General features: G+C 37.3%; 19 protein-coding genes and 2 long non-coding RNA genes across 33 annotated transcripts; 12 read left to right on the top strand and 9 right to left on the bottom strand.

Annotated features, from left to right (window-relative positions):
• Positions 1-816: 816 nt before the first annotated feature.
• LOC120491497 (uncharacterized) lies at positions 817-4,557 on the bottom strand. Of its 2 annotated transcripts, XR_016169531.1 has the most exons (7): positions 4,463-4,552; positions 4,257-4,338; positions 3,026-4,161; positions 2,699-2,781; positions 2,141-2,232; positions 1,875-1,961; positions 817-1,327 (listed from the first exon to the last, which is right to left on the bottom strand). XR_016169531.1 is itself a non-coding variant. In XM_089134304.1 (6 exons), exons 1-2 carry the CDS (start codon positions 4,393-4,395, stop codon positions 3,719-3,721), a joined length of 582 nt encoding a protein of 193 aa, XP_088990430.1. In that variant the 5' UTR covers positions 4,396-4,557; the 3' UTR covers positions 817-1,327; positions 1,875-1,961; positions 2,141-2,232; positions 2,699-2,781; positions 3,026-3,718. The 2 variants fall into 2 exon arrangements, 1 of the variants encoding a protein (XP_088990430.1); XM_089134304.1 differs by having other exon boundaries at positions 4,257-4,557.
• A 6,797-nt stretch (positions 4,558-11,354) lies between these two features.
• tspo (translocator protein) lies at positions 11,355-13,248 on the top strand. 2 transcript variants are annotated; one of them, XM_039689397.2, is made up of 4 exons: positions 11,355-11,560; positions 12,135-12,308; positions 12,463-12,601; positions 12,762-13,248. In XM_039689397.2, the coding sequence occupies exons 2-4, from the start codon at positions 12,136-12,138 to the stop codon at positions 12,936-12,938; spliced, it is 489 nt and encodes a 162-aa protein (XP_039545331.1). In that variant the 5' UTR covers positions 11,355-11,560; position 12,135; the 3' UTR covers positions 12,939-13,248. The 2 variants fall into 2 exon arrangements, with proteins under 2 accessions (XP_039545331.1, XP_039545332.1); XM_039689398.2 differs by having other exon boundaries at positions 12,122-12,308.
• A 588-nt stretch (positions 13,249-13,836) lies between these two features.
• uqcc2 (ubiquinol-cytochrome c reductase complex assembly factor 2) lies at positions 13,837-15,582 on the bottom strand. The gene is made up of 4 exons (XM_039689400.2): positions 15,395-15,582; positions 15,014-15,088; positions 14,729-14,798; positions 13,837-14,210 (listed from the first exon to the last, which is right to left on the bottom strand). The coding sequence occupies exons 1-4, from the start codon at positions 15,530-15,532 to the stop codon at positions 14,104-14,106; spliced, it is 390 nt and encodes a 129-aa protein (XP_039545334.1). The 5' UTR covers positions 15,533-15,582; the 3' UTR covers positions 13,837-14,103.
• An 88-nt stretch (positions 15,583-15,670) lies between these two features.
• tomm6 (translocase of outer mitochondrial membrane 6 homolog (yeast)) lies at positions 15,671-16,416 on the top strand. 3 transcript variants are annotated; one of them, XM_089134301.1, is made up of 3 exons: positions 15,671-15,890; positions 16,029-16,153; positions 16,259-16,416. In XM_089134301.1, the coding sequence occupies exons 1-2, from the start codon at positions 15,796-15,798 to the stop codon at positions 16,123-16,125; spliced, it is 192 nt and encodes a 63-aa protein (XP_088990427.1). In that variant the 5' UTR covers positions 15,671-15,795; the 3' UTR covers positions 16,126-16,153; positions 16,259-16,416. The 3 variants fall into 3 exon arrangements, with proteins under 3 accessions (XP_088990427.1, XP_088990428.1, XP_088990426.1); XM_089134302.1 differs by having other exon boundaries at positions 16,029-16,159; positions 16,260-16,416; XM_089134300.1 differs by having other exon boundaries at positions 15,672-15,890; positions 16,029-16,150.
• LOC120491491 (rho guanine nucleotide exchange factor 5) lies at positions 16,407-21,047 on the bottom strand. The gene is made up of 12 exons (XM_039689380.2): positions 20,780-21,047; positions 20,331-20,486; positions 20,135-20,211; positions 19,597-19,853; positions 19,322-19,482; positions 18,548-18,700; positions 18,313-18,442; positions 18,139-18,213; positions 17,783-17,875; positions 17,551-17,705; positions 17,303-17,464; positions 16,407-16,611 (listed from the first exon to the last, which is right to left on the bottom strand). Exons 1-12 carry the CDS (start codon positions 20,917-20,919, stop codon positions 16,569-16,571), a joined length of 1,602 nt encoding a protein of 533 aa, XP_039545314.2. The 5' UTR covers positions 20,920-21,047; the 3' UTR covers positions 16,407-16,568.
• A 478-nt stretch (positions 21,048-21,525) lies between these two features.
• Positions 21,526-29,587, bottom strand: ddi2 (DNA-damage inducible protein 2). The gene is made up of 9 exons (XM_039689364.2): positions 29,207-29,587; positions 28,492-28,618; positions 28,107-28,406; positions 27,899-28,025; positions 27,663-27,790; positions 26,660-26,788; positions 26,454-26,557; positions 25,830-26,022; positions 21,526-24,202 (listed from the first exon to the last, which is right to left on the bottom strand). The coding sequence occupies exons 1-9, from the start codon at positions 29,342-29,344 to the stop codon at positions 22,656-22,658; spliced, it is 2,793 nt and encodes a 930-aa protein (XP_039545298.1). The 5' UTR covers positions 29,345-29,587; the 3' UTR covers positions 21,526-22,655.
• A 911-nt stretch (positions 29,588-30,498) lies between these two features.
• Positions 30,499-42,339, bottom strand: prkcda (protein kinase C, delta a). Its single transcript, XM_039689374.2, has 18 exons — positions 42,092-42,339; positions 37,875-38,006; positions 37,100-37,299; positions 36,946-37,012; positions 35,213-35,372; positions 35,100-35,131; positions 34,799-34,884; positions 34,592-34,721; positions 34,140-34,240; positions 33,946-34,042; positions 33,735-33,865; positions 33,339-33,512; positions 32,439-32,530; positions 32,266-32,328; positions 32,012-32,150; positions 31,735-31,923; positions 31,517-31,645; positions 30,499-31,428 (listed from the first exon to the last, which is right to left on the bottom strand). The coding sequence occupies exons 2-18, from the start codon at positions 37,981-37,983 to the stop codon at positions 31,270-31,272; spliced, it is 2,058 nt and encodes a 685-aa protein (XP_039545308.1). The 5' UTR covers positions 37,984-38,006; positions 42,092-42,339; the 3' UTR covers positions 30,499-31,269.
• A 5,257-nt stretch (positions 42,340-47,596) lies between these two features.
• On the bottom strand, positions 47,597-61,877 carry fgd5b (FYVE, RhoGEF and PH domain containing 5b). Of its 3 annotated transcripts, XM_089134297.1 has the most exons (22): positions 61,662-61,877; positions 58,252-60,562; positions 56,678-56,783; positions 56,538-56,596; positions 56,393-56,423; positions 56,144-56,250; positions 55,911-56,031; positions 55,603-55,681; positions 55,447-55,497; positions 54,691-54,749; positions 54,484-54,555; positions 54,320-54,388; positions 53,165-53,248; positions 52,027-52,106; positions 51,850-51,943; positions 51,616-51,753; positions 51,141-51,243; positions 50,936-51,045; positions 49,737-49,859; positions 49,508-49,650; positions 49,369-49,397; positions 47,597-48,913 (listed from the first exon to the last, which is right to left on the bottom strand). In XM_089134297.1, the coding sequence occupies exons 1-21, from the start codon at positions 61,669-61,671 to the stop codon at positions 49,382-49,384; spliced, it is 3,966 nt and encodes a 1,321-aa protein (XP_088990423.1). In that variant the 5' UTR covers positions 61,672-61,877; the 3' UTR covers positions 47,597-48,913; positions 49,369-49,381. The 3 variants fall into 3 exon arrangements, with proteins under 3 accessions (XP_088990423.1, XP_039545289.2, XP_039545291.2); XM_039689355.2 differs by lacking the exon at positions 49,369-49,397; XM_039689357.2 differs by lacking the exon at positions 49,369-49,397 and having other exon boundaries at positions 51,616-51,690.
• Positions 61,878-64,101: 2,224 nt separating this feature from the next.
• LOC120491501 (uncharacterized) lies at positions 64,102-65,595 on the bottom strand. The gene is made up of 3 exons (XM_039689392.2): positions 65,379-65,595; positions 64,682-64,896; positions 64,102-64,583 (listed from the first exon to the last, which is right to left on the bottom strand). The coding sequence occupies exons 2-3, from the start codon at positions 64,890-64,892 to the stop codon at positions 64,264-64,266; spliced, it is 531 nt and encodes a 176-aa protein (XP_039545326.2). The 5' UTR covers positions 64,893-64,896; positions 65,379-65,595; the 3' UTR covers positions 64,102-64,263.
• Positions 65,596-65,615: 20 nt separating this feature from the next.
• Positions 65,616-71,564, top strand: crbn (cereblon). Its single transcript, XM_039689385.2, has 11 exons — positions 65,616-65,772; positions 66,251-66,360; positions 66,600-66,802; positions 66,977-67,135; positions 67,235-67,391; positions 68,343-68,405; positions 68,700-68,784; positions 68,875-68,990; positions 69,117-69,181; positions 70,124-70,255; positions 70,357-71,564. Exons 1-11 carry the CDS (start codon positions 65,700-65,702, stop codon positions 70,532-70,534), a joined length of 1,341 nt encoding a protein of 446 aa, XP_039545319.1. The 5' UTR covers positions 65,616-65,699; the 3' UTR covers positions 70,535-71,564.
• Positions 71,565-71,821: 257 nt separating this feature from the next.
• On the top strand, positions 71,822-74,094 carry vhl (von Hippel-Lindau tumor suppressor). Its single transcript, XM_039689393.2, has 3 exons — positions 71,822-72,338; positions 73,171-73,293; positions 73,494-74,094. Exons 1-3 carry the CDS (start codon positions 72,143-72,145, stop codon positions 73,685-73,687), a joined length of 513 nt encoding a protein of 170 aa, XP_039545327.1. The 5' UTR covers positions 71,822-72,142; the 3' UTR covers positions 73,688-74,094.
• Positions 74,095-74,958: 864 nt separating this feature from the next.
• tatdn2 (TatD DNase domain containing 2) lies at positions 74,959-80,080 on the top strand. Of its 3 annotated transcripts, none has more exons than XM_039689371.2 (7): positions 74,959-75,091; positions 75,690-76,009; positions 76,152-76,493; positions 76,781-77,743; positions 77,834-77,961; positions 79,119-79,302; positions 79,399-80,080. In XM_039689371.2, the coding sequence occupies exons 2-7, from the start codon at positions 75,701-75,703 to the stop codon at positions 79,537-79,539; spliced, it is 2,067 nt and encodes a 688-aa protein (XP_039545305.2). In that variant the 5' UTR covers positions 74,959-75,091; positions 75,690-75,700; the 3' UTR covers positions 79,540-80,080. The 3 variants fall into 3 exon arrangements, with proteins under 3 accessions (XP_039545305.2, XP_039545306.2, XP_039545307.2); XM_039689372.2 differs by lacking the exon at positions 74,959-75,091 and adding an exon at positions 75,099-75,220; XM_039689373.2 differs by lacking the exon at positions 74,959-75,091 and adding an exon at positions 75,129-75,316.
• Positions 80,081-80,210: 130 nt separating this feature from the next.
• On the bottom strand, positions 80,211-81,267 carry ghrl (ghrelin/obestatin prepropeptide). Of its 2 annotated transcripts, none has more exons than XM_039689391.2 (5): positions 81,124-81,267; positions 80,913-81,027; positions 80,693-80,773; positions 80,503-80,611; positions 80,211-80,350 (listed from the first exon to the last, which is right to left on the bottom strand). In XM_039689391.2, the coding sequence occupies exons 2-5, from the start codon at positions 81,024-81,026 to the stop codon at positions 80,343-80,345; spliced, it is 312 nt and encodes a 103-aa protein (XP_039545325.2). In that variant the 5' UTR covers position 81,027; positions 81,124-81,267; the 3' UTR covers positions 80,211-80,342. The 2 variants fall into 2 exon arrangements, with proteins under 2 accessions (XP_039545325.2, XP_039545324.1); XM_039689390.2 differs by having other exon boundaries at positions 80,913-81,051; positions 81,124-81,142.
• Positions 81,268-81,878: 611 nt separating this feature from the next.
• Positions 81,879-86,310, top strand: ccdc174 (coiled-coil domain containing 174). Its single transcript, XM_039689383.2, has 12 exons — positions 81,879-82,035; positions 82,245-82,349; positions 82,437-82,537; positions 82,625-82,683; positions 82,805-82,958; positions 83,062-83,157; positions 83,249-83,385; positions 83,500-83,594; positions 84,494-84,623; positions 84,755-84,895; positions 84,998-85,984; positions 86,068-86,310. The coding sequence occupies exons 1-11, from the start codon at positions 81,994-81,996 to the stop codon at positions 85,303-85,305; spliced, it is 1,368 nt and encodes a 455-aa protein (XP_039545317.2). The 5' UTR covers positions 81,879-81,993; the 3' UTR covers positions 85,306-85,984; positions 86,068-86,310.
• LOC120491496 (sorting nexin-5) lies at positions 86,074-91,524 on the top strand. The gene is made up of 14 exons (XM_039689387.2): positions 86,074-86,108; positions 86,598-86,705; positions 86,781-86,888; positions 87,490-87,559; positions 88,025-88,152; positions 88,637-88,720; positions 88,889-88,963; positions 89,060-89,090; positions 89,169-89,253; positions 89,370-89,409; positions 89,503-89,589; positions 90,816-90,905; positions 91,030-91,095; positions 91,254-91,524. Exons 1-14 carry the CDS (start codon positions 86,106-86,108, stop codon positions 91,395-91,397), a joined length of 1,119 nt encoding a protein of 372 aa, XP_039545321.1. The 5' UTR covers positions 86,074-86,105; the 3' UTR covers positions 91,398-91,524.
• A 1,738-nt stretch (positions 91,525-93,262) lies between these two features.
• On the bottom strand, positions 93,263-126,233 carry slc4a8 (solute carrier family 4 member 8). Of its 2 annotated transcripts, none has more exons than XM_039689363.2 (25): positions 125,956-126,233; positions 108,908-108,989; positions 108,634-108,795; positions 107,944-108,079; positions 106,347-106,507; positions 104,794-104,982; positions 102,941-103,029; positions 101,216-101,373; positions 101,043-101,130; positions 100,748-100,894; positions 100,561-100,661; positions 100,166-100,340; positions 99,912-100,045; positions 99,280-99,525; positions 98,975-99,080; positions 98,345-98,506; positions 98,138-98,251; positions 96,431-96,592; positions 96,081-96,332; positions 95,905-95,973; positions 95,643-95,816; positions 95,183-95,311; positions 94,575-94,684; positions 94,275-94,383; positions 93,263-93,915 (listed from the first exon to the last, which is right to left on the bottom strand). In XM_039689363.2, the coding sequence occupies exons 1-25, from the start codon at positions 125,998-126,000 to the stop codon at positions 93,904-93,906; spliced, it is 3,312 nt and encodes a 1,103-aa protein (XP_039545297.2). In that variant the 5' UTR covers positions 126,001-126,233; the 3' UTR covers positions 93,263-93,903. The 2 variants fall into 2 exon arrangements, with proteins under 2 accessions (XP_039545297.2, XP_039545296.2); XM_039689362.2 differs by having other exon boundaries at positions 94,575-94,687; positions 125,956-126,232.
• On the top strand, positions 113,524-117,487 carry LOC148978111 (uncharacterized). Its single transcript, XR_016169530.1, has 4 exons — positions 113,524-113,634; positions 114,064-114,151; positions 114,288-114,382; positions 115,578-117,487. It is a non-coding gene; the product is annotated as an uncharacterized LOC148978111 (long non-coding RNA).
• LOC148978110 (uncharacterized) lies at positions 123,188-124,860 on the top strand. The gene is made up of 4 exons (XR_016169529.1): positions 123,188-123,492; positions 123,658-123,729; positions 123,936-124,146; positions 124,340-124,860. It is a non-coding gene; the product is annotated as an uncharacterized LOC148978110 (long non-coding RNA).
• A 1,060-nt stretch (positions 126,234-127,293) lies between the features above and the next one.
• On the top strand, positions 127,294-135,311 carry ttll3 (tubulin tyrosine ligase-like family, member 3). Its single transcript, XM_089134618.1, has 12 exons — positions 127,294-127,316; positions 129,251-129,374; positions 129,514-129,679; positions 130,644-130,699; positions 130,814-130,942; positions 131,041-131,155; positions 131,419-131,529; positions 131,597-131,789; positions 132,437-132,585; positions 132,656-132,899; positions 133,782-134,217; positions 134,631-135,311. The coding sequence occupies exons 1-12, from the start codon at positions 127,294-127,296 to the stop codon at positions 135,234-135,236; spliced, it is 2,352 nt and encodes a 783-aa protein (XP_088990744.1). The 3' UTR covers positions 135,237-135,311.
• Positions 135,312-142,316: 7,005 nt separating this feature from the next.
• Positions 142,317-204,891, top strand: col7a1 (collagen, type VII, alpha 1). Its single transcript, XM_089134294.1, has 119 exons — positions 142,317-142,632; positions 148,106-148,187; positions 150,149-150,329; positions 151,568-151,724; positions 152,187-152,280; positions 153,282-153,440; positions 153,613-153,770; positions 154,109-154,238; positions 154,953-155,072; positions 156,140-156,295; positions 156,937-157,056; positions 157,269-157,418; positions 158,020-158,136; positions 158,638-158,784; positions 159,196-159,321; positions 159,473-159,619; positions 160,379-160,498; positions 160,620-160,886; positions 160,973-161,116; positions 162,351-162,476; positions 162,724-162,870; positions 163,076-163,201; positions 163,286-163,432; positions 163,518-163,637; positions 163,745-163,894; positions 165,747-165,883; positions 166,064-166,190; positions 166,510-166,653; positions 166,773-166,948; positions 167,148-167,177; positions 167,326-167,352; positions 167,473-167,517; positions 167,655-167,756; positions 167,855-167,917; positions 168,140-168,175; positions 168,260-168,313; positions 168,392-168,463; positions 168,584-168,697; positions 169,619-169,645; positions 170,278-170,331; positions 170,479-170,550; positions 170,687-170,746; positions 170,814-170,849; positions 170,959-171,003; positions 171,207-171,242; positions 171,349-171,393; positions 171,486-171,521; positions 171,615-171,650; positions 171,750-171,785; positions 172,006-172,077; positions 173,405-173,464; positions 174,566-174,601; positions 174,704-174,784; positions 175,282-175,317; positions 175,411-175,455; positions 175,544-175,615; positions 176,464-176,508; positions 176,601-176,636; positions 176,735-176,776; positions 176,861-176,941; positions 177,021-177,056; positions 177,351-177,386; positions 179,388-179,468; positions 179,568-179,603; positions 179,746-179,817; positions 179,930-179,974; positions 181,708-181,743; positions 181,828-181,863; positions 182,523-182,627; positions 182,747-182,812; positions 183,039-183,074; positions 183,190-183,225; positions 183,335-183,373; positions 183,458-183,493; positions 183,575-183,694; positions 183,935-184,144; positions 184,252-184,287; positions 184,663-184,707; positions 184,791-184,904; positions 185,007-185,078; positions 185,172-185,216; positions 186,033-186,068; positions 187,294-187,329; positions 187,405-187,449; positions 187,590-187,622; positions 187,753-187,815; positions 188,140-188,175; positions 189,556-189,636; positions 189,774-189,842; positions 189,954-189,989; positions 191,449-191,508; positions 191,712-191,756; positions 191,836-191,871; positions 191,980-192,075; positions 192,264-192,389; positions 192,542-192,613; positions 192,702-192,737; positions 193,700-193,759; positions 193,848-193,892; positions 194,251-194,286; positions 194,434-194,469; positions 194,795-194,851; positions 195,112-195,183; positions 195,319-195,390; positions 195,778-195,813; positions 195,916-195,996; positions 196,591-196,644; positions 196,727-196,780; positions 196,867-196,929; positions 197,738-197,800; positions 197,901-198,017; positions 198,583-198,660; positions 198,743-198,796; positions 198,939-198,987; positions 200,335-200,749; positions 201,604-201,735; positions 201,810-201,872; positions 203,490-203,663; positions 203,815-204,891. Exons 2-115 carry the CDS (start codon positions 148,115-148,117, stop codon positions 200,352-200,354), a joined length of 8,889 nt encoding a protein of 2,962 aa, XP_088990420.1. The 5' UTR covers positions 142,317-142,632; positions 148,106-148,114; the 3' UTR covers positions 200,355-200,749; positions 201,604-201,735; positions 201,810-201,872; positions 203,490-203,663; positions 203,815-204,891.
• Positions 204,892-205,581: 690 nt separating this feature from the next.
• LOC120474391 (G protein-coupled receptor 22) lies at positions 205,582-216,883 on the top strand. 3 transcript variants are annotated; one of them, XR_005621773.2, is made up of 3 exons: positions 205,582-205,895; positions 210,808-212,877; positions 212,917-216,883. XR_005621773.2 is itself a non-coding variant. In XM_039664616.2 (3 exons), exon 3 carries the CDS (start codon positions 210,916-210,918, stop codon positions 212,491-212,493), a length of 1,578 nt encoding a protein of 525 aa, XP_039520550.2. In that variant the 5' UTR covers positions 205,599-205,895; positions 210,569-210,651; positions 210,808-210,915; the 3' UTR covers positions 212,494-216,883. The 3 variants fall into 3 exon arrangements, 2 of the variants coding, with proteins under 2 accessions (XP_039520549.2, XP_039520550.2); XM_039664616.2 differs by adding an exon at positions 210,569-210,651 and having other exon boundaries at positions 205,599-205,895; positions 210,808-216,883; XM_039664615.2 differs by having other exon boundaries at positions 210,808-216,883.
• Positions 216,884-217,834: the final 951 nt, after the last annotated feature.

The raw sequence follows: 217,834 nt of genomic DNA, 5'->3' as shown, positions 1-217,834 counted from the left end.
TCACATAAGAAGTACTCAACTATTTATATTGCACCATGAATGCACAGGAAACAGTTTTCTAAAATATATTTTAAAAATTGATATTTATTTTGAATAACTTGTTTTTGTTTTTTGGTGGGTGGGTGGGTCTCTATACAACCCACACAAAAGATACATTTTCATTCAAAAGGTTCAGTGTCTGAACTTTTTAAAAATATATCAGATTCTCAGATATTTTGTGTTAAATTTTAAATAATTAATCATTATTTTCAGAAATGTTTTCAAAAATATTTAATACAAACTTTTAATATATATATATATATATATATATATATATATATATATATATACACACACACACACACACAAATATTGTCATATTTTTGAACAAGTAATTGTTTTTTTAACAAATAATTGTTTTTTTTAAACGGAAAGGTCTTTTCAGAAAGCATTTTCTGACATTTAAAAAATATACAGTATATATACTGTTTATATATATATATATATATTTAATTCCAGGCCTACTTTCTAAATAAATAATATAGTTTATAATATATATATATATATATATATACAATGTATTATTTATTTATTAATTTAGAAAGCAGGCCTGGACCTCATATTATTTAAAAAATAAATAAATAAATAAAAAGCTCTACCGCGTTACATGTTGGAGCGCTGCCCACAAGGCTGCTGTTTACAATATATCATTATTACTTGTATAGTAATAATATATTAAATTAATAATATAATATATTATTACATTCTAGCTAATTCATAAAATACTTTTAACAAATGAGACCTTATTGTAGTGTTTATTAAATGTGGTATGCTACACTTTGATTTTCATCTAGCTCATTTTATATTGAATATACAAAATCCACAGATGCTGTGAAGGGATTGCTGCAAATTTTACAGTAACTTACTGGCAGCTGGATGCCAGTAAGTTACTGTAAAATGTTTTACAGAATCATTACTGTATTTTCAATTACAGTATACTGTACCTTTACTGTATTTACAGTATACTGTACCATTTACACTATTTTGTCTAGTTACCTTATTGTCATTTACAGTATTAGTATTGATTTTTTTTTTACGTTTACCCCAACCCCAAAAATTACAACTCATGAACATATGTCCTTAAATATTCTTTTTAATATATTATATCTTTTTAATAAAATATTCTTTTTAATATGTAATATTAAGGGAATAGCATATCGCCGGCGTTGAGTCGTCTCTTCACAGGCGTTGGTCTTCTCATCACAGGCGTTAGGGCCTCCGAATCCCCGTGAAAGGCTGGATACAAAAGGCTGACGAACGCCATTTTTCTCGCGTCCCGAGATAACAGCTGAAAGGCAGATGGGAAATAATTAGCATAGCTGATGTTTATAATGATTTCCATTGCACGGGAGTAGGTGTTAGAAAACCACAATCTCACAAACTCTCCGCAACCCAACCATACGCGCCGACCCATTTTTCTAAAAGGCTGTCGAGCCCCAGTGGTGCGTTAAGCAGTTTCAGTGGCAAACGGTTCCGTATGGCATAACAGAGGAATAAAAGGTAAGCATTATGTGAATGCTTGACTAAAGAGATGCGTCTTTAGTCTAGTTTTAAACTGTGTCAGCGAGTCAGAGCCTCGGACCGTATCGGGAAGGCTATTCCAGAGTTTTGGAGCTAAATGCGAGAACGCCCTCCCTCCTTTAGTGGACTTAGATATCCTAGGAATGACCAGAAGCCTTGAATTTAATAACTTATAACTAACAACAACGACAGGAAGGGTAAAGATGATGTAAGATATGATGTTGTATGGTGTTTATAGTTTTTAAATAAATTAAACAACGTTTAAAATATTAGTTAGCAAGATTTTGCTATATTGATAATGGTATATTGCTAACCCTTTCCTCCTCCTCCTCAAACGTCAACCTGTTCTGTGTATCAGTGGAGAGCGTCAGCAGTGATGTACAGTCCGGAAGGAATGGCTTCTGCAAATTCAAAATAAAGAACAGAAATGGATGGATGATTATTTAAAAGCACTTTAATTCTGCTGCCTGGTAAATCTGTTTTCTCCTCTTCCGTTGGTTTCATCAACAGTTACACAATTATGTTTGCCTGTTAAACTAACGCATACTTCAGCTAATTTAGTTGATGTTATCTTACTCACCTGTAGATGTCATCATCACCATTACGATGGCTCTCACAAGAAAAGACTCCAAAACACACCTCCGACATTGCAGACATGATTCAGGCCACAAACTTAAAAGTAAAGCAGAAGATGTAATTAACAATGGTGTCGCTTAAAGTTTACTTAAAAAAATACAATTATGTCACAATTTACTCAGCCTCAACTTGTTCATAACCTGTAATTTATTTATTGTGCTTTATACAAAAGAAGATATTTAAAAAAAAACATGAGTAACCAAACAAGATATATCCATAGTATTTTTTATTATTATTATAGAAGTCAATGGGGATCAGCAAACTGTTCCATTATCAACATTATTCAAAATATCTTCTTTTGTGTTCAGAAGAAAGAACTTTTTTTTTTTGAGGTGCACTATTCCTTTAACCTATTTTATCATGCTAGCTCACTGTTAACGTTGCTACATCTGGCTAACTAGCTAAGTTGTGATACATAGGGGAAGGGAAATACATATGTTATTATTTTTCTCTGTTTAATAAGTTTACTTCGGCTTATTTAAGTTAGGTGAAGTCAACCTACCAGTTGATGTTATGACGGCAATGAAAAGGCTCCAACACACACCTCCATCGTTGCAGACTGCAGACATTATACAGATCACAAACCTGAAAATAAATCCAAATTTGAAAATCTTGTTTAAAAAACCCACTTAAGGGTTTCGTCTATCGCACTTTACCTCAGTATTTCACATTAGTTCGTTGCGGTTAAATTAATGTATAGCCTAACGGACGACTCCGCCTGGCGAGCTTTCGTTAAAGAGGCAGAGATACACACAAACGTTATTGTTATTGTTTTAACTAAAGAATATTTTGGATAATATAGGTGAGCTTAGCTTATACTAGAACTTACCAGTTAATATTATCACCGTGACGGAGATCCTATTCAAATATTGTTCAAATTACAGAAACCAGTTACATCGCTTTAATCGTAAAAAGCAGTGCTTTCGTCGAAGAAGATGTAATGAAAAAGATCTTCAACACTCTCAAAAGAGTCCAGGCGAGGCTTTGAATGTGGAGGCTCAGAGAGCTCAAAATCCTCATGCATCTCAAAACGTTCGGCAGCAGCAGGTGAGAACTCATTGCCAGAGTAAATAGCCCTCTTTCTCTTTCTTGAGCCTGTGAAATAAGACAGAAGTTCCTCAGAACCAGTGGCTGCAGCTTCCATGACGCCAGGGCTGAGAGACATCTCGTGCTTGTCCTCTCCCTGCTCTGTGACGGCAGCAATCTCTGTCTGTCCATAGTATTGATCTACAGAGAGGCCTGATGTGTCAGAAATATTCTCATTTGCATGACGGGAAGGTGTCAAGAAATTAAAATCCTCAAAAAGGTCCGTCGTATCATATGGCATGAAGGAGGAGGGATTCTTTATTTTGATGCTGTCATCAGCTCTGTTTGTCCCATCCACATCACTGCCATGACAAAGAGAGAGAACATCTTTAACACAAGAGTCCAGGCGAGGCTTTAAATGTGGAGGCTCAGAGAGCTCAAAATCATCATGCATCTCAAAACATTCGGCAGCAGCAGGTGAGAACTCATTGCCAGGTTAAATAGCCCTCTTTCTCTTTCTTGAGCCTGTGAAATAAAACAGAAGTTCCTCAGAACCAGTGGCTGCAGCTTCCATGACGCCAGGGCTGAGAGACATCTCGTGCTTGTCCTCTCCCTGCTCTGTGACGGCAGCAATCTCTGTCTGTCCATAGTATTCATCTACAGAGAGGCCTGATGTGTCAGAAATATTCCCATTTGCATGACGGGAAGGTGTCAAGAAATTAAAATCCTCAAAAAGGTCCGTCGTATCATATGGCACGAAGGAGGAGGGATTCTTTATGTTGATGCTGTCATCAGCTCTGTTTGTCCCATCCACATCACTGCCAAGATTCTTCACCCCATCCTTTAAGCTGGCAGGCCAGAAGGCTGGTGGAAGGTTGTAAACACCGACAAATTTCAATGGACCAAGCTCCTTAAGATTTGAAGGATCCCAGATCAAATCTTAACATAAAAAAACAACAACATATAAATATCTCTATCACCTCTGTACTGATAAACTGCAACAATGGTTTGATATTAATGTTATGGGAAATTACTTTCGGGTCTGATAACACCACAAAGGGTCTCAATTGCATCAGATCTTGGAAGGGCGATAGATTCCACCTCATCTCTGCAATCCTGGTGTGGGTAAGGAGGAGGTGGATATGGAGGTATCGTGAAGTCATTTTGGGTCATGGGGGGTCCTTAAAAATGACACAATGTAATTTAATGTAACAAGCAAAAATATTTAAATCAGATTTACCTGATGTTGTATAAAGAAATAGTATTAAAAATATCATTATGATCATAATTCATGTAAAATGTATTGCATTTAAAAAAAATCGTCAAAAATAGCTGGTTTAAAGGTTATGCTCGATAATTTGTTTAATCAACCGCTTTAAGTGTTGTTAAGGATGTTCTCTTACCAGTATTCAGGCCTATTTGAGGTGGTGGAATGTAAGAAGACTGGGACCAGTCATAGGAATTCATTGAAAAGTACATAGTCTCAAAAACTGCTCTCGTAAGTCAAATGTGTTCAACTGAGATTGTTAGCAGCAAAATAAGCCCTCAGTACTTTCACCTGCTGTTAGAATGTATAAAAGAAGCATTCCTAACAATTGTATTTATGATGTCATTGTGGCTCTATAATTCCTGCAGTCAGTGGCAGGAGATTAAATTATGTACAGTTAAATACAACCAAAGAAAATGCAGTTGCACAATTTACAGATATATAAAAAATAAAAGGAATACATTTTTGCAGCCATCATTGCCAAAATTAACTGTCACCCCCCTTTTTTGCATAGACTTGAAAATAAACTATCCAAACATAAATGGTTGTAATTCAAGAATACTTTGGAATATTAATTTAAGTTTGGTCTTGTTTTAAAGAAGACACGTAGCATTGTATTGTAGTAGACGTGAAAGTTAATGAAATTCTGAAAGAGAAATAGAAAATAAGTTTTAGAAATTTGTTTAGGCCTATGAAAATGTAGTAATATATATTTTAAATGAAATATTTATTTTACAAAACATGTTTTACTCTAAAACGGCCAGAAAATCAAAGCAAAAAATCTGAACTAGTTGTGTTCCAAATGTTAGGTTGAAAAAAAAAAGCTTTTTAGTAAGATTTTATATGGGCGCAGTACCAAACTTTTCACTATGACGTCCAAGCTTACTGACCATATAAGGGTGCCTCCATTTCCATGGCTTGAGTGATCTGCTGAACCATACATTTCCATAATTTTCATACAATTTATGAAGTAGAAAAAAAACAATTTGATTTATGACTATACACTTCATAAACATGAGTCACAAAAGCACCTGGTTGTTTCCACCAACAATACAGCAATAATAAAAGCAATGCATATCATACTGCAATAGGCCTACAAATTTAGCAATGTAGCAGACAAATTCTCCATTCCTACCTGTCATGATATTGAGACGTCAACTTGATGATGAACTCAGTCTGCCTTTATTCACATGCGCAGTATACAAAACAGAAACTCGCAGACGTTTTTAGCCCGCCCCCGTTGCCCAGCAACCTGGACCCTTAAACTAACAGTCTATCACAACTTGTACAAATATCACCACATCTCCCCTCTTTAAAGTACTACTACCTCAGTATTATAATTTCCTGGAACAAAGAAAGAGGCAGATTATTTACAACACAATTATGTAAGATGTGGAACAATCTCAAGTGTTTACAACAACCAATCTCTTTAACGTACCCTGTCAATAAACAAAACATGTTATAGCATTCATTAATTCCAATTTTCCTCCTGTATTGAGCTTACAGTATGCTATACGAATTAACATGCAAGAAAACTCTCTACATCCACATTATCACCAGCATCAGAATGGTAATTATTACCTAACCCAACACATAATCCTGAAACTTTGCAGGCTGCTTTACTTCTCTGCCAGCAAGGGTTCTTTTACAGGTGGGTGTATGTGGTTTGGGACTAGACCCATTCTCAGAGTTTGTGTATAAATCAGTCTCGAGAGAGGGTCCATCAGTTACTTCACTGTGCCCATGTACAATCTGTCTATCAGGTTTTTCAGGTGTTTCAGGTATCTCCGGAACACTCTGGATATGTCTCCGGTTCCGACGAGAGATTGTACCTTCCTTTGTTCGTACAATGTATGACCTCGGTTCGGGAGCTTTTGCGACGACTGTCGCCGATGTTTTCCATCCCTTTTCTCCATCCAACTTGACTTTGACACTTTGTCCTTGATGCAAATCAGGTAAACTACGTGCTGAGTAGCGCCGGTTGTAGAAGTACTGATACGCCTGCTTGGTTTGTTTATCCTTCCGTCTGACTTGTTCATAGTCAATTGGACTTGGTAGCAGGTTCTTTGGTAGCATCGGAACTGTTGTTCTGATCTGACGTCCAATCATAAGTTGAGCTGGGCTCAGTCCAGTAGCACTGCTGGGAGTAGAACGATAGCTCATCAGAGCCAGCTGTGGATCTGGCTGTCTGAGCATCCGCTTTGCAATAGCAACACTCCTTTCAGCGGCACCGTTAGCCTGCGGATAATGAGGACTGGAAGTAGTGTGAGTGAAATTGTATGTCGCTTTAAACTCTGCAAACTCAGTGGCTGTGAATTGAGTAGCATTGTCTGTCACAAGTTCATATGGGATCCCCCATCGAACAAACATGTTTTTCAGATGTGTGATTACCTGCTGGCTTGTGATGGCTTGTAGTTGAGCTATCTCAATATCACGAGAATAATAGTCCACGACTATTAGGTATTTCTTGCCATTGAGTTCACAGATATCAGCCGCAATCTTTTGCCATGGACCCCTGGGAAGGGAGGTGACCATCAGAGGCTCTCTCTTTTGCGTGGGCTTGTTGACTTGGCAAAACTCACACGTCTCGACTACTTTTGTGATGTTCTTGCCAATTCCAGGCCACCATACAGACATGTTAGCTCTTTCCCTACATTTAGTAAGACCTTGATGGCCTGTGTGAAGCTGCTGTAACACCTCTTGTCTCTGTGAGTCTGGAATCACTATTCTGTCTTTATACAACAAAAGTCCACCAATCTCTGAGAGTTGAGCTCTGACAGTGTGAAACTCGTGGAGTGAGTGTGACAGTTGAGACATCTGACTGGGCCAGCCTTGGTGAATGTACTTCCGAACTGACTGAAGATCTAAATCCTCCAGCGTGGCTTTCCGTATGGCACTTAACCTGTCTTCACTTATAGGCATAGTAGACAGTACTGCCTGTACATACGCCTTGACGTCATCCTCTGTGTCAGACTCGCCCTGATGTGTCAATGGGTTTCGTGACAGAGTGTCGGCCACCACGAGCTGTTTGCCTGGCACATGCACTGCTTTGGCATTAAATCTCATCAGACGCATTAGTAGTCGCTGACATCTTACGGGAGCTTTGTCAATATCATATGCATTTATCAAGGGCACAAGAGGTTTATGGTCAGTCTGAAGTTCGAATGTATCCATGCCTTGTAGGTATCGAGAGAACCGCTCACATGCCCACACTCCAGCCAGGCACTCTTTCTCGATTTGAGAGTAGCGTCGCTCTGTCTCTGTTAATGTTCTTGAACAGAAAGCTATAGGACGTAGTCTGTTCTCATGCTCCTGCAGCAGGGCAGCTCCAAGGCCATAGCTGCTTGCGTCCGCACTGACCACTGTGGTTCTGTTGGCATCATAGAATGCTAGTGCTGGAGCTGTAGTCAACAAGCTTTTGACCTTCTTGAACGCCTGTGTCTGAGCCTCACCCCAGACCCATTCTGTGTCACTTTTCAGTAGCTCCGTCATTGGATAAAGAATTGACGAAAGAGCCGGAACGAATTTGCCCAGGTAATTAATCATCCCCAATACCTGTCGCAGTTCAGTCACATTCTTTGGGCTGGGAAGCTCAGTTATGGCCCTCACTTTATTTGTATCAATCCGGATTCCATCCTTTCCGATGACATGTCCAAAGTACTGGATCTCAGATTTTCCGAAGTGGCACTTATCTTTATTCAACTTTAGACCAGAATCTCTGATGGTCTTTAAAACTGCCTTGAGATTCTGATCATGTTCCTCTTTATTTCTGCCGAACACCAATATATCGTCCATCACAACTACAGTGCCGGCATGGTCTTTAAGGAGAGTGCTCATTTCTCTCTGAAATATCTCCGGAGCTGAAGTGATTCCGAAGGGTAGTCTCTGAAAACAGAAGCGGCCCACTGGGGTGAGGAAGGTGGTGAGTTTCCTACAGCTTGGGTCCAATGGTATCTGCCAAAACCCACTAGAAGCATCTAACGTAGAGAATACACATGCCCCAGACAGTTGTGGTGCGATGTCCTCAAGAGTGGGCAGAATAAATCTCTCACGCTTTACTGCTTCGTTTAATCTCTTAAGATCGACGCAAATTCTCACTTTGCCGTTCTTCTTCACCACCGGTACCATAGGTGCACACCAGTCTGTCGCTTCCGTCACTTCTGTTGTGATCCCTGACCGGAGCATCCGCTGCAACTCTTCTTCCACTTTTGGCAGTAATGGAAAAGGAACTCGACGAGGGGTAGAAAGGCTGTATGGTTTGGCGTCGTGTCTGAGCTCAATTTTGATTGGTTCACAATTTAAAAGTCCAAAGTCTCCGAAAACATCATCCTCAGTATTAATGAAGTCAACCCTGCTCACCAGTTTCATTTCACAGGCAGTTTTACGGCTAAGGAGATTATTAGTATATGGACCTTTAACGACATATGTCCAAAACTTGACTTGTTGTCCATTTCGTTCTGTACAGGCTAAAAATCTGCCAATACAGTCCAGTTTGCCACCCGGACTCCTGATGTCTGCCAGTGCTTTAGTAAGTTGTGGGCGACTAGGTAGGTTCAGAAATGTTTGCTCAGACATAACTGTGATATCCGCACCCGTATCAATCTTGAACTTTACTGTAGCACCATTCATTGGAAGGTTCACATGCCACTCGTCCTCGTTAGCACTATCAGATACAGAACCCAGAAACCACCTGTTGTTTGATTCGACTTCGTATCCGTCACTGGTCACTTCTTTAACAGTCTTTGTTTTACAAGCAATCTCGAAATGACCTGTTTTATTACACTTGCGACATCGTTTCCCGTAGGCGGGACAAGCCCCGCGGTCATGAACACGTGCACATCTTGAACAGGCCACATTGCCACTGTCTTCTCTTTGTTTCTTATCAGAATTCCTGTATTTACCTCCCGTATGTTTCTTGAATTGTTTTGTGTGCTTAAACTTGTGCCCCACTTCACTTACATCGCATGCATTTCGCATATCAGCACTTTGCATTTTAATCAATTCCGACTGGCGAGCGATCTGTATGGCCTTCTCGAGCGTTAAATCTGGCTCTAACTGCAGCTTCTCAGACACGTCGCTATCCGCTATTCCAATCACGATGCGATCGCGAATCTGCTCATCTTTAATGGCTCCAAAATCACAAAACTCTGCCAGCTCATAAAGACTCCTGACAAATGCTTCCACGCTTTCACCACTTCGTTGATTTCTTTTATGGAAACAAGCGCGGTCATGAATCAAATTGCGTTTGGGCACGAAATGGTCATCAAACTTTTTAACTACTGCATCGTAGTACTGATTTTCCTCCTCAGCAGTAAATGTAAACGTGCTGAATATAGGTTCTGCCTGTTTGCCCATTGCATAAATTAATGAATTCACCTGCACATCACCATCTTCCTTGTCGAGTTTCGTTGCAATCCTGAACCGCGCGAAGCGCTGCCTCCACGCCGGCCAACTTGCTGGCTGTGCGAAATCAAAGGATTCCGGTGCGTTAAACTTCGACATTTTCCTTCCGTTCTCCTTCGCAGATCAGAGGAGTGCGTGAAGATCTTTCAATTCTGACACCATGTCATGATATTGAGACGTCAACTTGATGATGAACTCAGTCTGCCTTTATTCACATGCGCAGTATACAAAACAGAAACTCGCAGACGTTTTTAGCCCGCCCCCGTTGCCCAGCAACCTGGACCCTTAAACTAACAGTCTATCACAACTTGTACAAATATCACCACACTACCCTTCTTATACTGTCTATGTTCCTACCATCTCATTAGCTCCAGAGTCGTCTCCAAGCACGTTGTTGTTGGTCAAAGTCGTCTTTGTCAGCGACGAAACTTTAAACCACTTCTTAGCATAAGCTTTGCAGTAGGCCTACAAAACCGCCAGAATTTGATTCTCGGATCTCATGCACTGCACAGCTGCGCAAAGGAATTACGTATAAACAATACTGTATGCTTAACTAAATAAATTGCATGGTTTATATAATTTCTTTATCCTTAAACATAAACTGCATATTGTAATTTGAAGAAATAAAAATACTAACACAAAAATAACAAATTGAAAGGTCTGCTGCAGAATGTGAATAATTAACGTAGGTCTTTGCAAGGTTTGGGTGCTGTTTTGGGATGTTTTAACAGTCATTCATGAAAACAATTATATTTCAAGTTACGTTCTGTGTAATAATGCGTTGAATAATGAATTTCTAAATCATTTCTGAAGATAATGTTCTTATTGTAGAGCTTACCGTTCCTGTGAGAAGTTCTGCAGAAATGATAATCTCTAATTGGTAATTGCTAATATAAATATTAACATGTAGTGTCAAGCTGATTGAACGGTGGGTGGAACAATGAGATGGTGCTCACTGCGGAACATGAAATCCACGGGGAGGAGTCGGATCCAGATCCAACTCCTCCCACCTTACATACACCTAAACCTAACCAACTCCGCCCCCTGATCCCTAAACCCACCCCTAATCCCTAAACCCAACCCTAATCCTACCCATCTCCACCCCTTGGATCGTGATCCGACTCCTCCCCGTGGATCTCATGTTCTGCATTGAGGTGCTACTGGAAACAATGGGTCATTTGGGGGGGCACTGCCCCCCCCCCATCCCCCCCGGCGACGGCCTGTGTTAATTGACGAATGTCGTCGTTTTTGATTTGGCACCTCTTTCAGGCTACTTGATATCTATGCTTGATATTCGACACATTAGAAGCTAATTTTCATTTGTATCTACAGTGGTTTGAAAAAAAAAAAAAAAACTGCCATCTGATTCAGCGCACTGAGCGCAGCGCCGCGCCGCGTTGATCTTCTTGAACACACACCACTCATCCCTGTCTATGTATGCACTCTTCTGAGGGATTGTTTCACAACACGAGGGAGCGGCAGATATGTGACTCTCTCTAGTGGTCAAGTAGCATTGTTTCGACACGAGAGCAGAAGCATATTTCTTCTTGCACGCCCACTGTGTGTCACACAAAGTTATATCATGATTTCAAGATCATTCCGGTCATAGAAGGCCACCGAGACTTCTCTCGTCCTCGCATAACATCGAGCAGCTCTTCGACCTGTCAGGTAAAAACAACAGCGCTGTTATTTATTACAACCATGAGTTCAACACGCAACTGCTTTACTCCGGTTGGGCGTTTAAATATGTAAAAAAAAAAAATTCCATCTGTAGCGCGCTTGAAATCATGTTCTGCCGAGCGCGTGACATTTTGTGACAAAGCCATGCTAAATTTGCATGAAAGAAGAATGTCTATATTAATATTCGACACAGTAACTTAGTAGTCATAGGCTTCGTGCGTGGGGTCGCTCCCATAGCAGGACAAACTGACCTGGCATGAACCAAATTTACCTCATGTTTGACAGGACTATATATTAATTACTATATATATATATATATATATATATATATATATATATATATATATATTGCATCAAGCTTTGTTGTGTGATTGCATATTTTGAAGGCTGGTGTCCTTATTTTACTACCCTAAGCTACTGTTGGCCTCCTGACTCACATGCTGTGGAGATAAGCTGTCAGACTCGTTTTACAGACAAGGACGTGCAGAGCAATTAGACTAAACTATGTGTATGTACAGAGGCAATTGCTTAGAAATCTTAATTTGCCAGTTTGCATTGAAAGGATGTGGATTCCTATGCTGAGTTTGACTGCCCTGCCACACGTTGGTGGGATATTTGGAGGTCTCATCACACGGAAAGAGGTCAAGACCTGGTACACCACACTCAATAAACCCTCATGGAGGCCACCTAATGCTGCCTTTCCAGTGGTGTGGACCACTCTCTACACTGGCATGGGGTAAGTTCAAACAGAGGCCACTTATTGTTTCTATCAGTTATGCATTTAAAAGCTTTGAAGGAAGTTGAAGTCAAGTTTAAAAGTTAATAAGTAACTAAAGAAACCTCCAGATGGTGTGATTATGGTGGTAATGTTTTTTTTTTTTTTTTTTAAGGTACGGTTCATACCTTGTGTGGAAAGAGCTTGGAGGCTTCAGCCAGGATGCAGTGGTGCCACTGGGGCTCTATGGGTTGCAGTTGGCACTTAATTGGGCCTGGACTCCCATCTTCTTTGGAGCACACAAAATTAAACTGGTGAGACATTACTCTGGTTCAAAAATCATATTGTTTAGTTAAACTACTTTAAAGGAAATCTAGGACCAGTTTCTCTGCATATGAGATAGTGTCAGATTTTTTAAGACATGCTTGACTGAATCTCTATACTACAGTTGTTTTGTTGCTTTTTCATATATAGGCGATGATTGAGATAGTGATGCTGAGTGGCACAGTGGCAGCCACAATGGTGTCTTGGTATCCCATCAGCCGCACTGCAACACTGCTCATGGTACCATACATGGCCTGGCTCTGCCTAGCTACCTGCCTCAACTACTGCATTTGGAGAGACAATCCAGATCCCAAGAAAGACGACTAAAGAAGGCAATAAAAACTAACACGACTGACTAGAAAACTACTTTATTTTGCTTGTTGGCCATTTGAAGTTACTATTTAATAATGAATTTTTTTATTTTTTAACTTTACTTTCTCGTTTATAATATCAGAAAAGTCGGCATGTCTTAATTATAAGCGCAGGAAAGGCTATAAAATGAGAATGTTCTAATGCTTCCAAATTTTTTTCACTTAAGTTCAGCATTTTACACAGATCAGTTTATAGGTTCTTCCAAATTAAAATGTTTGTTTGTCTTGCCTATTTTTATAAATAAAAAAATGTTTTAACAACTCTGCTTCGTGAAAGGAAATTCAGTTACAGCATCGATTTCATTTCAAACACCAAGGTCTGGGCACAGGGTGGTGGTCAGGCAGGGTTGGTTTTTATCATCTATCTTTTATGAACATATTTTCCCATGGCGTGGTGGACCATTTTATCACTATCTGCCAGAAAATTCCCCAGTGTGCAATCCACTTTGTTATTTCACTTATACGTGCAACTTTCTATTAGTAAACTGCTGTAATTTTATCCTAATCCTAAATTACAAATTGCACAAATTTTGTTCACAATTTACAAATTCACATTAAATGATGCTGGCTTGTTAAAATGGAAATTACAGTTTTACTTTAGATTTTAAGGAATAAATATATAACCCCAAATTATGTTAAGAGAAGTAATAAAGAAAGACTGACTTCTGATTTTTTTTTTCTTTTCTTTTTTTTGAGTGAACCTCCCTTAACCCCCCATAACTACGTATGCAAAACAGGATTCAACCATCTAGAAAAACAAAAAACAAAACATAGTCTTAAGTTTAAGTTAAACTTTAAAGAATGTACATAATTCAACATGGCTTTTATCCAGTGGAATCATAAAACATACTGGGTTGTTTCACAGTAAATACAAAAAATATTTATTTGCATTATGGATTCAAGAGAAATAATACGCAAGTAATAATCTATGAAACTGAATGTTGTTTTTCCTGAATGATCACATTTCTCTAACTTTAATAAAGCTCTCCAAATAAACCATCCGTCTGTTTACTTCCATGTTCCATCAACATGAAGAGAGCTACAGTTGTTAGAAGTGAAGATTTAAATACACTCCTTGTTTTATTTGAATAGGTGCAAAGAAAATCTGTACAGTATGATGATTATTTTTCAGTTTTTTCAGGGGGTCCATCTTCAGGTTTAGAGGAGAAGCGCTCTGTTAGTGTCTTCCACAATCCCTTCTTTACCTCATCTGCTTGCTGCATGTTTCCTTCAAAAGACAAAATAAACAAGCTAGTAATACAAATTACCTTTTAAATTCTAGTACACATAAAAATGACAGCTAATGAACCATCAATTTTACATAAAATGTAAAGGTGACATACAACCTGCTCTCATAGTGAAAATTCACAATACAATGCAACAATAACAAAATGTTTCCTCCCTAACTAATATATATAAATATACTACATTGTTGTCTCTTCACTAGATTATGAGATGCTACATGACACTGAATGTCAAAACAGACTAGTACTTTACATTTAAGATTTAAAGAAATCTGTATATACACACTACTCAAAAGTTTGGGGTCAGTAAGATTTTTTTAACAATATGGACACATTAAATTAATTAAAAGTCAAGTGACATTAAAGACTTTTACATTGACTTCCTAAAGAATCCACTGTTTTAAAGATAATTTCTGGAGGATCAGGTGACACTGAAGAAAGACTGGAGTAATGATGCAGAAAAATCAACTTTACCATCATAGGATTAAGTTTACATTCTCACCTGTTGCCAATAGTATTCGGCACTCTTCCACTGTCACGCCTGTAAAACTTGTATCTTTTGCTCGTGGAAACTGAAAACAAACAGACAAACATATTATGATGTTGTCAAACTAAGGTTTGTGTCAATCAAATCAACTAAATGAAAGACATTCTACAAAAAATGTGAGGAAAGATGGGACAATACATATTGCAGTCTCCACAGCTATAATAATAATTAAAATAGATTAAATCTGATTATGTAAATATAAACTTGGATCTAGAAAATCTTTTAAGAAATTCCACTCACCTTTTCTTTGTACACATTACTGTTGATGCGGGCCAGACTTTCATACAGCTGATCACATTTCTCTGGGTCTGAAATCTAAATTGAAACAAGACAACATAGGCAATGTTGGTATAAGATATTTCTATTGTAGTTTAAACAGTATTTTTTTTTTACAAGAAAAAAACATACGAGCTAGAGAAAATAAACATTCAGGAACATTTTACAGAAAGAACTCATCTAACATATCCTAAATAACATGTTAGCGACTGTCTAACAGTTAATGGACGCGAGAATACCTCTGCGCATATTATGAAAGATGACATTTGACTTGTCTTGAAACTGGCAAGGTCTGCAACAAGGGTAAATAGTGCAGTAATTCACTTAGTAAATCCCCTAACGTACCTGTGTATTTTCGCCTTCTCGGAAAGCACTAGCGACTCTTTGGCGTAAAAATGTTCCTAAATCTCGCCCTTTTTTTGATTCGTCCTTTGGCCATTCCTCGCATAGCTTTAGAAATCGACGGTATCTGGTGGCAGACATGTTTTACGTACAGGAGTTGTAGGTGGTGGTGTTTCACCACTGCACTACTGTGTTGAAAACTGTAAGCCGCGGAGGGTCAAATAAAATGGCGTTTCAAAATTGATGCCATATAGAACAAATTGCCCGTCTCTAAATACGGTTTGTCCCAGTTGAGATTCCGTAGTCCATCCTGTTAACCTCGTGGTTTGCCGTAGAAATCTCAAGGTAATTTCAAAGACCCTCTGCTCGGCTAATACTAAAAGAATCATTTAGCACCGAATAAAATGAGCGGAAAGAAAGCCGATGGGAAATCGGGCGGCGTCATGGGCTGGATAAGCACAGCTTGCCATTTTGCAGCGGACAGAAATGACTTTAGAAGGTTTGTTATTATTGTTGTAAATGATGTGACAAACAGTAATGTTACCGTTCAACTCCTATAGCCGAAGTAATGTTCAAATGTATTCTTTTAAATATCCTGCCAGCATCTGTAGTGATCCCACTTGTTTCATTGTTACAGGAATCTCCTTGTAAACCTGGGTTTATTTGCTGCGGGTGTTTGGGTCGCAAGAAACCTCTCAGATTTCGACCTAATGTCTCCTCAGCCAATTACGTAGCTCCCGATCAACAACTACAAAAAAAAAAAAAAAGGTATTTTAGGTGAAACAGCAAAAAACAACTTGAAAGCATTGTTCCACCTTTCCAAAACATATCCGAGACTTAACTCCTTGATTTTCTCTTCTCAAAATAGGTGGTGTTGAAATGGAAGAACATTTTCTACAGTGGGTCTTGTTGAACAAGCCCATTCGACACTTAAGGGAATAAATCCCAGCAACTGGATGATTACAATTGAAGATTTCTTGTGTATTTTCTGTGTTTTGTTGAAATAAAGCTCACGTTGAACAGTTGCCTACAGCAGTTTATTCATGAATACATCAAATATACATAATTTTGGAACAATATTCAAGAAAATTTAAAAAATCCAATAAAATTTATATTTTAAAGCACTTAATGCATAGTTTGATACCCTTTTATGTAACATTTCCACACTTGCAATCCCTTATTTTGAAGACAGAACTTTGATCCAGGTCTCTTTTTCTGACCTGAGGAGACACAAGTATTACTGTTTTAGATATTACCTTACACAAGAATTATGTCACAAGAAAAAGTGCTCAAGAACACAAACATAGGGGTTGGACAAAGAAACTGTGTTTGAGGTTTCACGTCTATATCTTCACTGATTTTACATTCTACCAGTAAGAGCAGAGTGTGAATTAGACGTATAGTTCAATAGAGGAACTCAAATGGTTGTTGTGCATCTTGCTGGCTCATCTGTGACCAGGACAGCAAGTCTTTGTAGTGCATTGAAAGCTATGGCATACAGGGTAATGTCAGCATATCACCACCTAGGACAAACCACATCTCGCATCAACAGGAGTAACTGTTGATGCAAGAGGAAGCTGTATGAAAAGGATGTTTAGGTACCAACCTGAATCAAAATACTTTGAGCCACTTGGGAGTCAAATATTCCTATTCCAAAAAATAATTTAATTCACCAGCATCAAATAGTGACATGGCCACTAATCTGGAAGAATGGCTCAAAATCCCTCAGGCCACTGTTAAGGACTTGTCTCTGGCATTCCCAAGACGAATTGAATTTTGGCAGAAAAAGGAGGCCCTACACCATATTAATCAATTATTTTCTTCATCTAAAACCAGGAATTTCAGTTTCACCGTCCAACCCCCATACTTGTAGTCTTGGCAATGGATTACATATTGTATAGTGAAAGTTACCGTGTGTGTGCAGCCAATATGAGGACGCTGGAAGACCTGTTGTGGTTCTTAGGCAGATGGAGCAGGAGGGACTCAGCAGGTAGTCCCAAAATTGTTTTGATTTCCTCAACACGCACATTATCAGGAAATAGTGCATGGTCCTGCACAACAAACCTGGGTCCACTGAGTGGAGTGTAAAATAACAATAACATTGGCTATCAAAACTTTAACATAAAACAAGCTTACAAAAACATTTCACCAGATCATACCTTCTAACAGACAGGAGCAAAAGATCATTGAAGAGATGAATGTATACATCTTTGTGAGAGACTACAGAGACTTTGTTATCGCCACCAACAATTTTTAGTTGCTTCAAAGTTCCCTCTTGAATCAAATGACGCCCTCTCTTGATTAATGGAATGGACTGATAGAGAACAGAAGAAAACAGGTTTAAAGATAACAGCAGAAAAAACAAATTACATGTACGTTAAGATTTTATACCTTGACATTTCCAAAATCCACTAACTTGTCCAGACAAACAAGCAGCTCTGTCCTCTTCATTTGTTCGACACTTCTGTCACACTCCTCCACTATCTACACAAACAGATTTATGAAATTACAAATGCATTCATTTATAAAGTAACAGATGAATTGCATCTAATTATGAAAGCTTGTTTTTGCCATGGAATAAAAAAGGAAAAAGGTAATTGTGACTTGCACAATTGTTTCATATAATTTTTTTAATGTTGTGGCAGAAACAGGTTTCCATACAGCATCTAATGTTGATATCCAAGATAATTTGTATATAAAGATATCAGGGGCATTTATGATTTTGAAAGCAAAGCATGACAGCCTACCTTACGTACAGCTTTAATGGCTTCAGTCAAATTAGAGACGTTAAGATAAACACCTTTAGTTCGCTTGAGAATGTTCTAAAACAAAACACAAACAATTCATGTTCACAAAAAGATGTTAATAGTATTTTCTCTGAAGAGTCAACACTTCCTGGCTTGTATAAAAGGAAAGCCAACCTCAAGTAAGAGTGTCATCCGTGTGATCCTCTGAAAAGGAAGAATCAAGAAAGATTTGAGCGTCTGTCTCTGGCACTGTGGATCTTTCTCTAGTTTCTTCAGGATCAATGCAAATTTCCTGTTGCTCTGCCTGGTGGGAAGTGAAAAATGGTAATTAGAACAAAACCATACCAAAGCTATAAGATTAAATTGAATGATGTGTTCAATATGGAATAAACATAAAAATGGAACAAACAGCAGCTGAGTGATGATGGCCTCCTGGTACATCATGTTGGTGATATACGGCACATAGACTTGTTGGAAGTCTCGCTGGTGATTTAAAACAATATCACCAACCCGTGACATCACCACATCCTGCCTGAGATGGGACTCCAGGTCCTGCAGAATCCTAAATAAACCCAAATAATATAATATTGCATTATGATTTTATATATACACACAAGGCTGCATTTGATCAAACACAGTGAAAAAAAAAAGAAAAAAGGGCAAAGTATTTCCCCATTTTAAATTAAAAAAAAAATGTGATGGCAAATCAGAATTTTCAGCAGCCATTATATTACAAATACAGCAAAAACAATACTGTGAAATAATATTACAATTTAAAATTGTAATTATCATTAATTTTGAAAACAGTTATGCTGCTTAATAGTTTTGTGGAAACCTGCTTTGAATTTAGGGTTTTTCCATTGAATAGAAAGTTTAAAAGAACAGAAATTTGAAATAGAAACCTTTTGTAACATTATAAAATGTATTTGCTGTCACTTTAAACCAATTTAATATAGCCTTGCTGAATAAAAGTATTAATAAAAAAAAAAAACTTTTAATGGTAGTGCATGTAAATCGTTAGATTAATATACTATTAAATAAACATTTTCACATAATACTTGTAATTTTTTATCATTAGATATTTAGAAATTCATATTTTGGCAATCAGTGAGATCAAGTGAAGAAAGCATAATGTATCTTTCATATACATAATTGTATTGTATATCCAAGCATGTATTCTCACCGTTGACTGACTCGGCAGACGTCCTTTAGGTTGGAGAACAGAACATGATGCTGCACACGGGAGAGGATCTGTTTAAGTTCTGCTGAGCACTGATACACATTCAGAGCTACCACCAGACTCTTCTGATACGAGGCCTCAGACACAATCAGCTCAAACATGGCCTAACCCGAAATCACAAAACAGAGGGATGAGTAGTGTAACTTTACAGTAGACATCAGACCAAGGTCACATTTCACAAGCATGCAGCAGTCTTGTAGGTATCCTGCAATATACACCTCCTGAAGCTGGATCTCCTGCGCACTGAGGGACTTCAGCAGAGACTCAACTTGTGGTAACTCCTGCCACAGAGCGTATGGCTTAGCATGTAGTCCTGGTGGACTCAACACAGAGGTTGGGCTTAAAGGAGGAGGAGTTTTCAGACCATGAAGACGCACCGATGACACCAATTCTGAAAGTCCTGCGTGCTGTGCCTGTGCTCGGTGTAAATCCTTCTTCACAGACTTCATCCAATACTCCTGATATAAAGGGACAGCTAGGAAAACAAAATTGGAACATATGAAAGCAATATTTGGTGCTACCATCTGTATTTGGTAAATAAATTCATATCATATTGTGTAACAAAAATGTTTTTGTTTTTTGTTTTACATGACCCCAACCATCCATTCTCATACACTCATTACAGTAAAGTGAAAATCTTACAACTTTTCTTTAAGCAAAATATTTTTGTGTGTGTGTTTTTTGATGTTTGGATGAAATGAGACCCAGCTACAGCATCTGGTTGACAGTTTTTGCAAGATTCATCAATAAACTTACAACTGTTGATGTACTTGGATTCAAACTTGGCAACATACGTTTCCTCTTGTTGTGCATTGACTTCAGTTGCATCTGCCCTGAAATGAGAAGAATGCTTAAATGCTTAATTGCTTTGGTTTTGAGCAAAGGCGGATGTAAAGACAGAAATCGACAGTTTGTTAATACTCGATGCCTGAATTATCATTTAGTTTGTTACCTTTTCACCTCATCCTCCTCACAGTTCATGTCAGATGATTCAAGATTGGAGCTCTTCGAAGAAAAAAGGGATGAAATGGGCAGAGAAAACCCCATTAAGTTCCTTAACTGTGAGGTTCCAATAGATCTAAGAGCTTCAGACAACCCTTGAGATGCACTAAGGAAAAGAGATCAAAATGAAAAAGAGCTAAAAAATTAAACACCATCCTGGCACCATCTGAAGCTTTTAAAAAAAAGATTATTGCGAGGTAGGAAGCTAATAGAAAACTAAACATCAGGTAAGGATAAGAATAATTATGATATTAGGTCATATCAGAACAACAGAAGTTGCGTTTCCATTACCCTTCAATTTGTGCAAATTGAAATTGCGAAATGAAAATACGCTCAATGGAAAGACGTCAATAGTATAACATACGTACTTCAGAGTAAAAATGCATTTTAATTACATACGAGTAAAGTTCAACAGATGGTTCACAGTCCTCCACATATAGGCCTATGAGTTGTTCATCCAGCCCGGGACGAGCATCTTCTGTTAGGCCAACATCATCTCTGTCGGCCCAAATACTCTCATTCTCCATGACATGAGCCATTTAAGGTAATGTTTCTCACAGTTTTATGCGTAGTATTAAATTTGAATTTAAACTTCGCAATAAAATACCTCTTTTACCCGCAGATACTCATACACCACTGGAGTACTTTCCAAACCACAGGATTAAGATCTGTCTGGGTCTAATTGACTCAGAAGAGTGTCCTCACCTGTCCAATTTCCCACAACCAATTTTGCTGCGTTTGATTGGGCGAATAAGATTAGCCTACTTTATCATTGGCTGAACCTAAAGAAACAATAAAGAAAATGTAATGCCGTGTCTCAGTGTCATGACAGCTAATGAAATAATGACAACAAGATTTTCATGATCATCTCATTATAATGAAATAGTGCAAATAAAAACTTAATGTTCCTAATAACATGCTTTATTTTCTGAATAAAATAGTAAAATTTCTTTTCTAATTTATATTACGGTTTTAAGGTCAGATTTAACCAAAACACTTCAATGTGAGAATCAATGTGTGTAAAATGTAAGCAGTTTATGCTAGTATTATGCTTAGTCTTTTTTTTTTTTTGTCAAATGTCATGATTTCTGTCAAATAATTATTGCACTCAAATCATACAAAAAAACACAACTTCACACTTGAAATATAAGAATCACTTTTTCCTTTTATTTGGTTTTTAAACTGTATACAAGATGAAACTGAGTTTCTGAAATAGAATGAACACAATTGATATATGACCCAGAGATTACAAAAATAACAAGAGGGTAGACATGACAAAAGATCATAGACAGCTGGAGAGGGCACATCAGGACTTTACACTAAAATCTGTTTAGACAAGGGACAACAAATAAGAGAATAAAACAGACATCCCAACAAAATGTAGTGGTTGCTGCCCTGACGGCATATTGGGGTGGGGGGGGGGGGGGTTACTCTTCCTGTAGAACACTTTGTCAGCACCAACTTTGTCCTGTCAATTTCATTTTAATGGAAAATACAATATAAAACAAAACCACAACATCATGAATTTCATCAAAAGAAATACTACCGATAATAGACTGACAATATTCTTCAAGGATGGACTATGAACACAAAAGGTTATGGTATTTAAATCTACAATATAATTTCAAAAGGCAACCTATAGAAAACATGTCAAGTTATACAGGATTGGCAACTATCAAATAAAATGGTTATTAAAGAGAAAACCTCAGCTTGAACATTATCAGCAATTCAAATTGGGAAAAGGACTGAAATTGGTGCTTTGCTGTTTACCATCTGTTCTGATCATATTAAAACAAAATAAATTTAGTAAGATGCTCCAGAAGATTCTGTGTAATGTCAGTAAACATCAGGCACATAAATCAATTTTGACATCTAAAACCATGCAGGTGTTGAAAGATAGGAAACAGGTCTATTTCTGCCACATTCATTTCATTACAGATCCCCACCACATTATGTAAACTATTCATATTCCTGTAAATTGTCTGACAGTTTATCAAATTTATTCAAACCAAACCAATAAAATCAACAATCTGTTACGAACTATTGAGGCAACATGCAAAACTTTAAAAAGACTGCACAGACTTTATCGTTCTGTTGAAAGTGAAATATGGCCAGCTTCTCGCATATCTGTTTTTAAACATTATGTATGCTGGCAAAGTAAAGAGCCAGAATAAGACCATCAAGTACAAGACAATGAGGACTGCTAAAGGAAAACCACAGGATGAAAAAGGCTCATATGTTGACTGACGGCATCCCTACAAAGTTGATTTAGAGTCTAAGTGGGCACAGTGATCTTTCTTGCAAGCAGCACCAATAAGGCAAGCTCCACGCTTCCTTGAGCCTGTTCCAGTGCCTCAGCGGCTTCACGAGCGGAGAACCCTGATGCCTGGATCCTCTGAATGTGCTCTAATGGAAACTGTCCAATCGAGGCCTGTGGTGCAATTTGGTTGGAGTCTCCAAGAAAAAGAGGATCCGCCTCAGTCGCTTGAGTTTGTAGGGATGGCCCTTGACTGGAACTGGTTGATATGCCAGCTGCAACAGAAAGGGGGCGCTGCTGAGACAGGTCAGCTGATGTGTCAATGCCTGAGGGGTTTTCGTCCACAATGTCCTGCACTTGCTGGCCCTCAGGGAGCTCAAGATCTCCCTGGGAAGAATCAGTCACCAGCCCAGAACCTTCCTCAATAACAAGGGCACAATTTCTTTCAGCTGCATAAGGGTGCTGAATCGTTTGTTCCACTATGGGATCTACCAGAGTAGACGCTTGGTTCTCTGTGTGCCTTGGATTGCCCGGTTCATCTAGAGTATCCCTCGCTGATTGAGAAGTAAATTCAGCTTTGGCAACACTTTCCTCCTTGTCCTTTGTTGTGGCAGTATTAGAGGATATGTCAATAGTTGGGTTCAGAGTGGCTTGGTTTCTTGCAGCATGATCCTGGTCCACTTCATCAACACATTGTCTTGACGTTGTAGCATTAGGGTCAGAAAGAGGATTCATTCCAGAAACTGTTGGCCAGCTGCTGGACATCAGAAGATTATGGAGCTCCTTAAGAGCTTGAGCCAATGAAGGGATGTTATCCAACTCCGGCTGGTCTCTTTCACAGGGTATTACACTCTTTTCAGTGTCTGAATTGACAGAAGTAGTGGCTGGTTCAGCAGGACAGGGTTCAAGGCTCAAATCTGGAACAGGCATGCACTGTGGTTGGGCCCCTGAAACATCTTCAATCACGCTACCTTGGTCTCTCTGGAACTGATCAGGAAAGTCATGGCCAGTTTCTGGTTTTGCATTGGAAGAAACATCCATGTCCATTTCCTGATCCAGTGTTAGAGTCTGAGAGCCTGGGCTAAAAGGAATAAAGGGAGATTCTGCTGCTACAGTCCCAGAGAAAGTGATATTCTTCCCCAAAACCGTGTCCATCGCACTGCCGGAATCTCCTGAAATGATGTCGCCAGTCACTTTATTGTCCTCGGGCACAGTACTAGAGAATGGTTCCTGAGAGGGAAGAGTTCTTGGGAGGGGAGCATCTGCATCCGTATCCGTCTGTAAGCAAGATGATGTTGAATCGGCCAGTCCTTGGGACTGAGATCTGAAGGTGTCATCAGAGGGATCTGGAGAGGGTTCACCAACTTTTAATGGCTGAAGTGGAGAGGATTCAATCGATGTGGGAATTTCAATTTGGGACGCTCCCTGGTTTATAGAGGCTGGGGCAGATTTGGAACGATCTAGGGTGAGACTGTGGGGATGACTTGAGGTTGACGATGTTGTGGGTTGCTTGAGAGGTTTAAATGGCAGGGATTGTGGTGAGGTAGTATTTCCATCTTCAATATCTGAGAGAGAAACAGTAACCGATGAACTTGTAAGTCTATATACAGTATAGTTGATATAAAACCAAGCAAATTCAGCAAACACTGCAAACCATGCAAAACAGTTAGCATCATAGAAAGGAAAAGTTTAACTTATTTCAAGAAATTACTCACAAAATGAAGGCCGTTCCAAAGCGTACCAATGTATATATTGTGTCTAATATTTACTGGGTCAAATATTGTATTAGGCTAATTCAATATTCCCTTTGTGACTGTAGTACCTGGTAGGTAGAGCCCTCTCCAGCTGTCTGTCCACATGACATCAGTTCTGTCCTGCTCATAGTTAGGGCACACAAACACCACACATTTCATGCAATAAGAGGCAAACAATTAGCAAAAACACATCCAGAGAAAAGGAGAGAAAAGAGGCATGCTCTTATCAATCACATAAGCTACACAAGGTGGTGTTCAACTCACATTATTCAAGGGTAATCTGTAAACATGAACTTCATCAACATGAACATGAATTACAGTGTTTGCTAGTATAAGAAGCACATTTTTTATCCTATATAGTGACATTCTTCATGTTAAAACTGAAGAATACATTCTGAAGAGCCAATGTCCTAACATAAAGTCATGTTTCCTCAGTATTCCTCAATATTGTTAAATATTACAACAATTAAAAAAACTAAACATGATCCTTAAGAAATCATTCTAATTTGCTGATTTGATGATAAAGAAACATTTTTATTATCATCATCAATATTAAAAACAGTTGTGCTATTTTTGTGGTAGTTTTGTGAACTTTTTTCAGAATTCTTAGATGCATAGAAAGTTCAACAGAGCAGCTTGAAATTCTCCCTTTCGATTAATTGCCCTTGCAAAATCAAAAACTATTGATTTCTTAAAAAAAAAAAAAGAACACCACCTTGTGAACTGGGTGAGTGGTTCTGTACTGCAACCAAGATAAATAAACTGCAAAAAAATTTTTTGTAAAATTCTTCTGATTCCTAAACAAGGAAATTACTTTTAATTCAACAATAAACCCCCGATAACTATTCATTCCTTGTGTTAAAATCGAATGCTGCCTTAGTGTGTAATTGGAATTAAATACAGAGATTAGACAGGTTTCCTAGTAAAAAATTGGACTCAAGTCATATTTACCACTGGGATACCAAAGTTCCAGAGCTGGGCAGGTCATAAACTTTAAACAAGGGGTGGGGAGAACAATTTCTGCTGTGACAGGTAATCTTTTTTAGTTTTTTACACAACAACTAAATAGTCTTATCTTGTTGTTAACATAGTGCATATTACATATATGAATACTCATTTGAAGCTTATTGTGTCTTATACACGGCGAGAAATTTTTGAAACAAGATAGCGCGGTGAATGTTTATATGTTTGTCAATGAATGGGACGCTGAATAGTATTTTGGCTTTGATAAGATTTTCCAAATAAACAGGTAAAAATAAACCTGACGTCCTCCATGATTCCCGTTCTTTCCGACAACAAAGCGGTTGAATGCGTCAAGCTCGTAATCACGACTTGAGAAGTACGGCATTTCTGATAGCACATTAAGGCAGCATAAATCTAGCTTTTATTCCAACCTATTAGCCATGCAATCTCTTGGTCTACATATCATGCATCTCACCGCTGTCCTGTACAGATCTTTGTATTGCCTCTGCCAGTTCTTGATCTGCAATCTCCTCAGGCCGGGTATCCTCTCGTCCCTCTGGTCCATATGCCAGCCGGGCACACTCGGGCAACTCTGCCTCAGGTAGAAAACGTGTCTCTGTACCCGTCGTCCCAATCAGGAGAACATTTTTCTTCAGATCTATGGAGCACTGGATGGGAGAAAATCAAGTTATAAGAAATAGAATGGCGCTAAGTAGAAGAGGACAGGCATTACAAGCTCAAGTAATGAAAACAAATACTTCTTCTGGTGATCTACTCTAAAACAGAACTTAACATAAAATTATATTTAATATTAATATTATGATTTATATACTATTATAGAAAAAAAAAATAGCTAACAAGCTATTCAGGCTATATTTGTAAGATTAAGTGAGATATAAAATATTTTCCTGAGTACACAGCCTGACAATAGCATGCAGACAAAGTAACCTCATTTGCTAAACTCTATGCGTCTATGGAATATGGGAAAATCCTCATGTTAGTTTCAATCCATTAAAGCAACATTAATGGCAAGTTAAACAAATTCCATTACTGGAAATAGATCACTTTATTGGCTATGAATCAAAGTTCCCTAGCAGACCTGGTGTCTCTTCAGCATGTCAAGGCCTAGCAGCATATCCATGGGCTGATCTTCCAAAATAGAGAAAGAGCAAGGCAGGAAATCTCCTTCGATCTGCACCTGGGCTGGGTGTAAAATACATATTTTATATATTATAATAAGTATAATAAGAAGAAAGTGTTGGAGGATATGCATATTAAAGGAGCAGGTCTAAATAAATGCCATACTTAAATGAACTCGGCCAATAATTTTTTGAGTGCCAACCCCTTTGGCAATGCCTGCCCAGCGTCTGTCCACTAGACGCATGATATTACATCGCTCTGCACATGCTTGGCTCATAATCGTCATCTGAGCTCCTAAAGAAGGATTAGAAAACATTAGTACATAATGTATAACGGATAAATCTCAAGTGTTAAAAGGATTCCCCAAACAAGTATATGAATGAAGCTCATCACTGAATATAGGATCCCAAAGAACGATTTAGATAAGATAATGTTAAGGAAGACATTACTTTAAAGCTGCAGTCCATAGCTTTTTTTTGGGTTAAAAATTATCCAAAATACATATTTGAGAAAATACATAACCAGCCGGTGTTCAAAACTACGTTTGCCTTAACTCGATTTAAAGCGGTAAGCTTTTAATGTTTTTAAGTTCAGTGGTACTGGTGGATTTCTGCAGGAAATTCGAGCATGTCTTTGCGTCATTACGTCACATCTGTACACATAAAGCCTTTTCTCACAGCACTTGATATAATTAAACTTATCAGTTTGACAGCGGATCCAGAAAGGTTGAAACGACAATCACCAGAGAAAACAAGAGATTTAGTCACGCAATGCAGTGATAAGCAATTTTTAGATTTAATCAGCGTGGCTTATTGCAATGTCAGAACAAAAGTGGATTTTAATTACTAGTTCAGATGACATTTCTCGGTCAAAATGATTATGTTGGTCATACTTCCAAAAATAATAATCTGTGATTCTAAATGCCAGTATCCACACCGGCACAGTGACTGACAGCCTCACACTCTCCTCAAACATTGTGTTCATCCGCGCTGTGCCGTGTCGCTGTGCACTCACGTGATGTTAATAATTTCGTGAATGACTGCAATTGCAAATTTCAAACAGGGATGGCGACAAAGAGGAAAAACTGCAGACTGCAACTTTAAGCAAAATATAACAATGCATTCAACAATATCCTATTGAGAAGATATATTAAAATACGATTGACTACCTGAGTCAACAAATGCCTTTACTGGGTGTCCATTGACTTTGCAGTTGATGTACAGCATGACCACCTGGCCAAAACTCTCAGGTGCTTCTTCCATTGCAATTGTCATATTCTCCTCAATGTTGTGCTGTCTGGAAATGTAAAATAATGTCATGCATTCTTTTATTTAATTTTTTTATGATCCATGTGCCATAGACCATGTTTTTGCTGTGCATATAATCTCACCCCTTATTTGTTACCTGATTTCTTCCTCAATCCTGGCCTGAGCATCCAAGTCAAAAGGATCTGCAGTCAGCAGTTTGATTCTCTCCTGCTCTCTCCGCGCTCGGTCCTGTTGCTGCTCCAATAGCACCTTGGTGAAGCGCTCTGAAAAAGGGAAGAACACTTATTCTGTCACTGGGAATAAAACATTCAATCATCCATTTAGGTCCCATCATCTTTATTTACCAAGGTCTCCACTCAGTAGAGCCTCAGCAAGTGGAGGGTTTCGCTCCTTCAGCAACGAAAGCTCATGTGGATTTGCCAGCAACATGTCACGTAGCAAGGCGGGGTTGTCCAATCCCTGGGGAGAAAGGGCTGAGCCAGAAACTGAGCCAGAGCCAGAGCCTGATCCTGCGCCTGATCCTGGAGTGGTGGCTTGGGGCGGCCGTGATTGGGTGGCACTGGGGCGCTGGGGATGGTGCTGTCTGTTTTGGCCTGAGGACGTCCCAGGAACAGCAATGGAACTGAAATCGATGCGAGGCAGACCTAAGACATTAAGATTAATTATGAGTAATGCCATGACAAGCTCACATAAAGCCATTAAAAAGCAGATCTAGTTATGCTAGTTTACCTGGAACTGAGGGTTGTTGTCCTAATAACCTCTCTGCTTGTCTTAACACTAGCACATCTCCATCCTTCAGCCCATAGTTCCCTAGGGCTCGGGTGGGATCTTGTAACGGTTGCTCTGCGTATGAGATCTAGAGAGCAAAGGTTGCGTAATTTTATCCAATATGTTAAAACACAGCACATCCTCTTTTTGTCAAAAAAAATCTATTAAATCACTGTACATTTCAAAATAATTCTTAAAAATGCCAACCTCACAGAAATAAATTACTTAGTTTTTAAAGTTTTTTAACAAACGGGTTAGCTACAGTTTCAGTTCATGCACCATTTAATGGGAGCAAGTTACAAGCAAAGTTTCCCTTTCACTTTTCAAATCGAAAGATTTATCTGCTACCCCATGTTACCCAACACAACACACCCATGTCAAATAAAGACTCGTCCGTGTTATGTGTTTTAACAGCACAGAAGTCTGGTTCCCTGACAGGATTAATCTTCACCGACCAAAATACGTTTCCTTGAAATAGTTAAGTTAAGCTTTGCTAGATATTCGTCATTAGCGCCACTATGGTCTGTTAATCTTTCCAGATTTTTTTTTTTTTTCTGGATGTGTTGACATAGGCTCAGTATGCTATTAATAGCATGGACCTGGCACTAATTTGTTTAGTCAGGTCGCTTAGCATAGTAGCTAACTAACTGTTGCAACACTTTTGGAAGATGTTTACCTGAATCTCTCCGGCTGGTATTCCCGATTCAAGTTCGCAAAGAGCCAAAAAATCCCTGAGTTCAAGCTCCGGGGACACTTCCAGAGCGAAAGTGGTTTCCGAGCGGTCTCTCGGTGCACAAAACACGGTGAGCAGCATTGCGCACGGGGTCAGACCCGGTTACTGCTTCTCTCTCGCTGTCAGAAACTGCCGTTATTTCTGGGTTTTGCTACAGAAAACGTGACGACGTCTGTCCTGTTAAAACGTTGTGTAAAATCTAGTTTTGAAAAAGTTAAGCATATGGAGAAACATCTGAACAAGCCAACACAATTCGCTCATAAAGAATTCGTTCACTTCCTTTTCACACAGCTCTCTAGCCACTGCCGTAAACCGATTACGTGTGTCGTAGCTAGCTTACTGAGACAGGAAGTCAGAAACAACAAAGAATGTATGTTGTCTTCTCTGTCTATGGTTCTTCTGTAATCTTTGGAAACAACTACAACTGTCTATGGAAACGACACACATCAAAACAATGCAATTTGATATGATAAATTAATAGAATATTTGAATGAATGAATAAATTTAATTCAATTTATTAAATTAAATAAACTAATACCATTAATTAAAGCGAATAACCCGAATATAAATAAAGTAAATTAATAAAATAATTAAAATACATGTTTAAGTAATTAAATTGTAGTGTATACAGATTCTACTAGTTTGTCCAATGTGTCTTCAGACTTTTATATCACCGTTACATGCATGCATACTTTTTTATTTCGAGATCCGATTAAGCAACTGTACTAATAACACACAAAGTACATAAAATACATTAATATCCCTACAAAATATTCTAGTAAGTGTACCACAAACCCTGTACTGTAGAGGGCGCTACGGCATAACTCAATTGGATAGTTTTCATAGCAGTTTTAATTAATATGTGAAAATTCAATTAACAGTTTTTATAATTATGAGGAATGAATGACTGTCAAATATAAAGGTAAGGGTACTTTGAGGATAAAACTGTGACACTGACGTATTGACACTATTGCCCTCACAAATAGGCTAGTGTTCAAGAGAAAAAAGCTTTTAAAAACAAAAGAAACTCGTTTCTAGATCACTAGAAAAGGAAATTTGACCACGTGAGCCTCTCTGTGAAAAAGATCATAAACGTTTTTCCACTAATTTTTTCACAAAAATGATTATACCTGTATGATTTATTTTGTTATGGTTTTTTTTAGAACATTAGGCTACTATAAAGGTGATACAAAAAAGTAAACATACCTATAAATATAAATCACAATCCAAGGAAGTTTATTCACCATTAAAATGTTTATTAGACCATGTTAAGTGTCTCACAAGACAGAATCATGTACTGAATTTGATCATGTGGTCTCTTAATGAGTGGATCTTATAAAAACAGCTTAAATGCAACAATATACACACTAAAATACACAAACGGACGACACTATTAGAGCTAAGATAGCTATGTTTCTGTACCAGATATACAAATGTCCTCATTAAAACACAATATATTAATTTAACACTTACAAAGCACATATTCAACATGTTCTGGTCAATCCTTTGTGCAAACAATTAATACACACACATTCACCGAACAGACACAGATCATTCCAGAAATTTACAAGGTAATCATGAATATAGCATGCACATATTGATTTAAACAATACTTGTATATAATCTCTGACCTATTTTGTTTTTGTACACTTCTTTAAATTGCTCTTCTCCCTAACAGAACACACTCCCTGCATTCAACTGTCAACTTTGTACTAACCCAGTTAGTACTAACCTAAGTTATTTTTAGACATCCTAAGTTTGTAAGGACACGGTTAAAATTGCATTTAGATTGGGAATGAGATTGAAATGTATATTAGTTTATAAAAGGCTCCATTCGAAGCTCACTGACAACCTGTCTTGTCTTACAAGATTAGAGTTAAGATATTTTAAAGGAAGAGTTGGGAGAGTGCTCATGGTTGGTTTGGTTAGAGCAATAAACTGGCTCAATACTATGATCACATGAACATAACAGATTTTTTTTTCTTTTTGACCACATTATAAATGGGTCACTTTTGTAAAAGATGCTCCATTTTTGGATTAATGAATGAGAAGCCAGCAAAAGCGTTCTGGTCCATGGAATCGATCAGGCCTTTCTCGCAGTGTGAGAGACGAGGTTTCTCACTCAAAAACTCTCGGTCGAAGTTACTGCAGTCATTTGGAGATTTCTGCAATTAGACAAAACCAGAAAAAAAAAAATCAGCAAATACAGAAAGACAAAAAAGAAGACAAACAGATATGGGAGGGAAAACATACCACTTTTGGTTTGAAGGGGGGCTCAACTTCTTTATTTTCTAGAGCAGGCCAGTTGACAGTCTTGAAAAATTGGTGGCCTCGTATATTACCCACAATCCCTAAACGGCGTGACGGGTCGCGGTCAAACAGCTGTGTGCAGGCGTAAAAAAAAAAAGATAAAGTGTAATTGCAGAAATTTGATTTGTGCTGTTTTTAATTGAGTATGTGTGCATGCATACCCTTTCTAGCATCTCTCTAGTATCCACTGTGATCCAGCGGGGATAATGAGGTGTGTCCATTCGGATCGATTCAAACAGCTCGTCCTCGTCGTCACCGTGAAATGGAGATTGACCAATCAACATTTCATACACGAGCACGCCAAATGACCACCAGTCTACCGAGAATGAGTACTGCTGACCCAGCAGAATCTGTGATTTACCACACACAAACACATGAAGTCAGGACCAGGACATTGTTGTTCTGAGAGTGAACCAGCATCAAAAGTGCATTTTATACCTCAGGAGCGATATAATCTGGAGTTCCACAAAAGGTTGTGGCCCGATTGTCCCCAAACACGTTTTCCTTACACATTCCAAAATCAGCAATTTTTATGTGACCGTCTCCATCCAACATCACATTATCCAGCTTGAGATCCCTGACAAAAGGTAAAAAATGATCACTGAAACCAGTCCTATGAATTGTTTCTGAGGTGAAATGGGGAAGTAATGTGTAATTAATACATCAACACAGTGGTGTAATTTTGTCTGTACCTGTAAATAATGCCTTTGGAATGGAGAAACTGCAGGCCACACACTATTTCAGCTGCATAGAACCTGGTAAGAGACATCAGATCAATACAATAGCATGCTCACTAAATCAAGCTCACCAATATTTTACATTATAGAAACTATTGTTATTTTGCACGCATATACACATGACATACGTGGTTCTGTACAGATCAAATCGCCCCTTTTCCTGTATATGAAACATCAGGTCTCCTCCATTCAGATACTCCATCACAAAGAATAAGTGCTCCTGTTAGAGATAAACAAATACAAATAAAATATTTATAGCTAGCAAATAATAATTTGTGCATGACATTTTATATTAACTTATTGTTTGGTACTATCACTTTAAGATTTAGACACCCTGCAGACCTAGAGTAATTGTGGTTAGGTTTATAAATTGAAATTGGGTGATGTCCTTAAATTTAGTTTTATGCGGTATAGATGGCTTTTACAGCCACTTACTTAGGAAATCTGATAAAACGATAATTGGTCAGTCCTTGTTTATTGAGTTTAAGACCAATGTGTAGTTGTATTTAACTTTGAAACAACATCCATGTTGTCTTAATGTAAAGATTTTAGCTGCCTGACTATAAATAAAATCTATAGACCATTTTGCAAGATGTAAACAAAACTGGTCCAGAAGCACTTCCTGTTTCAGTTTTTTAACACTAAATAAAAGCTGGGATAAAATACAACCAACAGAACATGTAAAACTGAATCAAAAAGTTAAACAAACATCTTTAAGATTTTTTCTTTACATGTGAAATAAAGAAAACGGTTACAAACTGAAACAGGAAGTGTTTCTGGACCAGTGTTGTTTACATCTTGCAAAATGGTCTATAGGAAAGGGAGGCATCCAAATAATAATAACGTCTAGTCAAAATGCCCTTATTTTAATGAGAAAATTGAATTTAAAATGAAAAATTCATTGGAATTTATTTTTTAAATTTTAATGTACTAAATGTGACAGGCATAATTGCATACATTTCAAGTCTTTGTGTAACTAATTTGTGATTGGGTTTTTTTTTTTGTCGGTAAATGTTTCTTTGGTGTACCTTGGTCTGAAAAGTGGAGTAGAGGTGGGTAAGAAACGGATTGTCCCAGGCGAGAGCCAGCACTCGTTTTTCTACCATGGTGCACTCCACGTCATCATCCATCAACACCACATCCTTCTTCAGTGCTTTCACCGCAAACCATTCACCAGAGCCCTTTAGCTCAGCCAAAAGCACCTGATAACAGAAAGATGATGAACATGGGTTTGTGTGAGGAACCTTGAGCATGACTGTATGTAGCAGCAAACTAAAACTTAGAAAAGGCAAAAGGCTAAGTCAGGGAGCTTCCCACATAATCCCGTGCCCCTCCACCACAACAACATAACATAAGCAAAACGCATTACCTTCATGTCTTCTACACTGTATGAATGTGTGTGGGAAAGAGAAATTTTATGTTACCTTGCCAAAGCTTCCCTTGCCCAGGACTTTATGGAAAATGAAATGCTCAGCAGTGATACGTGTTTGGTGGGTGAATCGAGAGGGGGGGCGAGGACTCAAACCCTCCCATAGACGACCATAAGGAGCCCCATCTGCAACATAGCTTTTCTGATAAACTGAAATCATCCTTTTTATTGTTATAATGACCACCATTTAAATCAAGCACTCTCACCATTAACATCAGATCCTGGACTTTTGTTAAAATCCTGGTAAACAGCAACATCCTGTGAGTTGCTCTGCGAGTTGCTTTCAGGTCGCTTGGTGGATTTCTACACAAATATACACAACTTTATTTCAGTACTTTAATGCTGTTAATTTAATATTGAGGGCCTCATAACAAGGGCATGTGCAAAAATTGATATATACAACTGAGACTTGAGTAAGAGCCTCTGCCAGTAGTTTCTGGTTGATGCCACACAAATTAGCCACTTTAGTCTGGCACTTATGATGGACATTCATGGAACAATCTGAAAAAGAAGAGACAATTGCAAACATATAATCAGAGTCCAAAATGAAGACTAGCCAAACACCAAATAACAAAAATAAGTACATAGAGTTTACAGTTTACATAGAGTTTCAGACCATTGAGCTAGTAACTATTTTTAGGTGTTTCTAAAAATATATTTATATATTAAAATGGTTTAAACCACAAAATAAAACACCAAAATGTGTTGCAAGTTAAATCAAAAAGGGAATTAATTATATTCATTTTCATAGTTTTATGTTGATAAAAATTGGCAGTAAATCAGCAGGTTTGGCAAACAGTTAATGTAGGGGGCCTTATAATAATACATATACTGTTCACATGGTATACTCACCCTCACATTTGAGGCCCTGTTTGACAAGACCCCACAGCAGACTGCCGCAATGGTCACAAAAGGTGGGACTCATGTAGTTGTTGTTCTTAAAGCGATGTGGCATGTCAATCTTAAAACGCTCCTTCTGAAACTGTAGACACAAACTTTAAATAATCCTATCACAATAAAATAAAAAGAAATAAATAAATAACGCAATACAGCACATACCATGGTGTCTCGACTATTGGTTGCAGTGCCTGTGCACCTTCCAATAATTTTATCAATACACTTCTTGTGAATGGCAGCATTGCATTCTGGTGGAGAAAAACATTATTTTTTAGGTGGGCTCAGGAACTAAGACAAGTTTTCCGAGTGTTCACACAGTATTCCTTAATTCTGGCTAATACAATAACATTTTGAGCAAAGGGAAGCAATCCAATCAAGTATTTCCCCTTTTACGATACAATCTTACTAAAGCAAGTCTGTATGTGAGCAAGTATTTAGGATAATGGGGGAAAAATATACTCACGTCTGCACTTGTAACCTTGCTTGTTGAGACCCCTGGGAGTAAAAGACAAAATTATAAGTATGTCTGAATTAAATAAACTTCTAATGTCTTTTAACTGAACATTCAGGACTGACCAAACGAAATCTCTACAGACAGAGCAGAAGGTGGGCTGTCTGAAGAAGGTGGCGATGAACTCATGGTTTTTGATGAAGTGAATCTTAGCCTGTTTAATAGCTCCACGACGACGAGTGAGAGTTGGTGCCTCGTCCTCTGTCACTACTGACTGATGACTCTCTGAGAGTGAAAGAGAAAACAAAACAAAACAGGATAGAAGCAGAATAAAACTGAAGACATGAAACTTTTTAACAGGAACTTTTTAACAGTAAATGGATGAGATTGTTATGTCCTCCTGAAAGCAATTAATTATAATTTTAATTAATATATATTAAATATTATGCTTTTTTATTCTACTTTTAAAATTCCTTCATTTTTTTCCATTCAGTTTTGGAATGGAACATTCAGAAAAAAGTTTAAATTGTAATAATATTTCACAAGATTACAGCCTTTAACTAAATATATATTTAAAAAATGGGTAAGTATAAGAGACTTTCTATCAAAAACATTTAAAAAATGTATTACAGGCCACAAACTTTCAAACAGTAGTGCACATAATTTTGTGCATCCCTACACATCATATCAAACAACTTGAAAATCTACAGTGGCACACTTTGTATTCTAAAACACAATATAAGAGGACCAATGGACAGAATGTTTGAAGAAGACAGAGGAATGCAGGGAAGATCTGTTGTGACATGTTCAGCAGATACATTCCACTGGACAGAACTTTAAAAGAAGGCCAAATGGATTCACACACACACACACGATCAGATAGGCATGACCCCTCCCAACGCCAATGGCAATAGGTTAGATTCAAGCAGGGCTGTGTTTAAGTCCAATTTTTTGTCCCCTTCCCTCGCTAATTTCTATCCATCTTGTTCACTCGGATATACATCACTGCTTACGCAGCGCGAGTGCCCACTACTGGAGAAACCCTTGAAATATATTTAAATAGAACACCCTAAGCCCTTGATCACTTTGAATCTGCTATGGAGCCGTTTTATTTTTTTTTTTACATTTTTTTCCTTATGAATAATACACTAATAATTAAAAAATTAAATTTGACTATATATATTAAATATAAAATATTTAAAAAATACACAAACGGAAATTACGGAAAAAAATTAAACTAGAGCCGTGTTTTAAAGTCATCTTAAGGTAGCTACAAGTATTAAATGTGGTTAAATGTCTAAATTACTCCCATATCAAACAATAGAGTTGTGTGGGGTGGGGGTAAATTAAGCATGACCTGCTGTGACGTCACAATCGTGTTGCATTGTGGTCTATGGATCTGCCTGAAGTACATGTAGAGTAGAACCGCTCCCTCAGTCAAAATCAAGGGGTCGAGGGTCTGTCCAAATATACTTCCTTGCCCACTTGAATGGCGGAGGGGATTCCCCCGAGGGGAAGTGCATAGGGAAGTTTGCAAATGTGTGTCTAAAAGTGGACTTAAACATAGCCCAGGGCTTTAAATGGAAAAAAAAAATACACTGAGAAGGAGTTCAAGGGTGGCACTGAGGTGAAAAGCCCCGTCTCAATACTGCCCCATAACTCAGGGTCACGGTGGATGTATTAAACTGCTTGAGCATAATAAGAATAGCTTGCTTTAAATCTAGCCATTTTCATAAAAAGAGCATTTCTATGAGAGCACCAATCCAGTCTCAAGTTAATGATTCTTTATGTTCTTATTTGAAAATGCAATTCATATTGTATTTAGTTTGAGAAGAGAGATTGAGTGCTTATGCCTTACCTGTATCTAAATCATCCAAAAAGAACTGTGCAGACATCATAACTTTCCCCGAAGGCTGCAAATCAACCTGAAAATGAAGCGAGACTTTATAACATTACCTGAGAAAATGCAAATATTGACACTACATTGACAATGCATAGACATAACCACATACCCAAAATTCTGCACGTCCGTTTGCCTTCTTGCATCTTTCTGCCAACACGGACACACCCACAGTAACATCTGCCAAAGGTTCTTCTGCAGTTCTCATGAGTAGTATTTGTATCACACGTCCCTCATAAATATGTGCATCAAAATTGGATCGCCAAGCAGGATACATGGTGGGCTTCTTCTGGATCAATGTTTTTCCTCGTTCTTAAAAGGAAAAGGGGATATTTTTGTGATCCAGCATAAACCATTGGAAAAATGTTTGGAATTAAATACTAGTATACTTCACAGTAAAGTTAAAATATTTTTAAAAAGTATGTGTGAAGCAGTACGCAAAAGGCAGCAATAAAATTATTAAAAAATAAAATAAAATTTCCATTCATACTGTAGTATGACCATTACATTGCATTGTTAAATTAAAGAAAGTAGCTTCTTTTTTTTCTTTTTTTTTAAATAAGTGCAAAATATTTTCTAGCTAGTTTTGAAATTATAAATTATTATTAATGAAATTATATTCAAAATTGCTTTCAGTCACATGGAAATGTAGGTCAAGTCAGGGTTAATTGCATTTTGGGAAACATTATTTTGTGCTTCGTTCTAAACTACTCATTTGGCAGAGTGAAATACTAATTCAGTTCTATGCAGATGGAGGATTTACATGTTGTTCCATGTACACAGAGTATACTTCAAAAACAAAACAAGAAGCATGGCAATATGCCATTTCAAACATAGCAATGCACTTGAAATCCCCATTACACACACGCATGCACACATTTACTCACCAGTGCTGAGAGCTTCCTTCATTTTGACGGCACAGAATGGTGCCACAGCCATTGGCGGGAATGTGCCAAGATCATAGGCATTAAATGCTATTCTCAGGAAAGGGGCCATGGCAGCAACTCCTCAGCCACAGCCTAAAAAAAAGACAAAGACAACCAAAATTCTTATGATTTTAATAAAAATGAAATATATCAGCATTACTGCATATAGGAATACAGAAATCAAATCCAAAATATTACTTCATTATCTTCATTAGATCATTATGTTGTAATTATATTTAGTCATAAACAGGAGGCTATACATTGTTTTTGCTAGCACATGTCCCTGCAGAGGAAATTGTTTAGTCTCATTATTAGGGATCTTGGTGTTAATTACTCTGTTCAATCTATTGTTCTCTTAGTAGTTTCATAATACTTTGTTATGTTACTTAAGTTCTGTTATCAATTCGCATCAAAAATATTTAGTCGTCCACTCTCTTTCTGATCTTTAGCATTAATCGGGCCATTTTTTCTGCTGCCCCTTTAAGGCTTCTATGCAGGCATTCATCAGAAGGTGTTTTAGGAATAAATATGAAGTTTACTATATCAACATGTATTCTCTGAGAATCTGACATACTGTGTGTATCAAAGTCTATTTCAAAATGTTTCAATTTCATTTGATATGAAACATTGTGTGTTTTTGTCTGTGTGTAAAACTGTGGTTAACCTAAAAAGTCATTGGTCCAACAAATAGCTACTAACAAGTTTATGAGATCTGTATTTACTCAAGTGCTTTAAATCCAATCCAATAAATATGATTAAATAAACATATTTAATTGCAAATTATAGCTTTTTGCCAAGGCTTCTTTAGTTTAATTCTCATGCGGCAAGACCATGTAGAGAAAGGGCTCCTGGTAATCTATCTGTAACACGGTTATCCCTTATACTATTACATTATCTTGCTTTATTGTGCATCAAAACATTTGGAACATGACCCAGATGAGGTTTATAGGTTATGGTAATAACTGAGACTAAAATTGATTGGTTGTGTAATGTCAGGACTCCACCCACTTCTATCGAAAGCCAATGACATGAGTCAGGCTGTGACTGCAACATAGAAGCTTATAACAAACTTGCCGCTTGTTCACTGGACTTTAGACCGTATTACTACAGAGTGTGTAAGAATAAGAAAGACAGTGCTTTAGTTTAATTATGAAGCGTACGTGATGAAACATGTCAGAAACCAGCACAGAACGTTCAAACAAGTTGCAGCATCTCAATCTAAAAAAACTCAATCTGTGTGTGTGTGTTAGCGAATCAGTTGTGCGGAAGCCTGTGTCGATAACATAAGCTAGCAGCACAGTACAAAATCAATTCTGAAACAATCCGACACGTCAGTCTCTCCGATTCACACACACACACATTTTGAATACTGTTAATGCCTGATTCTTCAGCTAAAAAAAAAAAAATACTACAAGAGCCTGAGCAACAAGTCTGCTCAGTGTATGCATAAGTGTGTAAATGAAAGCGATATAGAGAGGGAGAGAGATAGTGAGGGTAGGATGATGGGTAGGCAAACGTGGTTAACAGGCTCCATGTGCTTTTTAGGGCCCGACCGATAAAGGATTTTGAAGGCTGATACCGATACAAATATTTTTGGGTTTTAAAATCCGATATTCTGATATATCGGCCGATATTTTTTTTATTAAATATTGTTGGATTTCACACACACGTGTAAAAGAAAAGCTAACTTTTCTGCACAAGATACGTTTGATACTTTTTCTCTATCTCAATGTTCACCCCTCGCAAGTACAGTATAACTTACATTTTACAATGCAGTGACTGTAACTAGAGATATGCGAGTTATAAATACAGTAATCATTACTTTATTTAGGCAGAAAAAGTTCATTGTGGTTTCCAAACTCATTAATGTTAACGTTAGCGGTCTTCCACTGATGATAGTGGCATTAGCTAGCTTTGTGGTTAGCTAGTCTATGATGAGCATAATTTAGCAATAGATAACATCATACTGCAAATTGTGAAACATACATTTTCAATATAACAGGCCAAGGAGAGATGATTGAAGCGTGTTTTGTCCGTTTTTATTTTATTTTTAAATATTCATTTATCGGCCATTATAACTGCCGATACCGATATTTTGGAAAATGCCTATTATCGGCCGATAATATCGACCGGCCGATATATCGGTCTGGCTCTAGTGCTTTTCTGAAAATAATTTACACATAACATAGTTAAAATGAGTATTTAGAGAGTGTTTGTACTCATAAACCTTATGACAAGCCATAACAGGAGCTGAAACTATTGTCAGGGTGTTAGAAGTGTGTTCGTGTGTACAAGGCTTTGTTAGGCATCCATCACCAGTACTAATTCAACAAACTACTAATCCTATAAGTAGGCCTATTAAACATAAAGGGATAGTCCACCCAGAAAAAAAATAATTTACTCACCCTCGTGTTGTTCCAAACATGCATGACTGTACAATATTTTTGCAGAACACTAAAGAAGATATTTTGAAGTATGTTGGTAGCAAAACAGTCAATTTCAATGAAACTGAAACTGCTTGGAAACTGTCTAAATGCCGCAAGTTGGATCTGGATCAAACTATAATTTGCACTACATTCTGTTCAAAATAAATAAAAAGAAACCTAGCATTGGGGATTTGTTGCTTTTTCCAGTTATACCGAACTGGTGTCGAACCATGAAACCAAAACCGAGGAAACATTACGTAAGAACTGTGTATATATAATACATATATATATATATGTGTGTGTGTGTGTGTGTGTGTGTGTGTGTGTGTATTTGACCCCCCCCCCCAACCCCCCAAAAAACCTCTCTGAGCCTCCCCTTCCCCTCCCGAAGGCCATTGTGTAATTCAACCCTGCCAGTAAACCACCCAGAACACCATAGTACCCATACTGAAATCAGAAGACCTTAGCAACCGCATAGCAGAAATCATGTTGCACATTAAGTAAAGCGTAATGAAACCTCTTCTTTCACAGAACATCTGATGAAAATATCAATGCATTACCAAAATCACTGTAACTAGTTAAAGTGCATGAAATACTGTACATAATCTAAGAATGTACTTCAAATAATCGTTCTTGCTGATTTCTGGAGTCTTTATGTTAATTTAGTTAATGTCGACAGGAGTAGCAGGTTTCATCACTTAGCCTATGTCCGGAGTCATACACACACACCATTTAATATACGGGACAGGAAGGAACTATCGACACCCATGAACAGAATGAAAGAGTAGTATGGTGTAAACTGTTCAACCACAGCAGGATGTGTGTGTCTCCACTGCGAACAGTTATCACGTCATCACATGCAAGTGTAGGGATACAGTAATATTAAAGGAAATATAGCAGAGTTAAAATCTGTCCACAAATCACACACAACAACTAAAACACCTTCCATTAACAGTAAAAAAACATTAACTAAAAACAGTAACAACCATTTCAAATCCCACTATGCCCCAACACACACACTTAGTCATCTCAACTAGAGCCACGCTCCATCTCTGTTTTGTATATTAGATCAATAATCATTGATATTTTGAAGAGGAGCGTGTCAGTGGCATTAGACCCTCAATGTCACCAATTGGGGGTATTTATGGACTATGAATAAGAGAAATGTGGCAATTCACTAATAATAAAATATGTTACTAAGTTTCTGCAACAAACTATCTAATGACAGAAGGCTAGTCTACATTGCAGGAGCGAACAGCATTTTAGGATATCAACAGCTCGTAGCCTAACTAGCCTGTAATATACAGTTAAAATGCTCTCTAGGTAGGTCACTAGGTTGAGACACAACCTTTATTGCCTTTTCAAATACGTAGAGTTGTTGTATAGCAACACAAAGTGCGGAAAAAAACGATTATGTCAAGGTCCAGTAGACAGCAGCACACAGTGTTGTGTGAAACTGCGGTTTGAACTGCGCCCTTTTCATTTCATTCTGATAGACCAAATATATGTTTAAAGTTTTTTGAGAAACATAATGCCATAAAAAACATTGAAGAGAGGGATTGAGATGTGATGTATATCTGCAAAACACACAGACTGCCTCTCGCGCGGCGCTCGAATCAGTTCAGCGCATCAGTCGGAAAAAAACAGCGAAGAAAATGAACCAAATACTCAAAAATGCAATATTACAAAAGTTCAGACACGACAAAGCAATATTCGGTCAAAAAACCCAAGAAGTGATGTGTAACTTCTTACCTTTCCTCTGGAAGAAACGGACTTTTCTGTAAGGCGCCTGCTTTCTTCGATGACAGAGTCGTTTCGTTTGAGGAAGTACAAATCGTGGAGTTCTGAGTAAAGTGGGGCGGAGTGACGTTGCACAGGTGCTCTCTTTCTTTACGCGATCCCTCTTCTGGCTCACGCGCTCTCTTAGATGCCTGTATAATAAACCATTGCACTGAACAGAGAGCACAGGTACGTTTGTAGAGTCTGTATCAGTACGGCCAGTGTGTTTGATTACAGTGACCTCTTTGCGAAGTGCTCATGCACTGGCGGTGTACCTTTAGATGACCCACTATAGATTGTATGCGTATGGCAAGCCATTTAAACATTTATTCTTTTCATTTATTTCTAGCAGGGCCGCCGCCCCCTAACCATCATTGACACTGAGGGGGACAATATTTGATTTTCTTGTTGTCGATGCTGTTCTTAAATTATGTACTACTCTCAGTGTTGTCAGGATGACTAGGCCTACAAGTTTTAAAAGTAATTTTTTTAGGATAGTCTGCTTCAGCTTTCTAACAGGCCTCGCCAATGTCAAAATGATTAAGATGTCCAGTCAAATAATGATAATATTTCCTGTTTACAAGATAATTACTATTAATAATTACTAATATTAGACAATAATATAAGACATATTAGACATTTTAAAATCCAAGCCAAGTTTATTTACATAGCACACTTCATACACAATTCAAAGTGCTTTACAGAAAAGGAATTAAAATAAGCATAAAACAATCATGCATGAGAAATTAAAAAAACAACAATCGTACTTTTAACATATTTTATCATATTTAATCATAAAATAAAAATATTTTATTGTTATAAACATAACAGTAAATTATAATTTTTTATTTATTCCCTTTAAATTCTTATTTTTTTTAAATTCCTTTAAAACTGCAGTCCGTAGCTTTTTTTTGGGGTTAAAAATGCTCCAAAATACATATTTGAGAAAATACATAATCAGCCAGTGTTCAAAACTATCTGCATGCCTTAGCTCGATTCAATGCGGTAAGCTTGTAATAATGTTTTTAATTCCAGTGGAACTGGTGGATTTCCGCGGGAGATTCGAGCATGTCTTTGCGTCATTACGTCATTGCAAACTGCTATTTAAAAAAATTAACTTAACTGCTTCAAAATTTGCATTTTGCTGTGGGTGTATGTAAACAGGTTTTATTTTTACATGTAAATCAATACTCCCATTATAAAACCTCTATAGGAAAATCTCGAAGGAACAATGACGAATTAGTCTTCTGGCTTCTGACGTCATATCTGCCTAAATAAAACTAAGTAGGCCCGGCAACATAAAAATAGATGCTAGTTGTTTAAATACATTTATAATAGCTTGCCACATACGCCGACATCATGTCCACAGACACAAGTGCAAAGAGAAGCAGTAATGCGTTGGCTGCTGATTTATAGATAGTTTACTCAGAGGCATTGAGATGAGGAACAGACCATGCATCTGGTTTCTATATGTGTCCATGGAATAATACTGAAAGTTAGGATAAATGTGGATATGAAGGACAAAATGTGAACATCTACATCCTTCTCTCTCTCTGTGTGTGTGTGTGTGTGCTTGTAGTCTTGTCCTGCTTTCCTCCTCTTGGTCTGCAGTGCTGTGGAGTGTATGTCCTAGATTTAAGTGTGTGGGTGAGAATTAAAAAAAGCCAAGAAACAACAGTATGTTGCAGAGCATTTGTGTGTATCTGGTGCAGAATTGGAGGTGGTGAAGGGGCTGTTTTGCCACACCCTGGCTGATCTACACAGATAAATGAAAATTTTTATGTGTGAAATTACCACATAGCAACAAAATATATTTAATCATGTGTCTTTGTTATCTTTGCTTGTGAAAAGAACATTAAACAGCCTAACATAGTACATGGATGAATTCGTTTTAGTATACGGGCGCTTTAGAGAGAGGTTTACATTGCATAAACTTTGCATCTGACTCTCTCTCTCTCTCTCTCTCTCTCTCTCTCTCTCTCTCTCTCTCTCTCTCTCTCTCTCTCTCTCTCTCTCTCTCTCTCTCCCTCTCTCTCTCTCTCTCTCTCTCTATCACACACGCACACACACACGTTCTCTATAAACAGATAAGTGATGCCTTATATGTCAGTTTCCAGTAAAACAGAAGCCACATGCCTTCCTCTTCTACCAAAGAGAGTATTTTACAAAGTACTTGTAACATTTTTGGTGAAATTACGCATGAATGTTATATAAACAAACATATAAATGAATATATATATATATATATATATATATATATATATATATATATATATATATATATATATATATTATCTGTTGTCAGAGAAATAGAGGGATCTTTTCCTCCACCTCTCTTTACGCCGGTGCAATGCAGAGGAACATACAGCACTAAAAAGACCCAAAAGTGTCATGACAATGTCACTGTGACACTGCAACACAATCATACACTCACACGCACATTTTCTTTGTCTCTGTGATAGCAATCCGTCTAAATTCTCATCTTTGTTGCTTCTTCTTGGGTGAGCGTGATTTGTACTTGAATAACATCCCATTACTAGCTTCTTTTAGGTAAAGTTTAATGACAAAATTAACTGGAAAATAGTAACATGGTCAAAAAAAAAATATCACTCCAATATTGCATCACACAAAAAAACTAACAGTCATTGCCGGAAATGACATCATTGTCAATATAAAATATTATACATATAAAATTGTTTGCTCATAATTATTTACCAATTGCTTAATGCACACAATAATTTATCCCACATCTGAAACATATGCTCTTACAGCCTCTCAATCAGACTTTCTTGGTCTAGATATGAAAGACTAAAACTGGTATTCTGCAATATGTCTATTTGACCATTACGTCCATGATGATCTATCTTTAACCTATTTTATGACCTGAAACAATAAAACTGTTTATAATTTACAATGCACACAACTGTTTACCTTTAAAATGTAAGGTACACTCATGGGCCAATCCAACAATGGCTTATTAGTTGTCTTTTAATGGTCTTAACCATTATAATCAACTGTTGTTCATGGTTCAAGCAGTTCATGAGTGAAAAATGCCTCCCAGTTCATTTGAGTTTAATGTGAGACCAAATATTCACAATATAGGGTTTTCTGAGACAGCAATGGCTTTTAAGTTGTGCATTTACTTAAAATTGTCTAATTTCCTGACCATAAATTTTCGGTTTCGAAGACAATTGCTTAGTGTTTAGCCATTTTGGGTGTGGCCCTTTTTTTGCTTGGGAGTGTACAAGAGAGCCTTCACTATGCCAATGTAGGCAAATTAAGTCGACTTTGTTTAATTATAGGTCTCTCAGTGAGAAAGGTGAAGTGGGTCGGGCCATACAGCAGTCTAATTGTGTTTTGATTAACGGTAATTATCACACACACACATATCACAGTAATGTTATTCAATGTAATTCAGTGCAGTCAACTTAGAAGACGTTAGCTGTGTGGAAGCACCATCCCCTCAAATTGGAGTGAGTGAGTAGTCCACTACTAGGTAAAGGTTCCAAGCTTTATCACCCTTAATCATTTTTGTCTTTAACAAGGTGTATAATTTCTTTCGGTGTCTTTCTTTCTAATTTGTTTTAATGAAATTTCTTATAAATGCATGCTGGTTCAACGAGACCTTTAAATTATGAAATCAAAATTGACTTTATTTTCAGTCTTAATAATGGGTTTGTAATCTTGTAAGTTCTCCTCTGAAACGACTTTCCTTTTCGGCTTTTGTCATCAAGCCCCTCCCCCTGACAGACCACGCCCAACTGCCCAACACGCCCTACTTTTCACAATCTAATAAGTTGTCAATGTATAACATCTTTCAAAAGTCCTGTTTTCTTGTTCAATCTTGTTTCAAAAAAAGTACAAATTTATTTTATGCTGACAACACCTGGAGCTAGAAGATCCAACCACACCCTAACCCTACCCATAACTCATCCCTCGAACCCATTAGATCCACAGATTTAGAGCTGGACTAGGTCAAGCTCAACCCATGACGCCTATAGAAAGGAGGAGCTGGATGTTATTTGGCTCTGCACAGTGAGTGCCATTTGGTGCTCTTTCTTTCATCTAAACAAGCAACCTTGGATCCAACTTGGGTGGGTCCATCCATCTAATGTGCAATGCAATTAAAAAACCTTGCTAACTGCTATGCAGGACACATTTATTTGAAATAATGAGGAGTTTTTGCACTCTCCTTTATAATTTCTTATTATGTAGATAATAATAATAATTTGTTACATTATAGGGCTTTTTCTGGGACCTCACATTTGGAAGGGGGGAATCTCCTCAACCACCACAAGATGCATAGTATCCAATAAGCAGGAACAATGATTCATTGATGGAAGATTTTGCATGTGAGTGTAGGCATCATATATTGTTAGCTGAAGTAATGCACTTGGTTACAAACATTACAATCATAAACCTGATTAAAGTGGAACATTATATACATATACTGACTGTATATGTTCCACTTCTCTATATAAGGGAAGTGAAGTGACATGAAGGCCAAGTATGGTAACCCATACTCAGAATTTGTCCTCTGCATTTAACCCAAGTTAGTGCACACACATACAGAGGGCATGCCATTCACTGCGGCGCCCGGAAAGCAATTGGTTACTTGCTTAACCGGCACCTCAGTATAGTTTCCTGCCAGTATTGAGAATTGAACCTGCAACCTTCGAGTTACAAGTCTGACTCTCTAAGCCCCAACTTTGTTACACATGCACATTTTTATACATAACATACACATATATTATATTACACATGCACACAGTCTTACCGTATATCCTTTTAATACTTTCAGAAAAGAAAAAAAGGGACAAGGAAGGGCTTGAGATTTTCGTGACTTGGAAAAAGAATACAAAAGAGAGAGGAAGGTAAAATGATGAATGTGTCTCTTATTTAGGACAAGGTGTCCGTAACTTTCAGGTACTCCAGAAAACACTCTCACTCCGTTCTGGGTCACATTGTCTCCTGGGGACGTGGAAGCAGGGCATCGTTACCCCTCCCTTTTTCTTCATATCCCTCACACACAGTCTCAAACTGTAATACACTCTTTAATTACTGAGTTGAAAATACTTAATCACAGAATCACATCTCTCTAATTCACTCTGTGGACTCAACCTGGTTGTCATTAAAAATAAAACACAGAGGGGTCCTAATAAAAGTTATAGAGCTAAACACAAACTTTTGGTTCCTCCTAAAGTTCCTCATCTGAATTAGAATGATTTGCATAGTAAAAAAAACTACACAAAAATATTTGAATAGAATATAACGCAACTCATTTAGGAAATCATACATAGCAATGACTACCATATTGTTAAGAATATTTCAGCATAGGTCGACCCTATAGAGGTTATATGTATTGTATGCATAACCACATTATGGAAGCAAATGTTCACAGACAAAAGGAGGAAAAGAAAAAAAATCTGAAGTTGGGGCACTAGTGAGGTTTGAGAACTCAATGTGAACACAATGCACTACACTCAAAAAATGTTTATTCAAATGATAAAATTACAGTTAATCCATCTGACAAACTACCTGTGCATTCCTCATAAATACATCAAGCCCTCATACTGAAGATGGCAAAACATGACATTCCAAGTGAACAAAATGGCAAATTGGACAAAAGGTAATTCAACATTGCATCCTTATCAAGTGCAACAAGAATTCCAGCTCTGTTGCATGCTAGATACTAACTATCGGTCCAAAATTACTCCCACTGAGTGTCTGTAGACACCATTGTCCAAAAGACTGACTGAACATAAGATGCTTAAATTCACACCAGTTCCCATCTATAGAAATTGTCCTAATAGATTTTAATAATCTGGGATATTACATAATACATATCATTGTACACTGTTCAATTTCTCATTAATGCAATTATCTAATCAACCAATTACATGGCAGTTGCTTCAATGCATTTAGGGGAGTGGTCCTGGTCAAGACAATCTCCTGAACTCCAAACTGAATGTCAGGATGGGAAAGAAAGGTGATTTAAGCAATTTTGAGCATGGCATGGTTGTTGGTGCCAGACGGGCCGGTCTGAGTATTTCATAATCTGCTCAATCACTGGGATTTTCACACACAACCATTTCTAGGGTTTACAAAGAATGGTGTGAAAAGGAAAAAAACATCCAGTATGCAGCAGTCCTGTGGGCGAAAATGCCTTGTTGATGCTTGAGGTCAGAGGAGTCGACTGATTCAATCTGATTTCAGAACTTTGAAATAACCACTCGTTACAACCGAGGTATGCAGCAAAGCATTTGTGAAGTCACAACACGCACAACCTTGAGGTGGATGGGCTACAACAGCAGAAGACCCCACCGGGTACCACTCATCTCCACTACAAATAGGAAAAACACAGTACTAGTATGGTTTTCCTAATAATCCTTTATGTGAGTGTATAATGAAACTGTTGGTTAAGTTAAGCAACATATCACTAGTTTTCATCTAGATATTCTCATCTAGAAGACAGCTGGAAGTGCTACTGTGCGCCTTTTATAGTGTGTCCACAGCTCAACGAGGTCTTTGGAAGAAGCATTTGGCACAAAATAAATGTCTGAGTGTGAGCATTTTGTTCCCTTGGCATTCCAAAAATACATGTGTTGCGTCACGTTGGCGTAGGGATGGCTGATTGCGCTCCCAGTCACACTGGGTAGTGATTTTTGAATATGACGTGCAAATGCATTGCTCTTGAATGATCAATAGCAGATTTAATTGCTGATATGAGAAGACGAAAACAACGAGGATGAGTGTTGCTACAGAACTGTAGCTTCTTCCATGGCGTTGACCCACCTAGAACAGAACAGAATGTTCACATTATATAGGCCAGTAGTAGAACCTAACATGTATGTTATATTTTTTGTATAATGTTTTAGAAAGAAGTCTCTTATGCTAAACAAGGCTGCATTAATTTGATCAAAAATACAGTAAAAACAGTAATACTGTGAAATATTATTACAATTTAACAGTACTGTTTTTTATTTCAATGTATATATTAAAATGTATTTTATTCCTGTCATGGCAAAGCTGATTTTTCAGCATCATTACTCCAGTCTTCAGTCACATGATCCTTCAGAAATCATTCTATTGTGCTGATTTGCTGCTCAAGAAACATTTCGTATTATCAATGTTAAAAGCAGTTGAGCTGCTTAATATTTTTGTGGAAACCATGATATACTGTATATATTTGTTAAGTTCAAAAAACAGCATTTATTTAAAATAGAATTCTTCTGTAACAATATACATACCGTTACTGTCCCTTTAAATCAATTTAATCCTGAAGAAAAGTATTAATTTCTTTTAAACTCCAAACATTTTGAATGTTTTTATACATCATATACATTTTTATATAAATGTACTGTGAATGTAAAGGTGATGTGTTTTTACCTCAGCGCAGTGTTACTGTCCTGGGCTCTGAAAGTATAGAAGAGAGTACTTTTGTGGTACAGCTGAAACATGCTGCTTTCCCCTTCAACCTCCGGCCTCACAGAGAAACCCAGCAGGGGAAGGGTCTCACATGCGACCCTCTCCTTATATATGAGAAAAAGACACAGGGAGAGATTAGAAACTGCATGTTGCAAGTTAATGTGTGCAAACACGTGACAGTGTGCATTACCTCAGGCTGTGGATATGTATAGAGAACTTTATCTTTTAGGAGGAACCACAGGCTTCTCCAACTTCTCTTGCTGTTCTTGCACCTTTGCAGCGTTCCACTCATCATGCCCTCAGACCCTGTCACCTACGACACATGATAATACATTAATGATTCATAGTTCACCCCAAATTCAAAGGAAAATAAACAAAAAATTTAAAAAACATTTATTTAAAAAAAAAAAATATTATTAAATATTATTAAAATTAAATGTATTATTTTATTACATAATTTATTTAATATAAATTTAAATGTACTCATTTAATAAATAAATAACAAAGTTTAAGTTTATAAGCTCAAATGCTCACCTTGCTCTGTTCCGTGATGCACGTTCGTGACTCTCCTGTTCGAACTCGTTCATCATAATGAATGAATCTTTTTCCGAGTCAATTCGTTCTTTCGTTGGTTGAATGAACCAAACGCCTCGAAAAAAGATTTGTTCATTTTGATGAACGAGTTCAAACAAGATAGTCACAAACGTGCATCACAGAACAGAGCAAGGCGAGTATTTGAGCTTATAAAACTTAAATTTTGTTATTTATTTATTAAATGAGCGATCGTTTCGCTTGATAAGACCCTTATTCATCGTCTGGAATCGTTTAAAGCCTTTTGAACAGTATGCACTGAAAGTGTCTTTTGGACTTTGAACCATTTGGTTCCCAGTGAAGTCCATTATATGGAGAAAAACCCTACAATGTTTTCATCAAAAACCTTAATTTCTTTTCGACTGAAGAAAGAATGACATGGACATCTTGGATGACATGGGAGTGAGTAAATTATCAGCAAAAGTCTTTTTAAAAGTGAGCTACTCCTTTAAAGGGTGTATTTATTTATGAGAGTCATCTGCAAGAGCTGCAAGGAAAAGGGTCATAAGTGCAAATCCATTTTTATAGCACTAATACTCCTTCGGCTCCAAACTCAAGAAGGACTGCTTTAAATATGTTCTTAGCAGACACTCTCTTATTAAAGTGACTTACTACATGACAAATGACTACTAGAGCATCATAACCATGCATTTATACAGTAGATGTGAAAAATGTCTTATAATCAAACAATTTTGATGTATTATGTTAGATCAGTGTGAAAAAATGATCTACCGAGAGTGCAAACAAATATTTAGATAGTATTTCGATATAGATATGAATCCAGAGGTTATGAGATACCTGGTTGAAAGATAAATGGCCTTTGCGGCTCTTCCATAGACTTGAAGGATGAATGTTTTGGAAGACAGCAGAGAGCGGTCGACTGGAGCTCTCCGTTATTGCGGCAACATCTTTCAAACAGATGGACACACATATGAGAGTCGAGCATAACTAGGTTTAATTGATAAAACTATTTGAAATGAAATCAAAGATATTGTGGTTGTACCATTCTTACGCAGTTCAGTGTAACAATAATCGCACACTTTGGCACGTCTGTTCTTCATATATTTCAGGGGGAATTTGTTCCTGCAACAATCTCTGCAAACAACCTACAAGTAAGATAAGATAAGAAATAGAATTAACAGAGCGTACTCTATTGAAATATGGGTTACACTTTATTTCACGTCCACTTTAGACATTCTACTAACTTTAAGTAACATTGCAATCACATGTCAATTAACTCTCATTAGAGTATTAGTAGACTGTCTGTTTGATATCTGCTGACACTTTATTTTGATGCTATTGACTATAAGTAACTTTGCAACTACATGTCAACTTATACTTACCCTAACTGTCTAGTAGAGTCTAATAATACTCTAATGACTAGTTTTTGACATGTAGCTGCAAAGTTACTTATAGTTTTTTAGAATGTTTAAAGTGGACAAATGGAAATTAGTATGTTTCTCTGTATGCATTTGTACCTTGCCACAGGCATGGCAGTGATGTCGTCTGTTTGTGAGGCTGAAATGTGTGGGACAGTTCATGCAAACAGTCACCTGGGAAACAGACAACAGGAGAGGAGCGTTCTCACCGAGACACATCTCTGGACCCTCCACTAACTATAACACAAGACAAATTCAAAACAGAAGACAAAATGTCAACTCTTTCAGGCTTCACGTTGACATTTTATCATACTGTCTGTAAAGCTTCCTAACCTCAAAACAGTCCACTAGGTCTCCTGATGCTGGGCCAAGATCCACCAATGTCCGATTCAGTGTCACAAACCAACTGTCCCGTTCGATGCAGGAGCTGCACACGGGAACACATGCATCAGTCATGCTGACCACATACACATGCATGCTTGGGTGAGTGAGTGCATTTATGTCACTTGCCTGGCAGATAAAGTGATGCTTATATCATTCACTTCTATCTTCAGTGCACTCTGAGCATTCTCTATAGGTGGCTTGCTGACCTGAAAGACAAGAGGTTTAATAATTACAATTCACTCCCTCTCTGTGTTCAGACAATTTATGGAGCTCAAAAGGAAAAATAAATTGGAATTAAGATTTTATAAGAGGAAAGGCCAAAATGAGAGAAGGAAAATAATAAATAAACAAATAAAGTCTATATAGGAATATTTTTTTAAACTTTTTTAAACATAAGAAAAGCAAACTAGAATATGATGAAGAGAACAATCTGCCATGCTTTATGGATTTTTATGCATTTTTCCTCATTATTTTAGTTCTGTATTCTCATCTTGTTCTCTATTAAGCCTTTTAGATCTTTACATTCTTCTACTAGTTATACTTGTCACATTCCCAGCTCAAAGATGATGAAGGCAGTATTTCCCAATAAGAGCTAGATTTATTCAACACAATGACATAAAACAGTGTGCTACACCCAAACATTACCAGACAACAACTGAATGAAAAGGAGGAACCTAAATACACAGTGGTGATGAGACAATGACAAACAGATGTGATGATTAATGAGTGTCCGTGATGACTAACGATTGGTAGGAAACTAGGAACAATGGAAACATAGGAAACAGGTGACTGACGAATGCAAACTAAAAGTCCACGAAAACGAAATTTATTAATATTTTGAATAAGCTTTTATTTTTCACTTTTGTTTGTTTTTATTTAATTGTATGTGAAGTTTTAGTAATTTTGTCATTTTATTAATTTTTAAAACTATTTCTATTTAGCTTTTTTTATTTATATTTCAGTTTTACTCTAGTAATTGTATTAATCCTATTTTGCTTCAGTTAGTTGCCAAGGCAACATTTCCAATTGTCACCAAGTTTTAATCTAGCAAGTTCAAGTTTTTGTTCTATAATATTTATTTTTAATTTTTTTTCAATTTGTGAAAATTATTTTTAATAGTTAAAAATAACAACACTTATATGGTTATAATCAGTATATTGTAAAAATGCTGCATTAGTGTTATGCCTATGAAAAAAAAAAGATTTCCAAGAACCATTATGCATTATTGAACTGTATAAATTTCCATGAATGTGGTCATTCCTACCTCCATCCCTGCCAATGGTAATCTGTTGATGAGTCTGAATTTGCAATCTTGCTGAGGATATGTGTAAAGCATTATGTCATTCATCTGAAAATGTAAAATTTTAAGGCTTAGAAATACATAACTTACACAACATACATGTAACATACAAGCACAAATAATTACTTGATCATTTTGTTATTTGCACACCACAACAGTTAATATGAGTGGGTCGCAGTAACAAATTTTCACCACAAGGGAGCACTATGAGGTCCGTTTTGACCACAGGTTGCTTTGCTGCAGTCAGTGACTAACACAAGCAGCAGCTGGGTTTAGACAAGCTTTCAAGGTATGATAACATAGTAATCTAGAACAAATTCAAACGTGCATTCAACTTTTGATATTACAAAGCAAATAATCACTGACTAGAATACTTCTCTGTGTAATAGAACCATTTGTCATTAATTACTCGGTCTGACGCCATTTTATTCTTTCCAACAAATCATGTGCACAGGATTATGAAGAAAACAACTATACTGCTAAACAACCAAATTTCATCTTTGGACAGGATTCTTACCATCAGATATTGTCTGATAAGGAAGCATATTTTGTCTTCTGAAATGTTAATCAATGGTGCATAAGAAACTACGATATGCCACAGACTGTCTCCTCCATCAAGTAATAAAACATGAAGGATATTCGAGCTCAGCACTCTGGGGGCCAGATGCCCGTCTCATGGCACAACTGTCCGTCTGGCTTTAAACTCTAGAGTCTTTCTGACAGCCCATCTCACATCCATCCTGTCACCCTCGGTTCTGTTATCTTAAAAGATCGCTCTGTCCCCGTTCCCACAGACTTATTCTGGGGTGAGAGCAGCCCGGCAAAAACAATAGCACATGTAGACATAAACACACACAGAACAACATCCTGCCAGGAAGCTCAAAAAACAAGTAAAACAGCTCACAAACACAAAGGAGAGATACTAGAGACTATGTAGAAAGAAAGCAACCATGTGTCTTGTGTGCTCAACACTCACAAACTCATCTCAGCAAACAAAAGTGATATATAAAACCAAATGACAGAGAAGATTTTCAGTTGTGGTTTCAAAAATATTTGTATAATGGATAATCAAATTGCAAAAGTATTGAGCGTAAAAGCACATCAAATCGGCTCTCGTACCAAGAAAAGGTGACGTGGCTGCTTGCACTTTCTGCTGACCTTCATCAGGGTGCCCTCTTTCACAAACACCTACGGCAAAGATACGGAAACAATTTCATTAACTAAATCTGACAGGATAAGAGGTATAAGGTGTTATGTGATCAGTAAGCCATTGAATTTCTCACTCTCCCAGGCTGAAGGAGATCTGTCAAACCCAGAACGCTGTGTTCAATGTGGACCAAACGCAGGAGATCTGCCTGACAGAGAAAAAAAAAACAAGGTAAATTCCGTTACATGTCACAATGGTGTCATATACACATTCGGCCTTGGTTCCACACACATATAACCTTGTAGACTCTACAGGCACATTAGGCCAACACACACATACTCACTCCATTCTTAAGGCTGTCATTGGCGTGATAAGCGACATCTGAGACCACAACCAAAGCATCTGAGGGGCAAGAGAGTAATAGCATCTTAAGATTTTATATTTTAATACATTGGCATTTTCAACATTTAAAAATATTGTATATTATTGTATTATATTAATACACACACACATTTATGTTAGATGTGATTAATGTGATTAGAGCTGGAGATTCCATATGCAATATATACCGGTATTGTAAATGGAATTTTAGACATGATTGATGATCAGTTAGATCAATTAATATATTGCAAATATTTTAATGACCTATATTCAATAATTATGAATAATAATATAATATATAAAAATACTGTAGTTTCTAAAACTGTATATGCAATAATTACACAATCAATATAAAAATGTTAAAATAAATTTATATTAAGCATGGTACGTCACACTGCAGAACACCTCCTTCTCTTTTAGCAGCACCTAAATAAATGATTATCATATATAAATAATGCAGAAAGGCTTGTTTAAGAGGATTAATGAAAATGCACGATGGGGTCAAAGGTCATTTGCCTTTTGTGAAACTATCTTGAAGATCTGAGATTTGTGGTTGCTTAAGTAAATCAATAATACACACTGAGAGATAAGACCAAAGGTTTCCATTTCAATTACAAACATGCCAAGATAAGAATCAAACATCAATTTCTGAAAATTGATGAAAACTAAATTAGGAAAAAAAAGTGGCTTCCTAAGTAAATTGAGTAATGTATTTTACCTTGTGTATTTGCAAACTCTCTGCTGTCTGGTGAGAGGTTATTTAGGTAGTCTGTTAGAAAAAAACAAACAAATTTAAAGTAATATGAAACATAAAATTAATAAAGAAGAACATGAGACTTAACATCTTTAACAAACAAACATATTTAGACGTCACCTGTTAGCAACATACGGTACTGTAGGATACGCACAATGACCTGCAGGAACTGCTTTTTCAGGGTCACTGCATCTAGAAGCTGAGATATAAAGCACACGTTAAGTATTGTAATATTAAAAAAATAAGCAAATACCTGCCATCCGAGTAATTAAGCACAATAAGTAGACATTCACATAGCATACAGTACAAAACACACAGTACAGTTTGAACAGCTACACTAAACAATTATGGCTGGTGGATGCATATGCCTAATAATAAACATATATTTGATTCTTTTAGTGTTGTCAATCAATGAAAAAAATCCTTACTGTGCTTTGTATGTGTTCCAGATAATTCAATTTGTCATCATAATGACTGATGTAAGAAGAGAAAATGGAAAACTCTGTCTTCTTTGCCAGGATGATTTCAGCAATACCTTGATTCTGATCCCTGATGAATGGAGTGAAATGGGAAACAGATGAAATGATGACAGATGATCATAATTTGGGGATGATAACAGTTGAAGGTAGTATATGCGCATGCTTTTGTGAGAGCGTCTTACCATTCTTTTAAGCAGGTCTCCAGTAAAGTGTGGATATTTTTGTGGAGAGTACAAATATCAGGTACCTCTGTCCACACTGTCATCAGCCTCTCATCGGCTTCAAGTGACTATTAAAGGAAGGGTATTTCAGTATTTTGAAGATGCACACTATCATTATTTATCTAATTTTTCATAATCACATCAACATATTTCCACCTAAAAACCCCAGGCAAACATACAACGTCATTAATGAAAATATGAATGACTCACCTCACAGAGAAGTTGTAAAGTCTTAACATGCCTTGAATGAAGAAAAAAGAGGCATGTTGGTAATAATATTTTATTTCTATTCAATTGTTTTTCAATTATGAAAATAATTTGAGAATACACTTGAGATGTTGTTTTCATGACTTACTGGGCCTCACTATCCAGAAGCTCTTTGGCACAATAGAAAGCCCTGGAGCAGTTGACAGTCTGAAAAAAAAAGACAGCTGAGTTTCAATAAGTTGTAACAAATGCATGCAAGACACATAGAAACACTAATAATAAGCTCACCAGTTTGTCAGATGTCTTTGTCTTTTTCTCTTGAGAACTAGTTACACCAACAGAAACACCCACTGTTCCATCTGGCCTCACATTAGGAGAACAGAAAGTGTAGAGGCTAAATAACAGAAAAGGTAAAATCAGAACACATAAGTCAAAAAGTGTTTAAAAAAATATGGACAATAAACTTTACTGACAAAAACATAATCATAAAAAGTGGTACTCTACTTATCCTACGCAAGACTTTGAGTACTTATAACTACAATTTTAATAATAAATTGTAATGTGTACAAACTAAAAGATTTATTCATTCACATGAAGTAAAAAACAAAACAAGAATGTACAGGTTATTGTGGACACTGTCAGCATAGTCTCTATGACTGTAAAAATGAAGAGGTAAGATCTGATGTCATACTAAAGGTCTTAAATGAACACTTGTCACTTGATGTCATGATTCTTAGATAAGGTAAATAATCCTGAAAATATATCCAAAGATTTGCTTAATTATTGTATCTTTTGTAATTAGCTTTTGTAATATAATCGGTTCAGTTAAAAACATACATTAAGGGGGTTGCAAATATGTCTAGTACATTTAGAAATATATAAATATTTACTATCATCAGATTACCAAAAGATTAAAAGTAGTTCACTTTTGAAAAACTTGTGCTGATAATTTACTCACCCCCATGTCATCCAAGTTGTCCATGTCACTCTTTCTTCAGTCGAAAAGAAATTAAGGTTTTTGATGAAAACATTCCTGCATTTTTCTCCATATAATGGACTTCATTGGGAACCAAACGGTTTAAGGTCCAAAAGACACTTTCAGTGCAAACTGCAAACTGTTCAAAGGGCTTTAAACGATTCCAGACGATGAATAAGGGTCTTATCAAGTGAAACGATCGCTCATTTAATAAATAAATAACAAAGTTTAAGTTTTATAAGCTCAAATGCTCGCCTTGCTCTGTTCTGTGACGTACGTTTGTGACTCTCCTGTTCGAACTCGTTCATCAAAATGAATGAATCTTTTTCCGAGTCATTTGGTTCATTCAACGAACGAAATGAACAAACTGACTTGGAAAAAGATTTGTTAATTTTGACCTTATAAAACTTAAACTTTGTTATTTTTTTAAATGAGCTATCATTTCGCTTGATAGCTGATAGACTATTTCATTGTCTGGAATAGTTTAAAGCCCTTTGAACAGTTTGCACTGAAAGTGTCTTTTGGACCTTAAACCATTTGGTTCCCAGTGAAGTCCATTATATGGAGAAAAATGCTGGAATGTTTTCATCAAAAACCTTAATTTCTTTCCTACTGAAGAAAGAAAGACATGGACATCTTGGATGACATGGGGTTTAGTAAATTATCAGCAAAAGTTTTTTGAAAAGTGAACTAATCCTTTAACATGTTAATTCGCCTTAGTTTTCAATATGTTAAATAACACATTGCTTATGATCCCAACAAGGTCTGTCTAGTTCCTCAAAACTGTTTTTTTTTTATTTCACAACTGTATTGAAATGAATCCTGAGCCTCATATTAATAATATAAAATATAATTAAACACCATATTAATATATAAACAATTGTACCTATCTGTCTCTTGCTCAGATGACTGACTTTTGCTCTGGAAGCCTGACAGACTGCTCATATCCACATAGCCATCCGTATCATTGGTTGAACTCTGATTTCGTTGACTCTGAATGACTGGTTTCAGGAGGCGAATCTGCACATTCTCATAGTGAGAAGCAGCGGTTTGAACGTTCTCGTATTCCGATGAATCGGTATTGGGAGATGAAAAAGATCGAGGTTTGGAAAGGGGAAGAGGCTCAAAGAGGGAGCCTGGCTCAATAGAAATGCTGCTAGAAGTCAAATCATTATTAAGAGTGAAGTTTAGTCCTTGTTTTTGTCTACTTTTTTGGAAGAGATAGGAAGAAGGGGACACAGGTGGTGTGCAATCGGGAGCGTTCTGCAACTCCAGGCTGCCCATGTTATGCCTGATAAAATCCAAGCGTTTGCATGACACTTGTGGACTTGACTCAGACGAGGACCTGGAGGAGATCGAGCTGTTATCCATCACACTTTTCCGATCGGATTTCCTAAGGAACCGTAGCGGCAGAAGGTATCGTTTAAACCCGAAATCAGGCTTCTTGCAAGAAGCGGAGATTTCGTTCGGGAGGGATGGAGAACTTTTTCTGATTGGCCGCTTTGTGATGGATGCGAGTTCAAAAGGGGGTGGAATATCCACTCTTGTAACTTTAGCTAAGTTTGAGGAGAGGGTGCCTTGTGAAAGACACCCTAATGAACCAGTCAATGCAGGCCTACTATCTTCAAGGAAACACGGATCCGTATAGAAGGAGCGTGGGTGTAGCAAAAGTCGCCCATTTCCTGGTGCAGGGCTAGCCATTAGGTCAACTCTTTTGCTGGGGGTTTCCACCGATATAGAGCGAGTCATAAAGTACTTCCTGTTCTGAAGAAAGCCTTTGGCTTGGACCTTTGGCTCGGTCTCTTCATACACGTGATCTACTGTGAGTTCTTTTCCTTCAGATATACTCAAGTGGTCACTTGCAACTCCTTTTTCTTCACCAATGCTCTCTTCATCTTGATTTTGTTGTAAATTTTGGCCTTGAGTTTCAGGTTGCTGTTGACCAAGCGAGAGGGTGCTGATGACCTCAAGATTTAATGAGGCAGACATGGCTTCATCATGATCAGCCACATATTTGCTAAAATAGTTTTGATTTGCATCTGGTACATCATCATCTGAGATAGCATCAGAGCCTGAAACAATAAATGGCTGAGAAGAAGAAGAAGCCTGATCGGACTCAAGGAGATTTACATCTCCACTGTTTGATGAGAGACAGTCTGGAGACTCAGTAGAAGCACTTTTGACTGACAAATAATTGTTTCCCTTTTTCTCCATTTTCTCTTTTTCCACCTGCATTTCATCGTCCTCTTCCTCAATGGAAGTTGAAGACAAATCAGAGCTGTTCAATCCATCCTCAATGGTAAGCATCATAATATCTCCATTGATGTTGTCCTCTGTCTCTGTTTTTTCAAGAGGCTCTGTTTGTTCAAAGAGATCACACTCAGAGAGTCCATCTTTGTCAGCTAACGCCTCACCTGCATCACAAATATCAGGGAACATCCCATCTATGTCTTCTTCAAGTGAAAACATGCATGGGATTATATCATCAGGGCAAAATCCTTCAATGAAAGTCCTACTGGTGCATATGTTGTCGTACAGTATTCTGTCTCTGTCTGTTATGCATCCATAAACTTTATTAGAAGCCATATGAACATCACTGGAACTTTCATGTGATGTTGATACACCATTTTTAGTCAGTCCCCATGCTATCTTCCCTATGTCTTCTACTTTTATCTGCTCTACAACATTATCACCCACTTCTCTTTTACTGGATGAATCAGAGAGAAGGTCCATTGACTCTTCTTCATCCTCTGATTTAAATGTCTCACTTTCTTCTAAACCTTCCACCAAATCTAAATCTATTCCCTGTGCTAACTCATCGCCGCATCCTAACTCATCCCCCTGTTCCAGAATAGCATCCGGTTTTGCCTCATCTGTTTGTACTGTCTTTTCCGTACAATTTTTTCTCTCTGTCTTCCTCTCTTGTGACCCCTCCTGTTTCAGTACTATTTTTCTATGCATTTCCATAATACGCCCTCTTGAATTAGGAGGACTTAGATGTTTGTTGGTGTGGAGTGGAAAGTGCATGTGGAAGTTTGAACTGAGCTGATGCTGGAGATATTTTCTAGGTTTGGATGCAATTTTTGGTTTTGGTTCTTGATTGGCACAGTACTCTTCAGGAATGGGTGGTTGACATTGCATCTCGAAAAGAGGGTCAGCCTGGAAGTGTTTGGGGTCCAGGGGGTGCTCTTGAAACTCTAAAACACATTGTGTAATAAGTAAATATTAATATTTACTAAAACATTGCTGGAAAGTAACACTGCAAACATTGTAACAATTCAGGGCAGTTCCTTCTGCTTTATGCATTAAGATATGGGCACAAAATTTAGAATAAGATGTAGAGTAAAAATACAAAAAAAAAATAGAAATTCAGAAATTCACTTTTCTATATAAAATTGATTGTATGATATGCACACAATTGTATTGACATATTATAAGGTGTTAATTTGTATTTTATATTTTTCATACACTTTTATTATGCATTCAGTGTTCATTTACTTATTTTTAAAATGTTTAGGTATGTATGTATGTATATATATATATATATATATATATATATATATATATATATATATATATATATTAAAGTGAATTGATGAATACAGTTTGATGTAAAATTAATGACTCCAACAAATGTGAGTCTTGAAGCTGACTTCTGCTGATGAAACTGCAAAACTATGTTCAGTAAAACTTTCTTTAATTTTTTATAATTCTGACTGCAGGTCTTGATTCTTAATATTCTTAATATTCTTAACTGTTAACTTTATATATATATATATATATATATATATATATATATATATATATATATATATATATATATATATATATATACACACAAAGAGTAAAATAATAAAAATAAATAATTTAAGTTTGCACTGTGTTTTAAATATAATTTTAACTACAGATTTTAAATATAAGTTTCACTTTCAAACACAGTTTATAGAGTGGAAATTGTATGTATAATTACTTCCATTTTGCCCAAATTGTCCATATCTTATGAAACATTCTCATAAATATAAAAATATTAATATATTAAGACAAAAACAGTCCTGGCATTTTGGATTAGCAAATACCCTATTGTAATTTACACGTGTTCTACTTGAGTATTTACCAATAGCCTAATTAAATATCTAACCAGTCAGATCAACTGTAAATTATCGAAAGGAGAGCTACAATAAACTTGATAATATTTCACATACTTTCAGACATTTCCCACAGACACATATTCCTCGTTTCCTAAATTACCATAGCCTACTACTTGTTTTTGGTTACAGAATCGTGTTAAAAACTCACCACCGGTCATTGTCGAACATCATCTATCCGAGCCGAGGCACGGCAAAACGGGTCAAATCCATTTGAAAACAATGAAATCGTAATCCTATGAGAATTTACCCTGGATTATAACACGAGATTATATCACATCCACTGCGTTCTCTGCGTTTTGCGGTAAAGCAGTGCAGGACAGTGCTCACAGCACGAGCGCGCGTGCACACACACACACACACACACATACACTCACGGTCGAGACTTGCCTTGACTTCCTGAGGAAAGGGCGTCAAGACAAAAAGAAAACATAAATAGTTTTTGAATAAGGAAAATGGTATTTTTATAGGCTATAGCTATATCTTTAATATGCATACATAGGCCTATAGAGTTTGTAGAAATATGAGAAGCACACAGATCTGAGGAAGGAAAACAAATATTTGTCTCACAACAAATAATGAGTATAAAACATAAAATTACCTAAAATAAATGCATTATATAGAGAAATGTGCTTTGTTCAAAGTTAACTGAGGGCAATATATGGCGGCTTCAAAGGTTTGCATTGCAGGAGGAACCTCTCTTATCCTGCATTTAATCTTCCTTATGGCAATATGTCGAGTATAAATGAGCATATTACCACTTTAGGGGATTGAATTTGTCCCTAGTCATTTTGTTCCTAGCAAGCATTCATGATGCCCCCTCAAAAAACAAAAAAAAAAACAAAAAACCTGCAGAGGATTATAGATTAGATTCTCTCATGTAAAGCTCTTATGATAATATCAGTCACAGGTTAAATCCAAATAGTTCAAATGTCAGTTGTTCAGATGGCTAAAGTAAAGCTTTAAAAAAAAGAAAAATAATCATCAGTTTTTAGCTGATAACTTCAAATGTACTGAACTGGCCCATGAGTTGATACAGGAGTAAAACATGCATCTGTTATTTTTGCATGTATGATTAATAGTAGGAAGTCTTTTCTATAGGCCTAAATAAGGCCATGACCTTTTCCCAACATCTCTACAGAAATATGCTTCCTTCCTCAAACGTCTTTAGCCTGAGTTCAGGCTGGGGTAGTGTGAGCAGGTCTGGAGATGAGACAATTGAAGAGTTTTTCAAAAAAACTTTAAACCTAGGACTTGTACCTAACTTTACTTATGTATTTATTTACTCTAATGTTATTTGTGTACAAATTTTATTTAGGTGTCCTTTCTGTAAAACATTTTTGTTGGTTTATTTAGATAGGCATATAATGAATTTTAATCTTTATTGCAGGATTGAATATTTTACCTGTTCCAGATTGTTGGGACACCATGACAATAAAAGTGTCACAAACTTGGGATAAACAAAAAAAAAGAAAAAAAGAAAAAAAGAAAAGAAAGTGTATTACTTTGTGTTAAGAGTTGCATGTACAACATAACTGGATCACATCATGCACGACACACTCATATCTCATCATATTCATATCTCCATGTTACTTTTGGAATCGCAATGGCAACTGAACAAAGGTGGACAGCATTATTGATATCTTCTTCTCCTCTCCACTCACTGCCCACATAAATAAATAAGGTTATAAGGCAAATTTCTTATCCTTGATTCATAGCACACTCAAAAAGGCTCAATACCTTCAGACACAATAGTTAGTCACAACCTGAGTGTATGATTCTGGTGTTTTCACTCACATTGCAGTCAAATAAAATGCTGAAAAATGAAGAAGATCTCAGCAGTTCGCTAACAGCAAGTAAGCAGTTAGTGAACCTGCTGTAGTAAAATATTAAGCACAGGCACTACAATCATATAAACATACACATAAAGATGGTGGGGACAAACACACTAACACGAAATCACTGTTCATCGTTTGAACAAAGAAGGGAAAAAACACCCTGAACACTCCACCCTTTCCAGTTCAAGCAGGAAATGCTGAGCATGATTTAAAGTAGGTTAAGTGTTCATCAAGGATTCTGTTTTATCTGAGCATCAGTCCTTTTGATCATACATTTGCATGTGTTCAGTTTTCATTGCAAATGTACTAGTCCCTGTTGATTTGTGTTGATGCAAGATATCACAGGTATATTTATTTAATGCGACTAGAGCATTATATTTCATGACAGCAATGATATAACACACACAAAAAAGTTAAGGAAATGAGATCATCTGTTAAGGAAGGATGAATTTGCAGATGAATCTTAACAGAGCTTAGGTAAAGCTTTATTGGGTTAAAAAGCCCATATATATGTATATATGTATATATATATATATATATAAAATCGTGGTGATAAAAAGAGTAGCATACAATGTTTATGAACTTACATTTCATGCAGGTAGAAACCCTGAAGGTCACTATCTTTGGAAAGTACCATTTTTAGAAGCAGTTTAACATTTTTTTTTTTTAAAGAAAAAAATCATAAGGTTAAAGTAACCTTTTTATTGGTCAGCCCTCAAAGGTCAGATCGCTAGGACACAATAAGACATGATAAGTTTTTTTTTAAAGTTTATTTAAAGCTTTATTTAATAAGAAAGATAATTGTGCAGAAGTAATTTAAAATCAATTTGAATATATATATATATATATATATATATATATATAATTAATACACATAAATATACAAACAAATAAAGAATAAACAAACCCTGGAAATCAAAGCATGTTGAAAAGATCACTGAGGAGGACTGTTTCATCATCATCATCCTCAGGCCCAAAATTAAAACTCCATCCTTCATAAGCAGGTTGTTCACCCATAAAAAAGTCACCATCCAACCGGAGCGTATGAAGTAGCTCCTCTAGACTAAAATGCTGAAAACCCCTTTTACTATGAAACACTTCTTTATTGATGAAAGGTTCCGTGTCCTCATTCTGATCTTTCTTGAACTTTCTCTCTCTGTCCTGATCAGGGTTAGTTAGATAGTCCATTTGATCATAGACTCGCCTCCTCTCTTTGTCAGACAGCACCTCATAGGCTAAAGGGGAAAAAATGGAACAAAATGATTAATAAAATACTTTAGTTTGGTAGTGAATAAATGTATTTTAGGATGTACACTTGTGCACCCACACACACCCTGAGCAATGTGTGTGAAGGTCTGCTGTGCATTTGGGTGTTGGCTCTTATCAGGATGGTGTTTAAGGGCCAGCTTGTGAAATGCTTTCTTGATCTCCCTTGAAGATGCAGAGCGAGGAACTCCAAGAACTGAGTAATAATCACTCACACAAATACAGGTACACACACATAACAGAAGCACCAAGCATAAATGCTCTGCTGACGACATCATTCACCTGAAGATCAAATGAGAATAATAAACCATTAAACCTACACATATAGGCCAACTATTCAAACATCAAACCTCAAAACATATTTAATGTACTAGCAGAAAATAAACATCTGGCATCTGTTAACAAATTATGCCAAGTATTTAAGCCATTTTTTCATCATAAGTAACGTAGCGTTTATTTTCCATAAACGCAATTGCTTTTAACTTTCTTTTTTTAAACCAATCCATTCATCAAGGTGTCCTAGCAGAGCAATCACAGGTGTAGTTCATCACATTAACTATGGACATGCTCGATGCTCCACTAAATTTGAAAACCAGAAAGTAGCTTATTGTTTGAAGTTTTGCTAGTATTGGTAGCCTGGTGTCCGCGCGCACACACAATTATAATACAATATACAATGAAATTCACACTTTTCTAGTGTCCAAAAACTCTTAGGCCCACTAAGGTTTCATAAGAAAGAAATTCATAAATTTCAGCAAACTTACCAAAGTAGGCCAATTATTAATACACCCAGAGCATTCCCTGAAAATTAAGTTACTTAATCACGATCAATAAACGCAGACTTTTCTTCGTGAACGAATTGTTTTATATGGATCTTTAAGTGTGAATCATTACAAAAGATTTGATTCATTCGGATGATTCCAAAGATTCATTATGCCACTAACATCCATTGATTCGATTCATTCGGATGATTCCAAAGATTCATTATGCCACTAACATCCATTCACGTGAGGGCGCTGTGTTTTTGCCCGCATGTCTCTTCACGGTAGTGCTTCTTCTTGAGAGCGGATTGTAAACACACGGCTATGGCTGCTGAGAGGGGCGGAGGCGACAACGACGTTAACGACGAAATGGGGAACCAACTACAGCTCCTGCCAGGTACGAAATGCTATTTGTGTCCTATTAAACACGGAGTTATATCAGAGTCGAAACCATGACATCTTAATGTCCTCCTCAAAACTTGAAGGGAGATCTTTACAGCAGTCGCCGTGCATGACAGCTGACAGGTTTTCTTTACTGAAACTGAAAGTGTCTGCGTACACCTGTTATTTAGATTAGAACACACAGTATTTGCACTTGTGTACACGTTTAGGAGCTGTAGCAAAATGAATGCAACAATATTTTGAAGTCAAGTGTTGTACGTATGTACCTAGATGAGATGAGAGAGACTATGTATTTAGATGAGATGTTTACTTTTTGCTTAAGTACTGACTTCATGTGTGCAAGTTGTCCTCAGATGACTCATTGTAATGTAGTAGTTGACAAAATGAAAGTAGAAGTAATAAGTGGAAGTGGAGTAAATAATAAGAGGAATTATATTCCACTTCTAATCTTTTTTTATTTATTTTTTTGATAGAAAATGAAGAGGAAGAGGAGGATATCATGGAGACCGAGGATCGAGATGGTGAGGATGCAGAAAAGCCAAGTATTATAAACTTTGACACAAGTCTGCCAACTTCACACGCTGTGAGTGTCATCTATCATCAGTACTTTTAAACACTAATAAGATTAAAATCATTTTCAGGATATAGCTCTTTCACTCATTTGAATTCATTAGCGTGCACGTTGATATTAAATAAGTAATTTATGGATCCATTTTTGCTGTAAAAGAAATCTCAATTTATAGAAATAATGTAACTACAAGTCATCAATAGTTTTTTATTTTATTTTGCATGTTCGTCTTCATTTGTGTGTGCATTGTGAAGTATCTGGGCTTAGACATGGAGGAGTTTCACGGCCGTACCCTGCATGATGAGGACAGTGTGCAGAATCTGCCAGTTCTTCCCCACGTCGCTCTCATTCTGATCCCAGGTCAGACGCTGCCCTTGCAGCTTTTTCGACCACAGGAGGTCAGCATGTTCCGCAACCTCATAAGCCAAGACCGCACGTTTGCCGTGCTTGCACAAAGGTATTAACAGACACAATATGTAGAATAATAACTCCACATTAATGATCACGTACCTTTGATTCCTCTTCAAAGACATTATTTAAGCAGGTTGCAGTAGAGGGTTTGCAGGTGTATTGATATTTCTTACATTTAGACATGTATGTCATAGTTTGACCAGGTTTCTATTTCTCTCAGTCCTGATGGGAGTGGAGCAGAGATAAAGGCAGAGTTTGGGACGACGGCAGAGATCTATGCATTTCGTGAGGAACAGGAGTACGGCATCGAGACAGTGAAGATCAAAGCTATTGGACGGCAACGCTTCAGAGTGCATGAAATTCGCACACAAGCAGATGGGTAGGGATATTCACATGCTTTCAGTGGGTACAACACTATTTTATATTGAATTCAGTTATGTAATGATAAAAACTTTTTTTTTAACTATATATTTCGTAGGATTCGTCAGGCAAAAGTACAGATTTTATCGGAAAGGATTCTGCCAGACCCTTTATGTGCACTGCAATTCCTGCCCTGCTTGCAAACCAGCACTCCACAGACCAAATGCTCACAAACAACACCACAGCAGGACCGGTGCAGCCAGACCTACAGACAGGTAACTGACATACAGATAAATGCACATCACTTTAGACCACTTTAGGAAACATCCAAGGGGGTCACAGGATGAAATGTATAATATTGTAAGTAAATTGCTGTTGTAGTTGTTATTATATTAAAACATCTAACTATTATTAATGCACTAAAGATCTAACTTAATTAACCCTAAAACTGTATTCTGGACAAATGTGGGCAAAATAGTTTTGATTTATTTAAAAAAAATATTTCCCTTGATCTGAGCGGTACAAGACTTGGCTACTTTTCCTAAGTTTGCCTCCTGAACACACACACTTTTTTTTGACTCAATTCTACAATGTTAAGTGGGTAAAAAAAAACCCTCCTTAATCTTGTATTTGGGTCAAAAATGGGCACCCATAGAAATGAATGGGAAAAACTGTAATTTAGAGCATTCTAAAATAAGCAAAGTCTTCAAAAGGTGACTTCATCTTTAGGTATTAGCTCTAAGAACTTATTGGAATGAGATTTTAATGTACTTAAAAAAAAATAATAAAACTTAAAAATTAGCATAATTTACATAGAAAATATGGTACATTTTGAAGTAAATAAATTCAAAAATACCCCCAAAATAAAAAAAACCCCACCATAAATGGATAGACAAAACTTTATCGAAGACATTGATATAACATTTATAATAAATAAAAATTAGGATCATACCCGAGTCCTCTGTGCCCACATTTGTCCACAATTACAGGATTAAGGGCTATAAAGTCAATATGGTTTGAGGGCTATAATGCTAAAAAACATACACTCAAGATTAAAACTGAAATATCCCCCCCCCCCCCCCCCCAATAACTACTTTTTTAAAGAACATAGTTTATATATATATATATATATATATAATTGGACTAGTTATTCTACTTTATCAATGTTTTGCCATTACTTTTACACATAACTTACATGTCATTTTCCATCTCACTTTCTTTCATAGAAGAAACTCCATTGTGCTGGTATGACCTCATGGCCTCCCTGGGTGTATGCCCTATATGACTCTGTGAGTTTGATCTCTTATTATCAATTTGATTATATCATAAACAATATATTTTGCACCATACATTATAAAGTCATAAAGGGGCAGTTTTTTTTTTTTACCATTTTACCTCTTTGAAATTAGAGAGACCTTATTTACTCATTGTAAATATTATTTAACTTTTATTCTTATTATTTATTTAGATTGTAAATACATTGATCCGTTTCTAAAAGGTACAATCTCAGCAAACTATCATCATCATTTAGATATTATTGACAACATTTTAGCACTGATGGTTATGTTTGTGTTTCTCTCCAGAAAACTCTCATGAGCAGAGTAAAGAAACAACTCCATGAATGGGATGAAAACCTCAATGACGAGTCCCTGCCTACAAATCCCACAGGTACACACTGAGAATGAACACACAGACACTTTCAGGCTCACACACACAGTCAAGTAGTTAAAAATGGTCTCTCTCTCTCTCTCTCTGCAGATTTCTCATACAGGGTGGCCGCATGTCTACCAATAGATGATGCTCTACGACTTCAGCTACTGAAGATTGGCAGTGCCATCCAGAGACTGCGCTGTGAGTTGGACATCATGGACAGGGTGTGTATGTGTATAGTTGCCTTTGTCTATTAATCTTCATATTCGTCTATTTGTCTAGGAGTTTGTTTTATTTATTGTAAAATGCAGGAAAAGATCATGTTCATATTTGTTCTTGTCTCTTTACAGTGCACCTCTCTCTGCTGTAAACAGTGTCAGGAGACAGAGATAACCAGCAAGAATGAGATCTTCAGGTTAGACAATTACTTTTTTTTTTTTTTAATGGTGAGAACTTAATTTGATAATGTAGTTATATTATTTGGCAATTGAGGAGAATTAAAGGGAAAGATTACTAAAAATATATATTTTATCATCAAGGCACCAAAGCCACATCAAGCACCAATGAGGAAAATAAAGCACCCTAAAAGTTTCATGAAAGTGGTAGTATAAATTTCTTTCATTAAAAAACAAACAAACAAACAAACATTTAGACATTTTTCATCTTCTGGTGAAAAAACTGACTTCTCTCTGGTGCAGAAGTTGCAACACAGAAGTTGCAACCAACTTCTATGTTGTGACATATTTCCAAGTAAAACAGAATATTGATTAGAGGGCGGGGTTTTACTTTAGCGCACCTCTTCTCCATCCCTCGCTCATAGCAGACTGATGGTTGGAGGGGAATGGTTAAGGATATTCAATCAAATCCATCAAACTGACGTCATCAGAGAAGCAACGCCATTCCAGATCGGAAGCAAATTTGTAGATTTTGATTTGTATTATTATAGACAAACAAATTATTTTTAATTATTCATCACAAGACTATCAAAGTAAATAAGGTCAATTTTTTTTTCATGATGACTTTGAACCCTGCACCCTTCTTACAATTGACCGCAAGCTCACAGTCAGATCTGCCTCCATCAAATCTACAACTGATGGATAGAACCAAGTCCTCTCCCTACATTTTTTTTATTCGAATGCACATTAAACATTGAAGAAACAATGTGTCGCTCCTGTTTTATTGCAACTTTAATATTCAAAGTCATTTGAAGCCATATGATAGCTTTAGTTGGGGAAAAGATCAAAGTTTACATTGTAAAGTCATTATGAGGCTTGAGGCTTATCAAATGATGAGGGTGATCTTCTCCTTTAAGATAGAGATGAAAACAGTTACTGATGCAACACTCCTCTGTCTTTAGTCTGTCTCTGTATGGGCCAATGGCAGCATATGTGAATCCGCATGGTTATGTTCATGAGACACTTACGGTCTACAAGGCCAACAACCTCAACTTGATTGGACGGCCTTCCACACTGCATAGTTGGTTTCCAGGGTGAGATTTAATGCTTTTGTTTTTGATTAACACATTATTGCTTTTGATTATACACATTGTTTGGCATTGTCACATAACATTCGATGCATTTCTTTTCTTAGGTATGCGTGGACAATTGCTCAGTGCAGAACCTGCGGCTCTCACATGGGCTGGAAGTTCTCAGCAGTAAAAAAGGACCTGAGTCCACCTCGATTCTGGGGTTTGACTCGTTCTGCCCTGTTACCGACAATCCCACAAGGCGAGGAGGGTGTCAAGGGGTCACGCTTGCTGTGCCTGTGATGTGATCCGACGATTACTTGTGACCTTTAACCCAAGAGCTCATAAGCATATGCTCCCCGAGGGGTCTCCTCTATCACCCCAAAAACATGAGACTCCAAACCACACCTAGAGAGAGAGAAAGAGAGAGAGAAAGTGTGTTTGTGAGTTTATATGTGTAGATGTGTGCATGAACAGGGAGAGGAATGAAAAAGGGGACAGTGATCCATAAGATACAGAAGTAGAAAGAAAAACAGAATTTAAGTTGTTGCCTTCACACACCTTGTGCTGTGTAAATTACAGGCTGACACGTGCAATATCATACCGTATTAGTTCTTTAAGATTACAGTCTGTTGTAATGCACTTAATTTACAGTCTAAGCAGTCTTCATCATTACTACTAGATGACAGTTGATGATCTTTAAGCAAGATCTTGTTTGGATGTTCATGAAATAAGTACTGTGTTAAAATAGGGACAAATCTCTTACACCATCTCATTTAGTCTGACAAAAAGTCTTTCATGGCCTCATTTATTGACATAATCAATCATGTAGAATACATCTAAGCTTCAAAACAAGATCTAAACTGCTTAAAATGAAATAATTCTCCACATGCTTGGCACACAACACCTGGCTAAAATTGTCAGATTGTGAAGAATAAAGGAAATATCAGGGAGTTACCCTTTATGTTATTCTCAAAAACTATTTTGTATTTCTCAGTTTTTTTTTTCTGTTTTACCTTTTCCTTTGTCATTTGATTATGTGGAGACCATTAAATTAAATGATAGTTTGATGTATATTTTGAAAAGCCAAAAACATGTGTGTGTCCAGAATGAAAATAGCGTTGGACAAACTATTCTCCTCTGATAACGTCCTAAAAATGTAAATATTCTGTTCACATGTTCATTAAATGGATATACAGACAATCGGCACACACATGGATATTCTACACCAGTTACATACAAAAACACTGACTTGCATATCTGTAATGTTCAATACGTAACATACTGTTCAGTTCAAATAAATTCTCACCAATAAACCACATCTGAAAAGTCAGTGTGTTTCATTTTTAAGGAAATTTTGGTAACACTACAAAACATTTATAGTATGACACTCCAAACAGAGCCATAGTTTGAACACATTTGTAGACAAAATCCAAATCAGTAAATAATTCTATTCTGTTGAAATTATTATTTTTAGCGTTCTGCTGAAATAGCCAACTTGGGTCTTTTTTTTAAAGAGAAGTATACAGTATAACGTAATAATTTAGTATTTCATTAATGCGTCATGTTTTCATTTCTGATGACCAAGCCACTAGAGGGAGGTGTTGTTATGCTGTCGCGTGCTTTCTTCTTCACTGGCTCTCAACGTTATTACGCAACAACAACAAACGTCAAGCTGTAGATGGGTGTCTGGTAGTCACGTACACGTTCTCTTTCTATTCTTTAAACAGATGCTTGATGTTCTGAGCCAATTAAAGTGAACTTTATCGTATCTAGTTAGTGTATTTTTCTGTTTGCTTAGCCTTTAAGAGAGAACTAGCGCTTTAGGTGTAACTTACTCCGTAGTTTACTTAGCGAAGCTGTTATTTGTAGATTTGTGTTGGTCCGGTCCTGTCCTGTCCTGTCCTGTCGATGCCTCAGGAATCTCAGGAGGGGCAGCAACCGCTGCCGCTGGTCAGATCTCTGGTTAGCCGGATACCGGCCTACGTGTTGTTCTGTAACAACAGCCCGCGCGTGGTGAAGCCCGTCTGGATCAACTTCCGAGGGGAGCCGCAGCCATACGTAGATATACAACCGTACACCGGTCGAAGAATGACAACTTATGTGGGTTCGTCAAATTATCTTTGAATTACGTTCAAGATAAATTGGTAAAATTGCAGTGTGAGGCGTTCAGCTTGTTCAGGTTTATTTTAATCATGTTACGTACACCTTAAGAAGTAAAAACGTATGTCGTTCCATGAACAAAAACAGCATTGTTTTGCACCAGGCAAACCAAACTGTTCAGTCTTTAGGTTGATTGAAACTGCTTGAAAAATGAACTTTGACCCCGAGTGTTAGTGACTCGAAACCTTTGACATCTTGTTTAGACTTTTTGCAAATGGAGAGGCTGCTCACTGCTGACGTCCAGCTCCCCCTTTCTGGACGTAATGGGACCCTACCCTATCCCTAAACCCAGAGGTGGAGCTTGGGGAAGGTCAGGCTTCCTCCATTATGTCCAGAGATATTGTCAACACAATGTACATTATGTCCACCCTATTTGGATGTAATTTGTCCAACATGGGTGGAGGTAGGTTCAACCAAACCCTAACTTTAACCATGACTCTACCCTCCACCTATTAGATCAATGGAGAGGGAGCTGAATGTCATTATGCTCTGCAGTGAGCACCATTTGCATTGCAGAGCCAAATGGGTGAAGCTTGACCAAGTCCAGCTCCACCTCAGTGGGTCTAAGGGGTGGAGTTTAACTTAATTTATGCTTGGGCATAAGTTTAGGTTAAGGGTGTGATTGAACCTTCTAGCTCCTCAGGCAGCCTCTTGTTTTTTAACTTCGTCATGGCAATAAAATGAATAATCTCAAAGATATTGTCTCTGTGCCTTAAAGGGTTAAGTAGTGCAATAATCTATTTGAATAAAGCTGTCTGTATTTCTGTTTACTTCAGGACATCCGTGGATGTTTCGGGATGCAGAGACTGACGATCCAATGGTAGTCAATAGTAAAGAGATGTACTTGCCAGCCTCCGTTGAAAATGGACAAGTCTCAATTGCGCACATCACATTGCCTGGTAAACATATTTCACAATCTTACACTAATATATTGAGTAACTGTGATAACTGTATTTCTAGGCATGGCATAAATAAGAACACTTGATATTATTTTCATTGTAAAAGAAAAAAAAAACTGGAACCACACACACACAATTATAGAATCATTAATCAGACTGTGAATCTGAAATTGACTTTGCACTTAATATTTCTTTACCAGTGTTGACCTTGCGAGATCGCTGTCTGCAAGTTGTGAGGCGTTTGGTGCGCAGAGAAGATATCTGTCGGCTGGAGATCGCCCGCTGCCTACAAGATGACCTTGCTCAGAGACCCAGCATCCACGCAGATCTACGACGCGTCAGCCAGCGAGTGGAACAGAAGTTACTGGAGAACAGAGAACAGCAAAACAGATGAAAACATTAACTGTAAAGCGTTAACTGTACGAGGACATTTTTACTGAGCAGACCTGTGCACCAGCACCATATACAACAGACAATGTAGTCTGACACTGTAAAATACAAACCTGAGATCAGGCGGAATATTTTCTTAAGCAAATGGATGCTTTAAACATGCATCAAGCAATGCATTCAGGTCATTTAGGATTTAATGAGTGGCACTGATTTGAGAGCCCACAGAAAGAACTTTAGAAAATGCAGATTTTGTGTGATTGTCTGTGTAGTAGACCTTGCAATAGTTCTTGTATACTTTTACTCTGTTACCAATAACTTTATACTTGCAAAATGTTCTTTGTAAATAAATAAATATTAAATATTTGTAATTATATGTAACTTTCTAATTAAATCTAATGACTCTTGCATCAAGCCAGCATTCATAGATCTATCTATCTGTAAAAATATACATACAAGTGTTTAACAAATTAATTAGACCATCTGTCATAAAGGGAAAACACAAATAGCCTAGGAATATGTCCAAAACTTGTTTAAAACTTTTCTTTTTGTCATTAGGCAAATAGCAAACTGAAACAGATAGTCTTTATTAACACATAACAAAAAAACAAAAAAGAATATTTCCTATGGCCTTGATAGCAGCTTCCATTGTTGCTGGCATTGTTTTTATGTAAAGTACTTTGGAAAAAAAATCACAACTACTATACAATGTATTAATTACTTACAATATTTGTTGGTCAAAACAATGGTTTGATGTTTCTGTATATTTATTTATATTAACTCTTTGTGCTTTATCGCTTTTAAACATATATATATATATATATATATATATATATATATATATATATATATATATATATATACCAACAAATAATGAATAAATTGTATAAACTTGTAGCATTTAAAATCCTTGATATTTAGTTACAAAGCACTTAATCATCTCACCCCATAGTCTGGTGCATGTTGCGAGGAAGATCAACATGATTTCAGCCAAATGGTTTTCAGCGAACTGGATCTTTTCTTCTTCTTTTGGGCATTGTGGGCAATAACCATAGTAATACGTCAAAAATGTTCAACGGTTTAAAAAAAAAATTGAATTCCTGTGTCCGCCCTTACAGAAAATTGCGTTTCAGTAATAAACCCACAATATTACCTCTAAAGTTTCTAGAAAATTATAATATTGCATTTAACCTTAATTCTGTAGGTCAAATTAAATGTTCGTTTTCATATTCCTTCAAAGTCTACACACATGCTTGAAATGCACACTCCATACTTGGTAAGTAACTGTTCATCACGCATGCTATCCAGGGTCCAGTACGGTGAGGACCGTTGACAGCAGTGAGCAGTGTTTCACATCGCTAATTACTTACGCACGTGATCCACCTGAACTTTCATCCGCATAGGCCTTAAGGTTTGTGATAATAAGTTTGATGTTGCTTTGACAGAATCGGGTTTAATCTAGACTATTACACGCTTTCAAACTATTTTCCGTTCTTGTTATCGCCGTTATGTGCACTGACGCTTGGGGTCACAGTTTTAGGTCAGGCATGATGAGGTTTCTGCTAATTACTAGCATCTGTAGTTAACTAATAGCTTTTTAAATAAACCTTGTTAACGCGTTTTACAGTGTACACAGGTTTGTGCTTTTATTTAATAATGTATAGAAATAAATATATTGTATGAAAGATCCGTCGATGTTTCTAACCTTTTGGCTAACCTAACGTTACAGAAAATGCGTGTCTGCTGCCCATTACGCTTTTAAAGATACGTGTATTGAATTAAATTATTTAAGGGAGTAAATGTAACTCCCCGTTACTTCAGTGAGTCTCAAATGTCATTGTAACTGCATTGCTTGCTGGACTGCATCTCCACTTTGAATTTACAGTGTTTTGGTTTGTTTTTAGTTTTGGACCTGGAAGTGTTCAAACACTCAAAATTGGTTTGGAAACAGCTGCACCTGTTTATGGTTCTAATTTTAACCCATGTATACATTTTCTTTCTTTCTTAAGATCCTAGTACGATGAACCGCAAAAGGGAAAAGGTGACATTGACATGGCTGAATAAGTCGATCAACTCCCCCAGAAAGCTCATGAAGAACAGTGTGGGTGTGGCACTGCCCACATGCTGGGATGGAGATGATGAGTGTAGTGCTATGAGCGAGGCTGGCTCTCCTGGCCTGAACATATCTACTGGGTCAGCTGGACTGGGCGACGTTGAAAACATGCATCTTACCACTCCAAAGCACTCTACTGTACGAAGTACACCTAAATCACGCTTAAAATTGACTGGACCTCACCGAGCACTTCGGAAAAAAAACAGTCCCATTGAGGTGAGTAACTAAGTTTTTTTTTTTTTAATGTTTCTATGTAACTAAGTAAGTAGTAGTATTAAGTGTGTATTTAAAAATGGCATGTATTTGAGTGGATTTCCATTGATTTGTGTATTTATTTATTTTTTGGTGAGGCATTTAGGACACTGTTAAAAGGCAACAGTCTTCTGTTGAGACTTCACCTCCCTCTTCTGAGAAAAAACACAGGAGTCCAGAGGATGGATGGAAAGTAATTTACCTCAAGGCGCTGAATGATGCAGTTGGGAATGCAGAGAAAAAGTCATCATTTGGTGGGCCTAAAAGTCTATTTCCGAAGAAAACCCCAGACAAACCTGGGAAGGCAGAGGAGGAGGAAAACGTTTGCTGCTCATTCAGTGAGAAGAGTGAACCACTTTCTCTGTTCACGACTAAGGATGGTGGGCCTCCCCCGCTGGAGATCATTGAGACAGAAGATGAAGGGGAAGAAATAAAGCTAGACACCAGGGTAATGGATTCTACTACTTTTTTGGGATAGGTGGGGGGAGAATGTATCATGGTTTCATCAAGAAACTTGAATATTGATGATTTAGGACCAAATTCAGCATATTAGATTGATTTCTGAAGAATCATGTGACGTTAGAGACTGATTCAGCTTTAGAAAATTCAGCTTTGCATCACAGGAATGATTACATTTCTAAAAATATAGCAAAATAGAACATTTTTAAAATGTAAATTTCATGTTTATTCTGGACTATTTTAAAGAATTGATACTGACTTTGTCTCTATGCACAGAGTGTGATCCTAAAGCGGCCAGAATCGCCGGATTGGTCGGATGTTGAGGACCTGGGCCAGGTTGAAGTTTTCTCGCAGGATGAGTCCTTTGAGCCAAAGGGGCAACAAACAAAGCTTGAAAGGGATTGTAAGCTTGTGGACTTCAGTGACACTCCTCCACCATTGGAACACAACCCTTACTCCGCATCACCAGCTGTTTTAATACCTTCAACATTCTCACAAGCCCTTAGGAAATTTGAATCTCAAGGGGCTGAGACTACCCCAACTATCCCAGCCAGGGATGCGGAGCTGTGGTCAGAGCATCCACCTCGAACTACAGCCTCTGACCTCACAACCCCCAAGAACTATTCATGCTGTATGTCAGTTAGGCGGTCCCTCAACATCAGCAGCTCTACTCTGGCCGATCCGTTGATCCCGATCCTCTGGCCGAACACCTACACATCTGAAAGCTGGCATTACTCTCCTCAGACTACACGCAGGACTTCAGAATCGAATTACGCATCCTCACGGATGTTTCTGGCTGCTGACAGTGAGACCCGCAGGGTGTCGGTTGGCTCGGAGCCTCTTTGGTTGTCAGATTTGACCTACTCAAATGCAGATTCTGCAGGATTTATTGACACGCACTGTCACCTTGACATGCTCTATGGGAAGTTGGGTTTCCAGGGAAGCTTTCAAAGGTTTCAGCGCAAGTATGCAAGTAGTTTCCCTTTGGAGTTTAGGGGCTGCATCGCAGATTTCTGCAACCCACGAATCACAGAGAAAGAGGCCATCTGGGAGGGGCTACTGGCAGAGGAGAAAGTGTGGGGTGCATTTGGTTGCCACCCACATTTTGCCAAAGAGTATAACCACACTCATGAGCAAAGCATCATGCGAGCTATGCGTCACCCTAAGGCCATAGCGTTTGGAGAGATCGGTTTGGATTACTCGCACAAGAATTCCACAGACTCAAGGAAACAGAAAGAGGTATGGCAGACTGGATGATTACGTCCAAATGTTTTAAGCATGTACTTGAGAGCGTCAAAAGAACATAATTTCTGCCTTTTTCCTGTCAAGGTGTTTGAACGGCAGTTGCAGTTGGGCATCACTCTCGGGAAGCCTCTAGTCATACATTGCCGTGATGCCGATGATGATTTGCTGGAAATTATGAAGAAGTGTGTCCCCAGGGATTACAAAATACACAGGTCAGTTCTCATAAAACAAACACTCGGGCTAGTTTTTTTTTATGTTGGTCCTTAGGGAAAAAAAAGTTATCTATTCAAAATAAAAACTCATGACTCATATTTCACTCTAACATTAAACTAAAGTAATAATTTGTATTTGGAATTAAGCAATGAAGCATGTTTTAAGGAGCATTGATATTTATTTTATGTATTTATTTTTGAAATATTTACAATATTTGATTTTTTCCTATTTTTAAGTCATTCTGTCCATACAGGATCCTTTTTTTTGTATTTTTCTTTTTTCTATCATATATAATCTTTTATATATATATATATATATATATATATATATATATATATTCTGCTTTATTTTCTCTTATATTATTTAGATAAGATTATCATTTATAAAATAGAATATCTTATATTTTGAGGTGAAATTACATTATATTGTGAGATTTTATTGTGCCTACATTAATATTAGTTCAGTGTTGCCAATTTAGCACCAATAAAAACTGACTAGCAACAAATCTAGCAAATTATTTATTTTGCTTTATTTTTGGCTGCTGGTTAACATTTATTTGCTTTCCATTGATTAAAAGTATGTAAATGAGAACGGTTTTATTGGACATTCGGCCATAGATGTATAAACACATGCCTCATTAGCTGCTATTTCTATGGGCTGCTATACGCAAGCGTCGATCAAAACACCGGTCTGTGAACACTCGAGAGCAAGTTGACTGCCCCTGCAAATGTACTTACAGTAGAGTATAAATATCTAAATCTGCAATAGACCTCAGCAGATGATTTTTTCTAAACTAATAATACACAAATACGAAGGCATCAGCTAACAAGACATTAAAAAGTATAAAAACCTGTAATATTGAGTTATATGATGCAATTTTGCGTCATCATTGATTCGCACTGTGAGTGACAACACGCTGACCGTTCCAAGATGGCGGGTGGCCTGGAACGGTCGAATGTTGCATCTATGTACACACACATCTATGCATTTGGCTATATACTATATTAAAACGCGGTATGTGAGCATGGATTAGGAGAGAAAGCTTATTATGTCATTAACGACTGTTTGAGCAGGATTTTTCTACTGTCCATTTGAAATATTTGGCAGCACTGGTCAGAGTTTATAGTCTACTAACCTTTGTTCATATGTTTGTTAGACACTGTTTCACCAACAGCTACTCTGTGATTGAGCCGTTCCTAAGTGAATTCCCTAACCTGTTTGTGGGTTTCACTGGACTGGTGACGTACCAACGTGCTATGGATGTTCGAGACGCTGTGAAACAAATCCCACTCAACAGAATCCTACTGGAGACAGATGCACCGTATTTCCTACCCAGACAGGTATCAGTGCTAGTTACTAAGCACACATTGTTTGATTCCACTAACACATATGTGTATGACTTGTCTATATATTCACCTCTTTTTCTCATTCTGTAGGTGCCCAAGTCCGTATGCAGGTTTGCTCACCCTGGTATGGGCATACACACGCTGCGTGAGATTAGTGTGCTAAAAGAAGAGCTGCTAACCACAGTGCTGCAAACAGTACGGCAGAACACTAGACACGTATACGGACTGTGATTGGAAACGCTACTTATTTTATCAACTGAAGTCCTTCAAAATCTTAGTCCTGCTAGCAGTTTAGGCTTGCATCTTTGGCATATTCTTTCTTTTTTTTTAAAAAAACCTTTTCCTTGTGTTTACATAACAATGTCTTCAAGAATTGATATTCCAATGTACTATAGTGTGTGTTGAGTGTATGAGCATTGCTGCTTCGGTTTCCTACCGTGTTAAAGGGAATTTCACATCAGTTAAAACCGTTAGCAATGATACATTTTAATATCTCTTCAGTTTTGTTTTAAAATTTGTTCTCTGTTCTCAGGTTTCTTTGGCTGTGTGTTTGCATGCATGCTTACAAGTTATGTATGCTTTTGAGACATAAGTGGCATAAAATGCCATCTTGTGTTTTCCCATATATTAGAAACCAGTCATTTTCACGTGAAAATTTATGTAAAAAGAAAATGTGAAACAAATGTGAAAAACCACAACAAATAGCTTTTACCAAGTTGTTGGTTTTATATAAATGTAACTTTTGTTTAAATAAATGTATATGCAACATGAATGGGTGCATGAAAGTATTATTTTTTTTTTTTTTGAGAAAGACAGGGCTGCTTTTCATTTTGTGACTGCAGGATTTATGTAACACAAACATGACCCTGAAACCCAACACTTGAGAGTGAGCAAAGAAAATAGAAACCATAGTCCGAAGGTTATTTCTTTGTCATCCTTTATTTTGTCAAATCAATGTGTTCGAATTTGATTTAAACTGTAAATCATTTTTATGATTTATCAGGAGTTGATTTTTGTAGGATTTGTAGATCTTGTCAGAATTCTGAAACAAATAAGAACATACATTTAGCGTGTTAGTTTGAAGAACACTAAAACTATTCAAATACAATGGTGTCTTGAAGAATTTTCTGTCAGAAAGCACTTTTAGTTAAATCTAGGACTTTTTCTGGAAAATTTTCCTTTTGTTTGGCTCACCAAATGGAGAATCACTAAGAAGATTCACAAGAACCTTTTGCAGGACAGGACCGTATTTCTCATATTCTGCTTCACTCAGAGACACAGACAGTTGGAACGGAGCGCTCATCTAAACGGATAGTGAGAACAAAGTATGACTACAGAAGTAACTCATTGAAATCATATTTAAATGTGCACTTGCTGGTTTTACCATAAACTGATCATCCTCTTTAATCACTGGGATCTCTGACTCGGCAGCATCTCTTCTGCCCACCCGTGGTGGCCTTCGACCCTTGAAAGTGGAGACACACAACATATCTGATGCCAGACTTCAATTGATGTAAACTTGACCAACTTCATTTTTTAAATTGAGTGCCTACAAATGGTTAACTCCAAACAAACTCAGACATATCCGCTAGACACATGCTCACCTGTGGTTTCTGATCAGGACTGAGGAAGCTGGTGCCGCCTCTTACAGATTCCAAACATAAGGAAAGAGCACATAAGAGCAGAAATATGTGGCTGGCACGACTGCGTAGAGGCATCCTGGGAAAGTCACTCGGTTTAGTTCTGTTTTATGACAACTAGCTTAATGACCACTTTAAAAGTAAAATGATTTTATATAAAATCAATCAAACCCACCTTCTGTAATGATCAAACTGCTTCAGTAGGTCTGCACACACAGATCTGCTTCTCACTTTTATAATAGCCTTTGGTTAACAATTAGCATTAAAATCTACAAATGAAACTGTGAAAAACAAACAGAACTAAAAATCCCTGATTGTTATATTATGTGAATGTGTAACAAATATTTACCTTAAGGTGATATGAATATGATAACAGATGATGACAAATAAAGTAATATGGTGATGTGGCTGCTGTGTCAATAGGTGTTACTAGACCACTGAACTATTTCCTTAGCAGGTTAATACAGACCTGGCAATTCCTCTGTAACTGGAGCAAATATTGGGTACAAACATGCATTTTCAAGTGGACTCACCTTTGTACATGGTTCGCAGCATATTCTTCCAACAACATGATCTATGTAGGTTTTTGTGGCAATTAAAAAACAAATTTTACACGTATTTTTATGGGTCTGAATAACATTCATTTTATTTTTATCAATAATAATAAATAATGTAGCATAAAGTGACACTTTTATGGAGAATATCAGTTTATGGGCCATTACTTTGCCAGTCAGGCTGGGATACTAACCAGCTACCACCTGTTCGACCATCTTAAACTCGCTAATCCAGCTTTCCCAACTTCGTCTGGTTTCTTTTTTTATATTTCGTTGCGTAACGCCTATGTTGGATATTTAACATGGCAGAAACGTATAAACATGTTTTATTTACGCCATAAAAATGGAAAACTGGTTTTAAAATATTGTTGTAGTTTGACCTTCGAGACGGCAGATGGCAGGCTACATTTATTCTTTTCAGCATTTTTTGACACTGTTGTGCTCTCTGGATGTCATTGCTTACCTGCTATATCACCTAATCAACAGTTAACATGGATAAAAAGAAGAAACCATACACTGTTACAGCGTCATCGGTGAATAATAATATCTTATCTCTTTTTGAACAAGACACTTCCCACAATTTTAGTTTTGTTTGTGTGTTATGTTATAGTTAGCTTAGCATCACAGCTGACAGCAGCAGACTTGCATTGTGCATCTTTACCTGCTTTTTAAACTGGGAATGCTGGACCGATCCTAAAATATTTTGTACAACGTATAAGTTACTTTTCAATGTACATTTCAGCTGGTTGATTTGAAAGCGGAATTATATCGGAAGCAGGAGAAATTTAAGCACGACAGACTTGGCCAAGATGCAGGAGCAGCACAGAAGTCCAAGACAAAAATAAAAGTAAGACACGAGCAGTTCATATTAGATGATATCATTCAATAATTATAAGCCTGTTGTAATTGTAATTGTGTGTTTATGTGCTCACAGAAGCCCAATATCTGGACTAAACAAAATGAAGGAGTCAATGTACGAGCCGAGAGAGACGTTCAGCAAACGGTTGAGGAAGAAAACACACTGGACAAATCCAGGTGAATACTAGACTCTTTTTTTGCAGGTATTCATAGTCCAGTAAAACATTATTCTGATTCTTTATATCCTCTTCGTCAATTATGCAGGCAAAAATTGGAGGAAAAGGCTCGTCTTTATGAACAAATGACAAAAGGAGATTTCCCAGGTATATGCTTGTTGTTGACCATCCCAAATTCAAGCATTTCACTTCTTGAATAATTTTTAACACTGCTTTGGGTGTTTTGTAAATGAACTAATATAGAAGTTGACAATTGTTTTATATTTAGATGAGGAGACTGAAAGTCTTTTTCTGGTGGACTTCACCCAGAAGATCATCAACCAGAGGAATGAACCACAGACATACACTACACGGGACCGAGATGGAGAGGACTCTGATGTGAACGTCCCTATTCCAGACCCACAGAATGCAAATGAAGAATGGTACGGTGTGTTTATAAATATATTTTGAACCTGATTACGAGGCAATATGATTTGAACTCAACTACGGATTGTCTTAATTGCTCTCTCTCTCTCTCTCTTGCAGGGTGGACTATGTTGATGCATTAGGACGTTCTCGAAGATGTTTGAGGAAAGACCTACCTGGTTTTCAGAAAATGGATCAAGATCTCCAGAACAAGAGGTATGTTTATTGTTCTTACCTTTGCTATGTTTTTTTATTTTTATCTAATTGCCATTGGTTGTGCTCCATATTTATCTATTATTATGTACAGGGTGACTGGCACTGACAGGACGCTGTTATCTGATGACATGAGGAGAGAAATGCAGCGAGAGCAGTGGGAGAAAGAGGAAGAGGAGCAGATGAAGAGACCTGTTGGACCCATTCACTATGAAAATATCAAAGAGCAAGGTGAAGGACAGGAGTGATCTCTAGACACACCGAAACCTGTCTAATGCGTTGAAAACGCCTTTAAGTAGTGCTTCTTTGAGAGTGTCTCACATGAGTGTTTTGTGTCTGTTTCAGAGGCCAGAGAGCTGGGTGTTGGGTATTTTGCTTTTGACCAGGATGAGGACCGACGTAGAAAACAGAGAGAAACTCTAGACATGCTGAGAGATCAGGTCAGAACAACAATTAAATGAGTCACAAACTCTTTTCCAAAATGCATTGAGACTTGAGGTGCACTGATATGAAAATTCTGGCTGATGCTGATACGCTCGTTAAATATTGTGATCCATATTATTATTATTATTGACCATTAAAAATGGCTTGATATTTCTATACCATTTTGTATATACTATTAGCCTGGGAAAACCCAGACAACTTCCAACAAATTTAGATTTGCTCTGAAAGTTAGTCATTCAAGCCCATTTCCAATCCGTCGAAATCGCGGCTCCAATCAAAAATGTTGGGGCGGGCTTTACACGATGTTGACAGCGCTGGGATTTTGAAGCAGATTTTGTTGCGGACATTACAAAGATGGACGCCGCCGTCGAACATCACTCGCTCGAATCAGCTATCGCGTCTGTTTTAAGCGATTTGAACGTTTCCTTTTTGTTAAAAACCGAGCAAAGAACAACACTCGGCCGCCGCTCTACATACGTCATCTCCTTCATCGCTCTGATTAGTTTTAGGTCTACCCGCGACGTCCGTTGGTGACGCCCCTCTGGAAATGATTCGTCTATGACGCTTTGCCAGACCATAACTCAGTTACAACTGAGAATGGTCTGGTTTTAACCAGGCTAATATAGTATATAAATAGGGTAAATCACTAAAAACTAATAATAATAAAAATTAAATACAAGTGAATATTGGCATCACAGTAGTATATAATTGATAAAATGAAAGACAGTTAATTGAGTTATATTGTTATTGTTATTAAAGATTAACACTATATTTTTAAACGGTGTGCTTGGCTTCTATACTATTGGCTGTGATTGAAACGGTCTTCTTCAGCTTCTCTACTATTGACTGCATTGTAAATTATTTAGGTTTACAAACTAGTTTATTTTCTCTGCAGACCACAGAACAGCGCAGCAAACGTGAGCAACTGAAGGATAAGCGGAAATCCCTTCTTGAAGCTCGACTCGCTAAAGTGAGGATGAGAAGGCTAAAGAAAAGCAAGCTGGAGCCAGGGGATGAAGAAGATGGTGCGTTGCTGATTATTTAACTAGTCTTTATATGCTTTAAAACATATTTAACTTGTATCTGTATGTTTGGTGGTGGTTATTTCTAAAGGTTGTGAGGATGTTTTTGGATCATGTCTGATGTTCCCTTGTAGCTCCTGCCGCTGATGGTGCTGAGAATGATGAAGATGAAATTGGACCCCTTGCAAAATTGCCGAAAGTGGAAGTGCAGATTCAGGAAAGAAAAGACACCAAACCTGGCGTTCCATATGTAAGGGAGTGGGACAGAGGCAAAGGTACATGACCTGACACACAAATGCACGGCAGATCCCTTTCTTTTCATTTGCTCCAGTGTTTACATTTGCTGTTTTTAAGAAAATGCAACTTTCCTTTTCCAGAGTTCTCCTGGGGTCAGTGGACCAGTCTTCGTCGAGAGGAGCGAGACTCCGATTTTGCTCCTCCCTCTGCTTATTTCGCCGATGACAGATGGGCCAATCACAACAGAGCAACAGACAAAGGGCAGGCTAAAGGAAAACCTGCCTTCAAGTGGTCTGAATCCCAAAGGGCCACCGAAAGAGACACAGAGAACATATCTACCCCTAGTCATCCTTCTGACATGCCCACATATGCACAACCTTCTCAACCACAGACTGCACAAACACAGAGTCTGGATGACCTGTTGTCGTTCTACAAACACTCTACGTGAACAAGTCAGAAAATCACTTAGGAAATTATAGGAAATGGCAGGCTTCATCAAGCCTGGTGCATTATGTCAGTCTTAAGCTGGAGGTACATTTAGACTTTATGTAAAATGTAACTGATTTGCAAAATTAGAATAAAGATTGACCAGATTTTTGTATGTTCTTTGTTCATCTTTTATTCCATCTCTATCTTTCTATAGTCTCAGTTTCAACCCCTTTTTTTAACCATAATTCATTTTGCCATCAATTCTGTCACCAGGTTGTAAATGTATATATAAATAACTTTTGTCAAGAAAAAACATTGATTTAACCAAAGCTACTGTTCTCTTCATCAGTTTTCTTGTTCTTAATGATTGCGAAGTGTCCTTCTACTTTGTGTTTGTCACCATCTTTTTCTTATGTTTTTATGCATACTATGAAAACTGCAGTCATGTGCAACTCATAAACTTTGCCCAGTGTAACTCTTCTTAGTTACTCAGTAGCCTATAATGAGTGTGCTTTACAAGTAACTAAGTTTGAGTGTATTCCATGTCATTTGAAAGAGGACACTAAAAAACTATATATTGGATAAAAATTCACATACAACCAAATTGCTGGACCATAGTGACCTTTGATCTAAAGGATATCCTGTCTCCGCAAAAATGTGCGTGTGAGCATTTTGTATCAACTGGAGAGAGAGGAAGGGTAAGAAAGTAGAGGTGACAAAGAGAGGACCTTAAAAAGGGTTTATGTGGAAGATTGAGAGAAGAATTTGTTGTTTTTTGAAGATTAAACCATAGTAGGAAACCTGTTTAATTCCAGTGAGATGGTAAGTAACCATTTCAAGTTGTGATTATCACATGACATAGTAACATGCTGTTCAACCATCTGCTGTTTGTAGACAATTTGTTAATACTAATGAATGCTTTAAATATCATGAAATGTAGTTTTTGTAGCATTTATTAATCTTGTTTCATATATAATTATCACATTATTATATAAAATGATTAATAAAATGAATGTATACATTCTATTGTTCATTGTTGGTTCATTCATAATCTAATTATTGTTAAACATGCATTACTGTAAGTAGATATTGTTCATTAGTTCATGATGCCTAATACAATGGTTTATGTTACTGAATTGATTGAACCTATAGTAGTAAAAAAAAAATATATATATATATAGGCTACTGGAATATTATTATTAGCTCAAGAGATTTTAGCACTTTTAAGTTTATTATAATAGTCACAATTGATTTCAAGCATTGATTTCAATTCTTGTACTGTGCAAATGAATGACTCTGTGAGTGTTTTAGGAAGGTTCAAGTGCAGAATCAGCACTAAGTGTAAGTGCGAACAGCATCAGAATCACTGATTTGACTCAGGATGGAGAAGTTATGACGTTTGCCATTACTTCCCAGAAAGTAAGATGCATAAAACAAGTTCTAAATATGTTTTGTGGAATGCTATAAACATCAATACTTAATGTTTTCCCTCAGTTGAACAGCAGTGCAGGGGTGTGTGTTTTTCGGACACATGAGGACTTTGAATGGCTTCAACAGAGTCTTTTCTCACAGGAAAATATTCCTGGGCTTCAGGGAATTATAGTGAGTCAATTCTCTAATCGCTATGCTCATTCCGTGTCAAATCAACCAAATTTTCAAAGCTTCCCTTGACTGATTTTGTTGATGTTTTTTTTCTGAAGAGAGACAAACCTTAATTGTGATGAAAGCCAATGTATGAAATACCATGAATGCATATCAACTGAGTAATGAACTATTTTGTAGAGGAGGGTCAAAATGTCGATTTTTCACCTGAGATTTGGAGTCAAACTGACTTTAGAAAGATGGCAGCATTTTGCACACCTAATTTGTTTTCAGCAGATTCTGCCATCTTTCCAGTCATGTTTGTCATTTTGATCCGCTTCTACAAAATAGTGGACTCAAAAAGTCGAAATCATATTTTGGTTGTCATCACTATTTGCTAATAATGCTAATTCTGGGTATGGATTACAATTCTTGGCCTTCATGTCACTTTACTTTATGTTAGTCTTTCTTCAGAGAAAATATGAACAAAATAAAACATTGAGCCAGGGATCTCTGATTGAGTTGGAATGACCCTACAGGTATTTGCCTATTAATTGTCACGCTAAAACCACAAGATCTATGAATGGGGAAACACTTACATGAGATGATTTTATACCCACAGTTTCCGCCTTTGCCCCCTAAAGCCCTTCCATTGCAGTCAAACATGCAGACCAAAGCACTCAAACAACTTGGTATGTATTATTTGAAAATGCACAGGCAGTGTGTGTGTGTGTGTGTGTGTGTGTGTGTGTGTGTGTGTGTGTGTGTGTGTGTGTGTGTGTGTGTGTGTGTGTGTCAGTCAGTCACCTTCATAGTGCTTTTAATAATATGGACATGTTTCAAAGCAGCTTTACTATAATAGGAAATTAAAGTTACATAGATTTTTTTGGCTGTACAGCAGCTCTAGAATAAAGTAATTGTCCAGCTGAAGTTAGTTCTCATCGATTCACTTCCATTGCAAAGATCATTAGTTATTAACTTAGGGGCCACTTACACGACACCGTTGTTACAGAAAACCCGGCCGCTAATTCGCAGAACAGAGCCTGGTGGCTCGAGAACCATTATTTATATATTTATTGTGTGTGTGTGTGTGTGGATCCCAATGATTTGATACTTTGTTTCTAATGTAACATTTATGTTTTTCTTTATGTGTTCAGGATTCCTGGCTCTAGGAAAAGATTGGCAGGGTTATTGTAAGGCTTTGGAGTTTTATCTCCAGCAGGTGGCAACACACCCAACTCTCTGCAAGTGCAAAGCACTGGACAGCTTTCTTAATAACTCTGAGGTTTACTATAAACACACACACACACACACACACACACACACACACACACACACACACACACACACACACACACACAGTGACTGTGATTTTTCATGAATCTGTATCACAGCCATTGATTGATAATACAATGGAACTGACCAGGCTAACCTGTCTTGCTGAGGTTCCCAGCTAAAACTGAAGGTAGTAGTTGTGTTTTAGAACATGGTATCTTGTAAAGTGTCATTTAGATGGTTGAGCTGTACTATCAGCTGGGTGGAGACCTGGTCACCTATATTGGAACAAAGCTACTATATGCTCTAAAAAGCAGTCTGACCGGTTCAGGCTTGCATGATCTGGTTTGTTTTTCAGCTGTGTTCTTGACCAGCTTCCTCAGCCACCTAAACCTAAGACTAGCTTTTACCCAAACTAGCTATCAGTTTTAGGAAAGATGTCAAAATCTTTGTTGATAATCTGACTTTTGTCATTGCATGTGTTGTTTGACTAGTCTCCTGGAAAACAGAGAGGCAGGAGAGGAATCTTTAATCGCCTTAGTCAGGCTGTGGAGGAGATGAGGAAGGAAAGTCATAAGGTATTTGTGTAAAAGTTTGTTGTTCATTTGAGTGATTTATGCAGGTGTTCATCCCATCCACCTCTGGGAAAGTCAACACTGTGTAGTCATATGATATATGACTGACAATATAAACTTAATAGATATATGAATGTGATTTATATAATTTGTAAAATGTTATATCCCCAGGATGTGGACAACTTCTTTCAGAACGAGAGAAATAAAAACACAAATATTGCCACTTTGTCAAAGGTTGCCACAGAGGTACACTATTTAAGCTGTTTTTCAGTTTTTATCTGGCCAGTGCACTGTTAGTCATTTTATAATTCAATGTGCAATATTGTGTTCTTCTCTCAATAGAAATTAATCGATGTTGTGATGACAGAGCAAAGTAAGTCACTGCTAGAAGTTTTCACACATCATTTAGAAACACAGTAGGCTTATTTATATCAGTGTTTGTGTTTTACAGAGCTTGCTTTGGCCTGTGGACATTTCTCCACATCTCTTCATCTTTGTGTGAATCAGGACGATGCAGCTGCTGTAGCTTTCTCCAAGTTAGAAATTTTACTTAATAAAATGACCTCTTGTTTCAGCATTAATGTGCATGCTTAAGTGAATGTTGGTTATTATGAGAGGATAATCAGTTTATTCAGATGTTGTGTTTCTTTAGGGTTTGTTTGAAGCTGTCTGATATTATTGAGGCAGTAAAGGTAAGTGCACTTTGTCATTCCTTTATGTATTTTTATATAAAAAAATATTGAATTCTAAAATTTGATTTTTTAAATTTTTTATTTTAACTTTAGCAAAACTTTGAGAAAGTTGCCAGTAACAACCTAAGCACTCTTGGTTTGGGTCTGGACCTGGAGTCTCGCTACCAAGAGGCAGAGAAAGTATGTTTTATAAAATGCCTAAGCATGACTTTGATTTTTATGCGTGATATTGCTTTTATGCAATAGTAACTAACCTTTTAGATACAGTATTACCAGTGACTTTGTCTTTTTTTGCTGTGCAACAAAAGAAAAGCTCTAAACAAAGACACTGCAGGATTACTGTTGCGTTTTTCATTCCTGGATGATGTTCATTCCTGAACTTTCAGACAGTGTCAGTAAAAAAATCCCCACCATAATGCCCAAGTCACAGACAGATTTGCCTATTTTAATTTTAATTTAGTATTTATTCATTTATTTTTCAGTTATTTATTTCAGTTTATTTTAGGTTACTGTCATGAGTTGGAAGGATGAACCCAATTGCAGACAGCAAGTAACTCAAAATAAGGTTTTATTAATGACGAAAACAGAAAACAAAACCCACGATGGGGCAAAACAAGAACAGGTAGCAAACACTAAACTAAGACTCCGATAATAAACTCACAGACAAGACTAGATACACACTTCTTACAATATGATCAACAGAGAACTTACAGCTAGACTCACACGAGGTTTGACAAGGTAAGGAAGACAATGTACCGACACAGGACAGCAAACACAAGAGGATTAAATAGGGAGAAACTAATGAGGGAAACAGCTGACACTAACAGGGCAATAATGACTAAACAAGGATAACAAGGGGGCGGGGTTATGAGACAAGACAACGCAAGCACACAGCCCAAACAAATGGCCATGTGCTTACACAGAAAACATGGTTCTGCCATGATCCTGCCACAAGACTAGGAAAAATAAGCGATGTGATGGCAGAATCATGACAGTTACATCAAGTTAAACTAAATGATAATGAGACTTGTTGCCGTACTATTTGTTTTTTTCTTCAGTTAACGTTTATTTTCTCAAGTAACAAATGTTTTTAATGTTTTAGTTTTAGTTAACTATAATAACAGACTAAAAGATTGTCTGGAAAACGCAGGCAAGTGGAGTGATACAGTGAAAAGTCTTTGTGCTGCTTGAGTCAAGACTGTATATCTGATCTCCTAGTCTCAACCAATCAAATTTTAGGGCTGGAACTATTTGTTTAAAAAACTCATGTCAGTATTTAAACATAAGCCCCAAAACATTAATTCGGTCAAGTGTGTTCAAACTCCTCCATATATATGTTGTGTTGAATGCAGGTTTGTATTAAATGTAATGAAATCTAACCCAAGGCTGCTGTCTATTTCTAACAGGAGATGCTCTTCAGAAGAACCTGTAAACTGATAGAGCTGGAAAATGTTAAGAAGACTACAGAAAAAGCCAAGGCCAATAAGAGAGAAGTGGTATGTTTTTAATGTGTATCTTTCATATATTTCTCTGTCCACATACACACGTCCACACTAAAAGTGTTCACATCATATTTAACTGGGAAATTCAGATGAAGTCTCTCTGTGTCTGATACTGTAGATGGAAGCGTTTCAAAAAGCTGTTGAGAAAGAGTTTAACCTGATTTCATCTGTGGCTAAAGAAGAGGTAAATGCTGTGACTAATGTTAAACCCACCTGCTAAATGTATTACACTGGAAACCTGACTGACATGACTTCTGATTCTTCATTTTAAAGTAATGTTAATTGCACATTGTACATTTATAGAGGGTATATATGTATTTATTGGACTAATGTATGTTGTAGATTGAGCGCTTTCATAGCTCCCGAGTGAATGTGATGAAGAACTTCCTGATTGGCTGGTGTGAACAGCAGCTCAACACAGCGAAAGAGTGTGCTGAACTCTACTCTCAGCATCTTGAAGCTTGCAGAAACATGTATTCAGAATGAATGAAACAAACAGGTGATAGATCATAAGAATATTTTTGGTAAGACTGCTAAAAATAGAAAATATATAATGAAATGATAAAAGTGCAATGTAAATTCGGTTAATTCTCATCTTTTTGAAAAAAAGAAACTGTCCTCTTTAATCTGATTGTGGCCTACATAATGGTTTTCAGCTTTTAATGCTGAAAAGTCATCTAACTTTAACTTCCATTTCCACAATTCAAAGTTAGACTATAGATTCAGAAGTGAACTTTGTCTTATGTAAGCTTGCAGTAAAGCAATAAAACCCATGATTGTTTCTACTTCGCAAACATGGTCAATTCTGAGGTGATGGTTTAATAATACAGCTCAAAAAGAAACATTTATAATGAGTTGCTGTTTGTAAAATAGTAAGAACCATGAGCACGTTATTAAGGTAGAAAAAGTTTATTCCAGCTGGGAGACCCGTGGACATGGCAAATTATTTTCTGTCATCAAAAAATCAACACTAGCATTAAGCCGCCTCTTGTTAAGTCTGGGAGGCCATCTGTCTTTCCATTCATCAGGAACCAACTTCCAGTCCACTGCTATTAAAACATTATCAAATTAATTTCGGAGATCATATTTGAAATATCTTCTAATAATTTCTGGTTTTGTGCTGCATTGTTAAATCCATAAATATTAATTAGAATGAAATATATATATATATATATATATATATATATATATATATACTATAATTTTTTAGTACTACCATCAACCAGTGACCACTTCTATCAGCTTGGTGAACGATGACTTCCCCAGGACATTTGTTAAAACATATGCCACTCCTCCAGAATGGTTAGACCCATGGCTGAAAAAAATATTTACTATATATATTTACACACACACACACACACAAAAAAAAAAAAAACACGTACACAACTGTTAACAGGTTCATTTTGTTCATAAAATCTCAAATTTATTGGAATGAAAGACATTCTCTTTGAGCACATCCCAGCATTAACATGTGAAGAGTTCAGATGCAAAAGCCTCTAAATGCCATTTGAAATTTTCTTCTTTAATGATGATTTTTATCAAACTTGTATATTTAAGTTCAGTCATTTCACTTAAATAACAATTAATAGGTAATTATCATTGCCATTTAAGTGAAATTACTGAACTTAAATATACAAGTTTGATAAAAATCATCATTAAAGGAGAAAATTTCAAATGGCATTTAGAGGCTTTTGCATCTGAACTCTTCATGTACAATCAAGTCAACGAGAACATTTCCGTGAACAAAAAAGCCATGGAGGGGACCAAAAAAAGAAAGAAGATAATTTAGTAATTCAATGTCAAGCTGGGAAATTTCTTCATTCCTCGACATTCCAAAGATGAGTTTACATTCTGAATTAATATATCGACCTTCTACTATCATCTGAAGGCAAAGTACAGCTGTAACCCATTCATATTAACAGCTAGTGTCTTCCTGTACCTGCTCAACTAATTTTATTAAAATACATTTATATAAAAAAAGAAAATTCTTTACTTAAAATAACTATCACACTGTTATACTCTATATAATAATAACTCCATTTAAAATATAAAATCATATCAGTATATCTACACAAAGTGCAACTGTAAATAAAGTGTTATTTCACTGAGGTCAAAAACATAAACATATTTTTACCTCTTTCAGTGCAGAAACTACTTGTGGGTGTTTTAAAAGTGCGGGGAGGTAGTCTAAGGAGATGGCTTATTACTGGGATTTATGACCAGAAAGGGTATTCAAATGAGTCCAGTTTACACTCAACATGGTGCCTCAAATGACTGGTGAGGTTTCAGACTTTGAAATGGTGGTAAAAACACTTACTTCATACTGTACTTATCCATTAGTATCCCTGGTGATCTAACCACATAGAAGCCTTTTATTGCTCAATATTACAATATAACAATACAACACGCTCAATAAAAATAGACAAGTCTGTCTATATACTGGATAAGAACTGATTTGGTTCATATAGGTCTAATGTAACTGATGGCTATTTATACTGGCACAAAAATAGATCAAACTGAGGTTATTATTCTGATCAGCCATTTGGCTTAAACATACATACTTATTGTGGATGTTTAGACGATGAACAAAGCACACATATCCAGTAATATTTACAGCAAGTATTATACTTAAAATGAGAACATTTAAACAACTCTATTATTCAAAACTGAGAACCAGACAATTACAAAAATGTTAAATAAAAATACATGTACACTACAGCACAGCACAGCACAGAGACCTATATGTATGCTAAAGCTCAGCTAAAACTTAAAAACAACCTGGATTCGGTAGGAGAATATGTTGCACATATGCACAAACACACACTGACACACCAATATCTCACACAGCTATACATAAACAGTCTGAGAAACAGTGGAAAGGAGTCAACTAATATCTGTGTGTTTTTAGCACATGGCCGCTTTTCAGCACAAGTCAGCTGAATTTCAAACAACTGATGCCAAGAATGTAATTTCTTCTTTCTGTGGGGTTACTTCACGGAACCTCCTGTGTCGAGAAAAACACACAGATAAAGAAACATGAAATCACCAAACAAAACTTCTCAGCAGTTTAAAAGCCATTTTGTTGTCTAATAATCATCTCGCTACCAGCATTAGAGAGGTCATATTATGCCCTTTTACAAAGTTTTGATTTTGTTTTATGGGGCGGGAATCAAGACTCAAGACTATAATCGAGGAGCTTCAGCTTGCTCACTGATACAGAGAATAACATAACATTACGCACTTAATAAAGTTGGAAAAAAAGCATAATAGGTCCTCTTTAACATAGAAAAGTATTAGACACAAGGGTAAGAAAGGAAATTCAAGGAGCCAACACTTAAAAGGATGGAAAGAGAGCGTTCTTGCCTTTTTATGTGTACTTGAACGCTGTGTGTCCTTGTGATTGGAATTGAGGGATTTCCACACAGTGGTTTTAGACATTTCATGAGATATGTTAATATCAGAGGGATCGTTCCTGGACAACAGGTGGACACAGTTGAGGAGAGGGCAGGAGAAGGGCACAAAGGGAAAGGTGAGTGTTTGTAAGTACACATTCACAGTGGACATTGTGGTGTCTAAGCTCATTTTACATGAGTCTGACTGTTGGACCAAGGGTTTGCGATAAGCCACAGTGTTTGCATAGAGCTTCTGATAGCAGTTTGTTACCTGGGGTCTGGTGTTTTAGGTGAGTGTAGAGGTTTGCTCTCCAATGGGATCTGCACTGTGTCTTTGTCTTCTAATTTCTCAGAGTCATCCACCAGCATCTCCTGTGATTCCTGCTACTCATAAACACATACATGCAGCCTCCTTCGTTGTATATGACAAACCACAATGCAAGGTTGGGTTGATGTATTAGTTTCAGTATCAGTTTACATGCATAATTTGTTTGAAAGATCATGTTAGGGTTGTTCAGGGTGGAGCCCTAACATACAACTCCATGGTGTACTGCTAATTTAATATTTTATGAATATAATAATGATTTAATAGTATGTGGAACTATAATTAAGTGAAAAATAAACATTTCAAATAGTAGTGCGTCATGATTTTGCGTCTTTTTTAATTTAATTTTATTATGTTGCTTTAACTTTATTAAGTTTTTAAAGTGCATCACTTTGGCAAACGTTAAATGTTACATTTTCTGCCCATAAAGAAATTTACAACAATGCACATTACTGCATAGTTTAGAAAGTAGTGTTTCCAGGGTGGATTTAAAAAAAAAAAAAGATTGTTTGGATACCATTTGCTATAATAAACTCTGCATATGATTCACAAACCTCCTCTGCCTTTTTGGAATCATCATCCAGCTTCTTCTTACTCTCAGGCATCAGATCATCAAGGTAACTAAGCTCCCGATTGGAAAAGAAACAGTCCAGCAGCTTACGGATGAACACTAATGCCAGCACCTGCAGGAAATAAACACACTTATGCCACTGTTATACTTTATTACACCCATAGTTTTTAAATCAACCTCCATCACTGTTCCTGTGGCTAAAACAGTTGAGCATTGCACTATTAACACAAAGGTCATGGGTTTGATTCCCAGGCAATGCATGAACTGATAAAATGTACTGTATTTTTCAAAAGCTTTGGATAAAAGTATCTGTCAAACTAATATATATGATTATTTCACACCAGAAAAACTCCAAAAAAGCGATGTTTTATTCTAGTATTGAATTGTTAAGAAAGTTTTAACCTCCTTAACATTAAAAGTATGTACTTTGTTTTGGGACGTACCATCATAGGGAAGACGATTGCGGCAGGGGAAGTTTTGATGACCCAGAGCAGCACAAGGCAGGTAAGTTGGGTTAAAGTGAACAGGTGGACTTTCCTCAGAGGAACGTGACGTAGATAAATAAAGTCTGGCTGGTGCTTCGCTGGCATGCCAAACAACTTCAGACGGTCAAAGAACTGAGCAAGAAAGGGCGGAGAAAGATGACAAGTAACTGACAAGTCACTGTGTACATGTCTATGTTTAGTGTCAGATGAATGTCTCTACCTGAATGCCTTTCAGAGATGATGCGCCCATATAAAGAAAAACACCATAGAGAACTGGCATGGGAATGAACTGTAAAACACAAAGCAGTCCTTTAAGATATTTTGTAATCTAATGCATTAAGTATGCCTAATTTAAGTAGGCCACATATTATATGTAACTAGATTTTGTGCGATTACCTGTAATGCCCCAGTCATGAACACAGAGCAGCCCATCAGAAGGAAAATGACCAGCCCAGTAAGCCTTTGCTCTCTAATACCCAGAAATCGAGGTTGCTCCCCAGGGGCGGAGCTTTCAGACTCCAGCTTCAGGCTGTTGACGTGGGAAATTGACAGGACAGTTGCTGCGACAAACCAGGGCAACCCCATTATAGAACATACAGCTAACATCACTCCAACCATCAGAAGATCCAAATGGTACCCGCAGCCTTTCTGTGAAGAGGAAATAGAGCAGATACTGATCACACACACATATGATCAGTAGAGAGACACACAACCTCTGTAAAGGCTATTTTAAAAAATATGCATACTACAAGTTTGTGCTCCTTGCGGTTTATTATGACGGCGGTGATCTGTTGGTCCATGAAGATGAGGATGGTGCAGAGAAGAGCTGGTATTGAGGCAGCCAACACAGTCCACCATGGGTTTCGCCCAATGGGGTTTATTAGCCAACCCCGGTCATCACGTGTGGGCTGTAAACACAAGGAGAAATGTAACAAAATAGCACTGTAATCATACTTTCTCCATTTTTATTTAAGTGTATTACTGATCCTTTTTAATGTGAGGAAAACTAAAAAAAACTGCACTGTGAATTAGAGTTTCATATATTTTTCATCTTTTATAGTATTACCTAAGAAACTAACACATGTTCAGAAGCTATTTCTTCCTTCTTTATTGTCCAGGGTCACATGATCCTTACAAAATCATTCTAAAATGCTGAGTGATTTGTCACAAAGTAGATGTTACGATTCCTGTTTTGGGACTCTTATTTTGATATGCCTCCCATTGTTCCTGTGTTTGCCTTGTTTCCTTAGCTACCTGGTTTGTTTTCTTGGTTACCCTTGTTTCTTGCCATAATGATTAATTACCATAACCTGTCCCTTGTTAGCTCCTTGATAGCTTGAAGCTTGTGCATGGTGTTTCCTCTGTTCTTTGTCTGGTGTTGTCCTTTGTGGCTGTATTGTGAGCTTAGTTTTCAGGTCTGTTTTTTACCTGCGAAGGACAGAAGTCCTTCCTGTGTGGAGTTTGCATGTTTTCCCTGTGCAGCGCATGTATCTGGATTAGCTTGGGGTATAAAGTCAATTCCATGACTCAGCATTGTCTTAATCTGTCACTGCAGGGGTGCCACTCTAATCTAATCATATGAACAAATGTTCCTATAAACAAAACACGAACAAATTGGACCAAACAGGACTGTTGTGGATTATGACTGGACAGAAAAGAACTGACTGAAGACTGAAGCAGTGCATTCATCACTAAGGTAAGCTTTGAATTTAAAAGCTTTCAAAACAGAGCTGTTAGAAAGAACTAGAGACCTCAAAGCATTCAGGAGAGCTTCTTCTCTTTACTGCCCCGCACAGATATTTCCTTTTGGGTACCAATTATACCTGGTACCAATTTCATTAGCAGCTATTTTGGTTTATTTGTCCAATTTATGTTTTATTATAGGTTAGAGCTTGCAATAATATTTGATTTGAGATTTTAATTATGATAGAACAGGCTTCACATATAAAAATATAAGCAAATGAGCAAAAGTTATAGTAAAAATTATATAGTAAAATTATGTTTCAGTTTTTCGGTTTAATTTAATTATTAAATTATTCAATGAGCACAATTTAATTGTAATTGGCTTAGCATTTTATTTATTTTTTATTAGGATTAAAATAAATATATCTCAAATATGTATGGATTTATTGTGTATAATATTATGAACACTTTACTTCAATCCAGTATATAAATATTATTTCTGAAATAGTAGCAACTGCAAAGATTTTCAAGTAAAAGTGATGCTGGATGGCATTTTGGAAATTATATTAAAAGTCCTTTCTGAAGAGCATGGATATTCCACCAGGGGGCAGAAGACATGTACTGTCCTACATAGTACACCAGTATTTTTAATCATAGTATTTAAAGCCTTAGAAAGCCATTTACCACATTTAATACATACAGTGTTATAGGGCTAAATATGCAAACACCAGTGTGTGTGTTTGGGTGCACATTTGATTATTGATTCCTACCTTGAATTTGCTGGGCACTTGTAATTTTTGGGATGGAACTCCAATGAGATAATCAAGCAGGACCATGAGAACAATGGTGAGGAACACAGCAAAATCACTGATCACTGACCGTACCTACATCACAAAAACAAATTAATACACACTTTGCATTTATTGTATACAAAATATATGCATATATGTTTGAGAATACAAGTATTTCAGCCTCACCCGTGTTGGGAAGTATCTGCTAGTCTTGAAGTCTTTCAGGAAGCTAGACAGGAAAACGGTACCGAAAAACAAGATGACTGACCAGAAGAGAACATCAGGGGTGTAGGGACCATGGTGTCCACACGCCGATCCAATAAACTGCCCCTGGAGGTCTAAACACTCCTACTCACAAACACACACACAAAGTTTGGCTCATATTTAACTGAACTGGCAGCCCAGACGCTGACTCAGTTGTGAAAATAGGATTAGCACTAAATGTGATCTGTGTGAGACTACACTGTGAAAAAACATTGCACTGCAGTAATGGGACGTGAATTGAATAACAGGACTCCTCCAACTGTATAATGTGTGTCATAAGGTGTTCTTTCATAACATGATGATGTAAGATGATGTACATGACAATGTGAGAAGTTAAAAGTGACATTTAAAGGAATATTTTGTCTTGTTAAAGCTGCAGTCCAGCATCTCTGTTCGAAATCTGCAATTGCAGTCATTCGCGGAATTATCAACTTAACGTGAGTTGTACTTCAACACCCTCGACATGGCATAGTAAGGTAAGACCATGTAAGAATGTTCAATTTTCAGTAGTTTGACTAGACTGTTTGTAAGGATTGTGGGAGGTTGAAGTACCGTTACAGTGAGGTTGCTCCATGGCACTGCAGAGGCTGTGACGTTCCTCTGATTCCACAGTTCTAGTGTTTTATTACTGGGATTATCAGGTTCTGCACACCTACAACTGATGGCATACAATGTGTTAAAATGTGTGTTCATAAACAGTCTTTCCAGTCTTAATTTCTCATTGATGTCTAGAAGAATAACTTATTCTCCTTACTTGCATATTAATTATTAACATCTAAGAACACAAAATTAGAAAGCCAGGATATATCCAGAGATCCAACTTGCATGTGTCTGCATATATGAGTTTATATACTTACTAGGCCAGTGTTAGTTTGTCCAGATTGCCATGTCTGTTGATCGGGTACAGTTCTCCAAGATGGAAAAGTTTCTCGAGTGCTTCATAAATAAAGATAATGCAGATGAGCGAAGCAAACGCTTCCTCTGTAAAACGTGTGATGTAACAGACCAAGGAGCTGGCATCTGTTGCAACAAGAATCAGACACAAGAAAGCTGTCCACAGACCAATACAAGTACGAAGGGACAGGTACGAGAGGTCGAAGTCTCTACAGGGACAGAAACAGGCAGGACAGAGACAATAGAGAGGGTTAAGATAAATGAATACTAAATTGATACAGAAGATATATTGTAAATATATATTCTACATCCCCTTAAATTAACTGTATGTTTTTAAAAGAAAATTATTATTAGATTATAATATAATAATACAATATTGTAATATTAATAATAATAATAATCACAATAATCATTAATACTATATAATTTCAAAATTATTAATGAAATAATATATAATACATATAATATAGAAATTATATTAACAAATGTATTAAAATCACAATAACCAATTAAAAAAATTTCTGGATAAGAAAGTGAATGATTAGTTAATTATTAAATATGTTTATTTTTAATACTTGGTCTGGCCTGTACTGACTTGCAGAACTTGAAGAGAATCTTTTCAAACACAAGGACCGGTCCAGTGCTTCCCAGTATAGTTAGCGGCTGCCCAGCAAACAGAGAGTATGCTACTCCAGTCATAGACGCCCCTAACAGAGACTCAATCGCACTCTGACACACACACACACACACACACACGACTGCTGTGTTTTGCATTATAAACATATTTTTTTACATGACTTTGCCTAATAGACCACACAGAAACAAAACTGTCCGTGTTTGCATACTTACAATGCGTCCCTCTGTAGCCTCTCCCAGAAGCCCTCCAAACGTGATAACAGGTGACATGCAGGCACAGTATAGAAACAGAAAAGAGGCTACACACTGCAAACTCAGACCATCTTTATAATCACTCAGATAAAATGGAGCTTTTCTCTTCACATCCAGAATCAGTCCTCCAAACAGCCTACAGATAGAGTAAAGAGGAGAGAAACATATGTCCACAAATGTATATTGTTTCCATACTGAACCAGTAGCATTTCTATTCATTAAATGTTGTTAATTCAATGTTTATAAAGCAGTTTCTCCTCATAGGGACTGTTGGCAGCTCCCCGCCAGCAATGTAGATGATTTCTGGTTTTAGGATATCTGGTTCCCAAAATGTATTTAAATCCTGACCCACACACCTTCCAGTTCTCTGTAGTTCTAGTCCATGGTGTTCCCCATGCTGCTCTTCCTCAACGGGAACCACTGTTCCGTTCGGCACTCCTGGCATCTTTCTTTTCTCCTATTCAGAAAGAGAAATACAGTAGATGCATTATAACAAACAATCAATCACTTAAGCATCACTTTAAAAAGTGTGTTTTTCCACACCTGTGATGGGACACTTTTAGGAGGTTCTATGCGTATAGCAGGGTCCCATTCTCCTGGAGGCAAAACTGTCACTTGATCCAGAAACTCATCAATACCAGCCAACAAATCATTCTTGTCTTTGGCCTTGTATGCAACATCATGGAAAATCTAAATGATATAAGAAAGAAATATATTAAATTGAAAATAAGAATGTAAAAGTTCTTCTGAAAACGTAAGGACGTGGGGTTAATGCATTAATATCCAATGAGAAAATGCTATGACTACTGAAACACTGTATGTCTAGTTCTGCATTGACCTCATCGGTCATGATGGTGGCCATAGAGCGACCGATCTCATGGTACTGCTGGGCTTTTCCATCTGGACCGAGCAAAATGAACAAGAATCTGCAGAGTAAAGAATGATTTTGATCATTCTGTTACAATGGATTTATCAGCTCCATGCATGCATTTGCAAACAAACAGCTTATACCTAGTGGGAATGGGAACTTCAGTAAGCCCTGTGAGCAGTACAGCAGGAGACAGGCGAACAAATGCAATGATGGATCTCTCTAAAAAGTCCAGCTCTCCAACCAGCACATTAGAAGCTTCAGCTCCAGTTGGGATCTTTTTCATGAAATGTGTGTCAACCTACGGAAAGAGAATCATAGCAGTGTTATTTTTGTGTTGTTTATAGTAGGCAAGGCAATGCAAGTTTATTTATATAGCACATTTCATACACAATGGTAATTCAAAGTGCAGTTTCCATAGAAGAAATTAAAATAATCAAAAGAAATCAGAATAATTAAAACAGTTTAGAATAAAAAATAAAATGTACAGTACAGTAACAGTCGGACGAACAGTGGCACAATGCTCCCTTAGTAAATGCAAAGCTAAATAGATGTGTTTTGAGTTTGGATTTGAATGTGATTACTATAGGTACCACCTGATCTCCTGTGGAAGCTGGTTCCAGCTGCGGCTGGCATAATAGCTAAAGGCGGACTCTCCATGCTTAGAGTTAACCCTTGGTATTTCTAGCTGATGTGATCCTAATGATCCGAGTGATCTGTTAGATTTATATTCAGTGAGCATATCTGCAATATATTGAGGTCCTAGCCCATTGAATGATTTATATACCAGTAGTAATACTTTAAAATCAATAGTACGTATTAATATTTTGAATTAGCTTTTACTTTCATTTATTTATTTTCAGTAGTCATTCACATATTTTTGTTTACGCTGTAGTAATTTTCTTTTCCATTTTACTAGTATTTTAGCTTTAACTTATTTTTTTTATTTCAGTTTGATTCATTTAGCACTTCAAATTAAACATACTTTATTTCTAATATAATTGTCAGGGCAAAAGTGTTTTAGCCTTTATTGAGATTTTTCTTTATTGCAACCACACTACGTGTTAGAGCGCTGCCCATACCATAAGGTTATCAACTCCAACATTTATGTTTTACATGTAAAATTTTAACTTTATTTAATTTATTATATATAAATAAATCATATAGAAGTCGTATTAGTGGCTATTCCAGTCACAAATAGCTGTTCGTTTCAGTCAGGGTGATAGATAAGAAGAACAGCAGGTTTGTAATCTGATTGGGGCAGCATCTCAGCCATCCTCACTATCACTCTTAATGTCTAACATCTGGCTCATTACAGTTCACTTCCTTTTTCCTGATCAGTAGCATAACATTACACAAACAATGCGTAGTACCTCCAAGGCTCACCAGATGGCAGTGTTTGTGTTTACGTGTGGGTGCATTTGTCCCAGAGGTTCTTGGTAATGGTGCATAGCCTGCCTCCAGTGGGCAATCAAAAATATAAACAGAAATAAACAGATTGAACCTGTTTGTTTTAATGGGTTGTCTAGCACTTGCATTATCTTTCCTCTCATTTCTTATATTATTTCTTTGTTCACTGGACCATTTCACAAATTATCAATTTTCCTAGATCTGTTTTCTCTGAAAACAGGATGCAGGACAGGTTTTTGCATAATTGGTTTTTTTTCTGTTTGTGTATATGATTTGTGGCTTAATTTCTGGGGGTAAATATAATGCCATAGAATGAGGGCATAGAATGCTCTGTCTGAATTTGCAATTGAGTACATTTTTATTCCCACAAACGTGAATATCTCTTATTTGGTATTTTTTATTTGTAGTTTGATAAAAATTAATATTCCAAATTAGTCTTGATGTTATGGTTCAAGCACCTTGGTGAGATCCATCTGGCCATTGTCCGGTGCTGCACTATTCTTTACATCTGGGTTTGTCGGTGGAGGCTGAGGAGAGGTGGCAGGACCTGAGAGATTCAATAAAATATGATTAATATCTTATGTCCACAGCATCCTAAAATACAGCACATGAATCAGTTATGCATTATTTCCCATTGGATGCCAATAAATGTGTTTAGAGTAATCTAAAATTAAAAAGGGAAATTTATAGTTCTGAAATAGGTAATAAATGGATAAAATAAAATATTTGAAAGTATAACAATAGACTTTAAATATTAGGTGTTAGTATGAGACTGAGATGGTAGAATCACTTATTGACCAAGTTATTTCCACTCTTTCATTTCCAATCATGAGCATGTAAACAGAGTCAACCAATTCATTTTCATAATACACACAAGGATACCACACAGGATGTCATTAAAGCACCAGAAGTATTTCCGACCTCAAAATAATGGTTTAAATGAGGACATTCTGTTTACAGAATAATTCGTAAAATAAAATAAAAAAATTGCTTTGCATTTCTCCTGTGGTATCTTTCAGAACAATAGCCCAACTGACATTCTATGCAAATGCATTATATGTTGAATTGCACTACTTGAAAACAACATTATAATCTTGTTCACGGTAGAGAAAGATGCATGTACTGTAAACTACACAGGAACAGTAACCGTGAAGACACTGAATTTAACATAACAGCCGTCATAATAATGACGATAAAATATTCACAAATACACTTAAATTGCTGTAAATGAGTTTTTATGAATGAATGGCTCGCTCTAACTGTTGCTCTGGATTTTCGTCAACAACAAGCGCTTGCACCTCCAGCTGGTGAGGTCAATTAACAGCAGATGGAAATTATGCTCGGTAATGCTTTTCCTGCAGTTCCTGGATGTCAACGTTAAATTTACTGTCGAATTTGAACCACTGAATTTGTGAAAGTGAATTTGCAAAGCGAAATAAAATGGAAACAAAAATCGACTGTTGAATATTATAGGTTGTATTTTTAAACAGTTTGAATATTTTGGAAGTGAAATGTTAAAGGTGAGTATGGATTATTGAAATTTTAAAAATGTGTTTGAATTGAAATATTCACAACTTAAATATTTAACCATGCTGAATTCAGCCCATAAAATGCAAGCCCTGAAAATACAAAGCATTAAAATGCAAGCATGGTTCATGTTTTTTTCAAGTAGTGCTATTCAACAGCCTTTTTTTGTTTCAAAAATATTGGAATTATTTACTTCCATATTAGCATTACTGTAAAACACACCTTTTGCAAAATCAGAATTTTGTAGACAAACTGATTTTTAGTGGATATTGTCACAGACATGTTACGCGTCAGGTGAGCTCAGGTGTGTTAGTGGTTCCATCTGCAAGGTCCAATTGTATGGCAAGAACTGTTTTATCTAGAGCATCATCTGCTTGGAATAAACTGGATTTAAGAACAAGGCATATATCAAACATATATAATTTTAAGAAGACTCTAAAACAGATTACAATTAATAGTATTACATCAGTTAATTTGTGACTGTCTATATGTACTGATATTATCAAATGCTGTATGAGTGTGCATATGTGGATAAATGTGTACATGCGGTAATGTTATATTTATGTATGTTATATTTGTGTATTTTAATTGTATATAAGTTTTAGTACGCTTATGGGCCCCAGGAAGACTAGCAACCACATTGTGGAAGCTAATGGGGATCCAAATAAATAAAAAAAAAAAAAAAAGAATGATTTAATTCTGTCCACAGAGCTTAAGGTTAAGGTTGTGTTTAACCAAAAATATTCCTTTATTATGCACATGTAAAATGTGCAGTTCAGCTCACCCGTTTTATCCATAGAGTGAGGTTCACTATGTCTCCTGCCAGAGTCGGTGAGGGATTTGACCATAGGCAGCAGGTTGTTCCTCTTTTTGTCATTCTGGTGATGATGTCTCTTCAGAAGTGCCTCTCGAACCTTCATTCTTACACTGTCATCCAGTTCATGAGCTGCCTCCTGATGGTCAAGCACCAAATCTACACACAACAAATTATACATACAGACGAGAACACAAATGTACATCAGACAATGTATATACAGAACAATATTGAATAATTTAAAGTGACAATGTCTTGTTTTGCAAGATTACACTGTATGGTGATTATGATCAACCTACTTAGGACTGAAAATGTTGTATTCCAGCATGCTAAATATTGCAGTACTTTCCCTACACATTCACTCTCACATTCTCTTGTTCTCTGAAACATCCCACAATTCCAGTTGGAGCTGATGCAGCATTGTTAATCTGCATAACTCGCTCCTTTCCTCCACTCCAACCTTTACAGCATAATTAAATTATCAGGCTCTCCCTGTCCTTCTCTTTCTCTGGCATTAATCTTGTTCCTAACACTGCTGCAACATTGATCAAAACAGTCATGCCTCAATGAGACACAGGTTACATTATCAGTATGCTAAACTTAAATAGCCAATGTATGAATTAGGTATTCAAACTTTGATGTTCATTTAAGGGCTGCTAACAGCCATGCCTCGTTTATCAAACTAAGTACCTATGGGTTTTATGAGTGTTTGCGTTTGTCTATCACCAACATGAGTGGGAGTGTGAGGTTGCAGTATGTGTGAAGTTACAGGTGGGCCTAATATACTGCAGGACACACACACACTTGTCACGCTGTTGTACTTTTCCTCAGTAAAAATCTGTACTGAATAAATATAACCTTGTCAGGCTCAATCAGATTGTGATCAGACTGTTAAAGAGGACATATTATGATTTTCTACATTTTCAACTTTCTTTAGTATGTTGCTGTTTGAGCATGAAAAAGGTCTACAAAGTTACAAAGCACCAAGTCACTCCAAAGATCAGTGAGCATTTCTGAATTCCCTGAAACGCCTTGAGTCTTGAGTTTTCTTCTGTACATGTCACAATATTCCGTATTTAAATAATTCCTGTCGAATGCATACACAAAAAAGGGGTAGAGCCTGTTTGAGTTGCCTTAGTGGTGTGTTTTCGCCATGTCCAAGAGATGCTGTTATGGTAAGGGATGTCACAATTTCAAAACACGCTCGAAGTGGTTGGCCAATCACAACATTGGTCCAGCTGACCAATCAAAGCGCTTCATAGAGACAGAGCGTTACTGACAGATTGGGAAGAGAGGTGCTGCAACAATGCAAATATGTGAAAAATAATGTTTTTGAACATCCAAGCCTTTAAAGTTATTCTAAAAGATCCCAAAAACAAAATCAAAACTTTGCAAAAGGGCATAATATGACATCTTTAAGCAAATAATTTAAGCAAAAAAAAAGGTGTAATGTGTTATATGTTAAAATTCGTCTTTTCTGAGTTTAATGTGCAAAGCGCTATACCCAATGATTTCTGACTGACCTGCAATTTCCTCGATGCAGTTGGCCTTCATGTCCAATAGGACAGTTCCATTTATGATGCAGCTTCGTAACTCAAACAGGCTATGGAGAGAGAGTGTAGCTACGTACGGCTTACTCCATCTCTCCCCGCCATCTTCCACATCCTCCTCAAATTTTAGCCACCTGAGAAGATTGAAAACCCCTGAGTTGACCTACATTTTGGCACTGAATATCCTGTTGCAGGATAGGAAATGCGTTGACATTAAAGTTCACCTCAAAAAAACAAACAAACAAACAAAACATTTACTTATTTAAGAACATACTTTTTAACCAAAATTGTTTGTCTTGTGCTGGTCGGCGACGTGCCATTATGTCATCACGTTGGAAACAACAAACTTTTTTTTTAAATAATAATAAATTAAAACAAAGATGTCCGACGATTTTGAAGTTGGTGGAGAAAACGAGAGAAAATGAGATGGAATTTTTCGCCCTTCCCTGCCTTTTTGAACCGGAGTACACAGACAAATAACTTAGATAGATGACGTGAAGCGTGAGGTCCCCGACGTTCCTGGTGCATCGCAGACCAACACAAGACGAACAATTGTTGTTAAAAAGTATAAAAATGTTTATTTTTTTTTAGAAAATGACCGATCGTTTCGCTAGATAAGATCCTATTCCTCAGCTGGGAACATTCAGAGCCCTTTGAAACTGCATTGATTTGGACTTAAAAATGTTGGTTGCGCTTGAAGTCCATTGTGTGGAGAAAAATCATGAAATGTTTTGCTCAAACTTAATTTCTTTTCCAGTGAATAAAGAAAGACACAAACTAAAGGGCTGTATTGAGATTGAGTCCCGCCGGGTCCCAAATCTCGCGGGAGTGGAACTTTGCTATGGGCGGCTAAAAAAAAAACAAAAAAACTGCGGGATCGGGAGGTAGCCTAGCGACATAATGGAGATGTCAATGAATGATGTAGAAAAGAACCTCAAACGAGGTATTTACAGCACAAAGCCTAATATAAGCAAGGTAAATCTGACATTTATGTGTGTTTTGTCTTTCTGTGTTTTCCAAGGCCAGCTGCTTTCAGACATGCTTTCTGCACATTTACTCCAGGACAAATAATAAAGCCTATGATGGAATACTTCAATAGCTAAAATCAAAGTAACGTTACTTGAAGTCTAAAGAAATGCGCGGTAGCCTACGCGTTTTAGATGTCCCTGAAAGCCTAGCCAGGCTACTATTCAGCTTCTTAATCAGTGCGTCAGAATACATGCAGGCCATGGAAACCAAACAAACAATCCCAATCACTTTAATAGCAATACAAATACATGTTTTTTTCCCTGCGGGACGGGAGAAGACTCAAAATCAATGTATCTCTATTATTGTGCGGGATTAAATTCTCAGAGTTTCGCGGGTGCGGGCGGGAGTGGACATACTGTACAAATTGCGGGAGAGCGTAACACATAGGTTGCAATAGGTGGTAATGGTCAGAATTTGGGCGGGTGGGAGCAGGATGAAGAAAACAGTCCCGCGCAGGGCTCTTGGATGGCATTTGGGTGAGTAAATTATCAGGAAATGTTCATTTTGAGGTGAACTAATCCTTTAAGATACATTTTCTTACCTAGCAGTTTCCTTCCACTCCGCATCTTTGCCACCTTTAACACAGATTTCGTCAAGTTCTGTAAAGAGCTCATGTGCCACATGTTCCTCATCCTCTTCAGTGCCCAAAATAAACTGAACCCTCTGGGATGGAGTATCTAAAAAAGAGAGATAGGAAGAATGAGAGACACAGACAGACAAGAGTTTATTTGTAAAACCTTTTCATTTTCACTGTGAGAAAGGAAACAGAGGCAGGAAGCACAGTAAACAAAAGTCTCATTAGAGTAATTTTCAATGTTTGTTATCATAAATATAAGTTCATCCTTTTGGAATTAAAGGGCTCAAGGAAATAATGCTGAGAGGAAGTAGGGTAAGCAGGGTAATGAACATTTTTATGATACAGTTGCAACCCTGTGCTTTGGAAAGATTAATTTTATTTAACCTTAACTATCCGTCGATCTGTTTCTTAGTTTTGTGGATTTTCAGAGACTCTCTCTGCAGGTTACATTGTTATGCCAGTAGGTGGTGACAAATGAATGTGAGTGAGTCATCTGAATCATTCACTCAACCGACTCGTTCAAAACATTGATTCATTCAGGAACATATAATTCATTTTGGATCCAGGATTTAATTCTCCAGATTCACCTTCCTGTGAATCAACCTACAAGTGATTGCTTGACTTATTTGTTACCCAAGCTGTTGTTGCTCTCACCGTGTGATGCTAAGGTACTTTCTGTGTTCCCGTCTTCCTGAGCTACGCTTTCAGCTCTCATTTTCTCAGATCTCCTGCGGTGTTTGGAGCTGTGTGGCCGGTGATGACGGTGAGACTCCCTGCCCATGGGCATCCGCACACCCACAAACAAAGTCCTGTGACCTGAGAAAAGAGATAGAGGGATGATTTTTTTTCCCGGTTAATATTAGGGTATTGAGCTGTGAGCTATATCACATGAATAACTGAATGTGTGTGTGTGTGGTTATCTACAAACCCTCTAGCTCTTCTTTCTCATAATGGATATTCAGAACTGAGCTGGTGCCACCATGGTCCACCACAGCTTCCTCATCAGGCCTCTGAAAGACACATGATTACTTAGTTAAATGAGTGTGTAAAGAAGTACAGTACCATAGACTTCCTAAGACAATTATTCTTATTATTTTTTTCATTAAAAACAGTAGGCCTATTGTTTATTTGTGTTTTTTCTATTTGGGGATGTCACACAAACATCATTGTCAGGACTTCCCATCTGCTGTTTATATACATTTTAATCCCCTCAACCTTTTGCTCACAGAAGCATTTCATTTTCACAAATTAATTAGTATATTATTTACTATGTATTCTTAATTTTAGGTTTTAGTTCCATGAGGTCTTCTTGTCAATTGTTGGGATGTGGTGGAACAGGAGCTTCATGCCCTGGATGTGCATCCCACAAATCTCCATCAACTGCAAGATGCTATCCTATCAATATGGGCCAACATTTCTAAAGAATGCTTTCAGCACCTTGTTGAATCAATGCCACATAGAATTAAGGCAGTTCTGAAGGCTAAAGGGGGTCAAACAGTATTAGTATGGTGTTCTGTTCCTAATAATCCTTTAGGTGAGTGTAAACTTCTATGCATATACACCTACAGTATAAACACTCGCACATACATATAAACCCGATGCAAGCATACACATTCATAAAACACTCGCGCATACATACAAAATAAAACGTGGATGCATCCTTTAGTTGTGTACAGTATATGTTAGTGCGGTTTTGGCGGTTGTAGAGTTATAATGACGGTGTTCAAATACATAACATTAGACTAACGTTAGCCAGCGTATAGTGTCATGATTCAGTACTCTAGTATTTATTTGAGATACATTATGTTTTTTTATTAATCGAGCAGCAGAAAAATATACTGCAAACCACGTCACCAAAGTCTAGGATATAGGTATAGTCATATTAGCCATCCAGAGTGGAATTTTTTTTTTTGCATAGGAAGTTGAAAAGGGAGATCGGTTAAAGATTAATTTAATAGGAATTTAAATTTAGTTGGAGACCACGGAATGAATGTTTTATACTGTTAAAACTCACTTGGAGGCTGTCTAACACGGTATTCATAGACGGGCCAGGTGTAAAGAATAGTATCGTCTGCATATAGATGTATCAAATATCACCTGCGGTAAATAATATCGGGCCGAGAATTAAACCTTGTGGCACCCCCATCGAGACAACCAGCAGGCTAGATAGCAAGCCCTCTGATTTAACACACTGAAATCTGTCTGTAAAATAATTAGTGAACCATGCGAGGCAGTGATTTGAGAGACCAAAAAGTCAAAAAGCTAGATACATATTACAAGATCCTGTGCCACTTATGAAGACATCCAAAATAGATGCTCACTGGCACAGTTAATGAAATAAATTCATATAAATAAACTTGCCTATATAAGCATATCATCTTGCCTGACTTTGCGATTACCTGTGCCCAGTACCTCCAAACGAGGCCACTTTTATTTATTAGGCTTCCTATTATTCACTTCCTTCTTTACATTTGTGTGTGAGCGTGTGAGATATATCCCACTGGGATGCGGCTATCTTTCCATGACAGAGATGATTCATCAATGTGTTTTCATGTTTTCAGGAACACAAGCCTATAATTCAAATAAATCCATCTGAACATTTTGTGCTTAAAAAAAGGGCAAATCAGAAGGTGCAAATATTCTCACGGACTAAACAGTGCAGTACAATAATAATAATAGATTCAAGTGAAAGGATTCCTCAAGTGAACCCATTTGCTTTAAAATGATGAGAGCATTACTTGTTGTTGACTGGCAAATGTTGCTCGGTTCTGTTTTAGCTTGAGGCTTATATATGTTTAATCTGTGTGGTATTGATTGACAGTGATGTGTGGATCAGCATTTAGGTCATTCATTACATTGTGTGTCACAACAAAAGCACCAGTAGCTTTCCATTTTAGAGAATCCGTCTTGTTTCCAACATCCCAACAAATATATAATTTTCTACTCTCATCTTATCAAGGTCCTCCAGAACTGTAATTATTACAGGCTTAAGAACAATTGCATAAAATGATGGAAGTTTCTTAGCTTCCCTAATCCCACTGTGATTTTAATATTTAACATGCATTTCCAGGTAATATATGTTGAATATGTGACATGAATATACCTCACTTCTGATGTAGGCTACATAACCACCAAAGACATTTGTCTGATTAGGATTACATACATTTAAATGTATGTAATCCTAATCATGCTTAAATTACATTCTTAAACAGAGGGAAGTCATAAAATGTCTCATTCAGACTGCCATGTTGCCCTTGTCATGAATCATTTGAGTCGTTATTGTCATTAAAACACTTGCCCAGGGGACAGGATAAAATAGAGATGGAGCTAATCATCTGAACGTATTAATTATTTTCTGTGCTCATCTGTGCTACTGTTTTCCTCCTCCTCTCTCAATCTCTCCTTGTCTTTCTCCCTTTATTGGTTTGACATGAGCATATACCCTAATCAAAATAATAACAGAACACTTGAGCTGACTAGACTGCTCCTGTGTCACCTAGTTACCTGTCTGTGTACAGCATGTGTGTAACTCACAAAGAGATTTTCCACTGGTAAAATGACCTCTTCTTACCTCTCCTTATCACCAGGCAACACTTATTCAGTCCCTGGTCAAAGACACACACACAAAAAGTGTCTGTACTTTATGGAAACCTTGATTGCGACTTTATTTCTCTTCAATCTTGCAATAGTAAACTATGAAAATAGTTGCGAGACAGAAAGTCAGAAATGATTTTCTTGTCATTTTTATAGCCCACAATGTGACTTTTTTATTTCTCATTTTGGGGCCAGTAAATTATACTTTTACTCAGCAAGGATGCATTTAATTGATAATCACTTTAAAGAGACTTAAAATGTTACAAAATATTAAATGCTGTTCTTTTTATCTCTCTATTCATCAACAATCCTGAATTTTTTTAAATCACATTTTCCACAAAAACAGTAAGCATCGCAACTGTTTTCAACATTGATAATAATAAGAAATGTTTCTTGAGCAGCAAATCAGCATAATATAATTCTTTCTGAAGGATCATGTGACTCTGAAGACTGGAGTAATGATGCTGAAAATTCAGCTTTGCCATGTAGAAATATTCAGATTTGCCATGTTTTCTGCTATAGAAAATTAGGTAATATTTTTATTTGTAATATTATTATTTGACAATATTACGTTTTTTACTGTATTTTTGATCAAATAAATGAAGCCTTGTGAGCATATGAGATTTTTTTTTAAATAATTTAAAACTCTTTCTGAAACCAAACTTTTGAACTGCAGTATATCTTTATTTCTCACAGTGTGACTACATCCCTACACCCTTTTGACTTCGAAGGTCACATGGGCCATTTTTTTTTGCCCTTCCTCCTCCTCCTCCTCCTCCTCCTCCTAACTCGTTCTCCAGCACATTGCTTTGACAGTTATCTTAGTAATCTTGACACAGACCACAACCTCTGCCACTACCAGATGCTCTCGTCTGCCTGAACAGATACACTGACACATGCACAACCCATAAAATCATTTCTTCTGAGTGAGGGGTAGAGTGTATGTTATTGATTACTTTTAATTTTTCAATAAACCACTAAAAGTATACTTTTGAGAGGGATGATCAACCCTGCAGTATGAGCAACTCATACTAACGAGCATGTGGTTGGAGTGAGAGATTTGCTGTAGCACTTGTTCCTCTGGGCAGAATGACTCATTCATAAGTCAAAGCCATCTCAACCTTCCTATCACAATAATATTTTGTATGGCATGTTGATCAGGGGCATATTTTAAAAAAAAAGGTAGTTTATGTGTGGTTGCGTATAACAAAATGTGCATTTGTATTACCTTGTGTGACAAGTTTTTGTGTTTTTCATTCAAAATACACAAGATTTTGCACATAAGCCTTGAAATCTAGACGCATTCTCTCATTCTCATTCTTCCGTCACACCGTTTTTTTTTTGTGCTGATAATAATGCCAGTGGTGCCAATAATGCCAGTTTAAAACTCATCAGCTATGGAATCAGGGTTGGTGACTTTATGTGGTCTTCTGCTTCATGGCTGAGGTCCTACACTGTAAAAAGTAATTGCTGATTCTACTTAAGAAAAACTAGTGAATTTAACTTACTTTAGAAACTTAGTTGATTTAACTTGATTACACTGTGTACTGTGAACTTTTAGGTGGATGCAATAGTCAAACTAAACAAATCTAGTACATTGTACTTAAGATTGGTAAGTGTATTGTACTAAAGGCATTTTCACACTGTTGCAAATTTCTGGAGCACAGAATTTGGATAGTAATAATAATAATAATAGTGAAATTAACAACATTTTTAGTAAATACCATACAATTAGTTTGAAAATAGTTAATAGGTTAATATATAGTTAATAGGTTCTAAATCTTTTTTTCCTGCACGCTTAAAAAAATAACTGGGAAGATAAAAAGCAAGCCCATCGGCTGCTACTTCACAGTCCTTTATATTTTTAGTTACAAAGCTTTATATATTTACTTTGGTTATTAAGTTTCAGCATAAGACGAAACAACTCGGTTATTTTTTTTTCAACTCGCGCATGCGCATTTGCGCAATTGGACGGTTGAACTTGAGGAAGACGTCCAGACGAGACGAGATCGACGAGGGACTTCAGCTCGTGTTCGGGAATGGATGCGGCAGCAAAACTAGGTATGCTAGCCTCTTGAACAACTATTTATCAACTTTAATGTCATTGTATAGCTTAAAAACAGAATTTATTTTGCTCATTGTGCAGTAAGAGGAAAAGACACACTGAAGTAACGTTAGTTTTATGTCGAATGAGACCAGTTGAGACAAGCGGCATAAATTACTAGATTAAAAAACGATTTTTACTGAACACGTGTTTTATATTAGTTACAGTTTGTATGCTGTGTTAATCGTTTAAGTTTGGGGTTTATCTAAAATGTAAAAACCCTGGCTGTGCGGCCTAGATAACTTAGCAGCTAACGTAACTTTCCTTCTTTCTAGAAAGTTCAATGCTCACGTGTCGTTCAAATGAAAATTAATTACATGACGCATTAATTAAGAAGTGTAACTAACAAGCAGTTATTACCTTATTTTGTCTTTATTTTGTGACAGATTCGCTCAACGTTTCATCAATAAATTCAAGGCTAAATCTGGAGATATTGGCTCCAAACTTAAGATTCTGCAGCAGATTCAAAATGACGTAAGCTCATCGACATATTATCACAATTAACGTTATGTCTCGATTGCAAAACATATGTTGCTTTTACTGTTGTTTTTTGCTCTGACATTTTGCTAGTATCGAGTGCTATTCAATATACATTTTTATAACTTTGCAGAAATCTAATATCAATGCGGAACGAACATCGTTCTTCATCATGGCCTACCACTACTTTTCGAGGAGGACCACAATGATTTTTACAAGACATCTTTTGTAAGTATTTTCATCACTGATGTGATTCTTGTTTAACAGTCTAACTGTTCTTCAAACAGTTGATATCTGGCAAGAAGAAAGGCATGAAAAACTGTCAGGACAGTGAAACAAAGTAAGGGTTGGAGAAAAGAAAGTGAAAGATAAATTAAGAGTTTAGAAGAAAAAAGACAGTTAGAAGATACATTTTATATTAGTTTTAATTTATATAACCGGCCATCAGTTTTATTTGTCTTTTCATGCAGTGGTTTGATGAATGTTTTTCCCCCTGGATTCACTGCTGTGTCCTCTTTGAAAAGGCCTTTACATTTAGACACAAAGGGTTATTAATTTAGTTTCATATTTTAATGACTATGTGCTCTTAAAGGGATAGATCACCCAAAATGAAATGATGTTGTTATTTACTCACTCTTATGTTATTGCAAACCTGTTTGAGCTTCTTTCTTATATTGAACACAAAATAATATATTTTGAAGAAGTTCGGTAATCAAACAGTTGAGATTAGCCATTGAGTTCCATAGTTTTTTTTTCCCACTATGGAAGTCAATGGCTATTCTCAACAGTCTGGTTACCAACATTCATCAAAATATCTTCTTTTCAGTTCAGCAGATGAAAAAAAAACCTCATACAGGTTTATAACAACTTGAGGGTGAGTAAATTAAGACAAGATTTTAATTTTTGAGTGGACTATCCCTTTATAGTAACACTCCACCATTTTGTTCCACATTAAACTATGTTATTCCCTTAACAAAGACGAGTTGATGAATACCTCTCTATGAATACCTCTCTCGTCTCAGTGCCTGCACTCAATCGCTCTGGTGCATGGAGAAACATTGTTAGCACTTAGCTTAGCCCAGTTCATTCATTAGGATGCAAATTGAGATGAAGTTAGAAGTGACCAAACACCGCCATATTTTATTTTGTGTCGCCATACTTGGCCGTGTAACCACATTTGAATAGAGAAAATGTGGAGAGGTTTGGTCGCTTCTCTGTTTAAATAAACTGGGCTAAGCTAAGTGTTAAAGTGTCTCTGCACGCCAGAGCCATTGAGTGCACGCACTGAGACGACAGAGGTATGTATGAACTCGTCTTAGTAAAGAGAGTAACATAGTTTAATATGAAAAAATAGTGGAGTGTTCCGTTAAAATATGTCTTGTTCTATTACCTAATTTTTGTTATATGCTATTCCCATTTTTAGGACTGTGATGACAATGAAGATATTTCCAACATTGAAATGTATTCTGACAGTGATTACCGAATCGTCTGCAACCGCTGCCATACCCTACTCCCTGCATCTTGATGCCACAACAACGGCAATTATTCTGGAAGGTACAGTGGTTGTGGATGATCTTGAAAATCTTCCACAAGCAATGAGCTGCCTTTAAAGGAACACTCCACCATTTTTTTTACATTAAACTATTTTATTCCCTTAACTAAGACAAGTTGTTACATACCTCTCTCGTTTCAGTGCGTCGTACACTTAATTTCTCTGACGTGCAGCGAAACTTTGATAGCCCTTAACTAGCCCTGTTCATTCATTAGGATCCAAGCAGTGAAGCTACCAAACACCTCCACATTTTCCCTGTTTAAATACAGCTACACGAGTAGTTATACGACCAAGTATGGTGACAAAATAAAATGTGCCGCTTTTCTAAGCGTGTAAAGTGGAGAACTACAATGTATGGCGGAATAGCACTTGAGAGCGCTTCGACTTGGCACAGTAATATCATCACTACTGATGATGAGAGGATTTTTTTAGGAATGATGATATTACTGCGCCAAGTCGAAGTGCTCTCAAGTGCTATTCCGCCATACATTATAGTTATCCATTTTACACTGGTGTAATCATACACCATTCTCGGTCATGTAATTACTTACCAACGTGTAACTGTATTTAAATAGGGAAAACGTGGAGGTGTTTGGTCGCTTCTAACTTCATCTCTTTTTGGATCCTAATGAATAAACTGTGCTAAGCTAAGTGCTATCAATGTGTCGCTAAAGCGATTGAGTGCACGCACTGAGACGTGAGAGGTATGTATCAACTCGTCTTTGTGAGGAAATAACATAGTTTAAAGGGATAGTTCACTTTGAAATTAATTTTTGATATGTTTTATCTTACCTCAAGGGCATCCAAGATGTAGGTGTCTTTGTTTCCACAGTATTTTCAATTTTTACATTTTTCGGTCAAACCTTTCTTGTCTGTCAGTCATACAATGGATGTTTAGGGGGTCCACGTCAAAAAGCATGCACAGAGAAGTCAAAATTAAACATGATTTAATGACTTGTAAATGTAAGTACACATTGATGGCCTAAGACAAGAAACGAGCGGTTTGTGAGAAAACTAACAGTATTTATATCGTTTTTACCTCTTGTTAACAGCCATGTTCAACTGATCTGGATCAGATGTCCAACTGAACCGAACTGAACCATGTCCAACGTTCCGCTGAAAGTGATCTCGCGCGCGTCTAAGTCACTCATTGTTTACACGGAGATTTCGGAAGTTTTACCTTTCACTGTGAAGATCTAAACATATTTAGATATACAGGAAATCGCAATAAAAAATGATTTCGATATATCTAAATATGTTTAGTGAACGGTAAATCTCTGTGTAAACAATGCGTGACGTAGACGCGCGAGATCACTTCTTGCAGAACGTTGGACATGGTTCAATACGGTTCAGTTGGACATCTGATCCGGATCAGCTGGACATGGCTGTTAACAAGAGGTAAAAACGATATAAATACTGTTCGTTTCCTCACACAAACCGCTCGTTTCGTGTCTTAGGCCATCAATGTGTACTTACATTTACGAGTCATTAAATCATGTTTAATTTTGACTTCTCTGTGCATGCTCTTTGTGGTGGTGACCATAGACCTGCATTATGTGACTGACAGACAAGAACGCTTTGACCTAAAAATATCAAAATTGAAACCACTGCGGAAACAAAGACTCCTACATCTTGGATGCCCTTGAAGTAAGATACAACATATCAAAAATTAATTTCAAAGTGAACTATCCCCTTAATATGAAATAAAACAGTGGAGTGTTCATTTAAGAGAACTCTAAAGAAAATTGTTCAGTACTGTTTTATAGATACTTCACTGTTTTTCAATTGTTGAAAAGAAAAAAAATCCTTATTTAAAAGGATGTTACTTGTTTGGTTTTGGAATAGTTTTATAAGAAGAGAATTTTAAAGAGAACTGTAGTAGGAAAGGAATTCTGTACCAAACTGTGTGACTTGCATGCTCTGCTTTCAACCACTTTGTAAAGATGTTAAAAACAAAGAAACATTGTTTTTATTGTCTTTAGTACTTTGTTTTTTTTCTTGAGTGCATTATGTGCTTTATTTCTAAAATGTTGTTGGCGGGCCAGTAATGTTTTAACATATTGTTGTTGAACAAATAAACATTCTAGTGGTTTGCCAAATGTGTTGTCTTTCTTTGTATTCTCAACTCAGAATTTTGAGTACAATTTGCTTGAGAAATTTAAGGCAATCAGTTTCCACACATTCCTCTAGTAAGTAGAACAAGCAGACATGTTAAATTAACTGTTTTGTGTAAGTTCTGCTTACAAATCTCAACTTAAATCTGTAAGTTGCCTTAACTTGAGATTATTAAGTTACCTGTACTCAAGTTTTATGGTAACCTCTACAAATACACAAGTTAACTCTACAAAGAAGTAGAGAGTAGTATCAACTCAAAAATGATGACCTAATTTGCTTGAAAATTTTGAGGCAATCAGTTTCCACAGCTTTTCCTAGTAAAGTCAACTTATTACTTTTTACAGTGTAAACACTTTGTCTCTGCAATAATACCACTTACAGTTGCCAGTGGAATATCTGGCAGGGGAGAAATTTCATGAACTGACTTTTTGAAAAGGTGGCATTCTGTCACAGTACTATGCTTTAATTTACTGAGCTTTTCCCTATTTCCTTACATATCCCTTTACACTAACCCTTACACTACCCCTGAACCTACCCATCACAGAAAAGTTTCTGCATTTTTACATTTAAAAATAAATCTCTTTCTGTATGATTTACAAGCTTGTTTACTCATGAGGACGGTGGGGAGCTCAATTTAGGTCCCCACGGTGACACAAGTCACCATGAGTCAGTGTGCATTCAGGTTGAAGTCCCCACCAGAATATAAAACAAGCGCACACACAAACACACACAGTATATATATTTTTTTCACAGTTGTACATTAGGTGTATTTTATCTTTGCAAAATGGACACTGTACACACACATGCTGTAATTGCAGTCATTCACAGAATTATTAACATTATGTGAGTTGTACTTTGACACGGCACAGCATGGATGAACACAATGTTTGAGGAGAGTGTGCAGCTGTAAGTCACCGTGTCGGTGTGGATACTGGCATTCAGAATCACAGATTATTCTTTTTGGAAATATGACCAACATTTTAACCGGAAAATGTCCTCTGAACTAGTAAAAAACATCCACTTTTGTTCTGGTTCAGACATTGCAGTAAAACGCACTGATTAAATCTAACAATAGCTTATCATATCACGCAAAACCGTGCAAATTATACTTTGTTCTCAAATTGTTAATGTTTACAACGTCAGCATTGCGTGACTACATTTTGTCCTTCCGATGATATGTATCCTTGTTTTCGCATGGGTCCGGTTGCAGTCTCTTTTTGTCACTCCCAAGTCCGAACGAATTCTTTTCCATTTTACAATGGGTGAATATTCAGTTGTCACTGATGGTGGTCGTTTGAACCTTTCTGGATCCGCCATCAAGTTGATAAGTTTAATTAAATCAAGTGTTGTGAGAAAAGGCTATAAATCTCCACCTCCAGCATCTTCACACTCAATATAGCCTACTAGCCGAGACTCCTTCTTTATGTGTACAGATGTGACGTAATGAAAAAGACATGCTCGAATTTCAAGTGGAAATCCACTAGTACCACTAGAATTAAAAAACATTATAACCGCTTTGAATCGAGCTAAGGCAAGCATATAGTTTTGAACACTGGCTGGTTATGTATTTTTTTAAAAATGTATTTTGGATAATTTTTTAACCCAAAAAAAGCTACGTACTTCAGCTTTAAGTATGAAGATAACATTTTTTTTGTTATTTAGCTTATTAGTTAGTGCTATTAGCTAGTGTTTAAATCTGTTTTAAAACTTTTCATGATAAATCTTTGAAACAAAATGATCTTTTAAATGATTTTTATAAATATTGCAGGATCATAGATATAGAAATAGTAGTTCTCTAGAAAAATAACTGGTGTTTGAAAAGAAATCTGGAAAGTTTCAGGCTGCAATTAATGTAAGGGACATATTGAGCCAAGTCAGATGTGTGGGGAAAAAGGCAGACAGTTCTGAATGGTTTGCCCACATTCACTCTCTGTACTTAGAGTGTCTGTATAAACACACGTTTTTTCAACAAATGGAAAAACTATTGATTGGTTTCTCTGACAAAGGGAGGCTTTTCACATGCTCTTTCTCTGAACAGTCACTATCCACTGGATGATAAAATTTTCCCATATTGAAAAGTTCCTTTGGGTATACTCCATTCTCATAATTTTATTTTAAATAATATTTTTCCCTTTTTGTCAGTTGTTATGAATCTTCTAAACGGAAAAGATCACCCAAAAATGAAAGTGTTATCAAACTAATTCATATGACTTGTGTGCTACTGTAAACCTAAGTCTCTAAGTCTTTTAAGTTGTTATTCGCTTAAAATCTTGACGCTCTAACTTTCCTCGCCACATTCATGAGAGAAGCAGCAATGTCAGATTTATCAACAAATGTTCTTTTGAGCCAGATTGATCAATGAATCAGTTGATCTGTTCAGAAATTTGCTGATGAAGTGAATTGATCCAGTTAGTTGACTCAATCCAGCTGTAGTTGTTAATAACCCACTTGAAAGGGAAATCAATCAGCGAATGACTGTTATGTCTGTTCGTTGCACACATAAAGCCATTGTATGTATTCAGAAGAATTAGAATAGAGTACACAAGTCATATGGGTGACTTTTATGATACTTTTGCATCATTTAAAAAAAAGCTCAAGTGCACATTATGTTTGTTGTAATTGTAGACCTATGTACAAGTGTGACTAATACATTCACTTTAATGGATTATGAAGAACACCTGTTCAATTTCTCATTAATGCAATTATCTAATCAACCAATCACATGGCAGTTGCTTCAATGCATTTAGGGGTGTGGTCCTGGTCAAGACAATCTCCTAAACTCCAAACTGAATGTCAGAATGGGAAAGAAAGGTGATTTAAGCAATTTTGAGCGTGGCATGGTTGTTGGTGCCAGACGGGCCAGTATGAGTATTTCACAATCTGCTCAGTTACTGGGATTTTCACGCACAACCATTTCTAGGGTTTACAAAGAATGGTGTGTAAAGGGAAAAACATCCAGTATGCAGCAGTCCTGTGGGCGAAAATGCCTTGTTGATGATAGAGGTCAGAGGAGTCGACTGATTCAATCTGATATAGTGCAACTTTGACTGAAATAACCACTCGTTACAACCGAGGTATGCAGCAAAGCATTTGTGAAGCCACAACACGCACAACCTTGAGGTGGATGGGCTACAACAGCAGAAGACCCCACCGGGTACCACTCATCTCAATTACAAATAGGAAAAAGAGGCTACCATTTGCAAGAGCTCACCAAAATTGGACAGTTGAAGACTGGAAAAATGTTGCCTGGTCTGATGTGTCTCGACATTCAGATGGTAGAGTCAAAATATGGCGTAAACAGAATGCGAAGATGGATCCATCATGCCTTGTTACCACTGTGCAGGCTGGTGGTGGTGGTGTAATGGTGTGGGGGATGTTTTCTTGGCACACTTCATGCCCCTTAGTGCCAATTGGGCATCGTTTAAGTGCCATGGCCTACCTGAGCATTGTTTCTGACCATGTCCATCCCTTTATGGCCACCATGTACCCATCCTCTGATGGCTACTTTCAGCAGGATAATGCACCATGTCACAAAGCTCAAATCATTTCAAATTTGTTTTTTGAACATGACAATGAGTTCATTGTACTAAAATGGCCCACACAGTCACCAGATCTCAACCCAATAGAGCGTCTTTGGGATGTGGTGGAACGGGAGCTTCATGCCCTGGATGTTCATCCCACAAATCTCCATCAACTGCAAGATGCTATCCTATCAATATGGGCCAACATTTCTGAAGAATGCTTTTAGCACCTTGTTGAATCAATGCCACGTAGAATTAAGGCAGTTCTGAAGGTGAAAGGGGGTCAAATACAGTATTTGTATTGTTTCCTAATAAACCTTTAGGTGAATGTATATTACGGTATTCATCCGGTATTTTTTTTTTTTTCTTTTTTTTGTTCCACAGATGAAATAAAGTCAGACGGGTTTGGAACAACATGAGGGTGAGTAAAATCTGAATTTTTATTTATGGGTGAATTAATCCTTTCATATTTAATGACAGTTAGCAGTAGGCCTACTCAAAAGTTCAGGTTTCCTCCTGACATGTCAAATGGTGAGCTACAAGCATCTCACTCGGCATTCAGCTTTAGTTTGGCGCTGAATAACTGCACCAATAACATTGTTGCTGAGAGAGAGAGAGAGAGAGAGAGAGAGAGAGAGAGAGAGAGAGAGAGAGAGAGAGAGAGAGAGAGAGAGAGAGAGAGAGAGGATGGCGTCAAGGTCATTTGAGGGTAACGGGGTACACTGAAAGTAAGAGCGCCCCAAAGAAAGCCATATTTTGCACAATAATCTTAGATTCAAACTTATCAAATGCTGAAAGCTTTAATTTCTCAATCAATTTACGATGCTATACGCGCACTCTCTTGATGCATTACCCAGATAGCAACAAAGTCTGGGCCGAGTCTGGCTTATATTCGGCACTTCTGGCTTAATTCTGGCACTGTTTTTTTCACACTCTTGTGTCAAACAATACTAGGCTAAGCTCTGGCTGGAGTCTGGCTAACCAAAAGAAACAAATCAAATTGTATCTGTTTGGCTAAGCTTTGGCTTGAGTTCGGTCTGCCAGAATAAGGACATTTTTGGCTGAGATCTGGTTGGGTTTTGGTTGGCTGAGCAAATAACAGACCTCATGAAAGTGCTGTACTGTAAAATAGCCGTGTAAGATGTGGTGTTAAATTGGTTCATATTTTAGACATAATTATAATGCAACCTCATAAATAGGGTTAATTTTGTTAAAAATAATAAAATGAAATAAGTTTGTTATAGACCTAGTTAAAAATACATATAGATATGTATGCAAATAGTTCTCTTTTACACAGGCAGGTTTTAAGGAAAGAAGCCTTGATTATTCTATTGGCAAGATTATTTTAATGGGGGGGGGGGGGTTAAGGAGGTGATAATGTGCAGATTGCAGAATGGAAAAAAAAAAGATGTTTGCAAAATGACTGAAGACAAATGGTTCAGTCTGCAGCATAGACAAAAGATTGAATGGAACTGAAAGAGTAGGCTACTTTGTGGTTATCCAAATGGTAATCAATATGCCACACACACACACACACACACACACACACACACACACAAAAATTCACTTTTTGGGGAATTTATTAGGTAGCCTACAGATGTACTACAAAAACCCATGGTTAAACTATGATTTTTTGAAGCAAAAACCACCCATGCTTTGAGTTTTCACAATTCCTCAATAAAAAAATTATATAATCTCCATAAAATAGCCTATACATAGCCTATTGTAAGTATTTGGAGAATAAACATTTATGTTCTCCACGTAAACCATTGAAATCGGTTAAATAAAACGTGGTTCTGTTTTTAAAAATCTCCGGGAAACTGGCGTGTTTTTAGAGCAGTGTGAGCAAACCACGCGGCAGTCGATGCGACGTCTGTGGCTGCTGATACAATCTGGTTTGCAATGCATCATGGAAATTGTAGTTGATTTACATGTACAGTGTTAAATCCGCTTTGCAAAAAGACTACTTTTCCCAGAATGCACCCAGTGACACCATCCCGCCTACCAGAGGATCCGGAAGTTGCGTAGCAGCTATTCAGCAACTCAACGCAGTCGCGGTGAAATTCAAATAACTAAGTTAGTTGTTCTAACTTCGACATTCACGCTGTGTTGGTTTTATCTTTTGAAGTTTTAATAGCTACATGATCAAGGTAAGTTTATAGTTTTTCACTATCTTAACACGTGGATTTTAATCTATAGCGCATTACTAGATACGATTTTTGGGGGGTTTGTGTGGTTGGATTTTATTTGTTTTTATGTTGGAGAGGAAATAGAATTGATGTTTGAATTCTGTTTTTCATTGAAAATTAACATAGTGAAGAACATCGGAAGCTGCTTCTTGCTGAACAACAGCTGATCTTTCTGAGGCCACCAAAACGGAAAATAAAGTAAGATTGACTATTTTTTAACGTTAATTCATTAACATAGACCTTTCTTACAGGTCCTTATATATTTGTGCAGTTTAACACATTATAATGCACATTTCTTTTTGAATTGCAAAAAGGGAATTTGTCACTGAATAGTCTTTACATGACCATACCACACTTTCTTAATCAAATTTAGTAATCATTAAAAAAATGTACCTTTCCTAAAGATGAAACAGGCGACTAATGGATGAAAATGACCCCGATGAGGAGGCTACTGCAGCCATGGCAAGTAGAGAAGTTCACAAGACCTCACAGAACATCGCAGGCAACAGGATTTAACTTTACAGTCTCACAGACAGGCAATACAGTCACCATGGCATCATGAAACACCCAGACCACAGAGAAAAAGCCTCTCAAGTGATGACCGATTCATAAGATGTAAGATTTCATTTAGTACTTTTAATAAGATGTAAGATTTCATTTAGTATTTTTCATCATATATTCACTGTTAGTGTAAGGATACTATAGCATGTGTCATAGCAGTGGTGGTGTGGCATGCATGACACATTTACACTTTTGCTTTACTGTTTGTATGAATTTAATGTATTGCTTGGTTTCTGTTGCTTTTTAGTACGGTGGCTGAGAGGTCTCAACATTCTGCAACAGAAGAAAATGGATGCAAACAGAAAAAAAACCCTGTAAAATAAGAACATCTTTATCACATGTGCTAAAACACAACCAAATACATAAATGCTCTCCAAATGTCCGGCCAACAAATATCTACTCGACAATGGTGTTCATTGTTTTATTTTTATTATTATTTATTGTTTGCATTGTATTTGCAGCATGTGTGTTGTGAAACTGATGTCTTGACTTGCTGGTGTTTTTCTTGTTTGCATGTTTTCTTCTGTTGCAGGACTTTGAGATCTCTCGGCCAACATATTTTTGTTAATTTTTGTATCTCATTATTTAAGAATGCCACATACACATTTTGTTACATTTTAATTTATTGCTGTCTTTTTATTATTCTTGTAATGTGAATTATAGTTATATTTTGTTTTGTCTTACTCTAGTATTGGCTTGTATTTTGTTGTTTATCCTTTTATCTGGCTGAGATTGTCTTCCCTTCTCAATAAAATATTGTTCTTTGCATTTCTGTAGTGTCATTTTTTTTATTATACCTTGTTTTACACAGGAATAATTTCTGGTTCAGTTTTGGGGACTCTGGTATAATATTGGCCCAGTTATGGCTGTTTTCTGCAGCTTCTGGATAAGATGTGGCTGAGTTCTGGCCTAAAGGTGGTGGCAGTTTGGCTTTTGTCTGGCTGACATATGGGGAGTACGGCGTTGTTTTGGCCCAGTTCTGGGTAATATCTGGGTACACTGCAAAGCTCTGGGCGAGTTTTGGTTTGCTCACGGCTTTGATCTGGTTGACTTACGGCAAACAGCACTTGGGCCAACCTTGGCCCGTAATTCCATGCGGTATGTGGGCCAAAATCGCAGCCGAAATTAAGCCAGATCCGGCCCAAGGCCAATTTGCTATCTGGGTAGGATAATGGATTGTAAATTATACATTATGTGCTATTTCTATCCTGCGCTCCCCTACTCAAACCATTACAAAAAGGCAGTGCGGATCCCTCCGCAAGAACGCCCATCAGCCTTCCCCAAGACAAGCTCAAAGTCGATGACGCGGATAATAAACGAATGATGAGAGCTGTCCCTGGCAATACTGCAGCACGTGCCTGTAACGCTGCAATAATACACATCCACGCGCGGAGCACAATCGGGTAATATCGCGCATACTAGTCTGTTGAAATCACATACATGTAAGAAAGAACGGTCTGCTTTTAAAGGGATGCATACACCGATAGTGCAGCGTCGATAAGATATTTGTGGCAATGAGGGCGACAAGGAACACACAGTACTATTGATCCCTGCACTAATGGAGCGCCCGGATGTGTTTGGCTATTCCATTTAAGATCAAAACGCAATCTTATATTTGATTTAGCTATAACATAATAGGCTTTAGTGAGATACACAACAGAACATTGCAGATACAGCAGATGCCGTATTCTAAGTTAGCCTACTGGAGGAATAAACCAAATAAATAGACATGCAACAAACTTAATTAGCGGCTATTTCTATCCTGCGCTATTACTGAACCCATGACAAAATGACAGAGCGGACCCTATGGAAGAACGCCCATCAGCCTTCCCCCAAGACATTCTTATTAAATAATTGAACTACCTGATAGCTCAGCATGGTCTCCTGGTCGCTGTTTTCGGCAGGCATGGTTAACTCCGTTTTAAAGCAGAGTCGATTGCAGCTTCCACAGAAAGAATACAACGACGCGGCTCAGATTAACAGTTCCTGTTGAGAAACTCCAGATCGATTCATGCATATATATAAGATTAGAGACATTAAGTAGCCTATTCTTGATCCCGTCTGAAACACGTTGAGAGATAGCCTATACACGCACTCGTCCTGTGTACACTTGCTGCTGTTGTTAGGCGCGCGCTCTCCAGGACTTGGAAAGAGGTACAGACCGTGACAGCATCATATGTCATCCAGCCAATCAGAGAGCTCGAACTGGGACTGTTGCTGAAGCTGAATTCGATTGATGCGGTTTTGCACCTACAGAAAAAGCGCCAGAAATAGTTTATGAGTGTACTAATAAATGTACAATTTATGAGGGCGAAAATTAAATGTGACAATATCTCAAGCGAAGTCGTATCGTGCTACAGAAGACATTTTGCTACAGGTTTTAGAGAAAAATCATTATAGTGTCTGTAGGAAGGCTGCAGGCCCCGACCAGGTCTCTGCTGCCAATGTCGTATTTGCTACTGTCATTTTTAGTTGGTCTCTTAGACTAAGTCCCAGCGTGTTTTAAATTTAATTTCCAATTTGCATTTCGGGAGAACAGGTCTGTTGAAGATGCTGTTTCTCTTTGCACCCATACCATTCTGCAACTTTTGGAAGGGACAGCTACGCACGGGTATTGATTGATTTCAGTTCTGCACTGACATTGTGCTACAGGTTTTAGAGAAAAAATCATTATTTAGTGTCTGTAGGAAGGCTGCAGGCCCGACTAGGTCTCTGCTGCCAATGTCGTATTAGCTACTGACATTTTTAGTTGGTCTTTTAGACTATGTAAAGTCCTAGCGTGTTTTAAATTTAATTTCCAATTTGCATTTCGGGAGAACAGGACTGTTGAAGATGCTGTTTCTCTTTGCACCCATACCATTCTGCAACTTTTGGAAGGGACAGATACGCACGGGTACTATTGATTGATTTCAGTTCTGCATTTCATAATATTATACCAAAGAGACTGTGTGACAAAACTTCTGGGGTTGGGTGTTAAGGAGTCCATGTACAGTAACTGAATTTTTTACAGACAGATCTCAAGTGATTAAAGTTTATAACCTCTTGTCAAAACCAGTGTCCACCAGCATTGGTGCACCACAAGGGTGTGTTCTGTCTCCCCTTTTCTTTTTTTCTTTTTATACCAATGACTGTCTTTCTCGCATGATTCAGTCAGGATTTTTAAATTTGCTACCACTGTGGTGGGCCTCGTTACCAATGACGATGAATCGGCTTACAGAAAACAAGTATCCTTGCTGGCTGAGTGATGCTTAATTAACAACCTGTCCCTTAACATCTCCAAAACCAAGGAGATGATTGTTGATTTTGTCCATCAAGGACAAAACAGTGAAAGTTTTAGGTTCCTTGGGACCATCATATCCTCCAGTCTTAAATGTGACACCAATCTCAGCCAGATTGTCAGCGACTTTTCTTTTTAAGACAATTTAAGAAATGTAAAGTGTCCAAGGTGTCTAATTCCCTTTTAATCCTTTTACCATCAGGTAGAAAGCTAAGAAGCATCAGATCCAGAACCACCCGTTTTTCACTTACCCACAGGCTCTGAGGTCCCTCAATTCACACCAATAATCGTTATCTGCTCTGCTTTCATAATTATCTGCTTTAATAAGTCCTTCTCATCACCAAATGCATTAGCATTTTATCTGATTTATTTATTTATTTGATTATTTATTTATACTTACTCATTGATAGCAACAGTATTTGTATTCTGATTTTGTTTTGTTTTTATTGTTTATGTCATGTCTGATGATGTGTTGTTATTTTTGTCCATACTGTCTTGTACTGAGTGAGCCAAATCACTAAAATGAATTCCAGGCAATTTGCATCGTTTTGGCAAGTAGTAAAGACTTGATTTGACTCTATTTAAAATAGCCTACATTTCAAATTAAACACAGGTTTTATTTTTGTGTTAAGTGTCATCCACTAGGCTACTCACTGTAATTCCATTTTGTTCAGGGATTTTTCACTACAAATATACAGTTAGTATTTGTACTATTTTATACTATAAATACTATAGTATTTTTTTCCATAACAGAAGTCAATGGGGCCCATCGACTGTTTGGTTTCCCATATTCTTCAAAATATCTTTGTGTGTTCAGCAGAAGAAAGAAATTCATACAGCTTTGCAACAACTTGAGGGTGAGTAAATGATTTTTGGGTGAACTATTCCTTTAACATTTCTTTTAGCTAGATAGCGTACATTGACATCTAGTGGCTACTACTAGTACAGATAATAGTCTGCCTTTAGCCTATTCCAAATGGATAGGTTATTAGAAATCACAAACAGTCATAATACAAAACATTATTATTTTAGAGACACGCAGTGTCTATAAAAATAGTTTGGTCATACAGTAAACATGCATAATAATAAATAGCGGTGTGCATATCACTGTGTGTTATCTTTGGCCAAGCTAAATCACGAAAAAAAAAATGGTGTGACGCTTTAATAATGAATCTTTCATGGAACATTTCATAAATAATTCAAGTACCTTTCAAAGCGATAATAGTATACAAGTGTCCATAGATATTTATTTTACAAAAGACTAATGTTTCCAATAAATGCTTTTGAACTTCTTAGAATCCTGCAAAATATGAATATCGGTTTCGGCTGAACTGTTTTCAGCATTGATGACAATAATAAACATTTCTTGAGTAAAAAATCTGCATATTAGAATCATTCCTGAAGGGTAGCTTTGCTATCACAGGAATAAATGATAAATTTAAAATATAGGCTCTATTATAGTAGCTAGAGAACAGTTATTTGAACAATATTTCACAATATTATAGTTTTTACTGTATTTTTTATCATGGGTGTGGGAGTATAAGATACTTCTTTTAAAAATCTCACAGAACTTAAACCTTTGAACGGTAGTGTACATCAGTGAGGCATTCTCATAGGCACAATGGTTTTTATATTAGATATTTAAAACCCTACACCTCCCACAAACAAAGACTATTGTCTTAGATTAAAATCAAAATATGATTTGGCAAAATTACGAGTCTTTCATATGAGGACCACTTCAGATATTGTCACAATGTGGAATTCAGTCTATTATGTGAAGGTATTTTGAAAAATTGCCCCACACAACTATAGCCAAAACTACACACACTATAGGTCGACCTTGTTATTTTTTATTTTTTTTTGTGTAGCAGTTTTGTAAAGCATTTCCGTGTATGTCACAGTGCCACCCTTGGAGGGAAAAGTTCGCTGTAATTATCTAAATCTGCCTCTGATTAATGGGGACCGACTGAGGACAGCTAAGACTCTAGTGGACAAAGCCATAAAGGTTAGACTTCTAAAATCTCAAAGAATCTTTATAGATGTAGTGCACTCAATAACTGCAAAGGATCTTTAATCATTAATAATAATGATGACATTGAGATTTCAATGAACACACAGTGACGACTGTACTTATTCTGCTGTAGGAAAAGAAAGTGTTCACGGTGCATGGCCCATATCCGGTAATCCGCGCGGGCCTACGCGCAAGAGGATGGGTGGAGCGCCGACTACCACGGCCCTCATTCCTACAACCCCGTCGACATGATCTTGAAACTGAAGCCACAGATGAGGGTGACAGCAGTGATGATGATGGTGAGAGTATCTGACAGAACAAAGATGAGATCCTTTCCATCACACGAATCTCCCTAGACACACGACAAGGCTTGTTGGTTTCTGTGTGCACTGGTTTACTTAGGGGACAAAATAGTCCCCAGATGTTAAATCTGTCAAAGCTTCTGCTGGGCATACCAGCAGATGTTTTAAAAGTTAAAAATGATTAATAAAGACAGTATTTTTTTTTTAAATAAATAAAATAGAATACACAGCTATATCCTACTACTAATATATCCACTGTCTGGTGCCCACATCAGCAAATCAGTTAGGACCTTTGTTTCTACATCCCTGGAAGTAATTATTATTAAAAAAGGTCATGGTATCCTCCTCAAATAGATCATTTGGTAGACTATTGTTCAAGTTTGGGGTCTGTTAGATTTTTTTAGGATGGACACTTTCAGGCAGTTTAATTGTAGATTTATAATTAAAAAATATATTTCTCCTTTAAATAACTTTATATCAGCAAATCAGCATATTATACTTTGATTTCTGAAGGATCATGTGACGTACATAATACTGAGTAATGATGCTGAAAATTCAGCTTTGCCATTACAGGAATAAATTAAAGTTCATAAAACAGTTCATTTAATATTTGACATTATTAAAATTAGTACTGTATTTTTGATCAAATAAAATAAATGCAGTCTTAATTAGCATAAGAGACTTTTTTCAAAACAGTTTTAAAAAAGTTTTATCGACCCTTAACTTTTTGAATGGTAATGTAAGTGTGTGTGTGTGTGTGTGTAATTATATACTGTAAATTTAATGCTTGGAGCATCCTATGTGACTGTGTTTAGTTAATGACCCACTGTAATTTAAAGCTTTATATGATGGTTTGAGTTGCTACTTGACACCACTCATTCCAACACACAGATGTCTGTGAGTGATCATTCTTTCAGTCCCTTGCCTACTGTCACACCACCTTCTCTGTTTCTTGATACAGACTTGGTAGAGGAGGGAGAAAGGGACGATGAAGCAGATGATCTGTACGACCTAATGGTGTGTATAGAAACCGTAGAATTCCATTTCAGTGACAGTTGCCATAGCAGCTGGGTCTTTGAATGCGACTTATGGACAGTCTCTGATCCTCTGATTTTTTTTTTTATCCCCTAGTCACGGTTGGTTCGCAATGAGACCCCATATTTCTACTGGACAACAAAGAGGGATTCAATCGACTGCCGGTCTTTACGTAAAGATCAGATGACCAATCATTATGCAAAGGCGGGATCTTTTACAACCAAGGTTCATTGTAAACTTGACATTTCCAAACTAAAATTCCTCCACGCAACAACTCTTTCTCTTTCTCATTACCGATTGTTTCATAACTATGTCTTTTTCAGGTTGGTTTGTGTGTGAATTTGAGAAATCTGCAGTGGTTTGATGAAGCAGACCCTGATACATTCTTCCCACGCTGCTACAGACTGGGGGCGGAGGATGAGAAACATGCTTTTATTGGTCAGTACACACTTAATCTGGAAAATACTGTGTCCTTGCTGTGTTTTTCCCTATTTGCATGCTGGTTTCTTTTCCTTTAACAGATAATTCTTTCCCCCCAATGTACTGTAATTTACACCACATTAACAGTCTCCCTGGGGTAAACTGGTGTTAGGTGTTGCTAACACACACAGTTGTGAACTATGATCTCTGTTACAGTTCACGGGTCGCCCCAACCTGCAATATTTGCGTTGCCACACCATTTTTTTTCTTTTTCTTTACAGACGACTTTAGACGCACTGCATGCACAAGTCTATTGCTGTATGTTTTGGAGAAGTATGGAGGGGATTCAGAGTGGGAGAGAATAGGCGAGGTTCATGATGCTAAATCTCGTGGTATGACACACACTAACACACACATTCGAACTCACACACAGATTCACACATCTTCCCTCATTTGTAGGTCTGAGCAAGCGGCGTAAACAGCACACCAATCAGAGGGTTGGAACCTCGTTAATTGACAATGCATTGCATGTATGTCAGGAGTATCTGAACAGTTTAGAACACTGTGACATAGACGTCACTTTGGAAACAACCCCTACCCTCTCGGAGCAACAGTGGAAGGTGTTTCTTCAGAATTATTACTTAGTTATTCAGTGAGTATAGTTTTGTATTATTATTTATCATATGTCTAAAATTGCATAAAAGAGTAATATCATGAATGAAACAGTTCTTGATATTTTTAAAGAGAGTTAAATGTACTTACCTAGTAAACATCTCTAAGTTTCGGGGCCGAACATTTTATTATGTAAATCACCTTATGAAAATAAACAGCATTACAAACTAATGCAACTTTCTAACATTAGAGTAATTAAAGAATATTTACACACATTTACAATGGTGTTTAGCAACTTGGACTGCCCAATCATGGTAAAGTAATAAAGATAGAATAAGTAGAATAGATATTATTATTCCTGAACGTCAGAACTTTTAGACCTGATATCAAACTTGCAACCAGTGAGTAATAATAAAATAAAATAATACAAATAAATAAATAAATATAATCTAATATTATTAGGGGTCTTGGGGAAATAAATAAAAAAGTAAAAACGATTTTTTTCATGAAAGATTTTGTCATCTATAATAATAATACGTTTTCTGTTCCCTTTTTTTTCCTCGAATGGCTCTGATACATTTTTTGTATTATTTCCATCACCTACACTAAGTTTATCTGTGGAATAGTGAAGATGCATAATAGTAAGTAAAGAGAAAGCTTTATTGCAATGTTTCTTTTCCTTTGCAGTGAAGGACTGACGATAGAGGGATGTGAAGAATATGTGGAGCGTTGTAAGTGCATGCTGGAGCAGATGCGTCAAGTTTGCCCTCAGATAGAGACTGATGGACTCAGCAACATCTGGATCATTAAACCTGGGGCCAAGTCACGAGGCAGAGGTAATTTTGTGAAGGTCAATGGTGTAAAGGATATCGCAAAACTGTTTAATTCACTCTTGAACTATTCTAGGTATAATGTGCATGAACAAGCTGGATGAGATGTTGAGTTTAGTAGATGGAGACCACTGCATCATGACGGACAGTAAATGGGTGGTGCAGAAGTACTTGGAGCGGCCCCTCCTCGTGCATGACACTAAGTTTGATGTTAGGCAGTGGTTCCTGGTCACAGACTGGAACCCTCTCACTGTGTGGTTCTACCGTGAGAGCTACCTCCGTTTTTCTACGCAACCTTACTCCACTCATACATTGGACAGGTGAGAAAACAACAACAAAAATTCTGTCATCGTTTACACACCCCTATATTGTTTCAAACTTGTATGAGTTTCTTCTGTGAAGCTCACGAAAAAGATATATAAATCAACTATTAAATCTAGCATTAATAAGGCAAGTCACCATCAGTCAGGATTTGGCCCACTATATAATATCAAACATGCCTGAGCAAATTGCAGAGGATATGAAGAAGGGTCCGCAATGTAAATATTGACTCTTGGCATATATTAAATGTTTTGCCAATAAAAGTCTTTAAAAATTTTTAAAATACTGAAGAAGCAAACTTTGCATGACACAATATTTGTCTCTTTTGGCCACGGCTGATGTGAACTAACATTAACAAATGGAAATGGATAGTTTCAGTCCTTGATTCTGATTGGTTGAGCCGTGTTCGCCATTGTAAATGACTCAACAAACATACACCTGTGACCTCATTACATTAGTATTACTGCGCAACTGCCATTTGTGATTCTTTGTTGCTGCATGCGTTGCTTAGCAAATTCTTTGGAACTACATTGCTTGGCGGAGGAATACATGTATTATAATGTTATATTTTTGGTTGCTGGTGTTTAATTTATTAATAAAATGTTAAAATTAGTATTTTTATGAAGTAATCATTTTATAAAAACAACAACCCTTAGCTGTTCTAAATCCACTGTAAAACATGGCTTCGCAGGGCTTATTGCTTATTTAGTGCTTCCAATGTTTTTGTCCACGCAGTTAAAGTCAAGAAGTCCCATGTGAGTTGAGGATGAGTAAATGATGAGAGAATTTTACCTTTTCACAATTCCTTTAAGATGGATTTTTCTACTGTCTTTCTAGGCTTCAACTAATCTTTTTTCCCCCCTGTACTTTAACACCTTCAGCTCTGTACATCTTTGCAACAACTCCATTCAGAAGCATTTTCAGCCAAGCCCAGATCGCAATCCTTCTCTACCCGCAGAGTCCATGTGGTCGTGTTCGCAGTTCCGCTCCTGGTTGGCTGCTTCGGGCCGTGGTGGTCTGTGGGAAGGGGTGGTGGTTCCAGGTATGCAGAAGGCTGTTATCCAAACTCTCTTGACTGCACAGGACAGTGTGGAACCTCGCAAAGCCAGTTTTGAGCTTTATGGAGCTGACTTTATGCTGGGAAATGATTTACGACCTTGGCTGTTGGAGATCAATGCCAGCCCCACCATGGCACCCTCCACAAGAGTCACAGCTCGACTCTGCCCCGCTGTACAGGAAGACACTTTGCGGGTGGTGCTGGATCGACGCTGTGACCGCAACTCTCACACTGGTGGCTTCCAGCTCATATATAAACAGGTACACACAAAGAGCCATATGGGAGAATCTGGCAAGATAGGTCTGGATTACCCAACCAAATAAGAAAATAAAACATGCATTCTACTGATCAAAAGCGTAGGGTGCTAAGATTTTTAAATGTTTTTGAAATAAGTATCAAAGCTCACCAAGGCTGCTTTTATTTGATTAAAAATACAGTACAGTAAAATTGTGAAGTGTTTTTTCACGATAATTTTTTTTCTTCTATTTTAATTTATTCTAAAATGTAATTATATATATATATATATATATACTGTATATATATGTTACAATAATGAGAATGAGGTTCTGTATAAAATGTAATTGTTCTGAAAATGTCATAGAAAATCTAAATGTTTTTGGGTCCTAAGAACTAATTTTATTTTTATTTGTATTGTTTTTTTTTATGTTTTCAGGCACCAGTAGAAGTTCCTCAGTATGTGGGAGTGAATCTTCTTGTAGAGGGGACTTCAATCAGACGACCCCGTGCCCCTATTTACAAACCTCTCATTCAGTCTCACCTTGAGCCGCTATCAAAATCCACCAGTCACAAGCCTTCACTCATTAACAGCCATTGCACTTCTGGCAAGGAGAATCAGTCACAGGGGGTAAAAAAGGCCTGGCCTACACTCTCCTCCCGTAAAGTCACACCGGAGCAGTCTTTAATCTTTCACCCTAAACTGAGGAAACGTCCCCACAGACTAGTCTTACCTTCAAACTGTTGTGTTCTTCCCAACCCATCTGAACTTCATCCACAAAAGCTCTCAGACACTCTAGCCCAGCCCGATCACCCTCACACACACAGGACACGCAGTAACCTTCCATCTCTTTACCGGCCAACCCCCTCACTGGAAGTGATAAGCATACGACCTAGACAAACTACCACCTCCTTTCGCTACAAACACAACATGCACACAGTCAATATATCTTACACAGTCTTACCCATGCAGCAGCAACTTTCACTAAACCATAGACGGGCCACTGACACTTTTACAAAAAGAGAAGGGCCGAAGTCGTCCTGAGGAACCTTTTGGAGAACAGGATTTTATACAAACAGAGTTAATATGACTTAAATGCAATAAATAGACTGCATCAGTTTTCATTGTAAGTTTATCTTTAAATACACTGGATTTAAAACCCATATATCTACTGTCAGAAATAAGAAAGAGAACTGCATTTTAGTTGAGGAAGTACTTTTAGTACTTTTTGGTAATTAAGAGCACATTCTTTAAAAAAAAATCTAGCATAATTTTCTCTCATGCATTTCCAAACCTGAATATTCTTTATGTTGAACACAAAATCTTATGCAGAAACTTAAGTTGACTGATCTGGTCTCTTCCAAAATTGGTTCAAAAAGCACCACAAAGCACATTTGACTTGTGCTCTCTACTTCAAATCTCCTGAAATCATACAAAAGCTTTAAAGGGTTAGTTCACCCAAAAATGAAAATTATGTCATGTGACTCAACCTCATGTCGTTCCAAGCCCGTAAGACAGTACACCGTACATTTTCAATGGAGGGACAGAAAGCTCTTGGACTAAATCTAAAATTATCTTAAACTGTGTTCCGAATATGAACTTACGGGCTTGGGACGACATGAGGTTGAGTCATTAATGACATAATTTTTGTGTGAACTAACCCTTTAAGAATTTTCACAGATTTTTATGGCTTAAAGACACATTTTTAACATAATTCATTAAATTCAATGTGAGATATACAGTAGTACTATTATGGAGTGCCTAACTCTGTATTATATTGATATGGGAAACTTTTCAATCGTGCTATTTTTGATGACTCTTAACATGGTCATTCAACTGTAATGTATTGACTGCAGTATTAAGCTATGGTGCTGCATTTTGTATTCTAGATGTCAGAATGTTTCCAAATGAGCTGATCATTGACAATGTTACTTATTTAAAACACTAGTGACATTCTCAAATTGTAACCTTTTTCAAATTCATGCAATTTTAAGTAAGATAAGTAGATGTTTTACACTTTATTTTACAGTATGTGCACATACGAGTTCTTAGGCTACTTAGATACTTACCTAAGAGTACTGGGTATTATAAGGTAACTATATGGGTTACGGTTAGGTTTAAGGGTAGGTTCAGAGTTAGTACCATTTTCTATAATAACTACATAGTATGTAAAATGGGGAACAGGACTGTAAGGACTACTACCGATGTTGTATACTGTATGTTTTTAACCAAACTCACCACTAGATGGAGTATAACTCATGCCTTTAACCAAACTCACCACAATTCTTTTAATCTTCCTCATTTATTTCATGGTGCTTATCATAAATTAAGCAGTATCATATCAATTCCATGCTAAATCCACCATCATGGATACGTTTGTTAAAATATGCAATAAATACAGGTTTGCATGTCAACAAAAGGAATGGGGTTTTGGGTTATTTCTGCATAAACTTGACATTCTGACAAACCTCTAAAAAGCACTTGTAACTAAAATCACTGAAATAATATTGTATTTTATTTAGGACTCATTCTTTCACCTGTCTCTGTTGTTCTTACTCTACATGTGAATTATATTATTTTTATTTTATTAATTGTACTTTATTATTTTTAGAATGTTTACATTGAACTGTAATTCAAAAACTTTACTTTTTTAATTTATTATATTTTATTGTTTTTACACAATGCCACGTTCATATCAGGACATTTTCTGAATGTTTTGTTTTAGACTAATTCAGAGACATTAACTCAGTCACATACAAACAAAAGCAAATCAAGACATGCTGATCTCTTTAGCTACTATCAACAGACACTTACTTTTTATATGCACACACATTAGCAGACACTGTAAAAGTTATTGTTGCCAGGAATTGAAGTTTTAACTCTCTTCTACCTTCTCAAGATCTCAAGTTATTTTCTGTTTTCGATCTCAAGTAATTTTCAAAGGGGTGTATGTCTGATTTACAACATATATGTAGTTCAAATCTAAAATACTTACATATAAGGGAATCTTCGTAATTGTGAACAAAGTTCCCACTGTCCACCAAACTTTCACACAGCTAAATTAAAAAGAGCTTGTTTTCCTTTTATCATTTTATCATATCTATAGTATACTACCACGGTGATGGTTTACTATCCATGTGGCTGGCCATATATGGTAATAAGCATGGAATATTACTTAAATAGATATCTGACAGATTGGTACATTCATCAAACCACAAAAGAAAAAAAAATGACAGAATGTGGTAGCAAATCAAGCAAAACATCTCTCGCCTCCTTTCACACACCCCTCTCTCTTGTCACGCACACATGTTGGGCACCTGTGAACTCCATGTAACCTATAAAGGCACACATAATATGCACCATGACTATAATAAACCGTATAGTAATACTTATGTCATACGTTCCATATTTGTTCCTCACTCAGGCCAATGTTTATGAAAACTTTCTGAATCTTTTATTTACCTCAAGTATTTAAATTTTCTTGTTCATATACACAATTTTAATTGTGTATACTGTACATATATATATTTATAAAGTAGAGAAAGGCATGATTGATGTTAGCAAGGTAAGCCTTGTACGTACATTTAAGTATCTCACACAAGTCAATCTTGACAAGTAATTACAGAGCCAAAAATAGGAGGCATGTATGTACACATTTTGTCTCAGTTTCTAAATGGAGCAAAGACCTTCAACGCTGTGGTGATTGATTGCTTTAATCCAAACAACCAGCAAATGTCATCTCTGCGTTGGCTTCCTCAGAAATTCCTGAATGTCTTCCATGTTGTTTTAACAGAAGATCTTTGCAAGTTCTGCATAGTATGTATAAAAATGCTGGAATGCCAGGCTGGTGACCCACTGAACTGTTAACTAAATGGGAGGATGAAACCATGGAGAGAGACAGATAGCTGGGAGCAGTGAGTGTAAGTGTAAAAGAAACACAAGAGTCTAACATAACATCTTAAGCCTCTGACACACTCTGTTTCCCAGAGGGAAAATGACAACTTGACAAGTAATTGAGCAGGATATTAGCAGGGCAGAAGTGCTCATTTTTAACATCACTTATTGTCTTTTTTTATTTTTTTGCATTATTATTTTACATGTATTGTGTTTATGTATCAGTGTGAAAAAATGAGAGAAAGGTTAATGTGAATTTAGGAAAGTTTGGATCAAGGATGTTTCTTTTTCCATTTCCGAGTAAGTGCATTGTGTATTCAAGTTTGCATGGCAATTAAACATTAAAACAATTAGCCTCGTCAGTGTAAAGTTATTTAAAGGCTGCAGTTCTGGGGCACCATCTCTTCTGAGTTATAGGAACGCTCAGTGATTTATCTCCGTCATTTCACCATCTGCCCTATAACCACATCACAAAATATGAAGGCACATGTGCGTTATGTGCTGCATGTGTGAGCTGAGTGTGTACCATGTGTGTGTGTTTTTCAGTCAAAGGAATGGATGTCATCATCTCATATGTAAACACTTGATATTTCTTCCATTTCTCTAATACTATTTTGGTCAGTCAGTTATTTAAAGATGCAGTTCAGCTAAAATGATTCATTGACTCATCCCCTGAGTTTAATTAGCAGACAAGATCTACAGACAAGATGTCCCGGATCTTTGTTGTGATTATAGAGGCCCTATTAGGAAGGAAAGGTGTGGAGTTTTGCATTACATCAGAGGCATATGGTCTGTCTGTACATGATGTACAGATGACAAGACCTCAAGCTTCCTTGGATTTCAGTTGACAACTGAGCAGGAGTATTTAAAAAAAAAAAAAAAAGCTCAAAAATTCATGTTAAACTTGGTGGATTAGTGCAACTGGTGCAATCCACCATGTTTGATCTCATTAAAATGATAGATTGACTGTATGTACAGTATCTCTCCTCAGAATCCCATTTTCAGTGTTTTAGACAGTAAGTAACTGTTCAGACAACCTCAAATACTCAGCCCATGGCAATCGACCAAGCATGCCCTGAGAAAACATTGACCTTAATGTACTGCCAGGTGTATGAGGCTCATGTGTAGCTGTTAGTGTGCTGTTTAAGCAGGTAAAACATGATGAAGACAAGCTTCACTCAGTTGATCACCTTCACATGCTAAAGTAAAACTCACTTTCTGTAATGATCCCCAGTCGGCCTTGAGAGCCACAAGAGGGCACTCCACATCAGACTATATAGACAATATTGATGATGACAATATTGTCATTACCTCACAAACTACATTTCCCATAACTCACTGCCTGGACTCATCATCCCTGATTAGCTTGACGGTCTCAGCCTATTTAATGTACACTCATTCATCCCTTGCAAAGTCTTGTATGTTGTCTCACTGTATTTTTGAGCGTGTTTGTTTCTTGTTTCTCCCTTGTCCTGGTTCTTCTGATTCTCTGCCTGTTCCCTCGGATTTCTCTCTTTTCCTCAGCCCTGATCTGTTATTGTTTGGAGTGTTTGTTTGTGTATGACCCTTGCCTGGATTACATTTTTGGATTAAACTGTTCAATGAGTACTATTTTGGTTCCTCGACCTTTGTGTCTCAGAGGAGTTTGTGACACTTTCTAATCTTTCAGCATCTCAGCTCACACTGAATGAGCCTGTTCCCCATTCCGGTCTTTAGTATGGCATGTGTGTGTGTGTGTGTGTGTGTGTGTGTGTGTGTGTTTGTGTGCAAGTAGAGCGACATCCTGAATCCACTTTTCATTTCAGCAAAAATGCTGGGTTAAAAATGTAAAAAAAATAAAAATAAAAAAAAAACTGTCCATATCTGACCCAAAGTTGGGTTGAAACAACCCAGCATTTTTTTTTAGAGTAAAGAGTCAATGCATGACTTGGCTAATATTCATTGCATACATTTTTAACATGAATACATTAAACTCTAATGCACGAATATACCAGGCTTGCCAGAAGTTTAAGAAAAAAATATATTATCAATAATAACTATCATTATTGTAATCACTATTTTATACTAACAATAAAATATCATCAAGCTTCAGTTATACAATGTTAATGCTTTGCTGTAATTTCTGTATTGCAATTTGCTGCATTAAATTTGTTAAAGCAATTTGTAAAATGCATATTGTTACTGTAATTCAAGATCGGACAACATTGCTACCACCCCTTTTTTAAGCCCCAAAACAGTGTAACATAAGCAACTGCTGTTTTACATAAAGTACATAATTGTTTTGAACATTGTCACCCATTGTCCACCTTTGCTTTGCTATCAAATACATTTGTTTCCAGTGCAATTCTTACGTAACCTGGCCTTAGAAAAAATCTTCGATTACAATACACTTATTTGGGGGTTTTTTAGCGCAAATGTTCATAAAGTGAGGAGAAACTAGTGCAACTCAAGATTATGCTTTAAAAAGGACAGATGCCCCTAGGCTTAGATTCCAGATGAGTGTGGACAGATGCTTGGGTGTGCCACAAGTGTGTGAAGTGTGTGTGTGTGCGTGTGTGTGTGTGTGTGTGTGTGTGTGTGTGTGTGTGTGTGTGTGTGTGAGAGAGAGAGAGAGAGAGAGAGAGAGAGAGACAGAGAGAGAGAGAGAGAGAGAGAGAGAGAGAGAGAGAGAGAGAGAGAGAGAGAGAGATGATCAGGAAAAAAGAAAGAAAGATATAGGGCATTTCAGAATGTTTGTAAACAATAGGCACCGCGATACTTCCGGGTGGCAGAACGCGAGCGGCTTCCATTGACTAACTGAAGAGATCCAGCCGGCAACTGAACAGTTACACAGTTAAAATCATTGTTGTTGATCAAAGTTGAATCTATGGCGAAAATATGTTGTGTTTGGGGTTGCGCCACCAGATATACAGCAAAAGGTGTAGGTTTTTTTTAATCGATTTCCTTCAGAAAAAAGTAAATCTATCCAGCAGAATCTGTGGGTGAGGAGGTTAAAGCGAGTGGACGTCGTCAAAAGTGCATGTCGTCTTCTAATTATGAGCCTGAGCCCGATTTAAACCCAACCATTTTAAATGTGGGTCGTTATATAACTGACGTTCTCAACTAACTTAGTTATTTCTATTACTTTCTATGTTACTTTCTTTTGAGCGGTGAGTAAATGCTTCTTCATCGTAAATGCTTCTGATTGGCCAATGCGTTCAATAAATCAACACATATGTCTGTGATTGGCTACATCGCTCATCGCTGCAGTCACGTTATAAAATGAAACTCTGCCATGTAAGTCATGTCTATTTTGTTTTAGTTGTTCTTGTTGCTTTTCTGCAACAGATGAATACATATTGTGTTAGTTTTTATTTGTTTTATTTATATATATTTCTAGTTTGCGGGAGTCCCGCGAATCGTTTTATTCTCCTGCAATCCGCACACACAGAGTGCATTACCGCCCGCACACGGCCATCAGATCTAGTCCCGCGCCGCGGTCTAGTGCGTTGGGAGTTCACGTCTCTAGATCAAAGAATCTAAGCTTTAATGATCATGTTAACTATGTCTGAATTTCCACCACGTCTGTTTTTGAATCAACTGTTGAAATGTAGATAAGGCTTCTGCCGGCGGTGTGTCTCCCTCCATGCAATTTACTAGTGTTGCCATAGGGACGCTTCGGCTTTTGCCACCCGGAAGAACGTCTTTTATTGTTGTGACGTCATGGTGAATTGTCGTATAGAGCATACTTAACGTAAACGTAAAGGCCTTTAACCAATAAGCAACGTGCTTACATGACAGATTGAATTTTGCCTACATTTGTTTCCTAAATGTAACTTTTTTTAGCATGTAGGCTATCTTAATTTAAAACATTGCTCAGTTCACTAATCTCTGCTTTGTAAAATTAGAATGATTCATGGGTACAATATCGAATCATATTGGCTTAAGTTTGTCTTTGGGTTAGGAAATAACTGGAACGATTTTTAATAAGGTGAAAATAAAGACAAAAACAATAATTGTCTCTCGTTAATTCTATTTTTATCAGACGCTGTAATGTTACGCCCCCTGCACAAAAAAGTAGCATTTAATTATGAACAATTTACCTGTGCAGGTACAGGCAAGAGAGTAGAACGCACGAGGACAGCTGGCTCATGATTTGATTGGCTGTAATATGTGAAGGCGGGCTGCTCGCGCAGAGTTCTGAAAGACGATCCTGTGAAAAGAGTAAATGTCTAGGGATGGATTTAGTTAGCTTCAGGCATCTGAACAAGTCTGGACTACAGTGCTTTCACCGCAGCGGAGCAAAACGTACAACCAAGGAAATATGACTTTATTTCTCTTCTTGTAGTCAACGAGAGGATTTTTGCAGGCTGCAGCGTTTTGAGGAGGTAAAGTCCTCTGGGAGTTTGGCAGATGCTCACTTATCACACAGGAGCAGGTTGATAAAACTAAACTCTTTTCAAGTCATTCTCCGTTCAAATAAAGGCTCATTGAAGGGAATTTGTCAGATCATGTGTGACTAGGACAACGTCGTTGACCGCTTCGTCTCGGTGACCAGTTTTAAGCGGTAAGTAGGCTAGCCTACGAATGTTTCCTTTGAATTAATGGAGCGCTCCGTGAGAAGTTATAGAGCGCTCTGGGGTCAGTGATGGAACGCTCTAGTAGTAGTCAGTAATATAAGTGTATTAGGGAGCTGATTTAGAATCAGTTATAGAGCGCCTTGAGCGACTGGATGCTTCTGAAGTTATTTCGCGCTGTCAGTTATACAGCAGTAATTCTTAACCTTTTGACCTACATTGGATGCTTCAGAAAAAGTTATTTTGCGTTGTCATTTATACAGCACGCTATAAGGTTTGGTCAGTGATGGACGCTAGGGCTGCAACTCTCAACTTTCAAACCTCCATTTTCCACCATTGTCCAAGACAAAAGAGATATTGAAAATAGATTTTTTGTCTGCTGTTATGCCGAAGCAAGCTGTTCTTTTTATTAACAAAAAAGGCTTCAAAGTGACTTAAAATGATTTAAAATAAGACAAAACAATCATTAAAATAAGCTTGTTTAATAAGTAGGCTAAATAATACAATTTCTAACATTTTTATAATGACAATACACTTTTCTATTTTTGCCAAGCTCTAAAATCTGAAATGTCATGGGGCCTAAGATTATTGTTGAGGATAATGGTGAGCCTTGGAGTCAAAAAGGTTGAAAACTATAGGTCAGTGATTCTGCTGTCAAAATCCGTGATACAACTCTGTAGGGTCAGCAATTCAACACTTTGAGATCCGTTATAGTGTGCTGTAACACCCTGAGGTCAGTGACAGAGGGAGTTCATAAGGTCAGTGATAAAGCGCTTTAGGCTTGGGAAGAGAGAAGCATCAGGATCGAGTGGTGACTCTTGAGTTTGAAGCAATAATGATTTATGGAAGTAATTCTGAGAGCTGTGGAATGTCAGTGTTGTTTTACAATTTAGAGCGAACACAGCTTAAGGGTGAAAAATTGTAAGGACTATCATGCACCATGATGCAGGTCTAATATACATGACTGATTAATGGCAACATACAAGCTTCTTGACACAAAATAGCTCGATTCTTATTTTTTGACAGAACAGATGTGCTTCAGATGCCTCAGATTTATTCATATAGTTCTCATTAGATGTGTTAAAACACATCATCACTGCATAATTTGATATTTTATTTGTATGATACTGCTTGAGGTGTCCTTGGCTCCTGTGATGCAACATTAATTAGGCTAATTCACATTTTTATGTTAGTTAAATCATACAGGACATAAGGAACTAAAAAATGGCAGTAGAGAGCACAGATCAGAAACAAGACAATAGAAATCACAGCACAAATATGGTTTACGAGTAGACCACATGTGCACATGTTGCCGTTTATATCGAGAACTGCTGTGGTGGGGAAATTAGAAAATGATGAGCTGATGATCTGATGAAATTGAAAAAAAAAAAAGAGTGAATTCCACATCAGCATCACAACATTTCCAAATTGCTTGTTCAGGGAGAGGGCGGGGAATGACCTCAGTTGAACTTGTGTGATTCGTCACTTTGGATATCTCACACTCAGTAGGCAGGGCTGGGGTGTCTAGGTTGCCATGGACACCTACTGAGGGGCTGCTCCAGTGTTGCCGACTATTTTCAATGGAAAGTAGCATAAGCTTACTCAAATAGTCGCTAAATGTCACTAGATTACGTAATGCACCAACTGAGGCAGTTTACATCTGTTTTCTCTCCTAAATGTGCTCAAATACTGTAATTTTAAAATAGCTGAATGTCTAAAGCTGTTCCCATTTACACTGAACGTCACTGAACGATGTCACAAAATTGGCAACACTTGGCTGCTCATGTTCAGTGACTATAGTAACAGTCTGTGAATGTTAGTGTGTGGGCTTTTTTCCTATAAAAGAGAATGCATGCCATTACTGAGAACAGCTGAAATGTTCAGTAGTCCTTTGCTCAAGATTTTCTTAAGACTGAGCCAAGACTTAAATAATCATTTCAAGAACAATTATAAATCGGCACCATAAAGTGTTCCAGGGTTTTAGTCCCTGCGTTTGCCATTCACTTTCTCAGCTCTTTTGATGTCAACACACACTACTTCAGTAAACAGTAGAAAACTTTTTTTGTCAGCACTTTTTGTCGCATGTGTGTGGACAACATTTGGGGCACATTTAACCAATAACATCTGTGCGTCAGTCTCCATAGCTTCTCTTCTGATTAGACTGTAACACAGACATAGAAATGCCTTGTGTATGTCTAGAGATACTCAGTTATACTTTTTTTCACATTTTTCTGCAATGATGATAAGGGAAAATTGGATTTAAATATGGTGAAATGAGTTGAATGAAGTTCATACATTAATTGTCAGCTGAAAAAAACATGCATAAATTAATGAAAATAATTAATAAATGAAGATGCATGCACCTCCCCATACATGATAGTTTTTTTTTACTTATTTTGGCTAATTTGGGAATATTTTTGTGCTGAATTACTTATTTACCGACTCAATTACTCACTCTCCAAATTTTGTCTGTATTTTGGTTGATGCTTGCTTCTTTTCTTTCTCTATTTCTTTTGGAATCCACCCGACTAAGATGTGTTTGTTTTTATTTCCCCATGATATCTAGGCCGATCCTTTTCCAAGTACTTTGCCCTCTGTTTTTGTTTTTGGTACTGCTGTGTGGGAGACAGACTGTAATGAAATAGTTGGCAGTGTGACCAGCAAAAAAGGATTTGACACTCATTTTTCTTTTGTGTTCTGAAAAAGTGACCTCTCATACTTTAATATTTTGAGGATAAAATCTAGTGACATTGTCAGGTTAAGGAATGCTTCTAAATGAATTTCTGTCCCTTTTAGGACATCATCTCGTGGCCATGAGTTTTTCTAAAAGTCTGTTTGAAACATGAACACTTTGGCTCATAAACTCTAACTTGACACATTATTTTCGAGGGAGTAATTAGAATAACACACACAATAAATCACTCATCAAAAATTAATTCACCAACATGACAATGTCAAAATGGACACCATTTATAACAAGCTTTTGTGACATTTTGTTCAGAATTTTCAGAAAATAGGCTACAAATTAATTCTGTATTTTTAGATTGATTCAACTTTCCAATAAACATCTGCTGTTCAGATATGAAAAAAAAATCAGCTCTATACCATTATTTGTTGGTCACATGTATGTTATTATTATTTTATTTTATAGAATTGTTTTTAATTTGTAAGTACAAAGAAAAACAGAGAGGCAGGGCAACAAACAACCTGGACACCTGCTCCATCCAAGTATTAACCAATACTAAAAAAATTAAAAGAAAAAAATCCAACAACAAGAATGCTTATTCCCCTTCACTTTATACCTACAACACTCCTTTCTATGTTGTATGTTATTGTTATGTTGTCCGCATGTATATTATTCTGAAATGGGTATAGTCCACCAAAAAAATGATCATTCTGTCAGAGACTTGCTACCATGTCGTACTTTTCAGCGGTGGTGTGGTACCTGTGTTCAAATTGATTATACCGGTAATGCTGCCAGTTGGATGCTAGGTGGTGCTGTGCAATAATGTTCAGAAGAAAGAAATGAATACATGTTTTAAATGACATGAGGGTGAGTAAACCTTTTTGAGGATAGGTCTGTTACTATACTTACTAGACCTTACTTTACTGCAATCTCTGTAAAAGGAAGGTAAGAAAGGACTACAATTTTAAACTGTTGGATAGAGTAAGAAACATCAGTCAGAAACATATTCGTTGTTTGATTGCAAGTGAGACAGGATGAGACGATAGTCAAAAATTTGAATTGGTATTTGTAGTGTAGCAGCTATTGTAGAGTGGCATGCATGTTGTGGATGCTGTTGTTTCGTCTCCCAGCATTCACTTTATAGAGCTCAGGAATGTCTCTGTAATTCCTCAGTCTTTTATGTTAAGCCACACATTAAATAGCCCTTTTTATTGTTTAAAAATGTCAGGACTAAGATCTATTTTAACTGGGTTCACATACAAAAAAAATTCAAACGCTACTACATGTCATATATTCTGCAAGTATTGCATACAATTGAATGAAGGCATTGCTCCATAGCAATGCTCTCTTGACCCCAGGTTGCAATGATCTAGGTAGGAGAAGGAAGGGAGAGGCTGTAGGAGACAATCTGGCAGTTCAAACTCAAATATGGTTCAGTCAGGAATCAGGATACTTATAAATGCTATAATTACCATTTCATAAACCACATGAGGATGGTATCCTTTTAATTAATGCAAACAACACTGAGAGAAACAGACAGATTGATTGAAAGGGAAAGAGTTGAATGGGAGACGAAGAGAACAACTTCAACTGTATACCACACATAAAATCAGAAATCGAAAAAGGGATTTTGATTCATGTGCATATGTTTATGGTTATATTAATATTATTTACAATAATAGGTAATGTGAACCCATTCTATATATTTGTGTAGTTTACCATATACTGTATGCTGCTGAGTACGTTTTTATTGCCATAAGGAATTAAGCGACTTGTAAAAGCCTCTTTAAAGGGACTGCATAGGATTTAGTTAATGGCACAATAAAAAAAGATCATGTCACCGGACAAGTTCACTCAGCTGGAAAGTGGAAATAAAGGACACAAAATGTCTTGCATGTGTGTATGTGGGCAGTTTGATTGTTTAGATGAGTGTTTAGTCTGTTCGTCTGTGTATTTGCGTGTGTTCCGGATTGGGATGCGTTTTGTGATGCATGAAGGTTTTTGAGATGCAGATGTATTGGCTTTTTTTAGATTTAACAATGAGACTAAGTTTAATCTGAACTGAAAGTCATCATCACAAAGAAGACATTACATGCAGGTAAAATAATTCCTGTTTCTCCCAGACAGTAAGAGACACTGGAAAAATTAACCAATACATACTAGTTATGCTGGTCTGACAAAGATCTTTTACATTTTTTTAATGTCAATCTGTGTGTGTTTTATGTGCATCTCTGTTTGTCTGTAAGTTTTAACTTTGTTTTTAGGGAGACCATTTTTCAGAGCAGTTACTGCTGAGTGCAAACCAGCATGACTCCAAATGTGAACCACGATTTCCTCTTTATAAATCAAAAACAGACCCATCGTCTGCTGAAATGCATTATAAAAAAATGGCATCTTTGAAGTCACAAATAGCGACACTAAGCACATCCAACATTCATGTTTTGACCACTTCCATTGAGAATGATCCCATAAAACTCTGTCATGGATCTAAATCACACTATGTTCTTTTTTGAAACAAGCTCATCTTCCTCTGAGTATCTGCTCTTTATTTGTGTAGTGATGGGGCAAGCCCCACCTTGCTTCTCTCAGTTTCTTGTCTCTGAGCCTCTGGCAGATGTTCATAATGTCTGGGCATTCATTTCACCTGCAGGAGGAACATTATGTTACTGCTGCTGAAGCTGAAAACAGGGCAGATTGCTTACTGAATAATTAATTGTGGGTATAGGTGACCTTTCCCCCCCACATTTCTCTCTTTTTGTGTGTGCCATTATGTGTAGGATTTGAAAATGGGGTGTTTGCTGCAATGGACTTTGCTGCTTGCTGTGTTGCTGTCTCTCCCATCGTGTTCTACAGCTCAAGGTAAAGATTAATGTACTCTTTCAGGAAGTGTCATTCAAATGAATGTGTATATCTGCAGCATTTTAATCTTAAGTTAATATCAGTCAATAAAGTTAGAATCTAATTATAATAAATATATTTTTATTATCATTATATTAATAGATATTAAAGGGATACTCCACTTTTTTTTTGGAAATAGTCTAATTTTACAACTCCCCTAGAGTTAAACTGTTGAGTCTGTACTGCGGTACCATGAGCGCGGCTGGCGTAATGACTACACAAACTCAGTCCCGGTCGGCTGGCGACTATTTTCAGGCGCTGCGTCATATCATTGCGCCTGCTTTATTCATGGTACGGCAGTAAAGTTTCTGGATTATTACGCAGGAATGAGAGCATAGTTCCTAGCCATATCAGCCTAGAAAATCGCAATTTTACACTCTCCGTCAGTCTTAGTGCACGATGTAACTACAGAAGAGTCAAGTTTTAAATAGGAAAAATATCGAAACACTTTGGTCATTTTTTTTTTTTTTGAGAAATGCTAATGGTCTTGTCCACCTATTTGAGCCTATTTCCAAAAAAAGTGGAGTATCTCTTTAAGTACTGATATACGTTAAAAGAATGTTTGAATGAAAAACAAAGTAGCATTCAAAGTAGCAAACAATATATAAGTAGTATATTATTAGTAGCCTAGCTGGGCAAGGATTAATCGAATCTAAAATAAAAGTTTGTGTTTACATAGTATATGTGTGTTCTGTGTATACTTATTTTGCACATATACACATATGCATGTAGACATTTAAGATTTTTTTAAATTTATATATAAAAATGTATATTTATATATAATGTAAATTATGTACTGTATATATATATATATATATATATATATATATATATATAAATATCTATACATGCAAGTATTTCTTAAATATAAACATGCATATGTGTGTATTTATAGTCTGTGTATATACTGTATACATACACAGTGACTGTACACACACATATATGTAAACACAAACTTTTATTTTGGATGTGATTAATCATGATTAATCGTTGGCCAGCACTAATTATTAGTTAGTTGTTTTCAAATAATGCATCTTTTTATTATCTTTTATGCATTAATATTCATAGATTGACATACAAAGTTACCATCATCACAAAGAAAAACCCAAAATATTGCCTGATATATATCTAATATTAATCAATACAGATAATAAAATAAAAACATCACTAAAATCCATCGATAACCAATATGGTCCCAGTATTGTGCTTCTAATTTTAAAAGCTGCACATGCACGCACATAGTACATTTATTATCATGCCCTTTTCATCTGCAGAGTGCAGTGACTCAAATCAAACGCAGCAGGTTAATTAGTTTGTATCCTTAAGGGGCATTCATTCAAGCTGCTGTTGAGTCACACACAGCCATATAACTGATAACTAAGGATAACTGGAAGTATACTGAACTATTTAAAGGAGAGACATAGTCACTGAATAAATGGGCCCAGATGCTTTGTTTTCTTGAAATGGCTTTGCAGACTGGGTGCTGATGGTCATTTCCTGTGTGTCTTCTCACCCTGATCCTTCTCTAATCCTTCACTGAATACATGAATTGAATAGGCCGCAGATGTGAATGTTTATGGAAATACTGAAGCTCAAATTCGCAGTTGTATTTGTCACACAATGGTACACAGTGAAATGTTTTGTCTAACCCCCATGACTGCATCTTAGATATAATAGAAAATATGCATTAGCCAATAGGTATGTATGTTTCTTCTGAACGCATATTTATTTCTGTTAGTGACATTACTGTTAGCATTTTTGATTACAACAGTCTAATTTTGGCTGCACTGATGAAAACATGTATTTGTATTAATTAAAGCCCACATATCCAGACTTCTATTATAAATATTTGTCTATCTCTTTTACTGTGAAAAGAGCAATGCAGTTGTGTATATTAATGTAGTTGTTTTCTCTGTTGGCAGGCCAGTGCAATGATATTGTTGCAGCAGACATTGTATTCCTGGTGGATGGATCGTCCAGTATTGGCAGGGCCAATTTTGTGTTGGTCAAGAGTTTCATTGCAGGGATTGTCCAACCCTTTGCCAAAGTAGTAGGACCCAATGGCATACGTTTTGGAGTCGTACAGTACAGCGATACTGCCAGGTCTGTGAAACTGTGTTTGCTTGTGTACTTAAGTCATGTTTAATTACCGGAGACATTATAAAGGTTTTTGTAAAATAATTTTTATTGTATTTTATTTTTACTTATTAATTTGATTTATTTTATTGATTTATTTGAAATACCAGTTCAATAAACTGTAATCTTAACAAACGGTTTAGAAGGTGGTCTTCCACCATTCAAGTAGATAGGAGAAGTACTAGATTTCTTACATAGAAAATGGCTGCTTGGGGTTGTTGCCAAGATAGATGCTAATTAAACTGCCTTTAAGGGAATATTTACATTTTATTTACATTCTTACCTCTTATTTTATGCAGTTATTCAGTTATTTCAGTTATTTTTATTTAAGTGTCTTGCGCTTACATGCCCAGCCCAAATGGGCTTAGAAGACACTAATTACATAAAACATACACCAAACACAAGATGACCATCATACAAAAAAAAAAAGACACAAGAAGATCACCAACACAAAAGGTACATACAAGGCACATTACCATAATTTTCTCAATATAAACAAACAAAAAACAAAAAACAAAACACGACAACGTCAAATTATATCAGGATATAAATTTCTTTGCCTAAGTTTCCACGCCTTATCCACATATCTAGCCAAACTATAGATTTCATTTTCAAAGAGCCAATTCAACATATCCCCATCCGTCATCCAAAACATATCAGGCTTTTTACAATATTTGCATTATGCAAATATTACATACTGCGTGTTATGGTAATACAATTGCATTCATTTTTATCTAACAAACTGAACAAGGTAAGTTCATATTATTTAATTTACCAAACTTGTCTAAGTTGAATAAATTCTGGGGCCAGTTGCATAAACATTGCCATTATGTTAAGACAGTGTCTTAAGAACTAGTTTGACCAACTAGGAGTTAGTTAGGGGGTAATCAGTCTTGCTGTTCAGTATCAAATTAGACCAATTTACGTTTTTATGTAACTAACTTTAAAAATTTATGAACAGTTTTGAAGAAAAAAATTGGATGACTAACTTGTAAGACTAGTCTTAGCAGTTTATGCAACTTGCCCTAAAGTTAGCAGTTAAGTGCACCAAGTTAATTGAGTTAATTGAGCATGTAATTATAAACAGTGTTGTGATGGCTGCACATTTTATATTTGTTATATACATTAAAGGTTTATGTATGTGTTTGTAAGATTGTTGGGACTTTTGTTGATTATACAGTACTTGTGTGTTTTATGATAATCAGGGTGGAGTTTACATTTACAGCATACCTAAATGGAACTGAGCTCATAAATGCCATAGAGAATATTAACTATAAAGGTGGGAATACTCGCACTGGGGCTGGTCTCAAATACATCGCAGACAACTTCTTTAACCCTGCCTCTATCAGAGATGTACCCAAGGTGAGCTGGCTATTATGATACATTGTTTGACTTGCCACATCTGTAGTATTTTGACATGGACCATAAATGTTTAAATTGAATTGTGAAACAGAGCGTCTTATTTAGCATTTGTACACCAAGTGCACATTCCACAATTTTGGGGTCACTAAATTGTTTAAAAAAAGAAGAAATACTTTTTTATAATGTTACAGATATTTCTGTATTTCACAATATTACTGTTGTTACTGTATTTTTAATCAAATAAATGCAGCCTTGGTGAACATAAAAGGCTAATTTCAAAAACAATAAAATCTTACTGACCCTAAACTTTTGAACAGTATTAAATGTTCATTTTTATTATTCTATGTAAAATAAATCCCATTATGGTATCCTAATGGTATCATGAGAAAAACATTTTGGTTGACTTACAGTTTGATGAGTCAGTATCATACTATTATGCATAATTATCTTTCATTTTTTCAGATTACTATTCTTATTACTGATGGTAAATCTCAGGACAATGTGCAGGAACCTTCACAAAGACTACGTAGCCTAGGAGTCAAAATATTTGCAGTGGGTAAGAACTGTGCGAATATATAGTAGTAGTATTTAGTCACTACTGTATATTTGGAGGAAATGTTTTTTTTTTGTTTTAAACTTAAAGGGTTAGTTCACACAAAAAATATATTATTAATGACTCACCCTCATGTTGTTCCAAGCCTGACCTGATATTTTAGATTTAGTCAGAGAGCTTCTGTGTACGGTATACTGTCCCTGTCCAGAAAGGAAATAAAGACCTTATCAAAGTAGTCCATATGACATCTGTGAGTTAGTTAGAATGTTTTGAAGCATCGAAAACACATTTTGGTCCAAAAATAACAAAAACTACGACTTTATTCAGCATTGTATTCTCTTCCGGTTCTCTTGTCAATCCACTTCAGTGACGTTGATGATATAAGATGCTGATGACGTGTTAACAGTGCACCCGTTTACAGTCTGAGGGAGATGCACGCTGTAAACAAAACAATCCTTGCAAACATGTCTAAGGATTTCAACAATTTTTTTGCCCAGCCATATTTTTTTGAACCCGGATACACGTACGCACCAGATACACGTCAGCAGCATCACTGCGGACTCGTGAACGAGGCTTGACAACAGAACCGGAAGACTCAATGCTGAATAAAGTTTTTGTTATTTTTGGACCAAAATGTATTTTTGATGCTTCAAAACATTCTAACTAACCCACTGATGTCACATGGACTACTTTGATGATGTCTGTATTTCCTTCCTGGACAAGGACAGTATACTGTACATACATTTTCAAAGGAGAGACAGAAAGCTCTCGGACTAAACCTAAACCTAAAATATCTTAAACTGTGTCCCGAAGATGAACAGAGGTCTTACGGGCTTGGAACGACATGAGGGTGAGTCATTAATGACATAATTTTCATTTTTGGGTGAACTAACCCTTTAAGTGAATCTTTGGGCTGTGGATTCAGGCTGTGCAAATTAAACATACATTTGTTTTGTATTGATATTATGGTTGTTTCTCTCTCTCTCTTTGTCTGCATTTCTCAGGTATAAAGAGTGCAGATCCAACTGAGCTGAATCTCATTGCCTCTCCCCCTCAAAGTGACTTCACCTCTCAGATTGGGAACTTCAGAGCTTTGAGCTCTTTGCTTCCCCTAGTGTCTCGACGCGTGTGTACAGCAAGTGGAGGCTCTTACTTAAGTGATGGTAAAAGCATGATGTGAAGTAGACACAATGCAATTAAATCCAAGAATATGATTATATTTGTATATTTATAGTTTTATTCAATTTGTTATTTAAGACATTGACACTTGTAAAATGCTTTAATTGATCCTACTAAATGAAAAACCATTGATTTGTATTATTGTTTCCTCATCAGAGGCCTACAGCGGCCCATCAGACTTGCAGATTTTAGGTGAGACCACCAACTCACTGAGATTTCGATGGACATCTGCAGGAGGGCCTGTTAGTGGCTATGTGGTTCAGTACAGGCCCTTATCTGGCTTGGGTCAGCCAATCACATCAGAGCTCCGACAGGTGAGAAGAATGTTAATCCTAAATGACTGTAGCTTTTTTATGTGCAAACTATGACACTAACTTTATTCTTATTATGTTTCTAATTTTTAATAATTTTGTTGTGCTTTTGTCTTTTCAAGTAGTTTTTTTGTTGCTTTAATGTATTCTTATTTCAGTTTTAGTCATTTTAGTACTTTTAGTTACCAATGCAACATTTTTAAAAACTTTTTTCATCTAATATTTATATTTTATTTAATGAGTTATTTTAATAATATAATTTTTTTTGTTTGAGCTAGCCTTACACAAAGTATAGCATAATGGTCTCCAGTAAACTTCAGCCTTTATCTTTTGACCTGCAGGAAACAATACCAAGCAACCAGCAGAGCTACATTTCACGAGAGCTGCGTTCAGGCACAGACTACCTGATCTCCGTTATTGCTCAGTACCCAAACAGCTTGGGAGAGTCAGTGTCTGCCAAGGCCCGAACAAGTGAGAACTGCACTTAACAGAAATATGAATATTTAATTCAGCTTAAAGGGATACTTCACCTCTGGAAAGATGAATGTGTATTTAAAATGGGTCATTTATGTAGATGTGGATGAAAGACAACAACTCCCAGAATGCACTTGCTTCGCTGCCCTAGGAGGCCATGCCTACCGGTAACAGAGCGCAGTAGTTAAACAAGTCTAGGCCACTATTGAGTCTCCGTGATGAGTCTGCCCGAAAATGTGTTTCGAGATCGCCCAAAATGTCCGGGATTCGGGTTTTGCCTTCTACAGTCGCCATTCATCATGTTTACTGTGGTGAGTGAGGGCCGTGGGAGAACGACGCGAGGCCGGTGGCGTGATTACAGATGAGAGACACCTGTGAGACGCACCGGTCTCGTATCTTTCACAGAGGAGCGGGAATTTTCTTAGCAATGTTAAAACGCACATCAACCGATCACTTGTTCAGCGTGCATGTAAGCACTACATTCAGATTCAGCCCCTACTACTGACTGTAGTCTTACCCTCTGGCCAAAAATCCTCCGATGACTCAAAATGACGATTTTTGCGTCATCAGAGGATTTTTTCCAGACACAAAAATACATAAATCTCTCGTCTCAGGGGATATGAGGGTGGAAAGCATGGTAATTCGAAAATACTACAGGTTTTCTACTCCGAAAACAACTCTCATTCTCTCTTACCCCAAACTGCCCTCTAGAGCCTCTCCTGGGTCTGACTACACTGCGACTGGTCCAGGCCGGGTTTTTTACTCTGGGTTTGGGCTGGGACGCTCCAGCTGACCAAGTACAGGGCTACAGAATCACTTATAGACCTACAGGTGAGAGAGACACACAACTACATGCATACTAATTCACAATTCTATTACATTTCTCAATAATTATTTTACTCTTTGAATAGTGAAAATTGTAGTGTGAGTCAGTGAAAGATATTGTGAAGGATGAATATAGAAACAGATAGAGATGAAAAGGATAACTGAGACAAGCAGCACTGTAATATAATCTATTACAGTGCCGCTAGTTTTATTGCTAGTTTATTTCTATTGTTATTGTCTATAGAAGATGGTGTTTTTCTGTGGTTTTCCATAGTGTTGTTATGTGGTTGCTAAGCTGAAAGTCGTACATCAGATCATTCATAGAAGTAATAGCAGATATATGTATGTATATTATATGATGTTTAGATATTCTTGTTTGTAGCACAAAGATTACACACCAAATGTAAAACTTAGGGTGAGGAAGTTAAAAAAAAAACTATTTCTAAGTGTGAGCAATAGTAATAGTGGTTAGCTCAGTGGCAAGCACCACTAGCTAATGATATTAGCAGTTTAATAAAAAGAAGATGGGGAGGTGGAAGAGTGTGTTTTTGTTTCCCAAAGGCATTTTTATCAATTGCAGGAGTGCCAGTTTGCTTTACATGGTTGGTATCCAGGTGTGAGCTGGCAGAGAACAGATCTTGTCAGATTAGGTGTGGCCCTATGTTTAATCAGGTTAGTTTTTGAAGCTAGAGGAAGATGTTTCAACCTGCCTGTCTCAGCCTAATGTTGCTTGAAAATGAATAGACTGAAACTGTGATTTAAACTTATACTGTGTCATTAACTGACTCATGTATTGAATATAAGCTGCTTTTGGTTGGCCGGCTAGTATGGGTTGCTATGAGCTGCTACCACTGTACCAAACTTCAAAAATTTTCCAAGTCCCACCAAAAGAGGTATAGAGAGTCTGGAGATCCAACAAAATGAGTAAAATATGAGAAAAAAAATAATTTGTGGCTTATGAAAAGCTATAAAAACCTTGAACAAAGAACTAACTGTGAGGTATGCAGATAAAGAGATTTTTCTTGTGCATGGTGTAAATCATCATTTGTTTTTTCTGATTGATTGGTTAACAGGCCAGACTGGTGCACAGCTGAAGGAACAATCTGTTGGAGCGGACTTTACTTCTCTGACTTTGCTTGATCTTAAGCCTGACACAGAATACGTGATCAACTTGTACCCTCTAATTCCCCGCAACAGTGCCTCACCAGCTACCCTGACTGCCCGTACATGTGAGTCCTCATACGTTACTGTTCAAAAGTTAGGGGTCAGTTTTTTTTTTGTTTTTTTTTTATTGCAATTTTAGGCATTACAGGGCTTTTTCAAGACATTTAAATAAGAAAAAAACAACAACAAAAAACAAACAAAAAACAAAAACAAAGGGAAGAACACATAAATCAAATCTGCAAGCAAAACATGAAACCTCCATCTGAATGGGGTCAATACTTTTTTTCAGCTAAGACACATTAAATTGATCCAGTTAATGAAAATATTGTGGCAGTAAAGACATGTATAATGTTATAAAAGATTTCTATTTCAAATAAATGCAGTTTTTATGAACTTACTATTCTTCGAAGAATCCTGAAAAAAGGTTTCCACAAAAATATAATGCTTTTTCAATGGATATAAAAAAAAAGATTCTGGAGCACCAAATCAGCATACTGTATGCATGAACTGTGTTTACTGTGTTATTTACTTTGTTTTTACTGTGTTATTGTGTTATTGATCAAATAAATGTAACCTTGGCAAGCATAAAAGATTCCAAACATTTGAATGGAAGTGTAGGGTACATGACGAAGACATTTTGTCTTCTCCTGCATCTCAGAAGTGTACATGCTAATATATAAAGCTCTTTCTGTGTTCATGTTTGCAGTGCGTTTAGATGGAGTGCAGCAGCTCTCCGTTGAGACCATCTCAAGTAACAGTGTTCGAGTCCGCTGGACAGGCGTGACAGGGGCCAGAGGATATAGAGTCGTTTGGGGCCCTTTCACAGGTCAACATCCAAATCTCAGCTGAGTTTTTGAAGAGGCTATTTTTAATTAAATGTTTTCTGCAAGGTGATAAAGTAATGCATCATCAAGTGAGGATGTCTATGAGTGTTGTGATGAGATGTGATTTCATAATCCCTTAGAAGCTTATTTACTTTTTTCAGATTCCTGTTTTCTGCTAAGAGTCTTTTTGCCTGTGTTTTTTTATTTTTTTCAGGAAGTGATGTGGAGACTGTAGAGCTGCGAGGTGATAGTGAATCTCACACTCTGGGGAATCTGACACCAGACACAGAGTACATCGTTACAGTCATCGCCCTTTACAACGGAGAAGCTGAAGGACCTGCAGCCACTGCACGTTTTAAAATAGGTACACAAACACACATGCGGACACATCAACATTTAATGGTACGTCGGAGTGGTGGATAACATTTTTAGGGATGCACTGGTTTGGAAATGATTCCTGCAAAAGTAAATGAAAAACTAAATGAAACTAAACTAAATGAAATATGTGCATGTATTCTTCTCTTTCAGATTTCAGTAGTAGAACTTTAATTTGTACAGTTGTGTACTTAGTAGACTTGTGTACAAATGGTCTTGAGTTAAGAATAGCTTAGAGGGAAAATTTAAGGCAGCATAACAGGAAACCAGATGTGCGGCGGCACTTTTTCCGTCTTGCGCACAGTTATCACACACAGACGGTGAGATGGTTGCTTTTAATTTTGCTATTGACTCACTGTCTGCAAGATCAGAACATAAGAACTGTTTTTTTCTTATGACTCACATATTGAACAGCAATTGAACACGTGAGGGTGTTTGTATATGCATGTACATGTTATAACGAGAGACAAAGAGAAAGAAGGGACTAACTGTCTATAAATAAAACAGAAAGATGGAAGCCATTGTTTTAATATTTTATGGGTCAGGAGGGGAGATAAAGCTAAAAGATGTTTAATGCATTTGGCTTTTAGAGCGCTCCGAGCAACAAGTCCTGAGAGCAACGACAACCGGACCCACCAGCATCAGATTAAGCTGGAACCTCATACAGGCCGCCAGAGGCTACCGACTGGAATGGAAAGCCGGAGAGAGTAAGAAATTCTTCAGTAAAACACAAACACACACACACACACAAAAAATGGATTTTACTAAAATTATCAGTATATTTTCCAATACAAAAATTCAATAATTTTCAGTCGTAACAAATTACTTAACAAATTACTTAATAACTTGTCGTAAAAAATATCCAAATGCATTATGGGATGTGGGATTTTATTGTAATTTACTTTAAATGGATTTTCTCTCAGCTAGTGCAATTGTGTTACACAACACAAATGATTGAACTCTATTACATAGAAAGATACACCTTGAAATCTTTACTATATATGGCAGTGTTGTAGGGAAATAATATTTTATGAACAGTTAAGGGGTTGTTTGCAATGCAGTTGTATCTGATATGAACAATCTGCCTACAAAACATAATTTTACATAAATAATAAACTGAAAAATACCATTTGAACATTAAGTGACTACAGAAACAACAAACTTTAATGATTTTTTTTGTGATCTTTCTGTAATCCTGCTGACCACAGGAGGCAGAGTTCAGAAGCAAGATTTCCCACAAAGCACCACCAACTATGAGCTCAGAAATCTGCAGCCGAGCACCGAGTACATCATAACTCTGTTTACACTCTACGATGGGCGAGAGGAAGCCACTTTCTTTTCAACCAAATCAACAGGTCAGAAAATCATTTGATGGAAACCAATATGATATTGTTTAATGTTCACTATTGTACTTATTGTAGAGACCACTAGTGAAAAATATTTTCTAATATTACACAGATTTTTCTTTTCATTAGTTTTCATTTAATTGTATCTCAATGTTTTATGAAATTGACAATTTACCATTTTGTAATAATTTCAAAGCAGAATTCATTCTGTATAAGTTTGTGTCAACCTGATGATCATGTTATCCAGCATGGTTTGAAAATGAACCGGATGACCTATAAATAGTACAGACTAGTTAAATATTTATGTTTCCTTTTGAGTTTATTAAACAGTTTGGTGCTTATTTGTTTAGGATATGACTGTGTTTTTGTTTGTCCCTCCATGCCTTTCATGTAATATGTTGACTCGTGAGTTGTCTTTAGTAGAGCAGTCAGTCGGTCGTGTCACAAACCTGAGGGTGGTGGATTCCATTGGAAACATTATACGAATAGGATGGACAGGAGTCGCTGGGGCAACGCAGTACAACATCATCATACTTAATACGGAATGTGAGAATATTATTCCCTTTTGATACAAATACAGTACGCCAGTATAACATTTAAATGTTACTTTGTAATACAGTATATCATTAAGGAGGTTTTCCTTCATTAGACCTGCCACTACATTCCCTGTTTCAATGGGTTTACTCATATTTTACAGCAAACACAGAGGTGAACAGAAGACTTCCTGGGAATCAGTCCACTTTTGACCTACGGGACCTCATTGACGGTGTGCGCTACGCTGTCAGTGTGATGGCACTAGTCGGATCCAATGAAGGGGAACCAGCAACAGTGTACATTAAAACAGGTTTGAGCATGCATATTTTTTTTCTGATGTACCAGTGACATTGTTTTTACTCTGTTGACTCTCAAAAGAGTTTGATAATTGTGAGTGTATATATACAGGGGTTGGACAATGAAACTGAAACACTGGCCAATGTTGGAGGTTTCACATCTATATGCCTGGCGGCCAATCTTCAGAGTGAAGCACGGGTGGATCAGTGATGGTTTGAGCTCCAATATTATGACAATCCTGATTGTAATTGATGGACACGACACTGCCGAGGACTACCAAACCCTTCTGGAGGATCATGAGCACCTGATGCTCAAACCGTGTATCAGCATGATCATGCACCAACACACACAGCAAGACTTGTGACAGAAGGGTTTGATGAAGATGAAAGTGACGTTGAACATCTCCCATGGTCTGACAGTCACCAGATCTGAATATTATTGAGGTGTTTTGGAGGAGCGAGTCCACCAGCATCATATAGTGACCTGGACACTGTTCTGGAAGAGGAACGGCTCATAATCCCTCTGGTCACTGTAAAGGACTTCTATCTGTCAATTGGTGCTGTATTTGGATGCAAAATGAGACCCTCACCATTCTAACAAATTATTGTGTAGTAAAACCAGGTGTTTCAGTTTTTTTGTCCAACCCCTGTATCTGGTTCATAAATCTGGGCTATGAAAAATGTATAGTAGATACTACTGAAGACACCGTGGATGCATTATTAATGTGCGATCATTTGATCTGAAAATAACCAGTGGTAACTATATTTTCAAGAACCCCCACTGAGGGTGACCAACTTGCGGGTAGTTGGTAGCAACAGTCGACGAGTCAGGATTGCATGGAGTGGTGTTACTGGGGCGACAGGTTACCGGGTTACCTGGAGACAAAGCAATAGTAAGATCTGTTTTTGCAAACACTAAGGTTTCCTTTTTTAAATTTATATATATATATATATATATATATAATTTATGTTGGATTTAATCAGTCAGCTGCTCTCTCTCTCTCTCTGTCTCAGCTCCAGAGGAATTCCGTGTCTTAGGTGGCGATATCACTACCTACACTATAGATGGGCTGCAGCCAGATGATTCTGTTGTTGTGGGTGTTGCTCCAGTGATTGATGGGAAAACTGGAGAAGTGATTTCTGTGTCTTCTAGAACCAGTGGTTCTACTGGAATAGTCACAGGGCTACGAGTCGTTGAAGCAACATCCACAAGGATACTAATAACCTGGACTCCGGTGAATAGAGCAACAGGCTATAAAATCACCTGGCGGCGTAGTGATGGTACGCACAGCATTCTTTCAAATTAGTGCCCTAAATTGATGCTAAGATGGAAGTGGAATTATTTTCTTTTGCTTTTTATATTGTAGGAGTGGAAGACTCTGAGAATGTGCGCGCTGATGTGGCTTCCTATGCCATTGATAGACTCCAGGAAGCTGCATCCTACCAAGTATTAGTCTCCGCCCTTTTTAACTCACGAGAAGGACCTGCTGCCACTGTGACTGCAAGGACAGGTAAAACTCCTCAGATGTTCATTCATTTAGACACAACCATAAGCAAGCATTCTAGATTTGTTCACGTGATTATACATGTCTTTTTGTTTTCAGAAATATTAAATTAACCATACACGTGAAAATTTGCAATTTTGCAATTTAACAATAAAATTAAAATGGGCAATTCTTATTTTTTGTGGAGGATTGAAGAGTGTGTTATAAATGATTTATCCATGCATATCATTAAAAAATCATGTTCCCATGTAATCTTTAATGAAAAATATTATCCTCCCCTTCCCCTCACAATGACTTCTCTGATGATAATGCACACCGGCATGAGGGCTGGACAATAATCTCTCTCCTTCACCATCCTTCCACTCGCACGAAATGGCAGTAGTTAGCAAACGACAACAATCCTACAGTCTAATCAATTTCCAGTGGACAAAATCAAGTCCCGTCCTACATTTATTTTTTGTTTGAAAAGCCATTACACTCATATGTGTGTATGTATATATATATATACGTATATATATATATATATATATATATATGCAATCTGGGAAAACCCACACCACATGGTGAAATTTGACATATTACAGGTTTTGAGACCCTATTAAAGCTGGGTTCAAGCCCTTTCCAAGTCTGTTTTTATTTCTTTTATCATTTGTCTGTAACAAAAGTTGTGTTTATCTGAAGTTTTAACGGAAACTGAATTTTGAGAAAAAACGGTTTAATTAAAACGACTGACACTCTTTATTTATTGCCTTTTTTCATATCACATAGTAATCATCATAGATTACTGTAGGTATCTCTTGAAAGCTTCCAAACTCAAAATTCATCCTGTGAAAACTGTCTTTGTAGTGTTAAAAGGAGAGCTAAACGGGAGATATTGTTTTTTGCCACTCTGCCCTGCCGTGCGTGTTCTTAAAGAGAAACACAGTCTTTTTTAGCTGGCCATTATAAATCGCTATTTTTCTGCACTAAACTAGTGAATTTTCCCAAGATATATTCAGAGATGATAAACAAGATGTTATAGAATAATAATTTAATAAAAACCCAATTTTGACAAAAAACTGACATTCAATCTATATTTAGACCTTACTGAAAACGTACCAGCGCGACATCTGACGGGTTTTCCCAGATCACATCACATATATATGTCACAATAGGGAAGAAAAGACCATTTCAGAGATTTCAGCCATAAGAAAGGTTAATATCGGTCTAATTTTCAACTGTGCCTATTCTATTTTTTCAGATCAGACCATAGTGGGTCGCGTCACCAATTTACAGGTGCTGGAGGCCCAAGGGGAGGTTGTTCGAGTCAGCTGGGTTGGAGTTCAAAATGCGACATCATACAGAATTCTCTGGAAGAGGACAGATGGTGAGATCTTACAGTAAAGTAAATGCTCACATAGTCATTTCCTATAGGAAAGGATCTTTGGTATCTCAGTTTTCTCCTAGACTGCAGTGATATCAATTTACTTACATTACTTTTTTTTTTTTATTAAAAATTTTATCAAAATGCAAAAAGGTTTTGGTGTTGGTTTGTAACCTCCAGGCGTTATAGCTCATAAAATTTATAGAATATGGACTAAGATAGAAAAATAAAATTGTGAGTGTGATTACAGGTGAAGAGGAGCAGAGTCAGCTGGTTGGTGGGAACGTGACATCAGTGGACCTGAGGCAATTGGATGAAGGAGCACAGTACGAGGTTAAGGTTTTGGCTCTAGTCCGGAACAGAGAGGGCCCACCTGTCTCTGTCAGAGTCACCACGGGTGAGTGCTGTTTGTTTGTTTCCCTGTTTTTCGAGTCATATTTACTTATGTATGTTTTTCGAGAAGTTCATAACCGTGTTCACATACTTTTCTATTCAGCAGAATAAATATATTCCCATAGTGTCCCCTAAAGATTGGCTACAGATCAGGTTTAAGAGAGATGTATCTTTTTGAAAATGCTTTGAATTTACTGTTTGTTGTCTAGGGGGACAGAGGGTGACAAGAGTAGAGGGTTTGCGTGTTTTGGATTCGACCCCAGGGGGGCTCCGTATAACCTGGAGAGCAGTGAGTGGAGCCAGCTCATATCAAATCTATTGGAGGTCTTCACAAGGTAGTTATAAAAGCACACATGTACCCACATACACATACCAGACACAACTAAGTAATGTTTATGTAATGTTTCTATTATGACTAGGTGAGCCTGAATCAAGTCGTCTGATTAGTGGTGATGCAACTTCGTATACCCTTGATGGACTGCGTCCTGGTCTAAGCTACACTATAAGGTTGTCTGCTGTGGTGAACAGTGAAGAGACTGAAGCTACCTCTATCAGAGCAACCACTGGTACACACGACACAATCTATCTCACATTTTATCTCTCTGTCTTTTTCCAGCCTCTTTCATTCATTATTTGTGTCTCTTTTTTTAGATGCCCTACCACCCGTGACTGGTTTGAGTGTGACAGACAGTACTGAGAATTCAGTCCTTTTAGGCTGGTCACCAGTAATTGGAGCTACAGGCTATATTTTACGCTGGACAGAGGAAGAGGGTGAGCCTTCCAAAAGTTCAGGAATTGATAGTGTGTGATTTATTACGGATCAAAAACACAATTAGAGTTGCATTCACTTTTTAGTGTATTATATACTCTCTCTTTAGACACAGGAACGGGTCAGTCTGAAACGCTGCCCGGAACAGCCACCTCGTACCGTGTGATCGGTCTACGACTGGGCCGTCTTTACCGTTTCACTGTGCAACCCACCTTCCAAAACCAGGTTGGACCTGAGACCACCGTGGAGGAACGAACAGGTTATATACAGTTTCTGTCTCTTTCACTCCTGATATAGACAGTATAGACAAATTCAAATAGTTTAATTAATTAACTGATTGTTATGTTTGAAAGCATAAAACACACCCAAGGATTTCAGATGCATTGTTACGCATATTAATAATTTTTTTTGTAACTAAGGCTGTCAACGTTAACCTGTTAACGCATGCGATTCATCCCTTTAAAATAGTTAACGCAAGCTTAATAAAAGTTAAAAATTGATAGCTTTCAATTACACTGTTATGTTGATTGGCTATAATCAGTGTTGGGGAAGTTACTTTTAAAAAGTAGTGTAACACATTACTTCCTAAAAAATAAGTAATCCGTTACTTTACTTAGTTACCCCATATGGAAAGTAACTTACGTTACTCGTTACTTTTACATTACTTTTATGTTGCTTGACTTTGGGCAGAACCCAATATCTGTTCCTAAATGTGTAGGCCTACATAAAGTTATACTATGCATAAAGCAATAAATGCATAATGCATTTATCAAAATTTGTAATATTTATGAAGAAATGCCCATTAATTGTTAGGCATATACATGGGCGGCGCTAGGGAGGGGCTAGGAAGAAAGCCCCCAAGAAAGACCAAAGCTCCCTGTTAGCACCCCCAAAAATAATTTCTGGAAGCAATTATATTCAGGATGTATTCTTTTGAAGTTCTGAACCGCATGGTGAAGAAAAAAAAAACTTATCTTGTTATTTCAACATAATAGGGGTACATTCTAATCTGCATTAAGCCAAGTTAAGCATTCTTATAATGTTTTCTATGGGTGGAAAATGCTTAACGTGTAATTATTAAACATGCTCATGTTCATATTCTGGGCTCGTCTGATTTTTTTGCACATAGTATAGCCTACTTTTATTATGATTTTAGAATCATAATGAATAATAAATTGCAATTACTTTTTAACACGTTACACACAACACTGGCTATAATTAATGTTTAAATTTGGAGGGGAAATCATTTTTATCTAGACATACAGTATACACAAATAGCTAACCTTCATTCATAAAAAGATTCCATTAAACAAGTATTTAAAATATACTGTCTTTATGTTGTTTTTACATTCATTTGGAGATTAACTGTGAAATTATTACATAATAAAATATATAAACTAAATATAAACCTATAAAAACTTAAGTGTTGTTAATTGTGATTCATCGCGATTAAGCACATAAAAATGTGTGATTAATCGAGCAAATTTTCTTAATCGATTGACAGCACTAAATAAAAGATACTATATTATTGGTATTTTAACAAATGTAAGTACTTATTTCAGTATTTATATGCATTTGTGTTCAGTATGAGCAATTTACCATGATTTTTTACTTTAAAATAATTAATAATTATGTTTATAGAAAATACAGGTCTGACTCTTTCAGTAAACCTTTGTGGGTTTATTTTATACAGTACTTTCTTGACTTTGAAGTTGAGGCAAATTATAGCTTGCATATCTAACATAATATAATAATATGCAATTATACTAGACATAGGGAGATTTTTCGCTCACTACAGTACATGTTCTCATTACTAGCAATTTTTTAAAAGTTACAGAGACCGACAGATCGTCATAGTGCTTGATGTCATGTTGTACACACTATCAATGTGCATTGAATGTCATCATTTATATAGAAAACTGCCTTAGAATAGGTTTATTTTTACAAGCCAAGATTTCATGGCTGTGTTGCTGTGTAACAAATGTTTCTAGTTGTTCTGCAAACAGCAGTGATAATTAAATGAACTACATGAATTGCAAAATTGTTTTACTATTTGTATTGGTCTTCAGCTGTATTCCTAGCTTAATATGTCCAATACCCCCATGTTTTAGTGTGTGTTGGAGGCCGTTTGGATGTGGTCTTCCTTGTTCCTGCGTCTCGTGATCGCTCTGGCCTGGGAGCACGTGTGTTGCCTCTGTTGGCTAGTTCTGCTAGATCCTTCACCTCCATCGGTCCCAGAGACTCTCAGGTGCATTTCTTTCTAGCTTTTTACACTAGGTACTATGTACTATAATATATACAGTAGTCATGGTGGTGTTAAGTTAATATATATATATATATATATTGCAAGTACCCTCTTCTGACAGAGTGGATTAGGCATTGAGCAAGCCAGTGTTAATGAAGTTCTTGTAATACCTGTTTGCTCCAGATGGGGGTGGTGATGTACAGTGAAGATTCAAAAGTGCGCTTCCTCCTCAATCGTCATAGCAACAGTGAGACCCTTCTGCGGGATATTTTGTCCATCCCATTCAATGACAGACCAGGAAATAATATAGGTTAGTTTGTATGTTTAATTTTTTATTAATGTTTTTAAACTTTGTGGCTATCCTGTTTTGATGTTGGTGTACCATGTGTAAGTATGTGCACATCCAGGTCATGTTGAATATGTATATCATCCCCCCCACAAATACATTTTTTCCTCAGTAATGAGAGCATTGGAGGTGGCTTTAACTGTGACAAAACATAACACCAAAGTTTAATTATTTAATTTGTTAAAAAAAGAAATCTGATTGTGAGGTACATCAGAATCTAAATTATATATGGTATCATTATGTTGAATGTGAGTGTACTGATATTTTTTTAATTTATGTGCAGGCCGGGCAATGACATACGCGCGTCAGTTTTTGCTAAGCACTCCAGCAGGTCGAAGGTCTGGCGTTCCTGGGGTGGTTGTTATTATCGCTGACGAGAAGTCAACCGATGATCTTAGCAAACCTGCTGCCACTGTTAGAGCTGATGGTAAGCCATACAAAATCAATCCCAATATATTAAGTTTACACACACATACCAAACCATCCTGGCTGCTCTGTCCCATGTCCATATGAGTGAGTTAGCGCTGTAATAACTCTGTTCCTTAGGTGTGACGGTGTTGGCGGTAGGAATTGGACGTGCAGACCCTACAGAGCTTCGTTTGGCAGTGACTGATGGCAGCACTCAGAATCTGATCTTTGCTCAAGACACAAATCAACTCTATGGTCTCCACCCCGACCTGGCAGACCTCCTCTGTGGCCTTGCACGGGGGACCGGTGTCACGGTCAGATACAATCCATCCGTCTAAGCTGTCATTAATGTCGTATCATCATTTTTTTTATTATGACGCTTGCTTGGCTTGTCAAGCCTGCAAGAGTCATGACACAGCAGAAGGTTTCAAACCTCTTTGATAGCGTCTATTGATGAGAAAAGAAGACCTGGTATGAAAAAAAAACTCACTTTGATTTGTTGTCTCCTTTTAGACAGGGCCTTGTACTGTAGAGTGCCCCAGAGTAAGTGTGTATTTAAAATACACAAACACCCAAACATAATTACACATAAAAGCTGCATATACACTTATGCAAGTTTTGTTTTTTTTACATTAGCACATCTACATGCAATTTGTACCACAAAAGATGTTTACTTATGTCTTTGTTTCAGGGTGCTAAAGGGGAACAAGGTCAGAAGGTAATAATTATTGTGGTGTCTTTCTTTTTGTTTTTTTAATAACTTCAAGTTGACTTGTTGGCCTTTTATATTTTCTGTAGTTTTCTTGTGAATACATTGTTTCTTTTTGTGTGTATATAGGGTGAAAGAGGCAGAGATGGGGTAGATGGAAGGAAAGGCGAGCCTGTAAGTTCATCTACACGTACATTTAGCTTTGTTTGTTCATCTACCCAATGGGATTCTTAATTCTCGCTTAGAACCAATGTGTTTCTACATGCTTGAGTTAATATTTGTCTAATTCTGTACGTTTGTTTTTTAATTAGGGTCGTGATGGTTTACCGGGTCGTGAGGGCCCCAGAGGACCAGAGGGGCCACCAGGTCAACCAGGCAGTGGTCTGGGAGTGAGAGGAGAGAAAGGCGAGAGAGTAAGTGGCACTTAATAATGCATACACACACATGCTCACAGATCCTACATGTTGATATAATCTCACCTTCTCTATTTGTTTGTGTCCATCTTTTTTAGGGTTTTCCAGGATTGGACGGCAGTCCAGGTGTTCCAGGTCGTTCTGGTGCAGTTGGACTACCAGTAAGAATGAAACATTAATAATGTAATTCAGTTGTGCTGTATTTGTGGATATATGAACCTCTAAATGCATAACATGAATGGTAATGATCAGGCCTAGATGCATAATAAAACCTCTTAATCTCTTAATTACTTAAATCCCCTTTAAAACAGTGCCACTTAAAATATTAAATCTAAACAAATTCTCACTAACTGATTGATAACTGATGAAATTCTGTTTTTTAGGGCAGTCAGGGATTACCAGGTGTTAGAGGAGACCCTGTGAGTACTCATTAACAAACTACATATTTAGACAAAAAACATACATTTACTCTTACAAAATGTATGATCTGTTTTGTTTTACAGGGAGAACCAGGTCTTGTGGGGCCTCTGGGATTGAAGGGAGAGAAAGGTGAAAGGGTAAGAGTGATATTAAAATTAATCTCTCACTGCTCTACTCTACCCCTTTATTTAGCAATTTTTTACTATTTGCTACAGGGGGAATCTGGATCTGCTGTTGGAGGAGGTTTACCAGGCCGTAAAGGAGAGCCAGGAATCCCAGGGATCTCTGTAAGAAACACAAGAAAATCACTCTCACCTGCACATTGACAGAAAAGCAGCATGTATGAACACTCAAGTAAACGACAGGGTTATTACATTACCCGGTCTGTGTGTCTCTGTACTTTTTAGGGCACTCCTGGTCGCCCAGGTGTGGATGGGGCAAAAGGAGAGGCAGGTCCACGAGGTCTGCCTGGACAGGATGGTCGCCCTGGGTTGTCAGGCTCTCCAGGGCTTTCTATTAAGGTTAGATTTTTTTGCTTTTTCTGTTTAAGGTTTCTCTCAATATGGCTCCTCTCCATATAACATATGCTGTTAATGAAGGCTTGATGGATGAATTCACAGCTCAATTGGACTCTTGTTGTGCCCAAAGTGATAATACCTGTTTTTACCAGTTTTATAGGCGTCACCATTTCTTTGGAAACTGTCGCTATAGTTGCTCATAAGAGAATATGGGTTTGGCTCCTGTTGCATGTTCATACAGATAGTATTTTAGACACTACTGTAAGTTGCTATGTAAACCATAGCTGTCAACCCATCCATTTTTTCTGGGTTTTCACGTATTTTAGCTCCTTTTCGCTAAAAATTTTTCGCCGCCGCATGCACTGTTACAAAAAAAAGCTGTGCACACAGCCAAGCGAAATAAGGGCTTGCCAGTCCTGGACACACAACGCGTCATTTTTGACGCGCTCATGCGGACGAGTCGAGTATAAAGGCTTTACTCCGCGTCAGCGTGCGCTCTGATCGGTAAAGGTGCACAGACCTCTCCCGAATCATCTCCAGCACTCAGCCTCCGAAGCACTACTAACTTCGCCTCTGTTTCCCTTATAAGCTGATATTAGTATTTAAACATTCTCCATGACACACATCTCTTTCTCTCTCACACATATGCAGGCTAGTTATAAACTCTTTTAGTGATTAGTACTTTATTTTTAAAGTTTGTGGGTAAGAATCGTGTAAAAAAAAATCCCTTATTTTGGGGATGGATTCTGGGAAATCTCCCTTATTTTCAATGTTCAATGTTGACAGCTATGATGTAAACTGGACATTTTGAGACTTTCACCAGTAATTAAATGTAATTCATTGTTTTCACTGTTTGAAGTTTCAGAATGCCTTCAGCTAATCATGTACCTGTCTGATTTTGTGTTTCATTTCGTTTTCCTGCAGGGTGACAAAGGCAGCCCTGGTGACAGGGTAAGTCGATATAAATTGTTATGATGAAATTTCTTCTCAAAAAAAGATGAGAAGACAATTGACAGTATAACAACAGTACAGAACAAATATTATGAAATAAGACATATTTTTCTAGAGTTACACTGTCCAAAAGCGACAAAGCATGTTTAGGCTGATTTAATAATGTAAATGTTAAATAATATTTTTTGACAATTCATTTATATGTTACCACATGAAGCATATTTTTAGTCTATTTTTTAGTGTATGTTAAACATACAGAAATATTTTTGAGAAATATTTATCGCATGTTTTACTTTTACATATATTAGGAACATGGTATTGCCCTTAAAACGCAATCTATGTAAACATCAGATGGAAAAAGAATTTACATTAGTTAAATGTAACTAACATTGCATTTCTAGTGAATTTGAAAGAAATAATAATTATTTATTTTTCGTTGTGGAGAAGCAGGCACACTTGCAGAAAGTGTCCCAAGTTGTTTAAGGATTCGACAAGGATAAAGTAATCTAATCACTGTGAGAACTCTCTGATGGCATACTACCATCTGTAATGACAAATAGGCACAATTTTTGAAATTGTGAATGAAATTTAGAAACTTCTAAATGTTTTGATCTGTTTATTCTGTTTAATAGGGTCCTCCCGGAGTGGGCAGTGGGGTTGCTGCTAAAGGAGATGCCGGTGAACCCGTGAGTTTTCAATATTCTTGACAAAGTGGCAGTGTAAATGGATTTTGACATGTGTATGTGTGCCTACTGCTGTAAATTGGTTGTGTGTTCTACATTGTGTGTTTTTGAGTTTTTATTGTATGCACTGAATGGTATTTTTGTTTTTAGGGAAGTACTGGACCGCCTGGTCCACAGGGCCCACGAGGACTGACTGGACAAAAAGGAGCTAAAGGAGAAACTGTATGTATTTGTCTGACGTATTTTTTTAACTTTGTTTGTAAGCAATGTTACTTGTGTGGGATTTTGTTAAATGTCTGCTTTTCTTGTCTATGGATGTGTTTCCTTAACCTGGCCTGTGTGTGTGATGGTGTTGCAGGGAGAGAGTACTGAGGGTAAACCAGGACCCCAAGGAAACACCGGAGACCCTGGCGATCGGGTATGCAAATCTTTCATAAATATGTTTCATACTCACTCTAACATTCATTCTTATTCTTTTATTCCAGGGTCCCCGGGGACCTCCGGGTGAAATCGGAAGTAAGGTAAAGAAACAAATTCAGTCCATGACTTTATTGTGACTTGTCATCAAACTTTCTGAATGCATAATTTATGAATCAGTTGATGAATTTTTGATTTTTATTGTTCCTTCAGGGTGACCGAGGACAGACTGGAGCTCCTGGTTTAGATGGAGCCAAGGTGAGTATGTGTCTACACATGATCTGAAACATCTCTCTATCGATGTATCCAGATTTGTACCTTATTCGTTTTGCTCTTTAGTGTTCTTCAGGCTTGTTTTGAATGTTATGTGTGCTAAGTCATTTATTTCACCTTTAACAAAGACAGTAAGTTAGTGTGTTTTAATTTTGAATTATTCTTTGTATAATTTTGATGTTTTTTAGGGTGACCGAGGACTTTCAGGTCCAGCAGGAGAAAAGGTGTGCCCTTAAGCTACATAAGATAGATAAAGATAAAGCAGATATATATATACATGTATTTTTTATAAGAGAGCTGTGGGTAATACTGTACTTGTTTGCATGTTAGGGAGATAAAGGTTTACCAGGCCCCGCTGGACCTCAAGGACTGAGGGTGAGTGGCTGCACAAACCATGATAAGTCGCAAACCATGTGAAAATGCATGAGTGTACATGCATGTTGTAAATTATTTATACGTGCCCTCAGGGTTTGCCAGGGAGCAATGGCCTTCCTGGAGAGAAGGTAAGTAAAGATGTCAGCTCAACAAACAGCATTAATCTTGCATATAAATATATATAAGTATATATGAATTTATGTGTCTCTGTTTCCTCTAAGGGCACAGAGGGTGCAAAAGGGGAACCCGGAAGCAGTGTAAGATCAGACTTTTCATGTTTTATATGGTATTTGAAAGTTTAATGCATTTGCAATTGTCCTCTTGATGGTGACATTCTTCACTGTGGCTTTTTTTAGCAGGGTCCAGGTTCATTTGGGAGAAAAGGAGAGCGGGTATGACTTTTGAGAACAATGCAGAGACTTTGTCTGTGTCAGATAACAGTATTTCCATTGTATTCTTTTTTTTTTTTGTATAGTATTCTTTTTTTTGTATAGTCTTTTTATATTGACATTTAGATAGTACAAACCCAGCAAAATCTGCTTAAAAAAATGTAATGCCAAAGTTCCATTCAAACCTTCAACCATTTTAACTCTCTTTTATTTCTTCTTTTAGGGTGAAAGGGGCTTTGCAGGTCCTGATGGTGTTAAAGGTGATAAAGGAGATGCAGGACTAAAAGGGGAAAGGGTGAGTTTTGTGAATGAATGAAGGCGTTCATCTGGGATACTGCCTGGTCTTAATAGATAGTGAGGACATTTTAAAATTGATATTACACTTATAGATGTGGTCAGAATTATTGCCACCTTTGACAAATATGATCAAAGATGGCTGTAAAAATAAATCTGCATTGTTTATCCTTTTGATCTTTCATTAAAAAAAAATAGCAAAAATCTAACCTTTCATTGAAGTAAAGAATTGAAAGTGGAGGTAAATCGTATTATGAAATGTTTTTTTCCAAAACATGTTGGCCACAATTATTAGCACCCCTAGATTTTTTTATGAGTAATATATCTCTGAAGTATATTCCCATTAATATTTAATTTTTTACAGCACCAGGGTGACTAGCAACATGAAATTGAAATTTCACAGGAGATTAAATATGAGGAAACACAAACGCCAAATTCCCTTAATCATCCATCACAATGAGTAAAACCAAATAATATAGTTCTGACTCTCCAAGGATCACAGATGGAGAATTGCAGAGAATAGTTGAGTTTTAGGGTCAGAAAGCTGGGACGGGATTCTGTGGTCAGTTTCCTGTTCTGGTGAGAGTATGCTGTGTGCGAAATGGCTGTCGCTTCTCGTTGTTTTGTTATTCGTTTGTTTGTTACGTTTAATCTTTTACTGCTAAATGTCATCATGTTGTTTGCTTCTGGGCGACACAGCTGGAACGGATCATCTGAGTCTGGATATTTTCTCGGGACATTAAAACTGGATAAATAATCTGGATGAACTGTCACTGGGAAAGAGATGGTTTATCCAGTTGCTGTTGCTCACACAAAACGAGACATGAACACGCAGCTAATGAAAACACTCATAAGCCATGTGTTCACACAAAACATAACAACATGAAAGGACACAGCTTGTGTTAATCATAACACAGCACAAGACACGAAAGCACATGAAACAAGGCACATAGACAAGACAAAACAGGAGTGTGAGGGCTCTGTCACAAAACCTAGAAATAGACTAGACAGAAGTGACAGAACCCTGAAGGGTTCTCCAAACTCATCAGGCATTATAGGAGAAAACTCAGAGCTGTTATCTGGACAAAAGGAGGTTGCAACAAGTATTTAAAGGGTTAGTTCACCCAAAAATGAAAATTGTGTCATTAATTAAATCTAACTAACCACAACCATATGTTGACATTGAGTTTGTTTATGGTGATCACACAGACTTGTGAAATAAAAGCTCTTATTATTCTTATTATTCAGAAATGGATTCATAAGATTCATTTCAAGGTGCAACTGAAATTGTGGAACTGCATTATGAACCTTTCTAATCTGTCCCACAGGGTGCCCCTGGAGCAGGAGAGCCCGGCCAACCCGGACCTAAAGGGGACCAGGGCGATCGGGTAAGTTTGTCTTCATGACTTTCACTGTGAGGAAATGTTCACCGGTTTATAAACTTGTGACAACACCGGTATTACCTATAACACCTGGGGTGGTTTGTTGGGGGATTGCTTTTGAATGCGTGCTCACTTTTCACATTCACTTATAAATTTTAGATCATGCCTACTCTCTGTATATAGGCCTATCATTTGCGGCTCTCAAGAAACCGCTGTCAGTATGCGGGGTATCAAAATCGCTTTTGAATGCATGCTTGCTTTTTACTTCGCTTTCAAAATTCATGATCACATGTATTCAGTATATGTTGCACACCAAATCCTTTGCCACCTTCTTGTCAGTCATCTCTCCTCACGTGATAAGTGAAATCTGACTCCTGCTGCACTGTGCTGCAACTCTGCAGCTCGTACTGTATGGAGCAGACCAGATGCTTTCAGTTTGTAATTGTAGTGTCCGCTGTCCAACTGAACTAAATGTTTTTATTTCTATAAAAATGGAAAACGACAGTGTGGGCAGTGCCGTAATGGGCAAGTAATGTAATCTGTGTATGACTGAACACCGTGTAACACCAGTATCACTGACTACTGCAGCAAGCCTACACTAGATTTGCATTTGGAAATACCAGAGCATGGAAGGCAGTAAAAGTATAGCAGCAAAGCTTTGGTTTCGGGGCTTTTGTTCTGTGGAAATGAAATGCCGAATCAGCTGCTGTAGTAGTAGTCATAACATTCAACATATTCCTAGTCTAGTTATCTAATAAACCCCATTATATGTTACAAGAATTGTTGGGTACTTGAAGAATTGCTTTTGTTCCTTTTGTCTTTTATGTATGAGAATCAACACAAAGTGACTCCATATTTGCAGTGGAAGAAGACTAATCACATTTCATTATGCAAATAAATGCATGAAAAAAAAAACACAACTTAGAATTGCATAATATAATTGTGAATGTCGAACTGTATAGTTCTGTAACTATATTGGAATAATACAGTATAAAGTTTAAAGAAACCAGAAATAGATAGTACATCAACATCTCCCTCATCCTAACAATAAGAAAGAAACACTGAATTGAACTGAATTCTTCAATAGCTGTTTGTTTGTTTATTCAGGGTCTCGCTGGATTGTCTGGAAAACCCGGTGCGAAGGTAAAGTGGGCCCTTAAACTGTCTCTCTCATTCCAGTGACTCCGCATTAGCCTGAATAAGTTGTCATACACTGCTCACACTCTTTTCTCTGTGTGACTCTAGGGCAGTCAAGGTGACTCAGGGGAGAGAGGGGAGGCGGGCAATCCTGGTTCGCAGGGCCCCATGGGCCCCAGAGGGAAAGATGTGAGAGTCTACACACTTGATGATTCTACACATACATGAACACAGGCCTAAATGCTGCTTCTAACAACTTCATCTGCAAATAATAGGCATCAACCAACATCTTTTTTTTTTTTTGGGGGGGGGGGGGAGGGGTTAAGTGTGTCTGTCATATTAGGTCTTTCTGAAAGTTATTACTTTTATTATCTCTCTCTACTTTATCAGCTCTGTGACTATTCTGTTTTTTTTTTACATTTAACTCTTTCTTGTTTTTCTTTTAACATCTTTCTCTCTCAGAGAAGTAACAAGTAGTCAAGGTAATAGACATCTTCAGATGCTACTCTGCACTCAATTAAAGATACTGTATGTGCACCTGTATCCTCAGAAATATGGAATTGTATCGTTATTTATGAAAGTGTAATTATTTTTAGAGTATAATGTGGTTAACTGTTCTTGTAACCGTGTGCATGCATAAGATTTCATCATTTCATGAAGTCTAATCTCTTGTCTTTTTTATATAGGGACTAAAAGGAGACAAAGGAGAAGATGGTATTTCAGTATGTTTAATTTTTTCCCTATTTCTTTTTTCTTTTTGTGTGTATGCTTGTGTTTATTTTATGTAATGTTTCTCTGCTTCTCTTGTCTTTCAGGGAGAATCAGGGTTGCCAGGTAAACCAGGGGAGAGAGGTCTAAGAGTGAGTATGCAGATTTGTTATGTGATGCAATAAATCATTGTAACTTGTATTCCAGCCACATACTAACAGTGTTCATTTAATATTTAAGGGAATAACAGGTCAACCAGGTCAACCTGGGCCAAAAGGAGACACAGGTGATCCGGGGGAAGATGGACGAAATGTAAGACATATGGCTGCCTAAACGTATTACATCAGAATTAAGGCTTGGTCACGCTTAACTAAATATTTGCAAACTTTCTTTTTGAACCATAATTATTTATACTCAGTCTGGATTTTATTCCTGAATGAAAAAGGAATTCCATTCACAAAAAGGAAAATTCTATCATTTACTCACCCTCAAGTTGTTCCAAACCTGTATGAATTTCTTTCTTCTGCTGAAAACAAAAGAAGATATTTTAATGAAAGTTAGGAACAAAACAGTTGTTGGACCCCATTGACTTCCATATTATGGAAAAAAAGGTACAGTAAAATGTTTGGTTAGTGACATTTTTCAAAATGTCGTCTTTTGTGTTCAGATGAAGAAAGAAATTCGTACAGGTTTGGAACAACTTGAGGGTAAATGAGTAAATGATGACAGAATTTTCATTTTTGGGTAAACTATCCCTTTAATTCACAATGCAACATTAAATCTTAAGGAATATGAACATGAATAGAATAGATAATAGATTAATAGTGAAATATGAATATTAATATATAATTCAATTTTGTCCGCAAATTAACGGCATCAAAGGATTTTCGTTACATCCTTAATTTGTAGCCACTTTATCATACAGTTCTTTGTATATAACGACCAGTGATACCAAGAGCTCAGTGTATTCAGACCCATGACCCCAAAATTAATATCTTATTGTTTTATGAGATTTCTCTACAACTAGTTAAAAACATCAACCTAGCCTCCAAATAAAAGAACAACAGATCTCAACTGTAGGATATACAGTATATTGCACTGTTGGGTTAGATTATTGGTTTGTTTGTCTGGTCATCTGATCAGAGTTTTGTTTTGCGCAGGGTACCCCAGGCCCCAGCGGACTAAGAGGCCAAAAGGGCGAGCAGGTAAAAGATTAAAAACTTGTCTCACAAATGTTTGGACCACCACACAAACAATGAAATTGTCATTGAACTATCTTCATTATGGGTATTTACAGGGAATACAAGGTCCCCCTGGGCCGTCTGGAGATGTGGTATGTTTTTATTATCATTATCTCTTACCCCCTATACCCCCCCCCCCCCCATATAATTAGTTGTTTTTGAAATATATTGAATATGTTTATTGTGTTAGACAACTGGAGAGAAACAGCTAAAAGGTGACAGAGGAGAAAAGGTACATTAAAATGTTCATAGTCTTTCATTTCTCTCTATCACACATATTCTGATTTTGTCATTGTGATATTCCTTCTAACACCAGGGAGAGGCAGGTGACCCAGGGGAGCATGGGGCTAAAGGTCAAAAGGGTGAAGGAGGAGCTCCAGGCCCTGCAGGACCAAGCGTAAGTCAGCATGGAGATACACACAGTATGTGTTATTGAGAGTAATAGGATTTCTATCTGAAACTATTTGGTTTATTAGGGACCTGAGGGGCAGCGTGGTCTACCAGGAGCCAGAGTAAGTACCTCTATTTTGTGCTTTTGTGCCCTTTAGGCATTTACACATTTGTTTGCCTACCTGTTTTTGTCTCTATGGCCATGTACATACTGACTGTAAAAATAGTGATATACTCACAGTAGAGCTTAGGGCAGTGACAATGCATTTTACAACGGGTTTCTTTCTAAACATTCAGATAACTGAAATGTCATTAAATCTGAAGAAACTCACTTTATTAATTTTCACTTTATAAGTAATTTGTCATTACTTTGATAGCAGTCTTTAATATCTCATTCTACTTTCTGTTTCTTCAAGGGTGACCCAGGTGATAGGGGCAGTCCAGGAGAGAAGGTAAGAGAGCCGGGTTTCTCTGTTAACTGTGGGACATCATGCTGTCTTTAGTTTTCTGACTACGGTGGTCAGGCTGTAGATTTCCGTAGGAATGAAGCGTTCCACCCTCCTGTCCCAAAACAACACCAGACATTCTTTTTTGAGATCATTAACATGACCACAAGACATTAAATAAAAAACATATTTAGCACAAAACATTATTTTATTTTTAAATCATGTGTGTATGAGTGACAGGTCCTGACATCCCTGACAAGAAGTAGTAAAAGCCTTGTGGTTTAAGTTCTCTGAATCTTAATGCAAAGACTGCAGGTTCAGTTTTATACATGGGACACCTCATAGGTCCATTTGAATTTTGATTCAGGGAATCATGGTGCGATTACAAAACAATATTAGATGCATCAATTTTTCATATATGCCTTTCAGCTGCAAATCATTTTAAATAAATCATGCAGTAAACCTAGTGGTTCACTTTGCTCTTTTCAACCTATGTGGAAGTTTTGGGTTGCTTAAGGGTTCTATGTTTGGATTTGACAGGCGTGAACAGGCTGTTGTTTCTTTAGCTCCAGATGGACACAAAATATTATTTTTATGTCATGTTTGTGAAAAATGTCAAATGTGTGTGGCAAATATTTTACAACCCTTGCCTGTAATGTTTTACAGTTTACCTATTTCAATGAAAAACTAAAATTAAGTAAATAAAAATTTGTTCAGTAAAAGTATTGAAATGCATCTGGGAATGATTTTTTCCCCTAGCTCTAATTACTAAAATCATTATCTGGCTTTTAATCAGTGCTGAGCAAAGCACTAAATAATCGAACATAGCTAACAATCTTTGTATTTGTATACTTTATACTCTACCGTACTGTAATTTTGGGGTCGGTAAGATTTTGAATATGTTTTTGAAAGTATTTTAAGTATTTTATGCTCACCAAGGCTGTATTTATTTGAAAACAAATGCAATAAAAAATCATACACTTTAATTTAAATAATATATTTACATATATACATTTTGAATATGGATATTGGAACAGAGAACAAAAGGATAAATTACTGTAGATGAGTACTAGTACAGAAGTATCACAAGGGTCAGACACAAACTAATTTATTATACATCTCAGGAAACTGAAAGCTGCAACATGGTTTAAACTGAATTCTTCTTCCTCATCATCAGGAAACTGAAAGCTGCAACATGATTTACAAAATTTCTCGAAGACATCAGTAAAATCTTGTTTTCTCATTTCCTCCCACTGTGAAACAAAGCCTTGTTTCAATTCTGTAGCACAAATAGTAAACAAAGATTAAACAGTCTTGCAGACAGCCAAAAACTAATAACTGCAGCGCTAGTGAGACCTTGCTATTTAAAACCCCAAGAGGTAAAACCTGACATAATGAAGTGTGTCACAAGCGCAACAGTATAGAGAGATCCGTGACTAAGCAGTTATATTTATACTTTACACTGATGATTAGTGCAGCCTGCGTTGCCATTTCAGCCATTTTTCAGCTGTCATCCACTGTATGGCACTTACTTTCCAAATATTGTCACTGCTGTACTCTAAAATAGAATGACTTTGAAAAGAAGCTTATGCATTCTGATCTAAGTGACATTGTTTACCTTTACAGGGTTTACATTAGTCACTTCTCCACTGTCAGCCAGAACTGCTACTTTTAAGAGCAGTAAAAAACATTTCCAGTTCATTTCCAATTGAGCTTGGATTCGGCACGAAATAATCATTTTGTGGGTTTTTAGGCTGGGCATCATTGATTATTGCATTAAGGTGACGATTGCTGCTTTTGGCATGGTTATGTGTGGTGTTAATGACAAAGATTGGATCTATCAGTCAGCCCATTTTCATTATTATTCATTCAAGTTGGTGCTGACAACCCAATATTGGTTTGAAAATTTGATTTTGACAGTGGTTTAGTGTTTGTATGCATGTATAATATGTGTGTGTCACAGCTAATTTTGATAGTTTCACGAACATGTGCATATGCATTATGCAGGGAGAAAGAGGAGTGGCTGGATTGGATGGACGACCCGGGCAGGATGGGAAACCTAGTCTTCCTGGAGCTCCCGGATTACGGGTCAGATCACTTCATGATCAGCCTTGCATCAGCCAAATATTCCGAGTTTGAATCATTCAATCAGTTTGAATAATTTCCTAATTGTGTTTGGTTTTGTAGGGTGACCCAGGAAAACAAGGAGATCCTGGGCGAGATGTGAGTACTTATTTTCCTCCCTTTGTCAAATCTGTTTGTTTTGTATCATGATGTTGCCACTATTGGTGGTTACAAATCAGTCCAGTTTTATATCAGAAACTTTTGATGCTGTATGAATAAACATTAAATTGTTGTGTCCTAGGGATTGCCAGGACTAAGAGGGCCTCAGGGGCCTTCAGGACCACCTGGTCCCCCAGGAACTGATGGCACACCTGTGAGTAATATCATGGCTTAATTTGTGTAGAGAAAATCATTTACCCATACAAATGCCCACACTGGCGCATAAGCCCATTATCACATCCAAATAACGTTTTGTTTTATTTCAGGGTAAAGCAGGGGAGGATGGGAAACCAGGACTGCCTGGAAAAGCTGTAAGTGAAGCTGTAATGTAAATGAGATCCCAACATCTATTCAAAAACCTTTGAATCTACTGTACATGCAATACAGTCAAGTTATCTTTATTTAAATAGCGCTTAGTTTTAACAATGTAGATTGTTCCAAAGCTGCTTTACAGTGATCATAGAAAATTAACAGAGACAGAGATTGTTTTGGCTTTATGACAGCTCTAGAATAAAGTTAGTTTTAATTGATTCACTTCCGTCGCAACGATCAATAGTTTTTAACTTAGGGGCTGCTAACATGACACCACTTTAACAGACAACTCTTAAGTTCTCTCTTTGCAAACTTTAAAAACGTGAACCTGCTCATGTGTATTAAGAGTTCATTCTATAGGTATGCACATTTGAATATATGTGTGCAGGCATGTAGTCCTTCCCTTAAAAATACTTGTCTGGCCTTAAAATTTCTAATACAGAATTTTATCGCTTCGGTGTAGCCACGTGAACCGGAATTATCCTGACAACGATTATCTGTACAGAGGTAAAGGGAAGGAGGCCTTCACAGGGAGGGACTAGTGACACTTCAGGACTGTGTTGATGTTGTGTCAAGGAACAGGTCCTTCGTCAGATCTGGATACGGCCTGGATACGGCGGACTGCGTAAACCTAGGGATAAACAGAGAGACTAATATTAGCGTAGATGCCATTCTTCTTATGATGTAACGAGTATATCAGGATTCATGGGAAGTGTTCCCGGTTCTGGCTGACCTAATTTATGCAGCCTAACATTGAATTATAGAAGTTTATAATGTGTTGTGTATGCTAGGTCAAAGAGATGTGTTTTTAGTCTAGATTTGAACTGAGAGAGTGTGTCTGCTTCGCAGACATTCTTAGGAAGATTGCTCCAAACTTTTGGTGCTAAATGGGAAAAGGATCTACCACCTGTAGTCGATTTTTAAAATAATGGGTATTATCAACTGGCCGAAATTTTGAGATCGCAATAGATGTGACGGACTATAATGCGTTAAGAGCTCGCTCAGGTACTGGGGAGCTAAACCATTTAGTGCTTTGTAAGTATATGCATGTACTATATTTTAAGCCCCTTACTATTGATATTTTCAACAACCCCATTGTAATATGAGTAGAATGTATGAATTTCCAAGCTGGTACTTGGTTCTTTAAATCCTTTTTTTTTCCAGCTCAATCTAGAATGCAGTATGCAAACACTCGTTCCAGTTTAATAACCACACCACAGCCCTTGTCCTCCATAAATGAGACAATTAAACCATCCTGCTGATTATAAATCACCCTCTTAGCAGCCTAATGAGCGTTCAGTGGGAGGTAACTCACCCTAATATATGCTTTATAGTTCAAATATGTGAGGAATTTCAGTCAGCCGTGTACTAATGTTCAGTTAACCTGACTTAGATAGATTGTGCCGCTAGAGTTGGGCTTACGCAAAACCCGCTTGTCCTGCAGTTTCTTCTGATTTACTGATCACAGCCCTGAACCAGCTGTGGTAATTGCGGTAGCTATATTGGGCTGGATGGCATCCGTCATATATCTGTAATACATGGCTGCGTGTTGCACGAAGCGTTTAGAAGAGAAATTACTGCTTGAATAAGCTGCACAAAATTACAAGAGTTCTTATACCAAAACAGGAAGAGCTGATTACAGGAAGTCTTGATTACAGAAATTATGAAAACGCGCCTCGCACTCATCCAGATGTCTGTGTTTAGCGCCTCGTTTTCTATCAAACTTTTTCAGGGTGAGGACGGCATGCCAGGAGAGGATGGTCGAAAGGTAATAAAACATTTAGTGTATGACTACATTGTAATTTTTGATAATTAGCCTCACTGATTAAATCTGTTTATGCTTCCTTCCCAGGGAGACAAAGGAGAGCAGGGGGCCGCGGGAAGAGACGTGAGTCTCTCTTACTTATCTATCTTATCCTATTCTCACTCTCTTCTTGCCTTTCACATCACAAGACAAGTCCATCACAGCTTATTATAATCGGCACTACATAACACTTTCAATGTACATTTGGACTTTTCCTACACCTATGTTATGGAAAAGGTTATTATTATCATTTGTGGATCTCATTCTCTATGTTGCATCAAAGAGTCTCTTGATAATGTTTCATTTTGTACTCTGCTATCTCCAAGCCTGTACCTGCTGTTTTCTTCCTGTAACCACATTTCATTTTAAATGTACTCAGATTTTGATGCTTTCGGTTATTCAGTCCATGCCATTACTCGCTTTTTGTTTTTGTCTGTCTCGCATAGCTAATTTTCCCATCCACCCAAATCAGATTTGTTGTTAAATGGATGTTTTCAATGATAGAAACACACTCGCAAACATAGATACACACTCTCACACATATTTTAAATGCGGGGATGCTCTTATTCCTGTGCTTGATGCTGAGTGCAGTCAGTAATTATGAGTCAGCAGCCTTATGGGAGAAACTCTTCACTGATGAGTTTATTTGATGTGCAAATTTATGCCCATTAATTAAGGAATTAATTTGGATCATGGTTATTTTTCTCATCTTCTCTCTCTCTCTGTTTCTCACTCTTCCTCAGGGTCGGGATGGGATAAAAGGTGATCAGGGTATTGGAGGACTTATTGGCCCGCAAGGTCCCATTGGACCCCCCGGAGTTCCTGGAAACGTCGGACCACCAGGACCTGTGCGTTTGTGTTGTGCAAATGTTTGAATATAAATAGATTACTCTGCTAGTCTATTAATCCCACAATAATTCTCTAAATTTATTGGCTGTATATCTCTACCCTTCTCTATTTCTTCCAGGTGGTCTATGTTAAAGGGGAGCCGGCAGTGCCTATTCCAGGGCCGCAGGGTCCTCCAGGAACCCCTGTAAGTACACTAACCTTTACCACTGCTGGTTCTTAAGCTGTTTTTAGAAACGTAGTATTTTTGCACTTGAGAAAAAAGCGCCACTTATATTTCTTCTAAAACTGTGAAAATCTTGTTTAGTCAATTATCATACATATACATATATTACATTGCAGTTTGAATTACCAGCAATATTCAGGTATGTATCCTGTCTTACAAATTGTATGCATTGTTTTCTATCATTCAGGGTGTACCTGGAGTTCCAGGAGTTGCTGGAGCAAGAGTAAGTTTTGTGCATGTGTGTGTGTATGTGTGTACGTGAACGTGTATGTGTGTTGGGTTGTGTTTCATTTCATTTATTTTTTTATTATTAAGTTGTCATAATTTGACCTTTGTAGGGGGAAAGAGGTCTAACAGGCTTGAAAGGAGACGTGGTGAGTGTATTTTTACGCAAGTGTATTCTAGTGGTGACTGTTCTCAGAGCTGACACAAGGCAGTTCTCAGCATACCTGACTGTAATAAATCAACTCTTCTGACTAACAGGGTGATCCAGGAGAGGATGGCAAACCAGGAACTGTAGCAGTAAGGAAAATGCTCATGCACACAAAGTCACACATGCATGGCTAGAAAGATGATTAATGTTGTTTTCCCTCGGTTTTGTCACAGGATGTGAAGAGAGCGTTCTCAGAATTTGGCATTGAGGTACTGAGAAATTTATCAACAAGATTGACGTGTTTGTATGTCAAACTCTCTCCTATCATTTACATAAAATTTCCATTTTAGATCAGAGAACTGAAACTATTAGTTGATGACCGAAGCAATCTGATATCAAAGATGCCACTGGCGGAGGGAAAGAAGGGCGATAAAGGAGAGGTCGGACCTAGAGGCCCTGCGGGTGCAGATGTGAGTTAAAATCGTGGATACAGTATGCGACAGAGTGATGTCTGGTATTTCAACAGTTGGAGTAGTGTGTTACAGGACCTTATCCGATGAAGAGCATGCTAAAACTAGTGTGCTGTCCATGGTGCTGAAACTGAGTTCTGGTTTGAAAACATCCAGCAACTCTCTATATTTCTCCACTATCTCATCTTCTCCTCTTCTTTTTCAAACTTTGTTCTCTCTTCTTTGCATACTGGCTTTCAGGGTGCACGAGGTGTTCCAGGTGAGCGAGGTATGAAAGGAGAGCATGGTGAGAATGGGCCACCTGGCCCACAGGGTCCTCCAGGCAGGGCAATTGGAGAGAGAGGCCCAGAGGGTCCGCCAGGACAGGCAGGTGAACCCGGAAAGCCAGGAATACCAGGAGTACCAGGACGAGCCGGTGAGCTTGGAGAAGCCGGCAGACATGGGGACAAGGTAAAGAGAAGAGCATTGGTATTTGTAGAGGATAAAGAGTTGATTAAAGAAGACACTTGATATAAAGTTATTGTAGAAATGAGATATTGAGTTTGTCTTTGTTTCAGGGAGAGAAAGGGGATAAAGGAGACAGGGGGCAAAGTGTAAGTACCATTGCAATAATTTTATGCATTAGATGCTTGGTGTATGTTAAAACTAGTCCTGTCAAATTGATTAATTGATTTTTTTTTTTTTTACATAATATACGTGTATGTGTATATATTATTATATTTATGTGTGTGAGTGTGCATGTGTGTCTCTGTGTGTATGTATATATAAATGTGTGTGTGTAAATATAGTATATACACACAGACATATATATTTATTATATATAATAATATATTATAAACTATATTACATATATTATGTAAAACAAAGACTTTCATGTTGGATGTGATTAATCGTGATTAATCGATTTGACAGCACAAGTACAAAAACTACTTTCTTGCTTTCATATGGATTAAATCTTCTCTTTTTAGGGTCCGGTTGGATTGCCTGGCCTAGTAGGGCCTCCAGGACCAAAGGTGAAACAAAATGAAGCTCACATTTTTAGTACACTAGTGGAAGTGTACAGTGAATTGAGCATTTATGCCTGTGTTTTTCTAAGGGCGATTTTGCCACCACTCAGAGTGGTTTGCCTGGTCCAAGGGGTCTACCAGGCCCCCAAGGTATCAGAGGTGAGCCTGGTGCGGTAGGGCCTCCAGGATCTATGGGAGAGCGGGTGAGGGTGGAGTTTCTGAAGTGTTTATATGTGTGGATGCTACCATATCTTTTTTTGACCTTAGTTTTTGACAGTCTGATCTGTGATGTGTTTCTCTCTCAGGGCTACACAGGTGCTCGTGGTGAGAAAGGGGACAAAGGAGTCAGTGGAGAGCGTGGACAAGATGGCTCCCCGGTGAGTGTACCCTTTTACTGGCCTTAGCTGACAATAAAACTTCTCTCTCTTTTTATTTAATTTTACAATAAAACTGTGGTTCTGTTAACTTAGGGAAGTCAAGGAGATCCAGGAAAACAAGGACAGAATGGGAAACCGGTGAGAAACAAATTCCTATTAGCTGTGTTACCAGTTTTTACTTATTGAAATGGATTTCTGATGCTTTGTCTAGTTAATGTTGATGTTAATTATTAGTTTTAAGGTTAATTAAGGTTAGTTATTTGAACACATCTTTAATCCTAAGTATTAAACTTTGGCATGTAATGTGCCCCACACCATTTGTAGATACTGTGGCTTGTGGAGAACTGTGCTGTTATTTTTTAAGCAATGAGACAATTTGTGCCTGGGGGATTATAAAACAGGAAAAAAAACAAAAAAAAAAAAACAACACCACACACAGACTGACATTAAAGGAGGGACCAAAGGCTTATCTGTGAACCAAAGCTTATCTGTGCTTTTGTGGGAAGTCCAGTAAGTAACCAGCAATTAACCAACCAGAATACCCTACCAACCACCCAAGATATCACAGTAACTGCACAGAAACATCTTTTGCACTGGCAGGCACCACCTTCTGATGATGTCTTATGCATCCTTATGATTTAACAGTCATGCATATTTGTGTACTTTAGTTATGACAAAACATTGTATGGTTAGATTACCTGAGAATAGTGAATTCCACAAATCTCCTTCTCTCATTTGAAGGTTTGGCAATGTTTAGTGAATTCTGCAACACTTTATAATCAGTTTGCTTTTTTCATCAGTTAAGTCAGTATGTCGTAGTTTAGTGGTCATGCAGTATAAAAACATGCTTTCTCATTTATGAAATAGAGATGAAAAGAAAGTTTAGCTTTGGTGGAGAGGAAGAGGAGAGTTTACGCTCTCACTCACACCTTTATTTATTCTCCTCTGGAGCAGGGTTTGAAGGGACTGGCCGGTCCACCTGGCCTACCTGTGAGTAACAGCATCCCAACATGGCAGCCTCTCTTGGGCTTGCCATGAAGGAAAGCCTGGGGATTTGCTGCGAGTACTAGGCCTTGCTGTGAGCACTAGCTGACTTCCTTTGCTTGAGGCTCCATAGATAAACCACACAGAAGTAACAAATGCAGCACTGCTTCTATCCGCTAACCAATCTGTCTCCTCTTTTCCTCCACTCTTTTTTGTAATCCCACTCCATTCATTTTCTAATTCCACTCATTTGTACCATCACACCTCTGCTCTCCCTCTCTACACTTCCTGTCCCTCCATTCCATCCTCCCTCTCTCTTTAGGGCTTGCCTGGGTTCCCAGGAGTGCTGGGCAGACCGGTAGGTTTTCTGTGGCTGAGTTTGTAGGCTGCTTTACTAATAATGGGAAGGAGGCCGTCCTTGTCTCTGTAGTTTGTTTGTTTGTTTGTTTGTTTGTGTGTTTGTATGTTTATTTAAGTCTGTTATATGGCCATATGTGTGAGTTGAAATATACATTGTCTTAAGTTTCTGTAAGCAATGTAAATGTTTGTAATGTTTATACACTACCGTTCAAAAGTTTTAGTTTTTGGAATGAAATTAACAATTTTATTAAAAAAAAAAAAAACATTTAATTAATCAAAAGTGACAGTAAAGACATTTATAACAAAAGATTTATATTTCAAATGAATCCTGTTCTTTTAAACTTTCTATTAATTAAAGAATCCTGAAATTATGGTTTCCACAGTAAAATTATTAAGCAGCACAACCATTTTCATCTGAAGTAATAATAATAAAAGCACCAAATCAGCAAATTAGAATAATTTCTGAAGGATCATGTGACACTGAAGACGATGATGCTGAAAATTCTGTTTTGTCATCACAGGAATAAATTACAGTATAAAATATATTGAAATAGAAAGGAGTTGTAATAATATTACAATTAAATTGCAATAATATTTCAATTACTACTTTTACTGCATTTTTATCAAATCACCAGCCTTTGTAAGCTCAAGAGACACACAAAAACATTAAGAAAATTGTGCTGGACCTCAAAGTTGAACAGTAGTGTATGTGTATTCGATGTTTGTGCAGTCGTTGTCAGAAGTATGCAGTATGTCTGTCCGTTCAGAGCTTGTCTGTGCTGTTTATCTGTGCATGTGTGTGTTTGTGTGTGTCTGTGTGCACTATATTTGTATCTGCCTGCTGTTCATACCAAATGTGTATTTTGCACAGGGGAATCCAGGAGAACCAGGAATAAGAGGACCAACTGTACGTATTTTCAGTTATGCACATACCCAAATTAAAACAAAAATATTATTTCTAACCTTTGGTTTGGAATTTCAGGGTCCGATGGGTGGAAATGGACCCCCAGGGGCTCCTGGTGTGAAGGTAAATACTGAATTTTTTGACATAGACCCCTCAATTTCATTCTTTAGCAGTAATTTCAGATCAACCATAATAGCATGAACCATGTTTGTTATTTTGTCCCTATTTGTGTCCCGATTATTTGTGTATGCATGTCATTTTAGGGTGACCAAGGAGAACCAGGCATTGGAGTTCAAGTAAGTTTTCCAGCTGAATAGAGATGAACACTTTCCTTCAGGCGATTTTAAACACAGCAATGTGTTTTTGAAATTACATAACTAACCCACCAGAGTTTACTCACTCTTCAATATTTTCTCATTCTTCAAGGGCCCTCCTGGACCTCAGGGCAACAGAGGGTTACCTGGACCTGCAGGCACTCCTGGAGCCATAGTAAGATAAAAATGCTGTATTGGAGTCTTTCCAACTGCTAAAAGGATTTTGACCTCTGTCTCTCCACAGAGGTCATTAGACAATCTCTGCAGCTTTAGCTTAAAACCTCTTCGCATGCTTTGTTTATCCCTCTGTGTCTTCGGTTTGCCCTTGGACTTTGGCAAAATTTCAGTATTTTTCCTCTTCGTGTAGGCCTATTTCAGCAGATACCGCTTAAATATCAGTGTACTGTGACGTTCAGTGGATCCTGTGGGTTTTGCATAGAATGTGGTGATTTATATTTGTCTATATAGGGATAAATGCAGCATTTTCTAATGTTTGCAGGGGCCACAAGGACCCCCAGGGCTTCCAGGACAAGTGGTGAGTGAATAAACATACCAGACAAACATATATTACAGAGAATTTCATAATATAAATTCTATTCTCTATTACAAGCTTCCCTCTTCAACCAGTTGGCAAAAAGATGAATGTGTGGCAATGCATAGTTGCCACACATTAACAAATGACAAGAGCATTTGACTTTGGATTTGAACTATAAAATATTGGTTTAATAGTGCCATCAGAACTGTCATGAGATGCGAGAAAGATTGAAACTGAACCCGCAATTCACTCTTTCGGACTGACACGCTTGATGCAGTTGCAGGCACAATCCAATTATGATATCGTGATGCATGTATTGCATGAATGAGTATGATATTTTGAGGTTGTTGGCAGTACCCAGACCTAGTTTATATGTAGTGACTCTCTGTTCTCCTGTTGTCTCACACACACATTGCACACATGCCCCCTGTATTTTAAGGAAGAACATTTATGTATTTACGATACATTATTCATTCACAAAGAAAATTGGTGCCATTAAAGGCTGGAGTTTTCCTCATTTCTTTTTTTAATTAAGGCATTAAGATCAATTTCCAAAAGATTATTTTTTTTCCCCTCTTTTTAGTCAACTTTAGCATTGGTGTGTTCACTTATTCTAAGCATTGTATTTACTAAGCTTTGTAAATGGGGACATTCCATAGACTTCCATTGTTTTTATTAGTTAGTTGTAAATGCTAAAACGTTTCAAAAGTTTTGTTAGGTTTAACTTCCCTTTTGATGTACATTTTTACCCAAAATATCATTATGTAGGTACACAGACACACACGTGTCACACACATATTCATACAATACATCACACATATACACACAAATACTGTTTATACATTCCCTCTGAGATTTAGGGAACGCAAAAGCCTACTCAAGGGAATTTTTATTGTGAATGTCAATTATTACTTAATTCTCAAAACAATAGTTGATTACTTGATTACCAATCTAATTGAAAATGCCAGCCCTTCTGAAGATCAACCAGAAAATATCATTGCATCACAACAGTTAGTTTTGTAGTGCCAATTAAAACTGTTTAAAATATTTATGTGATGCATTTAGTTGCTTTCAACTTTAGTGTTTAAAATGTGTTCATATAAACATTTTTGTTTTGTTTTATTCGATTTTCTGTTCTTAAAATACAGTATATGAATATAGATTTAGAACTTATATATAACTGTTTTTATTTATCTTTTTTAATAAACAGAGCATATCTTATATATAATAAATAAACAAACCCTGACAACTGTTGCTTGCAACAAATTTAAGGCCAAAAGTAGAAGGAAAATAGATAAAATATAAGGTGCATTTTCTCTTCACTATTCACTATTGTTGAGTAACAAGGTTATCTTTAACATGTTATCATGGCATACACAGGGAGAGGGGGGCAAGCCTGGTGTCCCAGGGAGAGATGGTGTTCCAGGGAAAGAGGGCCTGCCAGGATTACCTGGGAAACAGGTGAGTGATCAGATGACCTTGACATTTACATATGTGCATTAATTTCATGATCTTCTGCTTCTTTTTTCCCCCATCTTTTATTTGCTTCTTTCTGTTTTCTCTTTGTATAATTATTTCTTACTGTCACTTTCTTTCAGGGTATTGCTGGACCCATTGGCCCCCCAGGACTTAAAGGAGAGCAAGGTGACAGCGGTCCACCAGGAAAGGTGTGCCCATGTGTGGATTTGCACATAATGTGTAGTTTAATTGACACTATGCTTTTAATTCCCAACCTGTTCAATTTATCTCTCTCCCTTTATTTCCACTGTGTTCTGCAGTCTGTCACCGGACCCCCTGGAATGAAGGGTGAGATGGTAAGTTGTTGCCATGGTTACAACATATAGTGAGCACTGAGGACTATGTGATCAACCCTTCTCACCTGTTTGAAAGATAATCTCATTTGCAGCAAACATAATGTTAGAGCGCCATGTATGTGAGCTTTTCAATAGAGTGTTAACAAAACCCAAATGCCAACAGAGGCGCAGCACATTATTCAAGTAAACCTCAAACATGTCAAGACTATTATTTGTTCAAAACCAAGCAGAGAAGCTATATTTTATTTTACTTTAATCTAATTTTTTATGCCTGCTTTCACTCAAAAGCTATCCTTGATCCTTGATTTTGTTTTTTTCATACCAACTTTGGGCATTTTTGACAGTTTCTAACTTCCTATATGCTTTCCATCCAGTTTCATTAATGTCTTTATCATGTTTGCTGGTGTCTTTAAAACAAATCCAACACAATAAGGTCTACAATGTTTTATAACACAAATTAACTAACAACTAGTTAACTATTAGTCTTGAACAGAATTTGAACAAAACAGAAATGGGGCAGTACAGTGCAACAAGATAAATGTTAAATATTGCCAAGTCTTAAACATTATACATACTAACAAAAGACAATTGTCCTAAAAATAATTACTAATTTTCTGTTATGTTCAACCAGTCACGACCATGTAAATTCAGTAATTAAGCAAAATTCCAGCATGATATGCGTAGGGACATCAGATGGTACGGACCATTCTACTCACAGAAATGATGTTGGTAAAAAACACAGAGTAGTTTATAACGCACATTGTTGTCCAAAAGAATTAATACAAAAAAGCACCTTGCTTTTTTGACATCCATTTTAAGTGCCTTATTTTATTTTTGTTATGAGCGACAAGTCAGAATTATTTGAGTCTGATTAATATATTTAGCTGGATGTATTTGTACTTTCAGCATGTAAAAAAAATCTGACAGGCAGTAAACTTGTGAACAGTTGTGACCTCCTTTTTTAGCATTCTGCCATCTCTATGACACAAATACTCTGTAATTTTACCTTGTTGTGTGTGGTTTACTTAGGTACTGGCACTGATTTGCTCCATATACATATTTACCACATTTTTTGACAATTATAACAGGACAGGGAAGTAAACTGCTGTGAGTGTTGCACATTAAACGCCTTGAGCAAAATCCATCACCTGCCTTCACTGTACTGCCAAACTCTTCCAGCAGCACCTAATCTGTCAAAAGATCCCATCCACAGTTTCAACTATGATGGAATCTTCATAATATCTGAAAAAATATGTACAGCAAGCTCTCAGAAATGTGCAGAATGTCCTGAAAAAAACATGAATGGAATAAACATAACTGAAGCATTTGGTACAGTACCAATTCTCCTGAGGGAAGTGGATGGCTTATCTGCACTGCACCATGACATAGATTGTAGATAATGCACCATAGATGTATATACCTCATCATTAACTCATATCTTTTTGCTGTTTTTTTTAAGGGACCTCCTGGTCAGACATTGCCAGGCACTATTGGAGAAAGAGGCCTTCCTGGATTATCAGTGAGTTTCACTCGTTTTGGTCATAAATGTGAAATTCTGTCCAGCCAACTATTAATTCTGATGTTTTTGAAGTTTATATGACCCATCATTTATCCTCAAGTTTCCCATCATAGTCTGTCATCATTCATCATTTGTAGAACTAATTCCGAATTCATAATTCATACACATACTAATTTCTTTTGTGTGCCTGTTTTGTATTTTAGGGCCCAAAAGGAGACAAGGGGCCAGCGGGGATAAAAGGAGAAAGAGTGAGTGCTGTCTGATTATATTATAGAGTGCCAATCTACAAAGTGTAGAAATGGACTTTAAAGTGTTATTTACTCTCAGGGGGCTGCGGGTGATCCTGGAGAACCTGGGGAAAATGTGAGTACCTGCATTCACTTCAAAGGTAGAAGCAATAGCACCACCACCCATTTCATCTCCACTATAATACAGGCGTCCTTAAAAGACTTTATCATATTTATTTTAAAGGGAATGAGAGGCCCACAAGGGCCCAAAGGATTCAAAGGTGAGGCAGGCGTGGGGATGCCTGGGCCTCCTGGACAACTTGGACCCATCGGCTTAAAGGTCATTGATTCATTTTATTTTGGAGCTGTTGCTAACAAACCTCAAACTCTAGGCTTATCCCACAAAAATGAATGATAGTACCTCAAATCGACCAAATGGCAAAATGGCTTTTGCAGTCATATAGTCAACCACAGAAAATGTAAAAAACTAGTGTGTATATTGAATCGAATGTTTTTAATCTGTTCCAGGGTGACCCTGGCTTGCCAGGTCCTCCAGGCCCTCCTGGACCACGTGGATTGGATGGGACACCAGGACTGGCAGGACAGAGAGGTGAAGCAGGTCAGCCAGGACCCCCTGGACCACAAGGAGAGAGGGTTAGTTGAGTAACTGCTCATACAGAAACAAATGTGACACATATGTTTAGAATGGCTATTACTACATAAAGAAATGTGTTAAATACCATAAACAAAATTACTTTTTTGCATCCAGTGATCACAATTCCTCTGATGCCTCTTATTGTTGTAAGGGTCTACAAGGATTTATAGGCAAAACAGGAAACCCAGGAACATCTGGAGCTGATGGACAACCAGGACCCACTGTAAGAATGTTCAAATCAAATTATGTGTTACAGGGCAAGAGTGTCAATCCCTCTGTGGTATTCAGTGATGTCTTTATCTTCATATTAGGGTACTGCGGGCCTTCCAGGACTCAAGGGCGATAAGGTAATTGATATTGTTTTTTTAAGGGTGCTGTTCTTTAAATTTTTTAAAGAACACGTGCTGGTAATTTAAAAACTTTAGAAGCAGTCAAAATGTAGGAGAAAGTGGAGCTTATCAATACTGATAAAGTTTACTTGCTGATAAATCAATTTTAGGCTGAAAATAATAATAATATAAAAAGACAACAGTAAAATTACAATACTAATACTGTATTTATGGCTGTCTTCCTTTTTTGCTTTCAATCATTAAACGAAAGTGCTTTTATTTTTGCAGAAAAATCCAGTAAGACCTAAAGCTTCTCATTTGCTGACAAAAGATTTATAAATAATTCTGATCACAAGACGGTTGGCTCATATCATGTTCCATTTTCAAATGCTCGTCATGGGTGACCCAAACCCTCTGCACTTGCAGAGTTTGGGTAGAGCAGCATTTTCTTTAAACTGAGCCTCTCTGAGCCAATGAAAATACCTGATTATGAGGTACTCACATGTAAATTAACAAAATGATGCTGTTCACTCTGAAACATGTATTGCGTCAAACTATAAATGTACATGATTACATCACATTCTTCGCATTTGTCGCTTGGCTGGTGTTCATTTTTTCATGAGTTCAACTGGTTCAGTTGCAACGGTGTGCCTTCACAAGCCCTGGATTGGATCTGTTTAGTGCTGCTCAATCATATTTCAGAATGTTTTACAATATATATATAGTACATTGTTCAAAAATCTGAAAAAAAAACCCATTCCCATTTAAATCTAGAAACAACTTATGGAGTTCATCCCACCCTAAGTGCATATTGTCACTGAAGTAATAATAAAGATATACTAAATACTAAGACATTCTGAAATGTCTTTTCACTCAAATTTATGTTGATTATATAATTTGTAATGAAATATACAAGACGATTAGACATGGAATTTAAGAGAACATTACCCCTTTACTTTCTTTTCCGCCTCCACATTCAGGGTGAAATTGGAGTTGGAGTGCCAGGTCTAAGAGGAGAGCGAGGAGACCTCGGGCCTCGGGTAATGTCCATGACTAATCTAAATTTTGTCCATTTGCTTGTATGCTCATCAGATTGTGATGGTGGGTGTATCTGTCTAATTATTTTAGGGAGAAGAAGGTCGGCCTGGAACAGATGGAGAGAGAGGCCCTACTGTAAATACACTCCTTTCTGTTTACGACATTCAGCATTCCCTCATTATTTTTTACCCCGCTAGATCCTGCTTTCTATACATATTGATATCGTCAGTTTCTCTTAATGGGTGTCATTGATCTGAGCCCTCGTCTAAATGTGGAAAGGCTGATGCAGGGACAGAGGTAGCTGTATGAACACACTGTATTCGTCATACTTTATATTCAGGGCTATGATGTGTTCGTCTCCCACTCGCTGCAATTTTAAAACCATTATGAGTCAAGGCCTCTTGCAGAGCTTCACGTCTTCTATCTACTAATGCATACAAATGTTCAAGCAAATAAGATTTCTCCTCTACTCATCTGTCTGTCCCACTGACAGGGTCCTTCTGGCAGCAAAGGGAACAGAGGAGATAAGGTGTGTATAACTTATCGTCTTCTGCTACAATCTGTCTCAGGCTGTCCTTTACTATTCTCAAAAAAAGAAAGAAAAAATAATAACTATGTCATAAAATTCTTGTCATATACACTTGGAAATAATGTTAAATATACCAATTCTTCACAGGGCGAGCAAGGTCCTTCTGGAATTAAAGGCGAAAAGGTGATTTATTTTTTAAAATATGCATTGATCATCCTGATTTTTTACACAGCTCTCTGAAATGCTTGATTCTGATTGGTCCATTGCAATATTTTTTAATAATAACTGCTAAACTTGGCCATTAAACTTAATTCTTCTTATATAATAAAATGATTTAAACTCAAATCAAAATTTCATGTGCATTTTTTTATTTGTAACAGTCAGTTGGTTATTTTTCCTACAAGTCTTGTACCACCCTAATAGGGTTTATTTTGTATATTAGATATACTACATTTTTCTTTTTAAATATTGAATTATTTATTTCTGTATTTGATTTTGAATCTTCTAGGGAGATACTCTGCTGGTGGGAGGGCCTCCGGGAGAGAAAGGAGTAAAAGGAGAAACTGTGAGTCAAAATTATTTGATGGCTATGTGGCTTTTGTGTCACTTTATGACAAATTGAAGGCCAATACTGAAGGTTAGGTTGCTGAAGGTCTCTTATCTTTTGAGAACATGTGCATATGAGAACTGGTCATAAAGCATTTATGTGTGCCTGCCTTAGGATCGATTCTGGAGATTGTTAACGAGTCAGTAGGCAACAAGCTAAAGGCAGATCAATTGGGTCGATGTAAACCAATCAGTTATATTGAACACTGCTCTCCCCAGGGGGAGCGAGGACCTAAAGGTGGACAGGGTGAAAAGGGTGCAAAAGGACAGGAAGGACCACCAGGAGAACAGGTAAAAATGTATTTTTTATGTTTTCATGTTGTGATGCCTAAAATCTATTGTAGCATTTGTAGCGATATGTTTGTTTAATCTCATTAATAATAAATGAAAGACATTTCATTTGTGATTTTTCTTTAATATTTGTAGGGTCTGAGAGGTGAGCCAGGAGAGAGAGGTTCCACTGGTTTCCAAGGAGCCCGTGGTCCTGGCGGTCAGAAGGTAAAAAATATCTTCTCTTCTCTCACAAATGAACATGAATAAACACAGGATGAAGATTGTAGAAATAACGACAGTCTTTATTAAACATAAACCAACAACTTGAAACAGTATTCACAAACAATACCAAAAAAAGAATGAGTAAAGGAGAGGAACTAAATACACGCGTGATGAACTAAATGATGAACAGCTGTGATGATGATGATTAAATTAATATCCATGGTAACTCATTATGGCGAGAAAAGGAGAACAAAGGAACACAGGTGATTAAACAGACTGATACGAAAAGCAAAACTAAGCATAACTGTGACAAATACATTTGGGTGTTTAAAAATGTACATAATTGTGTGTGGATGTCATATTGATAATGTTTTTGCTTATCATTTGCAGGGAGAAGCAGGGCAGCCAGGTGTCCCAGGTGAAGCGGTGTGTATGCCTATAACATCCGTGCATGAATAACACATACAGTCCCCAGACTCCGCTGTTTCCCCATGACTACCTCTCATTTTTTTTATCTGTTCTCTACAGGGAACACCTGGTAAAGATGGTCTGCCTGGCATGAGAGGAGAGAAGGGAGAGGTTGGGCACCTAGGTCTCAGAGGCCTCAAGGTGTGTGTGTGTATGTGTGCATTTTAATGGTTGTCTCTTTGATTAAAACTCAAACTGACTCTTGCAAGCTTTATCAGTAACCTTGAGGAGCCCTTCAGACCAGATGATCTCACTTCTTATAATTCTTCCACGGTCTGGATTCCAGGCTATTGTGTCTGATATTCATCTGCATATATACCATAGATCCATCATATCAAAGTATTTTGTGTGTGTTAATATGTGTATGTGTGTGCATGTGTAGAGAAATTGATTTGTCGAGTGCAGCGAGGCACATGAAAGACTCCTGCGTATGAATCCATTGCTCTCAGGGATACATGGGCCGCTGCAGACAGTACTAGCTGCCCTTCAGCCAGCGGCAACATACACGCACACACTCACATAGCTTTTATCTGGATTCAGCATCCCTGATAGACCTCTATCTGTTGTCATTAATGAGAAAGACAGTAATTGAAGGGTATGTGTGCTTGTGTGTATGACTGACACATGAATAGTATTTTATTCTTTACAAATAGTCCCTCCCTGGGAGCTTTTAGAGTCATTACTCCTTGTCACATTGAGTGATTGACAGGTTGTCTAAGCTTTAATTGCTTACAGGGAGAACGAGGCTCCAAGGGGCTATGTGGACCAAGCGGACAAAAGGGAGACAAGGTGAGTAATAAAGAGAGTTTAAGGTAAGTTTGTGTTGTGTTGCAATGTTTTGCTGGAAGTCATGAATTTTGCCTGTTAATAGGGAGATGCTGGGATTAATGGTAGACCAGGATTGCCAGGGAGGAAAGGAGAGCAGGTATGTACACACATTTATGTGTGTGTGTGTGCGGGTTGCATGTGATTCCTGCTGTTATATTTGTTTGAATGCAAGTTATATTTCAGGGTGAAGTCGGGTCTCAAGGTCCCACAGGAAGTCCAGGGAAGGAGGGGCTCATTGGCGCCAAGGTAAAACATCTGAGGTCTGAGATTATATTGACTAATAGGAAAGGGTTGTTATAATACAAACATTCACAATTCTTGATCAATTATTAAACCACGGTAAAACTGCCATTCAAGTTTTGTTTAATACATTAATATATTTATTAAGCAAAGATGATAGTAAAGGCATTCATAATGTAACAAAAGATTTCTATTTCAAATAAACACTGTTCTTTTGAACTTGAACATCAAATAAGACTCTATATCCAGCATAACTGTGTTTTTAATATTTGATAATGAGAAATGTTATTTTAAAATGATTTCTGGAGGATCATATGACACTGAAGACGAGTAAGGGCAGTTGAAAATTCAGCTTTGCTATCAAGATAAATAAATTCCAATTTAGAATATATTAAAAAATGGTGGACATAGATTTATTTCAAACATAAAAAGTCTTAGTGCATGTTACAAAAACTGTGAATGTAATGGGTGCATACCAGCATTGTTATCATGGTTGATAACAGTCTGTACTACTGATACTGAATTTTATTATTATGATTGTATTTTCATCATCTTAATATTGATTGGTACCAACCAAAGCATATAAGCGGACCAGTGTGACGCTGCAATTAATATTCCGCTGTGGAGGAAATATTACTGCTCACATGCTCTGGTACCAATATACCAATAGTTTCAACAAGCCTACTGAATAAGCTAGTGGACAACAAATTGTTTTACAGTAACATAGAACTACATAATCTTTAGTCATAAAAATGTGGAGCAGGTGCAATTAAACTTTAAACACACTGCATAACATTCATCTGTTGATGCCCAGGGTGACAGAGGCTTTGATGGAGTTTTGGGGCCAAAGGGAACACAAGGAGACAAAGGCGAACGGGTGAGTATGCAAACCTCTTTAGCTCCCTGCTGTTTAAATATAATGCTGTTGATCTAAGTAAAGAAGTGACTTATTGTTTGTTCCTGTTGCTTTTCTTTAGGGCGCATCTGGTATCCCAGGCCCTCCTGGTCCGAGAGGTGTGGATGGACCCTCCGGTCTAACAGGCCCTCAAGGACCTGCTGGAGGTAAAGGTCCAGAGGGTCTGCAAGGACAAAAGGTATAAAACTTACACTGTATCACTGTGTATGTGCAAAGGAACATTTACACAATCATGGAGGATATCATCGTTTCAATGCATTAGTTTTCCGTGTGGCGTGGGGGGGGGGGGGGGGTTGTGTCTTCAAGACATTGGACCACACATAATTAAAATATGCATTTAAATGAATATGTATCACAACAAAACTATTTTTCGACATAAAAAATACACATCTTTCTTTAACAACCTGGGCTCATTTTATGTCTGACATAATAACCTGTGGTTCAACAAATGAGTAATCAACAGATTCAGTGAGGATGTGAGTTGCCGTGACAATTTAGTTAATGAATCAGACAATTTACGCTATTCTTTTCCGACTGATTTGCCAATTGTTTGAGAGATGCATTAGAGTGTTTCTCTCTCAAAACAGTACAATTCTCAAGTTATTTGTTTTATTTTGCTGTAATGTTTGTGTATGTAGTGCAGAGCAGTGCTGCTCCTTAATAGCGCTGCAGGAAACCCTAATTCATATTCACAATGAGCAAGGTTAGTTCATCGTATGTGAGGTATTGAATATTTATTGTAGGGAGAAAGAGGTCCTGCAGGCCCGGCTATGGTTGGTCCACGTGGCATACCAGGGATCCCAGGAGAGAGAGGAGAACAGGTGGCTATATACATAATCTACCTCTGCATTGATTTTCCACACATATGTCATCGCTAAATGCGTCTCTGTGTTTATGTATTAGGGTGAGATGGGCTCTGATGGACCTAAAGGAGACAGAGGAGAACCAGGCATGACGGTCAGAACAAATAGACTTTTACGATTCATGACTTATTGTAATGTAATGCATAATTTATTCTTCTACCCGAGCCTCACATTGAACCCTCAAGATAAGTAAGAATGACTCAAGGGCTGGTCACATCTCTCTTTATTCTTTAAAGGAGGATGAAATTCGGGGTTATGTTCGAACTGAGATGAACCTGCATTGTGGTGAGTGGATCTTTTTATAATTGCCATTTATCTCCATCTATAACAGTTTTCCATCACCATCAATGGCCGTTTCACTTCATGAAGTCATGAAATCTACTTGAATCCTCTTTCTTTTTTGGTGCACTGAAAGAAAAAAAAAATCCTGTTTAGACATTGTTTTAAACTTTTGTCCACCTCATCAGTTGCAAACTCAATTTGTTGTCTGGCTCCTTTGTGATATGGAACAGCTGGTTAACCTGTTAACTGTCACCCCCCCTTTTTTGAATAGACATGAAAATGCACATTTCGAACTTAAATGGTTGTAATTCAAGAATGCTTTGGAATATAGACATATGATTGGTCTTGTTTTAAAGAAGACATTTGGCAGATTTTTGTAGAAGTGAAATAAATTAAGAAAGTGAAACAGAAAAAAAGTTATAGAAGTTTGAGTTTATGGAAATGTACAATGTAAAAATATTAATTATTCATATTTTACTTAAAATATATATTTTCAAAACCTGGGCTACTCTAAAATGGCAGAAAGATCAAAGCCAAAAATCTGAACAAGTTGTGTTTCAAATTTTAGGTTGATATCTCAAAAAATGAGCTTTCAGTAAGATTTTGTTTGAGCGCAGTACCAAACTTTTTCACTAGGGCACAATCAGACTCCATTACTGCCCATATAAGGGCGCCTGCATTTCCATTCGTGTTTTGAGTGATATGAACCATTATTTCCACAATTTTCATACAATTTCTGAAGTAGAGATCCTATTCAGGAGTAGCATGGGAAGTTTGGCAGATTTTGATATGAATTGAACCTCTAAGAAACATACAAAGAACACGCATGTAAGTCATAGCTAGCTGCCACGTCACAAATGGTGAATTTATTATTTTTTTCTTGATATTTTAAACTTTTCAGACCTTTTTTTTCCAAAATAATTGAATGGATTCTATCTTTTGAACTTTTGGCATGAAAACAAACTGAGGTATCTACCATTTTTTCATGATTTTTCATGTTTACTGCTTAAAATAAAGGTCTGAACACGCCTTATGAGTATGAAAATATTCTTGTTTTATATTGATAAATTATGGCTCCTCTGTAATATATTTTGAAAATCAGTCACCAAATATGGAAACTAGAGATTGTAAGCTTTCAAATGATATATAGTTTGTCAAAATTATTTAAGGTATTTACTAAGATATTATTGTTTTAAAAATATAGTGGCAAACGTCCCACCTGTGGGACGGTGACAGATAAATGTGATAGTCAATCCCTGACCTTTTTTTTCATTAAATTATTTTACAGAAGTAAAATGGGATGCAAATTCTGATTAATGTTGATTATCTCTTTCTCTCTTTTTCCCTAAGCTTGTGGAGGTAAGTTGTGACTTATAGTCTCAATATAGCTACATTTTCCTATCATTGCATCAGAAACTCGTGTCCACACAGTACACTAACAGTACACTTTGTGTGTGATGTGGTCTCAGTCTGTATAAACCTTGTTGTTGAGAATGTTTGTGAAAATTTCTGGTTTGCGTCCACATGGCTAAACTTTGGGTTTTGTGCATGCAAAATTGTTATTGTAGTGCATGAAGTTTGAGTACATCTTTACACACATGAATGCCTGTGTGTGCGTTCACTGACGGGGTTTGCTGTCTTGAGTAATTCGTTGTGGGCTTGTTCTCAGGTGTTCAGGACGTTCAGATACCTGTAGGAGTGCAGACTTACCGAAGTAGCTCCTCCACGTCCCCTGGGCGCTCACTAACCCGAGGGGACGAGGAGGGTGAGTCCTATCCTCAATTCGTCCTGCTATTTCTGTTTATCCACTTCTCTTCTAAGCTAAAAAAAATCCTGTCACTCTGTCCCATATTTATTGCTTTCTTGAAAGGACTAGTTTAAAGAAATAGGTCTCCCAAAAATAAAAATTCTGTCTTTGTTTATTCATCCATCTCTCATTCCATGACTTTTTCTCATGTGTGAAACACAAAAGTAGATATTTTGAAGAATGTTCACATTGCGTTTTTGCGTGCTCTGCGTGCTTCTCAGTTCATTCGTCAGTGCACTTACCAAATTTCAACAAACAATAGAGGTCATTATGAAATTACATGTAAAAATGTATGTAAGTCCTACTGAAGTGGGTAAAAAAAAACTCTCAATTTAAGCTACCTGCATTTAATATAAATTTAAATTATAATACTTGTTCATGTAATATCTATTACATGTCCAAAACATTACATTCAAGTATATTTCCATAAGGAATGTTTTTTTCCAAGTATGCTAAAGTGCACTTTTCCCCAATGGTGGTCAATGCATTATTTAAAAAAGAGCAGTGTCAACATTCCTCAAAACATCTCATTATCATGTTCCATGGAAGAATTTACTGTAAGTTATACAGGTTTGGAACAACATGAGGGTGAATAAAAGATGACAATAAAGAATTTTTTTCTTTAAACTACCCCTTTAAACAGAAATTATGTTTCTGCCATGAAAATAAGTGGGATCTGTTAAATACATGCTTGTATTTAACATCATCCAGTTGCACATGTACATCGATTGATTTCAAACTATGATATTCCAGCATTTTAAACTCTGATTTCCAAAAGCTTTCTTTATGTGTGCATCCATTATTTTTTGCAGGTCCAAAGCTGCGTGTGGTGATGAACACAAATGATCCAGACTATGAGCACATTTACTCTATAGAGACCTATGATGATGACGCTCCAGTGGTGGAGATTTCTGACTATGACACCACTGTTAATAAAAGCCAGAGTATGCCTTTTTCTTCTTCAGAAAATGTGTAACTGTATGTGCAGACACAGGATAATATATTGATATTTTGGCAGGTCAAACAGTCTCTGTTGATTCATTAAAAGCTGAAAGGACAAAAAGAGAGGTGAAAAGTGAAGGTAAGCCATCACTCGTGATGTTGCATATTGGAGTGTGGAAATATCAATGTTGATGGTGCATATTTTATTAATACATTCTTCACATTTTTTCTGTTTTTCCATGTTATTGTTGGGGACAGAATACTTACAAATGCTATCTGTAGGAATGTATTAAACTTATGCTTTGTTGATGTCACTATCTTCAAACCCCTTACAGAACTGATGATGGATTATCATAATTTTGGACTCTGTAATTGCTGCACACTATTGTTCTTTGCTGTGCTCACTTCCTGTTGTTTCTCTGTGTATCTGCTGCATGCTGTAAACCCGCTGACTCATCAACATGACAGCTCTTAGTATGAGATTGCAAGCAGCTGTCCTACCACAGAAAAGAGCTGGATATTTCTACAGATCTCTGTGCTATTCTTAACTATAGAGATGCCATAATGACTTAAAGTTTAAGAGTTGAATAGGCCTTGTGTGCTTTCAAGTATTGCTATTCAAGTACCGTCTTTCGCCATATTGTTCACTTTGCATGAATTCAGGGTATATAAATGTGTTGATTACGAAATGTTTCTGCATTCAGAAATATTGGATGTAGCTGAAAAAGCTTTTGGCCATCATGTAGCTGAAAATTTAGGGGTCTGAACAATTTTGTAATGTTTTTAAAAATCATTTTAAGGTCCCCAATATTGCATTTATTAGATTGAAATACAGAGAAAATCGTAATATTGTGAATATCATTACCTTAAAATTACTGTTTGTTTACCCTTAATTTTGATGGTCCACTTTAGGCATTCTACATGTATCTTAACAACTTACTCTCATTGGATTATTAGTATACTTTTAGGTTAGGGTTAGGTGTTAAGGTTCATGTTAGTGGAATAATTTTGATGTAGTTGCATATTTACTTCTAGTTATTAGAATGTCTGTTGGGGGATATTAGGCTATCCGTCAACTAATACTCTAATGACTGGTAGTTGACATGTAGCTTCAAAGTTACTTAAAGTAAGTAGATTGTCTAAAGTGGACTAAAGTATTATTGAAATAAAGTACTACCAACTGTTTTCTTTTTTTTAACATTTTATAATTTATTCCTCTGAATTTTCAGCATCATTACCCCAGTCTTAAAGGAACACGCCGACTTTTTTGGGACTTTAGCTTATTCACCGTATCCCCCAGAGTTAGATAAGTCCATACATACCTTTTTCATCTCCGTGCGTGCTGTAACTCTGTCTGACGCACCCACCGCTAGCCTAGTTTAGCACAAAGACTGGATGTAAGCTAGCATACTAATGCCAATAAGTGACAAAATAACGCAAACATTTTCCTATTTACATGTTGTGATTTGTATAGTCACAGAGTGTACAAATAACAAGGTCATATGAGACACAGCCATCTTTTAACCGTATGCTTCGCCACACGAAGAGAACCAGAGGGTTAATATTTTTCTGGAAACCAATAATGGTTTTTTTTCAGGATTCTTTGATAAAAATAAAGTTAAATATATTTTTAATTATTTAAATAGAAATATTTTGTAACATAAATGTATGTACTGTCACTTCTCATCAATCGAATGCATCCTTGCTGAACAAAAAAAAAATTCAACCATTGAACCATTCCTTCATGTGTTTTTAGACTCTTGCATCTTGCCCATGGAAGAGGGTGACTGTTCCCGGTTTACTCTGCGCTGGTACTTTAATTCTCAGGTGGGCGCCTGTAGACCTTTTATCTACAGCGGCTGTGGAGGGAACGCTAATCGCTATTTACAGAAGGAAGAGTGTGAGAAACTCTGTCTGCAACAGTAAAAAGGTACATTTAACACGCACTGGGCTGAAGGTGACACATGGTGCATTAATCCATATTTGCTCATGAATTATTAATTGGATGGGATAGAGATAAGGTTCTGCACTGCATCTATCAATAAGAGGTTTTCCTTACAATCCTGTCTATTCTGTTTTAGAATTGTGTTTTAGCTTGAAGACAAGAGCTGACTGTAAATGGATCTCTAACTCATCAACAATATAAAAACCTAAACCTCAGTGTTGAACTCTGCCATCATGCACAAGAGATTGAGGTAAAGACTGATGTCAACACCTTTTCCTCAATGGGACAAGCAAATTTTAAATATTGATCAGATCTTAAAGATCTTTTTCTTGTTTATTTATTTTGTGTCTGTTGAGCTGCCAAACAACTGTTAATCTTGCTGCCAGTCTAGATTCATCTAGACATATTGTACTGCAGACAAAGGTAAAATAGAAACATTGTTTATAACATAACATACTGTCCATGTACGGATCCACAAAAACATTTACGTAAATAAGTTTATACGCAAATATACATGTACGTTAGTCGCAGCATACCACATTATCTTTCAATTTTCACTTAATCCTTGATGCCAAAATATTTACACCCACTGACATTTTCTCAGGTGCTAAAAACAGAAACGAGAATACAGTTTAATATTCCAGTTCTTAAAGAATTGATCTTAGACTCGTTCTTAGAATAAATCTATGCTGTACAAAATTGTACTGTACATGTAGATCTGTATTTTTATCTGTTTGAAAAGGAGAATGAATGTTCTTTCATTATCAGATGTTGCATGTTTACTTGGACAAATGGTGTTATTTTTAAAGATATTTTTATATTGCTGATTGATTTTTATTGTTTTTCATGTATTTCATTAATTATATTCAGTATTTGTGTTCCATTTAAGTATATGGATTACACTTCTACAGACCTGTTCATTTAAAGTGATGGAGCAGTTTACATTTTTATTTGCACAAGACTGTCTGTCTGCCAGTTTTAATGGCACATAAAAATTTTCCAGGTATACATTCATACACTGTAAAGTGATCAGACTTTTCTTCTTGTTCAACATTTTCTTGGAATAAACGTCAATATTTAAAGGGGAAAATAAACATGAGACTAGACAAAATGTTCATTGGATTGTAATGTTGGAACTCTCATTTTTACTATGAATAATAAGACTAGCCTTAAATGGCACAGAGCCTCATTAAAAAGTCAGTAACAACCTGTAGGACAAATTACATAGTCTCTTTTTGTTCTCTGTTCTCTCGTTGTTAATTTGCTGTCACTCTGTTGTCTTTTTTGCTTGTTTGTGCATCAATCTTTGTTACACATCTGATGATTCAGTAATGATTCTGGACCATCTTGTTAAGGTGCCAACAAACACTCATTACTACTCTTTCAGGGCTGTCACTCAAACACTGTTTTCATATTCATTTCTACTCATATTTATTCATTGACTGCATTATAGCCAGTCCATCTGTTACGGTATTTTGTTTTATATTCCCAAGTCTGCTTAATAACAAATGGTTTGAGTGCCAGTCTATATTTTTATTCTGTTACTTTAGAGGAATCTTCGTGCCTTTTAATGAGTTTATGTAAATCACTGACAACTGTCCATCAAATTTGAGGCTCCAGGGGTCAACCATGTCTTAATCTATATACTGTTTTAATCAATCCTTGGTACATTGAAAGAAATATATATATATATATATATATATATATATATATATATATATATATATATATATATATATATACTTACGCTCATATTTACATTTACAGCTAGTGACTGGCATTGAGATTTCATGTTTTAATTAATTCAAATAAAATAAAAAATAATAGAATATCAAATGTCATCCACGCAGAAACCATATCTTGTACATTTGTTTTTAAGAATCGCATGGACTGCAGACAGTAGCTTGTGCGTTTCCACGATGAAGCCTGCAGTGTGCGTGTGTGTGTGTGTGCGCGCGCGCTCGCGCTGAGAGAGCGGGTTCAGTACGTCTACTACACAGGATAGCGGCACTCATAGGTACTCACAGAAGCACCGTGGCGAATTCCATCAGCGTTTAGCACCACTGAAGGTGAGACATTTAGTCCGGGCACGTACCTGACAACTGACTGTCCCGAAGCCCCTAGGAATCTCGCGCTCTAGTAGAGTGAAAGAGAGTAGCGCGCGCGCTGCACGGACCGCATTGGAATGTAGCGGGGATTCCCGGCGCGCGGGGCAAGGTGAGTAGAAACCTTGATGCATCTTCACACTACTCACGAGGCTATATTTCCACTTGACTGCCATTCGAGTCGATTTTACCACCTCTCTTCATTCGTTTGGGTCTGTTTAAGTGGTACATTTTGAGAGCGCGCGCCTGGGAATAGAAATGAGAGACAATTAGCGGTGTCTTCTGATCTGGACGCGAGTCCTAATATTTCACACTGCAACAACAACAACAAAAATTGGCACCAATGCCATATGCGGGGTATTTCGCCACTACGGACGATTTGTTTACCGAGCAAATCCATGTGTTGCCTGTGTTCCCTGTTATCTGCAGTGAGCCTGTGTAGATACAATTCAAGATGTAATTTGAATAGCTATATTGCAAATGAATGTTTTTTTTATTCATTGGTTTGAATAGGCTAGCCATTATCAGTCACTGTGGACTTCTCAGCCTATGTGATGCCTTATGACATTCCAATTTGAATCAAGGCATCATCCTCTCACATTGATAATCTCAAACACAACTGGACACATGCACATGCTCAGAGACACGTGACTCCAGCAAAATTATTGAGGGGGAAAAAAGTTGAATACGCCTGCGTCAATCATTTGACTTTCATCACACCCATCATCATCTTTTGCTCCTACACGCACACACATTCTCACTGATTACAGCCAAATGGATTTTCAGATGCACTTCAGATCAGGCTGCAAGATGCCAGTTGAAAGAAGGAAAAGGAGCTTTTATGAGATTGTGTAAATTTATAATAAGATTAAAGGCTACAGTTTTCTTCTAGGACAAAAAGCGACAACAAGAAACAGAGCAGGCATATAAGTGGCCCTGATCTGTTGAGAATGTGTATGAAAGGAAAGAGGAATCTAGATCATCAGCTATTTTAGCTCCTTCTAGATGTGGAGTTATTTTGGTTCCTCCTTGCCTTGTGAATGTAGTTTCACATGTTGTCATGCTCTTTCTTTTCCACAGTCTAAACAAATGCCTTTGCATATTAATTCCACCATTAATATGCTCATTAGAAATCAATTTTGACTTGGAGACACACCAATAAATTATAAGATGCAGTGGTTTTAATGCCTCTGCTATTGTTATACAAGGAATAGAAAAAATGTATGATTGTTTACTCAACCTCATGTCATTTAAAACCTGTATGCTGTTATTTTTCTTGTCGAACGCAAAGGAAGAATATTTCCACAGTTTGCCTGGTTTGATGTATCATGTGACCAATCTCAGTGTGGCAGTGTGAATATGCAGAATAACAAGATTTGAATGCTGCAGCAGGGTTATTATAGTGAACTAAAACTAAAATATTGCTTTATCAATAATATTCCTGATCTTTCATTTCCATTTCCTTGGCATCCCAGCTTAGAAGAAATCGATATTGCGACAGAAACTTTTGACTCTCTTTTTTCGATCACTTTAGACATGGTTGCTCCTTTGCGCTTAAAGAAGATTAAAAAAAATAGTCCAAAGCCATAGTGCGAGCATAACAAGAATAATTTAGTTTTTTCGTACTTCATAAAAAGAGAATGAAGCTGCTAGATCTGCTTATTTTTCAACCCTATTAGAAGAAAATAAACATTCCCAGAGGTTTCCAATCTACCTTTTCTGTCAAAGATACTCACAACTGTGTTCCTTTCTAGAAAGAAATGATATCTGTGAGGATTTTCAGTCAGGATTTAGACCAGTACTGAGACAGTTCTCAGAGTCACAAATGATTTGCTCTTATCATCCAATCGTGGTTCTATCTCTCTATTAGTGCTACTCGACCTTAGTGCTGCATTTGATACCATCGACGACAACATTAATTTAAATAGACTTAAAAATTATGTTGGCATTAGTGGAATTGCATTACGAGGTTTAAATCATCTGACCGTTATCAGTTTGTAGCAGTAAATGTAGACATGTCATCAAAAGTTCAGTATGGCGTACCACAAGGCTCAGTACTAGGACCATTATTGTTCACTCTGTACATGCTACCCTTAGGAGATATCATTAGGAAGCATGGTTTTAGTTTTCACTGTTATGCTGACGATACTCAGCTCTATATTTCTTCACGCCCTGACGAAACTTACCAATTCACAAAATGAATGGAAAAACTGGATGACTAGTAATTTCCTACTACTTAGTTAAAAAAAAAACAGAGATTCAAATTATTGGCCAAAATACTTCTCACGTAATAATATACAATATTGTCTAACAACTGATGGCTACTCTGTCAAGTCTTCGTCGTCGGTTAGGAACCTGGGTGTGCTCTTTGATGCCAATCTTTCATTTGAAAGTCACATGTCTATTATCTGTTAAACCACATTTTTCTATCTAAAAATTAAATCTAAATTACGTCATATGCTCTCAATGACAAATACAGAACAATTAGTTATGCGTTCATGTCATCAAGGCTAGATTGTTGTAAAGCTATTATGGGTGGTGGCCCTGCATGCTTAGTAAACAAACAAGAAGCATGCTGGTCCAAACAAACACACAAGCTGGTCCAAAATGAACCTACTAGAACCAGGAAGTATGACCATATTAGCTCAGTTCTGTCAACACTGCACTGGCTCTTTATTAAACATCATATAGATTTTAAAATATTGCTGATCACTTACAAAGCACTAAGTGGTTTAGCTCCCCAGTACCTAAGCGAGCTCTTAACGCATTATAGTCCGTAAAAGCACTATATTAATGAATGGGACTTGACTTGACTATTAAAATTAAACTTATTTTATTAAGGAATATATTTCCTGCTTATTTTATTCCAACATTTACATTTAGTTTACCATAATGTAGATACTAGACATGTCATCATAATCTGTCATTTGATGGAAAAAAGCTGTGTGAATAACATGTGTTCTACAGAAAAATCACAATATGCTGGTTTAGAACAACATGAGGGTGAACAAATAATGACAGCATTTCTATCTTTGGGTGAACTGTTATGTTGCTTTACCAGGCAGGCTAAAAACCAGCATGGACAGACCAAATTGTCTTGGAAAAAAACAATAATGAAATAGAGTCTGATAAATGGCAGAGAGAGCTGAGACAGCATGGTTAGTCTAAAGAAAGATGGATGGATCTCAAGCATAGCACAATGATGGATAGATGGTAGGAGGTAAAAACAAACCTCCAGCGATTTCACAACACAGTGTGCACCTGCACCTCCCACTCATCTCTCATTCTCTCCCTCTCTCTTTCTCTCACCATTCCTTAGTACATGCAAAGCCGTGATCCCGCTTCTCTGACAAAAGTCAGTCTTACTTATTTTTGCCTCAGTGTCACTTCTAAGCGCATAAGATGTCAGGCTTCAGTTGTTCATCTGAGCCCTAAATCTAAGTCTTGTTCTGTCATTCAAAAGTTCCACTGCAGTGACCTCTTTTCATTACCACCATGGCATGGGGCGCATCAGCATGCCAACCGTATTGCCTTCCCTCCCTCTGCAGTCTCATTGTGTTAAACATCAAAACTTTCCTCCTGCGGTCAATATCACAGATGTGCTCAAGAGGCAAACTCTGAGCCCCACTTTAACAGCCACATTTTTTATTTTTTTGGACCAAACTGTACATCAGTTGCCATAGTAACAACCATCCTAGAAATGGGATCTGTCTCAAGTCAAAATCATTTATTTATTTATTTATGATTTTTTTTAATGACAGGCTGCTGTAATTGCGCAGCCTATAATTTGAGAGTTGACTTGATTTAAAGGCACATATTTTAGAGCACTTAAGATTGATTTTGTGTTTATTAGAATCATGTCCGTTTCTTCAACACGTTAAATTGCTAGTAGACTAATTACAATCTGACACCGAGCAGTCTTTCTACACTTCTGTATCCATTCTCCATAACTAAATTCATTAAGGTGTCCTTGGTCATGTGTGAGAGATCGTTCTGTGAAGCAATTCATCTGTCTGTTAAAACTTAAAGGGATAGTTCACCCAAAAAAGGAAAATTAGCCCATGATTTACTTACCCTCAAGTCAGGTGCACATGACATTCTTCTTTCAGACCAATACAATCGGAGTTATATAAAAAAAAATGTCCTGGCTCTTCCAAGGTTTATAATAGCTTGAATGGCCGTTTCTGTTGTGAAGTCTATAAAAGTGCATCTATCTATTATAAAAGTGCTCCACATGGCGATGTATTTGTGTAAGAAAAATATCCATATTTAAAACTTTATAAAATAAAATAACTAGCTTCCGGCACAACGAACGTATGGATTCCACTATAAAGCGCAACTTACGCGAGTAATGCAACTTACAACTGATATTTCCGCTACGCCATGAAGCACTACGCTACTTCCGACATCACAAGTTACTTTAGGTGTAAGTAGAATTTTACTTTGTAATGTGTTAAAAATATTAATATTTCTCTTACACAAACTCATCGTTTCACTTCAGAAGGCCTTTATTAACCCACTTTATTAAAGTGGACAGATGCACTTTTATGTACTTTTTAAAACAAAAGCAGGCATTCACTGCCATTATAAAGCTTAGAAGAGCCATTTTAATATAAATCCAATTGTATTCATCTGAAAGAAGAAAGTCATATGCATCTAGTATGACTTGAGGGTGAGTAAATCATGGGCTAATTTTCATTTTTGGGTGAACTATCCCTTTAACTGTGTGCGGGACTGCAGAATCACGTGTAAGTCATACTCATCGTTTCCGTTCTGTCTTGCTAGATCAATTACCTTATTACACTTACACCACTTTTTCACCAAAATGATGCCAGTGCTCGGTTGGTTGCATCGGTGAATCTCTAACGGTAATATACTTTTAAATGTTATATACAGTAAATATCTAAATAAATTCAGTGGGAAAGGGGTCACTGGATCTCACTGTGTCCTGCTTCAGTAAATTCTGTACATTTTGGCCTGTTCATTAATGCTGTATTCATTCTGTTTTTGTCTTCTCACCATAGAGCTGTCAATCGTTTATCAACGCCCCAAGAAAACACCTGAGTAGGTGGAGTATGGCCAGTGGGAGTGGCTGGCATTGCTATGCCTAAAGGCACGTGGCGACGGTGTCCATGGAGACAGATGGCAGCTTCACTGAGGGCCACGGTCTGTCCCTCTTACAGGCAGAAGATAGCGTGGGGGTCGGACTCGCACAGCAGGACGGGACGTGGCTGGGCTTCCGGGCTACACTGAGTGCTGTGCTGCTGCTGGAGTTGCTCCTGGGGGTGGGCGGCAATTTGACCGTGCTGGTGTTATACTGTGGTCACTGCAGCCTGTTGGAGTCCGTCAGCCATGCCGTCACGCTCAGCCTGCACACCCTTGACCTGCTGCTCTGTCTCCTCTGCCTGCCGATCACTGCCACGCTCCTCATACTGGGCGGAGCCTCGGTTCCTCACCACGCCCTCCTCTGCTGTCTTCACGAATCGGCAGCCAGCTTTGCCAGTGTAGGCACCGCACTCAACCTGCTGCTCATCAGCTTAGACCGCTATGACATCAGTGTCCGGCCAGCCAATCGCCTGCTGACGCCTCGAAGGGCAACCGTTTTGCTTGTTGCAGTGTGGGTGATTTCTTTAGCCATGCCACTCCTACCATTCGTGGAGGCGGGGTTTGTGTCGGGGCAAGGCGAGGGGGTGTTTCTGCACTCCAATAGCACTGTGCTTTGTTCAGAGTGGGGAGGAACTCTGCAGGCTCATCTGTTACTACAGGTTCCCGTGTTCCTGTGCTCTCTCGCTGTGATGCTGTTTACATACTCCCGAATTCTTCAGGCACTGCGCATCCGCATCGGACGCACGGCCAGGCCCCATCGAGACAGCAAACGACCCGGTCCTGGACTTCGTCTCTGGTTACGCTGTAAAAGGTCAATGAGGTCGCCGGATCACATTACGACAAACACACCCACTTCCCCCCCGCCGCTTTCGACTGCACCACTTATCACCTCAGATGCAGTTACCACGGTAACCATCAACACTGAGACGAATACTCCCTCACTCACCACCCCCCTGAGCCCCACCCCCATTGTGTCTGTGATAACTTCGCCTTTAAGCCCCACTCCCACTGCATCAATGGCAACCACGCCTTTGAGTCCCCCCGCATCTGTGTCTGTCATAACTAGCACCCACATTCCCACCCTTGCTACATCAGTGACCACGCCTTTGACTCCCATGCCCACTGTGTCTACAGTAACCGCGCAGCTAAGTCCCGCCCCCATCCAGAGTCCGTCTAGCATGGGTGTGGGCGCGTCAGTCTCGGCCATTTTGGCCCTGCGTCGAGCGGTTCGGCGCCACCGAGATCGAAGGGAACGCCGAAGGCGAGTCTTTCGCATGTCCGTCATCATCATCCTCTCGTTTCTGCTATGCTGGGCGCCTCTCTCCATCATTCCTCTTCTCATGCTGGCCATCGGGCCGTCTGATTGGCTAGAACGCCTGAGACTCTGCTTTCTGGTGCTCGCTTATTGGACGGTAGTGCTACATCCGCTGCTTTATGCGTTCACGCGCCAAAAACTGCGCAAAGTTCTGCATACCCGTCTGCGCAGGCTGCGGCCACAAAACACTCAGACTCGTATTGGCACTAACACCAGGATCCGTCGCAAGCACGGGGCAGATTGCAGCGATGCTACTGACCGCTGCCTGGCGGAGGCTGTTAGAGAGTGAGTGTTTGTGTGTATGTGGTTTGTAACTAGGCTCACACGGAACCTGAATGCGCATTCCCTTATATACACGATCCTTCTGTCCATTTATAAAACATCTTGGATAATTTAATTATGCTTTTAGCTGCAAATATGGATATTTTCAACATATTTCATCATGTTCAAATCCAAAGGCCGTAACCATGTTTTGAGCACTGGGGGGATCAAGGCACTTTTGTTTTTAAAAGGAATTAAGGGATTTAAGGGAACAAAGGGAAAACATTTTTTTTTTATTTGAAAATATGCTCACATTCAATCATAATGCCCAGGTATATGTTATTTTCCACGCACTGCTCCATCTCACGCACAGTTGAGAATATACTCTTTTGACCGCGAATGTGGACCAGGTGTGGACAGACGTGTTCAACGGGTTCATTACAAGTAAAAGTTGTAAAGACCGATTTTTACTTAAGTAAAAGTACAGAAGTACTCGTTTTTAAAAGTACTTAAGTATCAAAAGTAAATGTCAACGCATTGTTTTATTATTTTTGCATTGTTGTATGTTACAGTACCTTATGCCTCTGAATCTATGCCTGCCTACCTATCATCATATAAATAACAAATTTATTTCTAGAAAACGGTTCCAGTAGTGGCATTGAATGTGAGATTGTATAATCAATGATGTCTACAATGGTTTTGGATATCCAAATGGCTGTTCCCTCAAATAGTGCCATATTTAAAGTTGTTTGGCTTTTAGTATGAATGAATATGTTAGCCTATAAGCTAGTGTGCTCCAAAACACTGAAAAAACCCAACGGTGAAAATGAAAATCAGGTTGATGTCTGAATCCAACGTCAGATTGACGTTAATTTCAAACGTTGGACAGACGTTATATTGTGGGTGAAAATGAAAATCGGGTGGACGTCAGAAACCATCATCAGTCGGGTTGACGTTGACATCAGTGATGCCAACCCGACTTTCGTTTCAAACCAAAATGGAACCCTTGCAACCAAAGTCATCCCCTTACTGACGTTACAGCTTTCAACTCAAAGACCTTAAAAAGTATAAAAAAGTATGATATTTGTCTTTCAAATGTAGTGAAGAAGTTTCCAGAAAAAAATCATTCTCAAGTAAAGTACAGATCCCCAAAAAGTGTACTTAAGTACAGTGCTCAAGTACATGTACTTTGTTACTGTCCACATCTGCTCGCACATGCGCTGTTGTCCGTTCACAAGTCCGCGACTCTGTGCAGACACAAAAATCGGGCTGCATGCAGACGCTGTGACATCAGGGGACTGTGCTGGTAATGGAAATGATGTCACTTGAAGTATAGGGCCTACTCAAGGAGGTAATCCATCACCCGGAAGTTGAAGCCTTGTGGGAGCCGCCATTGTAGCAGAACTTCACCTGCTGTTAGCATCCCATTGACTCCCATTCATTTTGGCGTCATTTTGACAGCGAATAACTTTACACCTAAGGCGTCCAAAGACTTAATTTGTCCATTATTTATTTCTAAAGAATCACAACAATGTAAAAATGCTCAATTACTTTGTATCTTACGTTATGGCCCCGTGGAAGCCGTTTTTGTCGACACAAAGTCAAGGTAGAAGCCCATAAATCGAGAGTCCATAAAAGCTACGGGACAAAATATTTCAACAAAGTTTTGGAGGAATTAGGTGATTCAGATTTTGTTTGGACCAGCTACTAGAAGATTTTTAACTGTCAGACTGTCGTCACGCTGAGTTTAAGCCTGCGCAGTCGCTCAGACATCAGGCAGGAAGTGCAGTAATCGGGCTTCGGTCTTCTCCATTGAAATCAGTGGGGTCGTGTGTCTATTTCGTTTACTGAATGCCTAATCATATGCTGAATATGGTATTCCCCGTGTCGTCACATTCAGTTATGATTTGCATGAATCAAGTAAACGACAGCCTATATTTTCAATTCAAAACTGTGAAACTCTATTCTAAAACAGTTGTCAAATATTAAATGTTTAGCTAGGCTACTTACATCTCACCTCACACTTAAAACTGAAGCATTGAGCTTGAATCACATCAAACTAGTCTTCTGTGAACGGTAACAGGAACATCGATTTTTTTGTTATTTGATTGGCTATCTTAATCACTTTGATGCTGAAGAGCCTATAAGGCAGATTTCTAAGGCAAACCAACCTAAAAAACTAATTTGTCAAACTTTTTTTTATCATCCTAACAACAAACAGAGGGGTGAGTAATGGGTTAAGAATAAATAATATCAAATATCAGGGGGACAATTTGACCATGTCTGTTTGGGGGGGTGGAGAGAGATGTGGGCTTCTATGGTGGTTACGGGCCTGTTTAAATCCATTTATCAGATTTACCCCACAAATGTTAAAGAAAAAAAGAGGTTTCCGTGTGGGCCTATTTATGACTGTAGGTAAAATGTGTGTGCAGGAAACCATTCATGTGTTAGATGTGTTAGATGATATGTGTGACTCGCTCACCTCTATAAAGGAAATTTAAAAAACCTTGGTAGGTCTCTATTGTCCACGAGTGTGTAGTATCATTGGCAACTAATCAGCACAGGGTTTCTAAAGCACACTGAACTCTGAGGTCAACAGGGCACTGTCTAATTAACCAGTAGAGCACAAATATTCCCATGGTGCTACAGGAAAAGAGCAAGCCTGAGAGTAACCTACAGGTGTGAGTCTGCAAGAGGCCATGTGCAATAAATTACAAATCCAGGTTATGCCTCGCATGATTTCCATGTAAATTAATAACGATTCATTGGCATTCATTGTGTGGTGTTAAAAGTAACCGTCTATCCACCAGTACACATACATGTGCACATATTTTACAGTGTGCTTCTCACCGATAGTCTAGAGTGCAATAGATTTATCATTATGTTTATTAATGTATATGATCAGGGATGTAAATAATCACTAATATTTCTGTGGTTTGAAACTGCAGCCAATTTGAATTCTGCTCTAGGGCATCAGTCTCTGAAAATATTGACTAAACAACTTTTACAAAGTCGAAATTAATTTATTTGATTTGTGTCCCGTATATGTATATCTTGTCAGTGGTGGTGTGCATTATTTCAGTTTAAGATGATTATTGTATTACTTTACAATAGAGGAGCAATAAGTCTGAATTACAGTAATAAAAAAGATTCAGCCTCTTTACTTGTTTGCTTTGTTCCCCACCTCGGCTGTCTTCTTAATTCATATTAAAGAAGTATTACTTTTACACAACAGTTAAATCATATACTGCATTTAATATTAAAGCTGGTGTCCATATTTTTTCCTCTTCGTCGCCATCTCTGTTCGAAATCTGCACTTGCAGTCATTCGCGGAATTATCAACTTTACATGGGTTGTGCAACCTATAAAATAATGCAACCTATTTTGTTTCTCGAAGAAAATAGCGTCACAGTTAAGTAAGTTCAGTGGTGTTTCATTTTTTGTTGTAAAAAGTTACTAATTTAGTTCATTTATATATGGAGAAATGTCTCTCTGGAGAAAACCGTGATGTCATCGTCCAGATCAGTTCAGTTCTCTTATAATAATGTCAATGCAGGCAGATCACTGTTGTAGAAAATTGAATGAAATGTTAAATTGAATGTCCCTAACTAAGCAAGCAACAAAGGCGAAAAATGCGACAGTGGCACGGAACCAAAACTTGATTAAAAAAAAAAAAAGAAACGAATGGAGAAAAAAAACCTTGAGAGAAATCAGGCTCAGTCGGGGGGCCAGTTCTCCTCTGGCCAATGAACGAACAGTGTATGATTATGATTCAGGCAGCATTATAGGTCAGAAGTCAGAGTGGATTAGAACAATCAGAAAATATGAATCCAGTTCCATCTGGTTGAAGATTGGAGTCATCACACAGTATGGAGATGATTATGTTGAGGATCAGTGATGATGGCTGTTGTGTTGATGAAGCCTTCACAGCAGAGAGAACACAACCTCTGCTGACACTTCAGGGATGCGTTGTGGTCGTGTCTAGGCATAGGTCCTCCATCTGATCTGGATATGGCCCGGATCCAGCTGACATCATCACGCTTGGTCATGTCTATACAGGTCCACCATCTGATCTGGATATGGCCCGGATCGACTTCGTTAATCAGAAAGACTAACATTAGCGTAGATCCCATTTTTCTTATGATGTAACGAGTACATCGGATGTTATAGGAAGTGTTGCCGGTTCCGGCTGACCTAATCCATGCAACCTAATAATCATTTAACTGATTTGAATAATAGGAATATAATTTGTATAGGAGTGGGGCAGTTCTGTAATCACTCCATTCCAAATCCACTCTGGGTTTTTCTTCTCTCTCCCAGACAAATTGGTGTTTGTTAGGCCATAGTGAAGACGGAAAAAAAAACTAATCTGTACATTTTGAGTCTTCCTGATTAAAAATTAAAAAAGTTTGCTGTTTTGAATGATTAATAACAGTCCGAGTTACTTGCTCTGAGAGTTAATTGGTGTATGGTAGCGTCTTCTCATTACCTGAATTTATTAAAGGGTAGGATACTCCACCCAAAAATTAAAATGTTGTCATCATTTACTCACCCTCAAGTTTTGGGTGGAGTATCTCTTTAAGAAGTGCAGGCTTCTTTAATATATACAATTAGTCCAAGCTGAGAAAGGTTGACTGACTTCATCCCAGTTGATAAAAGTCAAACAGGCAATTAAGAAACCTCCTGTGTCTCTGTCAGCATTTGCAGCTTCACACAGAAGATCAAATGCCATATGAGGGATACTCAATAAAGTACCTGTTCAATCAGTGAAATAGCCTTTCAAAGTCTCTCTCTCTCTCAACTGGATTCAAAGACCTTAAATGTTATTCATCTTTAAAGACTTGGTTGTGGTTCATTCAACATTTGTGTGCAGTGAATGGGAGACATTCATTCCTTATTATGGGAGATATAAGCTGCACTCCACTTGTGAGGTCTGATCGTATTAATACTTATTAATGTTTGATGACACATACTGACATTTGCAGGAGCCTAATAATTGGAGGGCCGATACTGGCGACGGGGTCTTGCTCACAGACATGGAAGTCTCCCCTTCATGAAAAATGAAAAGAACTCTGACCACACTGGTTAATGAGGGATAATAACCATCTGGCTTCTACTTTTTCTTTAATTTCATCATTTAATTATAATTTATTTCATATCACCACACCACCACAAATATGAAATTGTAATGTGTGTTTTTATAATAGGCTATTTATTTAGTGGTCATATTGATTACTATCTAAAACATTGTGTGTAAGGTTTACACAAAATATTGTGGTTGTACCATACAACTGTGGTACAATGAGGTTCTGAATGATGACTATATTCATGCATGGATTTACTCCGTTCAGAAGTTTAATTTTGGTAAG

Source organism: Pimephales promelas, chromosome 8 (assembly GCF_988280905.1).
Source record: "Pimephales promelas chromosome 8, fPimPro1.hap1.1, whole genome shotgun sequence".
Lineage (NCBI taxonomy): Eukaryota > Metazoa > Chordata > Actinopteri > Cypriniformes > Leuciscidae > Pimephales > Pimephales promelas.
Note: the sequence above shows the minus strand (reverse complement) of the source record. Positions and strands in the feature narration are given on the sequence as shown.

What these genes read in the sequence shown, in the direction of transcription:
- prkcda (XM_039689374.2), bottom strand. Translation starts at nt 37,983, where the DNA reads ATGGCCCCTTTCCTGAGAATAGCATTTAATGCCTATGATCTTGGCACA. An exon ending in TTTGGATGATTTAGATACAG is followed by an intron (nt 35,373 to 36,945) that starts GTAAGGCATAAG and finishes TTTCACTCTCAG; the next exon opens with AGAGTCATCAGTCAGTAGTG. An exon ending in ACAGGGCCTCAAATGTGAGG is followed by an intron (nt 34,241 to 34,591) that starts GTGAGTATACCA and finishes CTTCTTTTTCAG; the next exon opens with ATTGTTCCATGAATGTCCAT.
- tatdn2 (XM_039689371.2), top strand. Translation starts at nt 75,701, where the DNA reads ATGAACCGCAAAAGGGAAAAGGTGACATTGACATGGCTGAATAAGTCG. An exon ending in AAATAAAGCTAGACACCAGG is followed by an intron (nt 76,494 to 76,780) that starts GTAATGGATTCT and finishes CTCTATGCACAG; the next exon opens with AGTGTGATCCTAAAGCGGCC. An exon ending in CGTATTTCCTACCCAGACAG is followed by an intron (nt 79,303 to 79,398) that starts GTATCAGTGCTA and finishes CTCATTCTGTAG; the next exon opens with GTGCCCAAGTCCGTATGCAG.
- LOC120491491 (XM_039689380.2), bottom strand. Translation starts at nt 20,919, where the DNA reads ATGGCTCATGTCATGGAGAATGAGAGTATTTGGGCCGACAGAGATGAT. An exon ending in CCATCTGTTGAACTTTACTC is followed by an intron (nt 20,487 to 20,779) that starts GTATGTAATTAA and finishes TCTTTTCCTTAG; the next exon opens with TGCATCTCAAGGGTTGTCTG. An exon ending in TGGATTTTGGAAATGTCAAG is followed by an intron (nt 17,706 to 17,782) that starts GTATAAAATCTT and finishes GTTCTCTATCAG; the next exon opens with TCCATTCCATTAATCAAGAG.
- LOC120491501 (XM_039689392.2), bottom strand. Translation starts at nt 64,892, where the DNA reads ATGATGTCGTCAGCAGAGCATTTATGCTTGGTGCTTCTGTTATGTGTG. An exon ending in CTTCACACACATTGCTCAGG is followed by an intron (nt 64,584 to 64,681) that starts GTGTGTGTGGGT and finishes TTTCCCCTTTAG; the next exon opens with CCTATGAGGTGCTGTCTGAC.
- LOC120491497 (XM_089134304.1), bottom strand. Translation starts at nt 4,395, where the DNA reads ATGACCCAAAATGACTTCACGATACCTCCATATCCACCTCCTCCTTAC. An exon ending in TGGTGTTATCAGACCCGAAA is followed by an intron (nt 4,162 to 4,256) that starts GTAATTTCCCAT and finishes TTTTATGTTAAG; the next exon opens with ATTTGATCTGGGATCCTTCA.
- tomm6 (XM_089134301.1), top strand. Translation starts at nt 15,796, where the DNA reads ATGAGCGGAAAGAAAGCCGATGGGAAATCGGGCGGCGTCATGGGCTGG. An exon ending in GACAGAAATGACTTTAGAAG is followed by an intron (nt 15,891 to 16,028) that starts GTTTGTTATTAT and finishes TCATTGTTACAG; the next exon opens with GAATCTCCTTGTAAACCTGG.
- LOC120474391 (XM_039664615.2), top strand. Translation starts at nt 210,916, where the DNA reads ATGGAGACAGATGGCAGCTTCACTGAGGGCCACGGTCTGTCCCTCTTA.
- LOC120491496 (XM_039689387.2), top strand. An exon ending in TTGCCATTACTTCCCAGAAA is followed by an intron (nt 86,706 to 86,780) that starts GTAAGATGCATA and finishes GTTTTCCCTCAG; the next exon opens with TTGAACAGCAGTGCAGGGGT. An exon ending in GCTTTCTTAATAACTCTGAG is followed by an intron (nt 88,153 to 88,636) that starts GTTTACTATAAA and finishes TTGTTTGACTAG; the next exon opens with TCTCCTGGAAAACAGAGAGG.
- ttll3 (XM_089134618.1), top strand. Translation starts at nt 127,294, where the DNA reads ATGAATCGGCTTACAGAAAACAA. An exon ending in AATCGGCTTACAGAAAACAA is followed by an intron (nt 127,317 to 129,250) that starts GTATCCTTGCTG and finishes AGTTTTGTAAAG; the next exon opens with CATTTCCGTGTATGTCACAG. An exon ending in TCATGATGCTAAATCTCGTG is followed by an intron (nt 131,530 to 131,596) that starts GTATGACACACA and finishes CCTCATTTGTAG; the next exon opens with GTCTGAGCAAGCGGCGTAAA.
- ghrl (XM_039689391.2), bottom strand. Translation starts at nt 81,026, where the DNA reads ATGCCTCTACGCAGTCGTGCCAGCCACATATTTCTGCTCTTATGTGCT. An exon ending in GTCCTGATCAGAAACCACAG is followed by an intron (nt 80,774 to 80,912) that starts GTGAGCATGTGT and finishes TCCACTTTCAAG; the next exon opens with GGTCGAAGGCCACCACGGGT. An exon ending in AAGAGGATGATCAGTTTATG is followed by an intron (nt 80,612 to 80,692) that starts GTAAAACCAGCA and finishes CTATCCGTTTAG; the next exon opens with ATGAGCGCTCCGTTCCAACT.
- tspo (XM_039689397.2), top strand. Translation starts at nt 12,136, where the DNA reads ATGTGGATTCCTATGCTGAGTTTGACTGCCCTGCCACACGTTGGTGGG. An exon ending in ACTCTCTACACTGGCATGGG is followed by an intron (nt 12,309 to 12,462) that starts GTAAGTTCAAAC and finishes TTTTTTTTTAAG; the next exon opens with GTACGGTTCATACCTTGTGT. An exon ending in GAGCACACAAAATTAAACTG is followed by an intron (nt 12,602 to 12,761) that starts GTGAGACATTAC and finishes TTTCATATATAG; the next exon opens with GCGATGATTGAGATAGTGAT.
- col7a1 (XM_089134294.1), top strand. Translation starts at nt 148,115, where the DNA reads ATGGGGTGTTTGCTGCAATGGACTTTGCTGCTTGCTGTGTTGCTGTCT. An exon ending in CGGGGGAAGATGGACGAAAT is followed by an intron (nt 175,616 to 176,463) that starts GTAAGACATATG and finishes TGTTTTGCGCAG; the next exon opens with GGTACCCCAGGCCCCAGCGG. An exon ending in GAGGCCCTGCGGGTGCAGAT is followed by an intron (nt 183,695 to 183,934) that starts GTGAGTTAAAAT and finishes ACTGGCTTTCAG; the next exon opens with GGTGCACGAGGTGTTCCAGG.
- vhl (XM_039689393.2), top strand. Translation starts at nt 72,143, where the DNA reads ATGCCTCAGGAATCTCAGGAGGGGCAGCAACCGCTGCCGCTGGTCAGA. An exon ending in AAGAATGACAACTTATGTGG is followed by an intron (nt 72,339 to 73,170) that starts GTTCGTCAAATT and finishes TGTTTACTTCAG; the next exon opens with GACATCCGTGGATGTTTCGG. An exon ending in TGCGCACATCACATTGCCTG is followed by an intron (nt 73,294 to 73,493) that starts GTAAACATATTT and finishes TTTCTTTACCAG; the next exon opens with TGTTGACCTTGCGAGATCGC.
- slc4a8 (XM_039689362.2), bottom strand. Translation starts at nt 126,000, where the DNA reads ATGCCTGCCGAAAACAGCGACCAGGAGACCATGCTGAGCTATCAG. An exon ending in ATTCTCTTCAAGTTCTGCAA is followed by an intron (nt 99,526 to 99,911) that starts GTCAGTACAGGC and finishes CTGTCCCTGTAG; the next exon opens with AGACTTCGACCTCTCGTACC. An exon ending in AAGTGCCCAGCAAATTCAAG is followed by an intron (nt 96,593 to 98,137) that starts GTAGGAATCAAT and finishes TTGTGTTTACAG; the next exon opens with CCCACACGTGATGACCGGGG.
- crbn (XM_039689385.2), top strand. Translation starts at nt 65,700, where the DNA reads ATGGCTGCTGAGAGGGGCGGAGGCGACAACGACGTTAACGACGAAATG. An exon ending in ATTCGCACACAAGCAGATGG is followed by an intron (nt 67,136 to 67,234) that starts GTAGGGATATTC and finishes TATATTTCGTAG; the next exon opens with GATTCGTCAGGCAAAAGTAC. An exon ending in AGCAAGAATGAGATCTTCAG is followed by an intron (nt 69,182 to 70,123) that starts GTTAGACAATTA and finishes CTCTGTCTTTAG; the next exon opens with TCTGTCTCTGTATGGGCCAA.
- fgd5b (XM_039689355.2), bottom strand. An exon ending in GAGACCTGCTTAAAAGAATG is followed by an intron (nt 56,032 to 56,143) that starts GTAAGACGCTCT and finishes TCCATTCATCAG; the next exon opens with GGATCAGAATCAAGGTATTG. An exon ending in AGCATCACTTTATCTGCCAG is followed by an intron (nt 51,944 to 52,026) that starts GCAAGTGACATA and finishes TCCCGTGTGCAG; the next exon opens with CTCCTGCATCGAACGGGACA.
- ddi2 (XM_039689364.2), bottom strand. Translation starts at nt 29,344, where the DNA reads ATGCTGCTCACCGTGTTTTGTGCACCGAGAGACCGCTCGGAAACCACT. An exon ending in ACAACAACCCTCAGTTCCAG is followed by an intron (nt 28,407 to 28,491) that starts GTAAACTAGCAT and finishes TTAATGTCTTAG; the next exon opens with GTCTGCCTCGCATCGATTTC. An exon ending in AAGATCTGTACAGGACAGCG is followed by an intron (nt 24,203 to 25,829) that starts GTGAGATGCATG and finishes TTTCTCTCTCAG; the next exon opens with ATATTGAAGATGGAAATACT.
- uqcc2 (XM_039689400.2), bottom strand. Translation starts at nt 15,532, where the DNA reads ATGTCTGCCACCAGATACCGTCGATTTCTAAAGCTATGCGAGGAATGG. An exon ending in GAGAAGGCGAAAATACACAG is followed by an intron (nt 15,089 to 15,394) that starts GTACGTTAGGGG and finishes GTTTCAATTTAG; the next exon opens with ATTTCAGACCCAGAGAAATG. An exon ending in CCGAATACTATTGGCAACAG is followed by an intron (nt 14,211 to 14,728) that starts GTGAGAATGTAA and finishes TGTCTTTTGAAG; the next exon opens with GAAACATGCAGCAAGCAGAT.
- ccdc174 (XM_039689383.2), top strand. Translation starts at nt 81,994, where the DNA reads ATGGATAAAAAGAAGAAACCATACACTGTTACAGCGTCATCG. An exon ending in AACACACTGGACAAATCCAG is followed by an intron (nt 82,538 to 82,624) that starts GTGAATACTAGA and finishes TCAATTATGCAG; the next exon opens with GCAAAAATTGGAGGAAAAGG. An exon ending in TGAAAATATCAAAGAGCAAG is followed by an intron (nt 83,386 to 83,499) that starts GTGAAGGACAGG and finishes TGTCTGTTTCAG; the next exon opens with AGGCCAGAGAGCTGGGTGTT.